Source organism: Rhinatrema bivittatum, chromosome 1 (assembly GCF_901001135.1).
Source record: "Rhinatrema bivittatum chromosome 1, aRhiBiv1.1, whole genome shotgun sequence".
Classification (NCBI taxonomy): Eukaryota; Metazoa; Chordata; class Amphibia; order Gymnophiona; family Rhinatrematidae; genus Rhinatrema; species Rhinatrema bivittatum.
In genome coordinates, this window is record NC_042615.1 from 271,638,508 (window position 1) to 271,926,865 (window position 288,358).

Genomic DNA, 288,358 nt, shown 5'->3' on the forward strand with positions numbered 1-288,358 from the left:
CAAAAATTGAAAAGCTTTGCAATTACTGTGGTATCAGAGAGAGCGAAAAAAACATTCTTTCATTTCAACGGAAGAAAAAAGACTGAGACTCACATGGCAGTGGCTGCATGTGAACACCCACACATGCACATTACTTGTTGGCACCGTCTGATGACGGTATTTTTGCTTCCCATACTGTTATGCATTATAGCAGTTAGTTATAAGTCAATGGACTGCACTTCTATCTTGCTGAAAATGTTATTTTCTGATTCAGAAGTAGCCAGAAAATTTTTGAGCACATGGACAAAGACAGAAACAATTCTTAACTCTGTGCTTGCACCACATTCTGTTGACTCTATCCTAAAAGAGAAAAACGATGGCATGGTGAAGCTACACATAGCAGCAGTCATAGTGCTACCTGACCTGTGAGTGCAAATGAGTTAGAATAAATAGTTCAACTTTTTTTTTGGGATCTGTTGGTTTTCTGTGGACAAGCAGGACACATGGGTGATATCATCAGTGTTGGTTCGTGCCTCTTCTCGCCCCTCGCTCCACCCTCTCTACCTGGGATGCGACTCCCTTCGGCTCTGACTGACAGTGCAGCCGCGGCTTCTCTCCGTCTCTTGATCCCGGTTCCCCCGGGCTGGCCTGACACTACGGATCCGCCATGTTCCCAATGACGTAAGGGCGCGCGCGCACACTCCAGACTTTGTACCAGCAAGGGCGCGATCCTCGGGGGCGTCCCCCCGTAGTGACGTCATCCATTTGCACTTTAAAAGGTCTTTGTTTGCTAACCTCTAACGAGTTAGCAAGGAACTCCAACGGGACTTGCTTCGGCAGTCCACGATACTTGCAACAACGATCCGAGTCAGCCTGGGAACCCGTCCCCACTGCTCGGCCTTTTCAAACTTACCAGGAGTACCCGCTCCACAGGGGCTCCGCTCTCTCTTCTTGATTTCAGATTGCCAGAACACTCGGAAGACTCCTTATTTCCTGGAAGCAATCGCGGACGTGAACACAGTGAGTTCTATTACATAGGAATTGGTACTCGCTCCACGAGGGCCTACATTCCTATTGCTCTGAAGACTCCCTTCCATCCAAAACGTTATCGCAGGTACAGAGATCAAGAGTTACATTGGCAAAATTACAGATAGGAACCGGTACTCGCTCCACGAGGGCTTATGTTCCTAGACTCTTATACAGACTCTTCTACTCTAGAAGCCATTTCATATACAGCTATTGTGAGTTCTTATTACAGACTGTTTGTGGGAACCAGTGCTCGCCTACGGCTCCTGTTCCTGAATGTATTGAAAACTCTCTGTGGCATAGAGACCATTGCAGACATCTACTATTGTGAGTGTACCATCTTGTATCCAGTATACCCTGTCTACTCACTACTTCTAGTCTCTCTCTACAGTTCAGCGACCCAGAGATTATATTCCAGTATCAGAAGGACTTCAGCCTTGCCAGACACAGCGACTCACTACTGTCACCCCTGGTGGTCCAGCTTCCAGTCTAATAAAGAACTATTGTGTTTATTTCATATTCTAGCCTAGCCAGTGGTTCCTCTCGGGATCTCCTCCTGGGGGCGCTGTCATCTGCCATCGGCCCAGGGATTCAGCATGTCCTCCAAGTGGTCATTCCTTTCACTATTGTCACCTTGTGGGAGCCAACCACTACAGACCACTGACTCCGCTCACGGAAGTATTATATAGACGGCTACTCCTCTTTTTCTGAGACTTGCCAGCAGTTTATATATATATATATACAGATTGCTACTCCGTAGCGGGGGGGCATGATAGATTGCCATCTCAGTAGCGAAGTACTATATACCTATTGCCAACTCCTCTTCCTTGGAGAGTTGATCCATAACAGATTGCTACTCCTTATCAGATTGCTACTTCCTTTCCTTACAGGAGCATCTAACAGCAGTTCACTAACAGATCTACAGATAGCTAACTCCTCCCCTCTGGAGGAGGCGAGCGTAACAGATTGCTAGCTCCTCCCCTCTGGAGAAGGGGAGCGTAACAATCAGAATACAGGATACAGTCAAGCACAGAGTTAACAATTGTTTCTGTTTTTGTCCAGGCATGCATACATTTTCTGGCTATTTCTGAATCAGAAAATAACTTTTTCAGCAAGACAGAAGTGCAGTCCATTGACTTATAACTAACTGTTATGATGCATAACAGTATGGAAAGCAAAAACAACCTCAGCTGCAGCTATTGCATCTTCCATTTTGCTGCACGGTTTTACAAAAAAAGTCTGTTCAATTTAAAAATGAGTTCTCTTCTTGTACAGACTTCTTATACTTATGTGAATTTATGTGAATCGCCAGCACCTTTATGTGTTGCAGAGAAATAAGTGCCAGATCTGAACTTAAGCACTCAGCTTCCCAGTCATGTCAGCCCTTCAAGAAAGCACAGAAATTTTGTTCTCATTTTCTTAGAAAGTGATATTTGCATTTTCACATTTTATTCTATTTTCTAGTAAGTCCCAAATGAGTGAAATGCTACCTTCTCCTTCCTCTGTTTTTGGTTTTTTTTTGGTCTTGAATGAAACTGCCTTTAAACAAAAGTGAACCATGTATATTAGTGAAAGTAACTTCCCATCTAATCTTTCTTTCTATTAACTGAGGAAGCAGGGGAGCGGACCTGGTTGAAGAGATCTCACTGCTGTAGCCCTATAGGGACTCAGACCACGTGTAGTGGTCACAGAGAGGACCTTAAGTAAGTGGAGTATTTCAGAAGGTAACAGAGGAAACCATTTATGCAGAGCAAGACTATTGCCCCTCTTTGGCATCCCCATGTGTCAAGACTGACAAACAGGCAGGAGATGGTTTCTCTAATCATGTGGGTAGGCATGTTGGTCATGGGCAAGTAAAAGGAGTCTTCCCTAAGAAAAAGAGGACATTTGCCTAAAAATCAAAAACCTTGGAGAACACACCTGAAGGAGAGCAAAACAAAACAAAACAAGGATATGTCCTCTTAAAACATTCTCCTGCCACTCTACTGCTTTTTTCCTGGGGTTTCTATATGCCCCTCCACACCTTCTTCCCATGCATTCTCCCAGTATTATTACTAGGATAAACCTCTCAACTCCTATCCCTCCTGATTTTTCCACTCCTTTTGCTCTCCTGGCCACTCTCCAGACTCATCTTATTCACACTCCTTGCAGGACAACTCGCACCCACATACATCTAGCAACTCGCACACTGCATTCATGCCACACTCACACACCCTGTCTCCTGCCATTCAAACTCTAGAAGAATTGGTGACTAGAGAGGGACAAGCACAAACATTCACAGCACGCAGGCCTAAATTCAAAGAATGCAACAGAAGGCACCAAGAAAGGGTACAATAAAGGTTTTCCAGCACACTGAGAAAACTACACTCCAACAAGAGGAAGACACCAAACACTTACCTGCATTTTCCACAAGCTTTTTAAGCAAACCCCTCTTTTCCTTAGTTCAGTTTACTCTTACTCCCTCTTCTAAGCACTGACCATGAGTGCACTTTTATCTGTTCCTGTCAAAGGGGGGGGGGGGGGGGCAGGAAGCAGAAGCAGATGTTTATACACAAAGCTGCACAGGCAGGTTATGTGACCACATTGACAGGGTACCAAGTGCATGCTTGAACCCTGCTGCACCGCTTTTCTCATGCTCTTGCACTGCTATGCACAGCGTTTGTAAATGGTGTATAGACACACATTTTTACGCCTGAACAAATCTCCTGGGTAAAAAGAGAAACAGTTACATGTGAATCGATCCCTTTATCACCGAAGTCATAAAGCAGGACTAGTTTCACTTTTACCGGCATCACCCCCTGGTAAGCCTACCCATTAATGGATCCCAATTTACCAGAGTGCATCACAGGTACGCACAATGTTAACAGCGTTCTGCCCCCAGCCCCAGTCATGCCCAGCCTTCTTTATATGCCTCTACCAAGATTTCTCATCTAGTCAGGCTAAAAAAAAAAAAGGCATCTGTAGTCTTCTTGCACAGCTGAGCACAAAAATACTTAAAGGAGGACAGTTCATTTAATGGGAGGAGATGCAAATCTGAAGTATTAAATCTTTTTAAAGAACATTGGATTTACGATGAAACAGGCATGCACCTCTCGATCTGCGATGTGAAAGGAAGTATTTCATTTTTAGAAAGAAGGTTGAAAACCTTTTTTTTTTTTTTTTTAAATAGGTCTATAGTGACTAACATCTTTTTAAATTTTATGTTTAAATGATCATGTCTTGTTTTATTATGGATGTTTTCGTACAGTGCAGGGAGCAAGTATGTAGGGTTAAAAGTTCTTAAATAAATATCAGTTATATGTCTCCTGATTATAGTGACTGCCCTTACTGATCCAGTGCCACTGCCGGATATAAATAAATAAATAAATAAATAAACAAACAAACAAACAAACAAACAAACATGATGCTGCTGGAAAAATGGCATGTCCTTGCAGGAACTTACACACTTCCATGAAGTTTAACGCAAACTCATGACATTCTCTGCAAGCCTAGGATAAGTCAACAAACCATGGATGATCGTCAACTCGATGTTTTTATGCACCACCATTAAATCTATGATACAGATATGAGCCTTATCGATTTTTCTCTGCCACTCCCACTCTGTGGTGTCAGTGCATCTGCACTCTTATTACATGAATCTCTAATAAGTGGTTTCTTTCTTACATCAAAGTCTTGTAAGACCAGCCCATGCCTGTACAGCACAGACAGCCAAACACTTCGAATCTCACACAGTTGCGTGTTCACAGGAATATTTTTAAAAGTCTGTGTGTGACATGCATTAATTAACAAGATAACACTGTAGCCCTTTTTAGCTGCAGGCCACTGTTTCACATCTGGCTCCAGCTGATACTGACTGAAAGTCACTGCTGAGTGACAGCAATCTGTGGCCTGAATGAAAGAAGTTTGTGACTTCAGTCTAGAGCAGGGGTGGGCACTTCCGGTCCTCGAGAGCCACAAACCAATCTGGTTTTCAGGATATCCCTAATGAATATGCATGACAGAGATTTGCATGCACTCTGCCTCAGTTGTATGCAAATCTATGTCATGCATATTCATTAGGATATCCTAAAACCTCGACAGGTTTGTGGCCCTCGAGGACTGGAATTGCCCACCCCTGGTCTAGAGAATGGTGGGCAAATATCCACATCCTTCTGGGAAGTTTTTATTGGGTGTGGCATGCTGGTATGGAGCTTGAGAAGGACAAATGGCCTCTGTTCTCAAAGTAAGGGGCGAAGTCAGTAACAGCAGCCAGGGCTCACTGCTTGTTAAATTTACTCTCCAGCTGGGGTAAATACTGAGTTAACTCACTATTTGATGTCTTCCTGTACACTCTCTTTTTTTAGGAAGGAGGGGAGTAGTTTAAAATTCTTTTAGTCTACTTTTCTATGTAACACTGCAGGATACTTTAATTGCAGGTTTCCCAAACCCATCCTAATAACCACACAGGCAGTCGGGTTCTCGGGATACGTATAAGATACATTTGTATCTACTGGTCCTCCAATATATACAACGTGATCTCTTGTCATATTTATTGTGGATAGTCTGAAAACTCAACTGGCTGTGGAAGTCACAAGGACAGGTTTTGAAAGTTCAGCATTAATTGTCTCTCTGCAGGTTTCTGTGAAGAAAATACAAATATTAATGTTTTAAAAATTACCCTCGGAAACAATTTTCCCTAAAAAAATCAGCCACTTCAGCCACTTCCTTGGTATCACTGGCATGACTCTAAATTGGGAGAATAATTTTAACCATTTGCCAAGGTCCAGTCGCATATAAGCTTGCAGCAACATAATTAGATTACAGAACTATCTGAATTTGCTGTATAAACTTTTGATAATTCAACTAGCACCATGAGTAGCAAAGGGGAACCCCTTCACATGTGTTTGAGGCAGAGTTCCCACTAGTTTAAGTGGTATGGCAGCAGTAACAGGCTCGTTAAACGAGCTCACTATTTCTGTCAAAACAAACCCTCAGCATCTGCACAACAGAGCTTGGACACCAGGGGCTGCATCAGCACAAACCTTTTGATAAATCAAATTCCTTGGCATTTCATCAGAGACCTGTTGTAGAAATGTGTGGCACTTCTTTTTAGAAACCAATCACATATCAGATTCAACAGATAATGCAAAGAGGGCAGAACAAACACTACACTTCACAGGAAATATTAATTTCAATGCAAAGTCCCTTAAGGAGAAAGTAAATCCATGATTTCAAAAAGGCCTTACTGATAAAGTGAAGAGATTTCTACAATAAAAGTAAAAACATGCCTTATATTTCTTTTATCCTGAAAATACAATTTACCTACTTATGACTGCTACAGTTTTTCTTCGTTGCTGATGTCATATTACCTAGGTGGCTCTTCGTGGCTTATGCAACTGGAACAGGTATCACTAGAATGCAATACTGTTAATTCCAATTTACCTTAAGGCACAAATTATAAAAAGCTCCACTTTTTCTATATTTCCCAGTGCACGAGTATTCCGATATACACATACAATCTGATGCCCTAATGGCATGCATATAAGTTGTCTTTATGCATTAACCAGGATGGGGCACAGTTGGAAAAAGGTTCCAATACACCTTTTGGTTTCTGAATAGCATTTTTAAAGGATTGTCACCGAACACCAAAATAAAGGTTTAGAAACATGAGCTATTAATATTCTTTTTTCAGGGGATAGAGCGCACTTGAACTAAAGCAAAAGGAAAAAAAAAAGAGAGATAATGCACACTTAACAGCTGAATCTACTGCCAGGCCTGCATTCACAAAACGCTAAAGCACCAAATTAAAAAAAATAAATAAATTTTTTCTAATATCCTTAAGAAGGTGATACACACAGTTTAGTTAAATACTCTTCCTCGTGGTCTACTTCCCTGTGCTATTAGATCTTTCTGGGAGAACAGAGTACAAAAATTGTGCTAAGGATAGAACACAGCAGACACAGTTAGTCTTCAAAATGACTGCACCTAACTACCAGATCCAATAGTTCTTAAGCATACAACATGTATACACATGCAGACTACAGACTTTTCTTTTAAAAAAATGTTTATATCTATGTATATATCTTTATCTATATATATATATATGTATATGTATAAATAAATAAATAAATACTTACTTTTTGTATCTTTAGATAATTTCATAAATTCTCTGCACCAGGTGAAAAGCAACTTCTCTAAGACACAGACCCTTGAAAGGCAATGGACTGACCCAGTAGGGCCAGATTTAAGCATAGACAATACAGGCATGTGCTTAGGACACCACATTTTGAAGTCATCCAAAAACTAGGATCCCCCCCTTCCCCAGCTCACCATTCTTGGAGGGGAACCCTTCCTCTGGTCCTGCCTTTTGGCACCGTAATCTTAATTCTGGCCCTGTATTCCAGGCTCAATTCACCCAAAATTGGCATTTAGGAAAATTTACAGCCAAAAGATATTTGGTGACTTTGGCACATAAAAATAATTGTATCCTATATTTATTTCCCCCCCACCTCCATAAACTTAGAAACCCTGTGTATCTCGGTTAAAAAGTGCATAACCTCTCCCCTTCCCCCTCACCCCTAGTCAGAAAGTCAGCACGTATGGAGCTTCTTCTCTTGTATGCTCTGTAATAACTTTTTTTATGCCAATCAGAAAATCTATTTTTGTGCCATCGTCTCCTCTTAAGTCATTGGTTATTCAGCCAAACCTGAATAATTTCCATTACTCATCCTCCAGAGGCTTAAAAGATTTTGTGTGGATCGAGCCTAAAGAGAATAGGAAGTGTTGAAAGGGTCACAGTATTTTTCTCATCTGTGCCTATTGTTGCTTAAGTCTCTTTTCCCTTCCCCCTCCCTTTCTTACTCTTGACATCACAGGAAACTTTCACTTATTTCACATAGTCCTTGACAATCTACTTAGAGCTACAGAGTCCACAGAAATACCCAAATTTGTTTTACAGAGGACATCTTAAATAACAGCATCACACACATAACCCCTTTACTCAAGCACCTAGCAGAACTGTATTTTCCTGTCTTCCCAAAGTGAAACCCAGTGGAAACAGGCTGTACAGCATCTGAAAAGAAAGAGATGAACAGGAGTCCAGAAGGCGTCTGCTCAATCTCTTTTCGCCAATCTATTTTTATGAGGTATGTATGGGGGTGTCAATTAGACAGTTTCTATCTGCTGTCCAAAGAAAGGAAATTAAAAAAAAAAAAGAGACAAGTAATTCTTGAATGAAGAGTATGTACAAAAAATGCAAAGCAGACTGCACCCTGTATCCAGATCCAGTCTTTAGTAACATTCCCTACTGTCCTTAGGCCTCTGGATATCAGGCATGGAACCTCAATATCTCCCTGTTTTGACAATTTGTGGTAAGGCTTCCAGGGCCCAACATGAGGAAAACTTGGCTCATACAGTAGGTGAAAACAATCAGCCTACTGACACTGGTCATCAAATTGAAGTTTTCTTTCCTGACTTTACAGCCTTACTTAAAAAGGTGGGTGGGAAAAATATCTTCTTCATAGGGAAAGCAGAGAACAGTTTTACAAGGTCAGATGGATTGACTCTCCATGGAGCAAGAGGTCCACGGATCTAGCACCTAGTGGCTTGCAGTGAAGTGGGGATCCGCTGTTTTATTTGATTTCTTGGTGGCTGTAAATCCATGGCCAGGCTTTCTGCTCAGACTGCTGCCTTAATCCTTCTGGAGAATGATCATGGACAGGACAAAAAAACAAAAAACTACTGGTTCCTTCTACAAGTGGAGAACACAACTTCTGTTCTCCTAGAAATAAGATCTCTCCAGCAACAAAAGGCAGCACAACGATCAAGTTTCTCTGGCTAAGAAGGGAAGCCATTTTCCTGTAAGACAGGTGTCTTTCTCTTATTCACATAGCACCTTTTAAATCTTTGGATCCATCTTCAGCAAGCGTTTCATGAGCTGGATTTCATTCACCAGAAGAGAACTGGGATAGTAGCTATATCTTTTTTTTTTTCATGTTTTTCTTTTAGGATGAAAATTCTGGTTTGTTCATGCTGCAGAAGTCAATTCTAGAACGCATGCTTTAAAAAAAAAAAAAAAGGTGAACCCTGTAGGGAAGAGGGGAATTTCCTATGGATGAGAATTCTATCCCCAGGTAGATGGCTGTTTCCTACTGAATGCTCTTGGCTGAAATAAGTTGTACAGCACCTGGATCTTTTATTGTACTGATGCTTTATAAATGCAATAAACAATACTATAGCAGACAATACTATAGTGGTATGTGTGCAAGTTTTTAACTTTTGATGGACTCAAGGTGATGATTTATTGCCTTTGCAAGAAACCTTTTGTTTGTCGAGAGCTTCTAACGGTGGTTTTTACTTTCGTCGGAAACAATAGCTGCATTCTGCCACCTTACTGTTCACCACCGACTCCCATCTTTTTCATATCCATGGGCAAGACCACCAGTTGACTACAATGAAGAATTCTTCTGCAGTGGCTGCTAGTTTCAGATACAGCATTACATTGCTTAATCCATTTTTTTTATTTTATGTCTCATAGCTCAGTTAAATTTCATTATATACACACATATGCATATGTGTGTATATAATGGAATTTGGTGCAAACAGTCTATGGGAAAGTGAAATTCATGTACAGATTATACTTCAGCCGTGGATGGTTCTATTCATGGACAGGCTTCTTTCAGCTCTGATTTAAATAAACTGATCCTGGATCTCACATCAGAATCTACACAATTATTATTAATACTGTGAATTATATTTGGCTACTATACAGCTAAATTGCTGCTGATGTGGCTCACTAATCCAGTGTTCTGACTCATTTTGTTGTATTACTTAGGTAAAAAAATACCTTCTTCATTCCAAATGGCCCCTGCAGAATGGTGTCTGTGCGACGCTTTAATTTATACTATTGTCTTGCTGGAATAAGGAGCAGAAAACTACAGAAACTAAGCTACGTATATGGGGCTCTCTTGTCTCACCAGAATAAGCTCCTGTTTGGCAAAAGATAAACGGAGCCTTTAACATTGTTGCAGAGCATTTTGTAAGGGCAGTCAGAGTGCAGCCTTAAAAAGATCTTGTCAGCATCGTCACATCCACTGGTGCTTTCTAACCAAAGGCTTTCCTCTCAGGGATCTGCTCAGCATCCAGGCACTCAGCAGTGAGATGGCAAGACTGTGCCATGGCTGTGGACGTGGAATTCCAGAGCTGAGATACTGCACATTTTGGTTTGGTTTCTATGTCTTCCAAAGGATAAAAGGTAAGGAGTTTTAATTTCAGCTATGACTGGCAGCCTCCCTCCACCTTGATATGTAAAATCTTGGAGAATCCAGGTCTTTTTCTCAGGGCCTGAAAATAAACATTCAGAGAACTGAGGTAAGCAAGGGTTCTGTACTTACAGCAGGCATTCCTAGATATTTACTCCCTGTCTGTATATAAATTTTACATAAGAGCATAAGAAGTGCCATGCTTGGTCAGACTAAGGCCCATCAAGCCCAGCAATTGCCTTCAATAGTGGCCAATCCAGGTTGCAAGTACCTGGAAGATCCCCAATAGTTGCTCTATTTCTTGTATCTTACTCCTATTGTTAAAAATCATCATGCAGGAGTTTCAAAGTGGTTCATAAATTAAAGTGTTGTGTAGTCCTGCCAATGTTCAACGGCAGCCTTGGGTGTCTCATGTCATGCTTTACAATAAACTTTACAATAAACTTTACAAGTTTATTGTAAAGTTTATTGTTTATTGTAAATGTTTATGGTTTATTGTAAAGCACTGTTGCACATGTTCGTTCTATTTGGCACAGCTGCAATGTTTCTGTTAATTGTGAACCGATGTGAGGTTACTAAACAAATGTCGGTATATAAAAACTGCAAATAAACAAATAAATAAATAAATGCTCCGAGTCAATAGAGCTGGAGGCATTGTGAATGCAACATTTTTAGCTTTGCACAATTGTGTGTAGACAAAAAGGGCAGTAAAGAGGGTCAAAGTAAGTTGCATCATTCACAAAGCAGCCCCACTTTTTGCTTTGAAAGTGGGAGGGGGAGTACAGTCCTAGTGGAGGTTGTGTATGCTCTCAGCCTCAAGGGAGGCCTCCAACACAGTGGCCATTTGCCGCTGTATTGGAGTATCGCATGCCGGCAGGCTGCCGGTGTGCGCAAACTGTGCCTGCCTCTAGGCAGGCGCAAAAGGTTTGATAAGAATTTTTTGGGGGGGGGATAGGAAAAAAACATACAGTACCTGAAATGTAATCCATTTTGAAGTGCTGAAAAAAGTGTGAAAGTGGAATATATATAAATCTAAAATAAATCTAAATAAATAAAATAAATGCTGGGACTGATAGACTTTTAGTCAGATCCGGCATGGCAATTCTTATGTTCATTTCTCTTTCGGTAAAGAATTGTTTTTCTGAGCAGGTGCTGAAATCAATTTCTCCTTAGTCTAAGAAGATGCCCCCTTACCAAGCTCTTTGCTGCTGTTTTTTTTTAAACTTATTCTGTAATGGTTTGTGAAAGTACAGGGGTGATTTTCAAAGGGTTCATCCGGCTAACTTCAGGCATTAGCTGGCTAAACCTCTGTTAAAAATTTAGCTCGTCAGCAGATAAACTTAAGCACCTAGAGGTCTATCAAAGTGGACAATTATTTTTTATTATTATTATTATAATAATATTAATGTACTGCTTTCTATATAAAAAGTGGTTTAAAATACAACACATAAATAGTTACACAGATAATTACATAAATTCAATAAGATTTATATAAAAAGAAAAATAAAACCATTAAAAAATTGTGGCCAGCATAAACAAGTACAAAATCTTTGAGTATACTATAATGTTGTTGAATAGAATCCACGAAAATGACAATCTGATAAAGCTGGACAAACCAATCCCTAGATTCATCATTCTGCTATATTTATATGATCAGGCGCGGAAAAGAAAGGGGTGGGGGGCGATAGTGGGCAGCTGGCTGCATCGCGGCGTACAGTTTTGTCCGCTGTGGTGCGGCCACGCCGCACACTATCGCCCCCATAGTACCACGGGAAAAAATGTAGTTATTTCCTGCGGTGCTGCTGGCAATAATGTGAAAAACATTATTGCCGGCAGTGCTGTCGGGCCATAACCCCGCCCAAACCCAGCCCGAACTCCTCCCCTTCCCCTAATTAGCATGGCATCTCCGCGACAACGGCCCATCGCAGAATAAAGAATGACTCTGCAAGTGATTTCAATTTCCTGCTACGCCAACCGCCATTGATTTATCTGGGTAAGTTTTTAGCCATTCTGGAGACATTCCAGGGTGGGCATAACTTATCAAGATAACATCGAGTAAGTCTGGTTGTGCTGGACAGCAGCCCTAAAGTTATCCAGATAACTTTATTTGGGTAATCTGGACTTTATCCAGATATATTCAGTGGAATAAAAATTCTGCTGAACATACGAGTAAAATTACCTGGATAATTTACGTGCTCCCCACAATGCTAAATTTTACTAGGCACCTAAATCTATCTCGCTAACAACTGGCAGTTCTGGTGCGGAGTTAGGTCAGGGGAAGGAATTTAGGTAGCTAGTGCTGATTTTCAGCTCTAACTGATTAATTTAGGACACCAAAACTAGTCACATCAATTGCAGAACATAGCTGGCGCAATTTAAGCCTATTTTTAGTCACAACCTAGAAGATTAGCTAAAAGCTGATAATCGACTTAACTTAGTCAGCCAAAATCTGGCTGATTAATAAGGAGATTTATCAAGCTGAGATAGGGCTATAACACATGTTAAACAGCTTAAATCATGCGATAAACACTGTGCATCATGTGATAAAGCCTTATGGTGGCAATACTGCACAATGTTTGGGCCAGAAACACACCCCTATTACAATGAGCCACTTTGCATGGTATTTGCATGCATTCATTTTGCAAATCCATGCAAAACAGTTCATGCATAGCTAATCCTACGTAAATAAAATAATGTGGCTAACTTTGAAATTTGCCAGCCATGTTATTTTATCTACAGCTATTTGAAAAATGGTAATCTACCTCTGGAGCACAGAGACCCTAATGCGGGTCCCGATGCTCCCGTGGTAGATTTAAAAGGGCATGTGGCCCAACACATCAACCACCTAAAAGACTAAAAGATGTATAAAAGTCACTGGGGGTCTTCTTAGACTTCCCCTGCCTACCCCATGGCCACCAATTGAGGTGACCCACAAAACCCCCCCCCAAAAAAACACTGTAGAACACAGCCACGTGACAACAACCCCCTGCCACCCACCTCCTGAAGTATTCAGACTCTCCCTTCCAAACAGTCACTTCTTACCCCCGTATCCTCTTTCCATGAAAAAGGCTAGGCCGGTGGGGCCCTGCCTCAACACCCCCTCCCCCAACAGTTGAAATAAATCATTGCTTCATAAATCTTACTAAATCATGTGTGGTTGGGTGGGCCATTCCAGTATTATATGGAGATTTTGTTAGCTAGCTTAGCCTCCCTAGTGAGAGCAGGATTGGTCTAAGTTGTTTCCAGTTTGATATACTGATGCATTTTTTTATGTATTATCTGTTTTATATTAATTTATTTTATTGATGTGTTAGTTTATTGATATAAGTAGATAAATGATGTATAATAATAAACAGCATACTATTTTTTCTTTGTAAACTGTTTTGGGTTGTACTTTGGTACAAGGTAGTCAGTTTAGAAATGTAAATTAACATAACATAATGTCATCACATGTCACTCATTTTGGCATCATCCTGCTGTTCCAAGAAAAATACTGCATTTGATGATGGGAATTTATTTCCCATTTTTATGTGAATTTTATTTTTTATTTTAGATTTTATTGACTATGATTTTTATGATTTTATTGTTAATTTATTTTATGTGTGTCCATGTCTGTTTAAGCTGAAATTGTGCATGTTTTTATAATGTAAAACGATAAGATTGATAGTTATGCAGCACAACAAATATAATAAACCAAAAAAATGTAAAAAACCAGATATGATATTTGCTACTAAATTCAGCAAATAGTATAAATTCTTAATCTATATGAGCTCTAAATCTCATATTTATAAGGTAAGTTGTCTAATGAACTAAGCATTTTCCCTAGAGAGACAAAATGGGAAATACCCTTTAGTAAATAAGTCCCTTAAAATGTCCAATTAGGTACAGAGACTTTAAAATGTAAGTTTCAGGCTATGCACTCAGTGTAAAAGCTCTCACCTTCAAAGAGACCAAGTCTGACCTCACCTGCAGTTTGTTCACCATTTCTTCAAATAGTTTCCTGGCCTCGGGGCTGGTGGGGTCCTTGAAGTAATCCACAATCCCGACTTGGACCACGATGGATTTAAGATTGCGACAAACACCTTGAATAATAAAGAAAATATGCAACATGAAATCAGCCCTGTGTAAAAGGAGATATTATAGACTTTTTCCACCCTAACCTAAAAAAATAATAATTTATTAAGCTACAACATACTTGTGCTGTATAGTGGGAAGTCTATAAATATGTTCTGCTTGTGTGTGGGGCTGAATAATCAAGAAAATAAGATGAAAAAAAGAATCCTTGTATAGATGTGTTCTCCGAAGACAGCAGGATGTCAGTCCTCACATGGGTGACATCATCCGATGTCAGAAACCAACTCCATGGGGAGATGGGCAGGTTTTGTGAGGACTGGCATTTTGCTGTCCTCGGAGAACACCTGTTACAGGTAAGCAACTCTGCTTTCTCTGAGGACAAGCAGGATAGCAGTTTTCACGTGTAGGGAATCCCTAGCTACAGGCTGCCCCCAATGAAAAAAAAAAAAGGGAAACAAGAACATTTGCCAACAAACAAAACAACATTTTTGTTGGTAATAAGATTTTTTCCATTTTATACTTAACCTATGAGGGGCAGCCTGGAACAAAAACAACAGACCTTAGGAGGGAAAAGAGCTGGGTTCTACACCTCAAACAAATTTCGCAAGACAGACTGGCCAAACTTACTGTCGCATCAATGCAGCAGCGAATACTTATTCTAGGTCATATTCATACATTATCTAGTTCGACATGATAGCAAGCACATATTTTAGGTCATCCCATTATCATCAATAACAAGCTAACCTTGGTACTATGATGGAGGTTTATAATTCATAGTTTCCATTTCATTATTCTTCTGTTAATACACTATCAAGTACATTTTAAAGATGGGCCGGGCTCTTTGTAAAATGTACGTGGTGCACACAAGGCCCAGCCATGCATGTAACCCCCCCCCAATCTTTAAAATGTAGTTGCTAGTGTATTAAGAGAAGAATAATGAAATGGAAACTATGAATTATAAACCTCCATCTAGGTACCATAGTAGCTTGTTATTGATGATGATGTGATGACCTAAAATAGGCCGGGTCCAAAGACAGGGGAGAGCCGAGGGGGCGTGATCTGGGCGGCACAGCGCCATTCGACGCTGTCCCAGGGAAGCGCATGCCAGCAGCCGGCCGGCGCGCGGAGATTACTTCTGCTCCAGAGAAGCAGTAAGTACAAAAATGAAAAATGTGGGGATGGTTAGAGTAGATTTAGGGAGCAGAGAGACGAGGGGAAGAAGGAGAAAAGATAGGGTTAGGGAAGTTTCCTCCCAGTCTGCTATTTAACTGGAATGGACTGGGAGGGAACTGGGCGATCGTGTCACCGCGTGTAGGTTATAAAAGCCCCCCGCCCCCCCCCGCACACGAGAGTCACGGGTCGCCTGCACATGCACACGTGGCAATCGGATTTTACATGCGTGCACTGGTGGGTGCATGTTATACAATTGGCGGGTCCATGTGCGCGCGTGGGTCTTAAAATTGACCCCATATGTTGTCTTCTTCCACTTTATTTATTTATTTATTTATTTATTTAGCATTTTTATATACCGACTTTCCAATAACAGAGTTACTGATCAATTCGGTTTACATATTAACAGTAACATTGACAAGTAAATGTCTTACAATGAACAGGTCGATATAACTTGGATAAGTATATATGGGGTTAATAACATTTTAAAAGATACATTGCCTAATGTAGGCATAAGTAAGAGATACAGTGCCTAATGTAGGTTAAATAAACAGTTGGTAATTATAAGAGTGGGTTATGATCTTTGACTGCCAAAGTTTACGTGAGCTCTATGGAGGATCTAAATAGCTCACAATAGCTCTCAAGTGGGTTTCCACCGAAAGGATCATTGGCAGGGATGTTCCGCAGGTTACTGTTATGGGAAAGCTTGGTTGAACAACCAAGTTTTGAGTCTTTTTTTAAATGTAGAGGAGCATTGCACTGATCTGAGTTCTGGCGGGAGAGTGTTCCAGATTTTGGGGCCAGCTGTGGAGAAAGCTCTTTTGCTTAATGCTGACTTCATCGGTGGGATATGAAGGTTGTTTCTATAGGCTTGTCTCACTGGTCTGGCAATACTTATTGCTCAATCTACTAACAATCTATGGTTTTGACAGAAACGTTATTGGTATATTGTTATTTTAAGTTAGATCATATGCATTTCTAAAGAGCCATGTTTTCAGCTCATTTTTGAAACTTTTTCTTTCTGTTATCTGACATAGTGTTTCTGGAAGAGTGTTCCACACTCTTCCAGTGCTATGGAAAACATTTGGTTTCTTATTTCTGTTAGATGTGTATTTTGTGTTGTAGGCACTTTTAGAAGTCACTTGTTTTGGGATCTTAGGGATCTCTGCGGTGTGTAAGGTTGAAGTGACACTCCTATTAAGCATGGGTTAATGTTGTTGATGATGTTAAAGATCAGAGTTAGTACTTTATAATGAATTCTTGATTGTACAGGAAGCCAGTGCAGTGCTATTAGTGTTCTGCATAGCAGCCCCCTCAAGTAGGACGTGGGAACAGAACAGCTAGGACGCATTGAACAGCGGTGGATATTTACCTTAGATTCAGTAACCCCCAAGGGACTTAACCGGGAGATAGAATGGTTTCTATTCACATAAGATCTCTCACAGTAAGCACTGGTCACATACTATGCTGCTAGGGCACCTCACAGGAACGGGAACCAATGAACGGGGATAATTTTCCCACGTCATCTGTTCACCTGTGATTTTGGCGCCACCGCTATCCTTGAAATACCTGACAGCGTCTAGGGTTAGTGCGCTCCCTGTCAGAATTCAGAAAACCAAGCTGTCAGGTAAGAGTTATGGTGAATGATTATTGTTTGTATTTTTAATCGGCGTAAGTCCTATATAGCATCCTGACATTTTGTTCAATTTGTTTTAGCCTTCCTATTGAGAAACCCTGTTGGTGTTACCCTCCCGATGCAGCCCTAGGCGAAACACGGGACCGTGTCGGGGGATGCCGTAAAGCATTGCTTGGGATTTGAATCAGTGGAGTTGCCTCATAAATGAATAAAAATCTGTATCAACTTTGAAATCCATTTGGAGTCTTTTGTCAGGATTGACCCTCTCCCTGCACTTTTCGTTTGATGTGAGATTATCTTAAAGTGCAGTCTGCTCTGATATACTTTTGGTAATTGAAGTCTCCCATTATTACCGCACTACCAATTTGGTTAGCTTCACTAATTTCTCTTAGCATTTCACTATCAGTCTCATCATCTTGACCAGGTAGACGGTAGTATACTCCTATCACTATAGTCTCCCCCGACACACAAGGGATTTCTACCCATAAAGATTTGATTGTGCATTTAGTCTCATGCAGGATGTTTATCCTGTTGGACTCCATGCCATCCCGGACATAAAGCGCCACACTGCCTCCCGGGTGCTCCTCTCTGTCATTGCGATATAATTTGTACCCCAGTATAGCACTGTCCCATTGGTTGTCCTCCTTTCATCATGTCTCTGAGATGCCAATTAAGTCTATGTCATTATTCACTGCTATACATTCTAATTCTCCCATCTTACTTCTTAGACTTCTGGCATTAGCATACAAAAATTTCAAAGTTTGTTTTTTGTTTGTATTTTCATTCTGCTTTTTAATTGATAGGGATAAGTTGGAATTTTTTAGCTCAGCTGAGTTTTTAGTTACAGGCATTTGGACTACTTTTCTTATAATTGGAACCTCACTATCGGGATGCCCTAATTCTAATGCATCATTAGTATCCTTTGAAGATACCTCTCTCTGAACCATGCGCTGCTGAGTGACTGTCGGCTTTCCCCTTTGTTCTAGTTTAAAAGCTGCTCTATCTCTTTTTTAAAAGTTAGCGCCAGCAGTCTGGTTCCACCCTGGTTAAGGTGGAGCCCATCCCTTTAGAAGAGACTCCCCCTTCCCCAAAAGGTTCCCCAGTTCCTAACAAAACTGAATCCCTCTTCTTTGCACCATCGTCTCATCCACGCATTGAGTCTCCGGAGCTCTGCATGCCTCTGGTGACCTGCGCATGGAACAGGGAGCATTTCAGAGAATGCTACCCTGGAGGTTCTGGATTTTAGCTTTTTATCTAAGAGCCTAAATTTCGCTTCCAGAACCTCCCTCCCACATTTTCCTATGTCATTGGTGTCACATGTACCATGACAGCCGGCTACTCCCCAGCAATTGTAAATGAGCAACTAAGAGATGTTGTTTTATTAGGTGAGGGAGTAGTGTGTATTACCTGTTGAAACCTTTATAGGATAACATTTGTGGAATAAATAAAAGTTTGTATTTTCTCTAAAGGGGTGATTTATTTTGATAAAAGGTTATTAGTGAGCTGGGTAAAGACAAGTGGGTGGCCTGTATAGGGTATTTACATTGAATTTACAACAGGTGTTGGGCGGTTGTTTCATATTGTTGATGAACTGTGGGAGCTACCATAAGATTGGAGATTCTGAAAACCCTCAACTCCATTTCTCTAGCAATACCCTCAAATGGGAATTGTAAGTTCCCATTTGATGACTGGCATACCTGAGGTGCCACTGTACATGTTTTTAAAGGGACAAAGGAGACAACCCAAGAGTTTTGGCATGGTGGCCAGATAGTAGCACACTTCTGAATCTATCTATGTGGGATGGGCCCAGATGGAATTTTTTTCTACTATAAAGACAAATTTTCCCATGTGACTTTAGAGGCTCAACCCAAGACTCTTACTATGAGAACATCACCTTAGTTCTGAGGAGCAGGGAGGTGACATCTATTTTGCATGAATAGAAATAGTGACTGCATATAGTCTGCAATTTCTTTTTTTATAAGTATATGTAATTGTTCAATCTTAATAAATACAAGCCATTGGGAATATCAGCTTGGTGTGTGAAGTGCCTTTGTACAGCAATTCTATATTACCTACTGTTGAAGGTCATTTCAACTACTATATGACTCATACCCCTTCTACCCCTATAACCAGGACATGGAGTGGCTACACCAATAAATCCTGAGTTGCCTGACAGAGGCACAGTGGCTATGGGGATGTGATAATGTTTGAATTGTATTATCACAGGGCCTCTGTGAACCAAGCACACTTCCATCAGCACACAGTGAACAGCACTCCACATGAGACAGGTAAGCATCAGCATGAGCTTTTCACTTCAAATTAATAGGCACCAAGAAAGCTTTACTTATGAGCAAGGCTTGGACCCCTTGGTGTTAAGCAAGGGATTACTAGTAATCACATCCCCATTCTGAACACCAGCTCCATGATTACTTTTGCAGTGTCTTAGCCTGCAGTATAGCTGCTGACAAATTCTCTGCCATCTAAGCAATTCCTTTTGGCTGTTGACTCATAGAAAGAGCTCCGAATGACAGAATTCAGTAAAGTCTGTGATAAGCATAGGGGATCCCTTGTTGTAAAGAAAAATTAGTTCTTACCTGTTAATTTTCGTTCCTGTAGTACCACGGATCAGTCCAGACAGTGGGTTGAGCCTCCTTTCCAGCAGGTGGAGACAGACTAAAACTTGCAGGATGCCCTATATCAGGACAGAGCCTATCCTCTCACCCTTCAGTATAACGTATGTCAAAGCAGAAAACAATAAAACCAAGAATAGGATCAAGCAAGTAACCAAAAGCTCAATGGAGCAACCATAGATTAATGTAGAAGCATAGTATACCTATACGCTCTTGCATAAACTTGGTATAAAATAACCACCAAGGCTTCCGGTGTAAATGCTCAGTAATCTTGCCCCAAGGAAAATATGAAATCTGCAGACCTGCAAGAAAACAAGCTTCGAGAGGACAGAAGACAGACAGGGAAGGGCGTCTGGACTGATCCATGGTACAAGAAAGCAAACCGGTAGCCGATCCAAGATCCATGGTACTACAGGAACGAAAATTAACAGGTAAGAACTAATTTTCTTTTCCTGTACGTACCCGGATCAGTCCATACAGTGGGATGTACCAAAGCTTCCCTAAACTGGGTGGACCGAGACAGTCCCGCTCGAAGCACTTGCCGCCCAAAGGAACCGAACACCGGAGCGTGTACATCCAGACAGTAGTGCAGAGCATAAGTGTGCAGAGACGTCCAAGTGGCGTCCCTGCAAATCTCCTGCGGGGAGACAGATTGACTCTCCGCCCAAGAAGTAGCCTGAGAACGCAGAGAATGGACCTTCAGACCCTCAGGAAGCGGACGACCTTGACAAAGATATGCCGAGGAAATGGCTTCCTTCAACCACCGCGCAATCGTGGTCTTAGAAGCCTGTTTACCACGGTTGGGACCACTCCAAAGGACGAAGAGATGGTCCGATACCCGGAAGTCATTGGTGACCTGGAGATAGCGAAGCAAGACTCGTTTTACATCTAGCCGACGAAGGTCGCCACCCGCCGTACCCGCAATCTCCTCCGGAGAGAACGTTGGGAGTTCGACCGACTGGTTGACATGAAAAGCGGAGACAACCTTAGGCAAGAAGGAAGGAACCATCCCGAGAGAAAACCCGGAATCCGAGAAACGCAAGAAGGGCTCCCGACAGGACAGCGCCTGAAGCTCGGAAATACGGCGAGCAGAGGAAATAGAGACCAGAAAGACAGTCTTTAGAGTAAGATCCTTGAGCGTAGCGTGGCGAAGAGGCTCGAAGGGAGTCGCACAGAGAGCACGAAGGACTAGGTTGAGACTCCACGACGGACACGTGGCCCGAGAGGGGGGGTGGAGGTGTCTAATGCCCCTCAGGAAACGAATCACATCAGGGTAAGCTGCTAAGGCATGACCGTCCACCCGACCCAGGAGAGAGCCGAGCGCAGAGACTTGAACGCGTAGAGAACTGAAGGAGAGGCCCTTAGAGAGACCCTTCTGAAGAAAAGAAAGAATCAAAGGAATCGAGGCGGCGCGCGCAGGGACACCTGCCTCCGTACACGCGGACTCAAAAACTTTCCAGATGCGCACATAGGCCAGAGAAGTCGACTGTTTCCGGGCTCGCAGCAGGGTGGAGATGACCTCCTCCCTATAACCTTTGCACCTCAGGCGATGCCGTTCAAAAGCCAGGCCGCTAGGCAGAAGCGATTGGCCTGGTCGAAATATACAGGCCCCTGCCGGAGGAGACGAGGAAGATGACCGAGGCGCAGGGGCCCGTCCACCGCTAGATTGATGAGATCCGCGAACCACGGCCTTCGCGGCCACTCGGGAGCGACGAGAATCACCGGTCCCCGGTGGAGCTCGATTCTCCTGAGAACTTTCCCCACCAGTGGCCACGGGGGAAACACGTACAGAAGGAAGTCCGCTGGCCAAGGTAGAGCCAGAGCATCCACGCCCTCTACGCCGTGCTCCCTCCAGTGGCTGAAGAACCGATTGGTCTTGGCACTGCGCAGAGTCGCCATGAGGTTGAGGTGAGGAGGACCCCACCTGTCCACTATCAGAGCCATGGCCACGTCCGAGAGCTCCCACTCTCCCGGATCGAGCGACTGCAGGCTGAGGAAGTCGGCTTGAACATTGTCTTTTCCGGTGATGTGAGAAACCGCAAGGCACTGTAGGTGACGCTCCACCCAAGCGAAGAGACGGCTGGCTTCTAAGGCTACCAGGGGACTGCGAGTGCCCCCTTGGCGATTGATGTAGGCGACTGTGGTGGAGTTGTCGGACAGGACTCGTACCGCCTTGCCGCGGATCAGGGGAAGGAACTCCTGAAGAGCCAGGCGGACCGCCAAAGTTTCCAGTCGATTGATGTGCCAGCGCGACTGAGTCTGGGACCATGTTCCCTGGGTGGACTGAGAAAGGCAGACTGCACCCCAGCCCAACAGGCTGGCGTCCATGGTCACTATCGTCCACTGTGGAGCTTGAAGAGGCATCCCTTGCAGAAGATGAGGAAGAGACAGCTACCACTGTAATTCGTCGGCAGTAGAATCCAAGAACGGAAGGACTACGTGGAACTGCTCCGACACTGGCTGCCAACGGGACAGCAAAGCTTTCTGTAACGGATGCATATGAGCAAAAGCCCAGGGGACAAAGTCCATGGTAGAAGCCATGGATCCCAGGACTTGGAGATAATCCCAGGCTGTCAGGGAGGGTAGGGCAATCAAAGTCTGGACCTGATCGATCAGCTTGAGGGCTCGCGCCCGAGGTAAGAAAACCTTGCCTACTCGGGTGTCGAAGTGGGCTCCCAGAAATTCCAACTCCTGGGACGGCTGAAGCTTGCTCTTGGAAAAGTTCACTATCCACCCGAGAGAGGCAAGGACCTCCAAGACGCGATCCACCGCCCGCCGGCAAGAGGTCTCCGACTTAGCCCTGATGAGCCAATCGTCCAGATAGGAATGGACGAGAATCCCCTCCCAGCGCAAGGCCGCCACTACTACTACCATGACCTTCGTGAAGGTGCGAGGAGCGGTCGTGAGGCCGAAGGGGAGAGCTCGAAACTGGAAGTCCTGGTTGAGAATGTGGAATTGGAGATACTTATGATAGTCGCAGTGAATGGGAATATGAAAATAAGCTTCTGCGAGATCGAGGGAAGCAAGGAACTCTCCGGGGCGGACCACCGCAATGACCGCCCGCAGGGTTTCCATGCGGAAGTGGGGGATCTTGAGAGCCCGATTGACCCTCTTGAGGTCCAATATTGGGCGGAAGGACCCGTCCTTTTTGGGCACGGTGAAGTAAATAGAATACTGGCCTGCGCCAATTTCCCTTTCCGGGACTGGGACCACCGCTCCCAGATCCAGAAGCTTGGAGAGAGTCTGGACCACCGCGTCCCTCTTGGCCCGGCCGCAAGGCGAGAAAAGAAAGAGATCTGGAAGTTTCCTGACGAGGTCGAAAGCGTACCCGTCTCTGATAATGTCAAGGACCCACTGATCCGACGTGATCTTGACCCATTCCTCGAAGAACAGGGAGAGGCGTCCGCCGAGGTAAGGAACCGAGGAATGGGTCGGCTGAACTTCATTGCGTGGCAGGTTTAGCGGCGGCACGCATGGGCTGGCCCTCGCGAAAGGGCCGTCTGCCACGAAAGGACTGCGACCAGGACTGCGTACGAGAAGACCCCCTTGCAGAACCGCCCCGCCCCCGAGAAGCGAAGCGACGCTGGCCCCTGAAGCGAGAGCGAGAGGCCGTGAAGGATCGGGAAGACTTAGGGCGGTCCTCTGGGAGCTTATGGACCTTGTTGTCAGCCAAGGAGTCCATAAACTTCTCAAGATCCTCGCCAAAGAGCATCTTACCTTTGAAGGGCAGCGTGCCCAGCCGGGTCTTTGAGGACTGATCAGCCGACCAGTGGCATAGCCAAAGGAGACTCCAGGCCACCACTGCCGAAACCATCGCCTTCGCCTGGACATGGACCAGATCGTAGAGGGCGTCCGATACGTAAGCGGTGACTGCCTCCAGACGTTCGGCTTGTTCTGCCTCACCTGGCGGAAGCTCCCGGGCGCAGAGTAACTGTTGGACCCACTGGAGGCCCGCTTGCATCATGAGACTTCTACAGCAAGACGCCCGGACCCCAAGGGCCAGAACATCGAAGATGCGCTTCAGGTGAGCCTCCAGCTTATGATCTTGTGAATCCTTCAATGCCGTGGAACCTTCCACCGGAATCGTGGTGTGCTTGGCCACTGCAGAAACATAAGAATCCACCGATGGATATTGCAACAGCTCCAAGCCCTCCTCCGGGAGGGGATAGAGCTTATCCATCGCACGCCCCACCCGAAGCGCACCCTCAGGAGCCTCCCATTCCCACAGGATAAGGAGCTTAAGCATGGGGTGGAAGGGAAAGGCCGAGGCCGGAGCCCTCCCAGAACCGGGTTCATATCCTTAGGGAGCGAGGCCATGAGATTATCCATGGAGGGACTCTCTAGACCCAGCTCCTGCAAAACAAAAGGGAGGAGGGGCTCTAATTCCTCCTAACGAAAAAGACGGAGGGCTCTAGGGTCATCCCCCTCTAGGGGTGGGGGGGGGCATCCGCCGAATCCGAGGAAGCAGCGGGGTCAGAGGACACGGGAGACACCGGGGGGGGGGGGGGGAGAGGGGGGCACCCCCGGGACCACCCGCACCCGAACTGGTCCCTGGGGCTCCGCGGCCGGTCCAGTGGTCAACGGCGCTGAGCGAGGGATTTTTGGCGGGGGGGGGGGGGGGCAATGGGGGGCTTTCGTCTAGTTCATGCAGGCTAGCTAGATAAGATTTGTGCATGAGGAGGATGAAATCTGCTGAAAAAGGGACCCTGGATTTGGCAGGGGGGGGAGGGGGGCGAGGGAAGGTCAGGACCCCCCTCCTGGGCACCCGCGGGGGCCAAATCAGAGGTTAAATCAAAAAAATCTGGCCCCCCAGCCCCAGGGAGCACTGAAATCGGCCCCGATGAAAAATCCAAGATGGCGGCTGTTCCCGGGCTCTGCCGACCTGGGAAAGGCCTAGCCATGCCGGGAGGAGTGGAGCCCCAGGCTAAATTTGCTTGTCCTGCCGAGGAGGGACCTTCCCCACCCGGCAGGCAAGCAGTGCAGAGGCCCTGCCGCAAAAAACGCGAAGAGGGCAGCCCACAAGAAAGGCAGGCTACCAGCCGGGACATAGCTAAGCCGCGGCTGAAGAAAAAAAAGCTGAAAAAAAAAAAAGCTTGATTGACAGCCTGCACAGCAGGAGAGAGCAGGCGGGAAACCTGCTGCCTTCTGCTTCTCTGGCTGCTGGTTCTAGCCCTACTCTGACCAAAAAAAAATAAAAAAGCTGGTCAACTGCTGCAAATAAGTTAGAGGTAGGTGAGTACCTGCAACTTATTGAAACTTTTAAACTCCTTTTTTTTTTTTTACTGAGCGCAGCAGCGGGTTAAAAACCCTCTCGGCAGCCAGAGGGGGAACGAGGGCCAGAGAGCGTTGGTCCCCACACCTGGAAGCGTCCACGGACTCAGGACTATGCAGGGAACCCCCTCCTGCAAAAGGGGCAAAGCCCCCCTGAGCCGGGCAAGAGCTGGGAGACGGACGTCTTCCACACAAAAACAGTAAAAGCACTAAAAGAAGGCAAAATTTCCTTCATAGATTTTTTTCCTTTGTTTCTAAAACAAGCGGGAATCAAAGAACTACTTGCTTGAGCCGAAAAAGAAAGAAGAAGAGGCTGACTAGCCTACAGCAGAGAACCGAAGGGGAGATGCTGCACCTGCTGGAGACAGACAAATACTGGAGGGGTAGAGGATAGGCTCTGTCCTGATATAGGGCATCCTTCAAGTTTTAGTCTGTCTCCACCTGCTGGAAAGGAGGCTCAACCCACTGTCTGGACTGATCCGGGTACGTACAGGAAAGAACAATTGAGGTCTATGGCAATGTACCATAGGCAGAGTAGTGGGGCCTTACAGTCCTCATCTGCTGTCAGATTATACGTTTATGTTTCTAGATAGCAGAAAGTCTAAAGAATATAGGAGAATGTGCATTCTTTGGGAAACATGTACTAGGATTTGTTCCAGTGTTTTGAGTTTGTGAACTGGACATTTGCCTGGTCCAACTTGCCCCCTCCTTTGTACTGTATATTCTTTTTCAATGTGATGGCAATACATTTTAAAGATATATTCTGCTTTGCACCGGCATTACTGAAACTATCAAACCATGTGATGTATGAGCGGCTTTCTGAATATTTGCATTTCTGAAGAGCACCACAGCAGTTGCACCTTCTGTTTTTCAGTTTCTGTGGCTGTGCACCAGAGAGGGCAAATCTGTTTTACAGCAAGAGATAACAGTGCCTGGGGTGGGGAGAATGAGGGACAGAGTTGCCATGTAGGTATGGGGACAGGGAAAGGGCAGGAGATGGGCCTCTGTACAGGCAGAAACAGACAGCTGATGATCAACACCTCTCTCATTAACTGCCACATAATTTGTGCACAAAAACAAACCCACATATTGAGAAAAACAGGTACTGCAAAAATAAAAAAAGCTAAAAATCAAAACAGAAACAATATTTTTAACAAGAAATGAATGCACAGCAGAACCCCATTTTTCTCCTATTGAATTTTAATGCTCAAGAAAAGCACTGGAAAAGCAAGTTTGCTTACTTTTAAACAGAGTTCTCCATAGACAGCAGGATGAATTAGCCATAACATGTAGGTGACATCAGATGCTGCCAACTAAGTCCCAGCTTTCAGAGCTCAGTAAAGACTTTACCGAGCAGGAGTTCCAGCACAAGCACACTGCCTCACGATCCCCTTAGTCTCTTTCAGAGTTTAAACTTTAGCAAGTCAGTCAAATCTCCAGGGAGGTGGGTGGATTTTAAGTATAGCTAATTCATCCTTCTGTCTATGGACAGCCTTGTTTACAGAAGGCATGAATTAGCCATAACATATAGGGAATCCCAAACTGAGCATTGTGGAGCAGTCACTTAAGTAAACCTGGCCTCAACAAGGGAACAAAGGACTACTGTGTGAACAGGCTGTGCAGAATTGCTTGTCTGAAGTTTGTCTCCTCAGAACATGCTGTCCAGATAATAGTGGGATGTGAAGGTGTGAACAGATGGCCAAGTATCAGAGGGAGCACTGAGAGGAAAGGATCACCTTGATGGTGGTGTGAAAGATTCAGAAAGTACTGCTTGGGGACATTTTTAAAACTTGAAAGTATTGGGGAGGAGTAAACTATTGGGGTATATTATTTAGTGTGTTTCTGTTTTGTTTTAAATAGGTAGTCAGAAAGGCAGGCAGAAGACAGAAGTTTGTGTCTTTGTATTTTCCAACCTTCCCACCCCTCTCCCACCTAGCTCATCTTCTAATTTATAGGCAGGTGACACTTTCACACTAAATAAAAAAAAATTTAATCAGCTTTTAACTTAAATTCAAAATTCTCCCACACCTTATCAAGAGTTTGATCATTCCCTTGTAGATCACTACTAGATATATAGTGAATACACTAATACATTTAAAGGACCCTAACTGTACACAATCCTACACCCATAGCAACCTAAAACTTAATTAGGACTAAACAAAGTTAAGTTGAAGGCAGCAGTCCAGCAGCAAAAGGGGTGCCTCCCAGTTTATTGCATTGAACGTCACATGAATGGTTTTTTACCCACTGGTGAGAAATTGTACGTGTGCATCCGATGCAAAAAAGCTCCTGTCCTCTCAGAGAACAAGTCTGATCTCTGGAGGCTAGAGTGGCAGACTGGAGGAGCTGAGGCAGACAGAGAGGTATATAGATGAGACCTTCAGGGACAGAGTAGCTAAGTCCCAAATCCAGTCTGGCAGCCCTGGTGCTGACCTGGAAGAGGAAGCTCTCATGATCAGAGAGCATCAAACTGGTGAAGCAGGAAATGATCCTGTAGCAAGGACCTGTTCTCCAGGTGGCGCATTGTCTCTCATACTGAGGATGTGTCTTCCAGGGCTACTGCCCAGGAGGGAAGGGTAAGGTTGACCATTATAGTTGGTGATTTGATTATTAGGAATGTAGACAGCCGGGTGACTGGTGGGCATGAGGATTGCCTGGTAACATGCCTACCTGGTGAGAAGCTGGCGACCTCACGCATCACCTAGCTAGGATTTTAGACAGTGCTGGGGAGGAGCCGGCTGTCATGGTACATGTGGGCACCAACAACATAGGAAAATGTGGGAGGGAGGTTCTGGAAGCCAAACTTAAGCTTTTAGGTAGAAAGATGAAATCCAGAACCTCCAGGATAGCATTCTCTGAAATGCTCCCTATTCCACGCGCAGGTCACCAGAGGCAGGCAGAGCTCCGGAGTATCAATGCTTGGATGAGATGATGGTGGAATGAAAAGGGATTCAGTTTTGTAAGGAACTGGGGAACCTTTTGGGGAAGGGGGAGTCTTTTCCGAAGGGATGGGCTCCACCTTAACCAGAGTGGAACCAGGCTGCTGGCGCTAACCTTTAAAAAGGAGATAGAGCAGCTTTTAAACTAGAACAAAGGGGAAAGCCGACAATCGCTCAGCAGCGCATGGTTCGGAGAAGGTATCTTCAAAGAATACCCAAGATGCATTAGAATTAGGGCATCCCAACAGGGAGGTTCCAATAATAAGAAAAGCAGTCCAAGTGCCTATAATTAAAAACTTACCTGAGCTAAAAGATTCAAATTTATCCCTGTCAACTTAAAAAGCAAAATGTAAATACAAATAAAAAACACACTTTGAAATGTTTGAAATGCCAGAAGCCTAAGAAGTAAGATGGGAGAATTAGAGTGTATAGCAGTGACTGATGACATAGACTTAATTGGCATCTCAGAGCATGGTGGAAAGAGGATAACCAAAGGGACAGTGCTATAGCAGGGTACAAATTATATCGCAATGACAGAGAGGAGCATCTTGGTGTTGGGGTGGCGCTTTATGTCTGGGACAGCATAAAGTGAAATAGGATAAAGATCCTGCATGAGACTAAATGTACAATTGAACCAAAATGGTGAGACGGACAGTGAAATGCTAAGAGAAATTAGGGAAGCTAACCAAACTGGTAGTGCAGTAATAATGGGAGATTTCAATTACCAAGAACGATAGTGCAAGTACAAGTCTTTAAATTCCACCAGTGTTCCAAAATCAATTGTTTATTCACACAATATATATAGTTGATAATGGGCAACTCCACAGATATCAACATTCACTTGTACAAGTCCCCCGACACGGTCCCGTGTTTCACTGTGGCTGCATCGGGAGGGACCACAATTTCAATAAAGTCTACAATAAAATAAATACAAATGGTAGAACAAAAGGAAATAGGCTACATAATTCCAAACAGCAGTCATGATACAAGTGCATACCTTTTAGATGAATCATGGAGCACAAACGCCCTCATCACCGTCAACCTTTTAAAGAACAGGATTGGCGCCAAACAGGATTCCATCGCGAGATCCCTGAACCAATCATAGCCTAGCAAACCCTCAACCAAACAGGTGCCATTCAATCTCTTTATTCAAGCCTCTCGGGCTAATGGTGTTAAGGGTAAATATCCACCTCTGTTCTTTCCTTCCCAGCAATTCGGGATAGTCACCTCCCCTAAACGGACGAGGGACCACCTCCAATACTGAAAAGTTAAGATCAGAGATAGTATGATCAAATTGGGACCAGTGAGATACCAGAGGTTCATCCTGAACCACTGCTATTACTAGCAATGGTAACATGGAATAGACTTAGTTTTGGGGTACTTGCCAGGTTCTTGTGGCCTGGATTGGCCACTGTTGGAAACAGGATGTTGGGCTTGATGGACCCTTGGTCTCACCCAGTATGGCATGTTCTTATGCTCTTAAAGCTCTGTTTTATGTGCTTAAATGGCTTTGAAAATTCAGCCCTAAAGGAAATTTTTATACGCACATTTAATTATATACTCACAAGTGAATTTTAAAAGGAGTTGCACATGTAAATGTAACATATCGTAGAAATTTTAAAAAGCCATTCATCTGCGAAAGTTCACTTAAAATGGGAAAAACTATGGAAAATTCAATGGCATATTGTAGCAATTTTCAAAAGCCCACTTACATGGGTAAAGTGCCTTTACACATGTAAACCCCAATTTTAAATGTGTAAATCTTTTTGAAAATCAGTTGATTGTGTATGCACATATTTCATTTAATGTGCAAACGACAGCACATCCCTACTGTGCATGTTCCTATTTCAGGTTTAGATCTATTCAAAGTAAGAATATAAGAAATGCCATACTGGTCAGACCAAACATCCATCAAGCCAACAGTGGGCAATCCAGGTCACAAATACAATACTTGAACATAATCAGCCCTGAAAGGTATAATATAAATTAAATGTATACCTGGAAGGATCCCAAAGAATAGATCCAATCCTTCCTGCTCACAACCAAGGATAAGCAGTGGTTTTATCAATAACTTTATATTTTAAGATATTTACAATGTTACTATTGTTTTTGAGAGTTCTTTGTGATACATGTGTTATGATTGTGTATGTCATTTTGTGATCTACACTGCACAGTTGTATAATTGGAAGTTTGCAGAATACAAGAACTTATAAATACATAAATACTTGGTTAATAATGGTTTATGGATTTTTCCTCCATAAACTTATCTAAACCCTTTTAAAACTAGATACACTAACTGTTTTCACCACATCCTCTAGCAACAAATGTCATAGTTTAATTGTGCAGGGAGTAAAAAAAACAAAACACTTTTTCTAATTGTTTTGAATGTGCTACCTATTAGTTTCAGGGAGAGTCCTCCGGTCTTAGTACTATTTGAAAGGGTAAATAATCGTTCTCTGTTTACCCATTACACTCCACTCAAGATTTTATAGACCTATATCGTATTTTATTTTGATTGATTTATATTTCACTTCTCTGCACTTTAAAGCAGATTGCATACAGGGACTGTAGGCATTTCCCTATACCCAAAGGACTTACAATCCGTTTGTACCTTAAGCAACAGAGGATAAAGTGATTTGCCCAAGGTAACATGGAGTGGTAGTGGGATTTGAATCCCTGCTCTAACCACTAGGCTACTCTTCTACTTCTCTCAGCCGTCTCTTCTCCAGACTGAAGAGCCCTAACTCCTTTAGCCTTTCCTTATAAGGGAGCCGTTCTATCCCCTTTATAATTTTGGTTGTCTTCGCTGTACCTTTTCTAATTTCACTATATCTTTTTTGAGATGGGCGACCAGAACTGTACATAATATTAGAGGTACTGTCGCACCAAAAATCGATAAATTTTAAATATTCCTGTTGCCATTCCTCTGCTCTCTAAGATCAATTTTTTAACCTTGGAAAACTTGGGCTCCTGCTGAAGACCTGACTGTGAATTGTTCACTGTTGGATATTTCTGGGAACTCTATTGTGATAAGGTAGCCCCCTCATCACACTCAGGTGGGTATTCCCCAGAGAAATAATGGAGGATACCCACTGCCACTCTGAGTTGCAGAAGGAAAAAAAAACACAGAATAAGTACGGTTTACAAAAAGATTATACCTCCCAGAAGCCTATGGGAGACATGTGACAAATAGGGCTTTGTGGGTAGCGTCCTTGAGCGCAGGGTGGGTAGAGACACTGACCTCACTTAAGAAGCAGGCGAGGTAAATAGGAGAGCATATATACAGGAAGCAATAGATGCCTTGGGGAGGGACACTGAGACAAAGATGGAGTTAGAGAGATTGAGAAAATGGAGGGGGAGGAAAGCAGCTCACCCTTGATTGAAGATATGGAAACAAACTGACCTCAGTGCTTCTGTGATTTTGCTTTCTTTCCTTATTTTTTCACTGAGCATCAAAGGCTCAGAAGGGCAGTGGGAATGGCTCAGCAGCCTCAGTCACTGTACTTTAAACTGTGATATAGTTCCTGTGCTTATTTTTTTCTCCAAACTCCAAATGATCAATGGGTCAGCGAATGTGGCTCAGTCGCTTAGAGACTGTCTTGAGTGGCATAATGTGGATTTTCCTTTAACTTTTCTTTTGTTGTTGCACCAGTTAATATGTGCCATGATTCCTGGGCAGGGGGCACTCACTCATATATGAAGGAACCTAGACAGACTTATGTTTTGATAATATGAGCCAAGTATCCTAGGAAATTTATCCCAGCTTACTGCTGAGAAGAACTGGCAGAAGAAGCCAAGGCTGCACTGGCATGATATGTGAGTTTGGGAGCCAAAGAAGTATAGTAGGGATGTGAATTGTTTTTCTAACGAATTGAAATATCGTACGATCAAATTTACCCCCGATTTTTCATAAAAATTGATTTTCGGGTTAGTGGGCGCTAACTCATGTTAGCGCGCACTAACAAAAATAGCAAAAAGTAACAAAAAGTAACAAAAATAAATGGTTTTTTGTTAGTGCGCGCTAACATGAGTTAGCGCGCACTAACCTAAAAAACAATTTTTCACTAAAAAAAAACAAAACGGGGAAACGCGGGAAAACTATTTTTTCCCGAGGCCAGACGATCCCAAAAGTGGGAACGATCGGGCTCCCGATTCACATCCCTAAAGTATAGTGATAAGCCAGTCACTAAAACGGAGTGTGTAACTGAACCAAACTGAGTGCAAGCCTGAGCAACACAAGATGGAAGTCAAGCCACATGATGGCCCCAGCAGTTTTAATGTCAATGCCTGTTAGAACAATCAGAAGAAACTGCTATTGTTCTCCATATCAAGCAATCTGTCTTTACCTTACAATTTTGCTGAAATGTGGCTTTGACAAACTGTGTATCTAGCCATGAGGCACAATTCCGTACACCAGATGTCTTCCAGCTCATCCACATGAGAATCTGAATATATGTACCATCTAAGAAGGCATATTGGAAATCCACCAATCTTTTGTCAGTGGATTGTGGTAATCTCCAGTCAGTATTGGCTTTTGGATCATATGCATAGGCCCGAGTCCTGATAAAGGAAGAGACTTTGGACTTACATGTTTTGGGCTTCTCTTCTCTCTACTCCACCTCCACACGTGCAAACCGCACATGGGGGCTTTGCATCCTAACATACAAAACTTAGCAAAGCTCAAGTCTAAGCTTTGAGACTGAGCTCTGCTCAGCCCAGCCTTGCTCCTACAGAGCTTCTGGCACTGTGGTGTTAACATGTCACTCGCCCACCAGAGGTCCAAGTGACTGTCCTCCGTGCTAAGACTGGACTCTGCCCAGACCTAGAGAGAGGAACGACCCAATTACAGTGAAGAGTGAGAGAGCCTGTCCCCAAGATGCCTTCATGCACTCCTGATCGGCATTAGATGGGATAGTTAACTGGCAATGTGTTTGAAATGTACACGTTAACTTTGGCCTTTTCATGACCTTTACAACACGAGTGATTTATTCTGTTAAACCAAACTTAAAACAAATCTCTCTTGAATTTAAAACCATTGCATAGGTTATGCTGCTATAATAAAAATGATTATCATCCACCTCAAAAAAGATGTAGGCATCTGCTCTCTTTACTGCTCTCTAAGAGCAGTTGAATTTGTTTTGAGATATCCAGCCAAGTGCAGAACAAAATATACTTTTATTTTTGGGACCCAGATCAACTGCAAGCTTTTGTGAAGGACAATACTGCTCATGTAGAAGTCTCTGGAACTAACTATGACTCCTTAGGCTGTGGTAGATCAGTTGATCTTAGCTCACTTTTTGTAATTTGGATTATCTCTGTGTTTCTTTTTCTAAAAGCTGTATTTATTTTTGCTCTTGTCCCCTTCTCTCCTCTTTGTTAGTGGGTTTAACAGGCGTCAGGAGTATAGGAGCAATTAGTTTTTGCATGGCTTTCTTTTTCCATTACTACTATGTGCTCTGACTGGTTTTTATGATTTTTTTTCTCTCTCACATGTATTATAAACTTAATTAAAAATAAAAGATTGGAAGCATTCTTTTAAAGCTGCTTTACTGTCAAATTACTTGGAATTTCTCTTTAAACTAGAGGCCATGCAGGAAGGCATTATAGTAACAGCTGTAGATCAGGTTCAGTCTTTCAAGGGGCCTGAAAGTTGTCCTCCATCCACTTACTCCTCTTTGAAAAAGCAATGAAAATCAGAAAAAAAAAAAAAAGAGGGAAGGGGGGGGATTCAATGATTTTATTGTAACAGTCAGCTGAATTCTTTTGCTTTTGGCTCCACATTCTAGGCCCCCAGTGCCTAGAATGCAGACTAAGGGGCAAATTTTCAAAGGGGTACGCGTGTAAGATACGTGCGTACCCCCCGAAAACCTGCCCCAAGCTCCCCCTGCATGCGCCGAGCCTATGTTACATAGGCTGCCGGCGCGCGCAAAGCTCCGGGACGAGCGTAAGTCCCGGGGCTTTCCTGAGGGCATGTCGGGGGCGTGTCGCAGCCAGCGCGTCACCTGGGGCATTCCGAGGGCGGGGCCCGGGCATGGTTCCGGCCCGGGGGCGTGGCTGCGGCCTCCAGACCAGCCCCCGGACCGGAACATGGCGCGCCGGCAGCCGGCCCAGCGAGCGCAAGTTACGCCTGCCTCGGGCAGGCATAACTTTTGGAATAAAGGTGGGGGGGGGAATTAGTTAGGGCCGGGGGGTGGGTTAGGTAGGGGAAGGGAGGGGAAGGTGGGGGGAGTCGGAGGGAATGGAGGCAGGCTGCGCGGCTCGGCACGCGCAGGCTGCCGATTTTGCGCAGCCTTGTGCGCGCCGACCCCAGATTTTAAAAGATACGCGTGTATCTATTAAAATCCGGCGTACTTTTGTTTGCACCGGTTGCGCGAACAAAAGTACGCGCGGGCGTAGTTTTTCAAAATCTACCCCTAACTGTCTGGTGTGCGCACCACAGCCTCTGCACTTAGTGAAAATGATAGACAGTACCACTCTGATAATTAAAAAGATCCAACTTGTATCACAAACTAAAAAATTACAGACATCAACAGTGCAGTATGTATGCTATATACAAGATATGTGTTATACAAAACTGACATTACTGTACTGAAACCCCCATGGATGGCCTATAAATATATTTATAAGAATCAAGCATTGGGGCTGGATGGGAAGGTGACTGTCATGGATTATAAATGCAATGAATGGGAAAAGCACTGGTTGCTAAGTCTTCTTCCTGTGCGATTGTCTCAGCAAGTATTAACAGTCAAGAAACAAATAAGGATTGTCATGGCAACCCATTTTCTCTGGTGGATTTGAAGATGCAGAAACAGATTTATGGTGGCCTTTAAAAAAAAAAAAATTATAATAATTTTCACAAGCAATAATGATTTTCAAAATTCCCTTTGTGGTAAACACTTATTCTCCCAGAAAAAAATCCTCATCAGTTACTATTAATTAAATGTAGACCCAAGGTAAAGCTGAGGAGCTATTCTACCAAGACAGCCCCCAGACAGGCGTGGGCGCCTGTGCCGTGTAAGTCAGCAGGGGTAGGGGGAGGAAATGTTGAGGCAGAGGGGTTTGTTTGCTTTGCTTACTATTAAAATGGAGCAGGGCTTTTGGGGTCACGGGTGTGGACGTCAGAACCAGCATTTCCAGCCCTTTCAGTCCCTCTCGGCAAACCTCAGCTGCCACCTCCTGGTTGATCTCTGTCACATGGTCGAGTTCGAGGACCTGTAGCCGCATACAGTTCCGAGCTTGGAAAACACAAGAAACACATCGATATAAGAATTGCTGTCACTGTCTCCTGTAACATGTGAAGCTTTTTGTTTGCTTTTTTTTTTTTAAATTGAAATACTGACATGTTACAAGAAATGGAGGTGGGGAGGAGTGCAGGCAGCGCTCTGGGTGATCTAGGCAAGATGGAGGATCCAACGTAGGCATCCTTATATTGTTTCTGTCCTACTGTTTAATGAAGAAACTAGGAAACGTATTCCTCATGCACTTATATGTAACAGAAGAGTCTATCGTGATCATGGTGATCATATAACAAAGTGATGTTTCCATGAGTAAAACCAGACCTTTTCAGGGACGGAACATTGGGGGAATGGCTCACAAATACAAGGTTTTCTATCTGATTTTTAATGGTTGGATGTTTTAGCTCCATCCAAATGTACTAGAAGACAATGGGACTATAGATGTTTATTTTTGTCAGATAGATACTATAGGGCCAAAATACTAAAAACACACTAAAAAATATGGAATAAAAATCTGTGCACATTTTCTATCATGGGCATTCATTCTTAAGTTTAGCAATGATGTAGTAAATTAATGAAATGTATAGCGGTAGATTTTCAACCCCCGAAAACCTACCCCTGCGCGCGCCAAGCCTATTTTGCATAGGCTCGGCGGTGCGCACAAGCCCCGGGGCGTGCGTATGTCCCGGAGCTTCGAAAAAGGGGCGATCCGGGGGAGTGGCTGGGGGTGAGGCGGCGGTCCGGGGGCTGGGTCGAGTGCTCTGGCACAGCATCGCAAGTTACGCGAGGCATAACGTTTGGAGCAAAGGTGGGGGGTGGGGGATTTAGTTAGGGAAGGGAGGGGAAGGTGGGGGGAGGCCGGAAAAAAAGTTTCCTCCAAGGCCGCTCCAATTTCAGAGTGGCCTTGGAGGGAACGGGGGAAGCCATCGGGGCTCCCCTTGGGTTCGGCGCGCGCAAGGTGCAAATGTGTGCACCCCCTTGCGTGCGCCGAGCCTGGATTTTATAACGTGCGCGTGGCAGCGCGCGCACGTTATAAAATCGGGCCTAGATTTGTTCGCGCTGGGTTGCGCAAACAAATCTACGCCCGCGCGTATCTTTTAAGATCTGGCTCATAGTGCACAAATGCTATGAAAAGTGCACTACACATAGCACTACAATTAGCATGTAGGCCACCACAATATAAAATATAAGTAAAACCCTCCCAACAACCTAATTCAATCATAAATGAAGTTCTCCAGTCCCTGATTCACATTTTTAACTGCCTAACTGTCCAAAAGTAGAACCCTTTTCCAACCACAATGCCCCTTTCATTCTCCAGGACCCTAATTCCAGACCAGCTGGAGGAAACAGCCTTACCTCCTTCTGGCTTGGTATCCAACGATGCTCTAACCCTGCCAGTGCTTTAAATATAGCTTCTGCTCTGGGGCCCTATCTAAGCTGGATGCTAATGACTAACGAGGTCATCTGCATGCTGTGTACCTGTTTAGCATATGACAGCACGTTAACATTTAATGTGCTGGCAGTGTTTTCCTAGGTTGGGGGCTTTTGTACATAGTGCGTTAATTTTAATGTACATTTAGTGCATCAGGCCCTTAGCAAGTTCACTTTAAGTGGGTGATTCTCAATATCCTCTTAGGACATGCTGTGCCAAAATCACAGGTTTCTCCACTTTACAGTACATTCGTATCCCATGTTTTCCATGTCAGGCAGTCATTCCACTTAAACGGCTCAAGCTGTTAGTAAATCAGCAAATATCTTCCTCATTAAGAAATGTTGTGAGGGAGGGGCTTCCTGGCTTGGCAGTGGCACTGACAGGGTGCAGGGAGGACTCAGAGGTAATCACATCAGCCCATGAGGAAGGAAGGATCCTTGCTAGAATTCAAGCAGCACAAGCCTTACAGAAAACTTCCCTTCCAGCTCTTGGCTGGCAGAATCACCAGTCATTCTGGGACAAAGATGGGATGAGAGGGAGGGGGGTCAGAAAAAAAATGGGGTGGACAAAAATACATAAAAAACAGTGAGGTCAACAATCAAAGCCTTCATATACTGATGACTTTTGGAGTTACGAGCACAAAAAAAGTTAGCTTTCAGTATTTCCCCTGCCAACTGCATACATTTTGTGCGTACAGGTTTTTGTGCACATAAAAAAGAGTGAGTGCACATATTCAGCACTCTCTGGCTAAAGTTAGAGGCGTTGACAGACCGATACAGTACAGTGCGGAGCGCACTGTTAGCCTGCGTTTGGAAGAGCGTTTTCGACGCGCTAGCTTTACCCCTTATTCAGTAAGGGGGTCGAAAACACGCGTCCAACCCCCCCCCCCCCGAAACTAATAGCGCCCGCAATATGCAAATGCATGTTGATGGCCCTATTAGTTATTCCCACGCGATTCAGTAAGTAAAATGTGCAGCCAAGCCGCACATTTTACTTTCAGAAATTAATGCCTGCCTCAATTTCTCTCAGCACCGGGAAAGTGTACAGAAAAGCGATATGAAGTCGGAGGTTCCAAAAGTAAAAAATAATTTAAAAATTTTAAATTTAAAATTGGCCCGTGGCATGAAAATCGTACGCTCAATTTTGCCGGCGTCCGGTTTCCGAACCCGTGGCTGTCAGCGGTTTTGAGAACCAACACCAGCAAAATTGAGCGTCGGCTGTCAAACTCGCTGACAGCCGCCGCTCTTGTCAAAAAAGAGGCGCTAGGGACGCGCTAGTGTCCCTAGTGCCTCTTTTTATCGCGGGCCCTCATTTAAATACTGAATCGCGCAACAGGAGAGCGGGCGCTCGCCCGCTCTCCCGCGACTTTTACTGAATCGGGCTGTAAGTCTGGTCTGAGAAATTGCTGCCCTAAATTCATCCAGGTAAAGTTACGCAAATAACTTTATGCACGAATATTCAGCAGGAGACTTTTGCACGTAAGCCCCCTGCTGAATATCTGGTAAATGTTATGCACAGAACTTTACCCTTATAAATGTGCCGCTTGCTTTTTTTATTGAATATTGACCTCAGTTTATTGGGCTGACATGGACATCTGATAAAACCCCTACATACCCCACAACATTACTTGCACAAGGACTGGCTTTGTAGAATGCAATTAATACTCACTCTTGGAAAAACCATTCATGAGAGAAAGGATACTTTATAACACAATTGATACTTCATTTTTGTCTCAACTAGCACTGCTGTTTTGCTCCAGGGTACTACTGCTATTAGACAGAGCTTGCTGGAGTTTACAGAAAATCGGGTGAGAAGATGCCCATCCATGGAAACACCACCAGTGTGCTAATCCCATAGCAGTACTGTAGGAATACCATGCATGACTCCAAAGCACCACCATAAAACTACAGAACATAGCTACAGCATACTAAATCCAAGTTACTACCAGAGGAATGCAGTACCGTGCCATTGGCTGGCCCCTGTCACATGGAGGGAGCACTGGATGGCCGGCACCATCTTTAAAAATGGCGCGGGCCATCCAGTGCTCCTACCATGTGACAGGGGCCGGCCAATGGCACGGATACCCTGTCACATGGTAAGGGCAAAGGTCATCGGCGCCATTTTTATTAGTGGCAGCCGATGGCCCGAGAGTGGGAGATCGCTCCTGGGACCCCCACTGGACCACCAGGTACTTGTAAAAGGTTTTTGGGGGGGGGTCGGGAGGGTGGGGGAAGCTAAGGGATTCGTTTTAAAGGGTTGGGGTGGGTTTTTTATTTATCGGCTCGGGAGCAGCCCATAAAAAAAACCCGATTGGGCCGGACAAAAAAAAAAATCACGATTTGAATCGGAACTGGAATCGGAACCGATTCCGGTTCCAATTCACATCTCTACTGTTCAGTAAAGAACTGTTTCCTCTGTAGTTTGGGGCCTTGTTCCTGCCTGCCCCTGTCCCTGCTGAATGGGACCAGACTCATCTATGATCAGTTCAGTCAGGTGGCCGAGGCGCCATAAGGAATGCAGCCAAAATTCTCCTGCCCTGCACCAAACCCTGAACTATCTAAAACACATTAAAAAAAAAAAAAGTATGCATAAGTTATTTTGCTTGTTTTTGGGGGGTGAATAACCCTATCGTCCACCAGGCACTGATGGTGTGTTCATCTTGAGATCGCTTACCTAGAGAGGCCAGACCCTGCACCCCACATCCTGCACCTCCAACTCCCAGTGCCCGCAAGTGTGGCCAGCATCTGCCGATCATCTGCAGGCAGCGGTTGCTGAAGCGCGTGGGCTGTTGGCTGACAAGGGAGAGAAAGGGTGGAAAAAGGTTAAACGCCAAGAACTATCAAGTCATCATAGTAACACGGAATAAGGACTGGGTGGGTACTTTCCTGTGGTAAGTCTTTTAGTTTTTGTGTGATTCAAGTTTTGGTTTTTTTTGCGGTATGGTTGGGAAAAACACCTTTAAACAGAAGGCTGGTGCACATTAAAATGGCACATTAAAATGACCTCAAAAGTTGCTCAGAGCTCCCTTCCCCATTCACAGTTCTCTCTCCAAGTCTTCCCAGCATTTCCCCTACCTCCACACATCATATCTCTCTCCCTTTATTTCACATTCTTCTAAAATTGACCTTTATAAATCTGAACATGTTAGAGCTGTTGTGTGCCGCACTACAGCAGCCAGCATTTGTTTTGATTTAGGGAAGCTTAGCGAGATGAGCCAATCCTGTTACTTCTATTTATATACCTCTGCTGCACCACAGAGGGAGATATAGGGAAAAAAAAATCAACTTGCAAAAGTGAGTCAGTCATTTTAGAGGCTTTCCAATTGCAAATTAAATATAATTTGCTTTCTGGGCACATCACAATTTAAATTTACGTGCCCTGCTCTGGGGGCCAAAAAAAAAAGAAAATGTACACTCATTGTCTCTGTAGGACTTTCCTGTTTTGCTTTCCTAGTGCAGCAGCACACTTATACACACTTTGGGAACAGGCCTGGCCCATTCTGCAGAGTCAATTTCTGCACAGCTCCTACTGACTCCCTTAGTTTCTCCATCTGCATCCTGAGTGTAAACCCCTACTAGGATCTCCCATTTTTCTAACCCCAACAGCCTCCCTTTATGTTTATTACCCTGCAAATTAACAACATAAACCACTTACTGCAATAATAAGCCACAGCTATATAAACTGGTTAGATTAAATTATAAAACCACAGGTCTCTGAAGGAAGGGGGAGCGGGCGGTTAGGTTTCTTTTTATATATGATAATCCAGAAGAAAGCGACACCATGCAGAAAAATCACCTTATCAAAGAAATAATTCAGTAGGAGGCCTGAAAGCAGAGTTGCTTACCTGTAACAGGTGTTCTCCCAGGACAACAGGATGTTAGTCCTCACATATGGGTGACATCATCAGATGGAGCCCTGTCACGGAACACTTTTGTCAAGTTTCTAGAACTTTGACTGGCATCCTGAGCATGCCCAGCATGCCACTAACCCTGCAGCCAGCAGGGGGTCCCCCCTTCAGTCACGTTTGTAGCAAAAGTACGAGCTAAAAATAAAATAATAAAACGTAAGTGAACTCAACTCGGCGGGGTGGCGGGTGGGTTTTGTGAGGGCTAACATCCTGCTGTCCTGGGAGAACACCTATTACAGGTAAGTAACTCTGCTTTCTCCCAGGACAAGCAGGATAGTAGTCCTCACATATGGGTGAATAACAAGCTACAGGCTGAATCATACGTATGAGACCAAGCAGCACCAAACATGTGCAGCAGGTACAACAACTGGGGTGCTGTTGGCAAGGATGAGGCAGCCTGAAATTCACAACGGGTTGAGGTAGGACAAGTTGGGTTCCTACACTGGAAACAAATTTCTTAGGACAGACTGGCCAAAGATGGAATCCTGTCGCCCAGCCTTGTCCAGACAATGGTGAGTTGCGAATGTATGGAGAGAGCTCTATGTCGCAGTCCTGCAGATGTCAGCAATCGGTACTGAACGGTAGTGTGTTACTGATGTTGCCATTGCTCTGACTGAGTGTGCCTTCATTTGTACCTGTAGTAGAAGGCCTGCTTGCTGGTAACAGAATGCGATGCAGTCTGCCAACCAGTTTGACAGTGTTTGCTTGCCCACCACATTCCCAAGTTTGTTCTTATCAAAAGAGACAAAGAGTTGGGTGGATTTCCAGTAGTGCGGTCTAAGTAAAACGCAAGAGCAGGCTTACAGTCCAAGGTGTGGAGAGCTCGCACACCTGGGTAAGCGTGAGGTCTTGGAAAGAAAGTGGGCAAGACTATGGACTGATTTAAATGGAAATCAGTTACCACCTTAGGAAGGAATTTAGGGTGAGTGCGGAGAACCACCCGGTCATGGAGGAACCTTGTGTAGGGTGAGTAGGTCACAAGGGCCTGTAACTCACTTACCCTGTGAGCAGACATGATGCCTACTAGGAAAATAACTTTCCCCATGTAAGGTATCTGAGTTCGCAGGAGTGCATGGGCTCAAAAGGAGTGTGCATGAGCCGTGTAAGTACCACATTGAGGTCCCATGCCATGACCGGTGGCCATAGAGGAGGCTTAATTTGTACTAAGCCTCTCATGAAGCGACTCACCAGGGGTTGAGTCGTTATCGGGGCTTCCCCTATTCCTTGATGATAAGCTGAGATGGCACTAAGGTGCACTCGGATAGATGATGTCTGGAGACCAGATATCAAGAGGTGCCAGAGATAATCCAATAGACTCGATGTGGGGCAAGAAAAGGAACTAAGCCCCATTGTGTGCACCACAAAATAAATCTTTTCCATTTAGAGCGGTAGGATTTCTGCGTGGAAGGCTTCCATGAAGCTACTAGGACTTGAGATATGACACTTGAAAGGTTGAGTGGTTGTAGTATCAGCCTTTCAACATCCAGGCCGTCAGAGAGAGGGCCTGGAGGTTCGGGTGGCGTAACTTGCCATGATTCTGTGTTATGAGGTTGGGCGACATGCCCAGGTGAATGGGGTCCTGGACAGAAAGGTCTCGAAGTATGGGAAACCAAATTTGGCACGGCCAGTAAGGGGCAACGAGAATTATTAAGCCCCGGTCCTGTTGTAGCTTCACGAGAGTCTTGCTTATTAGCGGAATCGGAGGATACGCATAAAGTAGGCCTTTGTTCCAGGGACGGGCGAAGGCATCCCTGGCTGGTGCATGCCGGTCCCTGTGCAGGGAGCAGAAGCTTTCCACTTTGTGGTTCTGACTGGACGCAAAGAGGTCGATGGTTGGATGACCCCACTGGTGGAAGATTCTGCTCACAACTGACGGATTCAGAGACCATTCCTGGGACTGGAAACGTCGGCTGAAGCAGTCCGCCAGTGCATTCTGTGTGCCCGCTAGATAAGTGGCTCGCAGAAGAATGGAATGCGACAGGGCCCAGGCCCAAATCTGTGCTGTCTCTTGGCAAAGCAGATAAGAGCCCATGCCCCCTGTTTGTTCAGGTACCACATTGCAACTTGGTTGTCTGTTTGAATCAGGACAACTTTGTTGGAGAGGTAATCTTGAAATGCATAAAGTGAGTACCACATCACTCGAAGCTCCAGAAAGTTGATTTGCAGGGTCGCTTCGGCTTTTGTTCAAGCCCCTTGAGTTTGAAGGCCTTGGACGTGGGCTCCCCAACTAGGTTGGAGGCGTCCGTAGTTAAGGTCACCTGAAGAGCCGGTTGCTGGAAAGGAAGACCCACTTGTAAGCTGGCTTTGTGTGTCCACCAGGCAAGGGACAGACAAAGCTGGCTGGTTATGTATATCATGGACGACAGCGGCTGAGTAGCTTGTTGCCACTGGGATTTCAGAGTCCATTGGGTCACTCTCATGGCAAGGCGTGCCATAGGGGTGACATGGTCAGTTGATGCCATTTGGCCGAGCAACCTGAATAGCTGGCCAGCTGAGGCACTTTTTCGACGGCGGATAAAGCTGGCAAGGTTGGACAGCATAATTGTACGGTCATTGGGTAAGAATGCTCTGGACAGTGTCGTGTCTAGGTCTGCTCCCATAAAGGAGAGAAGATGAGAAGGTGTTAATTGGGATTTGGGGTAATTTATTAGAAATCTCAATGAGTTTAGAAGCCTTATGGTGAGACTGAGAGACTCGAGGGCTCCTTGTTTTATCTGGCTTTTTATGAGCCAGTCGTCCAGGTATGTAAAAACGTATAAGCCTCTGCTGTGTAACTGTGCAGTCACGACTGCCAGGCACTTCATAAAGATTTGAGGCGCCGAGGCTAGGCCGAATGGTAGTACCTTGTATTGATAGTGACCGCGGCCCACCACAAATCGCAGATATTTGCGATGAGGAGGGGAGATCAAAATATGGGCGTATGCGTTTTGAAGGTCCAGAAAGCACAGCCAATCCCCTTGTTGAAGTAGAGGAAGCATGGTGCCCAGGAATACCATCCTGAACTGTTCCTTGCGAAGAAATGTATTCAAGGCACGGAGGTCAAGAATAGGCCATAGGCCGCCGGTCTTTTTGGAATAAGGAAATAACTGGAGTAGAACCCTTTTCCCTGCTGATTCGGTAGAACTGGTTCTATGGCTCTGACCGACAGAAGGGTTGAGAGCTCTGACTCGTGTTTCCTGTGTGGTCGTCCCAACTCCATGATGGATTGGGTGGGAAGTCCAGGGGTATTTTTGAAAAATGTATACGGTTACCATGGGTTACGATGGACAGTACCCACTGGTCCGTGGTGATTAGATGCCAATTTGTTGCAAAGTGGCACAGGCGGCCCCCCACTGGAATATGGCTGCTGCTCTCTGGGAAAGAGTCAAAATCCAGACGAGGGACCAGCTTGTGGAGCTGGCTGTGGTCTAGATGTTTTAGTTTGGCGCACGTCTCCTCTGAGGTGCCCGAGCCGGTCGTGCATGGGATGCAGGAGGGTAATATCTGCGTGGCATGTAGAATTGTTTCTTGGGTTCTCTACGCATGGCTCTTTGGGCTATGGAGGGAACATCTGGGGAGACAGTTGACAACTGGCGCAGGGTCTCATGATGGTCCTATAACTGGGCCACTGTGTCCTGGATCTTATCCCCGAACAGGTTGTCTCTGGTACAGGGTAGATCTGCCACTTTGTCCTGCACTTCCAGGCGTAGGTCTGAGGCCTTAAGCCAGGCCCAGCATCTAGCACTGCTGCCTGCTGCCGAAACTCTGGATGCTGTTTCAAAAGAATCGTAGACAGCTCTGACTTCATGTTTACCTGCTTCCATTCCTTTTTGTAGGATGGAGGACAAGGCTTCTTGTTGTAGCTGTGTTAGTGTCTCTGCAATCTCTTGGACTTGTTTCCAGAGATTTCTATTATGTTGGGTCATGTATAGTTGATATGCTGCAATTCGCAATATCATCATGGACCCTTGGAAAATCCTTTGTCCCAATGCATCCACTGCTTTCTTTTCCTTACCGGCAACAGCAGAGGAATGTGGATGTGACCATTTAGCCTTTTTCTGAGCTGATTCCACAACTACAGAGTGGTGGGGCAGTTGACTCTTTTGAAAACCTGGGGCTTGTTGAACCAGGTAGGTAGCATCTGTCTTTTTATTGACTGGGGGTTCTGTACCTGGATGTTCCCACAGGTAGTGCATGAGGTCCAAAAGATCTTCATGTACCAGTATTGCCATTATTTCTTTTGGAGCATCTACAAATTGTAAGACCTCCAACATTTTATGGCGAGCATCTTCCTCTATGATCAGTGTAAAAGGTATAGTCTCAGACAGCTCTTTGACAAAACTGGCAAAGGAGAGGTCTTCTGGTGGAGATCTTTGCCTTTCCTCCAGCGGTGAAGGCTCTGAGAGTAAGTCCTTGGATGTCCATGATGAATCATCTGAGGATGCATCGCCCCATGGATTATAGGGACTTTTGCCTTCTCCCGGTGGAGCTCCCGATGGAGGAAGCATGCCAAAGCCAAGAGGGCGGGAAGGCATCGATGGATGCAGCCTTGGCATTCATGGAACCGGCACCGGCATCGAGGCAGATGAGGTGCGCCTAGGTACCAGTAGCCTTGATGGCCCTGGCATAGTCTCTGGCATCAACGGTTCCCGTGGAGGGGTGTGGCCAGGAATCGAACCTTTCTCCTCCGAGAAACCCGGTACTGGAATCGGGACCTGTGGAGGCCTTGATGGATGACTCGATGCCAGCGTGTCCATTGGCAGAGGAGTCGATAAGGCACCAATTAGCGTATCAAGGCACTCGAGGAGCGGTGCCACCATTGAGGGAGCTGGTTCCGGTGCTGGTATGGGGGCTGGCGCTGGCGGCGATTGGAAGCCTCGTAAGGCTTTCAGCACTGCCTCTTGGACCATGCGGTCCAATTCCTCCTGGGAAGCCGGCATGGGTGGCACGGCGATCGGGGTAGGAGGCAGGCTAGGCGTCACCGGAGCCTCCAAGGGGGCCCGTGGAGGCTCGGTGCCTGGCACCGGTATCAGTGGGGAATGCCTAGGGGTCCCAGGTCCAGAGGAGTATGGGGGCTCCTCTCCCCGGGCCCTCTTTGCAGGTAGCTCGATGGAAGTCGATGCCGCTGCAGTATCGGTGCCGACACCGGTCAGGGAAGCCCATCAGTGCTGGTGTCGATGTTTCCCTCGGTACTCGGTCCGTTCTTTCCCTGGCACCGAGGACGATGATGCCGATGTCCTTGATGGAGTCGGTGATGGACAGTCACCCTGTCCATGGTGCTCCTGACGAATCGTCTCCAAGGTCAATGGACCATCCACGGTCGGTGGTGCTTGAAATGGCGTTGATGGAGCAGTCTGTTTTGAAGCAAACAACTGCTCCATTTTGTCCAGGCAAGCACGACGGCCTTTGGGGGTCATTTGTTCACAACTAGGGCATTGACGAACGTCGTGCGAGGGGCCTAAGCACAAAACACACACTTCATGCAGGTCCGTTATGGACATGGTCCTTGGACACTTGGGACATTTTCTAAACCCGGTCGCCATGTTAAAATTTTGGCAGGCACGTGGTCAGTGACCGTCGGTAAGCAGTAAGCCACTAGGAACCAACTGCAAGTACTGGAAAAAACACTTACCAAGCATCGGAGGGAACGGAGCACGATAGGGGACTCCGCTGAGGGATTTTTTGGGAAGATAAACTTCAAATAGTACTGTGAGGAAAGTTGTGAGAAATTTCTCTCAGAGCTCCTAAAATGTGAGGCAAATGCTACACAGAAAAAAAGAGACTGAATGGGGACCCCTGCTGGCTGCAGGGGTAGTGGCATGCTGGGTATGCTCAGTGTGCCAGTCAAAGTTCTAGAAACTTTGGCAAAAGTGTTCCGTGACAGGGGTCCATCTGATGATGTCACCCATATGTGAGGACTACCATCCTGCTTGTCCTGGGAGAACGAGTTCCACTAAATATATTTCTTACTATTATCCTTGCATTCAGTAATCAGTAGGATGGCAAGTGGCAACTTAACCGGGTAAAGATATCTGGATAACTTAAGCGGATCAAGTCTCCCACTGAATATTCTTGGCTAAAGGTAACTTTGCCTGGATAATTTTAGCCATGGTATTGAGTATATATAATTAAAGTTATCTAAATAGATTTTCCAGGTAAGCCTAACTGGCTCTATTCAGAATACAGCCAGTTAATTGCAAACGAATCCTAAAAAAAACAAAACACTTGACTAAGCAGGTCCAATCCCCTATCCCACAAAATAATTTAAAAATTGTTAGGCCCTAGTGCCCTATTCCCAACCCCCCAACCCCTCCAAAATAAAAAAAGTTAGGGTTATAGTGGCCCAAGGCCCTTCCACCTGGATATTTAAATAAAATGCCTGGCTCTAGTTCCCCTCCTGTCCCACTTGCAAGCCCCCAAAACCGAGTCAGGAGGCCCGGGGGTGGGACCGAGGCCTCCGGAACAGCCGCCGTGCCCAGAGGCAGGCGTAACTTCAACAATAAAGGTGGGGGGGGGGGTAGGGCTGGGGGGCAGGTTAGATAGGGGAAGAGAGGGGAAGGTGGGGGGCGGAAGGAAAGTTAACTCCGATTTCGGAGCAGCCTCGGAGGGAACGGAGGAAGCCTGTACGGCTCGGCGCGGACAAGTTGCACAATTGTGCACCCCCTTGCGAGCGCCGACCCTGGATTTTATAACATGCGTGCGGTAGCACGTGCATGTTATAAAATCGGGCATAGATTTGTTCACTCCGGATTGAGCGAACAAATCTACACCCGCGCGCAGGTTTGAAGATCTGCCCCATTATGTGCAAAATCGTGTTCAGTGCATACTTTTCCCCAGACTACTCCTTGAATAATTTTCAAAAGCAGATTCACAAGCACAAACTGAGAGTCTACGTGCATAAATTCTTTTGAAAATTACCCTGCAAAGATTTTTTTTTTGCCTTCCCCCAGATTATCACATAGAAACAAATGCAGGAGGTTCCAAGATGGCCGCTAGCTGAGAGGCATGAGATGACAGAGCTCCTCATTACCCGCAGAAAACTTTGCCGCAATGCCACACACTAAGAGGAAGGCAAAGATCCAGGAATTGGGGTTAACTACCCCTGCTCCAGATTCATTGCAACCTACCATTAAAGGGTTCCTGCTCCCGGTCGCAGATACTACAACTACGGAGGCGTCCTTGGTGGCAGCCCACGAGGAGCGGATGGACAAGACGCCGGACATACAGACCATGCTTAGCCCCAGAGCACCACTTATTCCTCCTTTCTCCTCAGTGCCACTAAATTTGAATTTTCCTCACCGCCATGTGGACCGTTAGGTCATAGAATGGTGGCTTTGGAAGAAATCTCCCCCGCCGGGAGAGCGACCGTGTCAATGCCCAGTCCTGTTTCTGGCTTTGAGGCTTAAGCGTCTTTGAAGAGCTCCATGCCAGGAGCTGATATGCCGGTCCCTTCTTCAGTGAGGGTTTCAACTTTATCGGGGAAAAGTGGAGATTCTGGGGAGTCGAAGTTTGGACAGGAAGACCAAGGTATGAAATTCAATATATTACGCCCAGCCCTCCCGAAACCTTCGGTAATCACCATGGATTCTCTTTGGTCAGCTTTAATGGTATTAGAGAGATCCATTTCTTATTTAGTGGATGTAACTTCTACTTTCGCTGGAAGATTTCAAGCTTTGGAATTGGAAACAGCTTCTCATACACAGAAAATTTCTGCATTAGAACTCAAAGTTTCCTCTTTACAGCAAACTCAAGATTAGTTGGTCAAGTCTGATTTTTCACATTTGCGAAAATTAGAGAATACCGAAAATTCTATTCGTTACCTAAATTTACATGTTCTAAATTTTCCTCAGTCTAATCTAATTTCTCCAATAGACATGATTAAGAAATATCTTACAGAGATATTATAAATTCCACAAGAAGAGTCCAATAGGAGAACCAAGATGGCTGCCACATGGTGAACACATAGGCAACACAGCTCCGTGGTGATTTCTGAAAAATCTCTTTCTCCGTGCCTTGAACAGCCTTTTCTTCATAGCTACAATGCCGCATACAAAAAGAAAGGCAAGGATTCGAGATAATCTTACCTCCACTCCGAGTACTTCCCTAAGACAACCGCGGATCGAGGAAGCCTTCGAGAACATGCACCTGAACCCGGAGGGTGGAGCCGCGAGCGTCTATGGTGGAGAGCAGTTGCCTGACGCTATGGCCGAAGAAACATCTCTTAGCCCTAGGGCGCCAACAATTCCTGCCCTGCCATATAGGCTCCTAGTAGGAGAGGGGAGAGCACAACAAGTTCCAGAGCCGAAGGCACAACAAGCCTCAAGGACTTCAGATTCCCTAAGAAGAAACAGCAAACAGCTGTCTGCTTCGGCGGGCCCGATACATCTGGGGCCTAAGGGTTAGAACGAGGAGGCAGGCCTTCTGGAGGAGGTAGGTAAAGAGAATGAGATACACATAATTGTGATCGCAGCGTTGGAAATGCCTGAAAAAATTGCCCTGGAAGAGATTTGGAAGGTACTAACAAATATTAATAGAGCTATAAATGATCTAACAAATGTTGTAAAACAAAATATTGATAAAGCTCAGAGAATAGAAAATAAGATTCAATTGATGGAAATGACTGTGAAAAAGGTTGCGACAGAAATAAATAATGTTAAAGAAGTGCAGTGTAATCTAATAAAATCCGAGAATTTAGTGCTGAGAAGAATGGACTTAATTGAAAATGAAATAAGAAGAAATAACTTAAGATTTTTGAACTTTCCTAAGACTAGATGGATGGCACCTAAGGACTTCCTTAAAAGTTACCTAATTAATGTCTTAGGATTTTCAGAAACATCTATTCCAATGATTTCTAAAATATTTTACCTGTCTGTTAAAAGTGAAGAAAAGAGATCACAAGATCAAGATAATATTTCCTCTGATAATCTAACAGAAATATTGGAAAAATCCTTTGAGACTAAGATTGAGTCCAGGGCAACATTGCTGGTGACTTTCATACAACTATCAGATAGAGATACCGTATTACGATTATCTTTTCGTAATCAGAGTCAGCTTTTTTATGGACAACAAATAAGAATATTTCCTGATATTACAAAGAAAATGCAAGAGAAAAGAAAAGCCTTTCTGATGATGAATGGTGAAGTAATCTCATGAGGAGCCAAATTTTACCTAAGAAAAATAACAAGATGTATTCTGGTATACCAAAATGATAGATATATCTTTTTCAGAGCCTGAGCAATTACGGGTATACTTAGACTCACACTCCTAAGTAACTCCAACAGGTGTCGGTAAAAAGTAATAGGTACATGGATGGCACTGTGTTGTAACTAAATGTTAAGATAATTTGTAATCCCTTGAATCTGCTTTAATATTTGGTTCTCCCACCATGCTTATAATATAGGGTAAATAGGGATATTTCTTATATGTTGTAATGAGAAGAAAGAAGTTATTTCTTTTTCTGAAGACATTATTTTCAATGTATTTTTTGATTAAACTTTAATAAAAAAAAAAAAAAAAAGAAATTCCTCAAGAAATTATGCATACTTTTGCTAAGGTTTATATGACAAAGTCTTTAAAATCAGACATGACGGAACAAATTTTGGAACCAGAGCCGGACTTAACTCAGCTTTTGGAAACTTCTATTGATATTACGATAAATAGACATGGGACTCTTTTTTGTCATGTGTTTTTTCTCAGGATAGAGATTTGATATTGAGAACTTTCTTTCGCCATAGGCAATCCCTATTCCTTGGATATCCTGTTTGGATTTTTCCTGATATCACTCGTTTCACGCAAGAACATAGGAAAATGTTTCTTCAAATGCGTCCTGAGGTTTGGCTATGGGTGCTAAGTTTAATCTTAGATTTCCTTGTCAATGTATTATAATTTCTCAAAGTGTTAAACATGTATATTTTGATCCGGCACATTTGAATTTATATTTGGATGCTCATCCCAAGGTTGATGCTCATCCCAAGGTTGATACTGTCTAAATGTATAACTTCTATTAGCGGCATTTGCATGTAAATTGTAGACTAACTGCCTCTCAATTTCACCAATTATTTCTATTTAAAAGAATCCGCTCTTATAATTTACATCTTGGAACCTCCGATTTTTCTTTAATATTACAAGTGAGACATATTATATTGCTGGAATAAGATTATTTCCTAAAGAAAAGTTTGCTTGTTAAATTCTCTCTTGTATGTTTCTATAAGCTGAAATGCTTGTTAATATGTTTGTGAAAATGCAATAAACAAAATAAAAAAAAAAGAAACAAATGCAGAGGAAGCAAAACAAAACTGAACTTGCGGCTGGGCCCAGTGGACAAGAAAACTGCCTGTCACCTCCCCCCCCCCCCCCCCCAAAAAAAAATAACAAGGTTGAACAGGACATGCAATCAGAGAATGATCCAGCCACCCACTTCCCAGAGACTGTAAAGGTATTTTAAAGTTTCCCATGAGCTTTAACTGCCTCTAATTGACATTGCCTGCTATGCAGCTCATACTACTCTTACCAGGGGTGCAGTGGTGCCACTTGTAGGGAGATGATATCTCTGCATCCGGCCCCCAGCGCCCAAATGACCTCATGGCCCACAGGGTCTGTAGAGCTCCTGAAACAGTATGGAGGCACAACTTCAGATTCAACCCCAAAACATTTTGTAACTATTGCTATGTGCACTTGCATAGCTTTACAGATCCCTTACAATTCTGTCAGTAGATTAGGGTACTTTACTCACACCTTAGACTTAGGCACTGGCAGGACCGGTATTTGCTGTTTTTAACTCCTATGTGTCCAGGAAATGTATTCACCTAACCTGAGAAGATGCTGACAGTCTTCTGGTTTGCAGAGCCATATTTTTTGGGCTGACAGACTAGAAATGTATATGCCTACTGTCAGGGCTTAAAGGCTCTCTCTCCTCTGTACGGCCCAACTTCCCTTTCGAAGCTCAGAGAAAGGAGAGCCTAGGGCAAAAGGGGATGAGGCACTTTCCAGCTGTCTTTTTAAATGTGTTTATTGTATTTAAGTGCATCTAAAACACTAAAGTGAGCTCCATTTAAAATTGATCACCCGGAATCTGTGGCTTAAATCCTAATCTGCCAATATAGGTGAAAGCTAAGAATATATTTTCAGAGCCATCAATTACAATCAATGGTGTTACCCCTTGCTTCAGTTATTTACATGATGGTACAAAGGAGGGATACCCTTTATTTTTTCACTATTGCAACAGAGATCATTGCTGTGAAAATTAAAAATCATAAGTGTACGTTGGATTTAAAAACACAAATCAGTATTTTAAGCCCAAGACTTCTCAGCCTGTGTGGTTACTGCTATTTCATTTATATGGTCTCGTTTTTCTGGAACCAGAATCAGCTACCCCAAAACAGAATTTTTCTCGCTGCATATCAAGCGATACGCTGAAAGATTTATTTCATTCAGTTGTAGTTTCGGTTTAAATGGGTGTATTCATCTTTGGAATACCCAAGGAGTTTATAACCTGAAGCATTTAACACAACTCTATGAATTTGTGTAACTACCCTTCATTTAAAAAGCTCTAAGCTACTGGCACCACTTTACTCTCTCCTGGATGGTTAGAGAGGCTTCTATCAGTGTGAACATGTGCTGGTAGTTCTCTTTCATTTATGATGCTTCCTGTTGAAGTTTCTGATAAGAATTTTAAAGACCTAGAACACAAGCTTATTTATTTTTTCTGGAAATGTGAAAAGGCTAGGGTAAGTAAACTGGTACTCATTAAGGGCCGGATTTTAAAAGATATGCGCGGGCGTACATTTGTGCGCGCGTAACCTTTGAAAATCCACCCCTTAGGGCACTGATATTGTAAGCCATATACATTGCAAAGGATGATCCTTGGAATCAGATTTTTTTTTTTTTTTTTTTGCTGGAAAGGCTGCTAAAGTCTGGAAATCACCAACTACATTATCCATTGAGATCAGGGTTTACATTTAATTTATTTGCTTAAATGTATCTGCTGCCCAATTTCCTAAAAACGATTGAGTAATTTGCAAGCCAAGACAATAGATCATGCTGTGCGCGCATGTTACAAAATCAGGCGTAGATTTGTGCACGCCGGGTTGCGCGCACAAATCTACACCCGCGTGTAGTTTTTAAAATCTGGCCCATAGGGTTTGGGATAACTAGAACAACTGACTTTTTACAGTAGGGTTCATTATTTGGATTATCTCTTTCTAATGGCCATTTTGAAGCTACTAATCAAAGGATATGGCACATCGCAAAAATCTGGATCCCTGGCATCCCTTCATACTCTCTCGATCTCAGCTTTTGGAATTTTCAGGGAACGAGTCAAGTGTAGTGACCCAGGGAAACTCTACAAGTAGAACAGCACAAACTTGATATTTTGCCTTTGACTTTTATTAATGAAAAAACTCCATTTCACAATGTAACTATACTTGCCCTGCTTGAGAGTACATTCAACTCAGTGTCAGGCCTATACAGTAAAGCCCGGCCGCAGTTACCCTGCTTCTAACCCGCTTTCTACTCACAATTTGGCCGCGTTAGTCCAACCCGCGATTCACTATCCCTTTTAACCCATCCTTACCGCTTCTTTAAATCAACGGGTAACCCTTTCCGCCCGCGTCATGTAAATGGTATGTAAACGATCGGATTAGCTATTCCCTCCCATACAGTAACATGCGCCCGGATTATCGCCTTTTTAACCTGCAGTTTTGCCGCGTGTTTAACCTGCTAATTTACCGCCTACCCTTACCCCTGCGTTAGTGTGGAGCATCAGATCAGAGAGACGAAATTTCACGGGCAAACGACCCCCTCATCCCCCTGGACAAGACCTTTAGAGGAGCCAGGATTAGGCAAACTTTCCCCCAGCCCCCGCTCATCTGCCCTGGTCGTGTCCATGGGTGCCAATCTCCCGTGCGGGTGTGCTGACAGCTCCGGAGCAGGAAGGAAGGACCTGTTGTTTCCAAGCATAACCTCTAAACCTCCATAACTAAACTCTTGCCTGCCCAACCTAAAATCCAACGCACCGGGAAAGCCACGCTTCAGGATCGGGCAAACTTTCCCCCAGCCCCCGCTCACCTGCCCTGGCCACGTCCATGGGTGCCAGTCTCCGGAGCAGCCCCAGTCCTCTCTCCCCGCCTCCCAGGGGCAGCCGGCGGCGAGAGCGAGAGTGGCTTCAGCAGCCCGGGGTGGACTGGGCGCTCCCCATGCGAGACGCGGCTTCCAGCAGCCCTCGCTGGCAATAGTGAATGAGCGCATGAGTGCACGCTGTGACCCGAGCACCCGGCTGGACGTCCGAGGTGACGGCGTGCACTCATGGCAGCGAAGGTGCATGAACGCACGCCGTGACCTGAGCGCCCGGCTGGACATCCGAGGTCACGGCGTGTGCTCATGCGCTCATTCACCATCGCCGGCGAGGCTGCTGGAAGCCGCGCCTCGCATGGGGAGCGCCCGATCTGCCCCGGGCTGCTGAAGCCGCTCTCGCTGCCGGCTGCCCCCGGGAGGAGGGGAGAGAGGACTGGGGCTGCTCCGGAGACCGGCACCCATGGACGCGGCCAGGGCAGGTGAGCGGGGGCTGGGGGAAAGTTTGCCCGATCCTAAAGCGTGGCTTTCCCGGTGCGTTGGATTTTAGGTTGGGCAGGCAAGAGTTTAGGCCGGCTGATACTTCTCTGATCCTTTTCTTTTGCTTTAAGTTGGGATCCACTTCCTGGTACCTGTCATTTCAAATGTCATTTGAAATGACAGGTACCAGCGCACCCAAGATACTGTATAGGCGCTGTATAGTGCTCTATACAGTAAAATGGATTGCGCTTCATGGACGCTTCTTGGACGCGCTTTGGACGTGGCTTGCATTTGCATGCCATTTAAATACTGTATCGAGCGGTATGTGATCCGAACTGTGTGCGCAGCAAACGAGCGGGCGCCCGGCACTGCCGCACTTCTTCTACCGTGTCCTTACTGTATCGGCCTGTCTGTTAGCAGAAAAGAATTCACCATGATTTTAGGACTTGACAAAATTGTCTTAGTGTAGATGAAGCCAGAGTCACCCTATGGCTATTCATCAGCTTGAGAAACTGGCTAAAAGATCTGCCACCCTTTTATAAGGATTTCTTATAGTTTCAGGAGCCGAGATTCCTGATGACTAACATTTATAGGCACAATATCCTTTATTCATCCTTGCCAAACAGAGAGCTGATGGTTTGTTCCCAGAGCAATACAGATCTCCTGATTGAAAATCAGGGTCTAATTTCTCAATTTAAAGAAAATGAAAGAAACCATTTTCGGGAGGGAAGCTTGTGTCCCTCTGTTGGCCTTCTGCCCTGCCAGAATTCCCCAAAATGCCAAGCTTCTGCGTAATTAAATGGTGGGAGTCGTCAATGACAGGTTAACAAGCAGTAGGAGCTCAAGGTAGTGTTAAACATTCAGTGATGCTGGAGCCTTAAATAGACACAAAAAAATGCTTAAGAGAGGAAGGAAGGAAGGAAGTTCCAGGTGGAAGCTGTACCTGATAGATCACAATTTGCAGCAGATGATTACTTGAGACTGTGGGGATAGAGGTGAGATTTGGTGGTTACAGCACAGATTTGGGAATTAAGATTCCTAGAGCATTGTCCCAGCTCTGCCACTGACCTCCAGCACAGAAAACATGATGTGCATTCTCAGGCCAAAAGAAAAGAAACTGGGAAATAAAATGATAAATACCAAGCTCTGGTGTCCGGTACTGTATTTATGGGAAATAACCATTTAACGGGTTATAACTCAAGTTGTGCACCATACTGTGTTTTTTTTTTATGCAATTAAAATTTTTAATGTCTGAACTACTCAGATTTTGAAATCCCATAGCTCCCCCAATGTGAGCTTGCTTAGAACTTCATCTCATCTGAGTATATTAAACTTATCTTGTACACTGCTGTAAGCAATATAGTTCTCGACATCAATTTCTTAGTTCAAATGATATCTCCGAATAATAGCTCATACCCGCCTCACTGACAGTGTTTCAACGCTTAGCGTCTGCTTCAGGGGCTGGACAGCTGGATACAAATAAAAGTGAGCACAATCAATACTTTCTGACAAACATCAAAAGAAGGATAATAATTTTAAAGGACTTACTTTAATGCTGCTTCATCTTCCTCTTTCTTCATCTTCGCTCCTTCATTTCAGAGGACATCGAAGAGCCTCTGCACCATGTCATCGACCCGGCTCGGATCATCCTTTCCGCCACCACCACCGTACCTGTGGGAAAGACGGTCATCCCTAGTCGACTCCGGAACACTGTTCTGCAATGGGCCCACGACACCCGCACCGCGGGTCATCCTGGGAGAGCCCGAACCCTAACAGCATAACGCATCTACTGGTGGCCCACGATCAGATGTGACTTTAAGGATTATGTGGAATCCTGCCCAATCTGCGCCCAACAAAAACTGCTTGCAGGTCGACCATGGGGTCTACTGCAACCCCTTCCAGCGCCCATGGAGTCGTGGTCGCACATCACCACGGATTTTGTGGTGGAATTGCCACCCTCTGATGGCAACACCGTCATATGAACAATAGTAGACTGGTTTTCCAAAATGGCGCACTTTGTCGCTCTGCCTACTCTTCCCACTGCTCCACAGTTGGCACAACTGTTTGTTCAATACGTGTTCCGTCTCCATGGTCTCCCGCAGCATATTGTTTCGGTTCTGGAAAGCTCTCTGCAGAAGATTTAGCATTTCGCTAGACTTCATCACAGCCTATCATCCACAAGCGAACGGACAAGCAGAGAGAACCCATAGAACCCTGAAACAGTTCCTTCGAAGCTACGTCAACACACGTCAAAGCGAGTGGGCCTCCCTCCTGCCTTGGGCAGAATTCGCACTGAATTCTCATGTCTCCTCAGCCACCAAAATGTCTCCATTCTAGCTGGTGTATGGCCGACAGCCTCTTCCCCCACTGCCAGTGTCGTTAGCGGTACCATCTCCTGCGGCTCAACTAAGGGACCAAGAACTACATATGCTGTGGAAGGACACCCAATGACTTGTACAAGACGCCAGTCGCAGGGCCAAGAGAATGGCGGGTGCCCACCAGAGACCAGCACCTCAGTTCAAGCCAGGGGAGAAAGTCTGGCTCAGCACCCAAAATATCGGTCTGAAACTTCCCTCCATGCACCTTGCTCCAAGATATATTGGACCTTTTCCAGTCCTTCAACGCTTGGGCGCTGTTACCTATCAGCTTTGGTTACCTCCATCTCTACGAATCCACAATTCTTTTCATGTCTTGCTCCTGAAACCCTTGGTGCTCTCCTGGCCCACCAGGAAACAACCAGAACCACAACCAATAGCCTCTGACGATGATACTACCTACCAAGTCCGAGACGTTCTGGATATAAGAAAACGTGGTCGTAGATGGGACTACCTCCTTGCTTGGGAGGGTTTTGGTTTAGAGGAAAACTCATGGGAACCCACTACCAACATCCTGGATAAAAATCTACTACTACAGTTCCACGCTTCCCATCCCGAGAAGCGTAACGTCCTGGGAGGGGGCCTAGGAGAGGGGGTACTGTTGTACTCACGGCGGGCTGCCAAAGCCAAAGATTTCCTGTCGCTCCCGACGCTGGCGCAGGGCCGCCGGCGTGCAGGACACTGGTGGGACACTGAGGCCAGAGAGTCCTCGTCGCTCCCGATGCCTGCGCAAGGCCTCCAGCGTGCAGGATGCCCCCAGCTGCTTCCTGCTCTAGGCACGCACCTTCTGCTAAGATTTAAAGGGCCCGCGGCAGGAAGTCGCTGCCGGCCCTCCCCACTGATGTCAGAAGCTCTCCACTATATAATCCATTAGCAGACATCTCTCCAATGACTTGGCAAAGAGTCTGCTCCTCATGTTGGAGTCTTCTGAGCTGCATTGGTCCTGCTCCTGCCTTCCGAGTCCCATTCCTGCTCCAGCTCCCATCCTTTGGTTCCGTTGGATGGATCTTCTGGCTTCTGACCTCGGACTGGCTTTCGTTGATTCTCTGGCTTCTGACCTCGTGCTGGCTTTCGGTGATTCTCTGGCTTCTGACCTCGTGCTGGCTTTCGGTGATTCTTCTGGCTTTGACCTCGGACTGGCTATCGACAACTCTCTGGCTTCTGACTCTGGCCTGGCTATCAGCGATCCTCTGGCTTCCGATCCTGGACTGACTTCTGACGACTCTTCTGACTGTGAATCCACCATCTTCACAGGGGCCCACCTAAGACCAGCCGGCCCTACGCAACAAAGGCTCAACCTAAGGGGAACAGGGCTGGTATTGGTGAAGCTCCAGCCGGCCCCTGCGTCAGCTTGGCCTCGCCTCCCGACGGTGGGGACCTGTGGGGGTTCACCTCCTCAGGTATCACCAACTCCCCCTCAGGCCAAGGGTCCACATCCTCGTCTGGCAATACAACAGTTTAAAATACTCAGATGAGATGAAGTTCTAAGCAAGTTCACATTTGGGGAGCTATGGGATTTCAAAATTTGAGTAATTCAGAGACATTAAAATTTTTAAAATGTAAAAAAATAAGCAAAAGCGATTTAACACCACATAAAGTAAAAAAGATACTGGTGCACAACTTGAGTTATAACCCATTAAATGGTTATTACCCATAAATACAGTACTGGACACCAACACTTGGTATTTATCATTATATTTCCCTGTTTGGTTGTCAGTTGATAGTTAAGGGGGGGGGATCTACAATAGAGGCACGAGTTCCTTATAGTTTACAAAAGAAAAGAAAGCTAGGAAGCAGGTTGTGTAAATACTTTATTTAATCAGCTGGAGATAGGAAGATCAATGAGAAATATGCCTCACTGCATTCTATTCCCTGAAAAGGAGGATGGATTAGAATGGCCACCTCCTACTGGTATGGGAAAAGAACTGCAGCTAAAGGGAAAAAAAAACAGAACTTCTACTCCTTGGCTAGTAGGTGGTTGACTGATAAAGCTGCAAGCTTTAGACAAGGTGGCTGTGAGTTGTAAACCAGGCTGAGATATTTCCTCATAAGACAATTTGAACAGCAGCAGCACAATAGCAAGATATATGAAGGAATGGGATGATCCAGGTGGTACCAGTCATTGACCTCTCTCTGTAATACTGCTTTTGGGAGTCTGATTCATCTGTGCAAGGCTCAAGTGAGAATATTTTCACTGACTGGACCGAATCTGTGGTATACTCTTCTGGCCAATCTTTTAAAAAAAATACCTAAAACATTTTTGTTCTAGCAAGCCTTTGCAGCACCTGATTAATATTCATTTATAGTCTTATTTGATGTGGGTGTAATGTAATAATTGTTTTAACTATGAACAGAGGAGTGAATGAGAAATACATTTATATTATTATTATTATTATTAATATTATTATTATGTAAGATTAGAAGGGAATGGTCAGAGTGATGTCAGAACAGTTTGGTTATACTCAGAAATCAGATATTCTGAATACTAAATGACCAATCAGATTACTTGGTTTTCAAGCTGCAGTTAACCAGATATAGACATGTGATCAGTGATGAAAGCAGCTGGATGCTGACAGCACAAGCAAAATCTACCTAAATAGATCAAACACAGCAGAATTCCAACATATAGCCACCATGCAATAAAAATAAAAATGAATAATAATAAATAGAATATGTAGCCATAGGGCTCACTATGTAATGGTATACTCCAATAACACCTCTCCATATGGTTCAGTCCAAACTGTAAGTAGTCATTCTGAGGAAATATTCAGGCTGCTCAGGTCACTGTCCTCCAGTTGATTCTGGGATTTCATTGCCCTTTTTTAGCTAATGTACAAAACTGGCTGAATATGGGCTATTTCATTCTTTATATGTTGGGAAGTTCTTGAACTATCTATAGGTCACCTCTGCCATAGGAGGATGGGTCATCTCCTAATGGTATATAAGTGGAATGCAGAAAGGGGTCAAACTTCTTCTTGGGCAGGGCTTAGCTTGATGTCTCGTTTGGGATTTGTAAGGCTGCAATTTGATCCTTATTGCATTCCCTGTCTAAGCATTTTCACTTAGATGTCAGTGTCAAAGGGAAAGTCTCATTTGCCTAAAGATGGAGTGCAATTTTTGGCAGTGGCCCACCGTATTCAGGAGCAGCTTAAGAACATTCCTTTTGCCTGAACTAGTCTGACTGGATGAAGAGGAAGGTGAACTTACCCGATAATTTCCTTTCCTTGAGTCCAGTGAAGCCAGTTCAGACCCCTCCCAGTGATGCTAAATTTGACTATCTTTTAAATTTTGATTTGAAGTGATATTGAAAAGCTGTGATCTGCTACTGCTTTGCAGGTGAGTAGCTGTACGTGGTTTATTGGAATAATTACTTACCTGATAATTTTGTTTTCCTTAGTGTAGACAGATGGACTCAGGACCAGAGGGTTATGCTCCCTGTCAGCAGATCGAGATGGAGCAAGCTGATGTCACAGTATATATACTCCTGTAGTGACCCTAGCCTGCTAGTATTCTCTTCAAAAGCAATTGTGGACAGACTAGCAAAAAACTTGATTAAAAACAGTTAAGATAACTGTACTCAACCAACAATAAACACTGAATGCGAGTAAGAACATAGGTACCCCAATCTAGGGACTGGATGAACACTTACCAGTAATCCCATGGGACTCATATCCCCACTGGAGGACTATTTTCACAATCATTTGGCAGCTGAGGGCGGGAAGCTGAGTCCATCTGTCTACACTAAGGAAAACAAAATTATCAGATAAGTAATTTCTCCATTTAATTTTTCCATTTCCTAGCGTGTAAACAGATAGACTCAGGACTAGTGGGATGTACCAAAGCTACTCCCGATCAGAGCGGGAGGATGCCTGTGGTCCAGTCAACACCGCATGTGCAAAGGCTGCGCCTCCCGGGCTTGCACATCCAGACGATAAAACCTGGAAAAGGTATATAAAGAGGAACATGTCGCAGCTCGGCAGATATCACCGGGAAACAACAATCTAACCTCCGCCCATGACACTGCCTGAGCTCTAGTGGAACAAGCCCGAACCTGAGTAGGCAACGGTTTCTCAGCATTCCATACACGGCTGTGATCACCTCCTTAAGCCAGCAAGCTATTGTAGCCCACAAAGCTGGTTCGCCCTGCTTCCTTACACCATGAAGGTCAAACAGGCGATCTGACTTTCAGAGAGGTTCAGAAACCTCCAGATACTGCACAAGTCTCTTGACATCCAAAGAACACAGGAGACAATACTCCTCCACGTCTCGGATCTTATCTGGGGACAGCAAAGAAATGGATTGACTCAAATGAAACGCCGAGACCACTTTAGGCAAGAAGGATGGAACAGTATGCAACTGTAACACCCCTGGAGGCACCCGAAGGAATGGCTCCTGGCAAGACAAGGCCTGCAGCTTGGAAATGTGACACGCAGAACATACAGCCACCAAGAACTCTGTCTTCAAAGTTAATAACCACAAGGAAAGGGTGTGCAATGGCCAAAACATAGGGCCCATTAAAAAATCCAGCACCAAGTTAAGACTCCACAAAGGAACCAGCAACCGCATGGGAGCCCGAAGGTGCTTCACTCCCTTCAAGAAATGGGCCACATCAGGATGGGATGATAAGGAGACACCATTCACCGTGCTTCTGAAACATGCAAGAGCCGCAACCTGAACCTTCAAGGAATTAAGAGTCAATCCTATAGTCAACCCTTCCTGCAAAAAATCCAGAATAAACGGGATCTTAACTGAATGAAGAAGAACACCGCGCTCCTCACACCAGGCCACAAATGCTGTCCAAACCCACACATAAGCTAGAGAAGTGGAGAACTTCCGAGCGCGGAGTAAGGTAGCAATCGCTGAAGAAGAATATCTATGCTTCACCAGGCGAGCCTTCTCATGGGCCAAAGTGTAAGACAGAACAAAGTTGGATCCTCGTGAAGAATCGGCCCCAACCGCAACAGATCCACATGTGGCAGAAGACGAAGGGGGTTCTCTACCAGAAGCCTCCACAGATCTGCATGCCACGGATGTCTGGACCAATCCAGAGCCATCGGGATTACTAGCCCCCCGTGGAGTTTGATTCTGCAAATGAGCCTGTCCAACAAGGGCCATGGAGGAAAGGCATGAAGCAACTCATCTTCCGGCCAGATCTGTGTGAGAGCATCGATGTCCAGAGACCATGGATCTCTCCTGCAACTGAAGACGCGAGGAACCTTCGCATTGCGAGAAGTCACCAGCAAGTCTAGAGGTGGAAGGCTCCAGCAATCCACTATCAGTTGAAAAGTCTCGGCAGACAACACCCATTCTCCAGTGTCCAGACTCTCCCTGCTGAGAAAGTCTGCTTTTACGTTGTCCTTCACGGCAATGTGGGAGGCCGAGATTATCTGTACATGTCCTTCCGCCCATTCCATAAGTTGGTCTACTTCCTGTGTCACTTGCTGGCTCTTGGTTCCTTCATGGCGATTGATGTAGGCCACCTTTATCGCAAACTGCTTGACCCAGTAGTCTGTGGCTGAACTGCAAGCACACCAACCAAAGTGCCCGGGCTTCCAGGTGACAGATGTTCCAGAGGGCCTCTTTGGCTGTCAGTTCCTGGCAGTGAGGTCCCCAACCCTGGAGACTTGCATCTGTCATGATAACCAACCAGTTCAGGGAGGACAAGGACACTCCCCTTTTCAGATGAGCCTCCTGCAACCACAACTTGAGGCGACAACAGATTTCCATCGGCAAGTGGAGATGAACCAAATAGTCCTGAGACTGTGGGTTCCAACGAAACAGCAGTGAGCGCTGAAGAGGACAGATATGCACCCTCGCCCACAGCACCACTTCTAGGGTAGCTACCATCAAACTGAGCACCTGCATATAGCTCCACACTGTTGGGTGTATAGTGTTCACCAACTGACACACCGGGGACATCAACTTTAGGATCCATGCGTCTGGCAGAAAAACTTTGACCAGCCTCGTGTCAATGCGAACTCCCAGATACTCCAATGATTGAGAAGGCCAGAGACTGCTCTTGGCCAGGTTCACCACCCAGCCGAGCTCCTGCAGCAAGGAGATCACCTTATTGGTCACCAGGTTGCTCTCTTCCAAAGACTTGGCCTGAATAGCCAGTCATCCAAGTACAGATGCACCAGGATCCCATCTCTTCTGAACGCTGCTGCTATGTGTTGCGACCGTCGCTGCCCGACGTCTCCACTACGCCCACCTTACCTCTTTGGCGACTCCCTCTATGCTTGATGGAAGATTGGCTGCCGCGGTATCATCTTGCCGACCTCCTCCGGTGTCCCCGGACCAGCTAGAAACTGCAATCCGCCATGTTTCCCAGAAGCCTAAGGGCGCACGGCGCGGCGCGGCCCCAACTCAAGTACTAGCAGTGGCGCGAACCTCAGGGGCGTCCCCCTGAGATGATGTCATCCTCACCGGATACTTAAGGTCGCTGAATTCGCTAACTAATCGATTTAGCAACGGAAAGGATTCCTAGCTTCCTCCAGGTATCACTGCAGATGGGATTTGCTCTCCGCATACCTTGCTACTCTGCCTCCTCGGACTTTACCAGAGGTACCTGCTCCTCGGGGGCCTTGCTCTCTCTCTTGTTTTTCAGGTCGCAGTCTGGAACCAGTACTCGCTCCTCGAGGGCCCACGTTCCCGGACTTGCTACTGAATACCACTTCTGCCAGGAAGTCTTCGCTGCCTACAACACCAGTGAGTTACCATATCACTCTCTCTCTGAGCATTCCCTGGAACCAGGTACTCGCTCCTCAAGGGCCTAATTCATTTCCAGCTCCTGGGCTGCTTCTAAGAGACTACTGTGTGAGTGTTACCATCAAGGTTCTGTTCCTGAACTCTGCATACTCACTATATTCAGTTTCTCTACAGCTCAATTATCCAGGATCGCTGTTCCAGTATCTGAGGGACTACAGCCCAGCCGGGCGCTTCCAGCTCACTACTGCCTCCTCTGGTGGTTCAATATACTGTTTAATAAAAGAACTAGTGTGTGTCTGTCTCCAAACTCTGAGCCTGACCAGTGGTCCCTCTCGGGATCTTCCCCAGGGGGCATGGTCATCTGCCACCGGCCCAAGGATCCACCCACAACTATCTCAAACACTAACAATATGACTACCATAAACTTGGAAAACGTTCTGGGGGCGGTGACCAGACCAAAGGCAGTGCCCGGAATTGATAATGGCGACCCAGCACTGCAAAGTGCAGAAAACGTTGGTGCTCCAAACAGATTGGAATATGAAGGCAGGCCTCGAACAGATTCAGGGACATCAGAAATTCTCATGCTTGCACGGCCATTATCACAGAGCACAAGCTTTCCTTGTGAAAATGAGTCACCCGCAGTTAGTGTAGCTGTGTTTAAAAAAGGATCGGATAAGTTCTTGGAGGAGAAGTCCATTACCTGCTATTAATTAAGTTGACTTAGAAAATAGCCACTGCTATTACTAGCAACAGTAACGTGGAATAGACTTAGTTTTTGGGTACTTGCCAGGCTCTTATGGCATGGATTGGCCACTGTTGGAAACAGGATGTTGGGCTTGATGGATCCTTAGTCTGACCCAGTATGGCATGTTCTTATGTTCTTCTTATGTTCTTATTGATCTTGACCCACCTTTGATAAAAGAGATATAGGCGTCCCCCTATCTCCTCCTCCCGAAGTTGGGTCGGCAAACCTTCATTGGGAAGCTCAGGACAGTCCACCACTCGAGCCTGCTCCTCTCTTGCTTTGTCAGGAACAAAAGAACTGAGACCTACCAAAAGGCTGAATCCTCTGAAAGGCCAGGTTCCTGTAGGAACGAAAACGCTTGGAGCCTCTAAGACGACCTTTCACAGAATAGGGGCGCTGCAATTGCTTGTTATCCTTCGGTAACTGGGGAAATGGAGATTTGCCCCACTTACTGGACAGCTTTTCCAACTCGCTCCCAAACAAGAGTGAGCCCTTAAAGGGAATTTTAATGAGATTAGCTTTGGAGGCTACGTCAGCTGACCACTCTGCAACCATAGCTGACGTCTTGCCGCCACCACCAAAGCTACTCCTCTGGCCGAGGTATGGACCAAATCACAGCCCGTGGCTGCCGTGGGTTCCATAACTGCTCTGGAATTCACCCCCGAATCATCCACCTCCTGAGAAAGAAGCAGGCAAGAATGTGCCACAAGAGCACAACAGGAAGCAATTTGCAAGGCCACTGAAATGCGCAAAAATGCTGCCACGGCATACCACACAGTGCACCAAGAAAAGCCTACCGTGGGGCCTAGCCCACCCAGGCTAGTCAACCTGCCAGGCTGCCCAGTTCCCCTAACCCCAACAGGAGCGAGAACAACGTTGGAACAGCGTGCCGAGCACGGAGATGGAAGGAAGGTCTAAAAAGCCCCTGTCTCTAAGAAATTTTCTTTTTTTTTAAAAAGTTACCAGAACTCAGCATTTACTAGATGAGTACAGAGATAGTCTCCAGCTGCAGGGGGAGAGGGCAAGTGCCATCACCACCGTGCTCGGCCTCCTGTACCTGCTGCCTTTCATCTGCACAAGTAGCAAAGTTCACTTCGGGAACCAGCTACTGGAACAAGGCACACCTCTGAGTGACTACGGAAATCACCTCAGGAATTTCTCAACTGGGGGGAGGGACCATTAGGTATCACCACAGGAGAATGGGACTTTCATTTTTATCCTTCCAAAATTCACAGCAATCCTCACAGGGTGATACACATCCACCATCTGCTGGAGATGGAGAATAATGGCAGGCTGGGGTCACTGCAGGAGTATATCTATACTGTGACATCAGCTTGCTCCATCTCCATCTGCTGGCAGGGGAGCATAACCCACTGGTCCTGAGTCCATCTGTGTACATGCTAGGAAAGGTGCTCATTATTTTTCCAACTACCATGTTTTTCCAGAAGTGCACTGATAGTTAAAAAAGTATAGTAAATACCTAAATAAAACGTGTATGCTGTTGATTGTCTTGAATTGAAATTGTCCACACTTACTGCCTGATTAAGGCTTTTCTCCCATTCTGTGATGAGTCAGGCCCTTAAACTGTTACAGATAATACTGGTAGGCTGAGGTCAGCATGGGATGCATATATAGGGTGATATCAGTAAACCTGCTGATCTCTGTCTCCCTCTGCTGGTCGATGACCATAACCCATTCGTCTGGACTGGTCTGACAGGACTCTAGGAAAGGAACTTATCAGGTAAGAAGTAATTTCACCATTTGAAGAACATTGAAAGTACTGATTCATGTTTACATCTTGTTTAATGGATTTTGTTAAAAAGCAGCCAAATTTGGAACACAATTTTGTGGTTTACTGTTTTAGAAGAGAACAAAATGATGGAGTACAGTTTTGCCCTGAGGGCTGTGCAATTTATCCTTCTTTGCCAACTGTGGCCCATCTATACCAGCTGCTTGACCATAAAGACTGCAAATATATTTAGATGTATAGTCATTTAAACTCTTATTTATTGTTGAAGGAATAATCATTCAAAAGTACAATAAACAAACATTATCATATATTTTTAGTTTTGCCTATATTTGTTGTCTTTAACATGTGCTCTGAATGGTTTTGCATCCCCAGAACTAATTTACAATAAAATGAGGTAAGGACTTGCTGTTGCTACCACAAGGGAAGTTATACATTTGGATGTGCTATGACTGATGGCTCTTATGAAATAAGAGGTTTAATTTCATGCTGTGGTGTGACGGGACAGTAAAATAAGTCTCAACGCTCCTATCTGTCACTGCCAATGAACCAAAATGAAGGTTTTTCTCCTTGTAGCTGCTAGGGATTTTCCACAGAGTACCTACAGGCTTCACATTTCTAGATATTTCCATATAGTGTCACTGTATAAAAAAAAATGGTTCCCTCACTCTCACAGAGTGGCATTGATCTATTGCTATTCACATGACAGCAGCATTGTGCATCATCATTATTATTGTCATTTCTACAACACTACCAGGCATACGCAGTTCTTTACAAAGAAGCAGAGGTTTCAGATTCAATAGCATAAGGAGAAAGAATTTACCCGGATAACTTTAAGCAAATGTTCTCTCTGACCAGACTTACCTGCGTAAGTTTAACTGGTTAGTACTCAGTATCAGCATTCACCAACTAAAATTAAGTCCCACTCTTGGAATGCCCCTGTCTTCCTTCTTTTTACCCAGGTAAAATTTAGCTGGTGAGAGGCAGGAAATGTTCAATTAAAGGTTTTTGCTTGAGTAACTAATCCCTCTGAATATGGGCCTCCTAAGAGAGAGCCCCTGCTCTTTGGAACTTACAATCTACACACAAAAAAAAAAAAAAATAAATAAAAGGCTTTGAGTTAAGACAGGGTGGGTGAGGGTTAAGGTGGAAGGACAGCCTCAGGAACTCACTCCCAGCCCATCTCTTTTACAACAGACGCAAGACAAAATGTCAGAGAGCCTACATGAGATGAGAAGAGTGCTTTGCAATGGGACCAGGAGTTAAGGGAAAGCTGCCTTGCAAGCGAAAAAGTATACAGATTGGTCCCACCGGTCTACGTAGATGTGTTGAATCTCGGGATTTAAGCATTTCTCTTTGATTTCACACTGATTAATTTAACTCACCGGTAGGTGACGGCTTGTAGTGCCCGGCAGTAGCAGCTCGCCAGCCAGAGGGAGCGGTCTGTCAGAATGTTGGGGCAGTGGGAGATGCGGAGAATCAGCAGATTGGCACCGGTAGCCTTCAGCAACGACTCCAGCCCGGCTTCAAGGCAGCCCCTGGAGAGAAACCAGCAGAGTGGACAACAACAAAAAGGAAACATCAGCACAGGAAAAGCAGAGAGATATCTCACACAACAGCAAAAATGTTATATCAGCTAACAAATTCTGAGGTAGGCCACACATGCCCACTGGTAGTGGTTTAAGGTTTCTGGTACAGTGGCATATTGTGCTGAACACAGGGCAGCACATTCTCAGAACAGACTTAGTGATTCTGGGAGTTCTGCTCCCTCCTGCAGGCTTAGAGACATAACAACAAAAATACTAATATTTGCAAAGTGTTCAAAATCAAGCAGCGAACACGACACTAAAAAATATATTTATCTATTGCACTAATCACAGTTGTTGTTACTAACTACTGAACTTAACACTCACCGTGTGCTTTTCATGTACTCCTCTTTGCTCTCTTTCTTCCCCCTCTGCCGGGGCTTCAGGTTCTGGAGGGTAAGGGAGTGAGCCTGGGTGCACCACTGGGACAAGGTCACCAGGAACTACAGGATGGAGGAAGAACCAATTGTCAAATTCAAGATGGAAGGAAAAAAACCCACTCAAGTATTGGCCTAGTTAAAGGTATTCCACGCTCTGCTTTCACAAATTGAGACTTTGCTGGTATTTTGCAGTTTGGACATTGTCACTTTTGTAAAACAAAACACAATCAAATTGTCACCTTTTCATAAGTTTTATCGTGATACAGCATTGTACTGGCACTACAAGAAAGTCCAGCAAAACTCTATGAAGGAACAGTATGGTTTGTATCAGGCCCTTCATACGTAGCTGACCTGTCTGCCTTCCCTTATTCTCTCTGTTCAGTATTCACCCTCTGATCACCCAACCTTTTTTATCATTCCTCTTCTTTTCTCTTTTCCTCCTATAAATTTTATTCTTCTGTCTGAACCAATTCCAATCCTATCCAGGCATGTGCAACAATAAAATCTTACATTTCTATGCCAAAGTCAACGTTTCAAATATTCTGCTCCTCCTGCCTTATAACTTCTCTTTCTTCTCTACTCTGCTGCATGTCCTTTGACCTTACTCATTACACTCTGGGTCTCCCATCGGCCCTTCATCTAATGCTTCTTCTATCAAGTTTGCCTTTCTCAAAATGAATATGCCATTAATAGCAATTCCTTTAGTATCTGCGATCTAATCTTGGACAATTCCATTTACAATCTTTGTCTCACAGGATGTTGGCACTCTAGTTCTGTTTTTCTCTTTCTGAAGCATTTCCAAGTCCACCAGTTACGAGAAGTTACCTGATCTTTGCTTCATCTACCTACCCCTTACAAGTCGCTCTTTCTATAAATCCTCTGAAAATACTGAAATCCAAGCTCACGTTAATCGCTTTAAGCTAAGTTTCTGTGTTCGTATTTCTTCTTTTGCAAGTTACATGTTTATATGACTAGTTCCCTGTAAAGCGCTACTATGCCAAGTTCATGCTTTATGTAAACCAATGTGATACTCAGAGTGTATGTCGGTATATAAAAATCTTTAAATAAATAAAATAAATAAGTCTCATATATCAGGCTGAGATCTATTTATTTATTTAATTCTTTTTTATACCGACGTTCATGACAAGTCATATCACATCAGTTTACATCTAACATGGGTGAAATACATCGAACAAGGGGTAAGAAAAAACATGGCCAATAATATGGGAAATGATCAGGGAGGGATACCTTGAGCAGGTAATAACAAGTGTATAACATGGGTAAAACATGAGCGAAACTAATAGAAACAAAGGAAAAAACAAGTTAACTTGTACCGTAAGCACGGAGAAGAGACTGGGAGAATGAAACTGGAGAAGGAAACCAGGGCTAGGGGTGCCAGGAAAGGGGTACCAGGGAAAGGTACCGGGGGGGAGGGGGGAGGAGGGATACACAGCTAGAGGAGAATGGTAGCAGGAGAAGATATACTTAAGTGAGGGCTGACAGGGGGGTTGTCGGGGAGGAGTGTGAATGTTGTCAGAGGAGGAAGGAGAGCAGGGATGGTATTAATGATTACAGCATGTCCCCTTTATGCAAGAGTTAAGACCTAAATTCAGGTTCACCTCCTCTCTTTCTTTCAGCACCTTCTCTTCACCTTCCTGTATTCACTGAAAATGTTCTCCTTCATCTAAGAAAGGGTACAGGGTGTGGCAGAAAACAACAGACTGGGGGGGGGGGGGAGGAGTGGGGGAGGGGGGTGTCTACATACAGTGATGCTGCTTCAGATCATGACAAACAGGCCGATACAGAACGGTGCACTCGGCCGAGCAGAAAAAACAGCTTTTCTGTACACCCTCCGACTTAATATCATAGCCCCAAAAATTAAAAAAAAAACCCAAAACCTTATTTAACAAAAACAACTCTGCCCGTGACCCACGGGTTGGAAAACAGACGCTCAACTTTTCTGCGTCCGTTTTCCGAACCCGTGGCTGTCAGCGGGTTCGACAACAGACGCCGGTAAAATTAAGTGTTGGTTGTCAGACCCGCTGACAGCCGCCGCTTCCGCCAATAAAGAGGCGCTAGGGATGAGCTAGTGTCCCTAGTGCCTCCTTTTTAGCGCGGGCCCTAATTTAAATAAAGAATCGCGCGCCCAGGAGAGGTGTCTGGGTGCGCGTCGGGAGAGCGGGCGCTCGCCTCGGACCATTGAATCTCCCGCGGACTTTAATGAATGGGCCTGAATGTATGTGGAAAAGGCCTGTTCTGCCTCAGAGGGAAGCGTGCATCCCTTCTTAATTTAGTAGCATGTCTTTACTTTCCAATTATAATCTTTGCAGTATATTGTCAAGTGTAACACAAAGCCTTGATATACAAATACAGCCAAAATTATTAAGCAATAAATTCAAATAAGAATATTAAATTGATTCAGGAAAAACAAAAATAATCATTTGGACAGTTTAAGTCCCCCAAAGACTCATTTGCACTTCTAAGGACCAATATTCAGTGCTGCAGAGATAAGTAACTTATCCCTAGATTCATCATTCTATACAGAAGAATGATGAGTCGCGGAAAAAAAAGGAGTGGGGGGGCGATAGTGGGTAGCTGGCCATGTCAAGGCGGTGCGTTTTTGCCCACCGCGGTTGCAGCCACGCTGCCCACTATCGCCCCCATAGTGCCACACCAAAAGATGGTGTTATTTCCGGCGCTACTGCCAGCGGTAGTGGAAATAATTTTTTTTCCCGGCTAAAGCCCGCCCTAACCACTCCCCTTTCCTGAATTTAAATATTACCGACGCAATGCAGTAGTTATCGCATGCATTAGGGCCCTAATGCACAAAATAACAGCCTTTCGCTGAATATCTGCATATATCTCGCAACTTAGCCGGAGAAGTTAATTCCAATTAACTTTAACTGGATAAGAGAGAATATCGCTACTTATCCGGTTAAGCGCCACCCTGATCCGCCCACTGCCCACCCACAAATTGACTGGCTAAAAGATAGCTGGATAAGTGACTTATCCTGCTATCTAGCGGTTGCCAAATATAACCAGATATTCAGTGGCCCACTGAATGTGCTTTTAATATCGGGCCTTTAGTGGATATGGGGATTACTGGTTGTCATGGAACTGTGGGCTGGAGCCAGGGAGCACCCCTGCAGCAGCAGTACAGGATTGCAGGGCAAGACTGGAGCTGGCCTTCTGCCTAACCAGCCTCCTCCCTTGCAGCCTGAACCCTTGGGTTCTGTGGGCCGGAAGGACTGGGAGCTGTGTACAGACTGGGAGCTGGAATCAGGCACAAGCTGGGAGTGGGCTGCAGGTACTGGTTGAGGCTAGCCCTAGGTATAGACTGAGAGCTGGTACTAGATGCACACTGGGAATGGGAGCTGGAGCTAAGGGAAGACTGGAGGCCAGGTCTAAGTACAGACTGGGCTGGAGACAAGGCTGGGGCTGAGGGCAAGGCCTGGTAAAGGACTGGATGAGAACTGGGCAAAGACAAGACTAGACAAATACTAGACAACGGTCAGCATTAGACAAGCAACAGGAAACAAGAAAGCCCAAACAGGATGCAAGGCTGGCTAGGTGAACCTAGAAGGCCCGAAGGCTGCTCGGTAAGACAGAAAAGCCCAAGAGGGCATAGAAAATGGCAGGGAGACCTCAGAAGCTGCAGAAGAAAATAAGAGGTCAAAAGGCATGGCAGGAGACCTGGGAAGGCCACAAGGCATGGCAGGAGGCCTGGGAAGGACACAAGGCAAGACAGGAGGCCTGGGTAGACCCCAAGGAAAGGTAGAATAGTGAGCTGGAGGTGGGCAGGTCGAGCTGAGGTGGCTCAGTGAAGAGGCACTGAGGGAATGGATAGACTGGATTAAATACAAGGTAGGGAGGAGTGATTAGAGCAGTGGGCTATGAACCAGGAGACCAGGGTTCGAGTCCCACTGTCGCTTCTTGTGACCTTGTACAAGTCACTTTACCCTCCATTGCCTCAGGTACAAAACTTAGATTGTAAGCCCTCTGGGGATAGGGAAATATCTACAGTACCTGAATGTAAACTGATGTGATATCTCAGAAAGAATGTCGGTATATAAAAATAATAATAAATAAATAAATAGAGCTGTCGCTGAGGATCCCTGGTGGAGGGAAGGCTGAGCAGCAGGTGATACTATGACACTGGTTTTTATAGTAGGAGGCTTCTGCGACCTCAGGGCCATACCCATTACTCATCAAAGCTGGATGACTTCTCCCAATATTTGAATCACCTCTTCTTGAATGAAATCTTTGTGCTGCTGATTTCAGTACCCATCCTTGTTGATAATTTTCTAGATCCTCTTTCTGGCAGATTAACCGCCAGGCATTTCTTCTTTTAATCTAAACAAGTGGTACTCAAACAGGTTATCTGTGCCCCCCATCTCCCACCAGCCGGTTGGGTTTTCAGAGTATCCCCAATGAATATGCAGGAGATATATTTTCATGCATTGCCCCCAGTGCATGCAACTATATCTCATGCATATTTATTATCCTGATTGGCTGGGGGGTGGGAGGTGTCCTGAGGACTGACCTGAGCACGCAGGTACTAACCCAGTGCATCTCTTCTGCTGCCCACTGTTGAGATCATGCACTCGCAGACTTGTGATCAGCAGCTACATTTCCCTTTCCCCTTTCAATGCAGGTCTTTTACTTTCCCGGACTGATCTTTAATACCCGTCAGCCCTTCTCTGTTTTATCCTTACCCACTGATCTCTAAAACACCCGAAATGCTCTCATCTTTGCAATGACAGGTTAGGTATATGGCATGTTCCAGCACAGACTGCTGGAAAGTAACGCATTTCCATGGACGTCTGTGGGCGGTTCCATATAAAGAATGTTTCTCCCTCTCAGCGTCTGCACACTGCCCAGAATAATTTGCACCATTCCCTGTGGCCTGCGCTGCAAGGGCTTACCAAGACTCAGCTCTCCTCTTCTGCCTTTTGAGTCTGCAGTTGCAGCCGATCGGGTGCCCTGATGGCATTACAGTTTGGTACTTCTTTATCTGGGGATTATACAGCAGTTTGTGGTACGCGGCAGAAATTACAAAACCATAACACGATATACTCACCAAAGGCTCTAGCACACAACGCCGCTACTACTGTCATAAACCAGCCTGTGCCAGCATTATGGAGATGGATTAGAAATCCCATCTTCTTTTTCTAAATTTTTTTTTTTTTTAATTAGCAAGAAATTATTTATTTATTTATTTTATTTTATTTATGTGAGGTTTCTTTTATACCGATAGCCGTTTGCACATCGTATCAGTTTACATACAACTAATAACTTATGGGCAAAGCCCCTTACAAAGAACAGTATAACAATGTGGAAACAAATATACAGGAGATATAATTGTAATAAAATAGAACTATACAATAAAATACAAGAGATATATATGTATGTGCGAGTAGGGAGTATGGGAGTTACTTAGGGAACTATATTCAAGAGGATATCTTAAGGAGAACACTTATGCTGGGGGGGTCATGATATTATCAATACAATAACTTCAAAACTATAACACATTGTAGGAACAAGGTGTAAAAAACAGCAGTGAGGAGCAGAGTAATTTAGAGATTCAAATGGAGGGTAGGGAAAAACAAAAATGGAGATAAGGGGGTGGAAGAGAGAGAAAGAGGGTGAGGGAGGGCAGAAAGGAGGGCTTAAAGATGGTAGGAGAGAGGGAGATTCATGAGCTATAAGAGGGGTGTCAAAGAGGTTATGAGGGTAGCAGGAAACGCTTAGGGGGGTGAGAATAAGAAATGAGGGTTGGCTTAACAATATCGAGTTGAAGGAAATCGTGTTGAAGGGTCGTCCTCATTGGGAGGGGGGAGCATGTGGGTAGGCCTGTATTTAAAAGAATTAAAAAGAAAACCAGTGCCTCCAGTCAGCCTTGTGGCCCCTATCAGTGTGTTAATTGTTCCTGTGTTATGGCTCAGCATGGCTCTAATACTATCATTCAAAAATACCGAAGGAATTAACCTGTAATTACGATACTTCATTGTCCATTTTGTTTCATGTGTGCGGCAGTGAAAAAGTGATCTCCTCAGAGCAGGGGCGGCTGAAGGCAATCTGCTGCCCGAGGGGAGGGATGAGATGGCGCCTCCCTCCCCCCTCCCCCGCCGCAAAGGCAAAGCACAGGTCAAACATTCCAGAGGGTCATGGGGGGCAGAGAGTCCCCTTGGAGTCTGGCCCTTCCGGTGATTTCAAATGCTACAGAAGGGGGAAAGGAAGGGTCAGAATTCCCAAAGAAGTGGCAGACAGTGATTCACTGATAATATTTCTTGGAAGCTGGCAACCCTGCAACCTGCCTTCCACATTTCTGCAGAACTCGGCCCCAGAGAAGGGGGAAATGGGTGACTAGTGGGGGGAGGGGCCGTGTGTGTGGCGCACTCTCTCCAGGTCGGTGCAAGGATATCAGGTGCACTAGGCAAATTTTATACACTAACCCTCACCACACACAATTAAAAGCTGTGCATTTATAATAACAGATTGTACATGAAAAAAAGATATTCATAGCCTTCAGGGGTAAAAATATCACAGCAACACGTATATTATTTTTACATGCACTGCACTGGTGCCAACCAGAAAACCCTGCAAAAAAAGACATTTGGTATTGGGCCTATTGTATAGTAGATTTGATGTGGGCTTGTCCCTCAGAAATCCATGAGTAAACAGAATAATAATGATAATATTATGATGGATTTTATGTTTATATTGTAATCTACTTAGCACAATATATTTGCTATAAGCGGCCTAGAAATATTTAAATAAATAAGCCTCCCATACTAAAAAGCACTAAATGCCAGCACTCAAGCACTAACACCCCCACCTTTGAAAAGACAGCACTACAAATATTATACCAGGTTCTAAAACACCAATACACCTCCTATTAGAATTACGCCAGGCTGCTAGATCCCTACACAGAAACTACATGCTAACAGAATATGTCACTTCGATAACTAGAACCCAGACAGATAGACACCAAATATAGAATAAAATATACCCCTAGATTCATCAAAATGCATTAACAATGCCCACATGAGAGAGAGAGAGAGTCTATCTACTATCTACAAGACCCTCTTAGTAGTGAAGTATTTATATCTCTATAGGAGGGCATCTAATAGGTCGAGATGAGGTGTTGGTGGTGGTTTAGGGTTTCGGGGCCAGTTTCGTATGTAGAGTGAAGATCTGACATAATTTGGAGTGAGGAAAGTCTCACAAAGATGAAATTTCTACTATGTTCTCTCACCCTAGCTTTTAAGGCCCTTCCCAGAGGTTCTCTCTCTCTCTCCCTCCCAAGCCCAGAAATGGGCAAAATGCAATTCAAAAAATGTATCGCGATTTGCTTTATGGCCATTTCGGGCATATTGCACAGTCTAACGCCAGGAAAAAAGGTGTAGTTATTTCCGGCATTAAAACCGTGCGATATCACTTGTTATGCTATTGCACAGTGCAATTCTACACCTCATTTTACTAAACCATGCCCAAACTCCTCCCTGATCCCATCCCTCCAAAAAATTTGCATTCATGCCGTGCGTTATTGTTCATAACGCATGTGTTCACGGTTATCACATGTGTTAACGCTATAACACATTTTGATGAATGACCCTGTTAAACAGAAATGTGCAAACAAAAACTGAACTGGAAACTGCATGCAGTTCAACAACGGAAAAACAGAAGCAACATCATTCCTCATACAACAATAATAAAATCAAGAAATATAAAATTAATCATAATAGTAAAACTATACCAATAGAATAAATATTTCAAAATGGCTAAACAGAATATCAATTTTTTTTTTAAATGTTCTCAAAAAACAATAAACTATTTCAAAACAACAGACACATCAAATAACATTCATCAGTTACTTCTAATAAGAATAAAAACAATTCCCCACTCTCCTTACCTGATATCTTTTGATTTCCAGTCACCCTAAATTTGTTGAGGATTGGGGGAGGGGGACCACACAAACATATACACACCCTCTCACATACAGAGGTTTTCTCTCCCTCCTCTCACATACAGAGGCTTTCTCTCCCTCGTCTCACATACACAGGCTCTCACGCACAACACACCACACCACAAATACTCACATATGCACGAAGGCTCTCAGGCACACCACCATGCATCAGTGGCGTAGCCAGAATTGATTTTTTGGGTGGGCACAAGGTTAACATGGGTGGGCTGTAGGCATGCAGGTCTGCTAGTTGTTTTTTTACTGATAAATAATGCCAAATTATGCAGCATAGCATTCACATCTACGCCAAAGTATGAGGTTTACTTAATGATACAAACATAATTCACGGTGATTTGTGGTACTTTAGCCTTCTTATTATTAAGATTTTATACACGGCTCCTACCTGTCCATAAATTTTGAGAGAGCGGTTGTGTTGCTTATATTTAAATTGCTAACATCTCAAAATATAGATATATATTTTTACCTTTGTTGTCTGATCTTTGTATTTTTCTAATCAGTTGGTCCTGGTCTCTTTTTCCCATTTTTTCCCTTATAGCTCATTTCCTAATTCCTTTTCAGTGTCTTTCTTCTATTACTGTCTTCTTCCCTTCCACACACACACACACACACTTTCTCTCACAGACTCTCTCTCACACACTCAAGCTGTCACTCTCATATGCTCTCCCCCCCCCCCCCAAGCTCACATTCAAGTTCTCACTTTCTCACCCCTCCCCAGGCTTATATTCTTATGCACACACAGACGCACATCCAGGCACCCATTCTCACCCACACACATAAACCCAGACTCCCATTCTCACCCACAACCCATGCTCCCAGTCTCACCCACACATATTCAAGTTCCCATTCTCATCCATACATATACATATTTAAGGTACTATTCTCACCCACACATACACACATTCAAGCACCCATTCTTATCCACATATTCAAGCTTCCATTCTCACCCACCCACACAAACCCAGGCTCTCATTCTCACCCATATATACACACATTCAAGCTCCCATTCTCACCCACCCACAAACCCAGGCTCCCATTCTCAACCACACATACACACATTCGAGCTCCCATTCACCCACATATTCAAGCTTCCATTCTCACCCACATACACACCCAGGCTCCAGTTTTCACCCACACACACTCCCATTCTCATCCACACATACACATTCAAGCACTGCACAGCTTCTGCTTTCTCCCCCAGAGCAGGAAGATCAGCTGCCTCTCCTGCTGCCACCGGACTCCTGCTATCTTCGGGCGTCCGAACTTCCTGTCGGGGGGGGGGGGAGCGGAAGCGCAGCGCACAACGTCCGCTTCCTCCCTCCTCCCCCCCCCGCAGGAAGATCGGCGGGCAGTACGGCCCGACGCCCGAAGATAGCAGGAGTCCAGTGGCAGCAGGAGAGGCAGCTGATCTTCCTGCTTTGGGGGAGAAAGCGGAAGCTGTGCGCGGCGCTTCCGCTCCCCCAAACAGGAAGTTCGGCGGGCCGTTTGGTCCGAAGATAGCAGGAGGCCGGTGGCAGCAGGAGAGGCAGCTGATCTTCCTGCATTGGGGGGAGGAAGCGGAAGCTGCGCGCGGCGCGGAAGACCGGTTGGCCATACGGCCGCAGCAGCGCTTCCCCATGTGTGCCGTGATGGCGCGCGAGGCGTGGGTTCTCTTGTTCGCTGTCGCGGGGATGGGATCCCGCGACAGCCTTGCAGTTCCGGTGCCAGTTGGGTGGGCCTGGGTCTAAGTTGGGTGGGCACCTGCCCACCCAGGCCCACCCGTGGCTACGCCACTGCCATGCATACAGGCTCTCTCTCTCACACACCCAGATACACACAGGCTCTCTCACATATACACACACAGGCTGTCTTGTGCACACACACCCATGCACACACACAGGCTCTCACTCTCGTACACACATACATACATACACAGGGTCTCATTCTCTAGCACACACACGCACACAGGCTCACTTTCTCGCACACATACACACACATTCCACACATACACAAACAAGCTCACACTCTCTCGCACACACTCATACTCTCAGGGCATCCCTGTCTCTTTAGGCCACATCGGGATGGGGTCTGCTGCGGCCCCACCAGGCCTCTTTGGGTCACGACAGGATAAGTGATGCTGGTGGTGCCCAGGGTGACCACACAGCACGTTCTACCCAAAGGCTATCACTGCTCACTCTCCATTTTCTCTCACCAGTCATTATCACCTCTCTCCCCAGACCAGTCTTTGTCTTGCAACTGTCACCCTCCCCCCAGACCAGTCTCTTTTGGCACTATCAACCCTCCCCCAGACCAGTATCCCTCATCACTATCAACCCTCCCCCAGACCAGTATCTCTCTTGTCACTGTTATCCCCCCCAAGACCAGTCTCTCTCTCTCATGAGTCATTGTCACCCCCAGAGCAGTCTCTGTCTCTCTCTAGTCACTGTCACCCCCTTTCCCTAAAGCAGTCTCTCTCTCTCAGCAGTCACTATGAACTCCCCCCCACGACCCTTCTCTTTCATTTACTGTCTTACCCCATCCACCCCAAGATCAGTGTCTCTCTCTCTCTCTCTCTCCAGGAAGGGGAGGAGCCGTTGCACACTCAGTATTGTTCCAGCAGGAGAATCACTGCAGGCAGTGCTGCTTCTGAAAGGGGCCTGGAGCCTGCCCACTCAATGCCTTCTAGGTCTTCTGCTCTGCTCCTCACCCCAGCAGCCGCTCTGCCCTGTCCCAGTCAAACTCCATAGTGTGTGTGAGCTGCTGCCTTAAAAATTGTCTCTCCTGCAGGCTGCAGCTGTCCCGTTCTACCTCGCGGCCCCTTCACTGACATTCTGGAACGTCGGCAGACTCAGCTTTTTTTTTTTTTTTCCCCACAGCACGAGTCCCTGCCTGGCCGCTTCCTCTCCCGCAGGCCACTGAGACGAGTGGCCAAGCAGGCGGCAGCAAAGGGGACACAGGCACAGGAATCGAGGCTCAGTTTTGCTTGCTGGCAATGCTGCTACTTTTCTTTCTTTGCATACTTTATTCTGGAGGCAGGCGTCAAGACAAGTGAGAATGAAACGCCTCAAAAACAAAGCAGATGAGCTGTGCATAAGCACCTCCGAAGAATAGAAACTTGCTCAAGCAGGCACCAAAGAACGAGGGAGGCAGAAGGAAATGCTGAGCCTGCGCCACGTGACATGGGATGCCACACCTTTCTTTTTTTTTTTTAGATCATTAGATGTGTGCCAGTTTGTGAACATAGAAGGCAGCTGAGTGTGAGGCAGTCGGCAGCCGCAGCAGGGGCAGGCAGCAATGATCCTTCTAAGGATTGGGTTGCTGTGAGCAAAAAGTTTTGGTTTCATTACCCTGGAGCACTACTTTCTTTGATGCAAAAAGTCTGTCAATTTTATGCTCACAGCAACCCAATCCTTAGAGGGAATATTGAAGCAGCATGCACACAAACTTTCTTACATACACACACTTGCTTATTCACTCTCATACCCTCTCACATATATGCGCTCATTCTCACACATACACACACACACTCACTCTCATGCCTCTATTTCACTCAGACTCTCATGCACATTCACTCAATTCTCCTCTTCCACACACACACACACACACACTCATCTCATAACTGCAAACCCTTCACTGAAACACACTTTGAGAAGTAACACAAACCCCTGTAAAAAAAAAAAAAAAAAAAAAAAAAAGACATATAGGACCTTGCCATACCATACCAGCACTATCTTAGGACTCAGCATTATCTATAACATGGCAGCATTGCAAATACTACACTATGACCTAGAACACTAATACACTACCTACTACTCCAAAGCCCCACAGAAAATCTACATGCCAGTAGCCATAGTGCACCTCAGTCACACATGCAGAACACAGATAGAACCTTACCCAATACAGGATAAGGACCTACAAATTAGAAACAGAAACAGGCAGACAAAAATAAAATGGAAAGCCCAAGAAACCAAACTCTGAACAGTGGAATACTGAAGAAAGAACAAAATATAAATATGTAATGCACATTCCCAAAGATAACATATGCCAATCACTAAAAATTCAAAATACGTTTTTACCTTTGTTGTCTGATCTTATTTCTTTAATTGGTTAGACCCAGGCTTTTTTTTTTTACCATGTTCCTTTTCTGGGTCTTTTCCCAATTACTTTTCCAGGTTCTCTTTTTTTTCTCTGTTTCTTCTCTCTCTACTTTTCTTCTTCCCTTTCTCCCTCAAACATAAACTCAGGCATTCATTCTCACAGGCTGTCTCTCTCTCTCTCTCAAATGCTCTCTCGTGCATACAGGCTCCCACTCTCATATGCTGTGGCTTACACACAGTTCTCACTTTCACATGCTATCTGACTCATATATATACACATCGGTTCTCTCACATGCTGTCTCACTCTCTCACACACAGGCTCTCACTCTCATATGCTGTCTCACACACACAGGCTCTCACTCTCACTGGCTCCCACACACACACACACCCAAGCAAGCTCCCATTCATTCTCTCACACATACTCATCTCTTTAACTGACTCTGTGCTAAAAGGCTTTGTCAACAATGAATCATATATCCTGGTACTAATAGTTTTAAAAGCAGCATTCGACATACTCGACCACACCTTGCTATGCCACCAGCTGAAAGAAATTGGAATAGCGGAAATGTTAACAAATGGTTCTCTTCCTTCCTAAAAGATAGGACATTCCAAGTCAAACTAGGTAATCAAATTTCAGACACCCAATCGATACAGTCATCCCCAAAGGTTCAGCCTTCTCAGTCACTCTATTCAAGATCTATCTCTTGCCTATATGCACTCTACCAGCAAACTTGGGAATCAACTTCTTCCTATATGTAGACGATATACAATTCTACATCCCTTTTTGACAAAACATTTGAAAAAGCTGCAGCGACTTTGTCAACATACTTGAAGGCCATACAACAAAAACTTTCTCAACTGAAACTAACTCTAAACACAAAAACCCCCGGAAATTATATGGCTAAGGAGAGATAACTCGATAATCAAACCACCAACCCTAAAGCTAGGAATTACCAATATTACTCCATCAGATGAAGTATGAGACCTAGGAATTCAGATCAATTAGAACTTCACTATGAAAAGACATATAAGAAAATTAATCAAATCAGGATACTCCAAGTTGAGAATTTTACATCGACTAAAACCTCTGTTAACAATACAGGACTTCTGCATTGTCTTACAAACACTTATATTTTCAAACTTAGACTACTGCAACTCCCTTTTACTAGGCCTCCCCTCAAGTCTACTAAAACCACTACAATTAATTCAAAATGCTTTCGCAAGACTCCTACTAGGGACAAGGAAATTCGAATACATCACCCCATCGCTGATAGCCCTGCACTGGCTTCTTGTACAATCCAGAATTCATTATAAAGTATTATCCCTAATTTTTAACATCATCAACAATATTGATCCATGCTTATTAGGAGTGACACTTCAACCCTACACACCAAAGAGAGACCTAAAATCACAAAACAAAGGACTTCTAATGGTACCCTTCACTCAGAACACACACCTAACGCAAATAAGAGATCACATGTTTGCAATAGCAGGACTCAAACTGTGAAACTCGCTTCCAGAATCATTACATCAGATTACAGAAAGAAAGAGTTTCAAGTGAGAATTGAAAACATGGCTCTTTAGAAATGCATACGATTTAACGTAAACTACTATCATGCTGATTACTGCATTGACAGTACCAGAGATAACGCTAGTGGAACATACAATATATATAATGAATGATATAAAAATAGTACTAGTAGAATTAGAATTGGTATTCTCTGTTGTGTAGACCTACAAAGGATTAGTTTGATCAAGATTATATAGGAGCTACTGTGATATCCTAGAATATGTGTGACTATGAAATAGAATATGTATTTACTGTGGTATTGAATTAGAAGGTGTTCCTTAACACAAAGTATATATAATCATTGACCATGAATTTGAATGCTAACACTGTAAACCGTTGTGATCTTTATTTGGAACAATGGTATATAAAACACCTAAATAAATAAATAAATAAACAAACAAACAAACAAACATACACCCAGGCAAGCTTCCACAGACACCCAGGCAGGCACCCATTCATTCTCATACACACAAACAGATAGACTGAGACACCCCCAGGCAGCAGCTATTTTCACACAGAACCCCAGGCAGGCACCATTCATTCTCTCTCTCTCTCTCACACACACACACACACACACACACACACACAGTGACAGACTCCCCAGGCAGGAACCCATTTTCACACATTCTCACAAACATACAGACCGCTAGGCAGGCACCCTTTCATCTCACACACACACAGAAACCCCCCAAGCAGGCACCCATTCTCACACACATACAGACCCCCAAGGCAGGCACACATTCATTCTCTATCTCACACATACACACACACACACACACACAGTGACAGACTCCCCAGGCAGGAACCCATTTTCACACATTCTCACAAACATACAGACCGCTAGGCAGGCACCCATTCATCTCACACACACACAGAAACCCCCCAAGCAGGCACCCATTCTCACACAAATACAGACCCCCAGGCAGGCAGGTACCCATTCATCTCACACACACACATACAAAGGCCCCCTCTTTCTTTTGCCGGGAGCCTCTCTCACTCTGCTGCCGCTTCACTGCGCAGCTTAGCTATCAGTGAGGAGCCAATCGCTGCTACTGGCACTGAAGCCTGTTCTGCTGCCTCCTCAGTGCAGGCCCCATGATATAAAAAATTTGTGGGGCTAGCACTTCCTTCATGCTGATCTCGTTTATCGTGAGATCAGCAAAGAAAAAGTGCTACTCTCGCGAGTTTTTAATACTGTGGGACACCCGAAGCTTTGGGGGGTCTCATCTGTGCTTCGGACTATGATGGAATGCGCTCCACCACGACCCTGCCGGTCTTACTGTACGGGGGTAGAAAAGTTGTGCGCGCCCACATATTCACGCAGCTTAGAGGGAACGTTGGCAGGCAGTGTGAGGCGGACGCCACAGTGTCGTTCTGAGAGAGGCATTTTTTGCCGCCTCAAAATTCTGCACCCTGAAGCGGCCGCCTCACCCTGCCTCATTGTAAAACCGCTCCTGCCTCAGAGCTTCATACCTTGGATGACACCCTGGTGCTCTCCAGCAGCACCCGAGTCCAAACAGCAGGGTGCCGGGCTACAAACTTCCAGTCTCTGCAAACTTCGGCGGCTCGCAGCAGTGTCTTGGTGTCCAGGTACGTGAAAATGCAGAACAGCGCAGCTCTCATTTTCAGGATCTCTGGGCTGATTACCTCATTCGACCTGGATGGGCTGCCCCTTTCCGGTCTGCAGATCTTTCCACATGCTTCCTCAGATCGAGCTGTCAAGCAAACAGATAGGGATTTATGACCCATGGCATGTCTGCAACACTTCAGTGGTCATAGCTAGAAGCCTCTCTGCTCCCTCAGTCTGTATTTCACATTTTGGAGTTATTTCAATGATTGGCTGAGATCTTGGACATTAATATAATTGGCCTGTGTTCTGACTGTTTGAGTTCCTAATTGATAATTGCAGATCTAGGGATTTCCTCCAATTACCCTTTTGGGGATCTAGAAGGAACTGCTCACCAAAGGGACACAATTAGAATAAGCTCTGCAAGGCTTTTGCCTTCCTAAGATTAGCAAAATCTAAACATAATGGCTCACCACACCCCAAAGAAGGATGACCATGATGTTCTCCTCACTTCTTTCACATGAACTATTTACATAACTGTAGAGATCTCTTTGGAATCTCTACTGGTTGGCCCTAGTCTAAGACCTGAAATAGGGAGTTAGAAGTGGAGCATGCCAGTTGCTACATCAAGGAGACGACTGTAGATTTCAAACTGGTTAAAAGAAAGGAAACAGAGTAGGATTAAATGGTCAGTTTTCTCAGTGCGAAAGGATAAACAGTGGAGTGCCTCAGGGATCTGTACTTGGATCAATGTTTTTCAGTATATTTATAAATGATCAAATTTGCAGATGATACAAAATTATTCAAAGTAGTTAAACCACACATGGATTGTGATAAATTGCAGGAGAACCTTGCGAGACTGGAAAATTGGGCATCCAAATGACAGATGAAATTTAATGTGGACAAGTGCAAGGTGATGCATATAGGGAAAAATAACCCATGCTATAGTTACACAATGTTAGGTTCCTTATTAGGTGCTACCACCCAGGAAAGAGATCTAGGCATCATAGTGGATAATACTTTAAAATCGTCGGTTCAGTGTGCTGCGGCAGTCAAAAAAGCAAACATAATGTTGGGAATTATTAGAAAGGGAATGGTGAATAAAACGGAAAATGTCATAATGTCTCTGTATCGCTCCATGGTGAGACCACACTTTGAATACTGTGTACAATTCTGGTCACCGCAACTCAAAAAAGATATAATTGCACTGGAGAAGGTACAGAGAAGGGCGACCAAAATGATAAAGGGAATAGAATAGCTCCCCTATGAGAAAAAGCTAAAGAGGTTAGGGCTGTTCAGCTTGGAGAAGAAACGGCTGAGGCAGGATATGATAGAGGTCTTTAAAATCATGACAGGTCAGGAACGAGTAAATGTGAATCGGTTATTTACTCTTTTGGATAATAGAAGGACTAGGGGGCACTACATGAAGTTAGCATGTAGCACATTTAAAACTAATCGGAGAAAACTCTTTTTCACTCAATGCACAATCAAGCTCTGGAATTTGTTGCCAGAGGATGTGGTTAGTGCAGTTAGTGTAGCTGAGTTTAAAAAAGGTTTGGATAAGTTCTTGGAGGAGAAGTCCATTAACGCCTATTAATCAAGTTGACTTAGGGATTAGCCACTGCTATTACTGGCATCAGTAGCATGAGATCTACTTAGTTTTTGGATACTTGCCAGGTATTTGTAGCCTGGTTTGGCCACTGTTGGAAACAGGATGCTGGGCTTGATGGACCCTTGGTCTGACCTAGTATGGCAATTTCTTATGTTCTTACCTACGTTAAGTACACTTTATGCAGGTAAATGGCTTTTGAAAATTGCTATGAAAGTATGCTACATTTACATGCATAACGTCTTTGAAAATTACAAGTTAGTTTGGAATATCCATCCAGAGTTTCTGGTCTAGTTTTTTGGTACCTACACCTCCAGTGATATCATGCGCCTTGGGGGTTTATCCCCCCTTTCGGAAAATCCATCTCCCAGCACTCTACATGGACTTAACCCTGGGACTGAGTGCACCACTGCCTTCCCAAATAAATATCAGAAAACATATATATATTGAAAACAACATGGCAAATATTTCAAATCTTCTAAAAAAAAAATACATAAAGGACTCAAGAAATCTCTTGATGACATTCATTTCAGCTACACTAGTATACAGTGAGTTTATTCTGCAATTTGGAGAGCAAAGTTTGATCTTGCAGTATACTGCCCAGTGCTTAATCTTCTCAACATGGGGAATTATTTTAAATATAACCACTGAAGGCAAAAACAGTGGCTTCCAAGCTGTTTTAACTTTTTTTTAAAACTTTGTGTAACAGGCCGAGCACAATACCAGCACTCGCCACAGCACATGGCTTAACACACAATTGGACCGCATCCATAACCCACAATGCAAAACGGGGGTTAGTGCGTCCAATAGAACGCGTAGGTAATAGCGCTCATCACATGGAAATTCATTTTGATGAGGCGATTAGCTACTTCCCCCGATGCAAAAAAAAAAAAAAATGTGCGCCAGACACGCATATTTTTACCCTCAAAAATTAATGCCTACCCAGAGCAAGTTAAAATTTTGAGGAGCCCAAAATGTTGACAGAAAAGCAGAAAATACTTCTTTTCCGTACTTCCTCCTACTTAATATCATGGTGATATTAAATTGGAGAAACAGAAAAAGGAGAACTTTAAAAAAAATTTTTTTTTAAAAACCCAGTGTGCAGTGGTCAGGTTAGGAAAAGACACGATCAATTAACAAGCATCGGTTTTCCTTAGAAAAACAGACGCTTGTAAAATTGAGCTTCCATTTTCCTAACCCACTGGCAGCCACCTCTTCTGGGCGCCCGCTGCAGAGGAGGCACTAGGAGCCTCCTTTTTACCGTGGCAGGCATTTGGATATTGTATCGGGCATCCTGGAGAGGTCGATCGCCGTGAGTTAGAAGAGCAGGTGGTCAGTCATGAGCACCCATTTTCCGCACATCGATATTGCACTGGTCTGTAAGTAATTAATTACAGGGTGTTAGATCACGAGATCAAGCAGAGTACAGACTGCTGCCAGCTCAAAGAAAGTAACGCAAACTCCACGGCACAGTCCTCACTCAGCTATCCCTAAAAACTGAACTGAAATGCGTGAAAAGGCAATGGAAATCATTTAGGGATACATTTTGAAAGCCTCAGTCAGGAACTATGTGGGTAAAATGGCGGAATCTGCCAAGTGGATTTTCATTTCCCTAAAAGTACACACATACTTTTCACAACATACATGCTTGTAGCCACAGTAAAAGGAGGCATTCCCAGAAGCGTATCTTGCTCAAGGAAAAAAAATATACATGTGACAGGTGACAGTACTTTAAATATCAAGATGCTTTATTTTGTGGTTGAGAGTTCAGGTCTTTCCGGATGTTTCCAGGGAGACCCAATTAAAGAGGAAGCAATTTCTTCAGCTAAAACCTTGGGATTTTTTTTGCTGGAAGCTTTGCTTTACCTCAAATTTCCTTGCAAGTGATTAGTTAAATATCAGAAAAATAAGTTTGTTTTTGTTGATCCTCTTCGTTTGGAGACTTTTGTGTTAGACAAATCTCCCCCAGCATAGATAGGTACCTGAGGATTTGGGGTTAATATCTGTACTGTTTGATATATTTTTCTTAGAGCAACTCCAATAATGTGAACTGTATCATTTAAGATGTGGTTATTTTAAATTTTGTGATCTGTAATTTTCTTTTTCTTTGTTTTATCTTATGTTTCTTTGTAAATATGATTTAAATCAAATAAATAATTTAAAAAAATTTGTACATGTATAGTCAACTTGAGTACTATATGTTCCTATTGGAGATGACTTATTCCTTTTTGTCTGGTTGGCTGGGGCCGTTATGGAGACACAGCTCAGAGGGAGGGAGGAGACATAGCGATCGCAGCCTCAGAGGGAGGAGGAGTATGATCTTACAGCAGTTTGCTTTGATAAGAACCCATTCACAAAGGAAAATTAGTTTCTTACCTGATAATTTTCGTTCCTGTAGTACCAAGGATCAGTCCAGGACACCTGGGTTGTGACTCCGCACCAGTAGATGGAGACAGACTAAAACTTGTGGGCGGAGCCATATATGCCCCTGTGCCAGTCACAGCCCCTCAGTCTTACGGAATGTCAAAGTAGAACACAACCAGAGAAGTAAACCAAACTAGATACCGCTAACTAACGGGGAAAGAAACACCCCTTCTGGAAACGGACTCTCCAACCGAGAGAGCGAACAAGCGGAACAGAGCAAATCAAAAACACAGAGCGGACTCTCCATTACTTCAGCGCAGCACTGCGGGCGGGATCCTGGACTGATCCTTGGTACTACAGGAACGAAAATTATCAGGTAAGAAACTAATTTTCCTTTCCCTGTACGTACCAGGATCAGTCCAGGACACCTGGGATGTACCAGAGCAACCTACTGAGGGTGGGAAGCAGAGAGTCCCGCTCGGAGTACCCTCTCTCCAAAACCCCCAGAATCGGTAGCCCGGACATCCAGCCGGTAATGCCGGATAAAAGTATGCAACGACTTCCAGGTGGCCGCCCTACAAATCTCTTGAGGCGACACCTGAGAAGCTTCCGCCCAAGACGCTGCTTGAGAACGAGTCGAGTGAGCTCGCAGCCCCACGGGAAGAGGTTTGCCCCGGATCAAGTAAGCCGAACCAATGGCCTCCTTGAGCCAACGAGCAATCGTTGTGCGGGACGCTGTAGCTCCTTTCTTTGGTCCAGAGAACAGTACAAACAGATGATCTGTGACCCGAAACGGATTAGTGACCTCCAGATATCGGAGAAGGGATCTCCGCACGTCAAGCTTCCGTAACTCCCTCTCTTCAGTAGCAGAGGAGTCTCCGCACGCAAAAGCGGGCAACTCCACCGATTGATTAACGTGAAAAGACGAGACCACTTTCGGTAGAAAGGAAGGGACCGTCCGTAAGGAAACCCCCGATTCAGAGATACGCAAGAAAGGTTCCCTACAGGACAGGGCCTGTAACTCGGAAACACGCCGTGCCGAGGCAATCGCCACTAAGAATGCCGTTTTTAAAGTGAGATCCTTAAGAGTCGCGCGTTTCAAGGGCTCAAACGGCGCCATGCATAGAGCGGAGAGAACCCAATTGAGGTTCCAAGCCGGACAAGGCAGACGTAACGGGGGGCGAAGGTGTTTAGCACCCCGAAGGAAACGAGCAATATCCGGGTGAATCGCCAGAGACTTACCTCGCAAACACCCCAGCGCCGCCACTTGGACCCGTAGGGAACTGCACGCCAGACCTTTGGCCAGACCCGCCTGGAGGAACGCCAGAACCTCAGCGACGGAAGCCGAAGTGGGGTCCACCCCGCGCTGCACGCACCAGTCCTCAAAGACAACCCAGACACGGACGTAAGCCAAAGACGTCGACTGCTTTCTGGAACGCAGTAGCGTGGCCACCACCGCATCTGAATAACCTTTTCTCTTCAGTCGATTCCTCTCAAAAGCCATGCCGCGAGACAGAAGTGATCCGCATCCTCCAAACAGACGGGGCCCTGATGGAGTAGGGCCGCCATTCCCTGGAACCGAAGGGGTGCCGCCACTGCCAGTTGTACGAGGTCTGCGAACCACGGCCGGCGAGGCCACTCCGGTGCCACCAAGATCACGTTGGCCGGATGCAACTCTATGCGCCGTAGAATCTTGCCGATCATCGGCCATGGGGGAAACACGTAGAGCAGCACATCCGTCGGCCAGGGAAGCACCAGCGCATCGACGCCCTCTGCCCCCCGCTCTCGACGTCGACTGTAAAATCGCGGGGCCTTCGCGTTGTGCCACGTGGCCATCAGATCCATGTGGGGCACTCCCCACATTTCGCAAATGAGAAGAAACGCTTCGTCCCCCAGCTCCCACTCTCCGGGATCTAGACGATGACGGCTGAGATAGTCCGCCTGCACGTTGTCGACTCCCGCAATGTGAGACGCTGCGAGGTTGCTGAGATGTAGCTCCGACCAGGCCATCAAGCGCTGAGCTTCCTCCGCCACCTGGGGGCTCCGGGTCCCCCCCTGCCGGTTGATGTATGCCACGGTGGTCGCATTGTCCGACAACACTCGGACCGCCTTTCCTCTCAGCAATGGTAGAAAAGCCTGCAGGGCCAGACGGACCGCTCTGGTCTCTAGGCGATTGATAGACCACTGGGCTTGCGACACCGACCATAGGCCTTGAACTGAGCTCCCTAGGCAGACTGCTCCCCAACCGGAGAGGCTGGCATCTGTGGTCACCACTGTCCAACTGGGCACCAGGAGGGAGACTCCGGCGGAAAGGTGACTGGGGTCCAGCCACCAACGCAGGCTGGATCTCGCGTGTCCCGCTAGAGGAAGTGGTAGGTGGAAATCCTCCGAGACCGGCTTCCAGCGGGAAAGCAAGGATGACTGTAAGGGTCGCAGATGAGCGAACGCCCATGGCACCAGCGCCAGCGTGGAAGCCATAGACCCTAGGACCGTAAGGTAGTCGCAGACTCGTGGTTGGCGGAGAGACAACAAGCGTTGTACCTGAGTTTGCAATTTGACCATCCGTTCGAGGGAAAGAAACACCTTGCCCTGCTTTGTGTCGAAAAGAGCTCCCAGATATTCCAGGGTCTGCGTTGGTGTCAGATGACTCTTGCTGAAGTTGACCACCCATCCCAGGGACTGCAACAGATGGAGGACCCTGGCCACCGCCATCCGACACTGATCCTCGGATTTCGCCCGAATCAACCAGTCGTCCAGGTACGGATGGACATGGAGACCTTCTCGGCGCAGTTGAGCCGCCACCACGACCATCACCTTCGTGAAAATACGAGGGGCCGTTGCGAGCCCAAAGGGGAGCGCCCGAAACTGGTAATGCCGACCCAGAATGCAGAATCTGAGGAAGCGTTGGAATGACGGCTGGATACCTATGTGAAGATACGCTTCCGTGAGGTCCAGGGAGGCCAGGAACTCGCCTGGCCGGACCGCGGCGATGACGGACCGGATGGTCTCCATTTTGAAGCGAGGAACGCGTAGGCATCGGTTCACCCCTTTGAGATCCAGAATTGGTCGGGACGTGCCGTCCTTCTTTGGAACGATGAAGTAAATGGAGTAACGGCCCTTTCCTTGTTGGCTGACAGGAACGGGGGAGATGGCTCCCAAGTCCTCTAAGCGGCGGATGGTGGCTAGCACCGCCACTTTCTTCTCGGGAGCCTTGCAGGGTGACACAAGGAACTTGTCCACTGGAATGCGAGCAAAATCTAACGCGTAGCCGTGACTTATCACGGTGAGGACCCACTGGTCCGACGTTATCCCGGCCCATCTCTCGTAGAACGACAGCAACCGCGCCCCGACGTTGGGAACAGCGTGCCGAGGCTGCTGCGGGAGAAGGGCCGACCCTCTTTCATTGTGAAGACTTGGGCGCCGTGATGGCCAGGGCACCCCCTGGCCTACCAAAACGCCTCCCACGAAAGGACTGCTGCTGCTGCTGCTGCCACTGTGGGGTACGGGAGGAGGAAGACCTGAACGAGTGCCCCGACGACCTTTGAGGCCGCGCCCTCCTGGGCCCACGAAAGCGGGACCTGGCTGAAAAGGAAGGCCGCGACCTGGATCTATCTTCGGGCAACCTGAGAGCCCTATTTTCCCCCAGGGAAGCCATCAAGTCATCTAATTCCTTGCCGAACAGCAATTTACCCTTGAATGGCAGCGCCCCGAGGTGAGCCTTTGAAGAGCCATCCGCCGCCCAGTTGCGTAGCCACAGGAGGCGGCGAGCCGAGACCGACGCCACCATGGATCTAGACGAAGTGCGCAGTAGATCGTGGAGTGCATCTGCGCCATATGCTATTACCGCTTCCAACTTATCCGCTTGCGCTGCCTCGTCTGCCGAAAGGTCCGCATTGGCTTGAAGGACCTGAGCCCAGCGTAAGCCCGCTCTCAAAGCGAAATTCGTACACATGGCGGCCCGAATTCCTAGCGCTGAAACCTCAAAAATCTTCTTGAGCTGTACTTCCAGCTTCCTGTCCTGAAGGTCCCGAAGGGCTGTAGCACCCGTAACCGGGATAGTAGATCTTTTCGTTACCGCCGAAACCGCCGAATCCACCTTGGGAAACTTGAGAAGGTCCAGCGCATCCTCCGGAAGCGGGTAAAGTTTGTCCATGGCCTTGCTGACCTTCAACCCTAACTCCGGGGTGTCCCATTCCCGGAACATGATGTCTGTTGAGGAAAAATGGAACGGAAAAGCGACTGCTGGACCCGTGAGGCCTAACAGGACCGGATCCATGTTCGCTTCCTGACGAACCACCGCCGGAGGGGGGTTTATTCCCAGTTCCTGGATAATCGCTGGAATTAGAGGTGGCAATTCATCCCTACGGAAGAGCCTGACCACTTTGGGATCGTCTCCTTCCACAGCCTGTGAGCCTTTGGCTACGCCGGACGTAGCGGAGCCGTCCGCTCCTACATCGTCGGGCCCCTTCTGGATCTCTTCAGGGGAATCAGCGTCCTCCTCGGGGGAGGAATCGGTGTCGGCCTCCTGTGGGACGCCACGTGGAGGCCGCTTCCCCCGCGAGGTGCCCTGGGGCCCCTCCGCGACCCCCGAAGGCTTCCGGGACCTCTTCAGCGGTGGAGCTCTGCGAGCCTCACTCCGGCCGCGCTTGCTTTTTTTGTATTTTAGGACCTTGCGCAACAAAAGCGCAAGGTCCTCCGAAAAAGAGCCCGAATCCGATGAAAAATCATCGGGACTCCCCGGGGACCCTGTGTCCCCCGAGGGACCCCTTCCGACCGCGATTCGCTGCGGGGAAAGCGCGGGAGGCAAGGCCGAAGGCCCTGCCGATTCCCGAGCCATTTCGCGGCCCGTGGCCAAAATGGCCGCCACTCCCGCGCTGATCGGGAAAAGCTCTTGGGGCTTTTCTACGGCGCCCCCCCCGCGCGGAGGCGATCGCGCGGGCCGAGAACGAGCCCCCCGAGGCGCCCCCGACGACCCCTCTCCGCCCGGGATGCAGGCCGCGCAGAGACTTTCGCGCGAAAGACGCGCGCGCGCCGAGCCACAGGCCCGGCAGACCGAGCCGCGAGGCATGCCGGCGAAGAGGCGCGAAGACGGAGCAGCAGGAGCGACGAAAACTGAAGAAAAAAATTCGAACGGCCTCCCCCCGTCGGCGGCGCCCCCCCCTTGCGAGCGGCGCTGCGAAGCAAGAGAGAGCCGGCAGAAAATAAAACGAAACCTTTTTTTTTTTTTTTTTTTTTTAACAAAAAAACCTGTCGCTGTCCACGGTCCTGGAGCCCTAATCCAGCAGGGGTGAGTGAACCGGGCTCCCCGGTGTCACCCCTGACGCTGCTACTAGGCCAGCTGGGTCCTCGACCCTAGCAGCGGCCTCAACCAGGGGGGGGTGGTCCCCTCAGAACCTCACAACCCCCCTGGGAGGCAGGGCGAAAGGGACCTAAGGGACAATTTGGAAAATTACCCAAACAGAAAAACAACGTAGCCTAACTGGCCTAAGGAATCAAAAAGAACCGACCCTGACGGAGTACCAGAACCAGGGCAGGCAGGGCTGTGACCGGACCTGCACCATCTACTGGAGACAGAGTAAGACTGAGGGGCTGTGACTGGCACAGGGGCATATATGGCTCCGCCCACAAGTTTTAGTCTGTCTCCATCTACTGGTGCGGAGTCACAACCCAGGTGTCCTGGACTGATCCTGGTACGTACAGGGAATGGTCATTAAAATAGCATAATTTTTTAAAACAATCATGGATTTCATATCAGGAAAGAGAAATTCAAATCAATTCAAATGTGGTGAGAAAGAAATACATGAGGTGGGACATACATCCTAAGAACATACTTCTGTCCCCTTAGGTGCATGTCCTCCGGAGTCTCAGTATGCACTGCACTTTTTAGCAATGACATACCACCAATAAACCTTATCCAGGAGTACTCTTTCCCACTCTTGACATCCCTAATGTTAGCAAAGCCCTGACGTAACTGTGCTCTCACGGCTTTTAGGACAGAGGCTCACCTGCGGCTAGTCTGCAGCCTCCCATTGCCCGACTGGCATTTGGCTGCTGGCCTTCGGCCAGGGCGTGCTGCTCCTCCCACACATCCGCCTCCGACTCGGTCGTCCTGGAACCCACGTCGGACACATCGCCCTCCTCCCCCTCTGTGCTGTTCCGGTAAGGCCTGCGGTGCCAGTTCTGGATGGCTTGCCTGCGGAGGCCTGAGCTCCGCATGTTGCCAAGTCTCTCGAGGCCGCTGTCCATGGCTCGGCCCTGAGCATGGTACTGCAGCCCTTCCATGCTGTCCTCGGCGGGGTGCAGCTCAGCACTGTCGCTGTCGTAGCAGCCGGAGCTCTGGGAGACGGTCTTCACCCTGCTGGAAGCGCTAAGAAGAGGACAAAAAAGCAACAGTAAGGGTTACTAGATGGCTCCAGGTCACCAGGGAAAGGCTGATCCTGTCCTGGTTTTGCTCCATTGCAGGCAGGAACTTCTAGCTGTGATTTTCTTAAGGGCAATCCAAAGGGACAATCAGAACTACAAGCCCGAGTACGCCACGTCGCAAAACCAGGACGGGATGAGCCTTTTCCCGATGACCTGGAGCCGTCCAGCAACTCTAAACAGCAAGAACGCCAGGGGTGAGGGAATAAGCATTTCACATTTACAGACGCATCTTTACAAACGTAACGGCAGCTGGAGTGTGTCTGCTCACCATACGCGGCAGAAAAGTAAAGGGAACTTCCTGGTTTCACCAGGACACACCTGTTTACATGATAGGAGCATCAGAAACTGGGGGAGGAAACAAGGGCTTGCTCTAGCACTGGCAGGACGATTCTTATGTTTCACGCCTTAGTTTCATTTTATTCTTTTGAATGTATATAAGCACCTCGCATCCAAACATTATCCCAGTTCTCTGACAAGCACACGCAATTGAAAGACTGTGAGCACTGGCACTTGGGCAAAGATCACAGCAGTACTTCCCATAGAAGGACACTGCCCAACAGCTTGTGAAAGAGAAATGAAGAAGTTTTGTATCCTAGTTTTTATAGTCTCATTAAGACTGGCTGAGCTCCGGTGCAGAAGGGCAGAAGGTAATTAACAGGGAAAGTTAGTGGCAGTGCAGGAGGCCTGAGGATGTTCCAGTTCTTTGCTCAGGCTTTTCCCCACTCCCCATGGAAGGAGTCAGTGCAGAACTCCGGATACCAGGAGCCTACCAGCATAGGTGGCCCACCTTACTCAAGTCAGCACAGCATCCGGTCCTGGTTTTGCCCTATTGCATGTATGCAGATGTAATCCCAGTTTCCTCAGGGCAAGTAGAACTACAACTCCATACCTGCGACAGGCAAAACCAAGAATGGATCAACCTGTGCCAGCACACGGGGCTATGCTGCAACATAGTTTGTGTTTTTATTGTGTATGTTGACCTTGTATTCTGCCATGACCTCTACAGAATAAACATTTTTTGAAAATAAATAAAAATGTGACTAAAAAATGCTTCAGTCATTCAATTTAAGTGAAAAAACCATCTATAGCACTAATGTAAAAATACAGAGAAATTTATTTAAACATGACTGTAAAAACAAATAAACTCTATAGATAAGTTTAAAGTCTAAGCTTATCCCAATCTTATGTAAAATTAAGGAGGCCGATATTCAAAAACTACTTAACTGGATAATTAGGACTTATCCGGCTAAGTGGTGTCCACTGAATATCTGGCTATATTCAGCTCATTAGCTAGCTGCATAACTCAGGGGCAGGGAATAGGTGGATTGGGGCGGTGCTACTTATCCAACTAACTTAGGTGGATAAGTGGCAATATTCCGATTTATTCGGTTACATTAAACAGATAAGTTAGACCTGCCACACAGCAGGTTTAACTTAGCTGGATATAATTTATCCAGCTAAGAAGCACCAAACAAGGGGATATATCCCAAGTAAATTAACCAGATAAGTTTTATCCGGCTAACTTAGTACCTGATTCACCAAGGGTTTTTCCCCTAGACACAAAATGGAAGAAAAGCCTTAATGAATCTGGCCCTTTCTTACAGTTTTCATTGCAATACTGACTTCTATATATCTTACGCTTCCTCAGGGGTATAAACTTTTTGTGATACACCTCAAAAACAATATTATACTGATGTGTCTGTCAGTTTTGCTTCAGTTTTAGCTTTTTGGTCACTATGGGCCTCGTTCATGCAGGCTCTTTCCTCCATTCTGTTTCATAGTGAATGCTCTTCAGAGAACAATTTTCAAAGCGATTTATATGGGCAAAAAGCATTTTAGCCACATTATTCGGCTGTCTGAAAATGCCCCCCCCTCAATTTTACTAAAAGTCTGTACGTTGTTCCACAAGGAGTGGACTTTTAGCCGCATGTATTCCTGGGGCGTGTAGCAGTTGGGGGAGAATAAGCAAGCCCCTAGGTGGCACTTTTAAATGTGGGCTTGGACTTTTCCAGCAAACATCTAGCTGCAGAAAAAGCAGGTGCAGGTAACCGCACACACTCTGTACCCCGTATACATTTCAAAGCAAAAGTACGCAAGGACTTTGATTCTGAGATCTGGTGCACAGCCTGCGGGTAGGAGGCACACGCACTCTTTTCTCCCAATGTGGACAGCTGGAAAATTGCCCCCATAAGCTTTGTCTGCCATAACAAATATTTATTTGTTTTCTCAGCAGTAGATGCTTCAGTTTAGCTTGTTTTTCACTTCCAGTTTTAGCCATCTTCAGCAAAGAGACATATTTGCCACCTTTGCTCAGGTAGTAACTTTGATTTTCACACTAATGAATTCTCAAAAATGCCGCTTGGAGATTTCAGCATGGAGTTACTGAATGAGTTGGTGAAGAAAGCAAAAATGTGCCTGTATCAATCTCTATATTCAATTTGGAATTATAACCCCCACAAAATACTTTTCCCATTTGTCTAATGCTTTTGAAAAAAAAAAAGAAAAAAGAAACAGTAGCACCATGATTTGTTTCAATAAAAACAATTCACTGGTTGAAGAATCAAGAGCATCAACAGATCCTCTTTGCCCTGTAGTGTTGGTTTCAATCCTGAAGTCGAATAAGTGACTGAAGTTCTTCTTTGCCCCCTACAACCAAGGCCATTACTAGCTTTGTTGCTGCCCAGTGCAAACAATTCCTGTGATGCCCCCTGCCTCCCTCCAACAATGAGTTCAGTCTCTGTCCCAGGCCCAGCTCCCTCCAGCAATTTATATTTTTAAAAACTGATACCCTCCACGGAACCCATGGTCAAGGGAAGAGTATTACATAATCTAAGGAAAACTTACAGCCTTGCACCCTCCTCGCCCCACAACCTCTATAGCCACACAAAACATAATTAAGCACTTGTAACACATTTTACATGAAAAAGAACATTCAAAAGTACATTCTTCTGAGGCAAAATATCACTTACAACATGCATATTATATTTACATGCACTGCTGTGGTGACAACCAGAAATCTCTGCAAAAAGACATTTGGAACTCCTATTTATAATGGCATCTCAGAAAGGCAGGAATAAACATAATTACCATTACAATATAGTAAAGCTCCCATATCAAAACAATCCTAACTGCCTGCACTCAAACAGTAGCAAACTTATCTATGAAAAGGCAACACTGCAAATATTCACCAGGCCCCAGAACACCAATACACCTCCTATTGGGAAAACAGAACAAGCCAGGCTGCTATAGATCCCTCTATAGAAACTGCATGCCAGCAAAATGCCTCACCTCGGTCACATATGCAGAATACAGACAGACCCTGACCAAATACAGAATAAGGAGTCCAGAAAGTATAAATAGAAATGTGCTGAGAACTGAATTGGAACCCACAACAAGCCAACCTCTATATGCAGAGCAACAATAGAAAAACAGAAACATTGCCATTCTTCATAAAGCATTAAATAATAAAATCAAGAAATATAAAACATAATTGTAAAATCATATTCATAAAAAGAATATTTCAAACCAGTTAATGAATAGAATATCCACAATTTCCCAAACACCAATACAATATTTCAAAAATTCCAATAATTAAAAAATGTTCTATTTCCCCCCCCCAAAAAAATTTTCAAAACAGAAAAAGCAGCAAATTACGCCCAATAATTAAAACTAATAAGGATTAAAAAATCTCCTGCTCTCCATACCTAGGATCTTTTAATTTCCAGTCACCCTGAGATTTTCGTGGATTCAAAGAGATAGGGCCGCATAAACTCTCTCTTGTCTCTCACACACACACTGATTCTCTCACACATTCCCATTTCATATACATCTATGCTTTCACACATACTCCCTTCTCTCCCTCACAGACATGTGAGCGCATGCTTGTGACAGCCTATATGTGATACATAGGTTTTCACAGGTGCACACCCGCATATACACAGGCTCTCACATAGACACACACACAAAGGCTCTCACATGACCACACACAAGCTCTCACACAGTCATATACATAGATGCAGGCTAACTCTCTCTCTCTCATACACACACACACACACACACACACACACACACACAAGCTTTCACACAGACACAGGTGCACACAGGCTCGAACACAGACTTACACACATACATAAGCTCTCACACAGATTCAGACACACACGTACACGGCCTCCGGTTCTCTTTGGGCCTGGTGGGATGAGCTCCATCATGGCCCCCAGGCTCCTCTTCTCTTTGGGCTTGGTGGGATGAGTTCCTCCATGGCCCATGGGCTCCTCCTCTCTTTGGGCCTGGTGGGATGAGTTCCACCATAGCCCCGCGGGCTTCTCTTCTCTTCAGGCCTGGTGGGATGAACTCCACCATGGCCCTGCGGGCTCTTCTTCTCTTCGGGCCATTGTGGGATTAGCTCCACCATGGTGCCACGGGCTCCTCTTCTCATCGGCTCCACCACCACCCGCTGGCCTTACTGCTCTTGGGGCGGGGATTGGCATTGAAGCAGGAAAAGCTATGAGCGGGCGCACATGAGGCATATCACAGGGATCACTGGCAGCCTCTCTTCCTCTTCAGCCGCCAGCGGGTTTGGCTCCGCTGGTGGCCCTGCGACCTCTCCTGTTGCCGCCACCCGTGCAATTGCACGATATGCAAACCCGGTCACGCCAGGCCTGCCTACAACTACAATCCTATTGTGAAGCTGTTTCTTTGCTGATATTTTAATATGCTGTAAACTGCTTTGTGTGAATTTTGAATTCAAACAGGTGGGTAATGCCAGTTCTTATTACAGCATGGAATACAGATTTGCAAGCTGATTTGAATTGGAAAGACTAGAGGCAAATTTGGTAAGCATCCCAATCTGATCGACTTATGTACTAGGAGTCTGGAACTTTTATTTAAAATTGCTGCATCGACTGTACCACACTCTCCTCGTCTTTGTCATATTTAGTGCCAGCAGTCCCTTATATTGGTGAGGTTGTGGGCAAAGGGGCAGCTATTTTCACATGGAATGTCTAGAAGTTCATGAGTTTTGTGATCTTGCACATCAAATGTTCGGTCAGGCTCCACCTCTGGATTCACTGATGTCTATTGAATGGTGCAGATACTAGGCATGTATGAAAGGGCTCAGGAACTTATCTAACATTTTACTTTGTGCAGCACGATTTACCATAGCACACATGTGGAAACAAATACCCAGCATTTCATGGTGGAAACTGCAATTCTGGAACAGATGAAATGCTCTCTTCAGGAGCAGAGTGATATACATATATATATATATATATATATATATAGCTATCAAAAAATATTTGGCCAATATCTCCACCAGTGCTATAACTATAATGTATACAAAACCCCCCCCAAAAAATGTTTTTTATTTTTTGGAGAAAAAACAAGCACCCTTATTATTCAATAACCCATCTCAAAAACATGATATTTCATAAAATTATTACTATTTATTGAACAATTAACAAGAATATCTTATCATCACATCATAAAGTACATTTTAAATCTATCATCAATCATTTCAGGAATAAATGTTAAGTCCATATGATTATATCCCTCAACCTACTCCTACTTCTTGTCTGAGTCTTACCCTTACCGGACTTGATGTTTAACCACATTGATATAATAGTTGGTCATTCATATTAAATACACCATTCATGTTTTAAAAAAACATCTCAGTTATTCAAATAACAATCCTACATTAATTTATTAACTTTATATTGATGGTGTATATTCCATTAATGGAATACACCATCAATATATATTGATGGTGTATATTCCATTAATGGAATACACCATCAATATAAAGTATCAATCCTACATTAATTTATTAACTTTATATTGATGGTGTATTCCATTAATGGAATACACCATCAATATATATTGATGGTGTATATTTCATTAATGGAATACACCATCAATATAAAGTTAATAAATTAATGTAGGATTGTTATTTGAATAACTGAGATGTTTTTTTAAAACATGAATGGTGTATTTAATATGAATGATCAACTATTATATCAATGTGGTTAAACATCAAGTCCGGTAAGGGTAAGACTCAGACAAGAAGTAGGAGTAGGTTGAGGGATATAATCATATGGACTTAACATTTATTCCTGAAATGATTGATGATAGATTTAAAATGTACTTTATGATGTGATGATAAGATATTCTTGTTAATTGTTCAATAAATAGTAATAATTTTATGAAATATCATGTTTTTGAGATGGGTTATTGAATAATAAGGGTGCTTGTTTTTTCTCCAAAAAATAAAAAACATTTTTTGGGGTTTTTCTTTGTATATATATATATATATATATAATGACATCTGGTCTTTGTACTGGGGTTGGTGCAGAGAGAGGGTGGAAACTTAACCTGTCTGCTCATTTCTTTTGAATTTTGTATACTTAATATGCTTAATATCTTATATTTTCACAGGGTTTGTTTTGTATTATTTATTTAAACAAAAACTTATTTTAAAAGGTGGGTAACAAAGCCAAGTAATAAATAAACAAACAATAAATCAAAAAAAGTAATCCAGCTGAAGCGAGGGCCATTCATGACCAGAAACCAAAGCAAGTACTGCCTTGGATGCCTTGTAAATATAAAAAGGTTTACCCACGGGGTAGAAGTGCTAGTCCACAAATGGGAGCATGATGGCAGCAGTGAGCAACTCACAAGGTGGTCGGTTCTATGAGAAATTTAGGAGCCACAATGGTGCGGGGTCTGTTAAAGGTTAAAATGCTCCCTCTCTCATAGCTGGCAAATTCCATTCCTGGGTGCTAGGTGCAGTGCAGTGAAAATCTGACAAGCAAATTGCCTAAAAGGGCAACAAGCTGAACCCAGCTCACAGACAGCAAAGTTAAGGATTTAGATTCTCAGGTGTCTTACACCACCTTGCATCAAAGCAGGAAACATTTAAAAAAGAGAACCTCTTCTTAACCTTGTCTTAACCTCCATCATTATTATTATTATTTTTTTAAATTAGAGATGGTGCAATTTTGTTGTTGGACTGCACTGATCACTATCCAAGGGGAAGAAGCACAATCTGATACATACCAGTGGCCCTTCTGCTTTTTTTTTTTTTTAGATAATAATCCTCAATTGGATTTCAGAATCTCTAAACTTGGGATTAATGGCCCAACAAGACAAAGTCCTATACTGCAATCGGGGACCAAATTTAATTTTAAATCAATCTGTAGGACCATTAAAGCCAAACTGTGGATTGTAATAAAAAAGAAGCAGGACTCAAACTACCCCCCCTCCCCCATTGGACTGTGATTGGTGTCTCTCAAAATTCAACCCTGCTATACATTTTAGCAATTTCTTTTCTGTACCCAGCACAGGAGAAAACCAACACAGGGATACAGTAACTGGTACACAAGCTATACAGGCACAGCAAGCTCTACGTCCTAACAGAGCCAGGTGGCAAAGGGTTGCATGCAATACATATTAGGTTAAGAAGTGGTACAACAGCATTAAAAAAAAACAAACAGTCATTGGGACAAGAATCAGGAGAGCTGGGGAATACTGGAATGGGTCAAGTAACCCAGCCCAAATGCATTGTGTCTAAGCAGCACCTGAAGATGGAGAGAGAGCTGCTGCATCTCACAGTGACACTAAACAAGTGACGAAGGACTGCGTGATTTAGCTAAACTTGTTAGCACATGTATTTCTCGGTCTTCTTCCTGTAAGCTGTCTGAATGCTCATCTGGTCAGACTGTAGGCTGTATAATGAAGTCTTCTTTGTAAAAAAGTGCTGCCGAACCACCGGATAAGCAAACTCAGTGTGATGCATAAATGAATAAAATGCACAGAATACAAAAGAAGCAACTAAGCTGAGGAGGAAGGGAACCAAAGGCGTTTGTAGCATGAAGTCATTGCCAGACGTTATATAACGATGTTTGGATGAAATTAATCAACTGTAAATCTGGTTTCATTTTAATAGAATTCTTGTATTTCCATATTGAGGTCTTCCAAATAGTAGCAGAAGGGCCTTATGAATAAGGGAATGTGTTTTGTTTTCGGCTCTGATGCTCAATACGTTATGGATGCCCCCAGACTCCACTACTCAACTGCATCCTGATGGCCGTGCCCTAGCTCACATCATTCACCTCTATGTGCTCCTTAAGGCTACATATGTAAAAGGAAAAAAAAAAAAAAGAAAGAACAGGGCTGTGAGAGTAGAAGGGAAAAGGGAAGAAATACTGAATGCATATTTCTGGGCACTTGTCACTGAGGGAAGGGATGCCTGAGAGCTTGAGAACATGTACTGATTTTAAAATCCTTAAAAAAATAAAAAAGTTAAAAACATGGCTGTTCAGAATGGCATTTCCTTCTTAACGATGTTCAGAGCAGAAGTATGGCATGTTAATAGGGTATGTTTTTATTATTTGTAATGCTGGACTTTTATATTATGTATGTTTTAATTGTAAACCATTTCGGTCTGACACACGGGCTGATACAGTACAGTGCGCTCCGGTGGAGTGCACTGTTAGCCGGGGTTTGGACGCGCGTTTTCGACGTGCTAGCTTTACCCCTTATACAGTAAGGGGTAATAGCGTGTCAAAAACGCGCAGCCAACCCCCCCGAAACTAATAGCACCCGCAACATGCAAATGCATGTCGATGGCCCTATTAGCTATTTCCGCGCGATCAGACAGCAAAATGTGCAGCGAAGCCGCACATTTTACTTTCAAAAATTAACGCCTGCCCAAAAGCTGGCGTTAATTTCTGCCAGCACCGGGAAGTGTACAGAAAAGCAGAAAAAACTGCTTTTCTGTACACCCTCCGACTTAATATCATAGCGATATTAAGTCGGAGGCCCCCCCCCCCAAAAAATTTTAAATTAAAAAAAAAAAATTTGAAATGTGCCCGCGGGTCGGAAGATGGATGCTCAATTATGCCGGCGTCTGTTTTCCGAATCTGTGGCTGTCAGTGGGCTCGAGAACAACGCTGGAAAAACTGAGTGTCGGTTGTCAAACCCACTGACAGCCGCCGCTCCTTTTACTGTGGGCCCTCATTTGCATACTGGATCGTGTGCCCAGGAGAGCGGCCTGGGCGCGCGTTGGGAGAGCGGGCGCTCAACTTGGAGCGCCGGCTCTCCTGCGGATTTTACTGTATTGGCCCGACAGAGAGACAGTATATAAATAACATGTAAATAAATAAATAAATAAATGTTAGGGAACCCTGACAAGTGACTGTAATACCAACAGAGGAGACACGGACACCACCCTACGTGTGGAAGAGAGTCCAGGTGGAACCAGAAGAATAAAAAATGAAGGAGACAACAGGGACAGATGGGATACCCCTTACTGAGCACGATTACAGAGGTGCTGACAGCCTCACTAACAACCATGTTCAGTTAATCACAGGGACCATCTCTTTGAAAACTTAAGCTTGCAGGCTGGCCTGATGGCACCGTGATAGTGCTGTACACTGCCAGGCAAAGGCTCCCTGCTTCAATTCCCAGATCAGATCTTCTGCCCATGGTTGACTGGGGATGCTGCAAAGCCAGTGCTCACAGCATCTGGAGAGGAAGGGAGTCATAGTCATCAATAGGAATAACCCTTGGTGGTTGGAATTGGAGCCCATGATACAGGATTCCAGAAAGCTCTGGTCTTAAGACCATTGCAGCAATAACCATTATTAGGAACAGGGGGAGGGTCCTATTAAAATAAGGCGAAAAGTCCCCAGGTAGTTGCAAATGAAGGCTTGTGGTTCCAGGATCTTGGAACTACTTCAAATCAAGCTGGAAATTGGAAAAACTACCAGGCCAAAAAAACACAATTTTCCTTCAGGTCCATGAGTATCTAGGATCTAATGTAGCATTTCAAAATTTCATTTGTAGGCACAAAAGCCCAGAAGAGCAGAATATGATAGGGTGCATCATACATGATGGCTTGACTGTTGCTAAGCAATGTGGCAAGGCAATGGGGAGGGTGAGTTTGTGGTTGCTGGTCCTCTAAATATTGCTTTCCTTGCCTCCCTGCATACAATACTTGTTCCCTGATGTACCATCATATTTCATCTTATATTTAATTGCTCTTACCAATGAACTAACTATACATTTAAAAGCTATTGCATTGATGCTCCCAGTTCCTTCCTAAAGCTCCTTTGTACCAATTGCTCCAGTATCCCTGCTGAATAATCCCTGCCTGTCACTTCCCCTTGCTTTACTCTCTACCAGCTGCACTTTTTGCCTTTTTTTTCATTCACTGTGCAATATTTCTAGTTACTTTCTCTTACATCTTTCTCCAACACAACTCTGTTCTCTTTCTCATCTCTCATGACCCCACCCCTTTTAAACGTCTTGTATCTCCAGAACAGGTTACCACCACAGTTGCCAGGTCATGAAAATGTGGTGGGGTTACTGGTTGTTTTTTTTTTTTACTGACAATCTGCCAGATTTTATTGACAACCTAACTTTTTTTTTTAGACACAAATTTTACCATCATCACTTTGTAAACAGCTCTATTTACTATTCGCTCTTTTTTTGTATGGCAGGGTCTCCTCAATCTGCATCATAACAGGTTCTCCTAGCCGTGTATGAGGTACTGACATGATTAGTTAGGTTTTATCTACCCCCCACTTACCATCTGAAGCCACTTACTTTGGCCTTCTTCTTTGATGATATTCTGGAAGGATCCTGGTACAAAGCAATTTTCCTGCTGTCAAGATCTTCCTTTTTTTTTTTTTAGGTAGTACTGAAAAGTGTTATTGGGTTTGGCTGCCAAAGCAGCGAGGCAACATTTTTAAGGAAAAATAGACTGAGAAGAAAAAAATTGTGGCGAGAATGATTAACTGTCTGAGTTAGTGCTCGGACAAAAAAAATGAGTGAGGCATTGAGGTAATGCCCACACGGAAATTCCCGCACATGCTCTGAAGAGCTCAAAGCTCTACTAGCTTGGAGAAATTCATCCATTTGGTGCCGCGAGATGACGACGCCCACAGGTCATGGCTAATTCAGTCTGCTGATCGATGGAAAAGTGTGCTAATCTATTTTTGAAACTGCTGACCTGACTGGAGGTAACAGTAAGAAATGCATGTGGAGTTTGTATTGTAACTGAAGCTCCTGGATTGGCCGGGTTAAAAGAGATGAACAATTGGATAAATTTTCTATAATGCTTTGCTATTGCAAATAAAATAATAAAGCTCTTCTACAGTCCAAATGGCTGTTCACCTTTATTGGTGTGCAGTTTTGGAAAGAATGTTGGTAAAACAATGGACTGAATTAAGTGAAATTGAGAAACCACCTTAGATAAATGTAACCCTTTCTTGTTCGGGTGACTCTCTCAAAGGGCCATAAAAGTATTTATTTCTGGGAGCTGTCTCAGTTAGCATATTTCCCTCTCTCTGCTTGTCCCAAGGTATGGATCCTTTCTATGGGGGAAGAATGTCCTTCTAGACCCAGGCGGTGTAGTGACTTCCTTTTTATGTGCTGGTAACTGCTTTCTGTGATGGTGCTGCAGGGAACAGGCATGACATAGTTTGGATGTTCAAATTAACTTTACTGTGATTCTTCAAAATAAATAAAATGTTCAATCTTTATGAAAGATCTGATGTTGAAAGTGTTGCGTCCGTCGATCTCAGATGGCTTCAATCTTTGTGCCTCACCTTTTTCTCTGCTCTCCCTGCTAGCCTTGGGAAGATGGATACCGCCGCTCTCTCCGGCGTCCCCAGAACGGCTATGGCAAAGCCTCACGCCATGTTTCTCCTACGAGCCTCCTAGGGTGCGCGTGCGCACGCCACCCACATCTTTATCCACGTCATGGCGGGAACCTTGGGGGTGTCCCCCTCGAGTGACATCTCGCCATCCGGGTATTTAGCCTGCCCTTGTTTGCTAGCTAATTGAGTTAGCAAGGATCGAGACGGATCGTGAATGGATGGAAAGCCTCCGGTCTGAGCTACTCTGCCGTTTCCTTGCTGCCGCGGGAAGCTCTCTCTGCCCTTCGGGGTATTTCACTAACCTTGGGTACCCGCTCCTCGGGGGCCCTTTGATCTCTTTTAGGTGCCTATCTGGAATCAGGTACTCGCTCCTCAAGGGCCTGCTCTCCCTGGTACAGTGCCTGTATTCAACTACTTCTGCCTGCTGGAATCTTCACCCATACAGCCACCAACTTAGTGAGTATTCTAACTTCTCAGTCTGTCTCTCATCTACAGCTCTGCTGCGCTGGGAACCTACACCTGGATTTCTCTATATCATCTCGGTGAGACCGGTTCCCTCTGCCAAGGGTCCCTGAACTGCTACCTCTGGATCACCTCACTACTGCCACCTCTGGTGGTATACATTAGCTGTATAATAAAAGACAGAACTCTGTGTTTGTGCTTCTCGAGTATAACCTAGTACTGTGGCTCCTCCTGGGGCTCCTCCCCGTGGGCATGGTCATCCCCACAGTACCCTAGAATCCACTCAAACACCTCAAAACCATAACAGAAAGGAACCAGGTTACTACAGCCCAGCTCCAGTGTGAGGAGAGGTGGTTCGAAACCTCACCAACAAAAGGGAAAAACACTTTCAAAAAACAAACAAAAGACTTCCTCTAAGGTGAGAAATCACTGCAGGCCCTTCGCTGAATGGGAGAGGAGCACACAGATCTTCTCACCCCTAGCCTATGGGATTGGGGCTTGTCCCTCTCCAAAATGGGCCTGGGTTTCACCACAGGAAAAGGCCCAAAAAGCGTCAACTTCTAACAAAAATCTCTTCTTCAAACTAGAGGCAGATCCCCACAGGCAGGCAGTGCGCTGAAAGGTATCTTCTCTTAACAAAATGTCAGATTAGGTTGGTAGACCCTAACTCAGACAGGGAAACCAAATAAGAGATCCTCGCTCCTCGAAAGATAAATCAAAATGACCATACTCTACACTGACCTAGCCCCCTCTTCTGGATTTGGGCACTAAGCATTTCAGACAGCCTCCAGGAGGTTTGTCCCTAGAAACTACTTAACTAAAAGGCAGGGATCTAGGGGCCATCTAGTGGAGGCCAGCTAGTCTCTACATAAAAATTTAGGATGAGTCTTTAAAACCACTCTGGTTTTGTACAGTTGAGTGTAGAGAGAATAAGAAACTAGCATTTGTAGCTCGCTTACTCTATGTGCACAGGTTAAGAACACTTTCCAGGTGAAAAGTTTTAGTTCTGCTGAAGCAATACTTTTAAATGGCTGTTACATGAGTTGCATAAGGAATATGTTCAGGGCCCATGGAGTTGGATTGGGGGAGATTATTCAAGCTGTTCATGAATCTGGCAACTATAGATTGCTGAGATATAGGAAGTCCTTCTGACTGTTGGTGATTTGCTGTTAATTATTATTGCACTCAAGGTTACTATACCTGAATTAGTCTTTAATCCAGAATCTGATAGATGTAATAGATCTTGAAGCAGAATTGGGATAGAAACATTAAACAGATTCTTCTTTTTACAGCACATAGAAAATCTCTTCCATTTAAAATTGTAGAACTTTCTGGTGGAGGGTGTTTCTGATGCAAAACCTACTTTAGTTACTTCCAAAGATAGATGTATGTCATAGACTAGTTGGCTGTCAACATCCAAGCAGCTGGGGGCAAGTGATGAGAAGCTGGGATGGAAAAGAGTCCTGCTGAACTTTGTGATTAGTGTCAAGAATGTTTGAGTTTTAATGGTTGCTAAATGACCAGGCAATGAAGCCATGGAAATCATATTTGATATGGCCAAAAAGGTGCTATCTAAATCATTTAGCCTTTGTCTTCTCTTAGGTTTCAAAGTGTTTTGGCTCTGAGAGGAATTTGAGGAAATGAATACTGAAGACCTTGATTCCAGGGAACTGAAAAATCATCTGTCAATAGACAACCTTTTGCTGGTCATTTGAAACAGTAGAGGGGTAGTTTGTGGTTGAAGGGACCTGCAAAGAGGTCTATGTGAGGAATTATCCAAAGGTAAAATAGTCATGCTATTTTGCTTTCCAATGACCATTATGAAGTTAAAGAGATGGCTTAAAGTATCCACTATTTGATTTTGTTTTTGTGGAAGACGAACAGCTGTGAGGAATATGTTCTGCGATATTGCCCAGTTCTGAATTTTACAAATTTCTCTGAAGAGTGATAGATTCTGTTCCTCTTTGCTTTGTTGATGTATTCTATTGCCACTTGGTTGCCCATTTGCATTAGTATTATATTTCCCTTCAACCAAGGTTTGAAAACTTTCAGAGCCTTGAAGTTTGCCATGAGTTCCTGTATGTTTATGTGGAGTTTTTTCTTGTAGGCACTAGTTCCTTTTGAACAAAGAATAACTAGATGTGCACCTCAGCCTTGATTGGAGGCATCTCTGGTTATCATCTGAAAACTCAGTAAGTGAAAGGACTGACCTTGGAGCAGATGTGATGGGATAGTCCATCAGGTTACAGAGTGAATGGGGGATTCCAAAAGTTGGATTTCAAGACGGCAGTTACAAGAACTGGTGTCATTGAGCTTGTCTCTTATATAGACAAGCAAAAAGGTGTTAAAAGAATGATTGCTGCCATATGTCTTAGTATTTCATGAACAGATATGCAGAAATGTTGTCCTGCTTGGAGATATCAAATGTTATATTGGGTAGCTTGTTCTCTCTCTGATGAGGAAGAAAAGCTTAGCCTTGTACAGTGTCAATGGTTGTATCTATGAAATCTAGGCAATGCATCAGTGGCAGATTGGAGTTTGAAAAATTGATGTCAAACCCTAAGATTTGGAGAGTCTATACTGTCCATTGAGGGGCTTCAATGGCTTCTTGGAGGGAAGTGCTGTACAAGAGCCATCATCCAATTAGGGAAACACAGAAACATTGTTTTTCCTCAGAGAGGTCACCATCACTGCAAAACACTATGTGAAAACTCTCGTTACTGCCAAGAGCCAAAAGGGTGCTTTTGATATTAGTAATGGTCAGTTGCAATGGTGAACCATAGACATTTCCTGATAGTGTGTAGTTTATATATCTAGAGTGATCAGCCAGTTCTTAATGTCTATGAAAGGAAGGACTGCTCCCAGGGAGTTCATCCTGAACTTTTCCTTCTTTAGGTACTTGTTAAATTTCTTACTTTTAAGGTGTGACATAGTTCCTCCAGTTTTCTTAGGGATGAGGAAGTTCTTGGAATAGAATCCTATGTTTTTCTCAATGCAAGGATTGGTTAACAAAGGACTGGGAAGAGCAGTCATTTTCTCATGCGGGACCCTACCTCAGTGAGGAGGGTTGTGGACCATTGTGCTCAGCAGGTATCAAAATGGTGACTCCTGCATGGGAGAAACCCTAATCTTCACCATGGAGCTTCCCAGAAGGGGAGACCCCTGATACCGAATGGGGATACCGAATTCAAAATAACTCCCTCGCGAAATAAACCTGCTGTGCCTTAGGATGACTTACGAAAGGGTGCTAATTTCCAGCTTGCTTGTCCTCTGAGAAAAGTCAATACATTCTGTTAGGACAGATGTATTGTCTCCTATAAATGTGAGCTTGAACAGCAGATGGCATCTGGCGTATCGAGCAATGATCTTTTATAAGAGTTATTGTTTGTTTGAACTTCTCTCATTCTCCCATGCAAGAAGCATGTACTAATTTTGCATTACGTCTTCTCTAAGATCTGAGGATCTGGCTCCTATTGCTATGATTGAAGTTCTAGTGATAAGCAAAGTGGATGAGATGCTTTGTGTACTCATCTACCTAATTTAAGTGTGATGTGAAAAGGCCTTTCAAGTCTGATGGAAGCTAAGAAGATGCATTCCTTGGACTCTGAACAATATTATCCATATATTGGGCCACGTATAACTGGTGAACTGCTATTCTTGAACTTAACATTAATGAGTGGAAGATCTTTTTTTGCATTATTTCCAAACATTTAGCTTCCCTTCTTAGCTCTTTTCAAAGCCGATTTCACCATGACTGATTCGTGAAGCAGCTATACTTTTGAATAACTTGTATGTTGTATTTCAGGTCTAGCTTTCTTGCTACTGGTAGGGTGGACATTTGCCACATTCTTGCTTGCATCTCTGACAATACTCTGTGTACTGAAATGGCCAGAACTTGTTTTGGAAATTGGATATACTTTATGAATCCAACCATGTCATCTCTAGGTTCCTCTGCCTCTTGTAGAGTAAATGGGATTGAAACAGCCATCTGATGAGGAAAAACTGGGTAAGTCAAATCTTCTGATGGAGAGTTGCTCCAGGCTGGTTCTAGAAGAGGGTGGTCAGATGATAGATCAATGAATTCCTCATAAGAATGATAGGAAAAAGTCATAAGATGATTCAGAATACTAAGAACATAAGAATTGCCAAGATGGGACAGACCAAAGGTCCATCAAGCCCAGTATCCTGATTCGAACAGTGGCCAATCCAAGTCACAAGTACCTGGCAGGATCCCAAAATAAGGTCTTCAGATGTTGTACTGCCTTTAGATGAGATAGAGCTCTGAGATTTAATAAACTGTGATAATTCCTACCTTGGTTGGAAGGCACTATGGAAATCTGTGAGTCCACAGGAATGGAGAAAGAATGTAAAACATACTCCACCTGAACTGGAGGAGGAGGAGAATTTGGAATATTGGAAAAATGTTTAGGCACATAATTTAGCTACATTTTGGGGCAGATTTTCAAAGGGATGTGCGCGTACCCCCCCCCCCCCCCCCGAAAACCTGCCCCAAGTTCCCCCTGCGGGCGCTGAGCCTATGTTGAATAGGCTCGGCGGCGTGCGCAAGCCCCGGGACGTGCGTAAGTCCCGGGGCTTTCCTGGGGGGGGGGGTGTGTCAGGGGGCGTGTCGCGGCGGCGCGTCATCTGGGAGTAGGGCCGCTGGCATGGTTCCGGCCTGGGGGCATGGCCGAGGCCTCCGAAACTGCTCCTGGGCTGGGGAATCGCGCGGCCGGCAGGCGTAACTTGTCAAACAAAGGTAGGGGGGGAATTAGATATTTAGGTAGGGGAAGGGAGGGGAAGGTGCGGGGGGGTGGAAGGAAAGTTCCCTCCAAGGCCGCTCCGATTTCGGAGCGGCCTCGGAGGGAACAGAGGCAGGCTGCGCGGCTCAGCGCACGCAGGCTGCCGATTTTGCATAGCCTTGTGCGTGCCGACCCCGGATTTTAAAGGATATGCGCAGCTACGCGCATATCTATTAAAATCCGGCATACTCTTGTTTGCACCTGGTGCGTGAACAAAAATACGCACGTGCGTACTTTTTAAAAATCTACCCCTTTGTGAACAAATGGATGATGTTCATCAGAAAGAAGGGGAAGCTTTGTTGATGAGCTATCTGACTTTGGGACCAACAGTAGCATATTTTTATTAACATCAGGGGTCAACTGAGTATCTCTGCGGTGAGAGGATAACAAGCTGAGAGGTATCTCTGCTGAGGAAATCTCAGATTCCAGTTGGCAGTGTTTTTAGCACTGAGAAGCTAGTAGAAGGGACATGAGACACTTCATCACTATGAAGCAGTAACATTGTGAACATCTGCGCAAAACATTTTTGTGGTATTCAGCACTACAGTTTTGCCAATGGAATTTTTACTGTTTATGCTGATGGTTTTTTGGCCCGAATTTTTTTTGTTTGCACCAGAGACTGCCTTCTTTCACTCCTGGCATGGTGCCAGGGGGCATGATAAGACTCTTACTTGCTGGATTTAAGTATTGGTTCCTCTTCTCTTGTTTAAAAAAAATCCTGGAGTTTAAATTCTCTATATTTTAAGATTCTAGGTGAAAATTTAGGACATCATTCAATGGGCCAAGACAACACAAGCAAGTTTTATGAAGATCTAATATAGACATTTTGAAGTAACGCTTTAGGCCTCTTTTGAAGCTTTTTTGTTTTTTTTAAGACAATAAATAGTGAAAAAGCTAAATCAAATTTTGTTTTTGAAAGTTAAAGAAAATATAAATGGAAGAAAAGTTGTTTTTTTTGGAGACCTGTGGGGGAAAAAAAAAAAAAAAGGAATGACCCAACTGCAGGTAGATAAAAATACTGTACACCAAAAAAATTGGTGTGCGGATGGATACAGCAAGATACACGTCCTTTCACTTTGGCAGACTAAAATAGACTGAGGAGACTCATGTGGCAGTGGCTATGCAGGAACACTCATGCATGCCCAATAAAGTCTTCTCGATCTTTCGGAGCTGTGACTGAATGTTTCACGTTGGCGCCATCAGATGACTTCACCCACTTGTGTAACTTATGAAGTCCTGCTTGTCCTTGGAGAAAAGAATGAAAACATGCCAGCTCCTTTTGCTAAAAACTCCCTTTCTCTGAGAGCTTCTGGAGGGTATTTTTGTTGCTTGGAGTTCCACAAGATCATGGAGGGGGTGTAGTTGCCCTCTCCCATCTCTCCCTCCAACACAATTGAGGATTTAGGTGCAAATTTTCAAAATACAGAAATTCAGAGGTTACTGCTTGGGCCCTGTATTAACTACTGACAGTTTTCTGGAACACACAGCTCAGAGCCAGCCACTTGCAGTAAAAGCAACTTTATTCCATGCATTGGTGTTCAGTTCACAATTATAACTTTTATTTCCTTTCCTAAGAAAAGTAATTGGTAGTCATTCATAGGCCAGACCAATTCCCCAGGGTCATATAAAACCTGCTTCCCAACTATACCCTTTCAGATTCAAAATTCCTAACTACAGGCGTGGGCATCTCTGCATCAGGATAAGTTAGCAGTCACTTGCAGGCCAGCCCAATTTCACAGGGCTGCATAGAGCCTACTTCTCTACTATATCAAAATCCCTAAATGAAAGGTGTGGGCATTTTTGCATCTGGGTCAGCCCTCTCTCTTGGCTCCTCAACTATTTTTCCTTCTCTGTCTGTCTGAAAAGCAGTGCTATCTCCCTTAAGAGACATGTTGATTCCTTGCAGTAGCTCTGTAATTATCCTCAGCTGTCTCTCCCAATTATTAACACACCTTTCTGTGGCTGCTACTTGAAAGTACACAGTCCTAATTGGTTCTCTGCCAAAGATCTGCAAACATTTCCAACAGCCTTGTGTTTCATGTACCTTCTGGCTTTACAATCCCCTGGTCAACTCTTGTTCACGTTTTCTTTCCTTCTTAAGACAGTATTCCCCTTGGGACTCCCATCTAGAACATCCTCTGTCTTCTGGGCAACCTAACTGTTCTGTCTCTTCAGGCTGCTTCTGCCTGTGTGAAACCCCTGTTTCATCACACTAAATATGGTTTTAGGGCTGTTTCAGAATAAAACATTTTTATCTTGCCCTTTCCAAAAGACATTTTCTCTGTAATCATGTAAGAATCATATGCAAAATGTATGTTAAAAAGCATTCCCAAAGCCTGTCTCTGCATGCTTTGTTGCGGAGCACTCGGAGAGCGATCCCACTTCCTGAGAGAGGTGTGTCCTTGGGCTGCAGCTCGACCCCAGAGGATTCCGAAGAGGGCCGCGGGAGGCTTGGCACGCCCGAGCATGGGTAGGACGGAAGCAAGACTGGAGTGATGACCAGGGACAGGCCCTCCTCCGGACCTGCACGCTTCGGAAGACCCAACAACGCAATGTTGGTCTTGTGAACAGTCCTCTGACCGTTCCCAGCCCTTTCGGACCTGCCGCAGGGTACGGCACGAAGCGGCAGGCCGGACGGAGGCCAGAACAGCGAAGACTGGAACATAGATTCAGACGAGACTCAGAAGCAGGGTACTGGAAGTGCAGACGTAGACTCAGAAGCAGGGTACTGGGAGTGCAGACGTAGACTCAGAAGCAGGGTACTGGGAGTGCAGACGTAGACTCAGAAGCAGGGTACTGGGCGTGCTGACGTAGACTCAGAAGCAGGGTACTGGAAGTGCAGACGTAGACTCAGAAGCAGGGTACTGGGAGTGCAGACGTAGACTCAGAGACAAGATACTGGGTGTGCTGACGTAGACTCAGAAGCGAGGTACTGGGAGTGCAGAGGTAGATTCAGAAGCGAGGTACTGAAGGTGCAGAGGTAGACTCAGGAACAAGGGCTGAAGGAAGACATGGGCACTGTCCCTCAGGGCACCTCGCTCAGACCACTCCTGGGACTGAGTCAAGGCCACCCTGTCCCACGCGTCCCCAACACTGCCTTGGAGGGCAGGTCACGGACCACGCTGAGAACAGGAGAATGCAGGAGAGATCCAGGCGAAGCGAACGCCGATGCTGGGATACTGACATCCGAAGCCCCGTCGGCTGGCAGGAAGGGAAGCTCCAAAGCACAGGGACGAATCCCACCTGTTGGCCACTCCAGGGCCCAACAGGCCAGAAGGCTCAGGAGCCAGACGAAGACAAAGGGCAGAACATCTGGGACTGGATTAGGAACTGGATCAGGCACCGACATCAAGGCAACAGGGAAGAAGCAGGTTGCTGCACACCGGCAGCCAAGGCAGGTAACAGGGTCAGGAACAAGGACTTCTCAGGGAGTTAGAAACGAGGTACATGGCTTGCATCACAGATGGCCCTAATCAGCCCGCCGAGGGCTGGTCACGGACCACGGCGTGGCTTGCCGCGAGATACCAGGACATTGGAGGACACAGGATCAAGGTGCTAGCTTTCAAGAGATTCAAGAGCAAGGTACTTAGCTTTCAGGCGAGTTTCAGGATCAAGGTACAAGGCTTGTATAATCCGGGCTGGACCATGGATACCGGATCAGTAATCAGACCTCAAGGCAGGAACAGAAACAAGCAAACATCAGGACTGGAACAACTGGAAACATCAGGACTGGAACAACTGGACAAGAAGCTCCGACAGAGAACATGGAACACTGGACCTTGCAGAAGGCTGGAACACAAGGCAGCTCCTGGAACGAGGATCTCAGGAGTGACCAACTCCTTGCGAAGGCAAAGACAGACTGAACGCTGAGCCCTTTAGTAGCGCTGAGGTGGACAATGACAAGGGAGGGGTCAGCAGGGGGCCACACCTGGCTGACCCTTGAAAAGGAGCAGAGAGGCGCGCGCTCGCGCCCTAGGAGACTGGAGAGCTGGTGCTGGAAGCTGGTGGCGTCCTCAGCCATGTGGAGGACCCATGGAAGCCAGGCAAGCATGAGGGCAGCCCTGCCCTGAAGCTGGAGAAGTGGCAGGCTGCTGGAGCGGCTTCCAGCCGGGAAGTCAGAAGCAGGAAAGAAGGTAAGGCTGGCTGCAGGGGCTGAGTAGACTGCAGGCACCGGCAGGGACGGCCTCCCTGCCGGGCGAGGACCCGGACTGCAGCACGGGCACCGACAGGGACGCCCTCCCTGCCGGCTGAGGACCCCGGGAAGGCAGAGGCACGTCGGGGAGAGCCCGGAAGGACAGCGGGGTTCCCGGCCGCGAGGGAGAGCTCGCGGTGGGTCGGCCCCGCTACACGGAGGAGAAGGCAGCCGGGGAGGAGCCCGGACACCGCGGAGAGATCGCGGCAGCGGCAGCAGCGTCGGCGGCTCGACTAGCCGCGTGAAGGTGAGGGCCTGCCCGCGCTCCTCGCGGGCAGGATCGTAACATGCTTTTCCTACTTATTTCTTTTGCGCCATGCTGGTCTGACCAATGGTGCTCACCATCCTCTGTCTGTCAGTGGCCAATCTAGGTCACTTGGAAGAATCCATAAGATTCAAATGAAGATCTTTTCCTTGGTGCTCATTCCCAGAGGCACGATGTTATGATCCCCATATCTATTTTGCTAATAATTGTTATTGAACCTGTCTTCCAGAAACTCCTCCAAACCTTTTTTTTAAACCCTGATATACTATTAACCTTGACCACATACTCCAGCAACAAATTCCACAGCTTAATTGTGCATAGACTGAAAAATGACTTTCTTACATTTGTTTTAAATGTGCTAATAGTTTCGTGAAATGTGTCTTAGTACTGGGGTAACGCCTGTGTGTTACTACAAAAAAAACAACAAAAAGCATAGAGGTTCTTTTACAGAAAAAAAGTTTAATATTGGGGGTATGGTTTAAAAGTGTGCTACTGTGTCTTTAAACCTGATCATCTGCTGTATGTCCTGTGGGGAGGTCATGAGACTTCTAGTGAGGAAAGAAGAAGAGTTTCAAAAGGGAAGTCTGTGAGAGACTGCTGGTTCAGGGAGCTGTTAAGGGCTGCTCAGCTGGGAGTCCAGTAGTTTCACCCGATTCAGGATGTATACAGTAAAATACAGACAGCAGAAATGTCTGAGAGCTCAGGCGGTCTGCAGATGGACTGCTGCAGGTCTTTCTGTGTTCTGCTGTTACAAGTCTTCTGTACTACTGAATGCTACTCTACGGAGGCAATATTCTAAAGGAAGGAGGCGCGTATATGAGCTTTTGGAAATTCACTCCATAGGGCTGAATTTTCCCAAAGGTTTTACGCACGTAAATGGCCTTTTGAAAATTGTCACGACATAGGCTACTTTTACACGCTCAACTCCTTTGAAAATTCCCTCATTTGCGAGTTGCAGTGTGCCTTATGCAACTAGAACAAAAGACTTTTGGAAGACCTATCGGCATGGGAGCTCTGTTTCTGTGAGAGAGCTGTCTGCTGAGCTGAGTGTTAAGCCCCAAGCTTCAAGAACTACTGAAGATAAACTTAGTTTGGGCACCTCTGAAAGCTATCCGAGTAGCCAGGTGTTACACTGGTATTATCTTCAAAGAGTAAATAGGCATTCCCTTTTAACTTACAGTGCAAGCCCTGGGGGCGAGGGACTTTCAACTCTCCCTGTCAGGATTCATCCCCGGTGCCCCTTTTACTTACTTACCCTGGAATTGTCACCAGCAGTCGGCAGACTTTGAATATGCTTCCCCCTCCCCCCAGTTGATGGCACTGGGACGACGCCAGGAAAGGACGGCTGACCATGGCGGACACCGTCCAGTGCACCAAAGGGACTTGACAAGCCCCTTTGGGAGTGCCAAGTAAGCACCAGAGGTGAATGCGGATTTCATTTTGAGGCCATTATCTTGTGTTTATTCGAGAGGCAGATTATGTTTATTTGGCTATTTTGATTTTGCTGCTTCGGGTTTAGATATATGATGCAGCTTTGCTCATTCCTCAGTGAGAGCGAGGGATGGGGGGAAGTCTATTTAGGGATTGAATTGCTGTTCTGTTTTGATATATTGTACTTTTATTTTTATGTTGTAAACCACCTGGGGTTCCTCTTTCTCGGGGAAAAAGATAGTAAAGTGAAAAAAAAATTGTTCCATACCACTTATGATTTCCTGTTATATTGTCTCTCAATCATCCTTTCTCCAAGCTGAAAAGCCCTAACTTCTTTAGCCTTTCCTCACAAGGGTGTATTTTCATCTCCTTTATTGTTTTTATTGCACTTCTAGGTACCTTTTCTTGTTCTGCTCTATATTTTTTTTGACATGGTGAGATGAGAACCACACACATTACCTCAAACTGTGATCAAACCATGGATCTATACAGAGGCAATATGATACTCTCAATTTTATTCTGTTTCTTTCTGAATAATTCCTAATAAGCTATTTGCTTTTTTGATTGCTGCTGCACATCGAGCTTAGAATTTCAATGTATTTTCCACGATGGCACAGTTTCCCGGGTGTACATATTAACAGGATCATTTTCCCTATGTGTATCACTTTGCATTTGTCTACATTAAATTTCATTTAGCATTTAAATGACTCATTCCCATGTCTCACAAGGTTCTCTGCAACTCATCACAGTCTACTTGCTTTTTAACTACTTTGACTAATTTTGTGTCATCTGTAAATTTGATCACCTCGCTCACTGTTCCCTTTTCCAGAACATCAATGAATATTTATGATAAATAATGCACGTTTCAGTAAAAATACCTGGGAACACCACTATTTACCTTTCTCAGACCTCAAGACCGAAGCAAAGAATACATTTAGTTTTTCTGCAATCCTCCCCGAGTGCCATTTTATCCCCTGATAATCCAATGGCCCAACTGACACCCTCCCAGGTTTCTCATTTCAATGTATTGAAAAAAATATATATTTTTTAAAATGAGTTTTTGCCTCTTTGGCAAGTTTCTCCTCGAATCTTCTCCTGGCCTGCCTTATTAATGTTTTACATCTAATTTGCAGTGCCTTCTCTATTTACCTTCTAAAATCCTGCTTTTCATGTTTTTTTAAAGGATGCCTTTTTAGTATTAATAGCCTCTTTCGCGGCACCATTTAACCATGCTGGCAGATGTCTGTTCTCCTTTTGAACTTGTGGACATTGTCTTCACCCATTACCAGACACAGCTGTCCTGAGGCTGTGAATTCTCCCATTTCTATCTCCCTCAATTTTCTCATCTCTCTCAAAACACATTTCATTCCCTCCTTCCTCCCCCTCTTCTATTTGCTTTAGAGCTCTTTATAGCTTTGAAAATCCAACCTACAATGAGGCCGATGCAATATAAATGCACTAAAAATGGGTGCTCGTATTGAGGGCCCGTTTTTCTAACGTGCACCCGTCCACCTCTCCTGGGCGCATGATGCAACATGCTAAGGAACTGCCACATTAAATAGGACGTGTTAGAGGAAATTATGCTTCCCTAGTATGTCCTTGGCATCGGGTGCCCGGGAGTCATGGCTGTGTGCGGGTTAGGAAACCCAAAATACGAGCGACTGTTTTACCCTGCGGCAGCCAATTGACTTGCACAATATACATGCACAATATACATAGCCTGGAACATGTATACTGGGAGCGTATATTCTGCACCCAGAAATGTTTCTTTTCGAGCAAGCCTTTTTAGTTTTGCATGGTGCTGCTTTCAGTGGTTCCTCCTCCTTAGTATCGTGATGGTGCTAAGTAGGAGGAACCACAGAAAAGCAGTATTTTTTTGCTCTTGAGTTGAGCCCTTAATGCACAGCTAGACTTTACGCCTGCTCCGGGGCAAGTGTAAAATTTTCTGTTTTAAAAAGTGCGTGTCAGGCGCACGGCGATTTTTTGCCTTGAGGGTAATAGCTAATAGCCTCATCTACATGGCATTTCCACGTGATGAGCGCCATTAGCTATGCACTTGTTTGGATATGCGTTTTGGATGCACTAATCCCATTACTGCATCGGGAATTATTCTAGCACGCCCAAAACGCGTGTCCATCCGCGTATCAAGCTGTGCGCACTATATTGCATCGGCCCCAATGCGCATGGATACTCAGTACAATACCATCCGTAGTTCATTTTGCCTTGATCTGATGAAGGGAGCAGAGCTCTCGAAAGCCGGTCACAAATATATCAAGTTAATCCAAGAAAATATCACCTACAAGTTCTACGTAAAAAACAAAACGAAGTGGAAGTCTATAAGTAAACCTCTCTTTGGAAATATTTTCTGCAATTTCTATAATTCTTTTTAGCATGGATCACTATTTAAATAATATAATTATCACACTGCTCAACTGTGGAATGCTGTACTAGCTGCTGACCATGGAAGTATCATTTTTTAAATGCTCACATATACTTACATGCCCATATTTCAAGAGCTACTTGAACTTTACCTTTATATATGTACCATGTGAACACTGAGAATGAGAGCTTTTCAGTGGCACTATGAGAAAAAATAAATAAACTCCTAGCAATTATGGAAGTAAACCGGTTGTGATGATACGGAAACGTTTTCTTTAGAAGCTGATGCTCAGTGTATGGAATGACTTTGACAAAAAACAGTGCAGAGAACATGCCGCAACATCTATGGAAAATGAAACCCTACATGAAGAGAGCTTACCCTGTGCTGGAGGAGGACCTCTGATTGGAGACTGCGTATGAGCTGTGCACAGCCGAACCAGGCCCAGAATGTCTCTCCCTCTAAGGCAAGAAGAGAAGGGAAAAACCTGACCAACTTTGTCCCACCAAGAGAAAAGCAACTGTGTGCTTTCCATTTCCATACAGCTTCTCCAGAGAGTGAGGAGTTCTCATCCATACCGTCTATCAATAACTTGCACGTTCCCAGAAATGGGAAAAAGAAGCGAGGCATACTTTCAGTGTGCTGCACAGAGAAGCCGCTTTCTCCAACTGCATTAGCAAGAGAGCCAGTGCCAATTGCTTATTCTTGCACAACCTCCCTGCAGGGCTGGTTTGATGGCCCTGATGGTTATTAGCATGACATGCAGAGGAGCTGGGAAAGAATGCCGACCCAGAGAGTGACATCCCATAGGCCAGCTGAAGGCTTGGAGAACTGCAGAGGGTTAATCCATTGAGATGCCTCTCAAGGGACAGAAGTCAATTAGCAAAAAAAATGGGACCTTTGGGTTCTCTGCGTATTGCATTCACTTCCCGCTCATCCTCCCTACGTTTCTTTCTGAAAACAGCATGCAAAGCTATGAAATATTTTTTCTTGAGCTAACTTTATCAGAAAGTAAGTTAACACTGTCTGATAACATCAGATAACTTTCTGATAATATGTCAGGAAAGAACACAAAATTAGCCTTCTAATTTTATTTTTCTCGATTTACTGCACCATGTAAGCTCTCTGGGGACAGGGAAATACGTACAGTACCTGAATGCAATCTGTTTTGAAGTGCTGAAAAGTGGAATATAAATCCAAGAAATAAAAATATAATAAATAAATAGATTTTAACCGGTAAACTATGTTTTATCACTCTGTTAGTCATGCACTAGTTTTACTTTTCAAAATTATTCTAACCATGTGCTCCCTAGCATTGATCCTAGGACAGAGCAATAGGTGAATGGGGTTTCTACATCCTTGGGTGGAATCACTATCCTACAGATATACCAGTCCTTGGAAGAGAGGAGGAGAGAACAGGGACTGAGGAAAGCCGCTGTCATCCACGCTCAGTCAGACTGCTAGAGAGGGAGGTGACTGGATGGATGGTAAGGTTGGCATGGTTTGTGATCTGGCTGGTTGAAAGTGGAAAGGGTCAGAAGTTTCCCCAACCAGGCTGGGAAATCTGCTCAGTTTTACTGAGCAAGATGTGCAAGCCCACCCCTAGAGACAGAAGAAACATCTTCATTCTTCAGGGTTTTTGCTCCATGGGAACAGAACAAAATAAAACCGGCAAAGAGCTCAGGAAACATTTAGCCTAATGAGACACCACCCTGTATAATAGCCTAAGTGGGACGACTCTATAAATGCAACAGAAAGGCTCTTTGCCACTAGCTGGCTAAGCCTAAAAGCATCTCAACTGTTTTGGGCAGTTGAAAGAAGCCTCCTGTCTCCATGGAGTGCATAAAAGCTGAGGTACCTGTCTGTGGGAGGCCTTGAAGCCGGGGATGCTGCACTGTCCCAGGCTACCATTGGGGGTGCTGCCACAGCTGCTGATGATCTGGAGTTGCTTCTCTGCCCGATCTGCCCGGTCCAGGAGCTCTTCAATAAACTGCTGCAGCCGTACCTTGGCACCGGCTTCTCGGCTCGCGGTCTCCTTTAGAAAATGATCTATCTGAACGACCTCCCTGCGGGTACCCAACACAAGCAAAAATCAGGGAACAGCAACATCCACATAACACAGCTTATTCATATTTAAGAACAAGCAAGCAAGCCTTGCACATTACTCTCTCCTTTTTAATAAAGCAATACTGGCAGCAAATGGTTTGGATATTATGAGCAAGTCAATCGGTTTCTTTCTTTTGTTTGTTTTTGACATATGATGCACTTTGCAACAAACAATGTGGCACAAGGAATAATCTGATGGCTACTAGAAGTGTGTTAGCACTGTACACTGTTGCTGGAAGTTAGTTTCATGGTGCTCTTCTTTACCCTGATAAAAGCAGGCCCCAAAATTGTGGAATACCTTACCTGATGAGCTAAGACTCCAGAAAGATTTGAAAGCATTTAAAAAAGCATTGAAAATTTGGCTTTTTGAACAAGCATACGGAACAGATGTTAGCCAGTAGTTTTATTTTTTATTTCAATTGTTTTTGTGTTTTGACTTTCGTTTATTATTGTTTTACACTATTGGATTTATTAATTAACTATTGTCAATGATTTTATTTAATTATTATTATTTATTATTTCTTAATATTAATTTATATGCATTTATAGTCTTAATTTATCAAACTTTTTAATTTTTATTAACATTTTGATTGTATTTTCCTTTAATCTTGATTTTACAAAGTAATTGTGAACCGTTGTGAAGGTGCCAGTAAACACCAAACATCGGTATATAAAACCGATTAAATAAATAAATAAAACACGCAGGCCTTTCCTAACTCCAACATTATGTAACTCCTCATCAATCAACACGCTCCGTTAGTAATAGCGTTAATAGCCACCTCTTACAATGTTATTTATACATATATATAATTATCTGATCTTCATTTTCCTTCTCACTCCAAGTTATTGATTTCCTTGTTATATGTAACTGCTTTTCTGCACTATTGTTCAAATTGTAAAGTTTGTTATAATTGCACCCCTGTTTCTTGTGAACCAGCATGATGGGACTACCGTCTTGAATGTTGGTATATAAAAAAACTTAAATAAATAAATAAATAAATAAATAAATAAACAAATAAAATAAATAAATAAATAAATAAATAAAATAAATCTTGAAAGCCAAGACAAGGAGGGTTATTTTCAGACAGATCATTTACTCGGGGAATGGCTTTAAAAACTGGCCTCAAGGAGCCCGAGTTGGTGGTGAGAGGGGCTCGCAGACTGCCGCCATACCTGACATCCGGATATCGGGGGTTGTAGCCCCGGAACAACAGGTCCCGACCAGCGAGACCCAGAGTGAGGCTGCCGTGACGTCAGCGGGCGTCCGCTGCTACAAATTGAACAGCGGACGCTGGAATTTCTGGAGCCCGAGTTGGTGGTGAGAGGGGCTCGCAGACTGCCGCCATACCTGACATCCGGATATCGGGGGTTGTAGCCCCGGAACAACAGGTCCCGACCAGCGAGACCCAGAGTGAGGCTGCCGTGACGTCAGCGGGCGTCCGCTGCTACAAATTGAATAGCAGACGGCGCACCGTCGCCGACGGCGCACCCTAAGCCGCGCGCTCCGAAGGGGCGCGCTCGGCTTGTGCCGGCTTAGGCCGGAGAAGGCTGGGAGGCTGCCACAGAATATGGTTGCAGAATTGAATCCACTCTGACCTCAACAACCTCTTTGTCGACTACAGAAGCGTGAGTAGAACAAGGAAAGGGTTTACAGTGACTGTGTAACTAACATTTATGCCTCACACAAAAAGAAAGGGCAGAGTCAGGCAGGATGCCTCTACCCCTACTAGACTGGGCCCTATACAAACCACTTTAACCGGATTCTACTCACCTACAACAATCTTGACCCCGGAGTGTCCCATTACATTGGGTGATATTGAGCAAATATCCACTATGTCGGGAGAAATAAGTCTAAGTCCCCGGGTTATAACAACTCCCCCACCACCAATGGGTGTTGCAGAAACCCATGGTCTGGACTCACCTCTTTTACGGAAGGCGTTTTTAGGGGAGAGCCCGATAGAGGAAGGCTATGGGGGAGAAGACGCAGCACAGGAAAAGGAAGAGGAGGTATTCCAAGATTTGGATCAAAGAGCTGGGGCAATAGGAGGAAGTGGAGTTGCACCATCCGTTGGAGCTGCGCCAGTGCAGGAACTTTCGGAAATATTAGTGAAACCATCGGCCTCAAGTTTTAAGTTTGATAAGAATCAAAAAGTTTCTTTAGAAATGTTATGGACTGCAATAATGGCATTACACCATAATGTAGAAAAAATGAGTAGTAATATTAGAGATGTCCAATCCACATTGCAAAACTTAAGTCCGTTAGTGACAAATAACGGATTGACTCTTAAAAAGGTAGAAACAGATATCATTCAAATAAAAGATGTTCAAAGTACTATAATAAAGGGAGAGACTATCTTATCAAGAAAGGTTGAAAATCTAGAAAACACGATACGTTACTCCAACTTAAGGTTTGTCAACTTTCCTAGATGTAAGATGGTCTCCCCTGTGGAGCAATTACGGAATTATTTTAGTGAGGTATTGTCTTTAGTCTCAGATAATTTTCCTATGATTAAGTCCGCATACTTTTTGAATATGAGAGATCAAAATCAAAATCTGAATCCACTATTACAGGAGTCCCCATTAAATGTCACGGAGCTGATAGAATCATCTTATAGCACCCAGATAGAGATGAGGGGAACCTTGATTGTAAAGTTTGCCCTAACTTCAGATAGGGATAAGATATTAAATTTGTTTATGAAAAAAAGAACCTCACTCTATCTGGGTCAAAAAATATGGGTCTACCCTGATGTGACAAAAGATACGCAAATAAGAAGAAAAAAATTCATTGCTTTAGCTGGATTGGCTAGAACATTTTATATATATATGACCCAGATATGGTTATTATTATGACTTAAGGTTTGCTCAACAGGCTCCAATAATTTGTTTGGTCTTTAAAGGAAACTAGGAATGTGAATGTGAAAAGATTATCATGTTTTTTTTATTTGTACTGTAACACTTTATAAGCCTAGTGTTTCCATGAAAATTCAATCCTGTCAGGGTATTGAATACTAATTTGTTTTTCGTTTTTGTAAAAATGGAAATTCAATAAATAAAGAATTAAAAACTGGCCTCAATATGCATTGTGGGAGGGGGGGGGTGCACATTCAGTAAGGTATGGACAAGTTACCGGTCTAGAAGTCACGGGCCCAGGTCGCAGTAGCAGCATACCATGGTCCAAGCTGAAGATTTACCTTTTCAAGGTTTTGGGAGGGTGGGGTGGGGGGGAAGGGAAGAGAAAGGAGAGGCACTTTGGTGTTTTATAGAAGGAACTGATGAAGGGAGGAGTGTGAGGGGGGTGCCTGACCAGCTCCTTTTTTTTCCTGTGCATTTGGAGGGGTTTGAGAGGGGGGGGGGGGTACTCAGACCGGCAGGGCCTTTTCGTATATATTGGGTGGGGGATGGGGAATCAGGCCTCAGCTCTTTACTTTCCTCCCCCACCCAAAAAAACAGAATGCCACTTAACCGGATATCTTTTAAAGATATCCGGTTAAGTGGCAAAGATATCCGGTTAAGTGGCAAGTTATTTTAGACCTGCCCTGAGGCAGGTCTAAAATTGTATCTGGCTAACTTTTAGCCAGATATAATCGAAAATCAGCTAAGGTTGATGGATAACTTATGCCCGCCCCAGAATGTCTCTGTTATTTGGCTAGAATTTAGCCAGATAATGACATATCTGGCTAAAATCTACCTGGATATATGACCCAATATTCAAAACGTTGCCATTTAGCTGGATAACTTGAAAGTTATCCAGCTAAATGGCTTTGAATATTGACCCCCAGATGTTTATAATACAACATGAATTCATTAAAATATTGATTTTTTTGTTAATTTATTCATTCACTTACCCTTTTGGTATTACTCTTCAATTGCCTCTATTTTATATTTATTTGAATTGAAGGGTATTCACCTGTTTTTAAAAATCATATTTCTCTGATTCTTCAGTATACATTTAGCCTTCACAGGTATCAATGTGGTGCTGCATTAGGATTCTGGTGACAACCAGCACAGTACCAGCCTATTAACCTGAATATTGTGGGAACAGCTATATAGAAAGAGATTTCCAAAACTTTAAATATTAAGGGGCCTATGTACTAACCCATGTTAAAGTACAATGTACTGAGCTAATTACATGCAAAGTGCATGTTAAAAGGGATATATTAAAGTGAGTGCGGCTCTTTGAAATATGTGCTTTGCATGTAAAATTATGTTATTCCCCTGTGCTAACAAGCCCGAAGTTAACAGGCCAGTTAGTGCAGGGAAAGAGCCTACCCTCTCCTAAATACAAATAACCCCTACCCCTGCAATCAAATTAAAATCCCCTATACCACCTACCCCTCACCCAGGCCGAATCAGCAGGAGTCTCTTATCTCCTATTAACTCAGCCTCAAGGTTTCAAATGGTAGAATTGAAAAATTTGAACACTTGCATGCAACAATTGTTTGAAGTTTGCTGAGTGATGCCATTCTGAAGAATAAGATCCAGGGCATGTGCTGGATGTAGCTTTTGATACTGTCCCACATAGGAGTTCATGAAGAAACTGAGCAGCCTGTAGATAGGTCCCCAGGAGGAGGACTGGATTAGAAGCTGGCTGAGTAATAGATGACAGAGGGCAACAGTAAATGAAATTCACTTGGAGGAGAGAAAGGTGATTAGTGGAGTGCCTCAGGGATTGGTCCTGGAGCTTGTTCTGTTCAATATCTTTGTGACTGATAGTTTGGAGAGGTTAGAGGGAAAAGTTTGTCTTTTTGCGGATTAACACTAAAATCTGCAACAGAACGGATACCCCTGACAGCCCAGGCAGAATGAGAAGGGATTTTAAAAAGCTTGAGAAATGGTTGCATACATAGCAGTAAGTTAAGTTTCCATGCAAAACAGTGCAGTCATGAACTTGGAATACAGAAATCTAGAGGAGTGGTATATATAGGTGGTGAAGAGCTGATGTGCATTGACCAGGGAAGAGAGGTGATAATGTCTGATGATCTCAATATACGAAAAGAGTGACACAAGGCAGTAGCTAGGACCAGAAGGATGCTAGGCTGATTGAGAGAGGCACAGCCAGCAGAAAAAAAAAGAGGCACTAATACCCCTATACAGTGAGGCCTTACTTAAAATATTGTGTTCATTTCTTGAGGTCGTATCTCAGAAAGGATAGAGATTAGGCTAGCAGTGATCCATAGAAAGATAAACAAAATGGTGTGGGGTATGAAACAAAAGACATATGTGATGAGTTTTAAGGAACTAACAGGCCGATACAATAAAGTCTGCGGGAGAGCAGGCGAACGCCCGCTCTCCCGGCGCCCACACCAGCCACTCGCCGGTGCGCGCAATTCTGTATTTAAATTAGGCCCAGCAGTAAAAACAGGCAAAAGGAGGCACTAGGGACACTAGCGCATCCCTAGCGCCTCCTTTTTGACAGGAGAGGCAGCTGTCAGCGGGTTTGACAGCCGACGCTCAATTTTGCCGGAGTCAGTTCTTGAGCCCGCTGACAGCCACGGGCTCGGAAACCGGACGCCGGCAAAATTGAGCGTCCGGTTTTCGGCCCGACAGCCGCGGGCCGAATTCAAACATTTTTTTAACTTTTTTTTACTCTTCAGGACCTCCGACTTAATATCGCCATGATATTAAGTCGGAGGTGCACAGAAAAGCAGTTTTTACTGCTTTTCTGTGCACTTTCCCGGTGCCGGAAGAAATTAGTGCCTACCTTTGGGTCGGTGCTAATTTCTGAAAGTAAAATGTGCGGCTTGGCTGCACATTTTACTTTCTGTATCCCGTGTGCATACCTAATAGGGCCATCAACATGCATTTGCATGTTGTGGGCGCTATTAGATGCCACGGGTTGGACGCACGTTTTCCTCCCCTTACTGAATAAGGGGTAAGGGAAAATGCGCGTCCAAGAGCAGGCTAACAGTGCACTCCATCGGAGCGCACTATACTGTATCAGCCTGTAAATATATACAGTACACCCTAGAAGAGAGACAGCAGATATGATGCAGTCATTTAAATATCTGCATAAGAAACTAAACATTTCTAATGGAAAGGAAGCTACAAAGAGGTAGACTTAGGAACATAATTGGGAAATATTTTTTCATGGAAAGGGGTGGTAGATACCTCTTGGAGAAGGTAGAAGAAACAATTAAAAAAGGCATTGAGTAAAGACAGAGGATCCCTTAAGAAGGGAATGGGAATGAAGCACTGAAGTAATCTGCAAAAAGCGGCAGTTACGACCCTAAACGGATAACATGCAGAGAGCAGCAGTTAAGACTCTAAAGAGAAGGCATGGGGATAACCTGCACAGAGCGGCAAGTACAACTCTAAACACCTACCTGGGCAGACAGGATGGACTTTTTTGGTCATTTACTATGTAATGTTACTATGTAATTCGGAGCCAGGAGGGCATAAGGGGCTCAAACTGGGGGTCAAAGGGATCTGGTGGGAAGGGAAAAAACATTTTGACTTTGTTGAGGGCGGGGGTCTAGGACACTTGCTTCTCCCATGCATGCTGCTATCAGTTAACTACACTTCCTGAGGTGTAGCTAAATTTGCCTCAGCAATGTGGCCAAGATGCATTTATATTCAAACTTTTTATTGACATATCAAGAAAAATGAACAAACACAGAAGGTTACAAATGATGCATAATGATCTGTTACATATCACACGTTAATGTAAAGTCAAATATGATCAGAACGTTTCAAAGCCCCCAAGCCCCCATGGACTCCCAACCCTCACACCCCCTTTCCTTCCCTCCCTTCTGAGAAGGCACATGTCAAAAAATAGGAAAAGATCAATGCTAATAAGCTAAATCATTAAGAACTTGGCTTCTCGCCTTGTGCAGCAGAGTTGTGATGTCTAATACCCGAGTAACGAAATGAAAACCCTTTTCCCAAAATGGTTGGACTAAGCTGCATCTCCAATGAGAATGACCCAAATGTGCCACCTCTGTCTTGCACTTTACATACATCAGAGTCTGCAATCTTCACCATGTATGCCTGGCGCTGAGAAAAATAAAGCCGATAAAATAACTTATATCGCGTTTCCCACATCAGTGCCCTGCAGGTGATTGTTGGAATAGTCACAAAAGATGCAATAAAAGTAGAGAATGGAAAAATACTTTGCCGTTCACGTTGCCATTTAGACCAAGCCTCATCTAGAGACCAAGTTTTATATTTAGTTTCCAAGGACTTATACAAAAAGAAAAAAAAACAGAGCGATGTTTAGGGTTAAAGTCAAACCATTCTAAAAGAACTTGCCAGTTTGGTTCTGTAAATCCGTACATTGGAGAGATTGAAGACAATGTCGGACTTGGCAATAAAAAAAGAAATCAGTGGAAGGCAGGTTATATTGAATACATAAATTTGAAGAAGACAACAAAGACTCATGAGCAATAGTAGTTGAGCAACAAAGATCAGACCTTTTAATTCCCACTTCTAAAAATGTGACACCCCCACTCCTGGAGGGAAATCCCCATTGCCTCAAATAGTAAGGAAAGGAGATAAACTGGGAGACAGGTATGCCCTCATTGTGAGCCATTTCCAAGTTCTGCGAAGAGGAGATACGAGTATCCTAGATTTTATGCAGTGAGAAATGGAAGAATATCTAGACTGGAGTATATAGCATAAAGACAAAGGTGAAATCAGTTGTGCCTCCAAAATAACAACATTAGAATAGAAAGTGGTAGTCGTAAGCCAGTCCCCTATGTGCTTTAAATTAATGGAATGATTATAAACCTGTAAATTAGGTAAGCCAAACCCTTCCTTGGAAATGGATTTCATCAGTACTCTCAAAGCCAATTTGGGTTCCTTCCCTTTCCAAAGAAACTTACCAAGCACCCCATGGAATATGGTAAAGGTGGAATTCCGCAAAGATATTAGGAGAACACCTAGTACATATAGCCAACGTGGAAGAATAGTCATTTTAATTAAATGAATATGTCCCATGAGAGACAATGGCAATTGCATCCAAGAAGACACCGAAGACTCTGTTTTCTCCTGTAGTTTTGAAATGTTTATAGTATATAAGGTAGATATATCTTTAGGACGCCAAATACCCAAATATTTGATATGATTCCCTGCCCACTTCAAAGGAAATTCCTCTCCCCATTCTGCAGTATTCCAGGTACCAATTGCCATAGCCTTCAATTGGTCAAGATAAATTTAATGCATTGTCACAAACACTGCAGTAATAACTAATGAGGTCATTACCAAGGTAGTTGTATATTCAACATGCATAGCCACATTAAGAATGAACATAAGTGCATTATTTTTAACGCAGCTGTGTTCAAAGACCTATTTTATGGGTTTTACCTTTCAGAAATGTTAAATCCGTTTTAATGTTGCATTAGTGTTAATGATATTTACTACACAGAACCACAAGTATCTCATTAGCCATGAAATATCAATCAAAAGAGAAAATAGAGCTCTTAATTATTTACAGACGAGGGGATTATGTGATGTGATGCAGAGTGAAGATGTGATTCTTCATGGCTCTCGGGTCCCACTCCCCAATGTCTGCACATCTGGCCTTTAAACTTCACCGAGAAAGCAGCCGTGGACATTAGCAGGGACTTCAAGTGCTAAGGAATCCGCTTTTGAGGCTATACTAAAGATAGCTACAAACTTATCTTATTTTTGGAATGAATTGGTGAGACAAAGGAAAGCCGGTGGCTGGAAAATGGCGGACTCCGCCAGTAATCCTTCCTCCCCCAGTACCCAGACTTAAGGGTTAAGTGAAATCGCAGCACAAATCGTTGCAGCATTAGATGGCAGATTTGAAAAAAATCTATGAGAAATTTGCTGAAATGCAAACGTTATTTACCAATAATTCCAAATGTTTCCAGGAAGTCAAAGATCACCTCACGGGAATAGATAAAAGAGTGCAGGCCCTGGAATTGTAATTAGCAGAAGCTAGAGTGGCAATCCTGAAGGCTGAAATTAAAATCGATGATCTAGAAATAGATCTTGTTGGGGTAATATAAGAATAATCGGCCTCCCTGAAACATTTGACTATAGAATGCTACCGGACTTTATTTATTTATTTGTGATTTTTCTATACCGGCATTCACGGAGTTTGTATCATGTCGGTTTACATAAAACAAGGGGTGAGCAATACAAAACTATAACTTGAATGTATACATTACAACTTATAATAAATTATAACAAATTATAACAAGTGCTCAGAAGAAGAAGTTACAATAAAACAGGGATGATTCTAACTGGGAGTAAAAGAAGAGGAAGATAGAAGTTTAACAAGAGGTAGAACTTTGCGGAGGTTGTTAATGACTATATTAGTTTAACGGAAGATGATCAGTCTTGTTGTATTTAGTGTAGGAGAATCAGTAAGGGTCCGGAAAGGCTTTCTTGAACAGCCATGTTTTAAGTCTTTTTCTGAAGGTTGGTAGACATGGTTCCTGTCGTAATTCTAAGGGGATTGAGTTCCATAGTGGTGGGCCTGCTGTAGAGAAGGCCCGGTCTCTCAATGTTATATGTTGGGTGGTATTGGCGTGTGGTACCTGTAGATATTCTCTGTATGTTTCTCTGATGGGTCTGTTGGAGGAGTGTTTTTTGAGTTCTATTTGTAGATGGAGTGGAGCCAGTCCATGAATACTTTTGTAGATTGTAGTGAGAGATTTATGGATTATTCTGTAGTGGATTGGCAACCAGTGCAGGTCTTTAAGGACTGGCGTAATGTGATCTCTTCGTCTCTTGTTTGTTAGGATTCTTGCTGCCGTGTTCTGAATCATTTGGAGCGGTTTAGTATGGGATGATGGGAGGCCTAGTAAGATAGTGTTGCAGTAATCTATTTTAGCAAAGATTATTGCTTGGAGCACTGTTCTATAATCATGGAAATGAAATAGGGGTTTTATTCTTTTCAATACGTGTAGTTTGTGGAAGCAGTCCTTAGTTGTTTGATTAATGAATGATTTTAGATTTAGCCGGTTGTCTAGAGAAACTCCTAGATCTCTTACTTTTGTGATTTGCAAATTGGCTGGCGGGTTTGTAGTGATTTTGCAATTGTCTGGAGAGATTAGTAGGAATTCACTTTTTGATTGGTTCAGAATTAAATTTAAGCTGGATAGGAGGTCATTAATTTCTTGAAAACAGTTTTCCCAAAGTTGTAGGGTTTTAGTTATGGAATCTTTGAGGGGGATCACAATCTGGACGTCGTCTGCAAATATAAAGTGTTTTAGGTTCAATTTATTTAGCAGTTGGCTAAATAATAGAATTAATAGAATTGTAATAGAATAAATAATAATTTAATAGAATAATAATTTAATAGAATAAATAATAGAATTAATAGAATTAATAGAATTGGCTAAATAATAGAATTAATAGATTTGTGGCTCGGTATGGCCCTTAACATGGCTGAGACCTTTGGCAAACTGCATATCGAAAGGGCCCATCACTAGGACATCAAAGCGTCGATCCAGTCAAGGCCCTGAACAGTAATCGCTACATTTTTAAACTTCCGCCATAAAGAAAAAGTGATGCGACAGTTCAGGAGGTCGAGGAAACTGGAATATGAAGGATGCCCAATACTTTTGATTCCAGATTATTCAGCGATTGTCTCAGCTAAATGAAAACCATTTTTTCATGTCTGCACCAAGCTAGTGGAGTGTTTAATTCAATTTGTGTTTCAATTTTCTGCAAAATTAAAAATAGTACACCAGAGCAAAACATATGTATATGAAACGACAGAGGAGACAAAAGGTTTTGCCCAAGATTTTCTGGTTGAGAAATGAAATTGTCTGAGAATCTTTGGGAGAGTTGCAGTTTATAGTGACACCTGCTCAATGTCTTTCAGTATTTGACTTTGATAATTTTTGAAAATGAACAAAAAGGGAATCATTCAGGGTTTTGTTTTTTTTTGGTTTTTTAAATTCTCCAATGAAGGAGGATCGGTGGGAGCATTACCAAGTTGAGCCCTGAGTTGGAGCTGAAAAACACCCTGCATTGTGTTTACATTCATAGTTACAATCTGATTCTATAACTTGTTTTTCTGAAAAACTGTAGGTTTGGATATGAGGGCTCCTATGAATAAGATTACAGAAGGGTGTATGTACCAATGTGTGCATGGATCTCTCAACATGGGGTTATACATCTAAGAATATATGGGTATGAATATTTACAGGTAAATATTCATGTACATGCAGCTTTGACTTTTTCTTTTCCTGATTCAGTTTTGGAAATGAAATACATAATAAGTTGGGAAAGAGTGAATTGACTAGGAGTGTTTTGTGAGATGTGTGGGAGTGGGACCCTACACATGATACACAGGTCGTTTACCCATGGTGGGGCGAAGAGATTTGAAAACATTTCAGCTTTTTTGGGGAGAGTTTGAAAGGGGAGGGGGGGGAAAGTAAGGGAGGGTGGGGGAGAGGAGGCGTTTCAATTTCAGAAATACACAAGGAAATGGCAGTTAGAGATCATCACTGGTTGGAAGAGAAGGATAAACAATTTAGAAGTTCAGTTCAGCTGGGGTTTAGGCCGGGCGGGTGGGTAGTACAAACAACACACAATGTGGAAATGGCAGCAGCTTCAGCGAGGTGTGTCACATGGAATGTGGGGGGCATGGGGGTCTATCACTAAGCGTTACAAGGTGCTGCAAGCCTTGCAAAGGCAAAAAGCTTAGACTGCTATGTTACAGGAGACGCATCTTACTATGACAGAACATCCGAAACCAGGTAGAAACCAGGTGGGGGCAGGTTTTCTTAGCTCAATCGGATACATGGAAAGCAGGGGTGGCAATACTGATTGGAAAAGGGACACTTGCAGACAACCAATCAGACTGCAGATATGGAAGAAAGATATTTAATATTGGAAGGCAGTCTGTATGGCAAATCTATAGTGTTTTGTACGGTCTATGATCATGCGTTTTTTATGAAAATAGTTTGTTTACTACTTCTATACGCTCAGACAACACTAATAGTGGGAGGAGATTTTAATCTCCCTCATGACGATGAGTTGGACAAACTACCACTGACTACAAGGTCTTGTTTGTCCAAATGCAAGGGAACTGCATACTTGTGCAAGTGCTTAAACGTGAGTGATACATGGAGAACCCTGCATCCTTGTGAGAAGGAATTCACTCATATATCACAAGCAGACAATCTCGTCTCGATAATTTACTAACTAGACGAGAGCATTTTTCTAGAATTGATACCCAAATTGGCCCATTAGCAGTTTCTGACATGCACCAGTCTGGCTTGATTTAGCAGGGCATCGACCTTTGGATTTGACCAGAGTTTGGAAATTTCCCAAACACCTTTACATGGATTTGAATTTTAGAGAATACCTCTTGAAAAGATGGGACGAGTATTTGCTGCATAATGACACAGAACAGGATTCCCCAATTTTATTTTGGGAGACAGCTAAAACTGTTATCCAGGGAGATATCTCTTCTGTGGCTGCAAGTCGGAAGAAAATGAGCACTGCAATATTGGCTTTAGAAAACCAGCTATATCAAGACAAGCAGTGTTATAAAAGGTTTCTAATGGGTCCTAATAAAGCAAATTTTCGGACCACACAAAATGCTCTTAACACATTTCTTCATCAGAGGGCTGAGAAGGGTCAAATATATTACAAATGCAAATGCTTTCAACACGGCAATAAAAGAGGTAAAACATTGGCAAAGTAGCAAAACACTGGACAGGGCCTAAACATATCCCAGCCATGAAACGAATTTCAACCGCAGTGGTTAATTTGGGAAAGGAAATATCAAAAATATTCCGTGAATATTATCAGCAACTGTACCAGGGTACATCTAAGGAGAAAGGGCATATTTAAGAATATCTAGGATCTGTGAAACTTCCTATGCACTCCTCAATACAGCAGGAGAGCTTGAATAAGCCATTTCAAATTCCTGAAATTCAAAGGGTAATAAAAGAAGTCAAACTAATGCAGGCACCAGGGCCCAATGGGCTTTCTGCAGAATTTTATAAACTATTAGCTACAAAAATTTGTCTCCCAGTGAGGGAAATGTTTATATATTTAGTTAATTTAGGACAATTCCCCTATGCACCGCATAAAGCTACCATTATAGTACTGCCCAAAAAAGGCAGGGATTTGATGTGTCTGGGATCATACAGACCAATCTCACTATTGAATTCCGATGTAAAACGGATGGCAAAAATGATGGCAGACAGATTAGCAGTAGTTCTCCCTAAATTGATAAACATGGATCAAGTAGGATTTGTAAAAGCCCGTTGCACTGCGATTAATATGAGACACATCTTGGCCTCTATTGCAAGTAGCAAACAGAAAGATCTGCCATCAATGCTGCTCAGGTTTGATGCAGAAAAAGCATTTGATAAACTAGAGTCAGACTTTAAGTTTAAAACTCTTCAGGTCTTTGGAATTGAGGGTTTTTTTTTTTTATATATGCAATAAAAAACTCTATATAAAGCTTCCAAAGATGCAGTATTTGTCAATGTTTTTTTTTTGTCTACTGAACTCAATCTCAGCAGGGGAACTAGGCAGGGGTGTCCTCTGTCACCTTTATTATATGTGCTATCTCTAGAACCCCTTCTACAAACGAAGAAGAGATAATCTGAATATTAAGGGAGTGCCACTGGGGGGCCTCTGCACCACATATCTTTAGGTTAGCTGTATTCACAGATGATATTTTGGCTCTTATCACTGATCCCATATGTTCTTTGCAAGCTCTTTTAAAAGAATTTTCCACTTATGGGCGGTTGACCAGCCATAAACTTAATATGGACAAATCAGAGGCTCTACCGATACAAGAGCAAGTCTGTCATTTATGGGGGTCCAATTTTCCAATGACATGGGCTGCACACTCTTTTACGTATTTAGGGATTACTCTTCATAGAGACCCCTCTCAAATATATTCATTTAATTTATCAAGACTATTCCTTTCTACTAAAACCTTAATTGAAGGTATGGGCAAATGTTCCGTTCTCACTAACAGACAGGGTGGGGTTTTTTCAAATGATAATCTTACCAAAATGGTTATATTTATTTCAAACTATCCCGTACTACATACTAAAGGAAGACGCCAATCGTTTAGAGGATATTTTGAGGAAATATCTTTGGAAAGGATCTAAACCTAGATTAGCTTTGACGAAGATGATGGGCAAATGGGAAAAAGGGGGACTTGGGTTGGCCAATGCGAAATTGTATAATATAGCTTGCAATCTTAGACATATAGGGGATTGGATTCAAGAATCTAGTTATTATACACCAATTGATACAGAATAAATTTACCTCTACCCCTTACATCCTAGTTATATTTTACATGTATCTTTATTGGCCTTGCCCCCACATATTAAAAATAGTCCCTTGGTGCATCCATTGGTCAAGACACGAAGATATTTTTCTTCTATGTTGCAGTTAAAAAGTACAATATCCCAGTTTCTGCCACTTAGAGGCAATAAAGCTTTTTTTTTTTTTTTTTTTTACCAGGGAAGAACTCACTAGTGTTTTCACAATGGAATGTTAAGGGCTTGAAAAATATTTCACAGTTTTTTGATGAAGAGGGGCAAATAAAAACTTTTCAAATGTTAATGGAAGAATATCAGTTAGAGTAAAAACATTTTTATGCATATTTGCAGACCAGTAACTATATACAATCATTAAAGTTGAATGACTGGGAGCAGGAGAATAGGTTCCTGCTCTCAGATTTATTTGATGTTTCCAAATCATGGACAAACAATATCGTTCTGGTATCGGGTGTTACTAAGTAAGGTGAAGCCCAGAGCATATGCAGCAATTTTGAATGTGTGGGAAAAAGAACTGGGAGTAACTCTTACACAAGAAGAATATAAGAGATTGTTTCACAGAATAAGATCATGCACGTGTAACATTAATTTAGAGAATTACAGTACAAATTTTTAAAGCAATTTTACATTTCACAACATAGAATGTTTCTTGTGCATTTCTCAGATACAGAGCAATGTAAAAAATGTTGTACAGCAATAGGGACTCTGAGACATTATTTTTGGAGTTGCCCAAAGGTTGCCTTATACTGGCGACTTATACTGAGGTATATTTCTAAATCTACCAGAGTTGTATTACCATTTACTGCTAAAATGCTTCTTTTTGATGTTTCTCAGAATATTGAATTTGCTAATTGTTATAAAAAATTATGGGTGTGTAAAATATTTCTAATAGCAAAGAAATGCATTTTACAATGTTGGCTTGCAGCAGAACCTCCATCAGCAACACTCTGGAGGAATCAGGTCCAGCAGCTTTGTGTTTTTGAAAAGTATATAGAAAAAATAGATGTCTCCAAGCAAAAAAAGAGATTTTCTACGTATTTAAGACCCATATATACAAGCACTGCCCCCATGAGCACAAAGTAGGATCTTAATGACTTTTAACTTCTCGAAATTCTGAACTTTGCCGGTGTCAGATCTCTTATTCCTATGACCTGGTTAGGAGGCAGGAGGAGGAGGGATACCTGTATTAAACTGTTTGCTGTTTGAGCTGAGCACTGTACAGAGTCCATCAGTGTTCCAGCGATATGTGGTTTATTTGAAAATTAATAAAAATGATTTAACTATAATTATTTACAGTTTTCTTCTGCTCCATTAGCTCAATTGGAACAGGCCTCCACTAGGGCTACGGTGCTATAAGCTTTCATTTGGCACTACCCGAGTCTTTTGCTATTTTTAACCCCCCCCTTTCCCATTTCATCTAGGCTAGGTGCCATCACACTAATAGTCCTCAGCCAGGGTCCTCGTACAGCAGTTCTCTCCAGAACTCAAAATGCGTGGACCCTGCATCTGGCCACTAGATGGTTGTGGCGCCAGGGAGCTGTGAACATTGTCTCCATGGCATGCCTGTCTGGATTGAGAAGCACAAACTGAGTTCAATAATCAAACCGAAGGCTGCAGCACTGGCACCAAGCCATTGGGCCCTAATCATTTTATATGTTTTACAATGACCAATTTGAATTGTCTAATTTTTTTAAGCTAGGCCTGCCTCTTTAAGGAAACCTATAGCCAATATAATTTTAGAGGTTATCCCATTTCTCTGCCAGGTTGCACCTAATATTATGAGTCACCGCTGTAGAGAAATGAACATTTGGTGAGTGAGAACAAGGTTGGGCTCAAACACCTGTCCGTCAGCTCCACGCAAATAAATAATTTTCTGGTGCGAGAGATACTTTTACTAAATCAGATTTTTTTAATTTAATTTATTTTAAACTGGAAACTTGAACCTAGAAACTCATTGTTAGAATTCAACACCATTCCCTTGCTTCTCTCTACTCAACATACATGCATACATCTGCAGGGTAAGGGCCATGAATGTAGGAGGAAAAGGGCCAAGGCCAAAGCAAGCTGCATTGCACCTGAAGACCCTGTTATTTAACCCCAGTGCTTTGGCCTAGGCCTGTGCTCTGTCTAGTGTGCATAGGTAAGGGAGCAAAAGGACTAATTAACACCTCTCAGCTGCTCCATCCAGGAGATTTGCTGCCAGCTCCTCCTTTTCTTATAGGCTTCAGCTTTGCCATTCAAAGCTAAAAGCCACGGCTGCCAAATAATAAACCCCATCCTTAAGAATACTGAGGACTCTATTCAGCTGACTCTCAATGTCCCAAAAAGGCTCGCCAGAAAAAAAAAACCCATAATATGCAGGTGTGCTGCTGAAAAGAGTCTAAATTAAGAAAGAATACTCTGTGGTAAAAAAAAAAAAAAAGGAGAGTCTTCTGGACTAGAGCCAATTTTCTTTTGAAAACAGCAGTCACAGGCCATGTAAGCTGGACAATACATTTTAGTTCAGAATTACCTCTCTCTCTACACATAAGCTTTCATTTCAGTTAGAATGCGTTTCAACTCAACCGCTATCATTTGTGAAAGAGGTGTCTGAAGCTGAGGTCTCATGGGGATACATCATTTTCTAACCTAAAGGACCATACAGGACTAATATCTTTCATGGGTGATGTCTAAAATATGGCCTCGCCCCAATACTGGTATCCCTACCCCTAGCAACTTTTGAAGCTTCACACATAGTCTCCCATAAGTTGAAGACTGTCCATGTGTGGTGAAGAACCACATCCTCTGAGAGGTGGGCCCAATTCTTCAGAACATGGTGGATCTAGAAGAGTAAACCTGCAAAATAAATCTGATTATAAGGCAGAACCATTAACAGCAGTCTAATCTGGCAGATCGCTATCTGTCAATGGGAAATGAAAGTCTGGCAGGTGAAGGACTCCAGCCAGGAGTAACAGTTAACAATACTGTCCAGTTAATGGACACTGCTAGATACTCCTGCATCTATCAGCCCCTGATTATAACTATTTAATACGCAAAACAAAAAATGTGTATCTTGGAAAGTGAAGGTTAGTACTAACAATACTACTAGCCCAGGTCCGGAGGGGATGGGCACTGTGGAACAATATACAGAGCTGTAGCATCATCAAGCCTCTGCTATAGCATTGTTACTGGGAATGTCAGAACTCTCATGACAGCTGGAAACCTCAGAAAATGAAAGACGTGAAGGCCAACACAGGAACTGCTGAAAATGTTTGGGAAGACAAAGGAGAGTTCACCACAACAATGCCCACCAACTGAAGAATTACATGAAATAATTTATTCAGGAGGAGAAAATAGCAAAAAAGGTGTGGCTTTTATTACATACCCAAAAAAACAACACGGAAGACGGTCTATAAAAGCCAGGCAGCAGATAAGAAAACCAGTCGTCTCAGTTCTTGATCAGGGAGATCAAATTTAAACAGATAAATGGCAAAGAGTGCAAGTTTTTTCTCATAGCACTATAATAAAAATAGTAGTTGTCCCTAATTTTTGAGACTGTGATAAGTGAGCGCTACTTTTAAAGGAGAGTGAAAATTAAACTTTTTATGTTCATCGGCTATATTTCTGCCAATTATGCAACACTGATGTTGTAACATATATGAAAATTGCTGATCAGAATCCACGAGTTAAGGGACTTACACTATTATTGGAGCAAATGCTAACTACATATCGTATCCTAACAAGCCCCTGATGCAGCCTATGTTATAGGTGAAATTTGGCCGGAGTCGGGCAATTTGAAATACCCATTCTTTTTGTTTAAATTTGATCTCCCTAATAAACATTATAAAAGAACTGAGACGACTGGTCTACGTTATCTTATCTGCTACCTGGCTTTTATTACATACCTACATAGTAAATGATGGCAGATACAGACCAAAATGCCCCAACCAGTCTGCTCAACAAGGTGTTTAAGGTTCTAATTGTTCTCTATACAGATTACCCCCATGCAGAAAAGTTACTACAGGTTATCTCAATGCTTTGTTGGCATCCTGTTGCTACCAGATGATCCTCTGTGTTTATCCCATGTTCTTCTGAATTCCATCACAGTTTTTGTCCATCATCTCCTCCAGACAACCACCACCTTTTCCGTGAAAAAAAAAATTCTCATATTGATCCTTAGTCTACCCCACTTGGAGCTTCATATCATGACCCCTAGTTCTCCAGCTTCCTTTCCATCGGAAGAGATGTGTTTCTTGAGTATCTTTAATACCCTTTAGGTATTTTAAAGTCTATATCATATCCTCCCCATCTCTCCTCTCAGGTATACATTTTTACATCATGTCTTTTGGTGCAGACTTTAAGCTGTGCAAGCGCACAGCCGCACACAACTTTTTTCATGGCCGTGCATAGCTTTTACCCCTTCCCCCTGCACAGGAAGACTGGCGGGGCTGTGTTGGAGCTCATCCCACAACAACCTGAAGCAAAGAAGAGACCCCCAGAACTCCAGGCACTCCTCTTCCTTCTTGTCCACATGGCCCTGGAAGAAAAAAGTTGCCGGAGCTGCGCAGGCAGGAAGGAGGAGGAGCGTCGGCCCGCAGGCAGAAGAGCAGCAGTGTCTGTGGCAGGGTCACAGCAGATCCCATCTCACAGCGCCTGAAAAGTCCCGGTAGCAGGGCCACTGTGAATGTCATCTTGTGGCAGCTGAAAAGAGGAGTTCCAGTAGCAGGGCCACCACGGATCCTATCTCACAGCAGCCCAAGAAGAAGAGTCCTGGTAGCAGGGTAGCCACGAATCTTATCTCGTGGTGACCTGAGGACTCCCAGTAGCAGAGCCACCACAGATCCTATCTCACAGTGGACCGAGAAGTTCAGGGTCGCCACAGAGCATATCCTGCAGCGACTCGTGAAGAGGAGGCCCAGAGGCAAAAGGGAGGCTGAGGCCCTGTAGAATGTGTATGAGACAGACAGCATGTGAGAGTGGGAGCCTGGTTGTGTATGTAGGTGTGTGTGTGTGTGTGAGAGAAAATGTGGCCGTGAGAATCTGTGAGTATTTGAGATAGAGACAGCATGTGAGAGCCTCTGTGTGTGAGAGATGTGTGTGAGAGCATGTATGGTTGTGTGAGAGAGCATATGAATGTGAGAGTCTGTGAGACAGCATGTGAGAGAGTGAGAGCCAGTGTGTGTGTGAGAGAGTGAGACAGAATGTGACAGAGAGCTGGTGTGTAAGAGAGATCGCCGTGTGTTTGTGTGAGATCATGTGAGAGTGGGGAGCCTGTGTGTGTGTGTGAGAAAGACCATGTGAATGAGAGCGTGCGTGTGCATATGTGTGTGAGAGAGAGAACATGTCTCAGAATGAGAGCCTGAGTGTGTGTTCAAGGGAGGAAGGGAAGATGACAGGCAGAGACAGAAGAAACCGGAAAAAAAAAAAGAGACTCTGTAAAAAGAATTGGGAAAAGACCTAGAAAGGGAATGCTCTGATTAGAAAAATAAGATCAGACAACAAAGGTAAAAAAAGAATTTATTTTGAATTTTTAGTGATTGGCATATGTTATCATTGGGAATGTGCATTACATATTTGTATTTTGTTCTTTCTTCAATATTCCACTGTTCAGAGAGTCTGGTTTCTCGGGCTTTCCGTTTTATTTTTGTCTGCATGTTTCTGTTTCTAATTTGTAGTTCCTTATCCTGTATTAGGTAAGGGTCAGTCTGTGTTCTGCATGTATAACTGAGTTGCAGTATTTCTGCTGGCATGCAGTTTTTCTGTAGGGCTTTGTTTTATTAATCCCAGTATGTGGTGTGTTCGTGTTCTAGGGCATAGTAAAATAGTTGCATTGCTGCCGTGTCATAGATAAGGATGCTGCTGGTTGAGTTCTGAAGGGTTTGTGTTACTTCTCAAAGCGTTTTGCAGTGAAGGGTTTGCAGTTATTGAAATAAATGTGTATGTGGAAGAGGAGGAGAACTGAGTGTGCATATGCATGAGTCTGGGGAGTGAATGAGAGGAATGAGAGTGAGTGTATGTGTGTTTGTGAGAATGAGCATGCATGCGTGTGAAAGAGTATGAGAGTGAATATACAAGTGTGTTAGAGTGTATGTGTGTGTGTATGTGTATGTGAGAAAGTTTGTGTGCATGCCGCTACCAATGTTCTCTCTAAGGACTAAGTTGCAATGAGCATAAAATTGCTAGGCTTTTTGCATTAAAGAAAGTACTCTTCACAGTATAATGAAGTCAAAAATGTTTGCTCACAATTAAAGGTTTTTGTACACAGCAACCCAATTTTAGAGGGAACATTGCTCTGGACTGCTTCTATCCCATCTGATATACAGTCTCCAGAATTAAGCCAGTTGCTACAGGGATTCTGCTATCCTGAAAGGATAATAGCATTAATGATTAACCCCATGAAATTTTTGATGATATAATTACATGCACCAAATGAAGATGCAGAAAGAGCTAAAGTCAAACAATTCTATGAAGGACTAGAAAAAGTCATAAAAGTGAACAAGAAACATATGGACAAACTTATTACCAAGGCAACTTTAATAGTAAAAGTGGAATGCCAAACATATAGTGCCCATTATTCAAAAGTCCTAGGCACCAATCTTAACGAGTTAGGCACCTAGAATTTTAAAATTTTTCTGGGCTCAGTGCCTAAAATTTGGAAGGGCCAGGGCAAGGAAAATGAATTTAGGTGCTCAGCATGGATTTTCAGCACTGGGCACCTAAACAAGGCGCCTTAATGTACGTTCTCCCCGATACCTATAGGCCCCTCTAGTTAAGACACCTAAACTTACATTTAGGTTCTTACATTCAGCTGTTTTAAGGCAACTAAAATCAGGCCCTGAGACCTCTTTTTTGAAAATCAGGCTTATAAGTACAAAGAGAATGAAATAACACTGGAGAATGGTTAATAGAATTTGACCAGCTGCAGCCACCACTCCCTGTAGCAGAGAAGATGATTGAGAGTAGTTGAAGGTACATGAGATCATGGTCCCGAAACAGCAGCTTGTTTGCCTATCAGAGCAGGTCACTGACAAGAACACTAATCACAGAGAGGGAATTTTTTCTGCTCTTGGGTTTTCTGGAGGAAGCTCAGGGCAAGCCAGGGTTCAAATCCCACTACCACTCCTTGTAACCTTGGACAATTCACTTTATCCTCCATTGCCTCAGGTACAAATTTAGATTATAAATCCTCTTGGGATAGGGAAAAACCTACAGTACCTGAATGTGATCCGCTTTAAACAAGCAAACAAAAAAAAAAAAGCTCGACTCCCTCAGCTTGCTGTAGATTATTGGAGGAGGATATAAAATGGCCATATTACAGTTAGACAGAGCACACAGATCACTCCAGTTTTCACACGTCCACAGGAGACCTATCTGCAGGTGATGCAAAGGCTGCATAAATCTGTGGACAAAGAATGGATTATGTAAACTGAAGATATTGACATTTTGTAATCATTGGATTCTTCTTTTCCAAAATTGCTTCACTGAAACATGAAGAAGTGCCTCACCTGGATCTCCGAAGCAATGTTACATTCCTCTGCATGAGCTGCTGCCACCTGACTGATTTTAGATTAAATCTTACTGGGATTACAATTCCCCTTAGCCTCCTGTTCTTTGCCCCTCTCTTTCTTAAAGAGACTTTACCCCTTTTCTCTGTTTCTTTTTCTCTTCTTGGGCTTTACAGTATCCTCTGTGTCTCTGATTAGCAACTTTCTCTCCATCTCTGGACTGTTTCTGGCTGTGTGAGATATCCCACCTCCCCACTCCTACCTTACTGTCAGAAAAACAAAAAGATAAGTTCTTGGAGGAGAAGTCCATTAGCTGCTATTAATTAAGTTGACTTAGAAAATAGTCACTGCTATTACTAGCAATAGTAATATGGGATAGACTTAGTTTTTGGGTACTTGCCAGGTTCTTATGACCTGGTTTGGCCTCTGTTGGAGACAGGATGCCTGGCTTGATGGACCCTTGGTCTGACCCAGTATGGCATGTTCTTATGTTCTTACATGTCAGTGGCTGAATTTCATGCTGGGGAACTGCTGGTCAACTTTTCTTTGTTGAATATAGAATTGGGTATGTGTGTATATATAAATTATCCTTAATAATTAGCTATTTGTGGTTTGGAGAGGCAATATTGTCATTCATGTTCCAGTTTGAAAGTATAGTATCAAGGAGGTTGAAGTATATTTTGGAGAAAGAGAATGTTTATTTTTGTGTGTTTGAAAAAAATATTTCTTTTTTTGTCGCTTCCGTTGTCTAAGTGTGACATGTGCCAGGTAAAGGAAGAGGCATATTCATGACTCCTTAATTTGCTTTGCTGATTTGCACTGTGAGCTGAGGAAAAATATGCACTCTTGAGGAGGGAGGCATAGATTAATTTCTCTAAAGTGGGAATGGTCGGGTTATGATTTCTCTGCTAACTAAGCTCTGGAATACCTTAATTTGAACCCTTCTTTAAGAAAACAGGGGCCTCATGGTTGCCTACTGTTGCTACTTTCAGGAGACAAGTGTGAGATGGTATGGCAGAAGGACGTGCTTTTCTCTAATGGGGGAGGAAGCATGCACATTTGAGATGGAGCACAAAGCAGATCCCATGGATATGCAACCCCCTAGAGGACTACCTAGACTGGGAGTTTCCTGCTGCCTGTCCTTGCAGGATGAGCAAAGAGGTGACAGGAAACACAGGGGCCGATGCAATACAGTGTGCTCAGCCAATCGCACTGTATAACCCGCAGTCGGATACGAGCTGAATAGGCACTAATCAATCCCCTAATGCAATAAGGTGATTAGCGCATATTCAACGCATGTCCAACGGGGAGTGACTCTAATAGCGTTCATCACTTGCAAATGCATGTGAATGAGGCTATTAAGGTATTCACTCCAATGCAAAAAAAAAAAAAGTGCGTCCAACGATCAGCTATTAACGCCTGCCTGGTGCAGGCATTAATAGCTGAGCGCATTTAAAACAAGTTCAGAAAAGCAGAAAAAACTACTTGTCTGTACTACCTCCTACTTAATATCGTTGCGATATTAAGTAGGAGGAAAAACTTAAAGGAACAAGTGAAAAAAAAAACAACCCACACTTGACAGTCGGGTGCAACTGACAAGCATCCGTTTCTTGAACCCCCGCCGAGTTAGGAAAACCAATCGCCCTAGCGCCTCCTTGCTAACTCAACCCCCTAATTTAAATATTGCATGGAGCCCCCCTTGGGGGCACCTGGGGCGCGTTAAGAAAGCGGGCGCTGACTGCTCAGCGTCCGCTTTCTACGCACGTTTATTGCATCGGCCCCACATTGAATGAATCTCAGTGCGGGCACTCTGTGGGCTGAACATAGCCTGGAAAAATGCTAGTAACTAGTTCAGATGATAATGTATTGCAAAACAGTTATTATATGTCTATTAGAGTATATTAACTGTGCATAGCTCCCTGCATAAGCCTGCTAGCTACTTGGCACTTAGAGTTAAATTACTGTGATTGATAGGAAGAGAATTATCCTGATTGAATAAATCACTGTGATTGACATGGAACAAACTGCTGTGACTGGTGTCCAGTAGCTTCTAGTAAAGGGGCTCTATCTGGTGGACTCAGGCAGAAGGTGGAGGAAAATAAGAAATATTATTTTTTCCTTTATGGTTGGGGACACAATGAGTTGACTAAAACACAGAGGCATGTCTCTGACCTACTTACGCTAGCATAATTCTAAGAACTGTGGTGTCAGCTTGGCAGCAGTTCCGAGGTACCCTGGGCAACAAAACCAAAGTCTGTAGAATCAGTATTTAAGTTTCTATAAGTTCCAAGAGGCTTATATTTTTTCTATCTGAGATTATGGTAGTGGGCCTGCTCTGTTCAATATCTTGGTGAGTGGAGGGGTTAGAAGGAAAACTTTGTCTTTTTTTTTGCAGACCACACAAAGATCTGCAGCATGGTAGACACCTCTGAGGGTGTAGACAGAATTGGAAGTTATCTAAAAATGTTTGAGAGTGATTGACTGCTTAGCAACAAAAATTCAATGCAAAAAAGTTCAGAATTGCATCTGGGGTGCAGAAATCTGAAGGAGCAGTGCATGACGGAGGGGTGAGAAACAGATCTGCACAAATCAGGAGATCAAGAGACAGACAGACCTCTGGATGACAGTATTTGATGATCTCAATGTAGGGAAACAGTGTGAAAAGGTGGTGGTTAAAGCCAGAGGGATGTTAGGCTGCAGAAAAAAAGAGGCATAACAGAAAAAAAGGAAGAGATAATGTGTCTATACAAATTTATTTAATATTATGCCTTTTCCTAAGAATGTCTCAAAGTGGATTATTACAATTAAATTTAAAATTGGAATTATAATTACAGCTGCATCACAATTTACAGTCAGCAAGGGAGCATTAACCACAAAGGAGGGCTCATAAACAGATATGAGCAGAGATTGGAGGTAGATTATAAGTGGTCATCTGGGATGTAGCAGGACATGTGATAAATCACTGTTCTGCCTGATAGATTAGAGTAGGGATAGGCAACTCCGGTCCTGAAGTGCCACAAATCATTCTGGTTTTCGGGATATCACAATGAATATGTATGATATACACAGTATATGCACACAATGGAATTAGTGCATGCAAATATACCACAGGCATATTCATTGCGAATTTCATGACAATCAGATCTGTCTATAGCAGTCCAAGATCAGAGTTGCCTATCACTGGATTAGAGAGTAAGGGGACACACAGTTAAAGGGTTCAGATGGATAAGCATAAAAAGTGTTGACTGAGAAGAGTCATTAAATAAGACAACTTTCTGGAGATTGGTAATGCAGTCTCATAACTGAAAGCTCTAGTAGTCACTGGAAAAGAGGTAGTCTCTGCCATGGAATCTAGGAGAAGGCCTGGCTAAACAGCCAAGCTTTGACTTGCTTCCTAGAGGTAACTTCAAGGCAAAGGGGTAACAGTAACTTGTTTTATAGTTTTGGTGCATAAAGATGAATGAACAAAGTCTTGTACAAGTATAGCAAGCTACTATAAACCTGGTTCCTTCCCCCATGAGCTTATCTGCTGGAGCCTTACAATATGAACTGAGTTGCATTTGGATCTCAGTAATGTGTTTTGGACCTGTCAAAAAGGGGTTTTCAACCCTGCAAAGACTGCAAGCTGTTGCAGCTGTGAAAAAATATAAAAATACATTAAAAAAAAACCCCTGGTGTGCTCGCCTGTGAATGACAAACATTCTGCAGGAACCAGCATCCAGCACTCACAGAGTTAACAAGTTGGGGAAAGTTCTATACTGTTTAACCTGTCCAGAGAATAGCACTAAATAGCCAGCAGAGGAGGAAGACAAAGGAATGCTGGGAGACCATTTAAGGTAGAAAAGGCACAATTTGGCTGCTCTGTTTGTGTGTATGGGGCTGGGACGGCCAGGAGTTGGAGGCAGAAGCCAGGTAAAGAGGAGTACATCTGGAAGTTCTATAATCATTTCTTCTCCTGACGAGCTAATTATCAAGAGGGAGAGAAAGACGTCTGCGCTCTGAGGAAACAGAAAAATAGACAGCTGTTCTTGCTTCATAGCTAAGCTACATGTAAAATCCCAACAAGGAAAATAGGAGCCAGGAACTGAGAGACTGAGAGACTTCTTTTCCAGAGACATCCAGGTCCAAGAGCATATGGCTGGATCACCCTTCTAAGAGATTGAGTTAAATAATCTAAACTTTTAAAGAGTATCTTAGCAGAGGAGGGAGAATGTTTATTTCCTTGCTTTTTGTCACAAATCAAGTATCTTATCTTAACTGCTTCAGCCTTTCAATCAAAGTCAAGCATTATCCCTTGTTGTAAGGTAGTAATCATGTACAAGAAGCAAACCTTATTCAATGGAAAGGAAGTTCTAGAACTAGGGGTTCATGATATACAGCTCAAAAGGGGGTAGACATTTCATTTATCAAAATGAATTTATTTCCTAATATTAGCGGCCTAGACGATGTACAAAATAAAATACTCAATTTCTGCACAGAAACATAAAAAATATGCAATCAAAATACAAACAACAAGTTGCCTTAAAAATATCAACTTTGGAAATCATTCCAGACTTCTATAAACCTACCAAACTCTTTGATCTCAGGAGGTAAACTAATCATATAATCAAAAAAACAATTAATCCTGGCAAGATGTTTCAATACGCCTGCTTATAGAGAAAACACTTTAAGGAAGATCTAAACTTCTTAATAAAATTACTTAGTCTCAATTCAGCTGGTAAAAAGTTACAAAACACAGGCACTGCCACACAGAAGGCAGATTCTCTTGTTGTTATAAGGGGAGCAGTTTTAACAGACGGTATATCAAGAAAACCCTGCTGTGAGGACCTTAATTGGCAGGTCGGTTGATAAAGTTTCAAAAGAGCATTAGACTATGGGTAAGAATGTGAATTTTGTTACGTGAGTGGCCTCGAAGGGCCTTGTATTCTGTTATGTGAGCGGCCTCGAAGCGCCTTGCATTCTGTCAAGAACGGGGTGTTTTAGTGTGCCCTTGGGCCTCAGCCCGACCCCAGATGGATCCAGGACCGAACCGAGGGGTGATGGCATGTTCCACCATGGCAGACGGTCTTACCTTCCACCAGGCCGGCAAGCTCCCAAGGCCAACAACAGGATGATGTTGGAAGTTGAATGGTCCTCCGACCATTCCGAGCCCTTTTGGATCTGCCACTTAGATTGGCATGGAGCAGCAGGCCTGGCTTGAGGATGAGGGCAGATGGGCCTGACCGAAGACATAACACCAGGGTCAATGCAACGGCATCGCAGACGAAGACATGACACCAAGGCTGATGCGGACGGCATCAGAGACGAGGGCTGGCACAAGACATGACACCAAGGTAGCTGAAGACATGACACCAAGGCTGATGCGAAGACATCACGGATCAATGGTCGATGCGACGGCATCCCGGACCAGGGTTGATGCGAAGACATCAGGAACAAGACGTTGACATGATACCAAGACTGATGCAACGGCATCCAGGACGATACGAGGAACTTGACGAAGTCCAGACGAGATGAGAAGCCAGGCGGAAGGACAATGGCACTGTCTCTCAGGGCGCCCTACACAGTCCACCCGCGGGACTGGTCGCGGACCGCCCTGTCCCACTGCGCGCCCTACACAGCCCAAGGAGGCTGGTCACGGACCACGCTGAGAACGGGTCAAGCGCAGGGAAGAATCCAGCCGAGGCAGAACTTCGACGACGGAGCCATAAGTCATCCGGAGCTCCGCAAAGGCTGGCAGGACATGACAGCTCAGGGGCACAGGACAACAGTCCACCTGCAGGCCACTCCATGCTCGGGAAAGACGTCATCCGAGGGAGTCGGGTCTGACAGGTATCAGAAGGTTCAGGAGCGCTGAAGCAAACACCAAGAGGGGCAGGACACCAAGGAACCTGGGACATCAGGAAGTGGAGGATCAAGACGAGACACCAGGACACCTGGACGGGGACCGCAGGCACGAACATGACTTGACATGACGAGACAAGACGAAACGAAATGAAGAGGAGCTCCACGAAGAAGACCTGATGGAGCTCTGGCAGACAGGAGCCTCCAGAGGGAAGTAACTCCAATGCAAGGCGAAGACTTACTGTGAAAACAGCCCTTTTATAGGGCTAGAGCAGGAAGTCCACTCCTTAGGTGGGGCCAGCACACTTCCTGTGCCTAGCCCTTTAAATCCAGCAGAGATGCGCGGCCGCACGCCTAGAGGCAGGAAGCAGGAACTTGTGCAGGACCGCTGACAGCGATGTGCACCAATATCTTCAGAGCAGAGGCAGGGCTGGGCCTGTAGACCAGGCCCTGATGACGGCAGCAGCTCCAGCCGCTGCAGGAGGCCCCGGGGGTGGCTCCAGCCACACTCGAGTCCAGGGATGCGGCCTTCGCGCTGCGAAGAGGGGGTGATGGCGGCGGCGGCTTCCAGCCGCGAAGAGGATAAAAGTCCGCGGTGAAGGCCGCGGTGAAGGCCCGACGTCGGCGGCGTCCACGCCGTGTCGGGTGAAGAAAGCAGCAACGGTGAGTGGCTGCTCGCTGGGGGGGACCTGTGGGCAGGGTTCCATAACAAATTTATCAATTTGAAAATAGTCATTCCAATTTTATATGCAATCCGTTGTTGCATCGGAAGCCAACATAAACCCATAAGAATGGGAGTAATATTTACATTTATTCAAGATTTATAAATAGCCTAACTCTAAAAGGCCTAGGCGATTTACAAGATAACATTCATAAAACATTTCCAACAAATAAAAAAAATAAATTTTAAATAACAGACAAATTTAAAAGTAACAGACAAATCGTAAAAAATAATAAAATCAGGTTTAAAAAACGTCATAAGGCAAAATAATATAAATTAACATTAAAATATGAAAAAAAAAACCCAGAATAAATAATTAAAATTAACAAGCTTAAAAAGAAAAGTTTTGATTGATTTTCTAAAAATCTTGAGAGAATCACACTGCCTAATGTCTATTGGAAATGAGTTCCAGAGGGTAGGACCTGCCACTGAAAATGCACATTCACAAGTGATGTGGAGGCGAGCTGTTTTGGAAGAAGGAATTTCCAGAAGCCTTGCTGAGAGGAGCGTAAGAGTCGAGTAGACTGATAGAATTTCAAGATAGCATTTGCCCAGTGGCAAGAATGATCATTAAGAAGTTTAAAAATCAACATGCCTAATTGATATTTAATACGATCTTCAATGGGGAGCCAGTGCAGATCCATCAAAGTAGCGGTAGTATGGTCCTGGCGCCTCAAGCCTGCAAATACGCGGGCAACTGAGTTCAGAAGTACCTGAAGAGGGCGGATGGTGGTTTTGGGTAAGCCTGTATATAAACTATTACAGTAATCAAGAATGAGAGAAATTGACGCTTGAAGCACAGCACGGAACTCAGGGGGATGTAGTAGTTTTTTAAGACCGGATAGCACCCGTAATCTATAAAAGCCGTGCAAGTTGACTTATTTAATCTGTGGGGAGAAAGAAAGAGTGTTATCAAGCAGAACACCAAGACTTTTGATTTGAGATTGAAGTGGAAATTGATGACCATTGAAAGAGATGGACTTTTCGTGGATAGTGGTATAAGGACTATGAATGATAATGAACTCAGTTTTGGTCATGTTGATGACGTTTGATGCCCAAGATCAAATGTGCTGTAGCATTAAGCAAAAGATGTAATGGCTGCAAAGAAGTCTGAAGGAGATTCAAATACAGACACAGGAACAATGCCAGGAAATATTTTTTCATGAAAAGGATTATGGATGCCTGGCATACCTCCTGGAGAGGGTGGAGACAAAATTGGTAAAGGAATTTTAAAAAAAGCATAACACAGAGGATTCCCAGTGGAAAGAGAATGATAATGAAGCATTTTGGTAGCCTGCATGGTGTGGCAGTTGGAGCCTAAAACAGCAGTGGTATGACACAGGGCACAGGGTAACCTGCAAGGAGCAATGGTTATACCCTAAACAGCAGTAATATGATTCCATCGGGTGAATGAGAAAACACCAAAGTAACCTATATGAAGCAGCATTTACAACCCTAAAAGGCAATGGTTAAACTATGTTGAGTGATGGACATGGAGAAAGGAGAGTAGGTGTCAGGTTTCATATGGGAATTGTATGTGCTTCTACCCAAAGTGGACAAATCACTTCCTTGCTGACTGGATAACCCTTGCTGTAGTTACATGATGTTAGGTTCCATATTAGGAGCTACCACCCAGGAAAAAGATCTAGGCATCATAGTGGATAATACTTTAAAATCGTCGGCTCAGTGTGCTGCAGCAGTCAAAAAAGCAAAAGAATGTCAGGAGTTATTAGGAAGGGAATGGTTAATAAAACAGAAAATGTCATAATGTCTCTATATCGCTCCATTGTGAGACCGCACCTTGAATATTGTGTATAATTCTGGTCGCCGCATCTCAAAAAAGATATACCGTAGTTGCGATGGAGAAGGTACAGAGAAAAGCGACCAAAATGATAAAGGGGATGGAACAGCTCCCCTATGAGGAAAGGCTGAAGAGGTTAGGGCTGTTCAGCTTGGTGAAGAGACGGCTGAGGAGGGATATGATAGAGGTCTTTAAGATCATGAGAGGTCTTGAACAAGTAGATGTGAATTGGTTATTTTCACTTTCGAATAATAGAAGGACTAGAGGGCATTCCATGAAGCTAGCAAGTAGCACATTTAAGACTAATCGGAGAAAATTCTTTTTCACTCAACGCACAATAAAGCTCTGGAATTTGTTGCCAGAGGATGTGATTAGTGCAGTTAGTGTAGCTAGGTTCAAAAAAGGTTTGGATAAGTTCTTGGAGGAGAAGTCCATTAACGGCTATTAATCAAGTTTACTTAGGGAATAGCCACTGCTGTTAATTGCATCGGTAGCATGGGATCTTCTAGGTGTTATCAGTAATTGCCTGGTTCTTGTGACCTGGTTTGGCCTCTGTTGGAAACAGGATGCTGGGCTTGATGGACCCTTGGTCTGAACCAGCATGGCAATTTCTTATGTTCTTATGTGCTTATGTTGCATGGGTCATTTACTATGTTGTTATGCATGTCTTGAAGACAGGGCCAGCTCTAGGCTAACTGTCACCCTGTGCGAAAATTGAAATTAGCACCTCCCACCACCTACCAAAAACACAAGTGCACAGGGCCAGCTCTAGGTCAATGGCACTCTAGGTGAAAGTACAGTTGCTTACCTGTAACAGATGTTCTCCTAGGACAGCAGGATGTTAGTCCTCACATGTGGATGACATTATCCGATGGAGCCCGGCACGGAAAACTTTTGTCAAAGTTTCTAGAAGCTTTGACCAGCACACTGAGCATACCCAGAATGCAGCTGTCCGTACGTCCACATGAGGTCCCCCTTCAGTCTCGTAACATAGAAAAATACGAGCGAAAAATAAAATAACAAACCGGAAGGAGAACCCAACTTCTTGGGGAGGCGGCTGGGATTCCTGAGGACTAACATCCTGCTATCCTAGGAATACACCTGTTACAGGTAAGCAACTGTGCTTTCTCCTAGGACAAGCAGGATGGTAATCCTCACATGTGGGTGAATACTAAGCTCCAAACTGTCCCTGTGAACAGGAAAAACCAACAGCGACCGAACAAGGTGCCAATGGGCACAATACAACTGCGACGCTGCAGGTCTGTAGGAGCCTGACTGTTTCCCATGGAAGCACAGTGAGTTGGGTTCAGGACTGGAACAAGTTGCGCAGGACGGATTGACCAAAGCGCTGTCCTGACACCCATCTTTGTCTAAGCAGTAGTGGGCCGCAAACGTGTGAAGAGAGCTCCAAGTTGTGGCCCAGCAGGTTTCGACATAGGGGACTGCACGCACATGCGCCACCGACGTCGCCATAGCCCATACAAAGTGCACCTTCACTCTGCCGGCTAGCGGGAGGCCTGCCTGCGCATAGCAGAAGGCAATGCAATCTGCCAGACAGTTTGACAAGGTCTGCTTACCCACCACCACTCCCAGCCTGTTGGCATCAAAAGACACGAAGAGCTGAGTGGACTGTCTGTGGCCCACAGTGCGATCCAGGTAGAAAGCCAAGGCCCTTTTACAGTCCAAAGTATAAAGAGCCCTTTCCCCCAGGTGGGAATGAGGCCTCAGAAATAAGGTGGGCAAAAAGATGGCCTGATTGAGGTGGAAATCAATCACGACCTTGGGCAGAAACTTAGTATGCGTACGTAGGACAACATGAACGTGGAAGAACTTTGTGTATGGTGCGTATATAACTAGAGCCTGAAGCTTGTTAACCTTACAAGCCGACGTGATCGCCACCAGAAACATAACTTTCCAGGTGAGGAATTTCAGATCACAGGACTACAGTTGCTCAAAAGCAGGTTGCATGAGTCGTGCTAGGACAACGCTGAAGTCCCAGGACTCAACCAGAGGCTGCAGAGGGGGTTTCAACTGGAGGAGGCCCCGCATGATACTGCCCACTAAGGGTTGGACCGAAACGGGCATGCCAGCAACACCTCGGTGGTACATGCTGACAGCGGTGAGATGAACCCTGACCGAGCTGGTCTGAAGCCCAGTCTTGGACAGATGCCACAGCCGGGGAAGGGGGCATGAAAAAGGATCCAAATCATGGCTCGCACACCAGATGGAAAATCTTTTCCATTCCATCTGTAGGACCTGGTGGAAGGCTTTTGAGACGCTACCAGGACCTGGGAGACACAGTCCAAGAACTCCAAAGGCTGGAGGACTACGCGCTCAACATCCAAGCCATGAGGTTCAATGCTGGGACATGGATTAGCAATAGTAGGCACACTTTCTCTTTCCCCCTGATCTCAGTAGTCTCCCCTCCCCACCCACTACTCCAATGTAGGCTTGAGAAATATAGAAATACACATTCTCTAGATACAGAAATGCTGCATCTACAGAATTAAAAAAAAGCATGTTTTCATTTTCTGTCAATCATGTAAACCTAGATCACACATCACCAGCAGAACTAAGTCAAGAAATCTCCAACACAAATTTCAAATTTTGTCTAAATAATCAAGAAGTAGAGCACAACCCTGGACTATGTATATTGTGACCTGACATTAACTATCTGCCAAATTGGCTGTAAGACATTATAAGATAAACTCCTAAGAGCCCTACATGCAGTTTTACTATTTTATAAATCTTACAGCATTACACCAACAATTTTAGAAAATGGACACAATATCTTATTCAGATGATATTTAAGTCTTTAGAGATTACACAAATTATACCAACAGGTGTCAGTTAATTGTTGGAGACAAATGCAGAATAAAGAGACTGTGCCATAGCATAAATAAAAATGTGCAGATATCACAACAAGCCAGATGCTTTATAGAATGCAACAATGGAAAAGCAGAAACATCATCATCAATTATAAAATATCAAAGAATAAAATGAAGAAATATAAATCAGGAATCATAATCATAAAACTATACTGTTAAAAAGAATACATATTTCAAAACATCTGATGAACAGAACATCCAGTAATTAAAATCATGTTATAAATTTCCCAAATCAGCAATAAAATAGTTCAAAACAGAAGAAACATCAAACACCCAAGAATTAAAACTAATAAGGATTAAAGCATCTCCTGCTCTCCATACCTTGAATCCTTTAGATTAGAAAATAAGAACATAAGAAATTGCCATACTGGGTCAAACCAAGGGTCCATCAAGCCCAGCATCCTGTTTCCAACAGTGGCCAATTCAGGCTATAAGCACCTGGCAAGTACACAAACACTAAGCAGATCCCATGCTACTGATGCCAATAATAGCAGTGGCTATTCTCTAGACAACTTGATTAATAGCAGTTAATGGACTTCTCCATGAACTTATCCAAAGCTTTTTTAAACCCAATTACACTAACTGCACTAACCACATCTTCTGACAACAAATTCCAGAGTTTAATTGGGCGTTGAGTTAAAAAGAATTTTCTTCAATTAGTTTTAAATGTGCTACTTGCTAACTTCATGGCGTGCCCCCTAATCCTTCTATTATACGAAAGAGTAAATAACAGATTCAAATTTACCCGTTCTAGACCTCTCATGATTTTAAAGACCTCTATCATATCCCCCATCAGCCGTCTCTTCTCCAAGCTGAACAGCCCTAACCTCTTTAGTCTTTCCTCATAGAGGAGCTGTTCCATCCCCTTTATCATTTTGGTCACTTTTCTCTGTACCTTCTGCATCGCAACTATATCTTTTTTGAGATGCGGCGACCAGAACTGTACACAGTATTCAAGGTGCGATCTCACCATAGACCATTTAATCCTACTCTCTGTTTCCTGTCTTTCAACCAGTTTGTAATCCACAAAAGGACACCGCCTCCTATCCTATGATTTTTTAGTTTCCTTAGAAGCCTCTCGTGAGGGATTTTGTCAAAACGCCTTCTGAAAATCCAAATACACTAAATCTACCAGTTCACCTTTATCCGCATGTTTATTAACCCCCTTCAAAAAAAAGAAGCAGATTTGTGAGGCAAGATTTGCCTTGAGTAATTTCATGCTGACTGTGTTCCATTAAACCATGTCTTTCTATATATTCTGTGATTTTGATTTTTAGAATAGTTTCCACTATTTTTCCCAACACTGAAGTCAGGCTCACTGATCTATAGTTTCCTGGATCGCCCCTGGAGCCCTTTTTAAATATTGGGGTTACATTGGCCACTCTCCAGTCTTCAGTTACAATGGATGATTTTAATGATAGGCTGAAAATTTAAACTAAAAGATCTGAAATTTCATTTTTTAGTTCCTTCAGAATCCTGAGGTGTATACCATTTGGTCCAGATGATTTGTTACTCTTTAGCTTGTCAATCTAGTTTACTACATCTTCCAGGTTCACAGTCATTTGGTTCAGTTCATCTGAATCATCATCCTTGAAAACCATCTCTGGAACAGATATCTCCCCAACATCCTCATTAGTAAACACAGAAGCAAAGAATTCATTTAGTCTTTCTGCAATGGCCTTATCTTCCCTAAGAGCCCCTTTAACCCCTTGGTCATCTAATGGTCCAACAGACTCCCTTATAGGTTTCTTGCTTCAGATATATTTAAATCACCCCGAGGTTATCGTGGATTGGAGAATGAGGTTGCACAAACTTTATTTTCTCTCTCACACACATACACTTATACATGTTCATTCTCTCATGCACACAGGTTATTACACATGGCATGTGACACAGACTCTCTCACACACATAGGCAGTCTTTCTCTCTCACACACACACACGGGTTCTGTCTTATACACACAACATATGTGTGTTTGTGTGTGTGTGAACCTATTTGCGAGGCTATGTGCAAGTGTATGTGCTGTGAGAGCCTGGTATGATACACACAAAATTACATGTTCATTCTTTCACACTCCCTCTCTCATATACATGCCCATGCTCATACACACTCCCTCTCTCTCGACCATACACACACACACGAGCTTGATGTTCTTCACACATACGTAGGCTCTGTCTCTCACACACATGCTGAGTCACACACATGCAGGTTCTGTCTCTTGCCAACATATACACATGCAGGTTCTGTCTCTCTCACACAAATACACATATACACATTCAGGCTCTGCCAGTCTCACACAAATATACACACATGCAGGTTCTGTCTCATACACAAACACATGCTCTTTCGCTCACATACATACACGCTCTTTCGCTTTCATACATACACGCTCTTTCGCTCACATACACACACACTCTGTCGCTCTCACATACACATGCACACACAAGCAAGCTCGGTCTCTCTCACACTTGCAAGCTCTGTCTCATGCATGTAGGATCTGTCTCTTTCTCATTCACACACACACTCACACAGGCCTCTTCTCTCTCACACACACACAAGCACGCACAGGTTGAGAGCCTCCCCTTCTCCCATTGGCCTCTACTTCAGCCACCAGTGAGATGAGCTCCATTGGTGGTCATAGGGTCCTCTATTCCTTTGGCTGGCCTCCCTCCTTCAGCCATTAGTAAGATGGGTTCCGCTGGCGGCTGCCAGGTCACAGTGCAGGTCCATTTACATTTTTTTTTTTGGAGTGGGCAATAAGTGGCAGCAGAACTTGAGCATAATCAACATCATCTCCTGCTGCCATGGGTTCGATTTTGTGACCCGAGCAATCGCTGGCTTCCATCCACCGCCCACCGCCCCCAGCTGGCAGGAGCAGATGACATTCATGTAAACACGACTCCCGTTGCCAGCTGGGGGTGGCGGGAGGTGGATGGAAGCCAATGATCGTTCAAGTAATAGCTGCACCCAATCTGATGTACAAAATTTACCCCGTCCTCCCCTCTGTAGAAGTGTTCCCTTAGTCTCCACGCCCTGTGCAGTTGCTCAAGTCGCACACCCCTAAAGCCAGCTATGCTTTGGAAATGGAGCTGCATGGGACCTTTGTCTGTGGTGTGAAGTCTGAATCAGAAACCATATGAGACTCGAGGATCTGAAAATATATACGTAGAGGAGAGAAAAGACAGGGGAATATGATACAGACTTTCAAATACCAAAAAAGTATTAATGCTCAAGAAGTAAATCTTTTTCATTGGAAAGGTAGTTCTAGAATTAGGGAGTATGATATGAAACTCCAAAGAGGTACAACTCAGAACTAAAGTCAGAAAATATTTTTTCACAGAATGCCTTCCAAGTGCAGGAGGAGACAAAATATGGTAACAATTCAAAAAGGCATGGGATAAACACCAAGGATCCTTCAGATGGTAATGAAGCACTGATGTAAAATGTATGGACCAACAGTTACAATGCTAAAAAGAAAGCATGGGGTAAGCTGCATGGAACAGCAATTACAACCCTGAAAACCTTGCTGGGCAGACTGGATGTTCCATTTTTGCCTTTTTCTAAAGTCATTTACTATGTTACTAAATCTGTGGCACATGTGTTTGGAGTGAGAGCTGGTCCGACTTTCCCTTGGATATGGCATTATTCCTATCCACTAGAATCAAAGAAGCAAAGGGTTAAAGGTAATCAGTTTAGATTTATGAAATGGTGGGATGAACAGCTTAATTATGCTACCACAGAAGAGTTATCTGTCATGTGTTTTTTTACATTTATGGTTTTGTTTTTATTTGATTTATTTCACTATATTTTATTACGTATGCTTATCTGTTGCCCAGCAAATACTTTGGATTGTCAGGGCTAGAAATGTTATAAATAAATAAATAAATAAATAAAAGTGTGTCAGGCCATTTTGAGCCTGACCTTCAGCTACTCAATTTCAGTAGCCATTATTGTACAGCATTAAGTCATAATATCATCCCCTCTGGCTGAAGGAAAATTGTGAGGACTGATGGCTATTGCAGGTGCTATGGAGAAAGGGAGTCATACATTCACTATTGTATTTCTGTAAGTTTGTGCAAGATTTTGCAGTTGAGGATATTATTGAAGAAATTATTTCCATGAGTGCTAGATTAATCATTTTTGGATGCTGACACAGTTGTCTTTGGAAATACATATGGATCTGATCTGTAAAATATTATTGGCAGGCAAGTGAGCCATCCTATCAAAAAATGGAAGGATCTGGCTTTGCCGCCCTTCAGCTAGTTTAAGAGAGCTTGAGAACGAATGGAGATGACTCCTGAGAAGAATAAAAACAGAGTCAGTTTGTTCAGTTTGGATCCTTTAACTGGTTAATATCCTGTGCATCCTGGAAAATGTGTAAATTGTCCAGTTAGAAATTTTTTTTCTTTTTTTCTCTTTGGTGGAAGGCATTAAGAGGGATAATTAATTTTATATATTCTTCACTTGTTTTTTTTCTTTACAAGGTTATTGGCATTGCATATTACTTTATCTTTTCTTAATGAATCAGCATGGTTGAAACATAGAAATGACTGCAGAAGAAGACCAAACGGCCCATCTAGTCTGCCCAGCAAGCTTCACACATTTTTTCTCTCATACTTATCTGTTACTGTGACCGCTGAGGTAAGGGCCCTTATTGGTAACTTTTTTGGTTCTAATTTCCTTCCACCCCTGCCATGGATGTAGAGAGCAGTGCTGGAGCTGCATCAAAGTGAAGAATCAAGCCTAATTGGTTAGGGGTAGTAACCGCCACAATAAGCAAGCTACTCCCACGCTTATTTGTTTACCCAGACTATGCAATTCAGTCCTTGTTGGTCGTTGTCTGAATGTACATCCTCTTATCTTCATCCCCCCCCCGCCTTTGAAGCAGTGAGCTGTGCTATATATTTATTCAAAGTGAAGTATCAAGCTTAATTGGTTTGGGGTAGTAACCGCCGCAACAAGCATAAGAACATAAGAACATAAGAAAATGCCATACTGGGTCAGACCAAGGGTCCATCAAGCCCAGCATCCTGTTTCCAACAGTGGCCAATCCAGGCCATAAGAACCTGGCAAGTTTGCATTCACAAATAAGCTACTCCCACGCTTATTTGTGAATGCAAATCCTTTGGCCCACATTTCCTCTTGCCGTTGAAGAATAGAGCAATGTTGGAGTCGTATTAACCGTGTGCATGTTTATTGAATAAGGGTATTAATCACCAGGTAGTAGCCGTCGTTCTCGCAAGCCACCCCCATGCCTCTTCTCTTCATTCACATCCTAAAGACTTTATGGATCCACAGTGTTTATCCCAAGCCCCTTTGAAATCCTTCACAGTTTTAGTCTTCACCACTTCCTCTGGAAGGGCATTCCAGGCATCCACCACCCTCTCCGTGAAGAAATACTTCCTGACATTGGCTCTGAGTCTTCCTCCCTGGAGTTTTAAATCATGACTCCTGGGGTTCTGCTGATTTTTTTGTAATGGAAAAGGTTTGTCATTGACTTTGGATCATTAAAACCTTTCAAGTATCTGAAGGTCTGTATCATATCACCCCTGCTCCTCCTTTCCTCCAGGGTATACATATTTAGATTCTTCAATCTCTCCTCATAAGGCATTCGATGAAGACCATACACCTTTGTGGTCGCCCTTCTCTGGACCACCTCCATCCTGTCTCTGTCCCTTCGGAGATACGGTCTCCAGAACTGAGCACAGTACTCCAGGTGAAGCCTCACCAAGGACCTGTACAAGGGGATAATCACTTCCCTTTTCTTACTCGATATTCCTCTGTTCTTACTCGATATTCATCTATCTGAAACACTTCAAACCTAATCGCCCAGAGGAGTTTGAGCTCTTTTCTGGCCTTTTCCTAGAGCAGGGCTAAAGATTTGAAAGTAAGCAGACTTAGCATTGCTCAGTATCTTAGCTGAAGGGCAGCCGATCTGTTAAGAATAAGAGTGCAACTCTGTACTTTTCCTTCTCTGTCCTTATCAGGAGTGATCAGAGAGGATGAGGTAATCCAGCCTTTGTTTTTTCTCTTTTCTGTCATCTTCAGTGTCCACTTTTCTTGAACTCCAAAGTTTTCTTCCCCTATCATGAACTACTTAGACTGATTATCTTCCCAGGAAACCCCTTCCCTGATTATGTTCCCTTTCAATTTCTCCTTAACACACAATGCATATCACTATTTTAATCAGTCCACTGTACTAAATCCTCTCTAACCAGGGATACCGTTCATACTCTCCCTCTCCTATACACTCCAATCCCATGGCCAACTACAGCTATTTGGTATGTAATCAAACCTCCCACTAGAGGGAAAGATAAAAAATATATACCCATCATCCCCTTGCTATCCCTAATTCAATTTTCAAAGAAAGAGATAGCTGATCAAACTATTAACACTATGTGCTTCAGCAAATCCACTCTACCTATACATGTGATCTGGGAGCAGTGACACCCTCACCAACCAAAACTAACCCATCCTAGAGAACTCCATCCTATCTCACTTCAATCCATTACTTTCATCCAATCTAAACAGACCATCCCTCCTTCTCTACAACTCGGTCTTCTCAATACACACTCAGCAAACCACAACTCCCAACATATAACAGACATCATTGAAGAATTTAACCTTTACTTACTATTCCTTACTGAGACCTGGATTGGAGAGGGCTACACTATCTCTTTCACTCAGCTATGCCCAACCTAGATATATGGTCTACCACACACCTTGTCGCATAGTAAGAGGTGGAGGAGTTGCAATCATTTTCAAAGATATCCTAATTATTGAACTAGTATCCTTTATATACATAGGCAAATGTAAATACTTAACTATTAAGATTCAGGGCAATGCAGGTCCAAAACTCATGATAATCTATCATCCTGCGAAAAATCACCCAGATTCCCTTCTCAAATTATCTTAAGTCATATGTGATGTTGTTATCATCTCCCCCAATCTGTTGTTTCTAAGAGACTTCAATTACCATGCAGAGGACCCCTTAAGGGCTACACTTCAACCTTCCAGCTTAACATGGATGAGCTGGGTCTCACCCAGAAAATAAAGGTTCCAACCCATAAACACGTACACACTCTCGACCTAATTTTCCATTCTTTCAATATCAAACTAGACCTATCTTCATTATCAGTGATTCCTATCTCCTGGCCAGACCACAACCTAGATCACCTTACAAAACCCTAGTCAAACACCTATCACCCAAGCACCATGACCTCCATCCAGAAACATTTCCACAGTCACCAGTGACACCCTAAGAGAACACCTAAAAATACGAACTCCCTTCAACATTTCAGACCAACCTGAGCTTCTACTTCAGTACTGGAATGAGACATTACTGCTGTCATTGAAATACTAGCATCTTTCAAGCCAAATCCCATTAAAACTGTCCGAAATTCTCTTTAGTTCTACAAGATCTTCGCCTACTCAAATAACAATCTTGACAACTTGAATGGACTTAGCAAAAACAGAAAACACATTCCAACAGAAAGCAGCTCTGCAAAGAACACTCCAAAAAGTACAAAGAAGCCATATGTAAAGCAAAAAAAGGCCACATTTCTAAACAACTCAAACTAGCGATGAATCATCCAAGTAAACTCTTTGAACCTGTGTAGGAACTTTCTAAACCTGAAGCTGAAACACCCACCACTGCCATTGATTATCTTTTAGTAGAAGACTTTGCTTAATTCTTCACAGAAAAAAAATCTGAAAATGAGATCTTCCCTAGATGCACTTCCCTTCTTAACTTCACTGATCACGGCATTACATCTCCCAAGGTGAAATGTATATTTACTTGTTAATTTCCTTTCCTTTAGACCTAGCATACTAGTCCACACAGGCAGGGATGCACCCCATGGCTAGCAGATTGAGGCTAAAACAAAAATGAAAGAACAATCTTCACTACCTATAAAAGGCCTAGTGCTGCTTCAGCTCCTCAGTATGTTATGCCAAGGCTAGAAACCAACCAGAAACCATTGTTAGTTCTGATTTCCCCAACTGACATTATAAAAATAATCTTCTTCCATCACTGGTGTCTCCTTCTTGGATACTATCCCTAGAACCCAAATACCAATTCCAAGTTCGCAATCAGGATTACTGCATTCCACATGGACAATGTTGCACTTGCCGTTGTTTCTTCTGAGGGTAACATTCCCCTGGAACTGCAAAGAGAGAAGAAGAAAAAATGACATTGCTTCACAAGAATAATTTTCTTAGTCAAACCACAAAGGCCAGAGACTGAGGATACCCTCTGTTTCCCTTTCCCTAGGCTGCATTTCTCTGCTGGAACGAAGGCCCTCTTTTTGCTAAATTCTATCCGTATGTCTACATATATCTATAGGTATGTCCGTGTGTATACAGTATATATAAGTCCATTCACCTTTTTTTGACCATAGTTGTTTTCTTGGAGTAAGTCCTGGACTAGTCTACTAGGACTAAAGGAAAGGAAATTAACATGTAAGTATAAACTTCACCTTCCTTTTTGTCCTGCAGACTAGTTGGGATGTACCTGAACCGTTCTTAGCCTGGGTGGGAGTTACTTAGGCCTACTTCCAACATTCTTATATTAGATGCCATGTCTTTATTTTCCTTTAAAAGAACTAACCTCTAATATTTTGTCAATGTATACTGAGATGCCCTTATAGCTGCCCTACAGATTTCTCCTAGGGTCACTGGTCTGCCCGGTGCAAAGGACACTGTCTGGTCTTTGCCAAGTGTACTTTTACGCTCCCAAACCTTTGCTTTGCCTTTGCTTCAATAATCCATTATGTACTTGCTGCTTTTGAAGTAACTTCTTTCTTGCAGGCCTCTGCAACCAAATATAACCTTCTGCTTGAGTTCCTGCACTCATTTGTGAATTGCAGATATCCTCGAGGAGCCTTAAGCCTATCTCCCGCTTCTGACCTTGACCATTTGCATTCATAAAAAAAATGTTGAATGACGTGTCCTATTTGGGCAAGTTAAGAGTCTGTTAAGATTTTGAAATGACTCGTAAAGAGTATGTTAAGTGGAGGATCCTTTTAGAAGATAAGTATTGAGGTGTTATGGGATTAAAAGGTTTTTAAATGAACTGGAAATGATAATACAAGTGCCTGATTTGAAAATGCCTGCAGCCCATTGCGTGGCAAGAGACATCAGATAAATTAGAACACGCTTACATTTCTGATACCATGTTCGTTGTTTATAGGCTTGTAAGTGATCTTTAAAGAGATTAGAAGATTTGCACCTCTATATGCTTTTGTGGATTTTTCAAAATTGTTCACAGCCAGTATAGAGTAAAAACAGAAAAATGCAGATTTTATGGAAACAAATTGGAAACAGTTACACATCTCATTGTTAGATGTGACGTGCTAATGACAGAAGGCTTGTATACAGAAGGGCACAAGATGACACTGCTGATTCATTGGGAATTTTGTAAACATTATAACTCTGTAGTACCAAACAAACACTGGGAGCACAACCCTAAAAGAACAGAAGAAAACAAAGAAGTTGTGATCACCTGGGAGTTTCCTTTTTCTCCCAACAGGAAGATTGATACTAAAAAAACAAACAAACCAGATATTGTGAAGGAGAAAAACATAAGAATGGCATTGCTGATGAGGTGTCAGTATCCAGTAACTATTCTGTGGCTCATATGGAGAAAGAGATGCAAGAGATGCAAAGAGATGCAAGATATGACAGACATATACAGAACTAGTTCCAATTATGTTGGGTGCCACTGACCTATTTAATGGAGAAATGAGTCCATCTGTTTTCCTTAGTGTAAACAGATGGACTCAGGACCAGTGGGTTTATGCTCCCTGCCAGCCGATGGAGACAGAGCAAGCTGATGTCACAGTATATATAGTCCTGCAGTGATGCCAGGGTAGCTGCCAACGAGATAGCAGAGAGAACTGAAGAGGACGCATATGTGCCCTTGCCCACATCACCACTTCCAGCTTAGCTGCCATCAAGCAGAGTACCTGTAGGTAGGACCACACCGTCGGGCATATGGTGTTCACCAACTGATGCACTTGAGACATCAATCTCTGGATCTGAACTTCCGGTAGGAAAACTCTGTCCTGTCCTGTGTAGAACCGGACCCCCAGATACCTCAATGGCTGGGATGGTTGAAGAGTGCTCTTGGTCAGGTTCACTACCCAACTGAGCTCCTGCAATATGGAGATCACTTTGTGTGTCACCAGGCAGCTCTCTTCCTGAGACTTGGCTCAAATCAGCCAGTCGTCTAAATATGGATGCACCAGGATTCCTTCTTTTCACAAAGCCGTCGCTACTACCACCATAATCTTAGAAAATGTTCTGGGAGTGGTGACTAGACCAAAACTGTTAATGGCGCCCCAAAACTGTTAATGGCACCCCAGTACCACAAAGCATAGAAAGCATTGGTGTTCCAATTGGATGGGAATATGAAGATAAGCCTCTGACAGATCCAAGGAGGCCAGAAATTCTCCCAACAGAATGTAAGGTTTCCATTCGAAAATGAGTCACCTTTAAGTGACTGTTGACCCTCTTGAGATCCAGGATGGGACGAAAAGAGCCCTCCTTCTTTGGCACAACAAAATTAATGGAATATCGCCCCATACTTTCTTGAGACATGGGCACTGAAACCACAGCCCTCAGTCTGAGGGGCCTTTGAAGCGTGAACTCCGCTGCCTGCTTCTTCTGTGGGGAGTGGCAAAGGGACATCATGCACACTTACTGAGTAAAACTGCGAAATTCCAGTGCATACCCTTCACGTATCACCTCCAGGACCCACTGGTCCAACATGATCTCGACCCACCTCTGATAAAAGAGATGTCCCCCTATTTCCTGTTCCAGAAGGTGGGTCAGCAAACCTTCATTAGGAAGCTCGGGAAGGTCCACCACCTGAGCCTGCTCCTCTCTTGGGCTGTCGGGGATGAAAGGACTGAGACCTACCGAAAGGCTGAATCCGCTGAAAGGTCGTCCCTCTGTAGGGATGAAAACGCATGGAACCCCAGAAACAACCCCTCATACCAAAGGGGAGCTGTGATTGTTTCTTAGCCTCTGGCAACTGAGGCACCGAAGTCTCGCCCCACTTAATGGCCAGTTTCTCCAACTTGCTCCCAAACAAGAGCGAGCCTTTAAAGGACATCTTGGTAAGATTGGCTTTGGAAGCTGAGTCAGCTGACCAATTTCATAACCAGAGTTGACGCCTGGATGCTACCTCAAACCAATCCTCTGGCCGAGGTCTGGACCAAATCACAGCCTGCGTCTGCTAAAAATTGCCTCCAGACTCATCAACCTTCTGAGAGAGAAGCAAACAAGATCTCGCCACTAGGGTACAACAGAATACAATCTGTAAATTCTTCGCCAATGCCTCAAAGGCTTGTTTAAGAATAGCCTCAATATGTACATCCTTCAAGGCCGCTCCTTCCTCTACAGGAACAGTCGTCAGCTTAGAAACGGCATATATCAGAGCATCCACTTTGGGAAAATGCAAACGCACTCACAGCCGGATCCAGGGGGTACAGGCCTTCCAATGTCCAGCTCCCTTTAAAATTTGCCTCTGGGGCATCCCATGCCAGATCAATCAATTCCTGAATGGCATCCATCACAGGGAAAAAACAAGAGGCTTTACGTAAGGAAACCAAAATGGGATTCTTCCTCAGCTCTGAGGGGACAACTATAACTGTACACAATACTCAAGGTGTGGTCTCACCATGGATCTATACAGAAGCATTATGATATTCTACATTTTAGTCTCCATTCCTTACCAAATAATTCATAACTTACAATTACCCTGTTTTTTGTAACTTTCTCACATCCTAAATATTGTTATTATACCTGTTAAGTTTCATTCTATATGTGACGTTGAATTGGGAAATGTTTTACTATGTTACTCTCTGCCTTTACTCACATTGTTAATTGTAAACCGGGTTGATGTGATTCCATCATGAAACTCGGTATAATAAAAATAATAAATAAATAAATAAATTTTCTTTTTTGACTGCCGTCACACACTGAGCTATGGATTTCAGCGTATTGGGTGGTGACTCCTAATATAGAACCCAGCACAGTATACCTATACAGTAGTTAGGATTATTTTTCCCTATGTGCATCATTTTGCACTTGTCCACATTAAATTTCATCTCCCATTTAGATGCCCAGTCCTCTAGTCTTACAAGGTCCTTCTGAAGTTCTTCAAAATCTGCTTATGGTTTAACAACTTTGAATAATTTTGTCATCTGCAAATTTAATTATCTCAATTGTTGCTCCTTTTTCAGATTTATGAATATATTAAACAGCTCTGTGCCCGGTACAGATCCCTGAGGCATGCTACTATTTACTTTTTGCATAGGAAAATTGTTTAGTCCTACTCCCTGTTTTCTGTCTTTTAGCCAGTTACCAAACCACAATAGGACACTGTCTCATTTTATAATTTCCTGAGGAATCTCTCAAGGCTTTTGGATCACCCCAGACCCTTTTTAAAAATTGTTGACGTAGCCACCCTCCAGTCTTCAGTACTGTGGCAATTTTTAGTGATAAGTTACAGATTACTAGTAACAGGTCTGCAATTTCATATTTGAGTTCTTTTAGAATTCTAGGGTGAATACCATCTAACCCTGGTGATTCATTATTCTTTAGTTTGTCAGTTTGCTCTATTACATCATCCATTTTAAAAGTAATTTGCATCAGTTTCTCTAACTCATCACCAACTGCATGCAAAGCAGTTCACTATTAGGCAATTTCATCTAAATAAAATAACAGTTTGCCTGAAAAATCACAAGCCGCATTATTTTAATTAAAGTTAGCTACAACGCAGATGTTGTAGCTAACTTTCCTGGAAGCATCAGGACACAATACTCCTGGGGCTGTCACTTAAAGGTTCAGAGTGGCTCAAATGAACCCCCCCCCCCAAATGTGTGGAAATCCCCCCCCCTAGGAATTTTGTGAGCCCCCTTCCACCCTCCACCCCCCCCCCCCCCCATCGCCCATAGAGGTGGTCCCAGTGTCAGATTTTTTTGAATTTAAAAATAAATGTGTGTGGCGAAGGCCCCTGCTCTTCCTTCCCAACCCTGCCTTTTTGTAGAAAATGACCCTCCTCCCAGTCTCTGAAATCCCTCCATAGGCACCCAGATCCTGACCTTAGCCTAACCCCTCCCAGTAATACCTTACTGTTCATGGTGGTGTAGGGGGCCTATTACACCCCCTAGGCTCCAGGGCCTGCACAGAGTTAAAATGGTGCTGACCGGCCGCATTTCAATTTATGCCCCCTACCACACGGCCCTCTGGCCCTTTAACAAAATGGCAGCTCCAAGCAAAGGGGGCACATCACCCAGCATTTGGAGGCCTACCAATAAGTCTACTAACCAGCTTACTAATCCCTATGGTATTTTTCTCCTCTGGGAAAATACCACACCTTGGTAAATGGCCCCCAAAGATTGTTACAGTATGGGTATCTCTCTAACATCCTCCCCAGTAAAGACTGAAGCAAAGAATTTAATTTTTCTATTGTGACCTTTGTTCTCCCTGAGTGCCCCTTTTACACCTGGTCATAATGATTCTACTGACTCTCTCTCACAGGCTTCTTAGTTCAAATGTATTTGAGAAAGTTATTGGTTTCTGCTGCTATAGTACATTTCTTTTCAAATTTTTTGGCCTCTCTCTCAGAGGCCTGGTGGAAAAAAAGATAACCAATGGGAGTGATACCATGGTACAAATTATATCAAAATGGCAGGGCAGATTAAATGGATGGAGAGGTGGCACTATATGTTAAGGATGGTGTAGAATCAAGCAGGATAAAGTCCTGTATGAAGCAAAATGCACTGTGGAATCTTTACAGGGAAGGGTATAGCAGTGGGTGTATATTACTGTTTGCCTGGTGAGGATCACGTAAAAGACTGTGAAATATTAGCAGAAATGAGAAAGGCAAATAAAATTGGCAACAGAATAATAATGGGAAATTTAACTTGCCCCAGTATTGATTGGCTAAACATCTCATCAAGACATACTAGAGAGGTAAAGTTTCTAGATGCAACAAATGACTGCTGCATGGAGCAGCTGATCCTAGAACCAACAAGAGGGGGTACCCATTTCAATCTGGTCCCTCAGTGGAATGCAGTTACCTTGTGTAAGGGGTAATGGTAGTGAAACCACTTAACAATAGTGATCATAATATAATTTAATTTGACATAATCACCTGGAGGACATCAAGTAAAACTACTGCAAAAGTATTCAACTTTAAAAAGGGAGACAACAACAAAATGAGAAAATTAGTTGGAAAAAAAACTAAAAGGAGTGGTTACAAATGACTTGCATGAGGCTTGGGCATTGTTTCAAAACAGCATCTTGGAAAGCCAGATAAAATGTATTCCATACATTTAAAAAGGTCAAAGGAAGACCAAACAACTGCCAGCATGGTTAAATGGTGAAATGAATGGGGAATTAAATTAGAAAATAGCATAAGCGCTGTTGTTAATCTTAGGGCCTGAGTCACTAAGACTTTTCTCCTTTTCTGCATCTATGGGAAAAGACCATGATAAATCAGGCTATCAGTGTTATTTCTATTATCATTTTATGTATTGAAAACACACGATCATTTGTGAGCTCACATAAATATATACGCACACTCACAATCATACACATAGCAGTACCCTCACACCTCTAGTTGTGCACATTTATAGGCTCACTCATAAGCTTCTGCATGCATTCCAGTGCCCACTCATATAAAGACTCACTGTTGTTTCTTGGTTAACTCTTGCTCCTTCTGTACCAGGTCCTGTTTCAGGGAAGCTAACATTTCCACACTGACATCCACCTGACGAGTGAGCTCAGAAGCCCGGTCCTCCAGATCCTGCTTCTCCTGGCTCAGCCTCACACTCTCCTGCTTTGCCTTCTCCAGTTCTGTGCTCTTCCTGTCCAGTTCCACCTGCAAACGACCCACCTGGGATGCAATCTTCTGCTCTACCTCCTCTGTCAGCTTCTCCAACCGCTTATCCACTTCCAGCTTTTCAAATGCTCTGACCTTTAATCTAGCAAGGCCTTCCTCATAGGCAGCATCTACTGCAGCTGAGGCAGCCGCTGCTGCTGCCACAGCACTGGAAGGCGTTGATGTGGCCATCCCCTTTTTCGTAAAAATCTCACTCAGGGGGATTTCTATTTCATGCACGTAACGAGATGACACAGAATCCAGGTCCTCCGCCTGAACTAGATCGCAGGTGAATCTCTGCTCCTTCCCTTGGAAGGAGGTACTTTCGAAGATGTCCCTGCGGGTGGCTGGAGTCAGCAGGGTGGTATCAGTGGACAAAGGGAATACAGTGGCATCACAGATGCTATTGGTCTTGGAGAGGACGTAAAGGGTCTCGTAGGTATGATTGTACTCCAGATGAGCCCGCAATGATGAGAGGCTCCGAAAGCGCTTGTGTTCCCCGCACCGCGGACAACGATAGGGAAGGTCCAGAGAGGCCATTCCTCAACTGCAACCACAATGTCTACTGTGCACCCGTCCTCGGAATAACCACCAATGACCTCTCATGGTGTGTTTGCTTGGCTGTAGCATCAGAAGCAGCAGAGAGTACAAGGTGCCACCACAAGGTATAGCCTTGGGTCCACAGAGCCATATCTGGGATAAGCAGAAAAACAAGCCCATCCAAGTTTCAGTCTTCCTTGTTCCATTCAGCCAGATTTCAAAAAGATGCCAGCAGGTATATTAATTTGGAAATGAATTTGCTGAAAAAGAAAAGAAATTAGGATCAACATACAGTAGCATATAGACTGCTTTACTTCCTCCCTCCACCCACCTCACCCATAGCCTTATTCTCACCAACTGCTGCACAAATGTACCTATGATCCTACTATTTGTACATCATCCAGGAAATGTTTTTTCTCTACACCATCCTGGAATACCAGCAATTCCTGTCCCAGCCAACCTAGAAATGGGAGCCTGAAAACAGATTGGCAGTGCTAACACAGATTATTGAACCACCAGATTAATTTCAATGCACAGTGGTCCTCCATTTGCTAAGGATTTTTTTTCATATGGGCAAACTCACTGGAATATCTAATTCATACAGGTCATTACAAACTTAGCATGTTGAAGCATCTTAAGCCATTGTTAGAGCCAACAGATTTTAGATTTGTTTTGCAACCCTTACTTTTATTGAGCTTTCACTATTGCAATTCACTATTTCTGGGTCTTTCAAATTCAGTTTTACATCAATTACAATTACTCCAAAATTTGGTGGCCCGGTTATTAACAGATTGTAAAAGGTTTGATGATATCACTCCAGTATTAGCAACATTACACTGGCTTCCAATACATTCACAAATTGAATATAAGATTCTCATTTTAATACATAAACTGATTGGATATGCAAAAACCTCGTGGCTTGCTGCTCAGTGTACATATTCCATCTTGATCTCTCTAGTCACAGAGCAAAGGTTTATTAGAGGTTCTATCTTTTAATTTAACATATCTTGGTGAAATCTGGGACTGAGCCTTTTCTGTGGCTGGTACAATTTTGTGGAACAATATTTATTTATTTTTTATTTATTTAGTGCTTTTTTATACCGACATTCACGATACAGAACATATCATATCAGTTTACAAGGAACAGGGGGGTTATAATATTAACATTAACATAGAAGAAAAGGCAAAAGTTACATTAAAACAAGGGTACTAAAACTAGGAAGAAGAGAAGCCAGTAGCAGAAGTTAACTCGGTGACTATAACAATAACAAATCATTTACAATGTCGGTAATGGAGTCCATTGAATAGAAGGCATTGGAATAAGACTATAGCTGAGACTGGCCTGAGTTAAGGGAAGGCTTGTTAAAACAGCCAGGTCTTGAGTTTTTTTCTGAACGTCAACAGGCAAGGTTCTTGTCTGAGATCAGAGAGAATAGCATTCCAGATGGCTGGCCCCGCTCTCGAGAAGGCCCGTTATCTAGTGGCTGAATGAAGGGTGGATTTGGTAGGAGGGGCGTGCAGAGATCCTTTGTAGGCTTCTCTGATGGCTCTTGAAGAGGTGTGGAGTCTGAGTGGGAATTGAAGGTCAATGGGGATCTGGTTGTGAATGGTTTTGTGAATGATGGTGAGGGACTTGTGTAGGATTCTAAAGCTTATAGGTAGCCAGTGTAGATTTTTGAGGATGGGCGTGATGTGATCTCTTCTGTTGGTATTTGTTAGGATTCTAGCGGCCGCGTTTTGAAGCATCTGAAGAGGTTTGGTGGAAGAGGCGGGGAGACCTAGCAGAATAGAGTTGCAGTAGTCTAACTTGGAGAATATAATGGCCTGGAGGACAGTTCTGAAATCATGAAAGTGCAGAAGAGGTTTAAGTCTTTTTAGCACCTATAGTTTGTAGAAGCAGTCCTTGGTTGTGTGATTGATGAACTTCTTTAAATTCAGATGGTTGTCAATTATTACTCCAAGATTTCTTGCTTGGGTGACCAGGGTGTTTGGGTGGATCAGCTGAAGGATATCACTGTAGTCAGGAGATATAAGGAGGAGTTCTGTCTTAACAGAGTTCAGTACAAGGTTTAGGCTGGTGAGGAGGAGTTTGATATCTTGGAGGCAGTTGTCCAAGAACTTAAGTGTTTTCGTGAGAGATTCAGTTATAGGGATCAGGATTTGTACGTCATCGGCGTAAAGATAGTGTTTTAGTTTTAGGTTTGTTAGCAGCTGGCAGAGGGGAAGGAGGTAGATATTGAAGAGAGTGGGGGACAGGGAAGAGCCCTGAGGTACTCCTAGTGAAAGAATTGATGCGTGGGGATTCTTTGTTGTTGATTTTGACTTTATAGCCTCTATTACTGAGAAAAGAATCGAACCATCTGAAGGCTGTTCCTGTTATCCCACCGTGTGAAAAGCCGCCGAGATGTCAAGAAGTACTAGTAGGAAGGAGTGTCCTGTGTCCAAGCCCATGATGAGGTGGTCTGTGAGGGAAATAAGGAGGGTTTCGGTACTTAGCGATTTGCGGAATCCGTATTGGGTTGGGTGGAGTATTTTATGGTCTTCAAGATAATCTGACAGTTGGGTATTGACTAGTTTTTCCATAATCTTGGCGACAAAAGGCAGATTGGAGATAGGACGGAAATTGTTGGGTTCCCTGGGGTCTAGGTTCGGTTTCTTAAGAAGGGGTTTGAGAGTGGCGAGTTTTAGAATGTCAGGGAAGATTCCTTGTGATAGCGAGCAATTTATAATATCAGTCAGATGCTTGGAGATGGTGTCCGGCACCGATAGGAGTAGTTTAGTCGGGATTTGGTCATAAGGATGGGTAGAGGGTTTCATTCTCTTTATTAGGGATTCAATCTCCAGGGCGGATGTAGGTTCAAATGATTCAAGTGAGGCTCCCATGTTTGAGGAAGAGGAGATGGAGATAGGAGTTGAGGTAGAGCTGGGGGGCAGGAGTGTTAAAAGGTTGGAGATTTTGCTCTGGAAGAAGGTTGCAAGTTCGTTGGCCTTAGATTGTGCTTGGTCGTCCAGGATGGACAGGGTGGTGGTTTTGTGAGATCAGATACATAGGAGAATAGGGCCTTGGCGTCGAACACGAGGTCGTGAATTCTGTGAGCGTAAAAATCTCTTTTTGTTCGTAGGGTGGAGTTCCTGTAGAAGTGGAGGGCAGATCTGTAAGCAGCTAAAGTGCTGGGGCAGGGGGTCTTGTGCCATTTGTTCTTTTTCTGTCTAAGGTTTTGTTTAAGTTTTCGGAGTTCATTGGAGAACCACGGCTGTTTTCTGTTCGAGGCCAGACTGATTTTTTTGGCTGACAGAGGGCATAATTTGTTAGCTACTGATGCTGTGATGCTGTGCCATGAGAGTAGGGCTGAGTTGGGGTTTGAGACATCTAGGTTAAGAAGTTCTTTGGCTAGGTGTTCGCTGAGGACATCAGGGGTGCACGATCTCCTGTAGTGAAATGTAGATTGGCGAGGGTGAGAAGTAGGACTTTCTTTCATCGTGAGGATGGTGGAAATCAGTGAATGGTCTGACCAGGGGACTGAAACGCATTCGGGAGAGGTGGAGTGTGTGAAGCCAGAGTTTATGAAAATAAGATCTAGGGTGTGGCCAGCTTTATGGGTAGGCTTGTTGATAATTTGTTTGAAGCCCATGGCCGAGAGGGAGGTGAGAAATGCATCGCAGTTGGTAGAGAGTGGGGTTGAATCAACGTGGAGGTTGAAATCCCCTAAGATCATAACTGGGGAATCTAAGTTTATATACTTAGCTATGGTTTCTACAATGGGGGAGGCATCGGTGTCTAGGAGTCCTGGTGGAGCATATATGAGGAGGATTTGGAGCAGGTTAGATTTGAAAAGGCCTAATTCTAGTTTGGAAGCGGACTTGGCTGGCTGTAGTGTTAGCCTCAGCTCTTTTTTGGCAGCTAAAAGAAGGCCGCCGCCTCTTTTTTTTTGTCTGGGAAGTGAGAAGAAATCATAAAGATGTGTAGGTAGTTGATTTATCAAGGCTATATCTGTAGGTTTGAGCCAGGTTTCTGTTATAACGCAGATGTCTGGCTTTGAGTCAAGGAAATAGTCATTGAGAATATGCAATTTCTTTGTGAGAGATTGTGCATTGAAGAGTGTCAATGAGACTAGTGCAAGACCTAGAAGTTGAGTAAAGGGGGAGACCATGCTTGGGATGAGAGTCCTGGTAGAGCGTGTCCGGGGTTGCGTGGGTGATTTTTCAATGGTGAGGAGACTGTGGTGTAAGATTGGGAGTGGGTAGCCTTGCGTCTTGCTTCTCTTGTTGTGAGGGACTTGGGTGAGTTTTGAGTGAGAGCCCGTCTGCTGGAGAGCTTGGCAAATGAATGAATGCTGAGTGAGTGCCTGTCTGCTGGGGAGCTGGGAGGTAGATGAAAGCTGAGTGACTGTCCGTCTGCTGGAGAGCTGGGAGGTAGATGAATGCTGAGTGAGGGACCGTCTGCTGGAGAGCTGGAAAGAGGGTGAAATCTGAGAAAGAGTCCATTTGCTGGAGGATTGAGAGGGTGGAGGATTTTTGAGCGGCGTTCTGGTGCGCACAAAGGGGCGCACAAAGGGACAGGCCCCTTTGTCGCGCTCCTTAGGCGCGCGACGCTTAGCGCCATCGAGTGCCCTTTAAGGGCTCCGGGGGCGCCTGCGATGACGTCGGGTAGTGGTGGGCAGGCTTACCGCGCTCCTTCGTCGCGTCCAGGCCGCTTCAGGGGAGGTTCCGGGCCGAATTCGGGCACAGGCCGCCTGCCTCGTGGGAGGCCCACCTCTGGTCCACCTCCCCTTTCCACCGCCGGAAAATATGAGAACTGAGGCAACTACCTCTGTCTTAAAAAAACTATTGAAAACATGGCTTTTCCAATGTGAGTTTGAGAGCATATTGTCATAATTGATAAGAACAGTACTGAAAGCAGTGCCAAAAGAATGAGTATCCGTGGAACTGATTGTTTTACAGATGGAGTTCAATGTGGTAACCCAAGATGTTTATATTTTTTGTAATGTTTTAATCTGTATTTTATGTATATGCCAAGAGGCTTGTAAACTGCTTTGACCTTTTTCTCTATGTGGCATAAGAATAATTATAAAATAAAAAAATAAATATACAGTTTCTGGACTCAGGTTCTAAAGCAATACATTTTATTTTGATATTATGGGGCATCCCTCAGAATATTTTATGTATAACTTTAGAAAATAAAAAAATATTTTTTAAATATTGTTTTCCTCATTGTCTTAGGATATTTGCTGGATGCCACTCTTCTCACTGCCTTTTGAGCCTTTATATGGCACGATCAGGGGCCAAATCAGAGAGTTGCTAAAAGTTAGCTTTTCCTCCTAAGGGTGCATATGGTATACAAAATCTAGCACATACAGAATAGTACACGTGAAAGATCACATTAATCATCTATGGTTCTATATTCTATGGCCACAGATGGTTGAATGTTGCCCAGCCTCAAAACCTGATCATTAATGAAAGACTGCAATTTTTTAGGTTCCTCTCAAAGGAAAAAAGTGTTAAAGAGCACAAAAGTAAAGGCAGTGAGAAATTCTACAGTGTGAATTCAATAGTGTGGTTAGCTCACTTGGATACCCAGATATAAAGCAATTGATGTGAAGAATGCCTTTGATAAGGTGAACTGGGACTATATCAGTTAGTTTTGCAAAATGTAGATTTGGGTTCTAATTTTATGGGGTGGATTTCTAAACTATATACTGCACCAGAAGCCTGTATTAAAATCAAGAAGTTACTCAGAATCATTTAAATTGGTAAAGGGAATGAGTCAAGATGCCCCTTATCCCCTCTTGTCATATAGCTCTTGGCTGAGAGAGTAAGGAAGAATTCGGAAAAGAAGGAAATTTCTGTGGTCTGTCAAGTACAATATTTTGCTATTTGCGGATGATCTGCTTCCAACCATTTCAAAATCACATACCTCTTTGCCTGTACTTATATAAAAACTGACTAAATGAAGAAGAGTGGTAGGCTTTCAAGCTAATATGGATAACGCTGAAGCACTGAACATTAACCTAGCAGCACTCTTGGTTGCACGCTTGCAAAGGAACTTCACGTTTAGATTTTCTAGGTCGTTGATTTTCAACCTAATACTCGGGACACACCCAGCCAGTCTGGATTTAGGATAGCCACAATGACTAAGCATGATATATATATTTGCAGACAGTGGAATCCTGCATGCAAATCTATCTCGTGCATAGTCATTATGGATATCTCAGTCTGGCTGGGTGTGTCCCCAGGATTAGGTTAAGAACCACTGACCTAGAAAAAGTATTCAGCATCTAGGGATTAAAATGACAAATGACAAGAATTTGTTCTTTCAAGCTAACTACAGTGGTTGATGGACTATTTAACTGAAAATGTATTATTATTTATTGATTTGATATACTGCAGTTCCTTTTAAACCAACAAGGTGGTTCACAAAACAGAACATCAATTAACACAGGGATAATCTACACAGAGCAGCAGTTACTACCCTTAACAGAAGGCATGGAGGTGATCTACATGGAGTGGCAGCTATCACTCTATAAAACAATTAATTAATTAATTGTTTTAGAAAAAAGAAATTGCTAGGCAGACCTGATGGACCACTTGTCTTTTTCTGCCGTCATTTTTTTTGTTACTATGTAAATCTAAACATAAAATCAACGTAATATACACTAGAAATACATTAGGCAAAAGTAAAAATAAAACAAAAAAAAATTAGATGATGCCATAGAACAAGAAACAAGATAAGAGTAATCCAAGGTTTTAGCCGAAATTATAAACCTGAGCAAACAGGTGGCCATTAAGACTCTTGTGAAATTTTAAATATCATTTTTCCTTCTAGATACATTGTGGAAGACTAATTCATAGAGAAGGTGCAACAAAGCTGAATGCTTTCCTATGGGTCTGTTCTAATCTTATGTCATTAGAAGGAGAAGCCAAGAAAAAGATCTAGCTGAGATAAATGGTCCAAGTTTAAGCTATCTTGCAGGGTCATTTATTACATAGTAACATAGTAATGTCGGCAGAAAAAGACCAAAATGGTCCCTCTAGTCTGCCCAGCAAGCTTCCCAAGGTAGTAACTGCCACTCCGTGCAGGTTACCCCCATGTTTCTTTTAGATTTAGCTTTTTTATTTATTCCCATCCTCTAGCCTTTTAGGGATCCACAGTGTTTATCCCATGCCCCTTTGAAATCCTTCACAGTTTTAGTCTTCACCACTTCCTCCGGAAGGGTATTCCAGGCATCCACCACCCTCTCAGTGAAGAAATATTTCCTGACATTGATTCTGTCTTCCTCCCTGGAGTTTCAAATCGTGACCCCTAAATTGTTTCCAATGGAAAAGTTAAACTGTGATGTGCCATTATCGCATGCAAAAAGGCCCTAACGCACGCGAAATTGGCCTCACCACGGCGGTACTATTGAAATCAGGGGAAGGGGAGGAGTGTGGGCTGGGTTTGGGCGGGGTTATGGCCCAGCAGCGCTGATGGCGATAATGTTTTCCACATTATTGCCGGCAGTACCGTGGGAAATAACACCACCTTTTCCCGTGACGCTATGGGGGCGATAGTGTGAGGTGCGGCTACACACTATTGCCCCCCCGCCCCCTTTTTTTTTTCACAGGCCATCAATCTGCTGTACTCCTCGCGGAATGATAAATCCCCCTATTGGTTTGGTCACATCACAAGCACTAAAACGAACAGTCTTCCTGAAATGTGTTGCTTGTTTCAAACATTCCCAATTGATATTCCAGACAGAAACAAGGAGGGTACTTTTTATAACTGTTTGTGTTCGAGTAAAGTCTGCATGTACCTTTTACGCAAGACTTTACCTCAAAATTTGAAAGCAAATTTATGCACGTATTTTCACTCTGAAGAGTTGTAGATCGCTGACCTAGCATGTGCACAGATTAATTTGCACAAAATTACTAGGGATGTGAATCGTTTTTTGACGATTTAAAATATCGTCCGATATATTTTAAATCGTCAAAAATCGTTAGAGGCGCTATACAATAGGAATTCCCCCGATTTATCGTCAAAAATCGTAAATCGGGGGAAGGGGGAGGGCGGGAAAACTGGCACACTAAAACAACCCTAAAACCCACCCCGACCCATTAAAATAAATCCCCAACCCTCCCGAACCCCTCCAAAATGTCTTAAATTACCTGGGGTCCAGTGGGGGGGTCCCAGTGTGATCTTCCACTCTCGGGCCACGGGTGCGTTAATAGAAATGGCGCCGATGCTACCTTTGCCCTGTCATATGACAGGGCAAAGGTAGCGCCGGCGCCATTTTGGTTCCTGTCCCCCGACGTCACGCGCGCAGGAGATCGCTCCCGGACCCCCGCTGGACCCCCAGGGACTTTTGGCCAGCTTGGGGGGGCCTCCTGACCCCCACAAGACTTGCCAAAAGTCCAGCGGGGGTCTGGGAGCGACCTCCTGCACTCGAATCGTATTGCCGTATTGCAAAATGGCGCCGGCCATATGGCCGGCGCCATTTTGCAATACGACAATACGGACATACGGCCGGCGCCATTTTGTAATACTCGGGCCGTATTGCGCCGTATGGCCGCCGTATGGCCGGCGCCATTTTGCAATACTCGGGCTGTATTGCAAAATGGCGCTGGCTGTATGTCTGTATTGTCGTATTGCAAAATGGTGCCGGCCATATGGCCGGCGCCATTTTGCAATACGGCAATACGATTCGAGTGCAGGAGGCCGCTCCCGGACCCCCGCTGGACTTTTGGCAAGTCTTGTGGGGGTCAGGAGGCCCCCCAAGCTGGCCAAAAGTCCCTGGGGGTCCAGCGGGGGTCCGGGAGCGATCTCCTGCGCTCGTGACGTCGGGGGACAGGAACCAAAATGGCGCCGGCGCTACCTTTGCCCTGTCATTTCTATTAACGCACCCGTGGCCTTTGCCATTTCTATTAACGCACCCGTGGCCCGAGAGTGGAAGATCACACCGGGACCCCCCCACTGGACCCCAGGTAATTTAAGACATTTTGGGGGGGTTTGGGAGGGTGGGGGATTTATTTTAAAGGGTCGGGGTGGGTTTTAGGGTTGTTTTAGTGTGCCGGTTTTCCCGCCCTCCCCCGATTTACGATTTACACGATTTTAAAAAAAAGAAAACCGTGACGATCCGATTCCTTCCCCCCCAGCCAAATTCGATCGTTAAGACGATCGATCACACGATTCACATTTCTAAAAATTACTACACCTTCCTCTTTGGAGAGCATAATTTGTGGATAAACTTACACACACACACAAGTCGATTTTAAAAGCGTTGGTCGCACAAAAATGCCCACATACATGCACATTTTGGCTGTGCAAAGAGCAACACAGATTTTAAAAACCTGCAAAATAAGCACATTATGTACCCGTGCACACATGAGAAATAAGGAGGCAGAAAAGGGGTAGGGCATGGATGGGAATGAACTTATTGCCACTTAACCAGCTATATTCTTTGACTATAGACAATTAAATCTAAAGTTATCTGGCCACACAACCGGAGATATTCAAAAGGTAACCAGTTAGGTTTAAAATTATCCAGCTAATGATAGCCGGAAAACTTCAAATCTGAAATATTCAGCAGGACATTTATCCCACTGAATATCTGGAATAACTTATCCAGTTAACTTTCCCTGAATAAGTAATTTGCGGGAGGCTTGTTTGAATATTGGCCTCCATCTGTATTTAACCCTTGCTGGAGGGTTTTAAGTCCCAAGGGCACACAAAGTTATTTATTCTTCGGGGCTACTCTGGCAGCACTTCTCCCATAACTTTACTCTCTGTCCCAAAGGGGGAATCCTTTTTGTGGGGAGAAGCTATCGCTTATGGCCCAGGCAGTGGTGTCTCTCTTTCTCTCTATTATGATTTAGATGCGGCATCTCAAGGGGTGAGATGCTGGATCAAACCAGGCAGGACAAGGCATTGGGTGTTTATTTTAATTACAATTAAAATAAAGTCCATTTTCAATAAAGATGAATTTATAGCTGACTGATGTTCAAGTGTTTTTTCTCTTCTGGGTAGATGTCCTTTATCTCCAGTATCTGGGTAAAACTTCCCATGGTGATTCTAAAGTGCACAAAGCTCTCCCAGAGGGCCAAACGCGAATGCTATTGGAGGGGTCCCCTCAAACATGGAAAGTCCAACCTGAGTCCAGTTTATTCATGACTACCCAGCCTGTCCTGGTCCCATGGGGTGGAAATCCAATTAGGAAACTCCAAGATCTTGGTCCTTCCCTTTGACGTTGGTACTGATAACGTCTCTTAAAAGAAAAGTCTTTAGAACGTGGGAACCAGGTTATCCCAGGCCTGGAACCCTGTGGAGAGGAGCGAGTCAAAAACCTCCCCACAAAACAATATCCGTATACTTGCTCTATGAAACATTTCTCAGTGACTGCTGCTTTACTATCATTGGTGCCTGCCCCAACTAGGGAGCAGATTAAGGCTCACAGGTCTTTAGCCCTTGCCCTTTGTTTCAGGGGCGAGCCTTCTGGAAAAATGTTAGGATACATTTTGGCCATCAAAAATCTCACACAGAAGGATCTGTTACTGGTGCTTGCCTCACCCTAGGGTCTTCAGGCCTCTGGGTTGAGATCTCTCTTGCCCCATAGGGAATCCGATAAAAATCTATCTCACTGCAAATAAATACAGGACAACCCTCTGGCATAGTATGCACAGAGAGGAACGTCTTCAAAAATAAAGTGCATGATCAGGCTGGGAGACCTCATCAGGGAATGGAAAATACTGCATCCCCATTGCTCTGATGCAAACTCAAAATGAGTCCAAAGATTATTAAATGGCTACACTAAATAGGAGCAGGCAACCAACCACAGCCCTCTCATAGATGTATGGGATCTTAGCAGGGACCTGGGACCATCTAGTGGCCAACCCAAGGAGGTGCTACATGTACAGTATACATCTGTCAGATGCATCACATTAAATAAAAATAGAATCAAACCTAATATACCTTTTAACACATCAACAATCCTTTTTTAGCTTACTACACTGCAGATAATAAATAACATTCTTCCTTAATTACATTGATACAACTCTTGAACTTGCTTAGTTACAAGACATAAATAATGTCCTTGTTCTGTTACCTCAGAGGTTATAAAATCACCCTTGTCTCTCATTCCCAATGCTGCATGTGTTTCGCAAGATGAATATTTAAAAACAACACACACTCCAAAAACTTAGCAGCGGAGCAGCGACTATTCCTCCCTCCCGCCCCAAAATGCAAAATAATTCTAGCCCAAGCCAGCAGTCCCCTTTCTGCCATCTCAAAATGGTTAAAAATATAGCAATGGCCCAACAACCCCACCTCCCGATTCCCCAATGTGTCAAATTATTGTAGCATGGCCATGGAGCATTATCAGCTGCTCCCTTCCCCCAATCCTCTACCTTAAAAAAAAAAAAAGCGTGCCAAAATGTCCTACCCCCTCAAAGCCCCATAAGAGTCCCCCATTTCAGAGCAGGTGGAGGGAAGTTTGCAGCCTTGATTTATTGTGGGCGGAACTATTTTACTTCCAGCACACTGCGTTTGCAAGACTTAATGCAACGCCAAGTTACCGAGTTGTGAATTACATAATACCTTTCTTGTTTTGCAGCACACCTAGCACAGGGTTCTCTTTGTTGTGGCATATCAACCACTTCCTCTTCTCTTCCCTCACCCCCCCACTCCATCCCATTGGCATCATCATCACCTTCCCTCTCCTTCTACCTCACCCATCATTATCACCTTCCCTTTCCCTCCAAACCTCCCCCACCCCCTGGAATTATCATCCCCTTCTCTCTCCACCTTCTCACCTCTGGCATCATCATCACTACTACCATCTTCCCTTTCCTTCTACCTCCCTCTCCCACCCCGTGCCATCATCATCACATTCCCTCTCTCCCTCCATCTCTTCTCCTCGCCTGTGGCATCATCATCACCTTCCCTTTCCCTCTACCCCTCTCTCACATTTCCTGGAATCATCACCTTCTCTCTCCCTCCCTATCTTCTGCACCTCGCCCGCTATCATCATCATCATCATGCTTTTCCCTCTACCCCTCTCCCCTATTCCCCGCCATCACCTTCCTTTTCCCTCCATCTCTCTCCCCCACCCTCGGGCATTACCATCACCTTCCCTCTGCCACTACCTCTTTCCCTGTCGCTCCTTGCATCACCATCATCTTCCCCCTCCGCCCCTCTCCCTCACTTCCTGGCGTCATCACCTTCTCTCTCCACCTCCTCACCCCTGGAATCATCACCACCTTCCCTCTGCCACAACTCCTCTCCCTCACCCCCCCTGGCATCATCATCAACTTCCCTCTCCCTCCACGCCTGTCCCTCACTCTGCCATCATCATTAACTTCCCTCTTCAACCCTCCCCCATGCCAACCACCTTCTCTTTCCTTTCCCTCCACCTCTTAGAATCACCTGCCCTCTCCCTCACTTCCTGGCATCATCATCATCATCTTCCCTTTCCCTCACCCTCACCCCCTCGCAAAATCACCTTCCTTCGCTCTCCACTCATCTCCCCCATCAACACAATCATAATCTTCCATCTCCCCCATCCCCTGACATCACCTTCTCTTTCCTTCCACCTCCTGGCATCACCTTCTCTGGCATATGAGCTCACCCCTTTAAATAAATTAAACCACTTAAGGCAGCGTTTCCCCAACCGGTGTGCCGCAGCACACTACTGATGTGCAGGTATGCCGCGGCTGTAGGCTTTATTTTGCCTTTCCCTCTGGGCCTGCAGGATGTCCTCCCACCAGCAGGGGGTATCAGAGAACAGCCCTTATCGGCAGCTTCTCCTGCTTCCCCTCTGCTGCCTCTCTGCAATGGAAACTGCACGGGGCTCTGTAGGCTTGCGAGACTTGCTGGCCCTGTGCAATTCAGATTGCAGAGGGAAGCTAGCAAAGGAGGAAGCAGCAGCCCTGGGTAAGCCTGCTCCCAGATTTCTGTTGTTCAAGGATTGGGGGTGGGGTGGGGAAAGGGACAGCTGAATGTGCGGGTGTGGCAGAGAGAGAAGGGAAGGTGATGATGCCAGCAGATAGGAGACAAGGAAGTTGATGATGCTTCAAAGAGGTGACGAGGAGAGATGGAGGGAGAGGGAACATGATGCCAGAAAGTGAGGTTACTTAGCTCACATAACAAATTTATTTTCATTTTCACATAATCATATTAAATGAAACATATTTACTCACATTTATTATTCACGCAAGATTAATCATATGATATTTTGAGTATATTTATCAATAGTTATTACATTTAACTGATGATATAACACTGAAGCTTAATCAATAGAAAGAGATTGATGCTTATTTTCTTGATTTAATTTGCATTGATTATATTAATTTATATTATTGCAGTTATTATTATCTTGTGCTATCCTGAATTCAATTTTCACATACATTTTTCTAGTTAGGAGTAAGAGACAATGCATCCTAGCAGCGCATTCCTTTTTACAAGGGGGGAACTGAGGGATAAATGCCAGTGACCCTAAACAGAATATGCATCATTAACTTGCGGCCTACTGCTATGCACACAGACTGAGTAAAAAGGTTCAGGCCTAAAGCAATGCAGACAGGAGGAAGTGCAAAAGTGGCATACTGAGACTCAGAGATGAAGGGGAGCAATAGAGAAGCTGAAGAGAAAAAAAGCTTAATTACCTAATAAATATTTATGTTCAGTGTTCACTGTGGAAGGGCTAGAAGCAGGACCACATAAAACAAACACAAATAGGGTTGGAAGTGAAGTAAATCTTAATTGATTTTCAGAAAAGTGCCTTCATATGGAGCTAACTAAACTTAAAGTAGATAAAGCAATGGGGTCGGATGGGATACATCCAAGTATTTTAAGGGAACTTAGAGAAATTCTGGCAGTTCCACTGGCTGACCTTTCCGATCGTTCTTTAGATTCAGGAGTAGTTCCAGATGACTAGAAACAGGTGGATGTAGTTCCTATTCACAAAAATTGAAATAAGGAAGAGGCTGGGAATTATAGGCCGGATAGTCTGATCTCTATGGTGAACAAATTAATGGAATCGCTGCTAAAACAGAGTATATGCTGATTCCGGAATCCAAAGGATTTCAAGATCCGAGGCAGTATGGCTTTTCCAGAAGGTGGTCTTGTCAGACAAATGTGATCAATTTCTTTGACTGGATGGCCAAACAGTTGGAGAGGGGAAGTGCAAGATGATATAGGGCCAGATCTCAAAAGATACGCGCGGGTGTAGATTTGTTCACGCAACCCAGCGCGAACAAATCTACGCCCGATTTTATAACATGCGCGCCCTGCCGTGTGCATGTTATAAAATCCGGGGTCGGCGCGTGCAAGGGGGTGCACACTTGTGCACCTTGCACGCGCCGAGCCCTAAGGGAGCCCCGATGGTGTTCCCAGTTCCCTCTGAGGCCGTTCCCTTTCCTTCCGCCACCCCCCACCTTCCCCTCCCTTCCCCTACCTAACCTGCTCCCCAGCCCTACCTAAACGCCCATCCTGACGTTTGTTGCAGAAGTTACGCCTGCCTCTGGGCAGTTTTACTCCCTGAAACCTTTTGAAAATTCAATATAGTTGGTGAAACTGAAAAAAAAAAAAAAGCATTTTAAGCAACATTAATGAGCGTTTCCATGGTTGGCTTCTCATCAAATATCACCCTCTGATTTCTGTCTTGATTCATCAAATGTAATCCAGTACTTCTTCCTCTGATTTTGTTTCAGGGGTTTTTCAACCTGGCACTTTCCTCCAGCATCTATGGCCTTCCAACTCAATTAAAACCACCGTCTTTGGAGACTTTTCCATCAAAAGTCTTCATTTGCAAATACCTGGGGTGGAGGAAAGAGTGGGGGGGGGGGGGGGGGTTTCTCTCAATTTTAAACCCTTGCTATGCTCCTGTCTAGTGCAGTATTTGCAGCAGAACCACAGACCATGGCTCCCTCCAGAACCTGCTGTGCATGCACACCTTAGAGACCTAGACACTAGGTGCCCCCCACTGGGACTCCCCTCTCTCCAAAGGCTGTGAATGCTGCCTCTACAGCAGCCCTGCCCAGCCCACAGAGGAGAGACCAGGCTTGGGAATCAATCCCAGACCTCCAGCATGGCAGTGAATACAGTACTGCTAGGAAACCATCGAGCCCGCCCCAGCTTAGAAACCCATGTGCTACAAAATGCAAATATCTGCTCAAAGTGCACGTGAGGGCGGCTTTCTTCCTGGGCACAACTGCTACAAGGCATGAAACTGGCGTGCAAAGACAGTCCTTATGAAGCGCTGGCAAAGCACAGTGGCCAGGCAGATTTGCCGAGGTTGTTATGACAGCCACTGCAGCGCCATAGACCACAAGAGAGCTAATCATGGGTTGCCATAGCAACCCACAACAAAGCCCAGCGCACTTCATATTGTTGCCAGCACTTCAGAATGATCTGCACTATAAGACGTGCCTGCAATGTGCGTACCAAAAAAAAAAAAAAAAAATGATGGAATACAAGGACACCTTGCTAAATGGGTAAGTGCAGGTCTGTCAGCGTAGTCAGATTACTTAGTTAACCAATTGTAAAATTTTATTTTTGGCTGCATAGAAAAAGGTAATTCAGGGCGAAAGGGAAGGGGGAGGTAAGAAGAGGATGTTTGAAAACTTGCGTAATAATTTTCAAAGCATGCGTGTTATAGGCATGCTAATGTGTATTCTGTATAATCATTTTACAATGTGTAAGTGTACTTTTAGTTGCATTGATAACGCGATACTAAAAAAGCACACACAATGCACTTGGTTGCCTTACATTTGAGATTCACCTGTTTTTTTTGCAGATTTACTTGCTGTTTGGTTCTCTATTGAAAATTTAAATATATCAATGCCTATGAGAGAGATGCTGGTGAGGGTCAGGATGGCAATAGTCATTCTGAAAAGATTCATAACCATGAGAAGGAAAGTAAGTGTTTAACAATTTTAAACACCAATATCGCCTCGGAAATTAAATAAAGCACAGACATTTGAGTCAATCTTGTTCCCAATGCTTGTTTCAGCTAAGAAATCAGATGGCAACTAAAAGGATGTGGTCAATAAAACTTTTAAGGCACATCCATATTCTGTAATATCCATCAAGCAGCTACTGAGAAGTGGTCAAGAATGTGACAAATAAGATTTAAGGCAAAGAAAGGATCAAGTCATGCATTTGGGGGTGCAGTAATTCAATAGAATAGATCATGACAGAGGTGAGGCTCTCGTGCACCAAACAGGAGAGAAATCTGAAGTTCATAATATTAAAGCTGCAATGGAGCAAGGACCAAAGAAAAGTTAGGGTATGTAGGGAGAAGTACTACCAGCAGACAAAAAAAAAAGGTAATAATGCTGTTATAAAAATCATTAGATAATATCTGAAACATTGTGTCCAGTTCTGGAGATAACTCTAAACATTTTTGGAGAGGCAATTAAATATTTACATAGAACTACAAGGGGTACACAGAAATACAAATAGAGTGGAAACAGTCCAACGAAGGGCTACCAAAATATTTCAGTCTGCGCCATCAGCCCTATGAGGTGAAACTTAAAAGACCTAAATATGTATCCCCCAGAGCAGGGGTAGCCATCTTCGGCCCTCAAGCGCTACAAACAGGTCTAGTCTTCAGGATATCCATAATGAATGTGCATGAGATATATCTGCATACCATAAAGGTACATGACTTCTTGGTCAAAATCACAGTGTCCTCAACTTCCTCACATAGTGACAAGGATATATCAAGGGCTCAACATCAGTGTTGGAGGGAAGGCTATGATAACACAGTCAACCCTCTTCCTGAGTTAGCAGAGCCGACTCGGATCCCAGAGGGATCAGTGGACGGATCAACAACCTGACTAGTTAAGAGAACCACACTAGTCTGAGCTAAGCTGTAGCAACAAGGATAAGAAATCCTGAGTCTTTGAGTATCTTATGCACTGCTTTCACCACCAACAGAAATGGAAGAAAAGCATGCAGGAGATTTGCATCCCACTTGAGGAGAAAAACTGGAGTGAATCTGAAGTTGCTCTTAAGAATGGAGCAAAATCTGTCAGCTTTCCTGTTGTTTTCTGACGTGTAGAAGTCAATTGACAAGTGATCCCAGAGGTCAAACAGCCTGTCTGCTATGCCCTAGTCTAGGGATCAACTCCTGGGGGTGAAAATCCTGTTTAGATAATCTGCCAGCATGTTGGGAGATCCTGAGAAGATAAGTTATTTGCAGAAAAGCTCTGCAATTAATAGCCCTCTCCAAAATTCTCAGAGATTCTTGTGTCCCTCTTGTTTGCTCGCATAGAATATTGCCACTTGGTTGTCGGTTTGGATCAGAATTTTCTTTCCCTGAAGGAGATGCGAGAATACTCTCAAGGCATGCAGAATGACTCATAGCTCCAAGAGGTTGATCTGAAACAGACGTTCTGTTGTAAACCAGATCCCTGAGTTCAGAAGGAGCTTGTGTGCATGCCCCATTCCCTGATGGATGCATCCATCATCAGCATTACCTGATGAGGTAGAAGTCAAAGAGGACCACCCATCTCCAGGAACTTTGGATCTTGTCATCAATGGGGCATATCAGGGATAACTTTTACTGGGTGTGACAAGGGCTGATGCATTTGATCTACTGAGTATGGAGGCCCCACTGCAGAATTCTCATGTTGAGGCACATCATGGGGACCACATATACTGCTGCCACCATGTGCCTGAGGGCAACCAAGATTACTTGAGACGGGATTTCATCTCACTGTAGGAGGTTCTAGACCAACATTCAATGACAAACCACCCAATCTGACAGGAGGAATGCCTCCTCTGATTAGTCTATCCATGCCCTGATGAACTTGATTCTCTGGGTAGGAATGAGGTTTGACTCTGCAAAGTTGATTATGAAACCTAGTGACTGAAGGCGCCGAATTGTCTTTTGCAGGGAGTCCAATACTCCTTCTCAAGAATGCCTCTTCACCAGCCAGTCATCCAGGTAAGGAAAGGCAGAAATTCCCTGATAAAGGTGCCACTGCTACTGCTAGGTATTTCGTGAGGACCTTAGGGCTACTGAGAGCCTGAAGGGAAAAAAAAAACCTTGTATTGGTAGTAAGAGGAATCCAGCACAAATCAGAGGTATTTCCAGTGAGATAGCTGGATGGTTATGTAAGCATATGCATCTGTAAAGGAGTCCTTAAAAGTCCAGGGAAAGGCATTTAGCCTGGTCCACCTTAAGCCGGTCCACAAGGGAATCTTGGTTGCAGGACATTCCCTCTGGGGAGAAGGATAAGAAGGCAGGTCCCAGGGAAGACAGCAGGCCCCACACACAAGGAGAAGGAAACAAGAGCTTTGCTAAAGCTACTTATCTGAAGACTATTGCATTATTGTTGCCAGCTCTGCCTGATATAAGCAGGTTCTTGATTGTTTAATTGTGCCTGTAAATAGTAAGCATGTAGAAGAATAGCAGGAGTCCAGTCTATTCTGTCCTCTGGCACGCCAAAGACTGTTCACACTGTATTACATATGGTGGCAACAATGGAATGTTTCTGCTCTAAGCGGCTGCATAGACAGGGACCCACACCAGCAGCAGAAAAGAGGACATTTTTTTCCTGGGTCCTGCCTGCAGAAACAGTTTTATTTATTTTATTTATTTAAAATCTTTTCTATACCGTCGCTAAGTTATATACCATCGCAACGGTTTACATGTAGGCACATAAATTAAAGAAGGTGAATGCATACCATAGTACATTCTAACAGGTGCCAAATAGGTTCAGTTATTAAGTATACCAGGCCAAGGGGGGTAGCGCTGCCTAAATAGACATGGACTTACAGTTGGTGAGAGCCAAACAGACTAAGATCTTTTTTCTTTTTAATTCACGAGACAAGGGGGATTTGTATTTTCTGTACTCCTGAAGCAAGAGAAGAGTCTGTATTGCCAAGGCTTATTAACTGACATGGATTGATTAATACAGACCCTCACGGAAAGGCAGCAGCAATTCAAGAGCATGGTTCAAGCCCTACATGAACACTGTAACTAGCAACAGGTGGCGCTGGCACAGATAACCCAAGCAATGCAAGCTACTGCAACACAGGCAACCCCATTGCCTCTGGTCTTGTTTAAAATGAAGACAGGCGAAGACCCGGATGTTTTCTTAAGGACCTTTCTTTTTAGAGAATTGACCTCATAGCTGGCTGGCCAGCCACCTGGACCATCTATCTACTGAATCTGCTTACAGGAAAAAGCCAAGCAGCTCTTCAGGCTGCCAACCTAGATGGGAGAGCCAGCTATCTGGAAGTTAAAACTGCCATCCAAGTTAAAACGTGCCCTTTCCATCCTGAAAAGGGCAAGTTACACTATAGAGACGTAATGGCAACAGTTCTGGCATGGTAGCCTTCAGCCCAGGGAAATTCCATGGAGCATTTTTCATCTGCTAAAGGATGCCAAATGTAAGTGGCTATAGCCAGAGGTGATAAAGGCCTCGAAATAACTAACCAGGTCCTCCTGGAGCAGTTCTTGGATGGTTGAACCAACCTATGCAGAACTGGGTATATTGGCACCCGGGTCTCATCCTGGAAACCACATTGGAAGTGGCAGACACCTTATATCAGGCTCAGTTGCAGCCAGAACTAATACAAATGCTAGAAAGGCAACCCGCACAGCAGCAAGTACAAGAGCCCAGCAACAGTCCTCAGAGCAGGACAGCTCTGGCTCCATATTCTGGTTATAGACCCCAACTTGTTTTACTGTGGAAAGAGAGGTCATTTAGCCAAAGACTGTCTCTATGAAGACAGCAAATCTATGGGCATCAACCTGATGACACAGTAAACACTAGATGTCAAAGTTCGCACCAACATGGTAAAATCTCCAGAGGAGAGACAACCTTTGGCTCTAAATCCACAAGCGTGCTCTCATTGTGGAGGGAAAGCTCATGTTGTCAAAGACTGTCCATGGCTTGAAAATGAAGAGTAGGAGCACCATCTAGCAAAGCTCCTGTTGCGGTTGGCGATCCACAGGTATCCCTGTAAACCACCGCATTTTTCTCCAGCCCTGGGCAGACGTACGGCAGGCTCCTGTGTTCAGGCAGCCTGATGCGACATGACGCCACCAGCTCTTCACATGGCCACCCCTTGGTGCGTGTGCACCCAACATGACCAAACTTAAAGTGCCCATAGTAGGAAATCCCCCATGGCACCCTCGAATGACATCACAAGCCTTGGCCTATAAAAAGTCCTTTCTCCCTGCAGTCCTCACCTCAGCAACAGCTCTCCCTATACTCTGTTGTGTGAGTTGCCTCAGCATTCACTGTCTTCATTCTCAATTTCCTGTGTTCCAGCTCCTTGTGCTTGTCTTTGTTCTTCAGTTCCTGTGTTCCAGTTCCTGTGGTTTGTGTCTCTATCTTCAGTCCCTGTGCTCTGCATCTTCATCGTCAGTTCCAGAGATCCTTGTGTTCGTCTTCAGTGTCTGTGATCCTTCAGTGTGTTCATCGCCAGACATTCTGCTCCTTGCCTTCCTGCCCTGGCTATTCGTCCCTTCTTCCCTATGGATAAATACCCGGTATTGACCTTGGCTTGAATCTTGCTGCCTTCCTCTGACCAAAGTCTGCCTCTGGATTTGTCTCATCCTTTCCTGCTCCAACCCAGCGATCTTGATGGATCTCTCCACCTGCAGAGCCCCCCCACCTAAGATCCGTCAGCCCTGGCACCCAAAGGCTCAACCGGAGGGGAATGTGGGCTGGTATAGGCAAAGCTCCAGTTGGGCTCTGCCTATCGACAGTTGGAACCTGCAGGGCTCCTCCCTGCAGGTTGCATTAACCCCACTTCGGCCTAAGTGTCCACACCCTTAACAGATTGCCAAGGCCATAGATTTGGCAGATGTCACAGCCTTGCAGGCCATCCTGGGCCTTGTGCACAAGCTACAAGAGCAGCAGAAGATTCTGGAGGTTCTGGCAGTGTCTATGGAACGACTCTCCACACAGCTGGATGCTGCCACAGTTTCAGTAGCCCCTTTGCTTCCTGAGCCTGCAGTGCCGCTATCCATGGCAACGAACCACCCTATACCGCAGATGCTGGATCCACCCCGGTATGCTGCGGACCCCAAGTAATGCTGTGGTTTCCTGAACCAATGCTACATGCACATCACATTGCAGGCACCGTTATTTCTGAATGACTTGACCAAGACCACATACATTCTCTCCCTTCTGGATGGCAAGACACTGGCTTGGACTCCCCCCTCCCCCACCCCAACTGCTGCCTTTAAGATGATATTTGAGGAACCAGGTCATTTGGCTACTATGGGTTCAGATCTTCTCTACCTCTACTAGGACATCACAACTTTAGTGGAATATGCCATTGAATTCCAGACCCTGTATTATTGTACAATATGTAGTATTATCCACTATTATGCCTAGATCTTTTTCCTGGGTGGTAGCTCCTAATACAGAACCTAACATGATGTAACTACAGCAAGGGTTATTTTTCTCTATATGCAGTTGTCCACATTAAATTTCATCTGCCATTTAGATGCCCAATTTTCCAGTCTCGCAAGGTCCTCCTGCAATGTATTACAATCCGCTTGTGATTTAACTACTCTGAATAATTTTGTATCATCTGCAAATTTGATAACCTCACTCATCGTATTCCTTTCCGGTCATTTATAAATATATTGAAAAGCACTGATCCAAGTACAGATCCCTGAGATACTCCACTGTTGACCATAGGGATCATGATCTTCTTTCTGTGAAGTATGTGACTGAAGGTGTGAAGGGCATGGCGGATGGCCCTGAGCCTCAGATGACTCTTCGGTTTTGACAAAAGCCCCTGTATATGAAGGGGTCCTGTGTGGGCTCCCCAACCATGAATTGAAGCATCCGAATCCAGGGACATCGGATGGAAGGGAGAGAATGTATGTGGTCTTGTTGTAGAGGCACACCCAATTGGTAGTGGTGGTAGTCAAGCATTATTGAATCTCCTGTGCCATTTCCATGGTTATCATAACCTTGGTGTGGAGGGGTTGGAGATGTTGGTTCCATTGCATCTGCAATTCCCACTGGAGTCATCACATGTGGAGATGAGGGTGGGGAACTACATGAATAGCCGCACAAGGTGGCCCAATAATTTTAGGTCTTTGTGAATGGAGCTCGCCCAGAGCCAGGTCATATGGCAGGTGCCTATGGAGGTTGCTGAGGTACGGGCTGAGTTGTCAAAGGTCTCATACGCTGAGCATAGAAGATGATGTCAAGCCTCTTTCAAGTCATGAAGAGGGACCAAAGCAATGAGATCTCCAGATTCTCCTCAGAGAAATGGCTTTAAGTTATGGACACATTCGTAGATGTATTGCACCATATAGAACTGATGTGTTATTCGGGCCGTCAACCTGGACACTTGGAACACCTTCCTTCCAAATTCATCCAGCATTCTGTTATCTTTTCTGGGCGGCGTGTTAGAGTAGAAGTGGGCTTTCTTGCCCTCCTCATAGCCACAATGGAGTTGTGCAGAAACTGGACGATCCCATAACCAGGTGCCTTTTTCATACAGAACTTGAGGTCCAGCTTACAGGCTACCATAAATCCCAAGAAGGGTGTTTCCCAAATCTAGTGCAAGACTATATCTAGAACTTTATGGGTGAGTAAGACTGAGTTCCACTGGAATGTCGAGTATTTTACGTATACCCAGGACTTCCACTCAGGAATCCAGATCCTTTCACAATTCCACTTTTAGTACTGTTACCATCTTTTCCACAAAATAAATTAGTTAAGTCTTCAGACAGGGAAAAGTGATCCATTAGTTCTGGGACTGGATTGGAAGGATGCCCGTAGAATTGGAAGGGTACTCCCTTGGAGAAACTGGCACTGACCACATAAGTGAAGGAGATCTACACGTGCTTCATGGAAATGGAAGTGGAAGCATGAGCTGTTTCACCGCTCCCAAAGAGGAGGAGCAATGAACTAAGTGGGGTGAGAGAGACCAAGGTGGGGCACCCTATCTGACCCTCTCTGGTGAAGATGGGATGATTGGGTAGACTGGTAGAAAACTCTGAGCTCTGTAACGGGGAAGAGTGATGAGAAGTTGTGTATGATATCAGTCATTTGTTTCATCGCTTGTTAGGAGAGTTGTCCTGGAGTCAAAGGCGGGGCATCTTCCTGAGAAACTAGAATGGGCTCACCTTCCAGAGATGACAGAGGTAGAATTGAGCACAAGGGGTCTGGAGTTTGAAACCGGAGTCCTTGGGACAGGAGCTGTGGTACCAGCAAAGCTCTAGTAATGGGTGGAGGCAGATGCAGGGACGGATCGCCTCAAGGAATGTATACCTCTGCATAGGCAAGGCTACCTGTAGAATGCCTCTTGCGGCTTCCACACCTAAATGTCCTGGAAGCATCGGAAACGTACGTCCTGAAGCCAAGATTCCCTGGACATTGTGGACTGCGGGGAAGGTGGATACAGATCAGGGTCATTGTAGGAAGTATTGGAATTTAGCAGGGGCAGTTCTGATGACTGTGTCCAGTTCGATGATGAAGTAGGTTGTTTGGACACCAAATGCTCCGAGGAAATCTTCTTTTGCATCATAGGCTCCGGGATGTATGTCAGAGGAGTTAGGTTCAACAGGGCCTGGTGTTTTTCACCTGAATGCATCAATACGTTAGTGCCGGATGTTTACAGCACATTATATGTCACTCAAGTCAGCACCAGGGCCAGTGCTAGCTTTTTTTTGTTGCCCTGTGTGAAAAATTACTGTGCTGCCCCCCACCCCCCAATTCATTCAGTGTCTGTGCTGGGCCCATCAAATAAAGCCCAGTTATATCCTGCAATCTATATTTTAAAAAACTGACACCCCCACCCCAGAACCCATAGATAGTGAATGGTATTAATTACCCATGGCAAACTTTACAGCCTTACTCACACACCACCCCTCACATCCCCATATCCTTTACAGACACACACAATTAAATTATGCATTTATAATAAATTTTACATGAAAAAGAACATTCAAAAGTATAGTCTGCTGAGGCAAAAATAACACTTACAACATCCACATTATATTTACATGCACTCCTTTGGTGCCAACCAGAAAACTCTGCGAAAAAGAAACTTGGAACTCCTATGGAATTATTTTTTTTATAATGCGTATTGGGTGTGTACTTGGCCCTCAGAAAGCCATGAACAAACAGAATTACCATTACAATATAGTAAACCTCCCATACCAAAATAGCCCTAACAACTTTATCTATTACACCAGGCCCTAGATCACCAATAAAACTCATATTAGGAAACCAGGCTGCTATAGATCCCTTCACAGAAATTACATGCCAACAAAATACCTCACCTTGATCACATATGCAGAACACAGACAGACAAATACAGAATAAATAGATCAGAAAGTATAAACAGAAACGTGCTGAGAACAACTGAACTGGAACCCCCATGCACAGAGGAGGCCACCTGCCCGCACATGCACGAGTAGACATTAAAATCCAGGGCACATGTACACGTGGGAATTGTATTTTATAACATGCGCGTCCATATGCGTGCATCGGAAACCCGCACACATGGACGCGCACCAGCCTTTTAAAATCTGGCCTTATGTGACTAAACCACAAATTCCATGAATATGTGAGCACAATATTACCACTTAGTAAATTTTGTGTTTTACATCCAGCCCACAATTCATTTTCAGGAGTATCAGAGGGGCCATTTCGCAGAATGGGCTACATTAGCTTTGGGTGGAGCTTCTAGTTTTCTACTAGGAAACACAAGCATGAAGTGCTGCTAAACAGAACCACAAGACTCAGTCACTGCTTCTTTGCTAAGAAACCAAATTAGCTTTTGAATTTTTTTTTCAGTTCTACTGGATTATGAGAGCTAAGTGCTCCCTTCACCATCACAACAGCAGCCACATTTGATAGGTGCTGCAGTTGAAGGGCGGAAGTAGCTGAGGCAGGTGCACACAGAGCAAGCTGATATCTCTTTCTAAACATTCACCCTGTAAATCTGAAATAATAATGAATAATTTTGAAAAGTATGAAACACTGGGCCAGAAAGGAAAAGGCAGCCTGACAGAGCGCATCTTTAGCTCTGAGGCATTGACACTCTCACTGCTGCCAACCCAGAAATGCAACAACTTCCATCAAGGGATAATGGAGGCAAACGACAACCTCTCTTGTCCCTCCTAGTCTGATTCTACAGCGGCAAATAATGTATTCTCAGTTGTTCTATCTTTGCAAATGCTTAGGTATTCCTGATTTGATGAGGCTAAAACTAGAGATTTAGTGATATCAAGGACCCACTGATGCTACAAAAGGTAGAAAATTGATTCCTGAAACTCAGTAAGGTAGACCTTGAAAACAGGAGTCATTGCAATAATTTCCAGATCAGTCTCCTGGAGAAAAGTGAAGACCCCCAATCCTATCTACATGGATCCCAAAACTACTCAACTTTGAAGCAAAAGATAAAATTAAAATCAATTGGGTTTACAGAGCCTTTCCTAGATGCTTGGACCCAACGCCAGGCCAAGTGCCATCATTGTTCAACTCCACAATTTCCCTTGACAAGTCTCTTGTTTTTGGCACTGCATTGCCAATAAGGATATCTCCTATTTGAAAATCAAAAGATCTTCTGCCAAGACTCCACACTTCAAAAAACAAACAAACAAACAAAAAACCAAAGAAAAAAGCAGTAGAATTTCTTGGTGTCAAGCATTTGATCAAACAGCATGGACTTTCATATATATAATACCCTGCTCATTTAAGAATTACTAGTGCTCCTAAAACAACTATGAAACCATGGAAGACATCAAACAATCTGTCATCAATCTTTCTCCAATTCCATCTACACATTAGTTTGCATATTTCACAGATGAGACTGTCCGATGTAACTGTTATCCTTATTCTTTTTTCAACTGAATTCCAACCAGTTTTAAATTACCAAGGTGCTTATAGAGCCAGCTACATGCAGTGTTATGCTATGATGCCTCTCTCTCTTCTTCTACAATATGATATTTCTTTTTGTTGAGGTTTGCTCATACTTGTGCTTAAATTTTCCTGAATAGTTTTACAGTTTATGACATTTATAGGCTCTGTTGCTCAATACTGCTACCTCTGGTGCGATCACATATCCGCTTGTACATGTTCTTGCTCACAAACTGTAAAGCTTGCTACTCTATTTCAGCTGTAGGTGTACACAGAATCTCTCCTATGTTTGCCCTCCTTTTGTACTCGTAGCCGCCATTCTCTGGGCTACTGTCTGCGACGTTATGGTTTATGTCTTAGCTTTTTGTATTTTAATGTTAACTTGTTTGTTTCTCTGTCTGTACGATTCTTGAGTTTAGTGTCTTCTCTGTCTTTGGACTACTGTTTTTTGTTTTATTATTTATTCCCTGCTATATGTGGGTTCCTATATAAGAGGTGTGAGATTGTGATATGATATATGAACTTTGTATAATAATTTTCCCTCTCCCCTCCAGTAGATGCAGGGCTAGTTATGGTGAAACTATCAGCCAACATTCAGGCTGCCATTTTTGCTCTGCAAGTTTTGCTTGCTCATGTTAGCTCCTAGGATGAAAAGCTTTAAAACCAGACTTATTTAGCACATTTTCTTTAGAGCCCAGTTACTTTTGCATAGATTGCATTCATGTTAGTCACATAAATACTTTCTCCCTGTTTTCATTCACATATATCCCTATTGCATAGTGGGGGCAGATTGAGTCACTAGGTTATTTAAGTCAAGGGTTCTCAACCCAGTCCTCGGGACACACCTAACCAGTCAGGTTTTCAGAATATCCACAATCAATATTCATGAGATAAATTTGCAAACAATGGAGAGTGTGCATACAAATTTATCTCATGCATACTGATTGCAGAAATTCTGAAAACCTGACTAGCTAGGTACATCCCAAGGATGGGCTGAGAACCTCTGCTTTAAGTTGAATGCAGTCTCAACATATGAGGAGTACTATCACCTATAAAATAGAAAATATTTCAATTTTTGTAAATCTTAAAGGGTATGCAATATACTTTCACAAAAGACACATCTGACCCATATTCAATATATTGAAACTATATAGGAAACAGGTCGGTCAAGTCTTTGCAGCATCCTATAACTCTAAAAGTAGAGAAGCATGTATTTTACTTCAGAAATCTTTACCCATCAAAGAGGTCAATGTTAAAAGCGCTGCTCGCGCAAAAATGCCCAACTATGCACATAAGTGGACTGTGCGCAAGCACGCAGATTTTAAAAGCTGCAAAGTACGTGAGTATATACCTGAGCATGCATCAAAAATAAGAGGGTAGGGCATGTGTGTCCCAGGGCAGGGCCAACAGTTATAGGTGTAACTCTATATTTTAAAACCAGACTGCGGCACGCATCTGCTTGTTATCCACATAACTTTACTGTTGCTCCAGATGAGGAGCAAGTGTATAGTTCTTGAGTTTTAGGGCTTACAGGATAAGGTGAGGGGTCTGTGTCAACTGCAGGGCATGCAGGATGAAGAACTAGAGGGGTCTTGAGGACCTCGATATTAACTGTGCAAACTGGTGGACTAATTGGAAAAATTGGGCTATCCCATATGCGAGTATGTTTAAATCTACCTAAATATGTGCGTAAAAGTTGACAAAGCCCTAGGAAAGATATATGAAGTGCATTTTCTTGAACAATCTCTTAAGATTAGGAGCATGCTTATATGCAGGTGGTGTTTTTTAAAACATACGCACGTAAGTATGCATATATTTCAATGCACTGAACGTGCGTATTCTTCCTATTTTAAAAATATACGCGTGTATATTCTTCATGAGAAAGTAAAGTAGGGTTTACACACATATGTCCCTATATATGCACGTAAGAATGCCAGTTTTAAAACATTCGTGCATATGAAATTAACCAGTTTACCCAGTCTTTCTCCAGGTCATCTAGACCTTCCTAGCTCTTCAGCCTAAACTTCGGCCAGTCAGTACTATACAATAATCATGTTTAACAACACTTATTATGCGAGTAGGTTGACAAATATACATGCAGGACTCCTATTAAATAGCAACCTACATGTAAAAGTGTTGGCCCTACCCTGGAACGCCCCTATACCACGCATATGTGAACAATTCTGAAAATTTGAAGTTTGTGCATATACTTCACATACGTGCATACATACTGTTATTTACACACGTACCATTTTGAAAATTCACCCCAAAGTGCTGCATGCTAGTAACTATACATGGATCCAGTTCTGGTCAGGATATTTTCTTCAGTAATACTTATAGTGTACTTTTTAATTTTTAACACTACCTTACTAATAACCGAAGGAGACTGGAACATCTATTTAAATCCTAAACTGGACAGATTTTCTGCTTTCTCTTTCTAAACACCCATCCCTCCAGTCCAATATAATCCTGCAGCCTCAGACATATAGAAAGCATGTTTCCATCTTATAGAGTATGATTTTTTTCTCACCAAGGCACAAATCTTACAACTGGATAGAGCACTTCATGTTTTCCTCTGGAATTCTATTACTAACTGATACCTAACTTCATAAGGACATAGGATATGGGTCAGACCAAGGTTTATCAAGCCCAGCATTCTATATCATCTCCAGCAGTAGCCAATCTGGATCACAAGCACCCAATCATCCCAAATGTTGCTCACTCCCAGGGATAAGCAATGGCTTTCCCTAGTCTACCTGGCTAATATTATTTTATGGATGTTTCCTTCAGGAACTTGTCCAAATCTCTTTTAAACCCTGCTTCAACCTTGTCTTCTGGCAATATTCTCAACAGCTTGATTGGGCGTTAAGTGAAAAATATTCACTATCATTGATTGTTTCATGGAGTGCTCCCTTGTATTAGTATTATTTAAAAAGGGAAATAAACACCTTTTATTAAACCATTCCACCCTATTCGTGATTTTATAAACTTCTATCATGTACTGCTCAGCCATATCTTTTCCAAATTGAAGAGCCCTAACCTATTTAGTCTCTCTTCATAGGTGAAGTGCTCCATTGCTTTCATCATTTTTGTTGTCCTTCTCTGTACCTTTTCTATTTCCACTGTCTTTTTTGGAAATGGGATAACCAGAACTTCACATAATACTAAAGGAGCAGTCACACCATGGTGCAATACAGAGGGACTATATTTTCCATTTCCTCTGCACTCAGGCAGGCCAATGCACATGAGTGGGTTATGCACCTAGCAGATGGAAATGAAATAAAGCTGACGTCATGGACATACAGACCTGCCCTGACATCAGCCCGCCAATATTCTCTGTCTCCAGCAGATGGTAGACATGCATCTCCCTTCTGGGGATTGCTTACAGTTAAAAAATAAATAAATAAAAGAAATAGGAGAAAAAGAATTTGGCAAACCACTTGAGCTCCTGAGGTGACACTCTGTGAGTCCCTCCCTCAGTTGAGTGTTTTTAAGTCTGGAAACCTGACCAGGCACAGACAATTAAAAAAAAAAAAAAAAAAAAAAAGGATGGATAGTAAGGGAGTACTCAGCAGTGAAGGCTTGTGCCCTCTTCCCCCGAGGCCGGTGACCCATCCGTTCTCTCAACCAGGGATGGCTGGGTTCAGGTAAGGAAAATTAAAAAATGATAAAGAGTAGGGAAGTTAGCTCCCCCTCTCTTTTTTCCTTACTGGGTCTTCTCCCTTGCTTTGTGTCTTTTACCCACTTTGCCTTTCACTTCTCGGAGGCGGCTTGGATGCGGCGGGTTGAGCAGCCTTTGGCTAGGCCCCACTCCTCAGGCTCGGTTCTGTTAGCCGCGTGGTAGATCTTAGGTGTGCACGTGTGCATGTTCTTGTGTGCATATTGGCGCGGCCCATGTTATGCACATACTGGCACAGCCCGTTTGTGCATGTACTAGTACATGAGAGTACTTGTGCATGTACAACCATGATCTGGTTTAGGCACATGGTTATGCATGAGGGTACTTAGACGTGTATGTCCGCAGCCTATTTTTGAGTACTTATTTTGGGCGTGTACTCCTGTTGTTGGTGGGCGCATAGGAAGCAGCCTAGAGCACTGAGTAGGAAACCTAAGTTACTGAGAACAGAAAGGGGATTCTACCCGCCTTGCTGTCAGTGTGGTTTGTCATTTATGGCGTTCTCTATGCCTATGTCAGCACTGTTTGGAGGCTCAGGTGATTGCTTGGGCCATTCCCCTTGGACTCTACTAACGCCAAAGGGTAGCGTGGCAGAAGGAGACACAGCAGTTGTCTCTTTCTTCTTTCCTTGCTCCTCATGACAGTGACATCTCTGGGAGAATGGGTCCTGATATGGATCCATCCTCCTTTTTTCTGGGACATAATTTTATTTTTTCAGTGCCTGCATAATATTTCTGCAGAGGTGCCCAGATGTTGTGCAGCGACCTGCTATGAAGGGTCGCATACTCAAGGCTCTCACTTGTTAGCCTCTGTGGGTAACCACCACAGGGAAGCTGTTCCCTGATAATGCTCAAGGGGATGTGGATCATACTACGTCAGATGGCTCCGACAGGGATTTGGATTCTCCCTTTGAAGAGGGAAAACTCCCAGCAGATTCTGAACCACAGCAGTCTCTATTTCACTAGAGTTGCCGAGTTTGATGACACAGACTCCGAAGTTGAAAACAGTGTGAACAGGAGTGATACTACAGGACTGGCAAAGAAGGATCCCAGATTGATCACCTTACGCACCTCTACTGAATCCAATTCCAAGATGTTTGACCCTTGAATGAAAAGCCCTGGAGGCAAGTTCAATGGGAAGCGCACCTTCTTGGGTTTTGTACCCCTTGGATCCAAAGGCAAGGGTTCAGTTACGGTTTCCAAAGGTGGTTACCTTGGTAATCGCTGGTTCCAGGCAAACTACCATTCCAGCAGAATGAGGGACAGCTCTAGAAAGGGCTCAGGATAGGAGATTAAGGCTATCTTTAAGCAGGCCTTTAAGGCCATGACACGGCATTGCAGATTGTTTCTTACTGTGGCCTTGGTAGCTCAGGCTGGTTTGCATCTCTCTTCAAGAGACACAAGGAGCGGAGTCCAATGTGGATCCTTACTGGACTGGGGGCCACATTCTGAGCCAATTGGAGCCGATACTTGGTGCGGACAGCTGCTGGAGGGATGGCTTCCATGATAGCAGCTGGAGGCCTAATGTGGCTGTGACATTAGGTTGGCAGTCACTGTTTCCAAGTCCAGTTTCACAAGGTTACTCTTCAGGGCTTTCCTTCTTCGGCAGTGAGTTGGACAAAATGGTGAATAGCCGAGGTTCCTTGGTGGATGAGGACAAGAGAGTGGCATTCTGTCCCTTTTGGGGTGAGGGGCTGCTTCAGGATTTCCTGGCAATTTCATCCTTCCACAGGAGTATCTACTCAAAGGTCTCATCTCTTCAGAAGATCATAGGCCTTTTGGCCTAGAACACCTGGTAAGGAGGCATGCTTAGAGAACAGAGTTCCTGGATCTTTACGATGAAGATGTGACACCAACAGGTTCAGGAGATAAGCAAGGCATCTATCTTGCTTTATCAGAGGGTTCTGACTACAATGGACCTGAGGGTCCTGGAACTGGTGAGAGTTGACTATGCCCTGGAGCTTCTCCGAATTCCTCTGGGTACTTTTATGGTCTCTCATGCAACTCTCTACAGAACAGTGTGACAGTGGAGACTACTTTAAAGAGGCAGTTGGATTGATGGCCGTAATTCCTATTCGCAGATCACATGAAAAAAGATGTGATATCTAGGGTTTCAATGAAGTCAATAGACATTTGACAGGGCCTCATTTCCATATAGCAATATTACTTTCTGTAAGGATGGAAGTGCAAATGGGAACTTCTCCCATCTCTTGTTCAGACAGAGGCATCTCTACTTATTCCCATTCCTCAGGGGTATCAATGTTTCCTGTGTTTTACCATTCTGTGATGTCATTATTTTCAAGCATTGCCCTTTGGGCTGTCTACTGCACCTAGGACCGTTTTTAAGGTCATCTGCGCAAGAAGGACGTTCTAGTACATTGGTATTGAGACTAGTTGATTTGAGCCAAGAAAGCAGAAGAGTGTTGCTTGTCTTCTCTCAAGGTGCTCTTCTTGCTTTAGGAACTCAACTAAGCTTGGCAAAGATTAGTTTACAGTCGCCACAGGCGCAAGTGTGTCTCGGCATACAATTCAATATGAAACAAGGCAGAGATTTTTCTGACAGTGAGTCGCAGTTGGCTCATGATTGCTCAAGTTCATGGAGCGGGCCTATTCGCCCGATAGTTGGGTTACCTACAAATCCTAGAGTTGATGGCAGTAACATTGGAGGTTGTCCCTGGGGCAGGGGCGCACATGCGGCCCCTGTGAAGCACGTTGATCTGCCGGTGGGATCCACAAGACATGTGGATCTTCTCAGGAAGGGGATTTCCTGGGAGACACCGATCAGGTTAGTATGCACAAGCGATGCAAGCCTTCTGGACCGAAGAGTGACAGTGGCCATCAATCGGATGGAAGTATTCGCAGTTAGCCTGCATGCTTTCAGTTCGCTGAATGACTGTGGCCTGCATTAATCATTATGGTGAAACCAGAAGCCACCAGAAGTTGGAAGAGGTAGATATGCTCATAGTGTGGGCAGCTCACCATCTCCAGGACATATATGCCTTCCACATTATTGGGAAGGAGATTTCCTCAGCAGGCAGGACTTGGAACCACATGAAGGAGAGTTGGCAGACAGAGCCTTTCAACTTTTAGTGATGCAATGCAGTCACCTGTATCTAGAATATGGGTGACTTCCGGCATTGTGGAAATGCCATGGTTATTCAGTCGCAGAAGTGATCCGAGAGCGCTAAGTATTGATGATCCCATCGAGGTCTGGCTGCGGATCGAAATGTGGTATGCCTTATCACTATGGCCGTTGATAGCCTAGATCATTTGGTTACAGACTTCCACTCAGAAAGGATCTGTTGCATCAGGGGTCCATGCTGCATGACGATCGGGTCGGTTTTGTCTTATAATTTGGTCCTTGAGAGGGCTCATTTGCTGTAGCATGGTTATTCTTCTGCACTGAATTCCACTTTACTCTGTGCCAGGAAATTTTCTGCCTCTCTAGCTTATATTAGAGTTTGGGGTCTATTTGAAACTGGTGTGAGAGGAAAGGATCTCATCCTCTCACAGCTGGCATTCCAATGATATTGAAAGTTTTTACAGGAAAGTTTGTTAAAGACTTGGCCCTTAGCAATCTGAAAGTGCAACTTGCAGCTCTCGCTTGTTGTGGAGGATAAGTCAATGATGAGAGTTTGCCTCCCGTCCAGATATGTCCAGGCTTTTGAAGGAAGTTAGGCTTTTGTGTCTTCCCTTATGGCTACTGATGCCTCTTATGGACCTTAGCCTGCTCTTCATTTTCTTGACTAGCTGTTTAGCATGACCAGTTTCAGAGCTGCAGGTTCATTCTTGCCGTGAGTCGTTTCTGCGAATAACTGCAGGATTGGTACAGATTAGGATGGTATCTTTTCTTTTTGAAAAAAGTGGTTTTGGAGTTCCTTTTGACTTAAGTCTATGTCTGTGTCCACGTGGGACAGGGACAGAGATGAACGTGACTATCATCTGTTGTGTGCCTTGGATGTTGAGCGGCATGGGATGCAGTTCTGGAAGTTTTCTGAATCTTTCAGGCAGTCTGAGCACCCATTTGTGCTCTTTGGTGGAGATAAGCAAGGTGAACTGATGATGTGGGCCATTATAGCCCGTTGGGTAAGAGATATCATCTCGAATGACCTTGTGGCTTTTGATGTTCCATTGCCTATACAGGGTAGGACAAATTCCACTAGGGCTCTGGCGATATCATGAACTGAGCTTCGATTGTTGTCTCCCGGCAAGGATTGCCAAGCAGCGACTTGGTCCTTCTTATACACTTTCTCAAAGTATTACCGCTTGGACATTCGAGCTCAGGATTAATCCAATTTAGCAGATGCAGCGTTACCGGAATTGCGGACAGCCTCCCGCCCTGTTCGGGAGTAGTTTTGGTACATCCCCATTCATGTAGATTGGCCTGCCTGACTGCAGAGGAAGGAGAAATTACTACTTTCCTGATAATTTCCTTTCCTCTAAGAAAGGCAGGCCATCTTGCCTTTTAGTTCATCCTTTTAAGCAGATGACGCTGAGTGTTATTCCTGTTTTTTCGTTGAAGGATTAAGTGTCATAACCAGTCCCTATGTTTAATGAATGTTAATTCATTTGGCTGAACTTCGTGTTCCAAATTGGTTGGAAGCATGATTGGTTGATTGATAATAGTCATGCTCAAAGTCAGTTTGTCCACAGTTTGGATTTTCTAGAGAATACTGGTGGGCTGATGTCGGGGCAAGGCTATATGTTGTGATGTCAGCTTTACTCCATCTCCATCTGCAAAGTGCATAACCCACTCGTGTGGATTGGCCTGCCTTCCTTAGAGGAAACAAAATTATCAGGTAAACAGTAATTTCTCCTTTAATTTCTATTCCTTGTCAGATTATTCCTAAACATTTTGTTTGCTTTTCTAACTGCTACCACACAATGAGTGGATGATTTCAATGTATTGGCCACATGGACTCCAATGTCCTTTTCCTTTGTGGTGACTCCTAATACGAAACCCAGCATTGTGTACCTGTGGTTAGGATTATTTTTCCTTTGTGCATCACTTTTCCAAATCAAATTTCATCTACTGTTTAGATTTGTCCAGTCTCCTAGTCTTGCAAAGCCCTTCTGCAGTTCCTCACAATCCGCTGCTGTTTTAACAACTTTGAATAATTTTGTGCCATCTGCAAATTTGATTACCCCACTCGTTGTCCCTTTTCCAAATCATTTATGAATATGTTAAATAGCACAAGTCCTAATATCAATACCTTTCTCCATTTGGAAAACTATTTAGTTTTAGCCTGTTTCCTGTCTTTTAACCAGTTACCAATCCAAATAGAATATGGTCTCCTCTCCCATGACATTTTAATTTCCTGAGGAGTCTCTAATAGGGGACTTTGTCAAATGCCTTCTGAAAATCCTAATACATTATATTAACTGGCTCACCTTTATCTACATGTTTATTTATACCTTCAAAAAAAATCTAATACATTTTTAAGCCAGTATTTCCCTTTGCTAAAGCCATGTTGACTCTTCCACATTACACCATATCTGTCTATTTGACCAGTAATTTTCCCTTTACCATTTTGCTTAGCACCGTCAGCCTCACTGGTCTACAGTTTCCTGGATCACTCCTGGAACCCTCCAGCCTACCAGAAATGTGGCTATTTTAAATGATAGTTTACAAATTACTAGTAACATGCAATTTCATGTACTTGTGACATTGCTTCATGCCATGTTTCCAGTTATTATCCTGTCTCCATAACATTGGATCTGCAATTTACAGGCAGCTCAAAGTGGCCTTGGGAACTCAATGTTACCACCTTGGGGAATACTGAATTTCAAGAACACTTAAAAAATATCCTGAATGACTTTAGTTAACACCATCCCTCAACTGAATATAATCCTACTCTACCAAAGCAGACCTATAAAATTGTTCTGAGAGGTAATATTTCTTATTCAAGCCACCTCTAGAAAATTAAATTTAGAAACAGCCATCTCTTATAGTCCAAATCAGATTGCTTGAAGACAAACATAAAACAGTGTGCTGAGGAACCACGCTTAAGGCATTGGTCTTAGCTAGATATAAACTGTAATCTCCACAAATATCACAGACTGAAAAATCTCTTCAATTTATGCAACAGAAATTCTATATACATATTAATCAATTAGGATCTCTGTTGATGTGAGTGATCAAGAAACAATTGCTGGGTTCTGTGCCATCAGAGACAAATCTGGAATGCTGAAGTTCTTCCCTTCTAAGATTAATGCTATTTTGCTTAATTATTTTTCCTCTCTTTACCTGGTTTCTGATAACAGTATGGAAGAATCACCCCATGTTCTTAGGGCATTTGGATCTCCTGACTGTATCAACTGCTCTTCACAACTGTATTAGGATGAGGGAGAATGAACCAGAAGAATTTAAATATACATGCAGGGACAGAATAGTCCCCACGAAAGTGGAAGACAGTGTGAAATATGATTTATAGTTCAGGATTTATTGACACAAAAGAAATTTGGGTTGTGCATGACTGTGTACCACATGATATAAAAGCTTTGTTTCCAACCCCAACTAACCTCTGAGCTAACTTCTTCTTTTTTTTTTTTTAAATTCTTTATTTATAGAATTTTTTCCTTTACATTAAACATAATATTTATATCATTGGTTTAAAGAAACACATCTACCAAGGAACATTAATATTCATATAAACATCATTTCTGTAAATCATTTTTATAAAGAAATATATGCTCTCAGGAAACCTTTAGGAGCACTAACAATTCAAAAAGAAAGTAAAATACATTTCTGTCTAACATAATAAGAAAATTACAGTATCCACTTTAATAATTTCCTCAATGCTTTAGATAGTATTAACCTCACTTTTACAGTTGTCTAAGAAAAATTTTAACTGCTTAGGATCATAAAAGATGTACTTTTTATCCTTAAAAGTGAACATGCATTTACATTTATTTATTTATTTATTTATTTATTTAATATCTTTTATATACCGACGAACGTTGGGAACATCTCATCGGTTTACAGAGAACAGAACTTAGCAACAGGCTTTACATTTGTCACATGATTATAATAGGAATAGACATGATTATAATAGGAATAGATACCCTGTATAGGTACATGGGTATCTAATAGCAAGTTGTATCCCCAAAGGTTTAGCAACTTGTATCATGTCCACAAATTTTTTTCTTCTAATCTGGGTGTCTCTTGTGACATCTGGATAAATCCATACTTTTTGTCCTAAATATGTTTTCCTACGATTACGAAGGAAAGTTCTTAATATATGATCTCTGTCTATCTCATGTACAAAAGAGACTAACAACGTCCCTCTAAAATCGATTTGTTCTTCAGAAGGTGTTTCCAGGAAAGCTGTTAGTTCAGCATCTATATTAATATCAGATGTACCAACTCCTTTTTTATCTTCTTTAGACGGAGCATAGTAAATTTTTGAGAAAATAGGTACTTTCTCAGGAGTTATTAGAAGCACTTCTGTCAAATATTTCTTTAATTGCTCCTTAGGAGAAATGAATTTCATGTATGGAAAATGTAATATCCTCAAATTGAGGTAACGCATCTTATTTTCAATTTTCTCGTAATTTCTCCTCATTAATTCATCTGATTTAATTAAGCTCACCTGGACTTCCTTCACAGATGTCACCTGTTCCACTATCTCCTGTATCTTAACTTCATGGTTCTTAACCAGGGAATCTATACCATACATTTTATTTTGAGATACATTTATGACATCAGTTAGTTTTGAAATAGATCTTTCCACAGTCATTAGAGCATTCCAGGTTGATTCCAAGGTTATTACCTCGGGTTGTATTATTTTTTCCAATGTGAGATCAGATACAATCCCTCCCCCTTGACAAACTTCAGAGATCACTTGGATCTCATTTGCCAAGTTCCCATCACCTCCCTCAGATGATACATTTAGCCCTATGGTAGTCTTTCCAAGTTCACATTCTGCGTTCATGTTTCCATTTACATCTAGTTGTTTCCCATGAACTGAACTTTTTGGACATCCTTGGGCTGGGGGTGATGGCGTTTGAGGAGCCCCGGGGCTTAAAGAGATCTGATTGTCCAGAGAGGATAGATTATGCTCCACTCCTATCCCCTCTACGGACTTTGCTCCCGGCGTTGATACTGCCGCTGGACTAAAGAACCCTTTTATCGATTGCTGCGTCGAGGGATCCTGCGGTGTAGCAGAAGAATCCACTCGCAGGCGCCCTTTTCGCTTAGTGTGCGGCATAGCGATTATATATATATATAACAAAAGGGCCTTACCGTCCAAGCCTCTTACTGTATGTTCCTTCGAGAATGTGGAGGGTAGAGAGGATCCCCGAACTCGGATAAGCAAGCCAATTTAAGCACAGTTACTGCTATCGCTTCTCCAGCAATTCCCATGCAATTCGCAGGCAAGTCGCAGATAAGTCGCGCGCCCCTTTGACGGCGCGCGGCTTAGGCGTCGCGCCGGTGGACGCAATGCACCGCTGCAGCAGCGTTTAAATAGTAGCAGGAAAAGCGCAGCGTGATGACCTCAGAGGTATGGAGGGGTGCCGTTGGGGCCGGAAATCTCACCCCCGGTAGTCAGAGTCTTCACAATCTCTCCTCCCTCAAAGTAACACCGCCGCAGCAGCATTTAAATAGTAGCAGGAAAAGCGCAGCGTGATGACCTCAGAGGTATGGAGGGGTGCTGTTGGGGCCGGAAATCTCACCCCCGGTAGTCAGAGTCTTCACAATCTCTCCTCCCTCCGCTAACTTCTTCTTAATGAGTGTTTTGCTGCACCCTGAATCTATCAAGGCTTGTGTAGGATAGTCATCCAGGTCAACAGGGATCACAAAGTTAGAAAGTCGCCCATATGGACTATCTACCAAATTACAGCTTTGCATCTTTGCAAAAGTCCATGCCCATTCACAGCCCCACTATTCAGCCTCACGCTGGGGACAGTCCTTGATAACATATTCTTCCGCTTCACAATGTGGGTATGCCTGCTAGACTTGCTCTGCTTTGACTTCAACAATGCCTACAAAAGATTCGTCATTCACCTCCTTCAGTTCACGGCGCTCTCTCTTGTGATGCTTTTCTATCTCGCACTCTAGGTCTTCAAGCCATAGGCAGTCCTTGTCAGTAATGTCTTCTGTCTTACAATAGGAGCAAGTCCGAAGGCCCTGTTATCCTTTTAGTTCCACACTTCCTCGTTCTCTTCCCTACCAAACGAGCAACGTTCCTTTTTATGCTACCCAGCACAAAGTGAGAAAAAGGGGAAAGCATCCATAATCTCATTACTTGTTCGGGCAGGCATCTTCCAAACCAGTGATCAACCTTCCTCCCTTGAAAGGTTTTCCTTTCTTTTACATTTGGTACTGGTTGGGTCACCATGCTGACCTTCATCAGTTCGCTTCTTCCATAGTGACAGTCCCTGGCCAAATGGCCTCGCTTCCCAGAGTTAAAACACGCAGAGGAGTTTGAAGGCTGTGCTCTAAGAATGGAAGCATGGCTGTCCTGCTCTGGGGACTGTTGTTGGGATCCTGTACTCTCAATGCTGTGATAGGAAGCCTGTGCAGGTTGTCTTTCCAGTCTCTTCACTACTTCTGGCATCAGCTGAGCCTGATGGAAGGCATCTGCTACTTCCAACACTTTATCCAGGGTGAGCCCTGGGTGTCGACATACCCCAGGTTTTGCTGCCCTTCATTGAGGGCTTGTATGGCTCACTCCCTGCTAATCTACTGGCTCTGGTACCACAAACGTTTGCTGAAGGGCTCTACCCTGTCCTGGAACACTCAAGCACAGCTTTCTGTCTCCTTGCAAGAAAAATAAAATAAAATCTGCCTGTTGTATTTGGCGGCTCACTGGACTGCCCCATGAGTTACCAAACTCACCCCAGCCGCTGCCCGATGCTGTCAGAGGCCTCCTGTTGTGGCAGAATGCCACCATCGCTGCAAGTTGCCAACTGCTGCCATTCCAGCCAGGCCACCACCTCCCCCTTAGGCACGCACATAATATAGGCTCTGAAGTGGGAAACACTGAGCAGCACCTCCTGATGACATCAACCTGACTGGGCTATTTAAGCAGAGACCCGTTTAAGCATAGGCCCCGGGTCTCTTGCCTAATAGCAATGTGTGTTGATTCTGCATTCCTGATTGTCTTGCAGTCCTGAAATCCAGCCTTGCCTTGCCCAGCCCAACTTGTCTCGTCCAATATCTCCTGTGTGTCTTCGTCCATCTTTGGCCTGAGATCCTGGACTTGACCTCTTGCACTGGACCTGACTAATCTTGCCTGCAGGGGCAGATTGCAAGAAAATATCAGCCTGGAGGATTTTTTTTCAAATCCGGCACACATGGTATCTGTCTGAATCTGTTGTGTGCTTTTCCTGCAGGATGTGTTTCAACTGTTCCCAAAAGCACACCAAAATGACTCTTTAGGAGGTACATCATTTGACCTGGAGCCTGGCAGAATCAGGCCAAAACATCTGCAACATAAATTTCAAATTTTTCCTAAATAACTAAGTAGTAGAATGCACCCTAGACTAGGGGTGAGCGAACAGAGCTGTGCGCCCTCTTCCATCTATGCAGTCGGTTGCCATCTGCCCCCAAGTCTGATTACATCTCTCATAATTATATCTTGGATTCCTGATCTGGTATTAAAGTCTCTTGTCAACCAATCAGCTCTTGAACCAGTTGCCAAGTAATGTGACAACCATAGTGCCAGCTAGTGTCTGACACGCACACAGTCTCTCAGACACAAACACCCACACACACACTCTTTTATAAACCCACTTAGTGTGTGTGTCTCGCTCTCTCTGACACAAAAACACCCACACATACACTCTCACTCTCAGTATATGGGTGTGTCATAGAGAAAGAATGTTTATAGGTGTCTTTCTATCAGGCCGATACTGTACAGTGCGCTCCGACGGAACGCACTGTTAACATGCTTTTAGACGCGCGTTTTCCCTTACCCCTTATTCAGTAAAGGGCGGAAAACGCGCAACCAACCCGCGGCACCTAATAGCACCCTCAACATGCAAATGCATGTTGATGGCCCTATTAGGTATTCCCCGCGATACAGAAAGTAAAATGTGCAGCCAAGCCACACATTTTACTTTCAGAAATTAGCGCCTACCCAAAGGTCGGTGCTAATTTCTTCCAGCACCGGGAAAGTGCACAGAAAAGCAGTAAAAACTGCTTTTCTGTGCACCCTCCGACTTAATATCATGGCGATATTAAGTCGGAGGTCCCAAAGAGTAAAAAAAGTAAAAAAAAAAAAAAATTGAAGTCAGCCGGCGGCTGTCGGGTTGAAAACCGGATGCTCAATTTTGCGGGCGTCCGGTTTCCGAGCCCATGGCTGTCAGCGGGCTCGAGAACTGATGCCGGCAAAAATGAGCATCGGCTGTCAAACCCGCTGACAGCCGCCACTCCGGGCTAAAAGGAGGCGCTATGGACGCACTAGTGTCCCTAGCACCTCCTTTTGCCTGTTTCTACTGCACCACCTCATCTGCATACTGTATCACGCGCACCGAGTGGCCGGTGCGCGCGCCGGGAGAGTGGGCGTTCGTCCGCTGTCCCGCATGTTAGGGAGAAAGACACACACACACACACTCTCTGACACACACATTCCATCACTGTGCTGCTGCTCATATGCTCACACAGTCAGTGCCCCCTGTCCAGTACTGCCATAGCATTAGTAAAAATTTGTAACTTATTAAAATCAACCATTGTACCTGAAGACTGGAGGATAGCAAATGTAACCCCAATATTTAAAAAGGGCTCCGGGGCGATCCGGGAAACTACAGACCGGTTAGCCTGACTTCAGTGCCAGGAAAAATAGTGGAAAGTGTTCTAAACATCAAAATCACAGAACATATAGAAAGACATGGTTAATGGAACAAAGTCAGCATGGCTTTACCCAGGGCAAGTCTTGCCTCACAAATCTGCTTCACTTTTTTGAAGGAGTTAATAAACATGTGGATAAAGGTGAACCGGTAGATATAGTATACTTGGATTTTCAGAAGGCGTTTGACAAAGTTCCTCATGAGAGGCTTCTAGGAAAAGTAAAAAGTCATGGGATAGGTGGCGATGTCCTTTCGTGGATTGCAAACTGGCTAAAAGACAGGAAACAGAGAGTAGGATTAAATGGGCAATTTTCTCAGTGGAAGGGAGTGGACAGTGGAGTGCCTCAGGGATCTGTATTGGGACCCTTACTTTTCAATATATTTATAAATGATCTGGAAAGAAATACGACGAGTGAGATAATCAAATTTGCAGATGACACAAAATTGTTCAGAGTAGTTAAATCACAAGCAGATTGTGATAAATTGCAGGAAGACCTTGTGAGACTGGAAAATTGGGCATCCAAATGGCAGATGAAATTTAATGTGGATAAGTGCAAGGTGATGCATATAGGGAAAAATAACCCATGCTATAATTACACGATGTTGGGTTCCATATTAGGTGCTACAACCCAAGAAAGAGATCTAGGTGTCATAGTGGATAACACATTGAAATCGTCGGTTCAGTGTGCTGCGGCAGTCAAAAAAGCAAACAGAATGTTGGGAATTATTAGAAAAGGAATGATGAATAAAACGGAAAATGTCATAATGCCTCTGTATCGCTCCATGGTGAGACCGCACCTTGAATACTGTGTACAATTCTGGTCGCCGCATCTCAAAAAAGATATAATTGCGATGGAGAAGGTACAGAGAAGGGCTACCAAATGATAAGGGGAATGGAACAACTCCCCTATGAGGAAAGACTAAAGAGGTTAGGACTTTTCAGCTTGGAGAAGAGACGACTGAGGGGGGATATGATAGAGGTGTTTAAAATCATGAGAGGTCTAGAACGGGTAGATGTGAATCGGTTATTTACTCTTTCGGATAGTAGAAGACTAGGGGACACTCCATGAAGTTAGCATGGGGCACATATTAAAACTAATAGGAGAAAGTTTCTTTTTTACTCAACGCACAATTAAACTCTGGAATTTGTTGCCAGAGAATGTGGTTCGTGCAGTAGTATAGCTGTGTTTAAAAAAGGATTGGATAAGTTCTTGGAGGAGAAGTCCATACCTGCTATTAAGTTCACTTAGAGAATAGCCACTGCCATTAGCAATGGTAACTTGGAATAGACTTAGTTTTTGGGTACTTGCCAGGTTCTTATGGCCTGGATTGGCCACTGTTGGAAACAGGATGCTGGGCTTGATGGACCCTTGGTCTGACCCAGTATGGCATTTTCTTATGTTCTTATGTTTGCTGCCAGCCCTACCCCAGCCTGTAGCAGCCCTCTCCTTTCCCATTCCCACCTCCACCCTTCTTGGCACACTCTCTCCAGGAGACTCACTTAACCGTTTCATAAGGAAAGACCAGCCTATAGAAGGCTCCTCAACACTGAACAGGCACTTCCTCTTGGCTCACCCCATCCCTTTTTGTGACTGGAGTTTGCCTCCATTTCTCCATGCTCCCGCCACCATTCTAGCGCATTACCATTGACAGAGTGCTATAGAATCTGCTGCTTTTATGGTTCCCAAGGCTCTGCATTGCCTACCTACTCCAGGGGAGGGGTGGGGAGACCAGATGTATGTCTGTTCCTCCAGGACTTAAAGGCCATCAGCTAGTATCCTGGCTGGATCCCTCCTGCCCACCTAGTATCCTGGCAAGAGGATCACTATGGCTGGCAAAAGGATCACTACGGCTCACTATGGCTGAAGGCCTCAGGATCACTATGGCTGGCAAGAGGATCACTACGGCTCACTATGGCTGAAGGCCTCAAGCTCTGACTGAAGGCCCCCCCCCCCTTATGATGGGGCCGAGGCAAAAAATAACCCCACCCGGCTGCATTGGGCCTTTCTATCTACCTCTTCCCACAGTAAGGCCATCGGCTAGTATCCTGGCTGGATCCCACTATCCTGGCTGGATCCCACTGGCAGGGATCCAGCCAGGATACTAGCCGATGGCCTTACTGTGGGAAGAGGTAGGTAGAAAGGCCCAATGCAGCCGGGTGGGGTTATTTTTTGCCTCGGCCCCATCATAGGGGGGGGGGGGCCCTTCAGTCAGAGCCTGAGGCCTTCAGCCTTAGTGAGGCAGCAGTGGGAGGTCTACTGGCTGCCTTGCAAAACAAAGAGAGCTCGGGTGATGTGAGAGAAGGCCTCGGAACGTTTCCTGCCGCCGCAGTGATGAGGGGAGGGGCAGGGAGTGATCCCACAGAGCTCAGCAACGCCACGGAAAAGAAAACAAAGAAAAATGCAGGCCTATAGAGCCACCCGTGGAGACAAAAAAAATAAAATAAAAGCCTTGGAACTGCCATCAAGCCCAGCATCCTGTTTCCAACAGATGCCAAACCAGGCCACAAGAACCTGGCAAGTACCCAAACACCAAGAAGATCCCATGCTACATGCAATTAATAGCAGTGGCTATTCCCTAAGTAAACTTGATTAACAGCAGTTAATGGACTTCTCCTCCAAGAACTTATCCAAACCTTTTTTGAACCCAGCTACACTAATTGCACTAACCACATCCTCTGGCAACAAATTCCAGAGTTTAATTGTGCATTGAGTGAAAAAGAATTTTCTCCGATTAGTCTTAAATGTTCTACTTGCTAACTTCATGGAATGCCCCCTAGTCCTATTATCCGAAAGTGTAAATAACCGATTCACATCTACCCGTTCAAGACCTCTCATGACTTCTATCATATCCCCCGTCAACCACCTCTTCTTCAAGCTGAACAGCCCTAACTTCTTCAGCCTATCCTCATAGGGGAGCTGTTCCATCCCCTTTATCATTTTGTTGCCCTTCTCTGTACCTTCTCCATCGCAACTATATCTTTTTTAGATGCGCCGATCAGAAACTATACACAGTATTCAAGGTGCAGTTTCACCATGGAGCGATACAGAGGCATTATGACATTTTCCGTTTTATTAACCATCCCCTTCCTAATATGTCCTAATATTCTGTTGCTTTTTTTGACTGCTGCAGTACACTGAGCCAACGATTTCAAAGTATTATCCACTATGATGCCTAGATCTTTTTCCTGGGTGGTAGCTCCTAATATGGAACCTTGAATACTGTGTACAATTCTGGTTGCCACATCTCAAAAAAGATATAGTTGCGATGGAGAAGGTACAGAGAAGGGCAACCAAAATGATACAGAGAATGGAACAGTTCCCCTATGAGGAAAGGCTGAAGAGGTTAGGGCTGTTCAGCTTGGAGAACAGATGGCTAAGAGGGGATATGAGTGGAGGTCTTTAAGATCATGAGAGGTCTTGAATGAGTAGATGTGAATCGATTATTTCAGATAATAGAAGGACCAGGGGGCATTCCATGAAGTTAAATGTGCTACTTGCTAAGACTAATCGGAGAAAATTATTTTTCACTTAACGCACAATTAAGTTCTGGAATTTGTTGCCAGAGGATGTGGTTAGTGCAGTTAGTGTAGCTGGGTTCAAAAAGGTTTGGATAAGTTCTTGGAGGAGAAGTCCATTAACTGCTGTTAATCAAGTTTACTTAGGGAATAGCCACTGCTATTAATTGCATGTAGCATGGGATCTTCTTGGTGTTTGGATACTTGCCAGGTTCTTGTGGCCTGGTTTGGCCTCTGTTGGAAACAGGATGCTGTGCTTGATAGACCCTTGGTCTGACCCAGCATGGCATTTTCTTATGTTCTTCTGCTCTTAACCTAACATCGTGTAACTACAGCAAGGGTTATTTTTCCCTATATGCAACATCTTGCACTTGTCCACATTAAATTTCATCTGCCATTTGGATGCCCAAACTTCCAGTCTTGCAAGGGCCTCCTGTAATGTATCACAATCCACTTGTAATTTAACTACTCTGAATAATTTTGTATCATCTGCCAATTTGATAATCTCATTCGTTGTATTCTTTTTCAGATCATTTATAAATATATTGAAAAGCACTGGTCCAAATACAGATCCCTGAGGCACTTCACTGTTTACCCTTTTCCACTGAGAAAATTGACTATTTAATCCTACTCTCTGTTTCCTGTCTTTTAACCAGTTTGTAATCCACAAAAGGACATCACCTCCTTTCCCATGGCTTTTTAGTTTCTTAGAAGCCTCTCATAAGGGACTTTGTCACACGCCTCCTGAAATTCCAAATATACTACATCTACTGGTTCACCTTTATCCACATGTTTATTAATCCCTTCAAAAAAATGAAGCAGATTTGTTAGGCAAGACTTCCCTTGGGTAAATCCATGCTGACTGTGTTCCATTAAACCATGTCTTTCTATATGCTCTACGATTTTGATCTTTAGAATAGTATCCACTATTTTTCCCAGCACTGAAGTCAGGCTCACTGGTCTGTAGTTTCCCGGATCACCCCCAGAGTCCTTTTTAAATATTGGGGGTTACATTGGCCACCCTCCAGTCTTCAGGTACAATGGATGATTTTAATGATAGGTTACAAATTTTAATAGATCAGAAATGTCATTTTTTAGTTCCTTCAGTACCCTAGGATGCATACCATCCGGTCCAGGTGATTTGCTACTCTGTAGTTTCGTAATATAATTTACAGTTCAGCAGTATTTTCTCTCTCTAGGCTTCTTTCTCTCCCCTCTTGGGCCTGGCTAGTTATATTCCTTTGCCAGGGACCTCCACCCAGGACCAGGATTCCCTGCTCCATTAGGTTTAAGGTGGACTGGACCAGTTCTCTGGAGCCAGTTTTTTAAGGTGTTCTGGAATTTTCTCCTATATACCTCTTCACATTTCTCTTTCTCATTTTCTTCCTCTCAAGAGGCAGACGATAAGAGAGCATGGGACTGGAAACTCCATGGTCATCAGGCCCTGCTTATACAGACCTGTTGCTTGGCTGAGCCTTAGCAGTCCCCCAGTGCTGAACCTGACCAGGTTGGCACATCACAGATACTTTACCCAGTCTGTTGCTACCAGCACTATCTGCCCTGGATGGTTTACAGACTTCTTATCACCCTGCCCACCACTGGCCAGTGTGAAAAGACATTCAATAGCACCTCCTGTGGCCACACCTGTGTTAAGTGCATCTATTCCTCTGGATCCCACAGTCTTCTTTCTGCTGAAGTATTTCTCTTTCTAGCCATTTCTGTATATCACCAATAGTTACCACTGAAGCCTCCCCCATCTGGCCACTATTTGATTAAAGGCCCAACCTGCTAGTTCCCACTCCCTGGATCTAGTATCCGTCTGCTAAAAAAAATCTGCTTGCAGACTTCCAATCCCACTATGCGTGCTGTGGAGAGGTCCTGCAGGTGCTCTTCTATCCATTGCATTAGTCGCTCTGTTTCTCTATTCATTTGTCCGCTCTTTGTGCCTTCTTGCCTGTTCATGTATGCCACTGCTGTGGAATTGTCTGACAGGATCCTTACTGGTTTGTTCTCCATTATCTGCTGAAAGCTGATCAATGCCAGTCTGATTGCTCTTGTCTCCAGAACATTTATTAAGAATATTGTCTCTTCTTAGGGCTATTGGCCCTGCATTGTCACAAACAATGTGTACCACAACATATCTTACTTGTATCCAGTACCAAGTGTCCCTTCCTTCTTCAGGACTATGAAATAAATTGAATACCTGCCTTTTCCTAGTTCCTGCAATGGAACTGGTACTATTGCTTCTATTTGTAGAAGTCTGTCCACTGTTCCTTGAATGGCTTCCCTTTTTGCAGTCTTGTATGGGAAGCTGATAAAAAAAATTCCCTTATTGGTGTTTTTAATTTCAAGGCATATCCTTGTTAGATGATTTCCAACACCCACCTGTCTTTTGTAATATGGGTCCACTCCTCGTAGGATTTCTGAAGATGTCCGCCTATTGAAAGTAGTGAGACATGGCCCTTGGATTGTCATTGGGACCCCTTGCTTAAGAAGGGTCCCCTGGTACTACCACCTCAGCTTTCCTGCCTACTTGCCTCGAAAGGGTTGAGCCCTTACTTGCTCTCTGGCCACTCGATGGCCTTCCCAGCCTGTGTCCTTTAAGTGTGACCTGGGGAAACCTACTCTAGCTGTAATCCTGTCTATCTTCAGGCAGCCTCTGTTGCTTCAACTTGCCCAGTTCCTTTACTAGCTTAGCCTAATCTTCTCCATAGAGGAGCCTTCCTCTGAAGGGTAATCTGGTTAACTTGACTTTAGAGGTTGAGTCTGACACACAATTTCTCAACCACGATAAGCTCCTTCCATCACTGATTTAACCACCTGTTTAGATGAGACTCTGATCAAATCATTCAGAGTATCTGAATCCAGGAGTGCCTTATCTTTGTCCATACCTTGTAGATCACTTGGGTCTCTGGCCCTATTGTACCCAGTATTATCATGGCCCTTGCCACATAACCCCCGCAAAATGTTGCTTGCAATGATAGACTTGCCAGACAAATGACTTTTTCAGAAAAGTCCCAACACTGTGATCATAAGGATCCTTTAATGCTGACCTTCCTTCCACTAGAATGGTGGCCTTTTTAGTAATTGCTGCTACAGCCATATCTACCTTAAGCATAAAAAAAGATGCTGGTTTTCTTTCTGCTGTACAGACAACAACCTTTCCATAGTTTTTAATTTCCTCAGAGCTGCCTCTGGGGCATCCCACTCCACAATAATCATATCAGAGATAGTGGAATGGATGGGGAATATCTTTGTCGGTTTCTTTACCAAAATCAGATCCCCTTTGGGAACTTCCTCTTTAGGCTGATCTTCACTCTGCCTTAACAACCGGAACTCCCTGTGGCCTGAAAAGCCTTACTGCGACATCTGTCTGTGATTGTGTAATGAATGGCTGGTCAAGGGACAGCCTCATGACCAGCTGACTCACTCTGGAAAGCCACAATGCCAGCACAGCCAGGATTGTGGCCAATATCGCCCAAGGACACCACCATGTTTCTGCTCCTCCCAGGGCCCTTCTAGGCCTGCATGCACAGCTATTCTTAAAGGGCCCATGGCAGGAGAAGCCCCACAGCGCCCTCTGATGACATCACATGCCCAGGCCCCTATGAGCTCTCTCAGCACAGCATCTCCCTGCCTCAGCAACAGGTACCCTGCTTAGCCCCCAATATGTGTTGATCTCATGTCTCATTCTTGCCTTGTTTCTCAGCCTTTGTCCTGCCTTTACCCTTGCCCTTGCCTTTCATCAGTCCGTGACTGTCCTTGCCTTGTTTGGTTCCTGATTCTTGTTTGTCAATACATCTGCCCCAGTCTGTCCTGTCCTATCTGCCTGTGGTGTCTTGCTGTCTTGGCCTGATTCTCTGGTACTGACCACTGCTATGGACCCCAACCATTCTCTTGCTCGTTACCTGCCTTGACCCTTGCTCTTGACTTCGTCTTCTCGCTGCCAGCCTTGATCCTAAGCCCTGCCTTCCCCTTGAACCAAAAGGCTCAACCCGCAGGGAACAGGGCTGGTACAAGTGAAGCTCCAGCTCCTGTCCCAACAAGGGCATAGTGGGTTCGCCTACTAAGCTGCGTCAACTACGCCACGGCCTAGGGGTTCACCTCGTGACAGAATGTCACTACCCCAACTCTCTGGAACACTCTCCCCCAAGCACTCTGGTTAATGGAATGTCATAAACACCTTAAGAAAATGACAAAGACCTTCTTCTTTAAGCTTGCATTCTTGTAGGTTCTGAAGGTTTCATAGCTACTATATGAATTGTTTAATGAAACTGTCTTGAGTTAGTGTTGCTCACGTTACTGTATTGATTTTGCACATGTTTGGGTCTTGGACTGTATCTTGTATGCCGCTTAGGGCCTCGGTTTAGGCGGCATGCAAATAAATAAATAAAATTTACTTCCCTTTCCTCTTCTTCCATTTCCAGAGAATCTTCCCCAGTGCCCCCATTTTCCCCACAATGGAGGAGGGGATTTGCACTACTGTGGGGACCTCCTCCTTACCTCCACAATTCTGGGCCTCTTGCCTAACAATGGTTCCTTGTCTCATTGCTGCCCCTAGCCAGGCCCTCCTGCCTTGCCCTCTCATTTCCAGATAAGATTTATGCATCATCTGGATAAACTCTGTGGAGAATTCCCAATTTCCTTTTTCCTCTTTTCTCTGGAAATCAGGGGCTTCTCTGCAGCCTGAAAACAGTAGTTCCAACACTATGTGGGGGAGTGTTGGACTTGTCCTGCAGTCAGTGAGCCCTGTTCCAACAATGCGGGGGAAAAAGCAGCATGGTGAGGCCGTGCTAATCTCTGCAGTCTGTCTCCCCTTTCCTGCTCATCATAGATTTTACAAAATACACCCGGCAAAGCTCGCCACTTATCTAGCCCTGCATCGTCCACAATTTCTTCCTCAAGCCATGCCCGAGGCCTTGGGTGGGGGTAGAAGAGAGCCACCGGGTCGCAGGTTGAACTGCTGCTGCTAGTGCAGTTATTGCTTTTTTTATTTTCTTAAAAGAGGTCTCACCGCTGCAGGGAAATGCACACGTCTGCACACTTGTTTGCCCCGAGGAAAGAAAGAGCAATCCCAACGTGGCTGTCGTCTTGCTGGAACTCCCCTGACTCGTCCTTAGCCACCCTTGGAAGAACTAACCCACCTCCTGGGCTGTTGTTCTATTGGCTTTGTCCTTTCGTGCTGGATCGGCCTTCCTACCATCTGTTGGAGGCAGAGAACTACTGATGCCTTCCTTGTTGCACCATGTTATATAGAGGGACAGCATAAGAACATGCTATACTGGTTCAGACCAAGGGTCCATCAAGCCCAGCATCCTGTTTCCAACAGTGGCCAACCCAGGCCACAAGAACCTGGCAAGTACCCAAAAACTAAGTCTATTCCATGTTACTGATGCTAGTAATAGCAGTGGCTATTTTCCAAGTCAACTTAACGAATAGCAGGTAATGGACTTCTCCAAGAACTTATCCAATCCTTTTTTAAACCCAGCTACACTAACTACACTAATCAGATCCCCTAGCAACAAATTCCAGAGTTTAATTGTGCGCTGAGTGAAAAAGAACTTTCTCTGATTAGTTTTAAATGTGCCACATGCTAATTCATGGAGTGCCCCCTAGTCCTTCTATTATCCAAAAGAGTAAATAACCAATTCACATCTACCCGTTCTAGACCTCTCATAATTTTGAACACCTCTATCATATCCCCCCCCCCCCCCCCCCCCCCGCCAGCTGTCTCTCCTCCAAGCTGAACAGCCCTAACCTCTTCAGCCTTTCCTCATAGGGGAGCTGTTCCATCCCCTTTATCATTTTGGTCGCCCTTCTCTGTACCTTCTCCATCACAACTATATCTTTTATGAGATGCGGCGACCAAAATTGTACACAGTATTCAAGGTGAAGTCTAATCATGGAGCGATACAGAGGCATTATGACATTTTCCGTTTTATTCAACATTTACTTTCTAATAATTCCCAACATTCTGTTTGCTTTTTTGACTGCCGCAGCACACTGAACTGACGATTTCAATGTGTTATCCACTATGACGCCTAGATCTCTTTCTTGGGTGGTAGCTCCTAATATGGAACCTAACATTGTGTAACTATAGCATGGGTTATTTTTCCCTATATGCAACACCTTGCACTTATCCACATTAAATTTCATCTGCCATTTGGATGCCCAATTTTCCAGCCTCACAAGGTCTTCCTGCAATTTATCACAATCTGCTTGTGATTTAACTACTCTGAATAATTTTGTATCATCTGCAAATTTGATTACCTCACTCGTATTCCTTTCCAGATCATATATAAATATATTGAAAAGCACGGGTCCCAATACAGATCCCTGAGGCACTCCACTGCCCACTCCCCTCCACTGAGCAAATTGTCCATTTAATCCTACTCTCTGTTTCCTGTCTTTTAGCCAGTTTGTAATCCACGAAAGGACATCGCCACCTATCCCATGACTTTTTACTTTTCCTAGAAGCCTCTCATGAGGAACTTTGTCAAATGCCTTCTTAAAATCAATTCATTAACCGGTTCACCTTTATCTACATGTTTATTAATTCCTTCAAAAAAGTGAAAAGATTTGTGAGGCAGGACTTTGTTCCATTAAACCATGTCTTTCTATATGTTCTGTGATTTTGATATTTAGAACACTTTCCACTATTTTTCCTGGCACTGAAGTCAGGCTAACTGGCATCAGGTCAAAGAATTTGCCCTCTGCCTCCAACTGCTGGTAGGAGGGACAAACCCACTTGTCTGGATTGATCTTCAGGACAATGAGGAATGGGAGATTTCAATTACCCCAACAGTTATTAGGTAAACAGCTCATCAGGACATACTAGGGAAGAAAAGTTTCTAAATGCCATAAATGACTGTTTCATGCTCCTGGCACCAAGGAGGGAGAAAAGGGGGGGCTACTCTAGATCTAACTGTTACTGTGATACAAGATCTGGTGTGAGAGGTAATGGTGGTGGGTTTGCTTGGCTATAATAATCATAACGTAATCAAATTTAACATGATCACTGAAGGAAAGACCTTAAGGAAAATTACTGCAGCAGCATTTAATTTTAAAAAAAGGAGACTATGACAACATGAGAAAATTACTTAGAAACAAACTAAAAGCAGCAGTTGTACATGTTTAAAGTTTGCATGTGGTGTAGACACCCTTTAAAAAACCAACATCTTGGAAGCCCAAATTAAATATATTCCATGCATTAAAATGTAGACAGAAGACCAATCTGCCAGCATGGTTAAATGACGAGGGGAAAGAAGCTATTAAACTAAAAGGACATTTTTCAAATTCTGGAAGTGGATCCAAATGAAGAAAATTGGAAAGAGTATAAGCACTGGCAAGTTAGATGTAAAGCTTTAATAAGGCAAACCTAAAGAAAATTTGAAACAAAGCTTCCTTGAAAGGCAAAAACTTAAAACAACTTTTTCAAGGGTATTCATAGCAAGAAGTCTGTGAGGGAGTTGGTCGGACCACTAGAAAACCAAGGGAGTAAAAGGGGCACTCAGGGAGGATAAGGTCAACGTAGATAAACTAAATTAATTCTTTGCTTTGGTCTTTAAAGAGGAGGGTGTTACTGATATACCTATGTCAAAAAAAATGCTGGAGGGTGATAATTCAGAGGAACTGAAGCAAATCATGGTAAACCGGGAAGATGTAATAGAGCAAATCAACAAACTAAAGAGTTACAAATCACCAGGATTGAATGGTTATACACCGCAGAATTCTGAAGAACTAAAAAATGAAAATCAGACTTAGTATAATTGCTCCGCGATGATCCAAGAAACTACAGACTGGCAAGTTTGATGTCAGTACCAGCAAAATAGTAGAAACTATTCTTAAAAACAAAATTATTAGCCATCTGGACAGATACAGATTAATAAGGCAGAACCAACATGGATTTAGGAAAGTAAAGTCTTGCCTTCCAAATCTGTTTCATAATGTTAAAGGGATTAATATGTTGACAAGGACGAGTCTGTTGCTATAGTGTATCTGGATTTTCAGAAGGAATTTGACAAAGTCCCTCTTGAGAGACTCATCTGGAAATTGAAGTCTTGGGATGGGAGGCAATATTCTACTATAGATTGGTTTATTAGCTAAAAGACAGAAAACAAAGAGTAGATCTGCATGGTCATTTCTCTCAATGGAGAAAGATAAATAGTGGAGTTCTCCAGAAATCTGCACTGGGACAGGTACTTTTTAATATATGCATGCATTATCTAGAAAAGCTAATGAAAAATGAGGTGATCAAATTTGCAGATGACAAAAAATTACTACAAGTTGTTTGATAATGAATTAATCATAAGAAGCTGCAAAAGGACCTTGCAAGACTGGGGAATTGGGCATGTAAATTGCAGATGAAGTTTAATGTGGTCAAATGCAAAGTGATGCATATAGGGAAACATAATCCAAACTACAGGAACATAAAGCTGAGTTCCATATTAGGTATCACCACCCTGGAAAAGGATCTCGGAATCATTAGGACAATACTTTGAAATCCTCAGCCCAGTGTGTGGTGGTGGTCAAAAAACCCCAAATAGAATGTTGTAAGGAATTATTGGGAAAAGAATGGAAAATAAAACAAAGGATATCATAATGCCTCTATCAATCCATGGTGCAACCACACCTTGAGCACTGTTTGCAATTCTGATCACCCCATCTTAAAATAAGAAATAGCGGAACTAGAAAAGGTACAAAAAAAGGGACACCAAAATAATAAAGGAAATAGAACGGCTCCCCTATAAGGAAAGGCTAAACAGGTTAGGGCTCTTCAGCCTGGAGAAGAGATGGTTGAGTGGAAATATGATAAAGGTCTATAAAATCATAAATGGGGTGGAATGGGTAAACAAGGAATGATTATTTACCCTAATAGTACTAGGACTAGAGGACATTCCATGAAGCTAATAGGTAGCACATTTAAAGCAAATCAGAAAACATATTTTTCACTCGGTGAACAATTAAATTGGGGAATTTTTGCTAGAAGATGTGGTGAAAACAGTTAGCAGAGCTGGGTTCAAAAAGGGTTCAGACAAAACTGTGTTAACACTATGACATCACAGTATCATAAAAGCACGGACAACTGTAGAATGAAAAAGCTCTGATCACTTGGGACATTCCCATTCTAACCAACAAAATGCTTGATAGAGAAAAACAGAAGAATGGCATTGCTAATAGAAGTGTCAGTATTTATTTATTTATTCATATTTCTGTGCTGCCAATGCTGGGGCCCTCAGCGGCTTACAACAAACACACACACAATACTACCCCATCACTTAAAACAAACAAATCAGAAACGAGAAAGAAAAATCGTGGCACTGCATATTTCATCAAGCAAATTAGCAAAAAGCTTATCTAAATAAGAATGTTTTTAGAGAACTCAAATACTGTTGAACATTTTAGCAAAGAATTCTGAAACATAGGCGCAGCCATCGAGAAAGCACGTCCTCTCAAGTCAGTGAACTTTGCCTGCCGAACAGAAAAACGGAGTGACCTGGTAGCGTTATATAACCGCAACATAGCGTTTGCTCAGCGAAGTGGCCAATAGGTTATGTATTAACATAGAAATTTTGTATTTGACCCTCCAATGAATTGGGAGCCAGTAGAGGTCAAACAATACTGGAGATATAGGTTCTCTTTAACTATGACCTGTGGATGAGACAGGCTGCGGCATTTTGCAGTAACTGCAGTACAAAGTGATTATTCCATGCAATGTATGGAAAGAAAAAATAAATTCTCACCTACCACACTATACAATCAGAGACCAAGAATATGTGGCAGAAAGATTCAGACAATGGTGCCAACTGTATTGGGCGCCATCTGCCTGATTAAAAAGAACTTCCAAGCATGCTTAAATATGCTGCCTGTACATATTACATCCTATGAACTCCAGAAGGAAGCTCTCGTTGGTAAAACACAAGATCTGAGGTGAGCACTAGCAGTGGCTTTTCAAGATTGAGATCATATCCAACATACCCTGGGCTTATGAGCCAGGCTTATTATTGTCGTGGCATGTGCCAAACTAACCCATTTGGAGAAACTACCCCTGGAAAAATACCCCCAAATATGTGCATGTGAGAGTAGGAATGAAAATATGAATTTTTTTGCATTAAAATATGAAAATTTGCTATAAAAAAAACTTTTTTGTGTTAATATACCATGTGGTTTCATTTCTTCCATGTACATCTGTACACAATATACATGTAGGGACCGTCACTTTCAGTTTTTATTTTCTTTTCACCAGAATGTATCAGTTTTTATTATAATGAACAAAAATGGGAAAATTTCAGTGGAAAAAAAATGAATAATATTTTTCACATTGACTGTTCTCCTGTTTTTCTTTGTTATAATAAACACTGATAAATTCCAGGAGGAAATTTAAAAAAATGAAAACGAAGGTCCCTATATATATCGTGTAGATTTGAATACAGATTTGTGAGAGTTGTGTGTGTGGCAAAGTGAAGGTCTTGGAGTTTGTTGTGTGTGTAACAAGTAGCAGGATAAATGTGTATATACTAGAGCTACAATGCTTGATTTTAATGGACTCCTGGGCATGCATGGAAGAATGATGTGGCTGTACACACAAGGATCAGGGATCTCTTGAGGCATGCAAGTATGAAAGATGAGCTTAGTGAAAAGGTGTGTATGCATGTTCAGAGTGTGTGTACTGGTAATATATATATAAATAAAAAGACAGAGGCTATGAAGATAAAGTAGGATAAGAAGAGAATGGCACATGAGTTAAGTAACAGTCTTAGGATGGTAGTAGAAGATTTAGGGTCTAGTCAAGCACGTCTCAAAAGGGAAATACCACAATCACTGTGGGAAAAAAACCCAGCAAGTTCTCTTTAAAAGTGGCTTTTACCATAAAGTGCAAACAGTGGTTAGCAGAAAGCTGAAGGGGTTTTTTTTGTAACTGCCTCACATGGCATGGGATGGCTTGCTCAAGATAGGTTTGCCAGTTTTGCCCTGTACTGCCCCACAAGCATGAGAGGCCTTATTATAGCTAAGTCTGAGAGGAAAATAAAAAGTAACATAAATTATTCCCATGGACCATAATTAGTTATGTAGCTGTGGCAAGGAAATATCAGGAAATATTCCAGCCTGAGCAAGAATATATTCAGGTTTCAAGGGCCTGGAAGTAAATAAAAGCATATAAGTGTGTAGGTAAATAACCTTTTATGGGGCAGTTTGTGGGTGGAATAAAGGGTGTTAATTGATCATCTATGATGGTTTTGCCTCCAGCATGCCCAAATATTTTTGAATATCTCCTAATTTTTGAATATCTCCTAATTATCCACTGAGTTTTAGTGAATGACTATTGGCATTCACTAAAACCCAAATAAACTGAGATGCTCACCCTCCAGAGCCAAAAAAATAGGTGGCTAGAGTGCATAGTGTATGTGTAGAATTGCAAATCAAGGTGTGTATATGAAAATGGAACATATGTAGCGTGATTATATATATATATATGTGTGTGTATAGAGAAAGAAACTGTAAATGTATAATAGAAATTGAAACATTTTTTGTAAACAGTTACTGGAATCACTTGTTTACTATTACAGACATTAAACTGCAACAATATAATGCACATAAATAGAAGAAAGAATATTCAATCTGCTATGTACGTGCAGAGAAGTCTGATTATCAGCAAAAGCACAGAACACAATTGCCATAATTTTTACTACCAGTTTCCAATCATACCCATTCTTTCTTGAAGACTCGGTCTCAGAGCCTTTTTTTCTGTGTCACAGAATAGTAATATGCAAATTAATGGAAATCTAATTGACTGTTTTCAGCAGCTTCAAGGGGGGAAATAGCGGAGAAGCTACATTTTGTTAAAATGTCCTTTCCGTCAACCCCCGATTCTTCTTCACTTCATTCCTTCCTCCCATCTAGTCTTCCCCACATGAATATTGTACTCCTCAGCAAGCTCACAAATTGTCATTCCAGCAAAGAGGCAATTAAAATAATAAAAAATAATAACTTCGGCAGCTCAACATTAACTACAATAGATTAGTGCATTAGAGCTTGCTATTACACATTCGGTTTCAAAACATGTTATCTGGGTAACGGCACCTTCTACGTTCCCACCTTAGGAAGACACTTATTGAAATCGGATGCTCAAACCCATTCAGCATTACTTACCTTTACAGGATTCTCTTCTAATACCTTCTTTTAAAGATAACATTTGATTTTTGCACTGAAAATTTAGGACACTACGAGTTTTTGGAATGCACAGTATTATTTTCAACCTGTAAGCAGTAAGAAAGGATAGAAATAGCCATTATTGGGCTCCATACCTGTTTCAGTGCTCTTGGTTGATCTGTCTCTCTATCTCCCTCCCAGTTTCCTCCAGCAGCAGCATCATCATCTGTTTTAACTGAGCCAGTCAGCTGCAGCATTCAGAACAAAACGATTTGGGGTTTGTTTTTTTTAAACGTATATACATAATATTATACAGCCAGAGGTAGAAGCATTTAACGTCTTGTAAAAAAAAAAAAAACAACCAAAATAAATAAAAACACCCAACAGCGACCCTCGATTCAGGCTGCAGTGGAACAATCCTCTGCTCTCGCCCCCTCCGTAACGGGGCGGTATTGGGCACGCAAAGGCAGTATTGGCAAGTAGGAGATTTCTACACCAATTTGGGCTACTTTGTATGTTTACAAGCGGCTTTTTTTCACCGCGCTCTTGCAGACAACGAGGCGCGACTCTTTCCCTCTTTGTTGCCACACTCAGCTCTGGTCGACACCATAGAAAGACGGCGGGTTAGGGGAGGAGAGGAGGACGGCAGAGGGGGAGGGGGGGGGGGGGGGGGCGCGCGGCGGTGCTCCGCGCATGCGCACCAACACGGAGCCCATCAGACATTTGACAGGCTGCCTGCCGGCGCGCGAGAGCTGCTGGAATTCGAGCGCAGCTTCCGGTACTGCCGCGGCTAACGGTGCTGCGCGTCTGCTGCTTACGGGCCGCCGCCGCCGCCGCCGCCGTCTCTCAGCTGTAGAGAGCGAGCAGGATTTGAGATTTGCAACAACGCTGGGATCAGATAAGGTAACTTGAGGTGCTGAAGAAATATTTTACCATCGTTATTGCAGACGGTATTTTTTTTTTTTTAAACTATTTTATTTCATGACTCCTGCGGCGTTCTGTGCTGCCGAAACGCTGTTGGGGGGGGAGGGAAGGGATGCGTCGGCTTGGCTGACCGAGGCCGGTCGGGCACTGGAAGGCCCGAGGCGTTGGGGGAAAGATCGGAAGCCGCTCTCAGCGGCGGGTCCTGGCACGATCAGGTGCTCAGTTCTTGCGTTTATATGATGATGATGATATGAAATGAATTCATCGCTCGAGCGGATGGACTAGTGCCCCGTGGTTACCATGGGAACGGGAAGTCCGAGTATGTAACCATGGCGGCTCCACGAGTCCAGAGGCACTGAAAAAGGTGTCGTGCACATCCCCTCCCTCTCACCCCAAATGCTCTGCGTACTAGGTTCGACACCTGCAATGAAGACGGTTTTACTTACTGAGCCCTCTTTAAAATGACCAGATGCATACTGGAATTCAATAATAATAATAATAATATTTGAGGTTTTTTGGAACTGTAAAAGTTCTATGGGTCTTCAAGTTTGGCGACGTGCCCGTTCATTTGGAAAGCAGAATACTAATGATACTGGAGTTTTGAAAAGTTTTTGGAGGAAAGTTATAGCTTCATTATTGGGAGAATGGAAAGACTGCTTTGTGTATAAGATGGCATCATTGTTTCAAAGTAGACTGCTTGATCGTATAGTGTGCTTGCTGATAGAAGAGCTAGGTTCAGCACCTAACGTGAGTTTAAATCAAACTTATATGGCTTAGTTCGGATCTTTTAGTTAAGAGTTTTTAAATATATAGGTTTCATCTAAACTGTACAGCAGTAGTGATTGCTGTATTAGTCCACTTAAATATGTAGAAATAGTCTAATAAAAAGGTATCAACAGCTTATGTTAACACATCTATGACTAGCTTTAAGTTAGTCCAATAAAAAGATGTCACCTACAGTTTGTTTGCTGAACCTTTTTTCTACATAAACTGCGCATAATGTATCTCCTCTATAATATAATTTACATCAGGGGTTCCCAACCTTTTTGGGAACATGGACCCCCTTTCAGCCTCCAAAATTTTCACAGACCCCCACTTCTCTTTTTTTTACCTGCTGTAATATGCCGAATATAGAAAAGTTATCAATGTAATAAATAACAATATGCACCTGGCCTCATTCATAATATATACAACTTATTAAATAGTGCTTACTGATATAAATGGAATACATATAATTGCAAAACACAGCAGTAAACGTGCAAGACTGTATTTATATTCAATAACTTGTGATGTAATTAATTATAGGCACTCACACAGCTGGATCTGGACCAACTGAGGGGAATGGATTGGTGGAAGGAGAGGGAGAGAGACCGGCAGGGTAGGAGAGAGAGAGAGAGACGGCAGAGTTGGACTGGTGGAGGGAGAGAGACTGACCAGGATGGACTGGTGGAGGAAGGGAGGGAGAGCGACAGATTGGCAAGAAACGGAGTGTGAGAGACTATCAATCTATACCCATTCTTTCCACCAGACTAGTAGAGGGAGAGAGACTGACTAGTGGAAATGGACTAGTGGAGAGAGAGAGACAGACCAGTAGAAAGGTACTGGTAGAGAAGAAAGTGAGATGGACTGGTGGAGATCGACTAGTGGGGATGGACTGGTGGAGGGAGACAAACAAAGTGGAAGGGATGGACTGGTGGAAAAAGAGAGAGAGATAGCAACTTATGAGGATACACTGGTGGAGGGAGAGACAGTAGGGATGAACTTATGGAGGGAGACAGAACGACTGGTGAAGTGAGAGAGGGGGAAGACAGAGTGAGAAACTGGTGGGAAAAGGGAAAGGAGGGATGTTTGAGACAGGGCCACATCACTAAAAGAGTGATGTGGAGAGAGGTTTGGTGCACATATTTCCTACCCACCCCACCTAGCAAGGTTTTTGGGGTTGTTTTTTTTAAATTATTTTTAATGTTCTTTTAAAGAAAATCACCTGTGACAGGGAAACCATCCTGTTTGATCTTGGTGGGGATCCAGTGGCTCTCTCCACAGCTGCCTGTTACCAAATTCCATACATGCAGAGGTCAAGACACCCATATTCATTAAGCAAGAGGCACTGCTACAAACATTTTGCACCATTGTTGCAAGATGCAGGGCATGCATGTCAGTGGCCTCTCCAGACAGATGAATCTTCTAAGTAACAAAAAAAAATCCCTAGCCAGTTTAATTTTACCACTAAAATTATTCAAGAGCATAAATAAAAAATTCTTCTAGAAGTGGATCAAATCAAGATAAAACCTGCACCTCACATTCTACAATACCCTGGAGTGAAAAATCTTCAGAGGGAAAGCTGTGTTAGTCTGGTGTATTTAAAATGACAGGAATCGAGTGGCACCTTATAGACTAACCAATTTATTAAAGCATGAGTTTCGAGGACAGAGTTTTTACAATAACCAAAAATAACTAGTGCATGCAAATGATCAAGTATGCATAATTGGTCTATAAAAATTATGGCAACCTCTCAACCAATTAATTACTATTATTTATTTATTAATTATTGTTTTTTGTTTTTAATTTATTATTAATTGATATATTTATAAAGAGGAAAAGACCTCAGCTCTGGTTAAGAATATGTTGACTTCAAATTCTAAAAACCAGTCATTACAATCATGGGTCAAAAACCTCTTTTTATTTTTGATATCTTTACTTATGAATTTTTAATCTTCTTTAATCTTCTTCTTTCTTTAAAATGACTTTGCTCTTAAAGTCGTTGCCGCTCTAAGCAGTATTGTAACGATCATGCAAACTTTCATACTCCTGTGTTTATCTCAAGAAAGTGCTGCTTAAATGACCGTACACATGCATGAAATCTTCCGTTTTACTATCATTTATGTGTGTGCCCAAATAAAATTATTTTTCATCAAAAGACAAAGACTTTATCCATGTTTATCTTTATATTGCCCAGTATTAAAGTGTGTTTCTTCTATCAAATTCACTTATCTTAAATGAATACTGCGGCTTCGTCCTCTCCAAAAACGCCAACGTTGACGATTCGCTAATGCATCAGGGCAAATTCTGAGTCTGAGAGATATAGATATCGGCATAAAGTTTAAAAATCCATCTGTGTTCTCTCTGATACAATAAACGTTCATGGTTTCCTCCCGTTCTGTCCTGTTTAACATGGTCTATAACAAACCATCTCAGATCTTTTATACTGTGTTTCTCTTTAAAACAATGTGATATAATAGGGACTGATTCTTTCATGTTTCTCAAACACCTTTTGTGTTCCCCAGTACATAGTCTGAAAGGACTGATGGTTTGTCCTAAGTGGATTTTATCACAAGGTCATACAATAATGTAAATGACAAAATTACTTTGACAGGTGGTGGTGTTGAAACTTGAATGTATATTTTGTTTTTGGGCATGTATATTTCTTTATCTGTAAAGTCTGGTCACAAATTGAACAGTGTCTGCATCTGTAGTGCCCCAAGATATTTTTACCATCTATTGTTGATAATTCTGTGTTCTTACCGTATCTGGTAACGAAGCCGGATACAAAATTTCTTTTAGATCTTTACTTCTGGAAAATGCCATCCGGACATCCAGACTTTCAAGTCCTGGAACCATTTTAATTATTTGCTAATGTGTATGAATACTTCTGATGATTTTCCCTCGAAGTAGGAGAATATTTGGTCACACATGTCACTGTATTAGAATTATCTTGTTTCTTGCCAGTCATCAATAATGCATCCCTATCATAACATAAAGCTCTCTTAAAGGCATTTTTAATGCATTTGGTTGGATAACCTCTTATTTTGAAAGCTTGCACAAGTTCTTCAAATTGCTGTTTAAAAATTGTGCAATTGTATCTGTATCTTAAAAATTGAGAAATGGGTAAACTGTTTTTTAAAAATAAGGGATATGCACTACTATAATGGAGCATAGTGTTTCTATCAGTTGTTTTTTTTATAGACACTGGTCACAACATCTCCCATCTCAGTTTTCTTAATCAGAACATCCTAAAAAAGTATTTCCTTGAAATTGTAATGCATAGTAAATTGTATGTTAGCATCACAAGAATTGTTCCATTTACTGAAAGAATTAAGTTCTATTTCACTGCCATTCCATAAAATAAAAATATCGTCTATATATCTTTTATTGGGCGTAATCCTTTGACAGAACGGTGAATAATCAATCTGTATTTTTTCAAATTCCATCATAAATAGATTAGTGATAGAGGGGACCATTGTGGCCCCCATTGCTGTCCCAGAAATTTGTTGAAAAAACTCATTTTGAAAAACTAAAAAAAATTTTGTTTTAGGGCAATGGTAGCTAAACACAATATAAATTCAGTTGGTATATGATGCGGTCGTTCTCTCCTATTCAAATAATCTTCTATTACTTTCAATACTTCATCTTGAGGGATTGATGTGTACAACGATTTGATGTCAAATGTAACTAACCATTGATCCTGTGCAGTGTTCAGTAATGGTTCAATCATCTGTAAAAAATGTGTTGTATCTCTTATATTGGTTGAACCTTTGTCCAAAATCCTTCAAGAAGTAATCCACAAATTGTGACAATGGTTCCAAAATGGAAGCATTCGAGGAAATAATAGGTTTCCCAGGAGGATTGTGCAGAGTTTTGTGAATCTTAGGTAACATGTATATTACCAGATCACGTGGATGATTAAGATTCAAAAAAGTATATTCTTTTACAGTCAAGAAAACCTAAATCTTTTCCATTGTCTGTAACTCTTTTGATCATTTGCTGTAATTTTCTGGTCGGGTTCTCCTTTAATTTTTTATATGTAGTGCCATCATCGATTTGACGTCTAATTTCTTGAACATAATTTACCCTGTCCATTAGAACAATGGAGCCGCCTTTATCAGCTGGTTTAATTATGACTTCTTGATTCTTGGCCAGCATAGATAAAGCCCGACGTGACGTTTTATCAAGATTATTATAAAATCTTTCATCTTTTTGTTCCAAGACTGTGACATCCCTTAGTACTAACAGTTGGAACATATCAATCAATGGATGTATCGGTCTCGACTCATAGAATCTGCCCTGATGCAATGTTGGTGAAACGTCAACGTTGGCGTTTTTGGAGAGGACAAAGCTGCAGTATTCATTTAAGATAAGTGAATTTGACAGAAGAAAGACACTTTAATACTGGGCAATATAAAGATAAACCTGGATAAAGTCTTTGTCTTTTGAAGAAAAGTAATTTTATTTGGGCACACACATAAATGAAAGTGAAACGGAAGATTTCATGCATGTGTACGGTCACTTAAGCAGCACTTTCTTGAGATAAACACAGGAGTATGAAACAGTTTGCATGATCGTTACAATACTGCTTAGAGCGGCAAAGACTGTGAGAGCAAAGTCATTTTAAAGAAAGAAGATTAAAAATTCATAAGTAAAGATATCAAAAATAAAAAGAGGTTTTTGACCTGTGATTATAATGACTGGTTTTTAGAATTTGAAGTCAACATATTCTTAACCAGTGCTGAAGTATTTTCCTCTTTATAAATACATCAATAATAAATTAAAAATAAAAAAAATAGTAATTAATTGATCATGAGGTTGGCATAATTTTTATAGACCAATCATTCATAATTGATCATTTGCATGCACTAGTTATTTTTGGTTATTGTCTATTAGACATTAGTGTTTCCTTCATTTTGTGCATTTTTTTACAATACCCTGTGTTCACAGAAACTCCCCCAACAAAGGATGCTGATCAGAACAAGGACATTTCCCCTTACTACTCCCCATAGAAACATAATATTCAGATTCTGATGTCACCTCAGTAACAGCAACATTAACTCCTTCCATTACCAGAAGTATTGTATAATACAAAATCCTGCAAAAAAATGTACTTAGAGCCTATAGAAAACTTGCCATACCATAACTCAAACAGTAAGAATCTTACTTTAAAAAATGCAGCACTGCGATTTTACACCAGGCCCTAAAACACCAATACATCTCCTATTAGGAAAACAGAAAACATTAGGCTGCTATAGATCCCTATTTAGAAACTACATGCTAGCAGAATACCTCACCTAAGTCATACATGCAAAACGCAGTCAGACACTCTTCAAATACAGAATACAGAGTATAAATATAAACGTGCAGACAAAAATTGAACTGCAAACTGTAAGAAGCCAGACTGCATATGCAGTGCAACAGTGGAAAAACAGAAACATTGCCATGCCTCATAAAACATCACAAAATACAACCAAGAAATATAAAATATCAGCAGTAAAACAATATTAATAAAAGAATATTTCAAAACTGACATATGCAAAATCCAATAATTTAAAACTCTTAAATTATTTTTAAATTTCTTAATAAACAATAAAATATTTCAAAACATCAGACACATGAAATAATAGCCATTAATAAAACTAAAAAGGATTTTAAAATTCCCCACTCTCCAAACCTGGAACCTTTTGATTTCCAGTCATCCTGAAATTGCCATGAATTAGTAGGGATGGGGAGAGGAGTGCACAAACCTTCTCCTCTCATACACGCATATATGCACACGTTCATTCTCACTCAAACACACATGCTCCCTTTCTCTCACACAAACTCTCTCTCTGTCATACACACATGCTCACATACACACTTCCTCTATGTCATACCACACATGGGTCAGATTTTAGTAGCTACGCGCGGGCGTAGATTTGTGCGCGCAACTCTGCGCACAAATCTATGCCCGATTTTATAACATGCGCACGCAGCCACGTGCATGTTATAAAATCCGGTGTCGATGCACACAAGGGGGTGCACATTTGTGCACCTTGCACGCGCCGAGCCCTAGGGGAGCCCCGATGGCTTTCCCCGTTCCCTTCCGCCCCCCCCCCCACCTTCCCCTACCTAATCCGCCTCCCAGCCCTACCTAAATCACCCCCCTACCTTTATTTTATAAGTTGTGCCTGCCTCTGGGCAGGTGTAGGTTGCGCACGCCGGCCAAGTGCCGGCGCACGATCCCCTGGCACAGCCGCTGTGCTGGAGGCCTTAGTACTACCCCGGGATAACTGCCCATCCCGGGGCTTGCACGCGTCACCGGGCCTATGCAAAATAGGCTCAGCGCGCACAGGAGCGGGTTTAAAAGGGTTACGTGCGTAACCCTTTTAAAATCTGCCCCATGGTGTCTCTCACACATATACCCCATCTCTCATACACAAGATCTCTCTCTTTCACACTCACATACTCTCTCTCTCATGCACACACCCTCATATATACATACCCTCTCATGCACATACATGCTCACACAAACACGCTCCCTCTCTCTTATACACACACAGGCTCCCTCTCACACACACATTCACACACATACAAGCACCCTCTCTCTAATTCACACTGGCATACATGTTCATATGCCCTCTCCTTGTCCTAGAATCTAAACGGAGAGAGGGGTTCAGTGACCGCCTTCTCATTCAGGCTGCCAGCGGGATGGAGTGTGCTGGCGGCCCACTTCTTCCTGCATTCTTTGGCTACTGTTGGGATGGGGTGAGCCAGCAGCCTCGGGCTTCCTGCAATCTTCGACTGCCAGAGAGATGGGATGTGCCGGGGGCCTTCATTCCTCAGCAGCCGCCAGGATCGGCTGAGCTGGCGGCCTCTTGCCCTCCTATAGTCTTTGACTGCTGGTAAGATGGAATCTCCAGCGGCCCTCTTTTCAGCCATTGGTGGCCTGTTGGGCCTTCTCTTTCGTGGCCACCATGGAATGAGGTTTGTCGGGCCTCTTCTTGGCGTGGGTTTTTGTGGATCCCCTGTCATGGTTTGGTGGACCCTTAGGGGTCTGCAGATCACAGGTTGCGAACCACTGATTTAAATCTTTGAGGCAGGTTACATAGTAACATGATTGACGGCAGTTAAAGACTCAAATGGTCCATCCAACCTGACTAGTAAGTTGCTTAGGCCAGTAACTACAACTCTGCACAGGTTACCCCATGCAGAAATGTTACTTCTAAAGTTAATAGAGGTTAACTCATTTCTTCATTTCTGTCCTCTAGCCACTAGGAATCCTCTGTTTATTCCACACCCTTTTGAATTCCATTATTTTTGTCTTCACCACTTCTTCTAGAAGGCATTCCATGCATCCACCACTTTTTTCATGAAGAAATATTTCCTGATCTTGTTCCTAAGTCTGCCCTCTTGGAGTTTCATACAATGACCACTAGTTCTATAACTTCCTCTACATTGGCAAAGTTATGATATTTGTGCATCATTAATTACTTTCAAGTATTTGAAAGTCTGTATCATATCTCCCCTGTCTCTTCTCTTCTCCAGGTTATACATATTTTAGGTCCTTCAGTCTCAGGAGATGCAGTTGATCTGGTGCAGACCCCACACCATTTTGGTTGCCTTTCTTTGGACTGCTTTCATCTTTGAATTGTTTTTGAGATACAGTGTCCAAACTGAACACAGTACTCCAGGTGAGGCCTCACCAGCCTCTACGCAAGTATCATCGCCTCCCTTTTCCAGCTAGTTATACCTCTCTATGCAGCCCAGCATCCTTCCAGCCATAGGCATTGCCTTATCACATTGCTTCGTTGCCTTCAGATTATTAGTCACTATCACCCCCAAGGTGTCTCTCCCACCATCATACACAGCTCCTTTGGATTACTACACTCTAAATGCATGACCGTGCACATTTTGGCATTGAATCCCAGCTGCCAAATCTTTGACCCCCCTCTGTGTCTTATTTACTCTGTTCCTTCAGATCTTAGCATCAACCAAAAAAGACAGACTTTACCTTGTAATTCCTCCGCAATATTGCTCACAAAGATATTGAACAGAACCAATCCTTGAAGAACTCAGCACTTATCTCTTCAGAGTAGGTTCCATTTACCACTACTAAATTGGCCTTTTATTGGCCGCAGCAGAAGAAAGTGAAGGTTCTGGGGTGGCCATCATAGTCTCCTGACCTCAACATCATTGAGCCACTTTGGGGAGAACTCAAACATGCAGTTCATGCTAAACAACCAAAGAATTTACAGGATCTGGAGGCTTTTTACCAAGAGGAATGGGCAGTGATAAAATGAAGGGCCTTATTCACAAGTATCACAGAAGACTGCAAGCAGTCATTGATGCAAAAGGGGACAATACAAAATATTAAGAACTAAGGGTACGTAATCTTTTGAACAAGACCATTTTATTATATCCTTTATTGCTGTGGTTTGTTTAATGATTCTGCTATTCTGTGATGCATAAAATAGTTTAATTTGAAACATTAAAAATAACAGATGTGTTTTGTCTGCTCCCTCTTGTTTTTGTAAAATGCTATACAGTGGTATGTAAACTTATGAGCACAACTGTATACCTTTTCCCTGTTTCTCTACAAATTTTGGCCAATACTGCTATAGCTTTTCATACTTCACTGGGTTGGCCAAAGTGCCTCCCTGCTCACCTGAGCTATCCTGCAGTCAGGATGGATAGGACTACTCTTGACAGGGTGGAGCATGGGTGAATTTCATGCCTAACTTGACACTCCGTACTTGGGGAGTTTTGAGCCAGTGATCCCGTTTCAGGGATTGCCTTTCATACGTGACATGCTTGATGTCTGCCCTCGGTGGTAAGTTTGCCACAGACCTGGCCACTGTTGCCACTTCTTCCAACTGTTGCTTGTGTTTTTCTGCCCATTTTGCCTATAAGCCAATCACTGGACGTGCTTCTGCAAATGCATTCTGTCTTACAGATGCTAGTGGCCCGCAGTTTTTCTGGAGGGCTTTCTGGCCCCAGTTGGTTTTTCAGTTGTCTTCTGACACTGAAGGAAACTGTGCGGTCTTTGTCCAATAATTCTTCTCTTGGTTGATTCATTAGGCCCTTTCCTGTATCCAGGAGGATCTAGACCTGCTTTGTTTGTCAGGGTTCGCTGATCCAAAACCCTGACTGTAATAGTCCCATAAGGCAAAGTATGCTTCTTGCTGGACTTCACATCACACCTCTGCCTTAGGTACTTCTGTGACACATCTGGGTATGTGTGTCTCAGTCTGTTCTATGGTTTTCTTTTGTAGAACCCAACTCTTTTCCTAACTAGACCTATTTTTGAGGTTGCTGCCTCACCGGGAAATGGGAAAAAGGTGGTGCTTTCAGCACTGTGGGGTTTCCTGCTTTGTCCTTCACAGGCAGCCTATAGCTTGGGGATCTTTTCCTTAGAAAAAGCAGAGTTGCTTACCTGTAACAGGTGTTCTCAAAGGACACAGGATATCAGTCCTCACGAAACCCACCTGACTACCCTGGAAGTTGGTTTCTCCATGTATTAGATATATAATGGACTGAGGGACTCTCCCTAGGGGCAGGGTAATAACTGCACATTCTCAGTAGGGCATATTTGAAACCTCTAGAATCTTTGAGATCAAAATTCCGGGCCAGGCTCCATCCGAATATGTTACCCATGTGTGCGGACTAACATCCTGCTGTCCGCGAGGAACACCTATTACAGGTAAGCAACTCTGCTTTGTTTAGCAGAGTATCCATTAATTTTCTCACCAGCAAAGTAAGGATAACTGACCTATAGTTTCCAGGATCCTCCCTGCTATCACTTTTTGTAACATGGGACAACAGCCTTTTTCCAATCTTGCAGCACCATTCCATTCTTCAAGGATCTATTAAATAGGTCCTTCAGTGGATCCGCCAGCACTTATGTAAGCTATCCTGGTTGAATAAAAGTATTAAGTTGCAAATAGAATTACAGATTATGGGACTTATCTATCTGTCATTCTCCATCGACAAGTAGGGCTAAATTAGCCATAACACATAGTTGACTTCATGCCAAACAGATTCTTCTCACCTATATCATGAGCTTTTGCTTTACTAAGCATGTGTGGGAGTTCCCATGTGCATGCACTTCATCCCCAGTCTATTTTTGTCTGAGCTTCTGCATGGACATATCCCTTCTCTCTCTAATCTATCTGGTACGTTATAGTTTCTGGGCCCAAAATTCAGTGCCACTTAGCCGGATAAGTTAGGACTTATACAGCTACGTGGTAGCAATTGAGTATCCGGCCATGCTGAGCAACCACTACTTAGCCAGCTAAATGGTGGGCAGGACAGAGTTGTAATGTGAAGGAGCTACTTATCCTGCTGGATAAGTAGGTATATTGAGACTTATCCAGCTAAATTAGCCGAATAAGTTTAACCTTCTTCATGGAGCAATTGGTTCAGGAACCAACGAGAAAGGGAGCTATTTTTAATTCTTAGTGGAATGCATGATTTGGTGAGAGAGGTAATGGTGGTGGGGTCACTTGGCAATAGTGATCTTAACATGATCAAATTTGAACTAATGACGGAAAGGGGGACAATATGTAAATCTACAGCTCTAACACTAAATTTTCAAAAGGGAAACTTTGATAAAATGAGGAAAATAGATAGAAAAAACTGAAAAGTGCAGCTGCAAAGGTTAAAAATGTACATCAGGCATGGACATTGTTTAAAAATACAATCTTAGAAGCGCAGTCCAGATGCATTCCACACATTAAGAAAGGTGGAAGGGAAGGCAAGACTATTATCGGCATGGTTAAAAGGTGAGGTGAAAGAGGCTATTTTAGCCACAAAAAAAAATCCTATAAAAATTGGAAGAAAGATCTATCTGAAGAAAATAGGAAAAAGCATAAGCATTGTCAAGTTAAGTTGAAAACATTGATAAGGCAGTCTAAACTTTTTTAAATATATCCGAACCAAGAAACCTGTGAGGGAGTTGGTTGGACTGTTAGATGACCGAGGGGTTAGAGGGGCTCTTAAGGAAGATAAGGCCATTGCAGAAAGACTAAATTAATTCTTTGCTTCTGTGTTTACTAATGAGGATGTTGGGGAGATACTGGTTCCGGAGATGGTTTTCAAGGTTGATGAGTGAGATGAACTGAACCAAATCACTGTGAACCTGGAAGATGTAATAGGCCAGATTGACAAAGTAAAGAGTAGCAAATCACCTGGATTGGATGGTATGCGCCCCATGGTTCTGAAGAAACTCAAAAATGAAATTTCAGATCTATTAGTTAGGTTACAAGTTTTATCATTAAAATCGTCCATTGTACCTGAAGAGTGGAGGGTGGCCAATGTAACCCAATATTTAAAAAGGGCACCAGGGGTGATCCGGGAAACTACAGACCAGTGAGCCTGTCTTCAGTGCTGGGAAAAAATAGTGGAAACTATTCTAAAGTTCAAAATCGCAGAGCATATTGAAAGACATAGTTTAATGAAACAGTCATTTTTTTGTTTCATTAAACACAGTCATCTTATTGAAGGGTTAATAAACATGTGGATAAAGCTGAACCGGTAGATGTAGTGTATTTGGATTTTCAGAAGGCGTTTGACAAAAGTTCCCCATGAGTGGCTTCTAAGAAAACTAAAAAGTCATGGGATAGGAGGCAGTGTGCTTTTGTGGATTACAGACTGGTTAAAAGTCATGAAACAGAGAGTAGGATTAAATGGTCCTTTTTCCCAGTGGAAAAGGATAAACAGTGGCTTGCCTCAGGGATCTGTACTTGGACCGGTGCTTTTCAATATATATATAAATGATCTCAAAAGGAATACGACGAATGAGGTAATCAAATTTGCAGATGATACAAAATTATTTAGAGTATTTAAATCACAAGCGGATTGTGATTAATTGCAGAGGACATTGCGAGACTGGAAGATTGGGCATCCAAATGGCAGATGGAATTTAATGTGGAGAAATACAAGGTGTTGCATATAGGGAAAAATAACCCTAGCTGTAGTTACATGATGTTAAGTTCTATATTAGGAGCTACAATCCAGGAAAAAAAGCTAGGCTTCATGGTGGATAATGCATTGAAATCGTCAAATGCATTGACTTAGTCAAAAAAGCAAACAAAATGTTAGGAATTATTAGGAAGGGAATGGTGAATAAAACGGTGGATGTCATAATGCCTCTGTATTGCTCCATGGGGAGATCGCAATTTGAGTACTGGTACGATTCTGGTCGTCGCATCTCAAAAATGTTATAGTTGCATTGGAGAATTTACAGAGAAAGGCGATCAAAATAATAAAGGGGATGGAACAACTCCCCTATGAGGAAAGGCTGAAGAGGTTAGGGCTGTTCAACTTGGAGAAGAGATGGCTGAGAGGGGATATGATAGAGGTGTTTAAAATCATGAGAGGCCTAGAATGGGTAAATGTAAATCGATTATTTACTCTTTTGGATAATAGAAGGACCAGGGAGCAGTCCATGAAGTTAGCATGTAGCACATTTAAAATTAATCAGAGAAAATTCTTTTTCTCTCAACGCATAATAAAGCTCTGGAATTTGTTGCCAGGGGATATGGTTAGTGCAGTTAGTGTAGCTGGGTTTAAAAAAGATTTGGATAAGTTCTTGGAGGAGAAGTCCATTAATTACTATTAATCAAGGTGTCTTAAGGGTAGATTTTAAAATGTGCGCGCACAGCCATAAACGCAAGTATGGCACAGCGCGTCTCAAGGGGAACGTATTTTGCATGCTCGTGCATATGTGCACAAGCATTGCAAAATACACGCATCTTTCAGGTGCGAGTTGCATGTGTCCCTTGAGCGCAGCGCGCACCCTTGCACACACTGAGCAATGGAGCGCCTGTATTCACGTGCATGGAAACGCGAGGGCAGGATTTCCTGTTCCTCTTCACTGCATGCGTGTAAGATGGCCGGGAGAGGGAGATAGCCCTGGTGGTGGCAGAGGAGAGATGCCTCTTCCTGGTACTGGCAGGCACACTAATTACCTCCTGCTGTGCAGGGCCTGGTGACAGCTCCAGCAGAAATTCAACCAGTGTGCCTCCTACTGCTGTGGTCTAAGTTGACTGTCTTTACAGTTACGTAAGCTACTGCATATGAGGGCACTGGGGGAGTGTGAAGGTCAGGTTACGCCTTGGGGGGATGCTAGTCACCACCATAGAGTGTTGTGTTATATGGTTATATATGGAAACTGTAATGTTAAGACCTAAGATTATTTGCATGGATGATCATAGCTACAATGAGGTCATACTAGGTAACAAAGACAGTAGGCCATATTTACATGGAATGCTTGAAGCCTTAGAGCCTTAAGTATTGTAAATGCTGTAAGGAAGAGATGGTAGTAACTTTCCCATGGAATATAAAATGGTTTCCTGCTGTTATGTTCATCAATTCATTGCACTCTCAGGACTTGCTTGCACCTAGGTAGTCAGCTTTTCAGGGTAGTCACAATTACTGTGCATGAGACAATCTGCCATGCCCACCTGACTATATCCCTTTCTCATTAGCGTGCATGCCCCTAGGTGATAACTAGAAAACCTGCATGCCTTGGTGTTGGCCAGAGTGACCAGAGAAGCACAGACCTTAGGAGAGCAAATAATTAATGCATTGAGAAGGCATACATGAGGACCCGTTGCAAGACTGATGTTACTCCACAAGGATGTTCCACAGCTACATGACTAGTGAAGTGGGGTATCATGGTCCTTCATGGAGGCTAAATCTGATAATAGCATTCATTGTCACATACCAGTATGGAGGTCCCATTACCAGCTACAGAGCTCACTCATGGTAGTCTTCCTATTTCTTTTCTATAGCTAGAGGACCTGAAGAAGAAGGCCCGGTGACTGCACCTCAAGAAGAGGAGGTGGCTGGAGCAGCTGCATGCTGAGCGGGTTGGGGCTGGTAGTAAGTGAATCTTTCATGCTACTGGGCAATGTTCATATATAGATAACATGTACTTCCACATTTAAGTACACATCATTCTGACCCCTGCTTTTGTTTTAAGGTGTTCCTGAAGCAGAAGAAGTGGAGACAGGCCCAGCACCCGCACCAGGAGCAGCCGCTGTCACTGGGGGGAGCAGAATGCTCCTCCCCCAGACATTGAAGTGGCGGTAATGGAGCCACCTCCAGTGGAAGAGGTGGACTCCAGGCCACTTCCCATTCCCCATCAAGTAGGGCCTTCTCCCTGTTTTACCCAGGGAATTAGGGATATGGGGACACGAACGGAGCAGCTTTTGCTGACCCAGGCAGGCATGCATGGCCCTCTCCTTCCTCTGTGCCACCCCCAGGTGAGTAGCGCAGAGGCTCATCATCAGGAGCAAGTTCTCCCAATGATGAGCCTCTTACTAGGGGCAAATTTTGTACTTCCCTGAGGGGGGTGCTAGAGGAGCTGAGGGCTATGTGTGCCTATCAGGGGAGGATGACAAGGACCAGGGATGTGATTCTCGGGGCCATACAACTGCTGGGGGCAGCTGTAGGGATCCTGAGCATCCTCCCTCATCCCTAACTCCCTGGGGTTTTTTTGTGTAAATACTTTTAGTCCCTAGTGTGCCCCTCCCCAATTTTTTTTTAATGTTTGTATTTTAAATATTTTACACTAACTAAAATGTTTTTCATTTAAAATTATGTGTTTATTGTATATGTAGTGACAGAGATGGCAATGGATGGCTGGGGAGGGGGGGCCGAGAGGGGGGAAGGGGGAGTTCTTTGGAAAATTCCCTTGCCAAACAAATAACAGAATGGCAACGTTACAATTGTAGACATGTATTATGAGTTCAGGTTTGGTTTTTTTCACCTTCACCAAAGCTTCCAGTGATCAAGGGAGGACAGTCATCTGCCAAGCAAAGGAGGGGTGGAGCTGTCAAAAGCATCAGTGTTGGAATGAGGTTCTGTAGCACCATCTCCATCTCACATACAGCTGCGATGTGCAACTACATGGACATCCAACACATATATAAAAGACATTACATATATTTCCATTGCTATCTTCGCTTAATTATTTCAGTGTAGCCCTGGGACCTAGGGAGCCACTCGGGGTTGTGTACCAAACTTGTTCTATTGTAACACGTTTACTGTAATATTAAAGACTCACAGAGGGTAGGGGGATTGCACAGAGGGCTCATCATTAACACAGGGTGAAGGGGGAACTGAGCATACACCTAGTAATTATGGAGTGTGCTAGGGATGGTGATTTTTCATCCACACAGCAAAGAGGAGAGGTTTTGAGGGACAGAACATCATTGTACTTATCAGCCCTATACCTTTTTCCACTGTTAAACAGAATACCTAGTCTGCAGTACTCCTGTAGCTCATCCAGTATATATAGACAGTGAAGAAATATTTAGGGTGCAAGCTTAAGCAAAAATATATCTTTAAATCACAGACTTCAAATTTCACAGCACATTCATGCTGGATCACACAGAGTCAACTAATCAACAACCAACCTCAAGGGTTGTTCAAGAGATCTACAACAACCAACATCAAGGGAACCCCTTGATATGTGATCATGTGCGGTCACTATTTTAAGAACAGCCACTTTGTGACTGACCTATTCAATAGCTCCCGTGTTTTATTCTTTTTAATAATTTATTTAAATACTTTTTTTTTTTTTAAATATTGCTTTTTTTAAAAAAAAACCTTTGTGTGCTTCCTTTTCCCTGACGCCCTGTCCGACCCACTTATCAGTTACTTCTTTTTTATTTATTTATTTATTTAAATTTTTTTTTAATTCTCAGATAAGTACTCGAGAGAGAAAAAAAGTAGTAACTGATAAGTGGGTCAGACAGAGTGCCGGAGAAAATGAAGCACACAAAGGTTTTTTAAAAAAAGCAATATTAAAAAATAGGGATGTGAATCGTTTATCTGCCGATTGAAAATAGGAGCAATGGATGGCCGGCGCCATCTTTAAAAATGGTGCGGGCCATCCAGTGCTCCTACCATGCGACAGGGGCCGGCCAATGGCACAGATACCCTGTCACATGCTAAGGGCAAAGGGCCACCGGTGCCATTTTGTTTACTGGCAGCCGACGGCCCGAGAGCGGGAGGACACTCCCAGGACCCCCATTGGACCACCAGGTACTCAAATTTTTTTGGGGGGGGTTTGAGGGGTCCGGAGGGTGGGGGGATACTAAAGAACTAATTTTAAAGGGTTAGGCTGTGTTTTTGGGTTATCGACTCGGCACAGCCGATTAAAAAAAAAAAAACAACGATTGGACCGCGGGAAAAATAATTTCCGATTCCGGTTCCGATTCACATCTCTATTAAAAAAGAAAAAGTTTTTAAATAAAGAATTAAAAAGAATAAAACACGGGAGCTATTGAATAGGACAGTCACAAAGTGGCTGTTCTTAAAATAGCGACTGCACATGACCACATATCAAGGGGTTCCCTTGATGTTGGGTGTTGTGGATCACACAGAGTAGCAATAGCTAGCTATCAATTTACTATTCTTCCATATCTTATAACTTTAAGCTAGTATGCCCATCCACATGGTCATATTCTTTAGGACAGCAAAGGCACATTATTAAAAAACCCAACAAATCTATCTAACGTCATCCCTTTTATAGAGCTTCAGGCAGCTCCCAGCAAAATGCCATAACTCTGTTGTTGCTGGTATGCAATATGGGCCCCCTCTACCTTTGCAATGTGTTAAACATGCAATGAAGTAGAATACAGTCTTGCTTGAAGATATTTAACAGAGCTAGTATAGTAACTGGAGCTTCAGGTGATGTGGAGTTTTCCCCAGCTGGTTCTCTTTGATAGAGTATTGACATCACATAGGGATGGGAGGGAACAAAAATAGACATGTGTGAAATCTAACATCTGGCATGGATCATTTTAGAGAGAAAGGATACATAACAACAAAATAGGAGGTACAGATTCTCAACATGAGCTGATAAAGAAAATAGACATAACCCCCTAGGCTTGCATTTCCAACCCATAGTTACCTGAAAGACTTTGTGGTGGTCCTATAGCAGCTGCATGCAAAAATCCAGTCCAGGTATTGGGCACATAATAACCCTTGTGAAGACTGCAGGATCTGGATTGCAAGGTCACAGAGAAGATCAACACAATCAGGCGGGCCGCTGATAACCCACTCCTCCACACTGCAAGGCAGTCAGGTGTTAATGTTCTCCACAATGATAACATTGGAAACAATTTAGTAGAACTAGGGGTCACAATTTGAAACTCCAGGGAGGAAGACATAGAGCCAATGTCAGGAAATATGTCTTCACTGAGAGGGTGGTGGATGCCTGGAATGCCCTTCCGGAGGAAGTGGTGAAGACTAAAACTGTGAAGGATTTCAAAGGGGCATGGGTTAAACACTGGATCCCTAAAAGGCTAGAGGATGGGAATAAATAAAAAAGCTAAACCGGCACGGAGCGGCAGTTGCTAACCTTAAGAGAAACATTCAAGTCATTTAAACAGCAGCCTTAAGAACAAAAGATCTACCCTGTGGCTCAGGGGGCAAAGTACAAGCCCTCCAGCAGTCACACCCTGCTGGAGAGCAATCTGTGGGGTAGACAGAGTGAGAGGTGTCCAGGGAAACTCCAGGAGTTAAAGTAATTGGTAATAAACGTATGAGAGACACTGAAGACAGAACAGTCAGTGTGTCCGTGTTGACGAGATTGGCATCTTTTCTTTTTACTGCTGCTTTTGAACTTAATAAAGGTTATACAAAATACATCTCTTTGTTTATTTAAAATATCTGTTGTCTGCCTCTAACGGCCCACACCGTGTTAGACAAATAATATGTGAAAATCAAGAAGGGTAGACACTTTACTTCTTTCTTCTATCCCATACTAGAATGGGGAAGTGCTACGGGGAGGGCTGCAGGTTACCTTCAGCCAAGGCAGAGTCTGCACAGCTCCGGTTGGCTATGGAGTTGTTAGGGCAGCAGGTCACCTCCAAGCAGGTTGGAGCTCTTTTCTTCCGTCCCCTTGCCTAATGGAGCATTGAGGAAGCAGCCTGTGGAAGTGGCTATCTCCTTTCTACATGAAGGAGGCTTCCCTAGAAGGGCTAGTAAGTCCATGTGAAGTTGGTACTGGGGTAAAGATATGCAACCTGTTAAAAAAAAAGTGGTCCTATTTGTCCAGCACCTAGGGTTTCCTCCTTGAGTGCTTCCCGGAATCTATTCAGGTTCCCACATGAAAGAATCACCTTAATTTGGGGTACCTGATTCAGTTTATAAGACCACAGCTGGTAGAAGAAAGCAAAATGTTCAGAGATTCCCAGATTCAAGCAAGTGAGGATCCGCTCAAAAAGTCTCTTTTTTTTTTTTTTTGCCCTCTCACTAGTCTCTGGGCCCAGGTTGCTGTGTGCAATGCTTTGTGATTTAAATCCACCTGTCTTAGGTCCATCATCTCTCAGTGGAGGTCATGGTGGCTGTGCCTGCAGATAACAAGGTTCAGAGAGGGAAATCTACACAGAGACCCATATGGATTTGCAGTTGGTGAGTCCCATAAGTGCAGATAAGGGATGCGGAGACTTGTTTTTAGTCAGCCCTCCCCCATCTAGCCTAGCCAGTACTAGTGCAAAATGGGCCCACAAAGTTTATGGTCATGCCTCTTTGGAACTCCTTCACAGAAGGACAACCATTGCAAGCTCAAGACCTTTCTATTTCAGAAGGCATATAGTGCAACAACCTGAGATGCTTTATATAAACATTACTGGTTGTTTAAGAACTTCAGAGACATATGTTATTTTGCTTGTACTTCTTTCGTTCTTAAATTGTTATGGATGTTTTTATTGTACTCTGCCCCAAACTTTGGAGGGGCAGGTAAGAATTGTTTTAAATAAATAAATAAACTTGGTCTTGCTGTACTGTCTAACCACTGTAAAAAAAAACAAAAAAAAAATCAACCTGTCTTGGGGAATGATCCAGGAAGGTTAAGGACCAAACTTCAAAGGTCTGCTGGAGGTGTTTAGTTAAAATTCCTGGTTAGTCATAGATCTTGGGGCTCCGCCATGTTCCTGAAAAGAGATGGGCACCTAGTGTTCTGGATCTCCTAATAAAGGCAGTTAATTTTCCTAAACGTGTGGTCCCCATGGAAAATGGTAGACTTCCTGCTTATTCCCTTCAAAGATTATGACCAGATATCTGACTCTTTATCCTGGATTCCTAACTGGCAGCTACAAGCCTATTCCTTGCTGCTAATCATGACTCCAAATACTGGTGGGTCAAGGAGGTATAAAGACCTACCTACACATGAAGGGAATCTTACTCCTCCTTTAATCAGATGTCTGACTAATGTAGAGCCAACATGAATCATGAAAACACAGGATTAGGAAGGGGCAGAATCCCTAGGCCTACAGATAATTTTCTCAGCACTGGTCCTTCCCAATTTGTGAATAAGGAAACATATCTCCAAAGAAGGAAAGTGACTTTATGGCTTTGCAGGTCAGAGGCTCAAAGCTTCACTTTTGGTGGCTGTTTCTCCCATTCGTCGCCCACCCCAACATGGTCTGTTCTACTGGTCCTAGGCTCCACAGCAAGGGACCCGAGTGTAGCACATTAGGTACAGACTCATTTGCATCTAACTCTATGCACGCTCCTCTCAAGGTGATATTTGGGGGCAGCAGGGCTAGTAGAGAACCAAGGAGTCCAGGTCTAAATAGAGGACCGGAGCTGGTTTATAATTACAGAATTCATGGCAGCCCAGGTGATAGCAGTCAAGGAAATGTCTTTCACTGAGGCAAACGAACAGTAGGAATTAGTAGTCCTCAGGTACCCTGGTAAGTGAATCAGTTTGATCTGGGATAAAGGTCACCTGAAAGATCGTGTGGCAGTTCACATAGCCAACACTGTCAGTGAATAGGCAAGTGATTTCAGCAGGCACCTTTTTGCAACCCTGGAGAGAAAAGTCTGGCAGGCAGAATAGGCCTGTGCACTGAGAGAGATCAGGAAGTTGCTTCTATGAGTGGATTTCAGATCAGCCCCAGGAAGGACCTAAACAAGCAAGTCCTTTGGCTGAAAAAGGAAAGTAGGAACTGGGCGGGCGCGGGGTCAGATATCCGGTTGAAACTAGGATTGGCATCCAGTCTTTGGCGGGGATATCTGCTGGAAACTGGCACAGTTTTGGGACTGAGTCCTGAGAGTGGAAACAGGTGCTCCATTCACTTGATTCAAAATACTTTGCCCTAGAAGATTCCTTTATTCTCCTTTTCAACCCTAGAAGGATTAAGGCAGGAGTTCCAGCCTTGGGTAGTGTGAAAGTGAATAATGGGGTATACCTTAGGGATGGAGCCAAATTGTGCAAATCTCACAGAGGGAAGAGACTGGCTCTGACTTTGCTGCAAAGGTTGTGGGCACGAGGACTCTGTCATTACTCGCTCAGTGTAGATACTTCACTTTCTTCTGAGGGTTCAAGTTCATACGTCTTCCACTGTGGGAGGTCTCCTAGGCTTGAAAGTGAGCTTGGACATGATGGGATCGGGCATCCCTTTCAGTCAAGCTTTATAGGATAGCATCTATGAAGTCAGGCTGCTTGGTGGCCCATGGACATTTTAAGGGAAAGTGTATCTCTGTCCCCATATGCTCCTGTTTGGAGGGTGGTATTTTCACTACTGTCGTTTGGGCTTTTCTCACTGAGGAAATCAGACAATCCAGGCCAGGATGGGGACCTTCACTTCAGATTACGTGCAGATAAATCGATCGTCCTATTCATGCAAGAGTAAGTTCTGCGACATCAATTTCAGGAGTAATTGAGGAGACGAGCATGCTGGCCCACTCCAGCAAGAGCTTGCAGGTCTGAGGGGCCCTGCTGAAGGATGACTGAGTCCTTCCAGAAGATCGCGGCAGGGCAGGAGATGCTCAGTACACTGCAGCTTCTCAGAAACTATTTTCTCAGTCATCAGGATCAAGTGTGTTGGCTTTCTAATGTTGGTCCTTTAGGGATCTGAGAACCCGTGCTCCAGCCTTGAACCTGTTTAGCTCCTCATTAATGATGGACTACAGTTGGAGAAGCAAAACCATCAATTCCCCCCCCAGAAATTGAATTGTCCTAAACAAGGGTCCTCAATATACGTTGTCATTTTCCACATACTACCCATGTAACTGATCACATTGTACCTGGCTTGCAAGAAACCTTTCTGTATCTACACCCCACCCCACCCATGGCAACTTCTGATTAGAAAAAGCATACTTCAGCAGTGATTAAAAAGGTTTAATAAAAGCCTGAGCACATTGTGTACCAATTTCTCATTCATTGTGCTGTTGAGAGAGTTGCCAGCTTTCTTCAGAGAGAGAGAGAGATGTCTGAGCACAGATTGTGCATATAAATAATCTTTCATGCTCCCTCTGGCAGGGAAAGTGTTGTCATGTTATGGTTGTATAACACAGACATATGTTGGCTGTCCTTGGCACTGTGTAACTAGGTATGAAATACTGGGGGCAAGTTCATAAGGATTTCCACCGGTAAATAGCTATTTACCTACAGAAAAAACGTGAATATTCACAGACACATACACACCCCTCCCCACAGGAAGGGAAAAGTAGGCTAGAAATGAAGACAGGATTAGGGAGGGCTGGATAAAGTATGTGCAGAGATTTCATTTTGAAACCCCACACCTGTTTTACCCCATGTACTTTGTACTGCAAAGTACATAAAGGTAGCAATCGGCTGGCAAGCACTGTGGGGACTCTGAAAATTGTCCTCACTGTATTTAAATACTTGATGTGCTGGCAACGTGCATAACTTACGTTGCTGAATGTTGCATGTCCATGGTATCCCCTATCCCCTCATGCTTCAAGAATGGACTTCTCAACTGCATCCTTCCAAAACAAAAAAGCATAATTATTGAACAGACGTACGTGGTTCTTCACATAGGGGCTGATGTAATAAGTTGTGCTGAACCTGCCATGGATTTTGTGTGCATAATTGCGTGTGGTTTTCCACACTAATCATACGAATGTATGTAATAATGTGTTCAGCGCAGAAAAAATGCACGCGCAAACCCTTTCAAAACCCGCAGCAGGTTTTGCAAAAGTTCATGCAAATGGCATGTAAAGGAGGTCATTATCTATTAACAGGCAATGCAGGGAGCCTTGCTAACAGGGAGATCGGTTAGTGTAGGGTTTTTTTAGCACCTAAGTCATGGCAGGATTTAAATTAAAGTGCATGTCTGATACATAAGCCATGTCAACTGTAACTAAATTCTGCTGTATAATGGCTATGAAAGGCTGCTCCAGACAATCGTCTAAACTCATTACGTTGAGAAATGACTGGCTACGCACCTCCCTCACAACTAAATATGACCTCCACTTATCCATGCCTTGCCCCAAGTACTCAAGTGACGAACATTGGTGTACTGGGCAGATTGAGACAAATGTCTGTCACTTACCCAGAAGTGCAGAGGGGCTTCTTGCACACATGACCCAGGATTTACCCTTGAATTTTTTTTTAATGAACTCTAACATTTTCCCATTAGCGCCTATTTTAGTAACTGTTTTTCGCACGGCTTTCTGCATCAGGGCTTAAGCGTGGGTATTGGCACTTGTATTTGGTTTTGCATGGATTTTTTTTTTTTTTTGCATGTATCTCATTTGCATGCCATTCTCTTATTGTATGCCACGGGGCCGCCTGTTCTTGCGGCACGTGCTCAAAATAAGCACAGAAAAATAGCACCGATTTCAACATGGGTCTTAGTACATCAGCCCCATATTCTTTTTTTCATAACTTAAACTCATGTGAAAAGGAGTTTTCAGTACTATATGTGTCTAACGAGAGCCTCTAGGGGGAGTTGTTGCTATAAGAGAGCAGCATTGTGTGTGTGGCTGGCCTGCTCTTTAGATGGGAAAGGAAAGAAGGTTAGCTTTCTGCTCCAGGAGGAGGAGGAAGGGTCTAACTGCCCACTAACCCAGGAGAAGTAACTAATATTGTCTGCATTCAACCGTTGGGACAGCTGATAAAGAATGAAATCTTTAAATGTCTTTCCTATGCAGATGATATTCACATTTTGGTTACATTTGGTAATAAGTGTGGACGTGTACTGGGGAAATTATCAAGATGTTTAGGCTCATTAAATAGATGGATGTCAGTTATAAACCATCTAAAACTGAAGGTAAAAGGTGTCTCAATCCGCTTTTCAGCTCCATTAGTCAGATTTAAGAACCTTAACCCCTCATTTATCAAAATGCGTTAAGACATTTTCGCATGCATTAAGGGCTTATTGCATGCGAAAAGCCCCATTAATGCATGTGATAGCACCGTATCGTATGGTGCGATGCAAATCCAAAAAAGAGGAGGAGTTAGAGGTGGGCTTACTGTTTTGTGAAGCCCTATTACATGGCTTTAACTACTTTTTCAGGAGTGTTAAGCCATGTGATAGCTTGTGTTATGGCTAATTACCAGTTTGAAGCTGAGAGAAAGAAAGAGAGCACATCTAGCCATAATGCTGTCACCCTAGATAGGTATTTATATCTCTATGGGAGGCCCACCTAGTAACTCGAGGTGAGGTTTAGGTAGTGGTGTATGGGTTAGGGGCCACTTTGACATTCAATGTGAGATGTACGAACAGAACAGTGGTCTCTTGTGAACATTTGATGACCCTCGGAGTGAGGAAACTCACCCAAAGATGAGATTTGTGCAATGTTCTCTCAACCTAGCTTGATGTTACCCAGGTAGAGAGCATTGCACAAATCTCATCTTTGGGTGAGTTTCCTCACTCCGAGGGTCAACAAATGTTCACAAGAGACCACTATTCTGTTCGTACATCTCACATTGAATGCCAAAGTGGCCCCTAACCTCTACACCACTACCTAAACCTCACCTCGATTTATTATGTGGGCCTCCCATAGAGATATAATTACCTATCTAGTGTGAGAGTATCATGGCTAAGTTCTCTCTCTCTCTCTCTTTCTCTCTCTCTCTCCCCTCCCCCTTCTCCCCCCCCCCCCCCCCCCCATAGTAAACATGGCTCCCCAGTAGTTGTATGTAGGAAATACCACATTCTGGCATTTATCTCAAAGTGCACAAAAGTTATTGCAATGTGCGGTAAGTTAGCTCTTCACATAGATATTAGTGCAATTTGCGATAAACTCCCTATTACCATAAAACACACCCCTTTTCCCATGGCATGCAATATTTACCACATTTTGATAAATCCAGGCCCTAGTTTGGAGGTTAAATTTGAGATAAAGATGTTGGAGGCTACCTTGGATTACGAATTGAAGATGCAACATTATTTTGAAATGGGCATAAAGCCTTTGTTTTATCAATTATATCTTATTAGAAATCTGCACCACTTCTTGTGCAGGGAGAACCTTCTGAAAGTCATTTAGGCAATAGTGGTTGTTGAGCCACTATAATGCCCTTTATTTGGCTCTTCATAAAAAAACCAAAAAAAACTTTACAATACACACATCCATTCAGCTGCTTGAATTTGAATGTAGTCTGCTTTGAAGTGCCTGAAAAGCGGAATATAAACCAAAATATATATTTTACCTATATTAGATTACCTCCACTTGCTTCCTATGGCCTTTAGGATGAAGATTAAGATACTTATGTTAATCTATAAATTCCTTCATATGGGGTACTTTGCTTTGGTAAAAGAACTTATTACTCTTTATTTTCCAAACATTGAATTGAGCGCTGTGCAAGAGTGGCATGGAGTAGCTGAGTGGTTAGAGCCGCAGGCTGCAAACCAGGCAAGCCATAGTTAGAAGTCCACTGCTGTTCTTCATGAGCTTCCACAAGTCACTTCACTTTCTATTGCTTCAGCTATAAGCTTAGATTGCAAGCCCTCTGGGGACAGAGAAATATCCCCACAGTAGCTGAATGTGATGTGCTTTGAAGTGCCCAAAAAAGGCAGAATATATATATACAATATGAGTCCTTGTATTCCTTCTAGATCAAATATTAAACATATGGATACAAGTAAAAGATCATTTTAAAATTTGGGGCCTACATTATAGAATTCTGTGCCTAAGCATATTTAGCTGAATAATGATTATTTAATTTTTAGTAAAAAAAATGTAAGACCTGACTTTATATGGAAGATTTGAATTGGAGGTTATTTATACTCTGAGAATAACTTTCAAATGACTGCATATGGCAGCATATATGCATGTATGTGGCCATGCATAGATTTATTAAAGTATTTTATATGCGTATCTCTCCTCTGCAACATGCACGTGTATGCAGGCTTGCATGCATACATGCAATGCATTCATACCATGTATATCAATGCATTGAATGCATGTATTTTACCCACTGTTTTAAAAATATACTTGCATATATTTTATGTGTGAAAGTAGAATAGGACTTACCTGCATAAGTTGGTGTATTGTATTGCATGCATACATCAATGAGATTACTAGTTTTACCAGTTAGTCCACCAATTTGCCCAGTTTGCCTGTGACCTTCCTGTTTCTTCAGCCTGAACTCTCCCAGTTCACCCAGAACTCTCACGCAGTCAGTACTACACAATAAACATGTTTAATATCACTTAGACCAGATAATTACCAGGTGTAAAAATATGCACGTAAGATAGAAAATGTATGCATGTGTCTTTTAAAATAGCAACTTGTGGGGCAGATTTTTAAAAAGTACGCGAGCGTGTACTTTTGTTCGCACACCCGGCGCAAACAAGAGTACGCCGGATTTTAATAGATACATGCGTAGCCGCGCGTATCTTTTAAAATCCGGGGTTGGTGCGTGCAAGGCTGCGCAAAATCGGCAGTCTGCGTGCGCCGAGCCGTGCAGCCTGCCCCCGTTCCCTCCGAGGCCGCTCCGAAATCGGAGCGGCCTCGGAGGGAACTTTCTTTCTGGCGCCCCTTACCTTAACTTTCCTTCCCCTAACTAACCAGCCCCCCCGGTCCTAACTAATTCTCACCCCCTACCTTTATTTCAAAAGTTATGCCTGCCCAAGACAGGCGTAACTTGCGCGTGCGGGCCAGCTGCCGGCGCGCCATGTTCCGGTCCGGGGGCTGGTCCGGAGGCCGCAGCCACGCCCCCCGGAACGCCCCCGATGACGCGCCGGCCGTGACACGACCCCGACACGTCCCCCCAGGAAAGCCCCGGGACTTATGCGCATCCCGGGGCTTGCATGTGCCACCGAGCCTATGCAACATAGGCTCGGCGTGCGCAGGGGGTGGAAGGGGCAGCTTTTCGGGGGTTACGCGCATATCTTACGCGTGTACCCCTTTGAAAATCTGCCCCTATGTGTGTAACTGTTGGCCCCACCTGGAATGCCCCTTTTTTATACACTTATGGGGAAGATTTTATAAAAGTACACCTGCGCGTACTTTTGTTCGCGCACCAGGTGCAAACAAGAGTACGCTGGATTTTAATAGATACGCGCGTAGCCGCACGTATCCTTTAAAATCCGGGGTCGGCGCGTGCAAGGCTGTGTAAAATCGGCAGCCTGTGCGCGCCGAGCCGCGCAGGCTGCCTCCGTTCCCTCCGAGGCCGCTCCGAAATCAGAGCGGCCTCGGAGGGAACTTTCTTTCCACCCCCCCACACCTTCCCCTCCCTTCCCCTACCTAACCCACCCCCCCAGCCCTATCTAAACCCCCTCTACCTTTGTTTGACAAGTTACGCCTGCCTGAGGCAGGCGTAACTTGCACGCGCCGGCCGTGCAATTCCCTGGCCGGGAGCAGATTCGGAGGCCTCGACCATGCCTACAAAACGCCCCTGGGCCGGAACCATGCCCGCAGCCCCGCCCCCGGATGACGTGCCGCCGCGACACGCCCCCAACATGCGCCCCCAGGAAAACCCCGGGCCTTTCGCGCGTCCCGGGGCTTGTGCGCGTCGCCGAGCCTATTCAACATAGGCTCGGATCGCGCAGGGGAACTTGGGGCAGGTTTTCGGGGGGGTATGCGCGTATCTTACGCACGTACCCCTTTGAAAATCTGCTCCCTAAATGTGCCTGTGAAAGTGAAAATATGTGCGTATTTTGTACTTTTATAAAATATGGAATATGCAAATATAAGCTAATTTTTACGCATGTTAATGTTTTGACAATTCACCTTTAAGAGAAGGTTTGGATAAGTTCTTGGAAGAGAAGTCCATTAACTGCTATTAATCAAGTTTACTTAGGGAATAGTCACTGCTATTAATTGCATCAGTAGCATGGGATCTTCTAGGTGTTTGGGTAATTGCCAGGTTCTTGTGGCCTGGTTTGGCCTCTGTTGGAAACAGGATGCTGGGCTTGATGGACCCTTGGTCTGACCCAGCATGGCAATTTCTTATGTTCTTATGTTCTTAAGGTAACTGAAATGAGGGTAGATTGTTGCATTTTAAGATTATTTCATGTGATATTGTTTGGTATCTGATGTATATTTATATTTTTCTCAGTTTTGTTTATTTCTAATCTTTTTATGATGTTTGTAAGTAGCCTGGAGCCTTCTGATTGAATAAGTATCTGAGCAATTACTATATAAATAAATAAATATCTGCATTTTCTGAGAAATCTGTGATGATTTCAACCTTTTACAGGTATGACGGGGCGTCAAATTCAGCCTTCTGTAAATAGTTTTACCCTTTACTTATATAGCAGCAATGACTTCAGCTGCTCTGAGTGCTCTCATTATTTGTCAGGGCTCTCAACCAGACCCTTCCTCTGTTGTGAGGGCAGGGCTGTGTAGTGTAGATATATACCATTCCCCATTGGGAGGAGTAAGAGGCTATATAACAGTACTGCTGCATCCATGTGATGCAGCTTTTCTGGTAAGGATTCTAGGTGTTTGAGTTCTAACAAATAACCATCTTTTCAGTGATTTAAGCATCTTCTCCTCCCATTGCGGCTTCCGGTGCCTCTGTGGGACCTTAACTTGGTCCTCAGGTTTTTGGCAGGTCTGACTTTGACCACTGCATACTCTTTCCTTGTGGCTGCTTACCTTAAAGACAGTATTTCTGGTAGCAATCTGTTCAGCACATTGAGCTGCAGGCTTTTTCCTGTCATGAGCCCTTTCTCCATAGGACTCTGAGTGCTGTTCAACTTCGGACAGTGCCCTCCTTTTTGCCCAAAGTGGTTTCAGAATTTCATTTGAATCAGTCCATTTCTCTACCTGCCTTGGACAGGGACAGAGATGAAGCTGAGTACCGACTTTTGCATTCCTTGGATGTTAAGCATCATTTACTGTGGTTTGTGCGGGCGGTATTGTCTGGACCGCTGGCAGCCTCCTGCCCTTTTTGAGATTAGTTTTGGTACATCCCACTCGTTGGGATTGACCTGCCTGAACGCTGAGGAAGGAGAAGTTGCTACTTACCTGATCATTTTCTTTCCTCTAGTAAGGGCAGGTCAATCCCAGACCTGCCCTCAGCTGCTGCTGTTTAAATTTGTGGTTAGCCTTTCTTTGGGCGAGCTATGCTCTTCGTTGAAAACTGGTAAGTGGCTTCTCTAGCCCTTAGTTTGCTAGATATGTTCCTTCCTTTAGCTGAGCTTAGTGTTCCTGTTGGTTGAGAAACATGAATGGTTGGCTGTTGATAATAATGTTCAAGTATAATCAGTTTTTGTCCATGGTTTGGCTTTTTCGGAGGATACTGGCATGAAGTTAGCGTTTACTCCATCTGCTCGCAGAGATGCATAACCTACTCGTTGGGATTGACCTGCCCTTACTAGAAGAAAGGAAATTATCAGGTGAGTAGTCATTTCTCCTTCTTTGCTATGAAAATGCCTTTTCAGCACAGTATTACCTTACTTTGCTGTGATCTTCCCATATGTATAGCACAACTGTAGTATGGTAGCTTTACTGTGGAGATGGAACATTATGGGGCCTATGCACTAAAGCTTAGCGTATATGCTAAGGCCATTTAGTGGCCGTTAAATATAGCATGTCATGCCAATCTGAAAAGACAATAGCATGTATGCACAAAATTTAGCATGTTCCATGTAAAGGAAGGAACATCAGATGCAAATAAGGCTTTAGATGTGTGTGCTAAATAGCATAGTATGTTCTCCGTAAACTGTTTAGCTCACACCTGCTAAGGACTACAAATCAACACCTGGCAAGTGCTAACACAGTTCACATAGTATTTCAAGAGCTGATAGGGCATATTTACTAAACTGTGATAAAACTGTGTGAAAATCCACATGGAATTTATTAGTGAATCCTGCATTGCCTTGGGCCATGATTGTATATTGCCATGACTGGCAAAGAATGCATGATTGTGGCTCAGGGCTACATTCGATCATGGTTCTAGCCTGCTGTCTCAAATATTCCACAAGACCCCTCCTCAATCTCCTGCTAAAAATCCCTGTTGGCCATTGGGGCAAGGTCAAGTCCCCGAACCCCCCTCCTGGCACATCTATATGCAAAGAGGAGCCTCCCCATGATTAGTCCCTGTTCTCCATTCCCCACCTCTGAAGCACACGCTTTTGGTCTGGTTTTTCTTCTCCTGGAAATATCTTCTTTGACTTCCTCTCCTGTGGTCCAGATGCTGTCTGGTCTTTACCCTCAGTACTGACAAGCAACTGTATTGCCAGCCTTTTTTTTTTAACATAGGTTTGCAGAACAGGGGCTAAAGTCTGAGGAAACGAGGATTGCATATGCGCAGTGTACACACTATTTAGCTATGCGCGCATACAAGCTACAGGTATTTTATAATTTATTTATTAGCCACTTAGCGTTTTTCCTTCTTATAATAATTAACATTCAATTTAAGAGAAGCAAAATATTAACAAAAACAATTTTCTGTTTATCATTCAACAAAAGGTAAGTCCTCCATATTGGAAGAATTCAAGAATATGGAAATATAAAATAAATAGAAATAGATTATGACCATCCAATTAATCCAGCCAGAAAAAACCCCCCCCAGAAACTTAATCGATCCTCCAAAGAAGACAATTAGGTTACCTATACTATGAGACTGTAATGATTTGGAATTTGGAGGCGATCATATGTGATTATCTTAAGGTAGCTAAAATCAGAAGATAAGGCAATGGCAAAAACCAGAAGTATGCTTGAGTGCATAGAGAGAGGAAAAGCCAGCAGGAAAGGGGAATCATTAGTGCCTCTGTATAAGTCTTTGGTGAGAACTCATTTGTAGTATTGTGTACATTGTAGAGACTGCACCTTCAAAAGAATATAAACCGAATAGAATCAGTCCAGAGGACAGCTGCTAAAATTGTGAGCAGTCTTCATAATAAACCATATGGGAACAGACTTAAAGATGTAAATATGTATAGAGAGATGTGATAGAGATATTTATTCCAAGAAATAAATGCATGGGAGATAGGTCTGTTTCAATGGAAAGATGGCTTTGAGATGAGAGTAAAAGGGGGTAGACCCAGTAGTTGTCTAAGGAAGTATTTCTTTACCGTAAGGGTGGTAGACACATGGAACAGTCTCCTTGTGGAAAGTACTATAAAACTGAGTAGAAGACGTGGATGGGCAGATTAAATGGGCCATATGTTCTTTTTCTGCCATCATATCTATGTTTCTATGTTAAGAGATTTTGTCTTGGCCACATTCAATTTAAGAGGGTGGTGGGATACCCTGGTGGCTGGCGATGTTAGACAAGCAGGCTGAGATTTGAGACTGGATTCTTGGTAAAATTTATAGTGTAGAGGAGTAGATCTTGGAGTCATTGTGCTAAAGATGGTACTGAAAGCCATGGGATGAGGTCAGAGCACTAAGGGAATGAGTGTAAAGAGAAGAGGGCCCAAGAGAAAGCCAATCTTTTCTTTTTATGACTGCTGCCTATGGCAGTTTCACTGATTTTGATGGTTCTTGCTCACCGGTTTCCTGGCTTTGGCAGAATAGACACGTTTTCTCTTTGTGCCAGGCTCAGATTTTTGCTGTTCAGATGCTGCTGATGCTGGTATGAGAAATGGAGTGTGTACACTAGCAAATTAGGATAATCCAAGTCAAGAACATTTCATTTGTGTTTATTATATTAATTTTGTCCAGAACTTGTCCCAAAAATGTTTTCATTTTGCTGCAGCAGCTGCTGCTATTCATTTTGCCAAAATCTGCTAGTGTAATGCAACCGCTGGTCTATGTAAGTAGTAAATGAAGAAATATTACCTTCAGAGTGCCAATGTTTGCTTTCCTCTGTACTTGTCGGTACTCTAGGTCTCTTTCACTCACAGGTGTGAACTTTATACATTTTCTCTGTGATTACCTCAGATTGGTTCACAACTGACTAATCCTCCTGCCCAGGGGAAATACCTGACTTCTGGGTGGGGTAGAGTAGTGCAATTCAAACTGGTGATATTTTTCCATACCTATTTCTATTCTGGATGAATGTTAGATAATGCTGATAGCACTTGCTTATGTATGTGTGCTGGTTTATAAACTGTGTGTAGAAAGAATGATGAATTCTACACTTCTGCTGCAAGTGCACTCGCAAGCCCACTGCCCGGCAGTAGACCCTCACTAAGATGTAAATTAAATCACTAGTTACTCTGCAGGGAACAGTTACTGGACTGAGTTATTCTCACTATATGCATATTTTTGCAAACTCTTTCTCAGCACACACGAAAACTGCTCAGCTGCACCTTCCCTGCTGCGAGATGCTTAGAATTGCCAAGAGACCAAAATGCTGCAAGAATAACTATTGGGCTGATACAGTAAAGTCCGCAGGAGAGCGGGCGAACGCCTGCTCTCCCGGCGCGCGCACAGGCCACTCTCCTGTGCTCGCGATTCTGTATGTAAATGAGGCCCGGCGGTAAAAACAGGCAAAAGGAGGCGCTAGGGACGCTAGCGTGTCCCTAGCGCCTCCTTTTGGACCAGAGCGGCAGCTGTCAGCGGGTTTGACAGCCGACGCTCAATTTTGCCGGCGTTGGTTCTCGAGCCCGCTGACAGCCATGGGCTCAGAAACCGGACGCCAGCAAAATTGAGCGTCCAGTTTTTGACCCGACAGCCGCGGGTCGACTTCAAATTTTTTTTTTTTTAACTTTTTTTACCCTTTGGGACCTCCGACTTAATATCGCCATGATATTAAATTTTTACTGCTTTTCTGTGCACTTTCCCGGTGCCCGAAGAAATTAGCGCCTACCTTTGGGTAGGCGCTAATTTCTGAAAGCAAAATGTGTGGCTTGGCTGCACATTTTGTTTTCTGAATCGCGTGGGAATACCTATTAGGGCCATCAACATGCATTTGCAAGTTGAGGGAGCTATTAGGTTTGGGGGATTGGATGCGCGTTTTCAGCCCCTTACTGAATAAGGGGTAATGCTAGCGCGTCGAAAACGCGCATCCAATGGCGGGTTAACAGTGCGCTCTGTCGGAGTGCACTGTACTATATCGGCCCATATGGGAGCTCATTTCTACACTTCTGCAGTGTGAACCAGTCCTAGGAAATGCAGATCATATTTCTGAGGTTCTTCCTCTTCTGGATCATTTTGTTATTGCAATCGTTTGAAAACTTCAATATAAAACAAAAAAAAAGAAGAGAGAATCACACATCTTTCTTCAAATGTAAAAAAAATTAAAAAAAAAGAATCACAACTCTCTAACCATTAAGTAGTCATAATTATTAAATTCAGTATTTCATGGCTCAGTTTTAGCCCAGGCTGTGAATATACTTGTAAAAAGTTAGGGAAGATATTTTCTCCTAGGACAAGCAGGATGGTAATCCTCACACATAGGTAACATCATTGGATGGAGCCTGTCATGGAAAACTTATGTCAATGTTTCTAGAACTTTGACTAGCACACTGAGCATGCCCTATTCCACGCATCCACACAAGGGTCCCTCTTCTGTCTCTTTTTTTCTGCAGAGCTGTTGCCTTGCAGTAAAGTGAGCTCATGGCTTTTCTTTGGAGAATTGCCTTGGAAAACTTTTCAACAGAGTAATTTCAGGTTTTTCATGTTTTCTTCGACATGGGTCCCTCTCCGGTTCTCTCTAGCCTCTTGGTGCAGCACCTTGGTGCCTGCTGGCAGTTACCCTTTGTCCTCGCCTTCATTTTTTTCCCCTCTGTTCGTATCGAATTGGCCTTGTCCAGTTTCCATCGATGCCCCCATTGCTCGAGGACTATGTCCATTATGGACCCTCAGTGTGTATCTTCTGCCTGGGGGCATCACATGATGACCGGGGTTGTTGCTTGTGTGACCAGATGACCCCCGAAGGGGCATCACGCTCGATTCAACAAGATGGAGAAGTTCTTCAGGTCGAGGAAGTCCAAGCCATCAATATCAGCAGCATCAACACCAAAAGACCCTGGAGCCGCACTGCTGGACACCGAGCCTTCAACATTGGTGGGGCTGTCGGTCTTGTCGATGCCGCTGGTGGATAGGGGTTCTGGGGCCAGCCCATGTCAGTCTCTTCCAGGTCATCGGGTTCATCATCATCGACTTCGGTACCGGGGAAAGAATGGTCCAAGCAAATTCAATAAAGGGCTTTTATCATCTGATTCTTGTTCTCTTCACTGTTACACAGCCTACTGGATCGGCTTCCACCAGTCATCATCTATGCACAATGCCGGACTTGGGTCAGTGCTGGCACAAGCCATGATGACCCCCATGGCAAGGAATACCCATCCTCCATTGATGCCAGGAGTCCATGTCTGTCTCCACCGGTCCTGGTGTCAGTCACTGATCCACCTCAGGGATCTGAGGAAGATTTGGCCATCCCTCCTGTCTCTCAGTTGGTTTTGGCATCAGCAACTTTCAAGGAAGAGTTGGAGCACAGAGTGCAGCTGGCGGTTAGGTGAGCCCTGTGGGTCATAAGACCAAGTCACAGGAAGTATCTCAGATTTGTGGTGGGAAAGCAGCACTTCCACTACAGAATGTTGCCGTTTAGGCCAGCGTCGGCCTCACGTGTCTTTACAAAAAGCCTGACAATGGAAGGGGCGCACCTCTGCAGGCTAGGGGTGCATGTTTTCCCTTACTTGGACGATTAGCTGGTCAAGAGCACCTCTCAGGCAGGGGCAGATTGATCCATGTGCTTGACCAGCCGAGTGTCGGAGTAACTAGGATTTGTCCTCAACTGCTCAAAGTCCCATCTTGGCCCATCTCCTTGATTGGATTTCATAGGAGCCCTGCTAGACACGGCTCCGATAGCCTTACTGCTGTGCTCCAGGGTGGTCATCTTGATGTCCATAGGGGGAGTGATTCAACAGAGAAAGCTGGTGTCAGAGATCGGCTGTCCAACAAAATTGTCCAGATCCAAACAGACAACCAAATAGTGATATGGTATGTCAACAAGCAGGCAGGCACAGATTCGTAGCTCCTGTGTCAGGAAGTGGTCCAGATTTCGTCTTGGGCCCTGTCCCACGGGATGGTATTCAGGGCCATGTATCTGGCTGGAACAGAGAACATGATAGCGGACAGATGAGTCGGGCCTTCAGTCCCATGAATGGTCGTTGGACCAGGGGGTGGTGAATCGATTTTCCACCTGTGGGGAAACTCAGACATGGACTAGTTTGAATCCCCTGCAACAGGAAGGTGACTCAGTTCTGCTCCCTGTACAGTTCAGACGGTGAGCCAGCCCCAGATGAATTTGCTCACTATTGGAGCAAGGGTCTTCTGTACACGTATCCTCCAATTCCTCTGGTGACGAAGACTCCCCTGAACTTTCAAGAGAACTGAGGGACTATGATTCTCATATCCTCTTATTGGCTGAGACACATCTGGTTTCCACTCCTTCAAGAGTTGTCCATCTGAAGGCCTAACGGTCTGGGGACTTCCTCAGATCTCATTCCACAAGATCAGGGCAGGCTGCCACATCCCAATCTCCAAGCCCTGTTGCATTATCTTTCAGAAGACGTGTCTCAAGTCTTAGTGGATTCTAGAAAGCCTTCCACTAGAAAGTTCTATGAGCTGAAATGGAGGAGGTTTTCCCTGTGGTGTGAGTAGAAAACCCTAGATCCGTTCTCCTGCCCCACACAAAAACTGCATAATTACTTTCTACACCTGTTGGAGGCTGGCTTGAAAACCCACTCCATTAGAGTTCATCAAAATGCAATTGGTGCATACCTCCAAGGTGTAGATGGTATGCCCATCTCTGTATAGCCTATAGTTGTACATTTCATGTGGGGCCTACTTCAGTTGAAGCCCTCCCTAAAGCCTCCCACTGTGTCTTGGGACCTCAACGTGGTAGCTCAGCTGACGAAAGTTCCTTTTGAGCAGCTGCGCATCTGTGACCTGAAGTACCTGACCTGGAAGGTCATATTTTTGGTAGCGGTCACCTCAGCATACAGGGTCAGTCAATCATCCTTCCAACATTCTTTCCCATGCCTCATTCTCATCAGGGCAAACGAGCACTGCACAGTTTGGATTACAACTGAGCCTTAGCCTTCTATCTGGAGTGGACAGAAACCCATAGACAGTCCACCCAACTTTTCATTTTTTTAACAGGACTAGATTGGGAGTTGCCATTGCCAAACAGAAACTATCCAATTGGCTAGCAGACTGCATCTCCTTCTGTTATGCCCAGGCAGGATTGCTACTTGGGGGTCATGTCTGTCAGAGCCATGGCAACACTGGTGGTCCACTTGCAAGCAGTTCCCATGGAGGAGATCTGCAAGGCTAAGATGTAGCGTTCTCTCCACACATTCACATCTCACTACTGTCTGGATAGGGATGACCGATGTGAGTAGGTTCGGCCAACCTGTCCTCCGGAATCTCTTTGAGTTGTAGAACTCAACTCTGCCTACCTAGGGCCTGTTATTTGGGTTCAGGCTGTCTCCCCCTCTGTTACCAACAGCACTATGGTTGTGCCTGTTGGCACCTGGTTCGTCCCCTTTTATGTTGGAGAGCAGCCTGTAGCTTGGGATTCACCCATGTGTGAGGACTACCATCCTGCTTGTCCTAGGAGAGAGCAGAGTTGCTTACCTATAGCAGGTGTTCTCCTAGGACAGCAGGATGTTAGTCCTCATGAAACCTGCCCACCACCCTATGGAGTTTGGTTTCTCCTATTTTTTGTTATAATTTTTCATAATTCTATGTTATGAGACTGAAGAGGGACCCTACATGGACGTGTGCTATAGAGCTTGCTAGGGCATGCTCAGTGTGCCTAGTCAAGGTTCTAGAAACTTTGACATAACTTTTCCATGCCAGGTTCCATCCGATGATGTCACCCATATGTAATGACTAACCTCCTGCTGTCCTAGCAGAACACCTGTTACAGGTAAGCAACTCTGCTTTAGCAGGATATTTAAAAAATCAGCTAGTGGAAGCGTGTGCTGCTAGGTGGAATAGCAAATAGAGGATTCTTCCAAGCAAAATGTCAGGCTGAAAAAACATGCATTTCCTATCACATACAAAGATGTTCTATATGTAAAAGGGAGGCACCTGTGATCTAACTGCTGAATACTCACCCATGTTGGCACAAATGATACAGCTAAGTACCACACAAATCATATCAAAAGTGACTTCATGGCTCTGGGAGAGAGGGTAAAGCAGATAGGTGCACAGGTGGTATTCTCCTCCATCCTCCCAGTCAAGAATATAAGTCCAAGCAGGGAAACTCACATTCTGGAAATGAATGAATGGCTGCATAGATGCTATCAACAAGAGAATTTCAGCTTCCTGGACCATGGGAGAATGTTTCAAGGACTGCTGAACAGAGATGGGGTCCATCTGAAAAAAAAAGGAGCAGTGTCTTCCAACACAGAGTGGCAAACCTACTGAAGATGGGTGAACAAAACCCTAAGGTAAGTAAAACAAATACTTGTATAAAAATGGGAAAAGGGCAACATCTGGAAAGCTATGTACACTAGGGATGTGAATAGTTTTTGACAATTTAAAATATCGTCCGATATATTTTAAATCGTCAAAAATCGTTAGAGCCGCGATACAATAACAATTCCCCCGATTTATCGTCAAAAAATCGTAAATCGAGGGAAGGGGAAGGGGGAGGGCAGGAAAACCGGCACACTAAAACAACCCTAAAACCCACCCCAACCCTTTAAAATAAATCCCCCACCCTCCCGAACCCCCCCCAAAATGCCTTAAATTACCTGGGGTCCAGAGGAAGGGTCCCGGTGTGATCTTTTACTCTCGGACCTCCGGGTGCATTGTAGAAATGGCGCCGGCGCTACCTTTGCCTTGTCATATGACAGGTCAAAGGTAGCGCCGGCGCCATTTTGTTTTTTGTCCCCCGACGTCAGGAGCGTAGGAGATCGCTCCCGGACCCCCGCTGGCCCCCCAGGGACTTTTGGCCAGCTTGGGGGGGCCTCCTGACCCCCACAAGACTTGCCAAAAGTCCAGCGGGGGTCCGGGAACGACTTCCTGCACGCGAATCATTTTTCAGTACGGAAAATGGCGCCGGCCGTAAGGCAACACGATTCGACTGCAGGAGGTCGTTCCGGACCCCCGCTGGACTTTTGGCAAGTCTTGTGGGGGTCAGGAGGCCCCCCCAAGCTGGCCAAAAGTCCCTGGGGGTCCAGCGGGGGTCCGGGAGCGATCTCCTATGCTCCTGATGTCTGGGGACAAAAAACAAAATGACGCCGGCGCTACCTTTGACCTGTCATATGACAAGGCAAAGGTAGCGCCGGCGCCATTTCTACAACGCACCCAGAGGTCCGAGAGTAAAAGATCACACCGGGACCCTTCCTCTGGACCCCAGGTAATTTAAGGCATTTTGGGGGGTTCGGGAGGGTGGGGGATTTATTTTAAAGGGTCGGGGTGGGTTTTAGGGATGTTTTAGTGTGCCGGTTTTCGATTTACACGATTTACACGATTTACACGATATTTTAAAAACCCAAACTGCGACGATCCGATTCCCTCCCCCTCCCAGCCGAAATCGATCGTTAAGACTATCGATCACACGATTCACATCTCTAATGTACACTAATGCTCATAGTACTGGAAATAAAGTCTTGGATCTTTAGGCATTCATGGAAGAAGCCAATTTGGATGTAGTGGCTGTCATAGAGACATGATATGGCAAAAACCATAGTTATATCAGGCTACAATCTATTCAGGAAGAACCAACTAGAAAGGAAGAGAGGAAGCATTGCACTATTTATAAAAAAACAAAAACAAAAAAACATTAAAGCAACAGAATTTCAGGGTTTACAAGGTAAGGAAAAGGCACTGTGGGCTAATCTGGAAAGAGGGAATGGAACATCTATTTGGTGTGTTATGCAGATCTCCATCACAGACAGAGGAAATTGATAGATATTTAATGGAGGATATTTACAAAATTGCTATGAAAGGGGAAGTGCTATTGCTAGGGGATTTCAATCTGCTGGATGTTGATCAGGGCATCCTGGCTGCAGTGTCTTCTAGAAGCAGGGAGATCCTGGATTTTCTGAGAGAGAACAGATCTGTCATCTATTAAAGGAAACAATCCAGAAAACAAAACAGGAGCGTTCTGCACGTATTAAATCACAGATAACCACAGGGAAATGTGCAGAGAAATTTTTGAATGTCCACACTTCTTAATGCAAAAATAAATTTTTAAGGTTTATTTCGGCAACTCCACAGTGTAATGTAAAGGGGGACCTGTTATACAAATCTTTACATTACACTGTGGAGTTGCCGAAATAAACCTTCAAAATTTATTTTTGCATTAAGAAGTGTGGACATCCAAAAATTTCTCTGCACATTTCCCTGTGGTTATCTGTGATCTATTAAAGGAACCCACATGGGAGGGGCTGATACTGAACCTGGTGCTTATCAACTGGGACAGTATTTCTAATGTAGTGGATGATCGTCTAGAATCCAGTGTTCACTGGAGGGTGTGGTTCAGTATTAGAGCGCAGTAGATGAAGGTTCATTCAAAGGTGAGAGTCCTAGACTTCAGGAACCTAACTTTGTTAAAATGAGGGTGTACCTCAAAGAGTCATTAGCTGATGGGAAAATCTAGGGGAAGTAGAAGAGCAATGAGCAAATCTAAAAGGAAATATACAGGCAATTAACCTTTTTTTTTTTTTTTTAGGAAAGTAAGTAAAGGAAAGAGGAAAAAGTCGGCTATGGTTTATTAAAATGTATATCCGGAAACATCAATTCCTCTGCACTCGGGCAGGCCAATCCCCACGAGTGGGTTGTGAACCTCTGCCAGCAAATGGAGACAGAGTAAGAAGCTGACGTCATGGATATATAGCCCTGCCCGACATCAGTCTGCCAGTACTCTCAGTCTCCAGTAGATGGTGGACATACATTTCCCTACTGGGGATTGCTTGTAAAAAAACAGTAAGACACAGGAGATTGACGAGATGCTTATATAGTACCACTTGCCTCCTGAGGAGATACATTTTGGTCCCTCAGCTGAGAGCCTTCAGTCCGGTAGCCTGGTCCTGGCATAGACTTGAAAATTGAAATTAGCAGTTGCAGGCCAAGAGAGGCTCGGCAGTGAAGGCTTTTGCCTTCTTCCCCCGTAGCTGAGAACCTATTGCTGCTCTCAGTCAGGGAGGGTGAGCTCAGGTAAAAGTTTTTATTAAAAAAAAAAAAGAGGGAAAAAAAAGAAGTCGGAGGTAAGGTTTCTTCCTACTGGGCCCTTCTCCTGGGGTTTCGGCTTCTCCTGCTCACGTCTCTGGGGAGTTCTGTGAGGTGTGGAGGCAGCTCAGGCACAGCGGGTTGAGCAACCCTTTGGCGAGACCGCTCTCTCGAGCTTCTTTTCCAGACCACGTGGTAGGCTGCAGCAATCAGTTTGCGCATTTTTTGTGTGTGACGGCACGCACAGATCCACGTCCCCAGTTGTGCACGTTTGTGCATATATTGTGCACGAAGTTAAGCATGTTGCTGTGTGCATTTTTGCACGCGTGTAACTGTGTTTTCTATGTATATATCTTGGCACAGTTTGAGCGTAAACCTAACAGGTACATTTTAAAAGGAGCTCGTGTGCACCCATAAATGCTTGTATTGGGCATGCGAGCAAAAATATGCTCAATTTTATATCGTGTATGCAAGTACACATGTATTATTTAAAATATCCATACCACCTGTATGTGTTGAGACTTTACATGCGTACTAACAAGTGACAGGAGGTGGAGGAGAGAGAGAGACACACACACTCACACAATCTGACACTCTATATATCTCCCACTGTAAGAGGGGCACTTTCAACTCAGGGTGGGTTGGGGGGGGCAGTGTTACAAAAGTCTATGTAACACTGCCCCCCCCCCCAAAACCCCACTTCGTGCACAATATATGCAAAAATATGTGCACAACTGGGGATGTGGATCCATGTGCACCGTCACACACACACATAGTGTGTCAGATTCTTTCTCTCTCTTTCTCTCCCCTCCCCCCAGTGTTCCGGATCCCTCTGGCCCAAAATCTCCAGACTTGCACTTCATCGGGACCAATAGTAAAGTTACACAGGTAACATGCTGCATGTTGCCATGTTCAGCCTTGCAAAATTTGGGGGTTAATCGTGTAAGTCTTGGCCCCCATCCCGGAATGCCCATGCCCTGCCCCTTTTTATGCCTCCTTATTCTTGACACACGCACAAGTATGTACTTCCCGGTTTCTTAAAATTCACTTTACCCGCCTGCAGCCCACATATGAGTGTATAGGGCCATTTTTGCATGAGTAATACTTTCAAAATTTACCTGTTAGAGCATAACTTTATGCATAGTTAAGCATGTCCCTGCTGAGGTGTATATTGCTTAAGCGCATAGTAACAATTGCGCCGGCGGCAAAAAAGTCTAAGCGCTTAGCCATTTGTGCTGCATGCCACATAAGGGCAATACTTTCGGAGATTTCCACAAGTCTGTGTCAGTGCTGCCTGAATGCTCAAGGAGATTTGCCTTTTTCTGATTTTGCCAACACTGGTCCATCCTCTCAATCTGAGGGGAGGGGGACCAAAGGTGATATGACAGGGTGTCCCTTCTTCAGTCAATCCGCTGGCTGAGTCCTCTTCAGTGTAGACTCACTCTCAGGTTCAGTCCTATGGGGTCTAGTTTGAGCCCTCCTCCTTTTCCTGGGTGGCATTCTTCTAGGGTTTACAGACCTTTCTACGGGGGCATCCTGAGTTTGCAAGACTTTCTAAGTCAGGTTTGCATGCTCGTAGTTCCACTGTAGCTCTCACTGAGGGCAAACGTCATGGCACTGCACATCCTGATGGTGTTTGGGGTGATGCGGATCAAGATAATACCGATGAGGACTTCGGTTCCTCCCATCCTGAGGAAGGGGAGATTCCATTGGATTTAGAGCCACATAGAACTCTTCACCATTTCTTTCACAGAAATGAGTTGCCGGGTCTATCTCTCAAACTGAAACTCTTTGGAGTAGCTGTGAGTGACTCTTCGGATGTATAGAAAACCCCGTATTGGTCACCCGGAGTGGCTGTGACTCTTTGGGTGTACAGAAGACCACGTCACGTATTGGTCACCTTATTCAAGGCTTTATGTTTCTTTCCCCTCCTTGATGCTACTTGGGAGTTGATCAACCTTGAACCTTTATAGGGATGTGCGCCTTGGCGGGTTTGTACCCTTTGGATCCACAGGCCACAGAGCAGTTTCATTTTCCAAAGGTGGACACGCTAGTGTATTCTGTCACTAAGCAAACCACCATCTTGCTGGAAGGTGGAGCAGTTCTGAAGTATGTTCAGGATAGATAGACTGAGGCTATCCTTAAGCAAGCCTTTGAGGCCGTGGCGATAAATTTACAGATTGCTTCTTTTGTGCCTTGGTGGTTCGAGCTACCATGTGTCTTTCATAAGACTCTAGTGGGGCCATTCCAGTAATCGAGCCAGGGACTGCTTTTTTGGCTGGTGCGGGATGTGACAGCCGCCAGAGGTGTTGCTTCTGTAATACTGGCTAGACAGTAGCTGTGGCTGCATAATTGGTCGACTGATAATATTTCCATGTCCAATCTCACCAAGCTACCCTTCAAGGGTTCCCTCTTGTGCAGCAGTGAGTTGGAAAGGATGGCAAATAAACGGGGAGAAGCCCAGGTCCCTCGTTTGATGGAAGATATGAAGCCAATTTCTCCACCCTTTCGGGCAAGTAGCTGCTCTCATGACTATAGGTGATTTCGTCCTTATTGAGGAGCTCCTTCTCAGAGATCCTGGCCCTTTGGTAGATTTCAGTCCTTTCTCCTTAGATGGCATCTAAAAGATGCATGCTCCGGGAGTACAGCCTCTCGATGAAGATTTGCAGACTCACCTGTTGACACAGGAGATAGACAGATGCCTCTCTCGCATTTATCACAGATGGGTGCAGATCACATCAGATCAATGGGTCCTCGAAGTGGTTCGAGATGGCTATGCACTAGAATTTCTTTGCATTCCTCTGATGCCTTTATGATATCTCCATACAATTCCCCTCAGAAGAGGGTGGTAGTGGAAGCTACATTGAAAAGACTGTTAGCCATGAAGGCTGTGTGGCTTGTTCTTAAATTGCAGCAAAATACGGGTCGATATTCCATCTATTTTGGCATTCCCAAGAAAGAGGAGTCATTTTGACCCATTCTGGATCTCATTTGCAGGTCACCCATTTCCGGATTGAAATGGTATGCTCCTTCATAATGTTAGTACAAACAGGGGAATACCTCACGTCTCTGGATCTGACAGAGGCATATTTGCATATTCCTATTCGTAGGGAACATCAACGGTTCCTACTGTTTGCCACTCTGGGTCACCATTAACAGTTTCAAGCCTTGCCCTTTGGGCTAGCCCCTGCACCCAGGACTTTCTCCAAGGTCATGGTAGTGGTGTTTTTATGCAAAAAAGGCATTCTGATTCACCCATATCTGGATGACTGGTTGATTCGAGCCAAGAGTGTGGAAGAAAGTCTCACAGCTTGTCGCAGGATAGGGCTGATATGACAAAGACATTTAAATACTTGCAAGCTTTTCAAGTAGAGGAGACAGGCCTCTTTCAAAGGAAAGGAGGCCCTAGAATGAAATGAGGGTGAAAGAGGATAGACTGAGGAGTAATCTTAAGAAATTTTTATTTTCAGAGAAGGTATTGGATGCATGGAACAACTTCCCAGTGGAGACCAAAACTAGGGATGTGAATCGGGCTTCGGACGATTGAAAATATCGGATGATATTTTCAAAATCGTCAGAAATCGGGGGGTCCCGATAAGAGAACCCCACGATTTTGTTCCTGGGGTTCTCTTATTGTTTTGGGGGAGGGCGGGAAAAACGGCACACCAAAACAATCCCTAAACCCACCCCGACCATTTAAAACTGTTCCCTTAGCTTTCCCCACCCTCCTGAACCCCCCCCCCAAAACATTTTACACGTCCCTGGTGGTCCAGTGGAAGTCCCGGGAGCGATCTCCCGCTCTCGGGGCCGTCGGCTGCCACTAATAAAAATGGCGCCGATGGCCCTTTGCCCTTACCATGTGACAGGGTATCCGTGCCATTGGCCGGCCCCTGTCACATGGTAGGAGCACTGGATGGCCCGCGCCATTAAAGATGGCGCCGGGCCATCCAGTAATAATAGAATTGTGTTGGGGGGTAATGATCATAAGTTCCGTCTTGTTAGTGTTGAGGGCAAGATGGAGCTTGGTAAGGAGGTTGTTGATGGTCAACAGGGCAGAATACCACATCTCGAGGGCATTATGTATGGAATCTTTGATGGGGATAACTATTTGCACATCATCAGCATATACGAAATATGGAAGAGAGAGCTCTGAAAGGAGGCGGCACAGGGGCAATAGGTAAATGTTGAAGAGGGTGGAGGAGAGGGAGGAACCTTGAGAAACACCTCGAGTTATGTTAATTGCCTTGGATTCGCTGGTGCCTATTTTGACTTTGTAATTCCTGTTGCTTAGGAAGGATTTAAACCATAGCAATGGAATTCCAGAGATGCCTAATTCAGATAGCCGTTCGAGTAGCAGGTTATGGCTTATGGTATCAAAGGCTGAGGAAATGTCGAGCATGGCCAGTATGTAAGAATGTCCCTTGTCTAGGCCTTTCAGGAGATAGTCGGTAAGGGTAGTCAGTAGTTTCTCTGTGCTACGATGTTTGCGGAATCCGTGTTGAGATGTAAAGAGGAGGTGGTGTTGTTCTAGGTAATCTGTTAGTTGACGGTTAACAATTTTTCAAGGACTTTTGTTAAGAATGGGAGATTGGATATGGGGCGGTAGTTAGCCAGGTTCGTCGAGTCGAGTTTGGGTTTTTTAAGTATTGGATTGACAATGGCTTGTTTGAGGGGGGAAGGCACAGTTCCAAGGGTGATGGAGCTGTTGATAATGCTGGCTAAGGGTTTGGCAATTATATTAGGGATGGAGAGGAGGGATTTAGAAGGGATTGCGTCTGATGGGTGTGTGGATGGTCTCATTTTTTTTAGAACTGCTTCTATTTCAGTGGAGGCGGTGGTCTCAAAGGTGTTTAGTTTGGTGTTATGGGTTTTAGTGGAGGGTTTAATGGGGAATGTGGCTGTAGGGAATCGTGTTGTGAGATTTGATATTTTATCGTCGAAGTATTGTGTCAATTCTTCGCATTTTGTTTGGCTTCATCATTTGGGATGGAGGTTGTTGAGGTTTTGGTGAGGTCAGCCACAAATGAAAAGAGGGCTTTGGGATTAAATTGTAGGTCGTGGATTCTTATCGCATAGAAATCTCTTTTGGTTTTAAGAATATTTTCACGGTAGGAGTGTAGGAGGGATTTGTATTTCGCTAATTGGGTGGATGAGGGTTCCTTGCGCCATTTCTTTTCCTGTGTTCTCAGGTTGTGTTTCAGTGTTTTTAGTTCTGTGGTGTACCAGGACTTTCTGGTGTTGTGTGCAGGATTTATTTCTTTTGTTCTTAAGGGGCAGATCTTATTGGCAATATTGCAGGTGAGGTGATTCCAGGATGAAAGAGCAGATTCTGTATTGGTTAAGTCAAGTTTTTCAAGCTGGTCAGAGAGAGCATCTATAAGCTCATCTTTGGTGCAGGTTTTTCTAAATTGGATGGAGGTATTTGTGTTAGATCTGGGTGCATTACTCTTTATAGAGCAGGTGGTGCGAATGAGAAAGTGATCGGACCAAGGGATGGCGGTGTAGGATGGGGGTTCAGGAAGGATTAAGGAGTTTGTAAAGATTAGGTCAAGGGAGTGACCTGCTTTGTGCGTGGGTCTAGTTATGATCTGTTGGAATCCCATGGCTTGGAGAGAGGCTAAGATTGATTCACGGGTGTGGGATAGGGGCATGACGTCTACATGCAGATTGAAGTCTCCAAGGATAATAGCTGGTGTGTTGAATGAAATGTTGGAAGCTATAAGTTTGATGATAGGAGATGGGTCTCTGTCTAAAATATTTGGGGGGGGGTATATATTAAGTATATTTGCAGATTGGGGGATTTGAATAGGCCTATTTCAATTTTGGGGGGGAGGTTGATTGGTTGCTGTATGAGTTCTTTTTTTGCAGCGAGTAAAATTCCTCTGTCTTTTTTTTTTTGGGTCTGGGTATTGAGAAGATATCATAAATGTGGTTGGGGAGTTGGTTAAGTAGGACCGAGTTAGTCTCCTTTAGCCAGGTCTCTGTTATTGCACAGATGTCAGGTTTTTCATCGAGTTGTAGGTCGTTGAGAATAGGGGTTTTTTTTGTTATGGATTGTGAGTTGAATAGAATTAATGTGAAGGTTGCGAGGCCCACGAGTTGAGTGAGAGGATTCAGCATGATCGGTATGAGTGATCTGGCTTGGTTGGGGGGGAAGGTAAGGTGGGGTGCGTTGCGACGGGGTTGTTGTATCTGAGTGTTGCTATTGGCTGTGCCATTGTGGGTGAGGGGGAGGTTATAAGGTTTGTTTAATGTGAGAGGGACTGGGTGGCACTATTGAGGGGATGGCACTACTGAGGGAGTGGAGAAAAGTGTGGGGGGGGGGGCGGGAGTACTTCTGGATGTAGCAGTAGAGTATTTGTTGTTAAGAAAGGGAGGCAGAAGTGGGGTACCCTGTAGGACCGGTCAGTAGATCTGATGGATGTCTGAGGGTTCTAGTTCCTGGGGGTTAGTGAGTGGTCATCAAGGCTAGGGTGAAAAATCCTCAATGGAGTCTACAGGAAGAGGTTATGGCCTGGGTAAAGAGGGTTAAGAGGGGGAAATAGGTTCTTTTCGCTGGGAGCGGAAGAAAGGGTGAGTTTAAGGTTGCAAGGGGTAGGGGAGAGGGGGGTTCTTATCGCTGGAGTTAGGCACCAGGGGTACTACCTCGGTCAGACTTGGGGAAGACAGGGGCAGGGGGTCTTCTCCTGTGGGGGGGCCAGTTGGTGGCCTAGGTAGGGATGTCACGCTAAGGGAACGCGCCAAGGGGCAGGCCCCTTTGTTGTGCTCCTTAGGTGCACAACACAGGCACGTGGCGCCAGAGGCGCACTGTCGCCTCTTTTGTAGTGTCTAGTCCTGTCCCACGTCGCCACTCTGGGCCGGCGATGAGAGGGCTCGGCGGCTCTCTGTTAGGTCTGCGGGCACGCTGCAGCGGCGGTTGAGGGTGGCGGTGGTCCGTCAGCGGCAAGAGGGTATCACGGCCCTGTGGAGGCAGCGGGCGGGCCGAGCGGTCACGATTGTGGTGCGACTGTCCGGGTACGTCCAGGAGGTGGGCGGTGAAGCTGAGGCTTACCGAGGAGGTACGTCTGGGCTGAGGTCTGCGAGGGTCGTCTGTCCAGGTGGGTCCGGGAGGCGGGTGGCACAGCTGGGGCCTTTCATGGAGTAGGTCTGGGAGGTGGAAGCTGAGTCCTACCATGGAGGTAGATCTGGGCTGAGGCCTGTGCGGGTTGTCCATCCAGGTGGGTCCTACCGTGGAGGTAGGTCCATGCTGGTCTTTCTCGTGGCCTCGTGGGGAGTTCGGCGGCGTGGAGGCCTGCGAGGGTCGGCAGGTTGAGGTGCGGAGAGGGATCCTGAGGCGCACTGTCACCTCTTTTGTAGTGTCCAGTCCTGTCCCACTTCGCTGCCTTGGGATTGTAGGTGGGCGGAGTCTTAGGTGAGCCGGCGATTGGAGGACTCGGTGGCTCTCTGTTGGGCCTTTGGGTGCGCTGTGACATCGGTTGAGGGCAGCGGTGGTCCTTCTGCAGCAGGAGGGTATCGCGGTCCTGTGGAGGCAGTGGGCGGGCCGAGCGGTCATGATCGCGGTGCAACTGTCCGGGTATGCCCGGGAGGCGAGCGGTGAAGCTGAGGCCTATCGAGGAGGTATGTCTGGGCTGAGGCCTGCGAGGGTCGATGGTCCAGATGGGTCCGGGAGGCGGGCGGCACAGATGGGGCCTACCATGGAGGTAGGTCCGTGCTGGTCTTTCTCATGGCCTCGTGGGGAGTTCGGCAGTGTGGAGGCCTGCGAGGGTCAGCGGGTCGAGGTGCGGAGAGGGATTTCTGTTACAAAATAGGATCCCTACAAAAATCAGATGGCATACAAGGATATACTATCTTTGCAGACTCTATTGTGCCAAAATCAGGGGATAGAGAATCAGGGCAAAGCACAAAATTATACACAAAAGTAAATCTCTGCTGAGAGAAAATCCAATATCCCCAGCATCATCCCAAAAATCTCTTTACCCTAATAAGAAAAAGAAAATGCCATGGGTCATTTTTCTCTCCTCAGATATTCAATGCAGTTTAAGAAATTGGCATAAATGGTGATCAGAACAAGACAAAAATAAAGAGGGAATTTCCATGGCATCCCCAGAGTGAATGATCCTGCACAGGGGTTTTATTTGGCAAGCTGCTTCTGTGCAGTACAAGTCACATCACCCGCAATTTCTCTCAATTAAACCTGTTTTCCTGAGAGAGTGACTGGCTGATTTTGTTTTCTGTACTTGCTCATTGTTTGTGAGCTTTCCTGACCGCTGTTCTTAGTCCCTGATGAAGCGGATTAGCTATAGACAAAGTTGTGTGACGTTCATGGGTTATTTTAATCTGTTTTGTTCTGCACAGTTCTGCACTCTTTTCTGAACAGTTTGTAAGTGTATCATGTCCCTGACTTCCTCCAGTCGGCTAGTTTATTTTCACTTTAATTTCTGCTTTCATTACAATTGTCTCCCATATACCTGGCTCCATTGCCTAGTGCAGGGATAGCCAAGCTTTCATAGACCAAATGCCACAAAAATTAGAATGCACAGTGAAAAATAGCCACTATTTTTTAATACTCTTTAATACTTACACAGATGATAATAAAAGCAGCACTATTACCTTCTTAATATACTCTGGGCCCTATATACTAAGCATTTTTTCCCATAGAGAAAAATGGGAGAAAAGCTTTAGTAAGTGCTTCCCTGCCTCTCTCCTCTGCTGTGGGCAAGGATCAGACATGCTCTGATTTTATCCTCTTCTTGGTGCCAGAGGTCAGTTACGTAGGAATGTGTAGAGGCAAAATTTTCATTTCAATTTAATTCATTTCATAGGTCACACCGTTCATTTGGTTCATTTCAAACCAAAAAATGTTTATTCAATTTATTCATTTGTTTATCATTAAAGTCAATGGCGGAAGCACCATAGCCTATTGTGGGATCCAAAATTGGGTTTTTCTCATCAATTCTAATGAAACCCAGTAAGAAGACAACATCAGAAAGGGGAAAGACTCCAAGGATCCTAAATTGTGGAAAAACGGCACCAAAAGTGGCAGAAATAGCCTTAGGCACTATAAAAGGGCAAAGGTTTACCAGCAGGAGCAGATGTTCTTCAAAGTACTGTGAGAGGAGCAAAGAAACAGCAAGAATAGGAAGAAAACCCCAAGGTTTCAAAAAAGGGCACCAACAACAGTGGCATGAACTCTCAAAGGTAGCATGAGAGGCAAAGTGGCACAAAGAATGCAAATTCTGGGTATTGCAACAAAGCTGAGTGGAAGAAAAACTCCTAAGGTGTAGCATAAGGGGTATATCATCATGGCAGTGTGGCAGGGAAATGTCAGTCTTTAGTACAAGAGAATGATCTATCATCGGTATTATTTTTGTGACTTAAAACTTTTATTATATTCCCTACTTGAAATTGATCTTGCTGCTAGGTGGAATTTTGAGTTTCCTGTGAAATTTGCTTTCTGATTGAAACTTTTGTCACAATTAGAACATGACCATAGTTTCCCATTAGTGTGACTTTCCTGGTAATTTGTGAGGTTTGCTTTATTAAAAAAGTTTTTCCCATATTCTGTAGTTAAACACAGTCTCTTCTTTTTGTTGATTTTCTGGTTTAGCATTAGTTTTAGATTTGGCATTCATCAATGAATCCCTCAAGGACTTTAGTTCTAATTTGGTTTCTGGCACTGAGGTTCCTTGATCTGATCACTCTTTGATCAGTTGTTATATTAACATCAATACTTCTTCCCGAGCTTTCAGTGATTCCCAGTTACTGTTACCTTGCTGGAGTCACATTGATACCACACAGTTCACAAATCTCATCTATTACTTAACTAATTTAACAATGGACTGTATCGATACAGCTGTTTCCCATTGGGACTCTTTCTCAATTCAACGTTAGATACTCTTGCTTCCCTTAAATTGCCTATTGCAAAGAAATACCATTTTCACCCTTGACTGACTCCTGCCCTTAAATCGGTGAGACAATCATTGTGTAAAAGTGAGCGAGAATGGCACAAATATCATACCTCAGAACTGGCACTTACATTTAGATTTCTGTTAAACAAGTATCAAACTCAAACCTTGGAAGCCCAAAAGAATTTTTATGCTAAACAGATAGAGCCTTGGGATTATAAATAATTACTTATCTTCTTTAGCAAAAATTTAGCTAACTCTTCAATCATTAATACCAGCATCCTCAATACACCATCCACTGAATCATTTTTGAAACATTTCAACTTTGAAAATAGAAAAAGTTGAGTTTTGATTTTTCCTACATACCTGCCTGGTACACTAAGAGCTGGATTTTAAAAGGTTTACGCGCGCCAGGCCTATTTTAAAAAGGCCCAGCGATGCACGTAAAGCCCCGGGATGCGAGTAAGTCCCGGGGCTTGCAAAAAGGGGTGGGGAGGGGTCGGAGAGTGGGCGGGGTGGTCCGGGGCGGGGTCAGGTTCCCGGCACAGTGGCCATATTTGCCGCTGTGCCAGGGATCGCTCGCCGGCATTTGGCCGGCGCACGCAACTTACTTCAGCCCCAGGGCTGAAGTAAGTTTTGAAACAACAATGAAAAAAAGGAAACGGTAGGGGGGAAAGGGCAGGGGAGGTAGAGGAGGTAGGGGAAGGGAAGGGAAAGTGGGATGGGGGGGTAGGGAATGGTGGAAGGCAGCGCGGCTCGGAGCCTGTGCGCGCAAGTTATAAAATAGGGCGTACATGTGTGCACGCCGGGTAGCACGCGCACATGTACGCCCCGTGCGCTCCTTTTAAAATCTACCCCTAAATCTACTATCAACATGACTCAATCATAGAATTCTTTTCTAGCCTCTCAAGGTCTGAAATCAGATTATTGCCAACATTAACGATGTTATGTGTCCATCAAGCAATTTTTCTGTGGCTCTTCTCAAAGTAGCTAGAGATTCGCTCTCCCCTTTTATCACTACTATCATCAACCTATCATTAGATGAAGGATTAGTTCCAGATTGTCTCAAAAAAGCTATGGTTCATCCACTCTTGAAAAAAAACAATGTTGATACCTGAGATCCAAACAATTATAGGCCTATTTCATCTCTGCCTTTTCTATCTAAAGTCCTTGAATCTGCAGTGCTATCACAATGCTCAGATTACTTAGCAAAACATGAGTTGCTTGATCCCCATCCGTTCAGTTTTAGGCATGCTATGAACACAGAGCTTTCAGTATTTTCTCTGACAATTTGAGGAGGGGAATTGACAATGGATATAAATATATCCTCATTTCCCTTGACATCTCCTCAGATTTTGACACCGTTAATCATGACATTCTTCTCCATTGTTTATGTGAGTGTGGCATGTCTGTACTTGTCCTACAGTGGTTCATTTCTTACCTTAAAAATCATTCTCAACAGATCAAAATAAGGATGAATTCTCTACATTGTCCTCCATCAAAACAGGTGTCCCGCAGGGTCTTCTCTCTCTTCAGTTTTTTTTAAACATCTAAAGCCCAAATTCTCCACTACCTGCAGGGGCTGCTCATGCAGGGCAATCATTTCCCTGATGGTACCTCATTAGTATTGATGCTGCCTGCCTCTTGCCCTGCAATATTGATATGGAACGCCACTCTCTTTCCTCTATGGTGGGCTGCCACTGCAGATGAATGGCACTAGCCTGCAACCTGACTAGTGGAAGGAGCTGTGGAATCAGCTTGGGAAAACAATCTTCTCCTTTTCAACCCCTTTCCTCTGGCTTTTGCTTTGAATGGCAGCGGGGGTCTATGGTGTGGTGCCAGGGACGGAGGCATGCCTTGGTCTGTCTCTCAGCTGTTCAGAGGTCCTGGCTTAGATGGAGAATAGCTTGCACCAGTATGAACCAGGTAGTCAATTACTATCAAGGCTTGACTTCCTTCCTAAGATACCAGGGCTCTCACTTAGTCCTTCCTACTTAAGCCTAACATGCTTTATTCTCAATATCTCTTTCAGTGCTAATGGCGATTTCTCTCCCCCTTTAAATTTAACCCTATGTTAATGCCTAGTGCAAAAGATCACTCCACTCTCCCTATATCCATCTTCAGTGCAACAAGTTAAGCATGTGTATTGCCAGTAGGACCATGTTTAGTGCCTGGAGAAAAAACTTTGCAAGTCTGAGGTACTCTTTACCCAGTGTTCTCGATCCCATCTGGGCCTTACTTTAATTCCATCTTCTTAACAGTTTGATTCCAACTTCTCTTTAACGATTTATTAAATTGTTCACAAACAGTATTGTATCTAATATTCAAGTAATAGCATCTTTTGAAGCTCAAAAACATCTAATGAGCATTTTTTCAATTCCCTATAGGTTTCCCTCTAGCAATTTGCAGAAACATATACCTTGCTTCAATGTTTTAACTCTGCAAACAGAAACAGACAGAATGTTGGTGAATACAATTCCCCAAAATTATCTGGCACAATGGTCCCATTCCAGCTACCTACGGACAAAACTATAATGTTCAAATGTATGCATCACTTTTCAATATCTTGAGAGTGGGCATAGCTTCCCGTCCTGGGCCCAGCGTTCTGCAATTAGCACGAGCAGCAGTGTTATTCAAGCTTACCCTAAACCTCTTACTAGGAGAGTTTCTTGGGGGGGGGGGGGGGGGGACACAGCTATTATCAAACTTTCAAGCCCAGCTGTGTTCTCTGCATTCCTTTCCATCAGGAGGCTGCAGCTTTTCCAAACTACCTGAGGACACTCAGTTTTAATGTTAGCTTGTAGTGCATACCACCCTGGAAGGTTCACTAATTCTGGTGTCAGCACAACCTGAACCCAGGCTCTCAATTAGTGCAAATTAAGTTGCTCCAGTTTTAGTTCACAGTCAAAGCTATGTGGTCTCTCTCTCAGCAGTGTCACTAACCAGCTAGCCAGCCTTACTTAAATCTAATAGTTTTCCAAGTTTTTCTATATTTCAAGAGGTCTAGCTTTTATACTTTTGCCAGTAATTCAATTCTAAAAACTAGTTATCACTCAACACAATTCAAACTTTTTTCCCTTTCTTTCCCTAGGGTTCTCACTCTTCCCCCAGGATCCTGAACTCAACTAAAAAAAACCAAAACAAAAAACCCACAACTTTAGTGCCATAATTTTCTCAGAACTAGTTGTTTCTTCCTTCTCCTCAGAGGGTTGCTCCATGGTTTTGGGCTGAGACTGAGTTCCCCAGCCCTCTGCTCCTCTATCCTTTGCTCCCCTTCATCACTGCAGTTCCACCCCTCTTATAGCTCCTATCAGCCAATTGGTATGATTCCACTAAGGTACTGTGATTCATTTCTTCTGTGCATAGCTTCTCTCAATACTAGCTGCAAGGGTTGCTGGGAATTGTAGTCCCAATAGAGTCCAACTGAGCCTTTATGTGCCCTGTCTAACTCCTAGAGTTGACTGGCTTGTACTTTGTCTTGTACAGGGACTAATCCAGTTCCTCCTACATCATCACAGGGTCACAGACTTGTACTGGCATTCTCCTCTGATGCCAATATTAGCAGGTGCTGCTTCTGCAGGTGATTTTGCTCATGCTTTCTGGAGGTTGCTCTTAATACCATCAGTTTTTTTTTCTCTCTCCTATCACTCCACTGGAGGCTAAGACGCTACTGACTAACCTCCCAAATTTTCTTCAGCTATTAGCTCTTCAATTTCTGATTCAGGGAATTCCAGATAGGATTTCTCCTCAGAATCAGTTTTGAAAATACTGCCATTATTACCTCTGAAGAGGTACCCACAGAGGAGCGTGCCCCTGCATGTCCATACTCTTGCCCTGCTAATGCCATCCTCTGATATGTCCCTGCTCCAAAACAAGAGGGAGAGAAACAGTCACATGCTCTCCAAATTTTAATTCTGGCATGACCTGGCGTCCACTCCTAGCATTCTGCAGCTAAAAAGACTCAAGTTTAGGGACAGGACTCCCTTTTATCTCATTACTACTAGTACTGCTGGTTGCACTTATGACAGGCTAAGCTGGCTCTGCAGCAGCACCTAATTCTCTACCCTGTCATTCCCTCCTCTGCCTTTTCCTCACAGTGACATGTTGGAATATGATGTGCCGACTGGGGGTTTTGATATCCCAAAATTTATTACTGTAGCACCATTCACAGTATCAGTCTAGTGTGTGCAAAAATGTCTGTCTCACACTCACACACACACACACACACACACACACACACAGTGTGATGAAATATAAAGTGCCTACTGGAGGTTTTGATAACATGAAATAATTTGATACTATACCACTGTAGTGTGTATAAAAATGTTTCTGTCACACACAAATGCACACATATATAGTGTATGTATTTATGCAGTGATGGCTGACTCCTTTTGTACACACACAAAAAACTATTAGAAACAGAAACAAGAAGGCTGGCAAGGCTGTGTTTCTCTTCACTTCAATCTATCAGCAGATATGTTCACTGCACAGTGCTGCATTAGAGACACAAAAGTTACTGGCACTGCTTCAATCTCAATTCCTAACCTGCCCCAGTGAACATGGAAAGCATTGCTACTGCCTCTCTCTTTCTGTCACGAGTGAGACTATTGACTGTAGTAGAGAAGATCTGATAAAGCCCTTTACTAGTGCCAAAGCTTATTTTTAAAGTTGGGGTTTTTTTTTAACTCTGAGAGTTTCTGAAAAGAGTTCCTTCTTTGCTAAATGAAACAAAGCAAATGGAATTTCTTGGCACTGTAACAGAGTGGAAGTGGTCATTGGTTTGCCAAAGGACAGAGTAGTCTGGAATCTGACTATTCTTCTACAAAGTTTTATTATTTACAAGCGAATTAACAGCCAAAATCCTGCTTACCTCAGCAGTGCTGGAAAAAAAATGCAGTAGTGAAAAGACAAATAGTTTTAGCACAGCTCTTGCTTTCCTCTACTCTCATCCGGGCCTTCTATCCTCTCTGGGGGTCTATCTTCTTATCGCTTGTCACCCCAGGGGAAAAGCTCTGCAACCAGGATTCCCTTGTGAGCTGTCCTAAGATGGACCAGGCTAAATGTCTGCTCCTGGACTTTTAAGGAGGGTCTAACATACAATCCTCTATATACTCTCCCTCTCAGCTTCAGGTTGAGAATCTGCCTCTACCTGGGTTAACGCCCGGGCAAGTTACTTACCATTTCTATTTTCCATTCCCACCCTGAACTGGGATTGCCCATGTCTTTTCCTAGTGGAGGGTAGGGGCAATATGGGGCCCCCTAGACTGGAGAGTATCTTCTCCTCCAACATCTGCACATGTCTCTGGCCAAATTCAAGGGAATTACTCTCCAGTGGGGCTTGCTTAACTTCTACAGGATTACCCTCCCCCACCCTTTTTGGGGAAAAAGTTAGGAACATAAGACTTGCCATACTGGGTCAGACCAGTGGGTCATCAAGCCCAGTATCCTTTTTCCCACAGTGACCAATCCAGGTCACAATTACCTGGCAGGATCCTAAGGGTGTGGTTAGATTCCACAAGTTTGATATTCAAAAGCCATTTAGACGGATAACTGAAAAATGATCTCTCTAAATGGCAAAACGGCAATATTCATTGCTGTATACATTCTACATGCATGTAACCACAGCTGCATAAATTGGGGGCTGGTGGGTGGCATTTCCAGGAGGAGAGGAGTTAGCCACATAAGTTATGTGGCTAACGCTGATGTTTGGAGTTAGCCACTTAATTTATTTGGCTAACTCTGGTTGTGCTGAAGGGCTGTCCTAAAGTTAGCCAGATATGCTTATCTGGCTAAATTTAAGATTGCCAGGCATATTCAGCGGAGATAAGCAGTGGATTTCTGCAACTCCACCTTAATAACGGTTTATGGACTTTTCCTTCAGGAACTTGTCCAAACCTTTTTTAAACACAGCTACATTAATAGCTTTCACCACATCCTCTGGCAATGAATTCCAGAGCTTAATTAATCATTGAGTAAAAACATATTTTCTCTTTAATTTTAAATGTGTCACCTAGTAACTTGATTGTGTGTCCCCTAGTCTTTGTTCTCTTTGAAAGAGTAAACAATCAATTAACATTTACTTGAGTAAACAATCAATTAACATTTACTTGTTCCACTTCACTTATTATTTTATAGACCTCTATCATATCTCCCCTCATCCATCTCTTCTTCAAGCTGAAGAGACTTAATCTCTTCAGTCTTTCCTCATAGGGGAATCATTCCATTCCTTTTATCATTTTGGTCACCCTTCTCTGTACCTTTTCTAATTCTGCTATATCTTTTTTGAGATGTGTGACCAGAACTGCACACAATACTCTAGATTAGGTCACACCATGGAGCAATATAGAGGCATTATGACATTCTCTGTTTTATTCTCCATTCCTTTCCTAATAATTACTGGCATTCTATTGGCTTTCTTGGCTGCTGTTGCCCACTAAGCAGAAGATTTCAACAATGATGCTTAGATCCTTTTCCTGAATGGTGACTCCTAGGGATGTGCATTCGTTTGCGATTAAATAGGAAATTGAGACGATATTTCCTATTTCGTCACATTTCGGGAGGGTGACGAAACCAGTGGCGTAGCCAGAATTTATTTTTTTGGGTGGGCACAAGGTTAATATGGGTGGGCTATAGGCATGCAGGTCTACTAGTTGTTTTCTTATTGATAAATAATGCCATATACTGCACCTTAGAATGGCTTTCTAAGTCATTTGCAACAGCCATTATTAATCATGTATGAAACTTTAAAATAATTTACCTCAATTTATTTATTTATTTATTTATTTAGTGATTTTTTTTATATACCGTGGCACGTAAGAAACATCACTTCGGTTTACAGTATAACAATAAATCAGCAACAGGCTTTACAGACAATATGAAATTAAGGTGGGAACAAAATATAAATCATTTAAGAACAATTTAAGAACAATCAACATGATATAATCAGTTAAGAACTAGTTAAGAACAAAAGCAATTAAACCAATGAAATTCATATTCCATGGTTAGTGGCGAGACAAGATCATAGGAAGGGGTGAGCGAGTGATAAAGGAAATTTAGCAGCGAGAAAAGTAAATTAGGGGTGGAATAGATCAGGGAGACAGGGAACATGAAGACAGTCTTTCAGCAGAAGAGGTGTTCATAGCGTGTAAGCTTGTTCAAACAGCCAGGTTTTGAGGTTTTGTTTGAATTTCTAGGTTTTGAGGTAATTATTTCAAGCACTTACCAGCATTAAAAATTCCTTATTAATCAGAATTTATTTTATATTTATTGCAGTTTATAAATGCACAAGTATAGAAAACAATCAGATCCAATCATGTAGTAAAACAAAAATTAATGTATTCTTTCATGAACCATCTTTGCAGAAAACCAGAAATCATCATAAATACAATAAAATATAATTAATCATCAGAACAGGTGCAGCGCAGAGCTAGGGCAATTCACATTACAATATGAAAAAAAAAATTCAAATTCTGGTGTCACCTCAGCAAAAAATAACCCTCCACTGCTATTTTGTGAAGTAACACAAACTCTTACAAAGAAAGAGGCATCTAGAACCTTGCCATACAGTCACAGCACTGACTCTCAGGATTCAAATAACAGCAACCTTATGAAAAAGCAGCAATGCAAATACTACACCAGGCCCTAAACATTAATACATCACCTACTGGAATAACAGAACAAGCTGGATTACTACTACAGAGAAACTACATGCTAGCAGAAATACTGCATTTCAGTCACGCACACAGGCAAAACAGAGACCGATCTTTACCTAATATAGAAATAAGAGACCACAAATTAGAAACATAAAACCAAAATAGAAAGCCTGAGAAACTAAAGTTTCTGAACAGTGGAATACTTAAGAAAGAGCAAAATACAAAAATATAAGAAATGCACATTCCTAAAGATGACATATTTAAATTGCTAAACAAAAAAGGCACCTCTTATGTATTTACTAGTGTCGTGGCTCAAAATAAATATATACTGGATGCAGTATACAACAATACACCCAGCTTGTATGTAGGCGCCGCATCAGCAAGCCTGCCGACGTGTTCAATCTGAAGGACCTGAACCGTCCGGTCTACACATCATTTGCGGCTTGACGACTGAAATCTGTATTGAAAAACAAAATAAATTTCAAACTCTTAAACTGGCTCGAAAGAGCTTGTCTCCTGTATAGAAATTGCACCAATTCAATTGTATCTTCCGACTAACCCGGCAGCCACCTGCCGGTTATACTTCAGTTCTCTCTGCGTCTGTCCCAGTTGTATGGTCGAGGGTGACCCAAAAAGTTTTATATGCACTCAGCTGTTTGAAATATTTAGTAATGTGGCAGTATTAGCCTGCTTGAGTCAACTGAAAATCATATGTACCCCGATTGTACCAATTTAGCCAACCCAACAGTGGCCGGTGTTTCGCTGTGGAACTGCAGCTTCATCAGAGGTCGATATCTGCTGATAGTGAACCAATGGTCTCACATCGATATCTTCAGATCACTCTGCAACTCCACTTCCCTTCAGATCGGGACTCTGTCGATATCTGCTGATAGTGAACCAATGGTCTCACATCGATATCTTCAGATCGGGACAGTCCCGATCTGAAGGGAGGTGGAGTTGCAGAGTGATCTGAAGATATCGATGTGAGACCATTGGTTCACTATCAGCAGATATCGACCCCTGATGAAGCTGCAGTTCCACAGCGAAACACCGGCCGCTGTCGGGTTGGCTAAATTGGTACAGTCGGGGTGCATATGATTTCACTTGACTCAAGCAGGCTAATACTGCCGCATTACTAAATATTTCAAACAGCTGAGTGCATATAAAACTTTTTGGGTCACCCTCGACCATACAACTGGGACAGACGCAGAGAGAACTGAAGTATAACCGGCAGGTGGCTGCCGGGTTAGTCGGAAGATACAATTGAATTGGTGCAATTTCTATACAAGAGACAAGCTCTTTCGAGCCAATTTAAGATTTTGAAATTTATTTTGTTTTTCAATACAGATTACAGCCGTCAAGCCGTAAATGATGTGTAGACCGGATGGTTCAGGTCCTTCAGATTGAACACGTCGGCAGGCTTGCTGATGCGGCACCTACATACAAGCTGAGTGTATTGTTGTACACTGCATCCAGTATATATTTATTTTGAGCCACGACACTAGTAAATACACAAGAGGTGCCTTTTTTGTTTGGTTATAGACTAATTATCATAGGAACTATTGAGTGCTCTTTTTTGTTGATATTTAAATTGCTAACATCTCAAAATAATTTTTTTTTTACCTTTGTTGTCTGATCTTTGTATTTTCTAATCATTTGGTCCTGGTCTCTTTTTCCTATTTTTTCCCTTGTCGCTCATTTCCTAATTCTTATTCAGTGTCTTTCTTCTACTTCTGTCTTCTTCCCTTCCACACACACACACACACATACACGCTTTCTCTCACAGACTCCCTCACACACTCAAGCTTTCACGCTCATATGCTCTCCCCCCTCACACACAAGTTCACATTCTCTGCAGATACACATATAAGCTCTCACTTTCTCACCGCTCCTCAGGCTTACATTCTTATGCCCACACAGACGCACATCCAGACACCCATTCTCACCCACACATTCAAACCCAGACTCCCATTCTCACCCACAAATCCATGCTCCCATTCTCACACACATTTAAGGTCCCATTCTCACACACCCATACACACATTCAAGGTCCCATTCTCACCCACAAACAAACCCAGGCTTCTATTCTCACTCATGCATACACACATTCAAGCTCCCATTCTCATTCCCACACACCCATTATCATCCACACATACACACAAGCCTGCGCACAGCTTCCAGTTCTGCTTCTTCCCCCCAGCAGGAAGATCAGTTGGCCTCCCCTACTACCACCGGCCTCCTGCTATCTTGGGTGCCAATACACCCAATTCTGCTTAGGTCAGTCCAGCCTTGTCAGCTACTTTGCTTCCTGTTTTTACCTCTGGCTATAGCCACTTCCAGCCAGTATCCTGTAGCTGATAAAAAAAAAGAGTCCGTGGATATTCCCTGGGTTGTAGGGTGCCATACTGGAACTGTTGCTGATATGTCTCCAAGGTATAACCCGCCCTTTTCAGGATGGTGGTTTTGACTTCCAAATAGCTGGCTCTTCCATCTGGGTTAGTAGCCTGAAAATCTGCATGGCTTTTGCCTGTAAGCAGATTCACCAGGTCGGTGGGCTAGGTGACTTCTGGCCAGCCAGCTATATGGGTGGTTTTCTCAAAATTCCTTAAGAAAACATCCAGGTCATCTCTTGTCTTCATTTTAAACAGGACCAAAGGCAATGGCCCATGTAGTAGAGGTTTGCATTGTTTGGGCTATTTGTGCCAGCACCCCCTGTTGCTAGTTAAAGTGTTCATGTAGGGCTTGAACCATTCTCTGAGTTTTCTGTTGCCCTTCAGTGAGGGTCTGTACTACTCTCTCCATGTTAGGTAGTAAGCTTTAGCACCATCAAGGCTTTTTCTGCTGCAGTTCCTTACTTGTAATCAGGAGCCCATGAAACACAACTTCTCCTTGTCTTATGGACTAAAAATAGCCAAAAAAAAGCATAGAATGTCCCGTTCGGATTGACTTTAAGTTCTTGTCTATCCAGACAGGTCTACCTCCTTGACCTAGTATTAAGTATTGTCACCGGAGCCAGGCCCCAGAAAAAAGTCCTCTCTTTTATGCTGATGATGTGGGTCCCTATCTATGCAGCCACCTAGAAGAGGAACATCCCATCTTTGACACAGCGTAAGCAGTCATTGATGTACTGGGAGGACAGAACAATCTGGACTCCAGCTTTTCTTCTACAGGGTTTTATAATTTACAAGGAAATAAACAACCAAAAGCCTTCTTACCTCAGCAGTGCTGGAAACAGAATTGCAGGAGTTTACAGATAAATAGTTTTAGCATAGCTCTTGCTTACTTCTATTCTCATCTGGGGCCCTATTGACTCTCTTATCCCTATCACTCCAGGGGAAGTGTCCTGCAACCAGGATTCCCTTGTGGGAGTTCTTAAGGTGGTTGTGAGCTGTCTTAAGGTGGACCAGGTACTTGCTCAGACCTTGCAGTGGGAGGACATCAGCATCACTTGATCAGATAGCAGCTATAGACAAGTTAAAAAGATGCTTCACTGTGATTTACCCTTGGGTAGACTCAGGAGTAACCTAAGGAAATATTTTTTTACAGAGAGATTGTAGAGGATTCATGGAACAGCCTCCTCATGAAGGTGGTGAAGACAAAGACACTATCTGAATTGAAGAAAGCATGGGATAAACACAAAGGATCTCTGAGGCAATGATAGAGATCGTAAAGCTGAATAGTTGGTGTGGATGGGCACACTAGATAGACACTGTGGTCTTGTTCTGCCATCATGTTTCTATATTTAAACAGACAATATTACAATTTTCACAGGAAATCATACTAATCATCTTTGTAAAAGCAGTTTGCCCCATTATTTCTTTTAAACATGATTGACAATTGAAATGGGATCTGTAGTCCCTTCAGTGTCATAGCTCTGTTTTAAAACGCAGAATTACATCCCTCCTTCTGACAGATGCTACATATTCTTAATTAAGGCTCTATTTAAACTGTCTAGCAGATTTTAAAGTGGATCAGGATAGGTCTCAACAGTTGCTAGACACAGAGCTGAGAATAGAGTTTCTCCCTCACCAC

The 288,358-nt window shown here is 43.9% G+C and overlaps 1 protein-coding gene and 1 long non-coding RNA gene across 2 annotated transcripts; one reads left to right on the forward strand and one right to left on the reverse strand.

The window, feature by feature from the left end:
* Positions 1-9,172: 9,172 nt before the first annotated feature.
* On the reverse strand, positions 9,173-168,890 carry FBXO41 (F-box protein 41). Its single transcript, XM_029594661.1, has 12 exons — positions 168,160-168,890; positions 120,241-120,448; positions 118,764-118,843; positions 92,782-93,143; positions 82,710-82,951; positions 67,554-67,669; positions 67,026-67,178; positions 51,028-51,123; positions 39,305-39,423; positions 35,041-35,199; positions 14,211-14,326; positions 9,173-10,326 (listed from the first exon to the last, which is right to left on the reverse strand). Exons 1-12 carry the CDS (start codon positions 168,888-168,890, stop codon positions 10,258-10,260), a joined length of 2,451 nt encoding a protein of 816 aa, XP_029450521.1. The 3' UTR covers positions 9,173-10,257.
* Positions 168,891-226,559: 57,669 nt separating this feature from the next.
* On the forward strand, positions 226,560-242,168 carry LOC115080483. Its single transcript, XR_003853574.1, has 3 exons — positions 226,560-226,755; positions 241,317-241,407; positions 241,508-242,168. It is a non-coding gene; the product is annotated as an uncharacterized LOC115080483 (long non-coding RNA).
* The last annotated feature ends 46,190 nt before the right edge of the window (positions 242,169-288,358 follow it).

Excerpts from the sequence above, each read along its gene's own strand:
- FBXO41 (XM_029594661.1), bottom strand. The coding sequence starts at position 168,890 with ATGGCCTCTCTGGACCTTCCCTATCGTTGTCCGCGGTGCGGGGAACAC. Across the intron at positions 118,844-120,240 it reads TCAAGGCCTCCCACAGACAG|AGGGAGAGACATTCTGGGCC; the intron begins GTACCTCAGCTT and ends TTCTTGCCTTAG. Across the intron at positions 39,424-51,027 it reads GTGGCACCACTGCACCCCTG|CCAACAGCCCACGCGCTTCA; the intron begins GTAAGAGTAGTA and ends CTCCCTTGTCAG.